Source organism: Falco peregrinus, unplaced genomic scaffold (assembly GCF_023634155.1).
Source record: "Falco peregrinus isolate bFalPer1 unplaced genomic scaffold, bFalPer1.pri scaffold_35, whole genome shotgun sequence".
Lineage (NCBI taxonomy): Eukaryota > Metazoa > Chordata > Aves > Falconiformes > Falconidae > Falco > Falco peregrinus.
Window position 1 is genome coordinate 744216 of NW_026599603.1, and position 283418 is coordinate 1027633.

The window sequence follows — 283418 nt, forward strand, 5'->3', positions numbered from 1 at the left end:
TGGGGCTCTGGGTTGTAATCCAAGCTTGGTAACTGTTTGCTTGGCCCGCTGGGGGAATTCTGTGCAACGTGTTGGAAATAATTATGAAAAGGTGTTGGTGTACTTTGGATTTAACACTAGCAATTATGATTTGTGGCCACGTAAACAGCTCTCGGCTGACAGACACGTAATTCAGTTCTTTAACGCTCAGGGAAAAGTCAGATGCAACATGCTCCTGCACAACAGCAGCTGGGCTTTGTGGCTCCTGTACAGCCTCACTTAGAAAGCAAAAGTTACTGGCTTTAGTGCTTTGCTTGCGGTCACTTTGTCACCTCTAAAACACCTTCCGGAGAGTTTCCCAGTGATTAGGGAATGCAGCACACAAAAATAATGAGAAAATCTGGAGCCATGCACGAGCTGAGCTTCATTCATGGAAGCAGTGACAGCTGATGACATTGCTGGAGTTCCTGCTCATTAAGGAGATATTGCTGCAATTAGGGGCCTGACCTGCTCCCATGACAACAGCAAGAACGTTGGCAGTGACTAATGGAGAAGCACTGGGCCTGCAATGTTTACGTACTAGACCTAAGTCACCTGGGAGGGAGGAGGAAAGCCAAGGCCCTTCCAGCCTCAGAACTGGATTGCTCTACATGGCCCTGCACCTGCACTGGGGGCTGTGCCTGCTTATACTGGGCAAGGCTCTGCTGGTGCTTGGCTGGCATCACTGCCTGCTGGGGGAAAGGCACAGAAAAATTCCCCCCACCCTTTTTTTTTTCCCCCCCCAGAAACATTGCCAGAACAGAAAAGCTGCTGGTTAAGGACCACACTTAGCACTACCTCCCATCCCGTCCCCTTCCTACTCCGTCCCCATGTCTGCATACCCCTGCCCTCAAATAGCTGGGATGGGAATAACACTCCCGAGGATGACTTCAGGGGATGCCCGAGAAAGAAGGTATCTTCCCATCTTCAAATTATCAGAAGAAGAGGATCCCACCGAGGTCAGGACTCATTCTCAGGACTGAGAAACAGAGCACAAGTCAGACACCGCACCTCCTGCCTCCCACCCCATGCTGTACCCACGGGACAACTTTGTTACTGTTGTCGCAGGAGCTTGGTATCCCTCACGTAGACCTGGTTCTCCAAGACCCAGAGGGATGTAAGCTCCATGCTTAAACTGAACTCTGAACTTCAGTCCACATCACTAAGCTGTTCCCTGCAGCCTACAGATAAGAGATGCTAAGGTAACGTCTCTGACACACTAATAGCCAAATGAAAACCACTGCCAAGAGATGAAGCTGGCAGGCTAAACTCTGGCCTTCTCTCCGTGAATTGTGAGCTGTTCTTTAAGATAATTCTTTTCCTGTTAGATCTACCCTGTTAGTGAATCACTACTGCTCCTGAAAAAACAGGAAAGATAAGGTTTGAAGGTTTATTAACAGCTCTTCTTCTGACATCCTTTTTAACTATGTCCCTTTGTATGTTTGCTTTGTTGTACAACATCTAAACTTTCACAGGTCCAGATCTCCCAGCGGTGCCTTGCAATCCCCAGCTTGTATAAACCCATCTAGCCGCACCAGCCTGAGGGAGACCTTCCCGCCAGAACCTGCTGTGATCTTGCCTGTTACTGCCCTGCAGAAAGGGAGCAACACCAGAATAGTAAGCAATTTCACAGGGATCTGTTCTGACATTTACATCTTGCTTGCTTTCACCAGGCATCAGCTCCTCATCCTGACAGCTGGGCAAAAGTTAAATCCCATGAGGATACCACCGGCAAAATACTCCTGACAAGTCAGAAACACAACTGACAAGTGAACAAAGCTGACAGTTCTGTGGCCCAGGCTCTCCTACTACCACTCTGCCTTCTCTCCTGCAACCATACATTTTAGTCAGTGCAGTGTGCGAGGAGGCTGCAACACACCTCAAGTCCCACGGTATGCCTCTCTTCTAAAACCGAAGAAATTTTTAGTCCACTGGTGTTTTAATTTTCGTTACAAAATCATTCGAATTTCTGAGAATTTATTTCATTACAAGTTGCCTCCAACCCCAAGACAGACAGTAAAATTACCAGTGATTGCATTGCCTCATCTGTCAGCTAAGGCCTATTGCAGGAAAAAAAGCAAAGGTCATTTAATCTTGGCATACATTATTTTTTAGTAATGGTATAAAAGCAATGTCAAGCACCGTAACCTTTCCAGTAAACACAGCCTGTTAGGTCAAAGCATCCAAGACTCCACCTCTGTACCGGAAACATCCTGCACAGAGTCAGCAGCATCTCACAAGCTCTCTCTTTCCCTCTTTCCCTGCACCTCGGCTCTGTTGTCCTGTCCTTGTACATCCTGTGGTAACTCTCCAATCCCACTCCTTGATGTCGTATATGGGTACGACAGGGGGCTCCTAGCACTGCACCTTGTAGGATCATTTCCTGAGCTTTCAGAGCCTGATGGGCCATTCCTTAATGTATCTTCTCAGACGGATCCTCTCTGACCCCATAGCACAGCGTAGCACAAGGTCTGTAACGTCAGGAAAAGGCAGTGCTGTGCTGAGATCTGCTTCCAGACACCATTTTCAACTGAAACTTAGTGGAATGACATTTATCTCCCTGAATGCCGTGGAGAAGAAACTCGTCATCCAGCCTTAACAATGAGAATGACAGGAAGAGACTTTCTATATTTATACTAGTACTATTTTTTATTACTAAGCTGTGCAGGGAAGAGATGGGTATGGACATGCACAGGGAGGGCAGGCACAAAGCCAAGCTGCGTAATGGGGAGTGCTTTGGTATTGGTTTTTTTTCCCCCCCTTTATGAAAAGGGGTCAAAATGGGGCCATGTTTTCTGGTAGGTACCACAGCAAGGGAGAGCTCTGAACAAGCAACAGTAGAACGATGCTGAATTGGCCCCGTGGATTCACTTGAGAGCTCTGCCTTGCAGTGAAACACACCACAGAAAAAGCCCTTAGATAAAGGAGTAAGAGGCAAGGAATGTCATCGTGAAGCGATTCCATGCAAGAGCAGAGCTCTCAGAACTGACTGAGAGGAAAGGTTAGCATTGGAGATGGGCTGGGAAATGCACTGAATGTGGCAGGTAGGTTATGCTTGATTCCATAGAGATGGGAATCCTGAGAAAGGAGGCAGAGAGAAGTGACAGGAGCAGCACACTGGACTAGGAAGCAGTGGCACCTGCAGCTGGCTTGCAAAGGGGCAAGAGCCTGAATTCGCTCAGGCCAGAAGGCAGAAGTTGCAGCAACTGAGACAGAAGTTTCAGTTGTGCAGAGGACACAGAGGTCAGCTGATGGTCTATAAACTTCGATCTCTCATTCCCATCTACTCCACTAAGCCTCCTGCCCCTCTCCCATGCATGCATGCTTATATGTAGCAACACACAAAGCTATTATGTGATATTAATATTGGCTTTAACACAACGCTACATCCTTACTCAGCAAAACTTAAGCACACGCTCAAGCTGCTTAAGTTCTCTGCTAAATAAGAAGAGACTAAAAAAGTCCTGAATTTAAGTCTGTAAAGGCTGGCACTCCTTTCCCCTACCACCTATGCCATCACTCTTAAATACTGCCTCTCGTATCCACACTTTAAGCTCTCCAGGAAAGGGAGCATAACTCTTTAATTTTTCCAAAGCACAGGTTTAAGTGTTTGTGATGATAATTAATCAGCAAGTTATTACGGGAGTCATTCCAAAGAATTTATGACATTAAACTAAAAACTACCCCTCTTGTTGATGATGATGCAGCCTTGGTTATAGCCTCGATCGCAGGGAAATCAATCCCCTGGCAGCAGGAGGAAAACGGTCTCTCCCATGAAAGCCTCTGTAAATAGAGTTGTTCAAAGACAACTGCCAGCTAATGATCTATTCACCTGTGGAGCAGTGTACTGCTCTGACTCTCCAGCCTACTCCCAGCCAGCTGGGAAGCCACTTCTTTTCTGCTGGGGTTGCTGGAGCCACTGAGCTCACCTGGGACCTTGGGGCAGGTACCTGAGCAACTTCTCACAGCACAAGCAGCAGGGAACCCACTGTTACACAGTGCAGTCTCCAGCACTGGCTGGAAGAACCGCTCCTGGCACACCATGGCCTCATCGCACAGGGAGAAAGAACGTGGGGGTTCTGCTCTCGGGCTGCAAGGGAATGTGCTGACCTGGTCAAGAGGGGGGGAACACTTGGATTCTGAGTGGGGGATACAAGCTTGGGGCACTACAGTCCAGATACTGGAGGGCTGGGCTGCCATTCACTGGGACACAGCAGAACTGCATGCAGCCGAGGGATGGAAAATGCAAACACGTGTATTCGGGGTGGAAGAATCCCTGGCAGTACAGGCTGGTGGGCACAAAAAGCCTTTCTACTCTCTGTAGCTTAGAGCTGCAGCACAGAACATACAGGGAGATGCTGGGATAAAGGGCTTTGCACAGCCTGGAGGACAGACCAAGGCTGGTATTACCTGTTCTTACTTTTCGTGTTGTGTACACAACTGATCGAACTTTGAAACTGGTCTTTTTTGAGCACCGTGTTTGCTCAGATGATCTCCAGAGGTCCCTTCTAAAGTTATTCCGCGTTTATCTTCTCAATCAGCCCAATTCCATTTCACATAGTCCCCAAATCTCTCATATTTCCTATACATTTGTGCATATATACAAGCAGATGGTAGACAGACAGGCATTGGAGGAACTCAACCTCTAAGAAAGTTCCCAATGAAGAATCCATTATGACATTTTGCTGAACACTTAAAGCAAAAAAAAAAAAAAAAAAGATCAGAAACACAGGAACTTCAGAGTAAATAAAAAGAAATCTGAATGAAAGTGGAGGCAACTTCATTAGAATAAAATGCTGATTATATTCAAAGATTTAAATTATCAGTTTGAAATTTCAAACTGGCTTTCAAAAGTTCATAACAAAATGACTGATGCCTTCATCCGACATGGGAAATCTTACTAGCTTTTGATCTCTGCACACACGCAATCCAGTTATTCAGAATTCTACTTTTTTTGTGTCGTATGAAATAAAGCTTTTGTAACGCTTCCCATCTCTTTGTTGCAAATCAGGACTGAAAAATTTAATTGCTGAAGTTCAGCATAAAATCCATATCAAGCAGGATTCAACACACGTTGTATCACTCAACAGAATAGTTGGCAAAGACATTGCCAAGAGATGCCAGACACGACTGGGTATCTGTTTTGGTGGTGACGACTAGATCTGGAAATCCCAGAGGGAAGCTGTGCAGGGATTTACAAGGTCCTGCCTACGTATTTCCACAGTGAAAAGCAGCAGCCTGCTTGAATAGCATCCCGGAAGCCTGCTTCCATAGCCTTGCCAGGCTTTGGTAGGAGACTCTTGGACCCTCATGTTTCCCAGGAGAAAGAAGAAAGATCCTTCTCTTGACACTTGTTTTCCTGGGGAAGAAACTGAAGCAACTCAGGTGCACTAAGGCAGATGGCAGGTCTTTGCTGCATTCTGGACCTCAGCTCCTGCACCAAGACCTCTGGGACCAAGCAACTTGGAGTTAACTATGTCAAAAATGCACTACCCTCTCCAGTTCAGCAAACTGGAAAACCAGTGACTGTCTTCTGAGACCAACAGGAACAGTACAGCCTGCCCACAATGCCACACACGTCAGGCACTTGACCAGGAGACTGCCCAAATACCACGTGCTTGTGGCCTCCCAAAGAATGCGTATATTTGGCCAACAGGGCTACATAACCATTTCAGAAGGTGCTGAGGATCAAGGAGGTTGCCGGTAGCTACTACAAAGTGCTAGAGCACTTTCCAGGAGATCTGAGAGAGACAAAGCTCTACAAGAGGCTCCCAACCCATGCACCAGGTATTTGCTGCACCTTTGGCCTGTGCCCCCGCTGTAAGGCTTTCCTCTTTGGAGCTGTAGTGCAGCTTTGAAGCCACTGCCAGCTCATCTCCACTTACAAGCTCATTCTGCTGAAGAATATTGGATCCCAGGGACCAGATCAAACCTACTGGAAAACCAGGTTCTGGACCCCACAGTGTTTTTGTCAGGGTCTCAATACCAATTGCTTTAATCTATGATCTCTGATTGCACTTGCTACTCTAGACAACGCTGCTGATAAATTCTTAAATGTCTCTTCCACCAGCTCAGAGCTTCCCCATTTCTTAACACTGCCCTTGGTCTGCAGGAACTGAGCTCCTAGAGCTGTCGTCTGCCACGCAGGATATTATACAGCCCAAGGGCAGTCAAGCTGCCTTGCTACATTTGCTCTTGCAATCTAACAGAATCAGTCTTGCACAACTCTGCACTGAAGACACTGTTGCGCTATAAAACTCCACTCTGCAGCTTGCAGAGTTTTATCAGAGGTTGCATCATGCTTAACACACTATAACCAACAGCAAAACCCACGTGCCCTGCCCATTTCCAGCCACGACAGCAGCATGGCAGCTCAGGTGCTCCGGTTCCTTTTTGTTGCTGTTTCTCAACTATATTATCACACAACAGTGTTTTGCACAAAAAAAGATGAGCTCCCTACCTCTGCGTGCTGATGCAGTAGTGGGCCTCCCGATTACCAACGTGTTTTCTGGAACCAGCAGTGTTTTCTGGGTGCTGTACTTCACGGGACAGGCTGAGAAGTTCAGCTGGTCAGGGAAGTCCAGGATAGCTCGGGCACCTATAGCTCGGATTGGCACAACAAACTTCTCCCTTTCTGTGATGCAGATGAGCACGTGGAAATAATCCTGCAGGGAAAGAAACAATCTCAGCACAACGCATTTAGCACCATCCCCATGGCAGAAGAAAAACTGCTGTTTTCTAGGACTGTTGCAGTAGCATTCAATAATGTCATAATAGTACATTTTACCTTCATGACCTTTCATTCCAGTAGCATGACTTGCACACAGTTGTTAACTTGCAAAGAAGAAACAACCCCACTGATTCACCTGCTTTTGCAGCAAGTTGGCAGCACCACAATTATCTGATGCTTTGATTCCGAGGCATCAAAACATAGTCGCTTCACTCAAGGGATCACAGCACTAATGGAACCTGCTTCAATCGCCACCGCAGACTATTGGAAGCACCACTGAGAACCCAGCTGTGCCACAACACTAACTCCAATGCCAGCAACGCGGTGACCTCGTTGAAGCTTGGCAGGGGATGCTCAGGTACGTTTTCAAAAGGACTTCAGCACATACGTGATCAACGGTCAGTTGCTGGGGAAATACTTCACAAGCTGGACACGGTAATTGCTGCGATGCCAGGCGAGTGTAAGGTACAGCTGTATTTCTCACCCCCTCCCACAGCCTTACAGGGCCAAGGCTGGGGACACGCACCCTTCAAAAGCCATCTGACCCATCTCCCCACACCAGAACCGGCTCAGCTCTGCACCCAAAGTGTCCCTCGAGATGTTTCACAGGTACTTCAAAGCGCTAACAACTCCACCCCTGCCCTCAGCAGCCTACGCCAGCTCTGCACTGCAATTCAAGAGAGTTCTTCCTCTGCCTCATCTCAGTTTCCCTTTACATCTCACCCCAGCCCCAGGGGACACAGAGACAGCTTTGGCTGATGCCTTAATCAAACCCCTCTGTAAAGTCTGTTCTAGAGGAGTAAGTGACGGGGTGCCTGGTTAGCACACCCACCCCAGGCAGGCGGCATTGGGAGCTGCACACGGGGGACACTCAGACACCCCACCAGAGCAAAGCCGGCTGTGCATTCCCAGCCACTGGCTCGTTCAGAAAAGAGCCAGACAATCCCCCCCCCCCCCCCATCCGGGCTGCTTGGCATTTAGCAGCAGGAAGGCAAATCAAATTACCAAAAGCATTTTACTGTAGGGATGAGCAGATCAGACTCCAGATGGATGGTGGGCACCGCTGCACTGCAAGTACCACCTTGCCCCTTCTGAAATCAGTGAGGAAACTGTTGCCCCAGGGCCAGGAGCCATTACCCCCAGCAGGCTCTTATCGATGAGCTAATCAAAGCTCTGCTTCTTATCAATCACTCACTGCCCTGATTTTTGCCCTGGTGCTTTTAACTCATTTGATATTTTTGTAATTGTTGAAGCAGCAAGGTTTTGAGCACTACAAAGCATCTAACAGGGTTGCACTGAATTGTAAATTTCACTAATTTCACTCATTTCACTAATGCAGTAACTCACTGTCCTGTCGTATTTCACATTAATCAATGAGCATTAATTCAGTCTCCACCGAGCACCAGTAATGAATTTCACAAACCTCACAGACTGAGCTGCCATTGCCTGACAATAGTGTATGGCTACATTGAAAAGAGCAAGAGGGCAAAACAGAATAAGCTGTGCTGGTTTTATATGCTTCTTACTTCCTTCTTCCTTTACAATAAACTATTAATAAGCCTGAAGGACACACAAATGGAAGTGTTTCTGTCTGTTGTTTATCTGCCAGTCAGTGCCACAATGGTTCCCAGTTCAGCAGAGACTGTCAGACCATAATGCAAGGACATACGGGAACATTGGCTGGCACGAGAACACCCATGCTGTACAACTGGAGCCACAAAACAGAAACGTGCAAATCAGAAGCAGCAAGAGTAACTAAGTGGAAACGCTGCCCAGCAGAAAAATTAGCATTTCATTCATAACACAAGTGCCAATAAACCAAAAGACACGTCAGCTATTTATATATTTTCTGACAGTCCAATCACATGGCACATTCCCAAATGACTGCCAGACAGTAGGAAACTGTTCATTTTTCAAGAAAGGGCTATGTGGCACACAGCATTTCAGCCACCAACAGCTCACATGGCCCTAGTACTTAAGGCTTGGCCACAACTGTACTCCTTTGATTCAGGAGTGACTTCACTCAAGTCAGACTTACCCCAGGGAAGAACAGATTCAAAGCAAGAGAATTATACAAACCAACTCCTCATCAGGAAGACCCGCATCCCAGTTCACTGGGTTACCCACAATCCCTGTGGATCCTGCAGCATCAGGGATGTAGAGGTTGTTCAAAGGCAGCACTCCTGAGCCTTCCACAATTAACACACAGATACTCTGCAGGCAAGCAACTGCAAGCCCAGCACAGGTGGCTTTACGGAACCATTTCCCAAAGCCTGCCTCTTGGCTAAGGGCTTTGCAAGGTGCTCTGCACCTCTTGACCACGCTGTGGATGCATTTCTAGCTCATCTACAGCACTCTGGCACTTCGCTGACTCACACTCCATCAAGTACGAGACAAAACGTCCTGTTTGTACAAAATTCTGGTTCTGCTGTATAACACCCATGTGCTCCTCACTGAGCAGCACGCATCCCTCCCCCAATGCCCTGCAAGGAGTGCAAAACACAGTTCGGCAGAAACTGCCGTGGTGTCGCTGAAGCTGTGCAGAGGACCTCGCTGGCACAGCTCCCTAATGCCACACACTCACCAGTTCAAGGGCAAGACAAGGGACAAAGTACTGGACATGAGTTCTCCTGGGGGTTTATCTCACCCTACTTCTATTTGCGGTGATGTTCATCTGTTGCTCTGCTGCTTCTCTCTAGTTGAAGAGCAATAATTTGCCCTTCATGGGAACCAATTTACTTCCACGCTCAAAATGAATGCTAATTCATACTAATAAATCGCATTTTAAAGGAAGCAGCGTCCTCTGCAAAGCCTACCTCAGTGAGATTAAGCTCTTATGTCACTTGGGCAGTATGGAGAACTGCCCTAGGCCAACATCATTTTTACCTTCCATACGAATGATGTAAAACCGTTTCTCAGTCCCATCCTTTCACAAACTCAGGGAGCCAGGGGCCGCAGGGCATTTCCTCTTTAGTTTGCTACAGCCACGCTGTTTGAGGATAGGACAGGGCATTAAACTAAATCTAAGCAGCGAACGCAAGATGAGAAAACAGCTGTGCCCAAAGGGATCCTGTGCATCTGGCCTGGCGCAGAAGCATCAGCTGGCTCAGAGCTATCCCCTAACCTCGCCTTGCCCACACAGCCACACAAAGAACCCTGCCAAGAGGCAGCAGAGTGCTGCTGGAAAGAGTCAGCCTGTCTGTATGCCCCTGCAATGCTTCCTCCCTTCCATGCCATGTGCTAAACCCTTCCACATTAACAAGCCTCCAGACAGCCCCTTCATATCACGGTACCGTGCCAGGCTTGCCTGAGCCACAACACTGATGTTCCAACCTCCAAGCAAAAGCATGGCACATGGGGCAGGGAATAGGTGCCAGCTGACACAGCAACCACAGCCACATGCACACAGCCACAGCCACACCAGCGTGACTGCCCAAAGGCTCCGGGGTAAGTGTCTGCCTGCAGATTCTACCTGCCCCTTCAATGCCTGGGTGTGCTCCAGATGTCTCTGTCATCTGCAGCACACCGACCCCCTGCTGATTAAAGACATCTAGATCTCAGTGCAGCTGTGCCAGGCTGGCTCCCCGCCACGAGCACATCTTCTCCCCTAGAATCACAGCTGGAGCACAGGCAGGCAAGTATTCTCAGGGGCAGCACAGCGGCAAGGCTGAAACACAGAGGCTATGAAAAAGCCTGCCGATAGCCTTCCTTAACCACCTTTCCAAAGCACTTTTAGCTCTGGAGGTACGTGCGCATAATACACAACATTCATCCCTTCTGCCTGTGCAAAACAGCTCATGGCCAGAGGCAACAGGGCAATGAAGGAAGGGCCAAGCAGGGAAGACACCAGCAGCACAAAGTTATAATATCTGAATCAAGTCATCCGTGTATTCAACAAGCCCAAAGAACCTGCCGGCTTCTGCCCATACACATCCAGGCAGTCATGCCCCTAGAAGGGAACTGTGTTATCTGAAGGCAAAACAGTAAGTGTTAATCCTAGGGGAAGGAAGAAATTCACTTTAACATGCTGGGTTTGAGCGGGGCACTCAAGCTGCGATGCTACAGTCATGGGGACAGACCAGCAAGAGGAGGAGACCACACATACTGTGGCCTCACTGGTAATAAAAGCAAGCCTGAAGAGCAAAAACAGGAACATGGGAAGACAAAAAGACAACCCCACAAACAGAGGATGGCTAGGAAAATTCACAGGGAGCTGTAAAGAAGCAAGGGAGAAGCACAATACGCTACAAGGAAAGGCTGATGCAGAGGATAAGAGCCGGCAACTTGCCAAAGTGTTGGAAATCCAGGCAACCCCCCAGGCTGTGGCTATCAACTATGGGCTCCAAAGGCATCTTCTGCCTCGAGATACATGACCGGCACTGACTGGCGCTGGAGTCTCAGTTTTAAAAGCCAACCTCTGCTCTCCGGAGGCTCCTGCTGCCTGTGACTGTAGCCAGGCAGCTGCCAGCGCAGGCAAGCCAGATCCCTGTGGATCCCTGCCCACCCCCAGCAGTCCCTGCAGGCACCCTGCTGCACGGTTCTGCCCTCTGGGACACCACCAGCACACAGACAGCACGCAGGCATTTCTCGACCCCTGAGCACCAAATCTCAAAGTCTAAAGCAGGTGATTTGGACTGACAGGCAGCTTCACTGACAAACAACAAACCCACAAGGAGGCTTGGAAAAAACGGAGGCTCATTCTGCACCACCCACCCGAGCCTGGTAAGCCGTGGCCAAGGCAGTCCTGAACTCTCCAAACGCCCTTGGAACCCAGCAATGTCCTGGGGCAGCGGGTTCCAGGAGCCAGTTTCACAGTGCACACAAGCAGTCTGGTCACCAAGTCCCTTAGGAGAGGAGCACATGTGGCTAAGACCTTCAGCAAAAGCCACCCAGAACACCTGAGGGTGCTGAGGAACAGCCTGAAGACAGAAAAGCAATTGTACAACACAGGTAAGAGCAGTAAGTATATAGCGAAGCACTTCTGTAGTTGCACGATTACAGAGCCTCTATTTGGAATACATTTTGCTGTCAGCTGGATTTTTAGGGGGCAAACAACTTCAGGCTGCCATGCAGTATAAGATTCAGAAGAATCTGGGAAACCAGCGCGAAAACTCTGAGACAGAGCACAACACCGCTCTTCTCTTCTCCAGGACATCGCCAAAAGCCAACCAATTTAGAGTAGAACACCCTGTCAGGATTATCATCTCTACCTTTCTGTATTTAAAACATACCAAGGATTTTCATTAGAGCTAATCTTACTTTTACACCCACGCTCTCCAATGGCTGAGGTCTTACCGGCTTCAAAACTAGTTCGGTTTGGAAAAATCCCACATTCACACATTGCCTCCCCCTTTACAGGGCACGTAAATCCCAAGGTGCAGCTGGACAAGTTTATTATTCCTTACTGGGAAGGGCAGAAATGTTATGCAGATGTTCTTTTCCACTTGAGAAAGCACAAACAGAGCAAATCAACTGTTTGCCTGTTGGCTGGTACTTGGCAAAGATAACCATTTTGAGGTGCTGCATGGATAATGGAACAGCTGAAGCCAAAAGACTCAGTGGGAACGAAGCAGAGAGTAGGAAGAGAGAAACTGAGGCACATTTTAATTGGGAAGAAGATACCTACAGCAAAGGGTGCCCAAACCCCAGTGTAGACCACACCAGTGGCATTCCCTGGGTGCAGGTACCCATGCCACATCTTATCCATGTTCCCAAGTTAAATGCCAGACCAGGAATGGTGCAGTACTCTCCAGGAATAACTGAGGGACCACACACGCATCCTTCCTTGCCAAAGGGTCTTCCTTTTTCACCCATATCCCTGTCAAAACCTGTTCTCTCAGGAGATACTTGGACTTCTCCCACTGTCCTTCCACCCGCAATATGCCTTGGCAGCTTTTTTTTTGTTGTCCACCTGCTTGTCCCCCCCAGCAGGTAAATCTGGAAATCTGGGTGGAATTCACCGGCTCTTGCACACACTTCCATCTTCCCATCCCACTCTCCCCTCACGCATACCTCTTACTCTTCGATACAGAAGAGTATCCTTAATTACACCTCTCTTCCTGACCTTTCTCTGCTGCCAGTGCACTTACTGCTACGTATCAAGAGAAACCCTTGCGTGTAGGAAAGTGCGCAGTGAGAGAACACTGAGCTCAGCTCCTTTCCTCCCTCTGCCTTTTCCCACCAGCTTGCTCTTGGCACATGCCTCATTTCAGCAAATGTTTCCCCAACTGAAATTCAAAAGGTCTCAATTTCCCTCTTTACAGTGGAACAAAACTGCTGACATTTTCCAACTTTTCCATTTGCAGCTTTCTTGGGAAATCTCAAAATGATCAGGTTTTTCAAGCAAAGGTGGAGACCTCCGAGGGCACTTGACTCTGAACGTGCTGTGGCTCTCCAAAGAGGAAGCAGAGCGTCATGTTGCCTCAGAAAAACCTGAGCAGAACCCAATTAAGCTTAGCAGGAGCCTGAAGCGGCACCTAAAGGCCTCCCACTGCTTCTGCTACATCAGTCTGTTTCCACTGCTGTTTCAAACCACCTTTCCTGAATGCTATTACCACTAATTATAACTTACTCCAGCATAAAGCGGAGAAGACTCAACCCCTGTGCTCTGACAGCCCATTCAGCTCTCTGTGCAGCTCACCCAGAGGCAGAGCTGCCCTGTGGAAACCAAGATTAACCATGGAGCCACCAGGACGCAGTGCACACTTGAGGGAAAGCACGAGGGCAGGGAAGAACTGTACAGCCCTCAACGTTCCCATCTGTGCAGGGCTGCCACGGGGAAAGGTGCTGACTAGAAAAGCTCCTTTCAGCTAGGTACTACCAACACACAGCCAAAACCAGGGCGAGAAACCTCAGCATGGCAACATTTCCACCATCTTGCAAAATAAAGGTGGTGAGACATTTTATTCTGGATGCGCTGTGCTGCAGCAGGTGACTGGCTGTGCTGTGCACCGCGCGGATGACACTGCTCTCCAGTTCCAGCACAGGGTTAAACTTCCACATCCCAGCACTTACCTTGTCCATGTTCCTCAGAATCAGTGGCACTTCATAGACCTCATCGGGGATGTAGCTCTGAAATACCACCTCTGATAGGAAAGGCTGAAACAAGCTCTGTTCCGGGGCAACTGCCGAGAACTGGAGATGTAAAAGAGAGCAGAGAGTTTCAGCCGTGGGGAGAAAGACTCATCAGTGAGAGAATACAACATTGGCCTCCAGTGAAGGACAGTCCCTTGGTGAGTACGCCTGCCCAGCTCATGCTAGGGGAACAGCAGCTCACCCACCTGTGCTCTGAGCAGATCAAAAGTTTCTGGACCACACTGAGCAGGCTCAAGTGAGCAGCTCTTTTGGTAGGTGTTTCTCCAGGTCTCCTTCTCCAAAAGGCAAGGCAGTGCTTACCTCCGGCAGAGCGCTGGGCTAACAGTCACACAGCTCCAGAGCACTCATTGCAAGAGCCGTAAGCGCTCATGGAGCAAGTGAAAGCCAAAATTTTACAGGAGACCCCATGGGAAACAGTTTGGGGATCATCTTTACTTTGAGACACAGAGACCGAGCCAAACACATCCTCAAATCTCTTTTTTGACACACAGCCCAGAAACCAGGAAGAAGAAAAGACAGGCCAAAAAAGGAACACCATCGTTAAGAAAGCGACAGATGAGGTGGTAAGTTCCAGGTACTTTCCCAGCATCACTGGGCAATTTGAGTAAGGCTGGACTTGGCATCTCCTTTTCCCATGAGCTTTCAACGGATGCTTCATTACAGTCCATTATTGCCACGTCAGTTAATACCACTACAGAAGTAGGTCTGAAAACATACAGAAACAGCAAATGCTTACAGCGCCGAGGCGTTACTTTGAGAAAACTCCTCCCTGCTCTGCCTCTCCCCTTCCAGCTGAACTCTTCGCACTCACAAGACACAGGCACGTCTCCTGCTTCTCCACAGGAGTCAGGGTTGTCCTGAAGCCAGCAGCCACAGCACACGGCCAATTCTGTGTGCGCTCGTCCGAGGCGTTCCCAACCTCACGTGCTGTCTAGGGCAATCCTTAACCAATTTGCTACAGGTCTCTTGCTGGCACTTTTCCACTCAACAGCCTACCTCAGTCATCTACCCATTTGGAACGTGTGTTATACTAAGCAGATCTGTAAGAAAAGCAGCTTTAAACACACATGTAAATAAACACTGATCCAGATAAAGCACACCCACTCCTTACTGCCCAGGGCCATTCCCCTATGTATCTGGCAGCCTGAAAAATCAATCTAACACCCTGTAAGGGTCCCACTCGTTGTTCCAACCCAAAGCGTTCATGCAATTGCTTTAGCTACACCTTGAGTAGTTACCGTAGGCCCTCAGCCCTCAAAGGCCAATGCTGCCACCATTGAGAGCACCCTATGACCCCAAGTGTTTGACAGAGACTACACCAAACCAAGGGCTGGCTATTTCAGCAGGAAGGTAGAAAATTGCAAGCTTGCATCCTTGTGTCCCGCCCCAGCCTCCCCCCAGTATCATGCTTTAGCCACAGTAGTTCATCTCTAGCAAAAGGCACCAACTTCAGCAGAGGTTGTTTATATGGGCTTAGCGCAGGCCAGGACTTCAACATCTCACTGAGGAAAAATGTTTTACCTTTCCCCCCAGCAGAACGAACTCCACCACCGGCAGCAGTTTGAAACAACAACAGGACTTAGTCACCAAGGTATTTAGATAAGCTGGAGGCAAGCCTGTCACAAGCACGCGCTCTCTTCAAATGTCACATCAAACAGTAAGAAAAAGGCTACCTTATGATGGGAGGCTTCTTTCATGTCTAGAATCTGGATAATCTGGGGTCGCCGCATGTCCCGAGTGCTGGCCAGGCTCTGCTTGGTGCTAAGAGACATCTCCTTCAGGAAGGCAGAGAAAGTCAGCTGAAATGCAAAACACCAGCAAGAGCTACAGAAGTGCCTTTATTCAGAAAGGCTTTTCTTCTTCAAGAGCCACCGATGAATAATTTGTGATCATAGCCACTAGGATAGTCCTGGAAGTCCCATAATTATCTGTTGAAATATTTAACATTAGTAAATTAATGATAGAGAGTGCAATACACATGCTCCAACCAAGTAGCTTTGTCCCATTAGCCTCTCCTTCGTGATTTGATGTGACATGTTGGGGGATTTTGCTCTTTGGGCATTTGTTTCCTCTCCAGTTTTGCTGGAGTGAGCCAGTGACCTTTGGAAAAGGTTGGGAGGAGTTACCAGAAATCCCCTAACTCCATCCTTGCACAATGCTCACAAGCACCACACATGTGGAGATGTCACTGCTGGGTGAATCAGGAAAGCAGAAAATCAGTGTTGTGCCAAGACCGAAGTGGAGAGGAATGGCTCCAAGTTTTAGTTATCTCTTTTGAATTAGCACTTGTTTTCTCTGTTTGGGCCTCCCGAGACCCCTCCACAGAAGTATGCAAAGGTATCTCCTCAACAGAGCTTCAGCACCAGGTCATCTTCAGCCAAGTGAGCTCTGGTCAGCAAAAGGGACATTTGAGGACGGGAAGGAGGAATTGCCCTGACTCCGTTGCTGTCTGCAGTGCTGGGTCTGTGCTCCACAGGGGATATGGGACAGAACAACTGTTTTGGAACCTGTTCCATCTGGGACCAGCCATACGTCTCGAAACCTTCAGGCAGAGTTTGAGCAGCCCACCACATGTGCAGCTGCCTGGAGGGCAGTTATGGTCAGAGCAGCGCTGGCAAGCATCCCAATGTGACAAAACGTTACTGCCCACACAAAGGGGGCGGAAACAAGCACACACTCATGCTTCAGCTATTCCGGTGCAATGCCCGGTACATCCATTTAAACTGGCTTCAGTGGCACATTCAGACACAACTCCGGACTTTCCCTGAAGCAGCACACAGTCCATCCCCTACTGCACCATGATCACCACCTCTGACAGAAGCATGGCAGCAGAGAGACGGGGAGGTGGTGTCCAGCTTCACAGTGCTGCCAGACAACAGGAGGGGCAGGTAGAGGAAGGATGCGGGGGCAGTTTCCGAAGGATGCGGGGGCAGTTTCCAGCCTTACCTGGCCGCAGCAGGTACTTACAGCTGCAGGCTTCTCTGTCCCTCTGACTAGCTTCGGATTACGAGGCACTACCACTTGCCTCGGGAATCCAGCAGCCATCCTGGAGGACCCCGTGAACCAGCAGGGCTTTCCAGTGGCCATGCCTCAGTTGACCTGCAAGGAACAGCAACGGGACATGGAAAATCCAGAATCCCCTTCATGGCAGACCCAAAGAAGACAGCTGTGTCTCCGGGCTGTGGCATCCTTCATAAATGGAGAGCAGGCGGCCTCCCCACCCTGTTTCATAATGAGACCATATTTAAGCAGAAGAGTGAAGATTGATAGAAGTAAAAGCCCAGAACAAACACTCCCTGGGCCAAAACAGCCTTTTGCTCTGGGCGCGGTCCCACAAGCCACAAACACACATCAAAGACTGCTGGCACTTCTCATCTTCTCCCCCTCTTCCATGTATTTTGGAACTATTTGCTGGAATTATTATCCAAATCTCTATTAATACCCAAACTGTCCTTTATTACTCTTTAAAAGATTTTTGGTGGGAACAAAGGATAAATGTCACTTCACTGCTTCATTTTGCAAAAACAGCTGACCCGATGTGACTTTGTGCCTGACCCTACTAAGCGCTCAGAGTATTATGAACAACCTTAAAACCAGGGATCGCTGCTGCCCCAAGCATCAAAATCAGACTTCTCTCCTACTTTGCAAACCTAATGCCCATCCTTTGTGCAAGGAGGTTGGTGATGTTTTCAACTAAGGGAGCACAGAGTTCAATACTCTGATTAACAACTATGGTTTCTCAAAGCTAATTTGGTTAGTTTACAAAAATTATCCAGCAAATATGACTCATTCCAGGCTTGAAATTACCATGCCCAAGAGCCTTTTTCCATGGAGAATGAGGGCCTTATTTTTCACTTACTAACACCCAAACTCAGGGCTCCCTACAGGCATTAAAAGCTGTAGCAGCAGAAATAAAAGCGTGAAACCATTACAGTCGCATGAGCAATTAGCTCAAATATAAATACAACATATGTGAAAGCTTGGCCACTACAGGCTATCCTAATGGCAGTTCCTCTCAAGCATCCTTACCCTGCAGGCAGCATGGGTTAAGAGGTCCATGGGCCATTCTTCTTCTATCACCAGCCTGCTGACAACCTCTCCATCTGTGTCTCAAAAAGTGGGTGTGCAAGAAAGGGAAAGAAAACACCCCCAGAAAGCGGGTCTCAAGCACCGACAAAAGTCATAGGTAAGTATGTGCAGCATTTACTAAGCACTACTCTGGACTAGAAATCATTTCCCCACCCTTTCTGGCTAACTGGACCAAGGAACAGATGGATGTCCCCACCTCTTTTTTTTTCTGGGACTTGAAAGACCAGTGGCCTCAAACCCAGCTCTACCCTAAAATTATTTTACATCCTGACATTAAGTAAAAAATCACAGATCCTACCCCCTCCTGCTTCCTCCTGTTCCACATAATTTTTTTTCATGTGGACTTGCTGTACACAGCTAGACACCATTCTATGCAAAGACCACCATTCCCTCCCCCTCAAGTTTGACCCACATCCTGCAAACAAGGCAATACTTTCAGCTCTTTACTCCTGAAACAGCTACAGCATTGTGCATGTTCACGGTACCAGGCCCTTCGTAGTTTCAGGGAACAACAGGGTTGCTATTTCCTTCTGTCCTTGCCAGAAACATGAGAGAACAGCACGGTCCTACGGAAACAAGGGCATGCTGCAGCTGGAGCTTCTATTGAAAGCTAGAAATCATTATTAGTTAAGAGAGAAATCTAATGGGGATGATACAACATTAATCTGGGTATCAGTGCTTTATTACTGGGTCTTGAGAATATCTGGATTATTGTTTCAATTTTCTAACTATAATTTCACTTCACTTGAAACTAATCCTGCTCATCATGCCCACACCAGTTATTTCCAGAGGGCTTCCAGTCTGCATGCCCCCATACCAGTCCAGCAGCTTCCCCTACCCTCTAGCCCCAGAGTTAGGCACTTCCACAGCCCCACTTCCCTGGACCCTGCAGGGATCAGCCTCCTGCATTAGGAGGAAAGCAGCAGAACTAAGAAAGCAGCCACATTCTCCTGCAGGGGCAGGACAAAAAAGCAACCACAACAAAGCCCACCTCCACCCACCACCCCTGGCTGCTGCACAGGGAACTCCATCTTCCCGACCTCAGAGAGCCCTTTACCTCCCCCCCAGAAATTAAGGACAGACTGCAACTGCCCCTCTGCTCCAGGCTCAGGGCACAGACAGCTCAGACAACTTGACAATGGGTTCAGAGCGTGAATGCCCCAAACCTGGGCAGGAGAACCAGCTGCGCCAGGACACAACAGGTACAATCACCTCAGAAAAACAATGAGGAAATATACCCAGGGCTGGGGTAAAATTCCTGACGTGTCTCAGGAAACCCAGATGTGCCAGAGCAGGGTGCCAAGCTCCTGCCTCCTCCCCTACGCTCCCTTTACTCCAGTACCTACTACTGTATACTTCTGTGCTTTTGTGCTTTGCCTGACATGGCTGCCAGGGCAGGGTAAGAAGCAGCGAGAGAATTCCTACCTGGCACCTTCTCCAGTGGAGCACTGCTGAACTTTGCCAAGGTGAGTTTTTTTGGCTCTGCACAATTTGAAATGTGAGGGGTCTGTTTTCTGACCACAGAAAGCAGGGAGCAGAAATTTTGTGCTGTACCTCACATGGGTGCCAGAGCGGGGTGAGAACAGCCATGACATTACAAGCTCAGGCTTGAAAGCCAGTGCTGTGGCTGGCCTGAAAGTCTGTCCCCCTATTTTTCATCCACTGGTAGCTAAAGGAGGACAAAAAAGGATTTCTTTCAAAGGAGAACTTCTCTTTTCCTCTGTCCTACTTCTCTACCAGTGATCTGGATTCTGAGTGCTGTGCCACTGTCCTAATGGCCTGGAGAGGGATACTTCTTGTAGGACAGGGAGGAGGTGACAGTGGAGATCATCAGGCTGGGGAAGCTGAAGGAAAACGCAAGCACACACTGAGGCATGACACCTTCACCGGGGCTAAAGGGTACCTCAGGAGACCAACATGGGACCCCCCAGGGGCACCTGGATTGCTGGCTGGAGGATGGGTAGGTCAAAGGACCCTGATGGGAGCCCTGCAGGCTCCATACATTGGACCAACGGGCACCTTCCCTTGTCACACAGAGCATCCTCTCGGATGCTCTGGACAGTTTCTGGTAGATCTCTGGAGAAGAGCTTCCCCCCAGCCCTCTCCCATGGGCTTGCTCACCCCCGGTGCCCTTCCCAAGCACAGCCCCAGCAGGTGGATGCAACCGGCGTTGCAGGGAAGAGCAAGCAGCAGGCACACAGTCAGCACTGCAGGAAAGCTGGGACCCCAGACACCCACCCAGCCTCCCCAATCCCAGCCTGGCCCACAAGAGTGCCTTTATATCCCTTTCCCAGAAGTGCTGAATTCCCCTTCCAGCATTAGCCACTGGACCCACGCTGCTTCTTGCTGCAGTGTACAACAGCCAGCAGAGAACTTGCTACATGTCTCTGATGTCCTGCATTTTTCCTGAAAAGGGCGGGTGTGTAACTCTCTGCATCGCTTCTATTTGAAGCAAGGCATTGCTTAGGGTCAACAGTGAAACGAGACACGGGCCATCAAAAGCTGGCTACGGGTCCCTTCTTTGCCATGGTCATGGCCTACCCCACAAACTCGCCCCTGGCCGTGTTGGCCACCGGCTGGGTGAAGGTCATGGCTAACAGGGCAGGGGCTCCTGGGTGGTGCTCATCCAGCCCTGATCGCCAAGGGTGAAGCCTTAACACCCAGGTGGGATAAAGCCTTCCCAAGCAAGGGTGGTGCTCCAGGGGCACCACAATTCCTGCCGAAGCTCACCACACCTTTCATTTCCCTGTGGCGCCTGGCAGGACCCGAGCGGCTCTTTACTGCTGCTAGTCCCCCCGTCTTTTGGTAAAAATGGAAGTTTTTCCTCCCGGTGGGCCTGCTCCAATTCCAGCGCCTTGGGGCCTGAGGCCTAGCACGGCCTGTGTGCCAGAGGCCTTCCAACGGCTAGGCCGGCCTCCACCAAGAGGAGTCTGCCTCTAGCCACAATGGTCATCTCTAGGAAAAACAGCTTCTTTTATTGAGCGGGACCCTGTCAAAAAGCCAGGTGAAAGCGCTGGCCGCAGGCGCAGGGAGGTGGCCCTTGCCCCCTGCCCTGTCCTGCTCGGGGCTCCCCCGGGCAAGGCAGGGCCGGCCATACTGGAGAGGGCCCCAGCCCCGCCCCCGCAGGCCCCGCCCACTTTCCGTTGGGCTCAGACCGTTGGTCACGGGGAGCCCACGGCCACCACAGGCAGCAGGGCAGAGCTGTGCTGGCACGCAGCGGCGCTGGCAGGAGGCAGCCTCTGGCCCAGCAGCGCTGCCACAGCACCAGCACCCCGCTTCCCAGCCTCCCCGTCGCCGGCTGGGCCCCCTCCTCGGTGCACGGCCAGGGCCCTCCTCTCCGGGGCAGGATGGGCCAGGCCAGCTGCTGCTGCAGCTCCAGGTGGGCTCCCCCAGGGCTCGGGGACACGCGGGCACAGCTGGGCCACGCAGCACTGACGTTGCTCATGCCCGCCGCTCTCTGCTCTGCAGGGAGGCTCTCAGCGACGCCGAGCCGGTGCTGAGCGCAGACGTGCGGCTGACCCGGGGCCGCAAGAGGAGCGAGAGGCGCCTGCTCCTCCTCCACAAGGAACTGGTGGTCGCCAAGTTGCGGTAAGACCCTCAGAGCCCAGATCCTTCCCCCCAGCCCCGGCCCAGGGACACCCTGGCACCAGCCCCAGGCCCCGGCCCCTCGGTGCTGGAGGCACCAACGTCCGTCCCAAGGGCAGGTGGGGGACAGGGCTCTGCGCGTGGGGACCCAGCCCAAGGAGCCCCCCTCCAGCTCAGGGCCGGCTTCTGCTCTCTGCAGACATGGCACCAGCCTGCGCCCACAGCTCCGCCTGGCCCTGGACCAGCTGTGGGTGCTCAGCAGCGGGAAGGAGGCTGCGGGGCAGGAGGGACAGGAGGAGGAGGAGCAAGGCACCGATGAGGACAGCACCTCTGTCATCCTCGCCTGGCCCACCGGCTCCTGCATTGCCACTTTTGGGTGAGTCGTGGTCGGGCAGGAGAGCTTCCCAGCCGTGCCCATGCCATCCCGTGAAGACTGGCCTCTGCCTTGCGTGCAGAGCCTGGGCAGGGAGCAGGCAGCTCGGTGGCAGGGAGGGAGGGATGGGGGATGCTTCCCCATCCTGCATCCCCTCGTCACCTTTTGGCCCCCAGAAGGGAAGGGCAAATACAGCTGCTCAGGCAGGACAGAGCGACCCAGGGCTTGGACAGCGCCTCTGTCCTGCCCCACGGGGCAGGGCTGTGCAGGCCCCCACCTTTGCCCAGGGCTGGGGGCAGCAGGGCCTGACGCTGTCTCTCCTCTCTTTCTGCAGCTCCCAGGCACTGAAGGAGCTCTGGGTGGCCACGCTGCTGGGGTAAGCCGGGGGGGGGTGCTCCAGGAGAAGCTGGGCCCACGGGGGAACACAGCCCCCAGCTGGGGAAGGTGCCCCTGGGGCTGCAGGCAGCTCTCGCGCACAGCTGCCTGACAAGAGACAAGAGACGGCTTGGGGCTCACCCAGCTCTCTCCCTCTCCCTTCCCGGTGCACAGGACACCAGAAGGACGCACGGGAGCCCGCGTCACCCGCCTAACATCCATCAAGCTCCTGGAGAAGGAGCTGAGCCGCCGCCACGCCGTGAGTGTCTCTCTGCTCTGGGCCCTGTCCCCAAGCACTGCTCCTGCAGCCGAGCAGCAGACCCGTGGCTGCTCACCTTCTTCCCCTCCTTCTCTCCCGCCCAGTGGAGGACAGTGCGCGCCAGGAGCCTGGAGAGGCTGATGGAGGCACAGGCAGAGGTGAGAATGGCTGCCTTGCACCCATCTCTGGCTGTGCTGGGATGTGCAGCCAGTGGGGTGACCATGTGCAGGAGGGCGGGGGTTCCCACAGTACCACTCCGCAGCAGAGGGGGTTGGGGAGACACCAGGAACGCTGGTACGTACTGGCTGGCTGGCGGAGCTGGGACGAAACCTGCCGCACGGGGCAGAGAGCCTGGGAGGCCAGAGGGTCCCAGCTCTGCCATGCTCAGGCTGCTGGTGCCGGGGGGCAGCTCGCCGCTGGCCCTTTCTGCTGCGGGGCTGCTCTCCAAGCGCAGCCCGATTCTTGGTTCTTGCAGGCTCATCCCAAGCAAGGGCCTGCGACGGCCCCATCTGCAAACGCAGGGGGACTTTGCCACGAGCCAGGTGAGTTTGGGAAAGAAAGGCAGCCTCCTGCAGTGGATTGAACTGTGCTCACTTGTCCCCTGAGTGTCGCCATGCAGGTTGGGCACCGCACGGGAGGACAGCACCTGGACTAGCAAGGACACCTGCTGGAGAGCGGCCGCTGCATGAGCTTCTGCAGGACACAGAGCCTCTGCGGCTGCCCACAGCTTGCAGGAGGGCAGGGCAAGGGCTGGGACAGGCTGTCCTGGTGGCACACCAGCTCTCGGCAGCCTCCAAGCCACAGCTGCTGGGCCAAAGCCACGGTTCCAGCTGCTGGCTCCCTGCCTGTCCTGCCGCACTACACAGCATCGCGCTGCGGGCAGGACAGAGCAGGGCAGGGCAGGCTCTGGGACCGCTGGCCTGGGGTTCTCCGTTGATGGCGTCTTACTCTGTTTTCCTTTGCAGCAGGAGGGAGCAGCAGCAGCAGCAGGAGGAGGATGGGGCTGCCCTGGCCCTTTGCTCTACGGCGCACCCCGGCCGCTGCCCAGGCACCAGGGCAGGCGGGCTCCGGCTGCAGCAGGGCGCTCTTTGGGCAGCCCCTGGCAGCCCTCTGTGGGGAGGACAACACGCTGCCCCGGCCCATCCAGGTAAGCCAGCCTGGACACGGGGTCCCCAGCCCCCCACTCAGTCCACAGGCAGCGTCCCCTGGCTCCAGGTACTGGGGAATTGGGCTCTCTGCCCATGGCTCACGCTTCTCTGCTCCCAGCCCCTTTGCAGGAGGACAGAGCCCAGCCTGGGGAAGAGCTCTGGCCATGGCCACCGCTGCTGCAGGGCAGCTCCTCAGCCAAGCCACTGTCCTGCATCTCTTGCAGGAGCTGCTGGCTGTCCTGCACCAGGAAGGACCGACGACGGAGGGGATATTCCGCAGAGCTGCCGGCGGCACAGAACTTCGGCAGCTACGCGAGGCCCTGGACCGCGGCACGGAAGTCGATGTGGGAAGCCAGCCTGCACTGCTGCTGGCCGTCATCTTGAAGGTGAGCGCTTCTGAGCTGCAGCTGGAGGAGCTCCTGGCTGGCCTGCAGCGTTCAAAGGCTCACCTGCAGCCCTTGGCATTGCAGGAATTCCTGCGAAGCATCCCCACCAAGCTCCTCGTCATCGACCTCTACGAGGACTGGATGGCAGCCATGGAGAGGGCCAGCAAGCAGGCCAAGGTGGAGGAGCTGAAAGCGTAAGTGTGGGCAGCCGCCGGCCTGTTGAGCAGGGACCGGGAGAGTTCTGGGACCTGCCTGCAAAGGCATGGGTTCCTCAGAAAGCTGTCTTTTCGGGCAGCTGCAAAGCTGTGCAACACGGCTGCTGGCTCCCACCCGCCTGGGGCCAGCTGCAGGGACGGCTGTGGGCACCCTCTGCTTCATCAGCCTTGTCTTCCTCTTCCCTCAGGGTGGCTGACAAGTTGCCTGTGGCCAATCTCCTCCTCCTGAAGCGGCTGATGGCCCTGCTGCAGCACATCGGCCACAACGCAGCCACCAGCAGAATGAGCTGCAGCAACCTGGCCATCTGCATCGGGCCCAACCTGCTGAGCCCACCCAACGAGGACCTGCTCCCGCTGCAGGCCATGCTGGCAGTGACCGAGAAGGTACGCCCTACCCAGCAGCCGGCTGCTGCCTTCCCGGCCCATCGGAGCTTGGCTGTTGAGAGGTCCCTGGCTGCCTCCTCCCTTGAGCCAGGGCTGGTGGGCTGGGTGCCTGGAAGAGCAACCCCCAGCCGCAGCCACCTGCGCAGACAAAGGGTCAGCAGTGGGAAAGGCTGCTTGACATGTCTGCAGGCACCTGGCTTGAGACCAAGGCTTTCATGTCTGCAGGTGAACGTGCTGGTGGAGTTCCTCATTGAAAACTGCGGGGACATCTTTGGGGGGGAGGTGGCCGGCCTCTCCCCTCCATCAGCCGAGGAGGTGCCAGCACCCATGGACAGGCGCACAGGTAGGAGGAGGGGCTGAGGCTTGTCACAGACACTGGGGCTTGGGATGCCAGAAACCTCAACGTTGAGGAGACAAGCGGTGTAGGGCTTGGCTGGGCTTTGCTTGAGATGTACTTGACTTCCAAGAAGTCACGCTGCTGCACGTGCTTTTGCTTTCCAGAGCTGCAGTGCGAAGAGCAAAGTGGCCCTGCAGGCACAGCAGACACCCAGCGTCCGGCAGAAGCCTTTCTGGATGCAGACGCCTCTCTGCTGGACATCGACAGAGGAGCTGGGGGAGACACAGGGGCAGGGCCCAAAGCGGCAGAGGTACGGCAGCTCCACAGACACTGGGACAACATGTCTCAAGTGGGACAGTAATTTCCCAGGAGGCCAAGCAGCCGCTGGGCCTCCTCCTGGCAGCCGCTCTCTTGTGCCTTTGGGGCTCCTCCTCTCCCCCCAGCGTGGTACGTGTTAAGGAAAACTGGAAAGGCTGTTTCTGGAATGCATTTCATGAAGTATGATCTGCTTCATCAAACAAAACATACCTACAAAACACCCACAAAAGGACAGAAGGGAGTAGCTGTCACCTTGAGAGGGCTTTTGCTCAGATCCTATTCCATCGCAGCTTCATCAAGTCTAGGCTGCAGTGGCTGGACTGTGCAAAATGTGCATGATGCAAACCAGCATCTCCTCTGTAGAGCTAAGATGGCAATTTGGCAGTCAGGCCCTCACTACCCCAGGCCCTTACTTGCCACCCGTTACCTCCCACGTTTCTGGTTTAGGCACCTCCAGATTTGCCTCCAGCCACCCCCGAGGGCACGGCAGAGTCCCCGGCATGCCTGCAACAACTGACCAGCCTGCCCCAGGAAACCAGGTAGGAAGAGCTCCCCTTGCCTGACCTGAGAGCTCACTGCAGGGGCTTGGGGCTTTCCCCCTCTCATCACGCTGTGGGGTGGAAAGTTTTTCAGGATCCCACCAGGAGAAGGAAAACTCGAGACAAAGAAAGAGAAAAGAAATCTGGGCAGAGGAGAGGGACAGCACAGCAAAAATAAAACGGAGAAGAGAGGAAATGACTTTGCGGGCCCAAACCTGAGAAAATTCAGGAAGGTGCAGCACGTCAGGAAGGCCAGGTGCGTACCAGGCGCTGCTGCCCATCTTTCCCGAGTCTGAACACGGCCCTAAGTCAGCCCAGCTGGCTGGCAAGGGCCGGCGAGGGCTGGTGCTGAGCAGGGTTTGGGATGAGCCCCACGGCAGCTCCCCAGGGGCTCCCCATCGAGCCCTGCTGCGTGGCACAGGGGCACTGTCAGCATCCCTGCGCACGCACAGCTCCCTAGGGAGGTCACCCCTGGGGAGAAGGCCCCTAGTGGAGGCCAGCAAGAGCTCTCCCTTCTGGGCCATGAGGAATTCCTCAGAAACAGTGTCCTCCAAAGAAGGGGGAACCAAATCCTGCCTCTTCCTGCCTCTGGGGGCTTAGCAGAGCTTTCTGACTCTGTCGTTGCAGGTGCTGACTGACTTTCACCGGCTGAACCGCTGTGACTCCTGGGCCCTCGCAGCTGGTGTTGACAATAAAAGAATCTTTTCCCTCTCCTGACCGTGTCTGCCATCGTGTCTTCCGGAGTGGGGAGCTCTTGTGCTGGGAAGGACCCTCGGGGAGGAGTTTGGGATCATCCCTTGCCCCAGCACCCTTTCCAGCGGGCATCGGGGCTGAGTTGAGGAGCTTTAGGAGGAAAAGCAAAGCACAGAGCCACACAGGAGGGTGGGGTTGGAAGGGACCCGTGGAGGTCCTCTGGGCCAAGCCCTCTGCTCCAGCACGCTCATCTAGAGCAGGTTGCAGAGAACTGTGTGCCCTTGGCCTTTGAAGATCTGCAAGGACAGAGAGCCCACAACCTCCTCGGACAACCTTTGCCAGCATGGGACCACTCTGGGGGGGAACATTTGCCATTTCAATCTCTTCTTTCACTGTACCACATTCCAGAACAGCCATGACATGACCAGCTCAGGCTTGAAACCAAGTGCTGTGGCCGGCCTTCAGGGCCAGCAGGGACTGGGGGCCAGAGGGGAAGTGTTTTAGGGACGGATCGTGGGGGCCGGAGGGAGGGTTTGAGGGACGGACGCCGAGGAAGGCCTCATCCCTGCAGAGATGGCTCAGGCCCAGGGCCTGTCTTAAGGTTCAGTCTTAGTGTTAGGGCTTAAGGTTATATCTTAGGGTTAAGTCTTAGGCTTCATTCTTAGGGTTAGGTTTTAAGGTTAAGTCTTCAGGTTAAGTCTTAAAATTTATCTTAGGGATAAGTCTTTGGGTTAAGTCTTAATATTTAAGTGTTAAGGTTAAGCCTTAGGGTTAAGTCTTTAGGTCAAGTCTTAAGGTTAAGTCTTAAAGTTAACTCTTAAGTTTAAGACTTATGGATTGAGTCTTGGGGATAACTATAAAGTTTAATGCTTAAGTTTAAGTCTTAGGGTTAACCCTTAAGAGTTAAGTCTTGGGGATAAGTCTTAGGGATAACTCTTTGGGTTAAGTCTTAAAATTTAAGTCTTAGGGTTATGACTTTAGGGTCAAGTTTTAAGGTTATGTCTTAGGCTTAATTCTCAGGGTTAAGTCTTAAGGTTGAGCCTTAAGTTTAAGTCATAAGGTTAAGCCTTAGGGTGAAGTCTTAGGGTTAAATCATGAGTGTAAATCTTAAGGTTAAGTTTTAAGGTTAAATCTTTAAGGTTAAGTCTTGGGGTTAAGTCTTAATGGTACATCTTAAAGTTAAGTCTTAGCGAATGCTTAATAGTCTTAGGGTTAAATCTCAGGGTTAAGTCTCAAGGTAAAGTGTCAACGTTAAGTATCAGACTTAGGGTTAGGTCATACCTAACAAAGGTTTAGGTAATGACTAGAAATTCAAAAACAGCCATGCTATTGCCCATGTTCCAGAAACACGTCTGTTCTGGCTGTTGCAAAGGCCCCAGCAATGTCCACAACTTACAGCCAATTAAATTCTTCTGTAAAAATTGTGTTAGGTTCCAATGAAGAATTAACGGGTCGTATGAAAAATGGTAAACAGCTTCTGAAGTGCTGCTTCTTTGTGTCTTGCAGATGAGTAATACTGCAGCATCACACTGAGGCCAATAAGGTGCTCCCCTTCCATCTTCCCAAGCTGGGAACTACTCTCTACAGGATAGTATCAAAGTATACGCACATTTTAAAGTTAGGATAAACACTCTGAATTATTAACAATTAATGTTTTGCTCATATTACAGCAGTTATCCAGCTAGAGAGCACAGTGTAAGGTTTAAAACCACTATTTCACAAGAAAGTACATCTAAACATACCTTAATAAGCTGGGCCAGAGAAAGAGATGCGGAAGAGTCGCCAATCTATTCAGAAAAATTAAACACACGTTCAAGTTCTGCATACAATCAGAACATAGCAAGAGTTCACCCCTACTGCTGTATGAAAGCCTGCGCTATAGCCTCTGAGCATCACTGAAAGAGCCACCTCCAAGCCAGTGGAATTTGTATTTGTTCAAAACAAAGTCCAAACCTTAAACAGCTTTACGTATGCCTACGTTGTTAATGGGAAGAAACTAAAGTAACCAACCCCTCTTGAGATCAATCTATCGCTCAGGATACCTCAGAGGGGGACCCTTGCCAAATGCTCACAACTGCTTAAAAGACGGAGGGTTAAGGAAGCTGTCCATTTTCAGCTCAAAAGGATCTAAAAAAAATATTTCCGTTTATTTGAGAAGGAAGTGTCACTACAGGAAACATTGCCAGTGCAGTTTATAAATTAATCAGTTAATAGCTCAACATTTTCTAAATGCACACAGGCATGGTTCATGAGCGCAGCATAGTTTTTGCGCTGTCTTTCATTTACTTTCATTAGACCCCAAGCTCATGAATTTCTAGGTTAAGTTATCCTAAGAGCTTACAAAGTGATCAGATCCCGTGACCTAGAGCTCGTGTAATGCCTCACACCATTCGAGTGAAGAAAAAGCAGTTATACTTACAGATGAAAACCAAACACCACCACAAAGTAATGCTTGTACTATGAGGGCTATTTTGAAATGCATTGTTGCACGTAGCATTCCACCCAAGGGCCAAATGGAGATCTAGGCCATCACTAGTCAAGTATCTCCTCGCGTTACTTATTCATGTCTTAGCAGCAGAACGACAGTGTTTTCTGAACTGAAAAAAATGCTGCCCCTTTTCCAAATGTAAATTCAAAGTGGTGGTGTACTGAAGGGTGGCACCAAGTTCAGTGGTGCAAACCTTGAACCTGCAAGCTCTAAAAATGAGCCTACATTATCTGTACAACACACAGTCATACAAGAAATATTCTAGCCTATTCAGTACGAAATGCAATGCGTTACTAGGCACAAATACCACTGCTCACATTAGCACCGTGCAAAAGTTGGCATTGCTCAGTTTTCACTATGCTGAATCAAATACATTGGATTTACAGCATACACTGTGTTTCACTGGAAAATATGTTTTTATATATATATTACAAATATTATATATAAAACATTTATATTTTATATATATAAAAGAATTAGTACAAGGCTACATTTCTTAGGCTTAGGTGCAGCATGTAGAAAAAAGTTTCAGCTTGTGTTTTTACATACCTCTTTTGATGTTCTACTCGCTGGCTCAGTTTGACTTCTAGAAGAAGAAAGAAAGATGATCAGAACTTAAAATAAAGCACTCGTAACCAACATAAAGCCGTGAAAACAGTTTATAAAACCTGAGCACCAAAACACTGTGTTCTGATAGTCTTATGAATATGGAAATTTATTTCTATACATAAAGTGTGCTCTCCTGGTACATTCAGTGCAACTGAAATAAAACCCCAAATCCCATTCCTTCTTTGTCCCCAATGACTCTAAGATACAGAATACAGCAGTGCAAGAAGAAGTCCTCACATATTTTCTTTCTTCTCTCTAAGTCTCAAAACGATGAAGACTGTGCTACACTTTTCTGTTCTTAAATAGTCAGCCATCCAAATATGAAGGCACCTTCAGGCAATCTGTATAGCCCCACTATCACAAACAGGTACCAGATAGAGCACTTTGGTTTCTACACTCCCCTGACAAAACAAGAACAGGTGTCTGTAGAAAAGTGCTTCTTTGTGGAGGCCCAAGCACTGTGTTCAGGTACCCACCATCCTCTAGCCTAAAGTGACTACCAATAGCAGTAGAAACATCACCTGAAAGCAGTTCCAAGGATTTTCTGTGGTCGAGGAGGCCTGTGTTAAAAAAATAAGGAAAAAAGCCTGGATTACCAGAATTTGCTTTAAGATCATCTTGAACATGCTACAATATTTTAGGAAACACTTATGGCACACAAGCCCTTGCCGAGATTCCAATACTCATTGGTCTGTACCTGCATGCTACTCATGAATCACACATGCAACCGTCCATCAGTTAACAAACAATTCATACATCATCCAAAGCGTCCCACGAGCAGAGGCAACCCAAAGGCTGCTGTGCAAGTCCTGCACAAATAGAAAGGCTCATACTTCCTGCCACTGCTACATCACCACCAGGCTCGCAAGTACAGCCACGTACCTCCTGAACACGAGGAAGTGCGAGGAAACGCTTTAGATTACCACACCATGGTTTCTCCATCCACTTGCCTTGAGGAAGATACTACAAGGTGACTAACGCATTTCTGAAGGCCTCTCCACCGTGACACCATGCGTTCATCATTCCCAAACACTAACGACTCTACCAGTTGTTTCCACAATGTTTCCAGCTGAAGGAAGAGAAAGCTAACCTGCCCGAACCATTTGCAACTTTAGGAGAGCAGCGGCATTCATCCCTGATCCCCACGGGCAGGTATTTCTTGGATCTTTGATGCTAGGGGCACCTAGCCTCTCATTTTAGGGCAGCATTCCAACACCAGGAGAGGGTGCCATCCAACCAGAAACCGAGGCGGTATTGACAAGACAGCACTAAGCATCCCCATCTAAATTAACCCCCCAAACCAGGCCATGTTTAGAAGCACAGTGCTGTGGCATCCAGAAAGCCTTGGCAGCGCCTGAAAGCACTGCAACACCTACTGCAGTAATATGCCCAAAGCTTACAGGAGAGCCACATAAATTCAGGGGGTTTTGCTTGCAGATGCTTCATGGGTACTAGGATGCTGCGGTACTGTTTGTTTGAGACACGCTGTAACTCGCCAGTACACTTTATGTATTGAGAACTAACATTAGAAAGACATGGCAAAACCACAAGTCAATAATATCTACTAATGGTGGAGGAGAGGTCTGTCTTGAAGAAGCCTTGAAAACATGACCATTCAAACCATGCTGATGCAGCTGATACAGAACTGGACTGGACGAATACATCGATGACAGCGATAATGCTGTAGTCAGGCTTACATTTGAGTATCTGCAATTGTAATCAGATTCTCTGTCCTCCATAAATCTGAGGAATACAGCAGTAATACCTGGAGCACAGAGAGCAGCTTAGGCTGAAAACAAACTTAGAAAGGTAACTACTAACATTTGGGAATGTGCTCAACTGCTTTCTGAGCTTCAGGTTTGGAAAAGATCAACTGTTCCTTCACCGTCCTGGCACAAAAGGCAATACGCTTTAGGATGTTGTTCTTTTTCTCTTGCCCGACATAGACATTGTCTTTAGGAATCTAATAGGAAGCACTTAAGAATGAAACTTCTTGTTTGCATGGTTTGCCAGCTGGCCACTCTCAGTCCTTCCTCTGGAGACAGCATGCAGCCCACACACACACACACCCCTTTGGGGTGTAAGAATACCCTGCCCCCCTCCCCCAGACAAAGGAAGCAGTCAAACACGGAGACTCGGACTGCTGGCAGATGGGAACAAATCACCGGTTCACACTGCAATGTGTCTCTCCGTTTACTCTAAAAGCACTAAAAGCAAAAGCATACAATAAGGAATCTCTCTGCATAGAGGAAACAGGATGGAGAACTTGACTCTCAGAAAAACCAAGCCCAAGAACAAACCCAATTCAAACGTCTGAACAGTTACCACTGTTGGAGCTTGAGTGCCACGTCCCAGCAGGCTGAAAAATCTAAGTCTGCTTTGGGACAGACACCTTCAAATCTGCCCTGTCACAACACAATTTAACAGCAGCTTTAACAAGAAAGATACAACCTGAATGCCTCCGTAAACTAACAGCCACAAAGAAGGTGAACGCACTGAAACCCCTCCCAAAGAACACAACGTGTTATGGCTACTTACCCAAGGTCTGTTTTGCCGGTAGCTTTAACTCCTCTGACGGGGACTCCCCTAACAGTTACCGATGAGTTCCCCGGAATCAGGGCATTATCATCTGTGTATTCTGGAAACAACATCAATACAGAGAAAGCATCAGTCAGTTTGTAAGAGTGATATTGACATGTCGTGACGTAGCACTTCAGGGAATCCCTTTACAGATACAAACCCAACATTTTACACACAGCGTCATGCTTTTATCATCTCACGGTACCTTTCCAGAAATCTTCAGGTCTGATAGTCAAACACAAGCAGCAAAATCTTTTCCATTTTTTTGGAATCGTTTCAATGCCAACAGCAAAATGGTCTCTAAAGTCACTAAAGCAGAGTCTGCTAAAGCATGAGGTTCTTTCCTGATCTCACTTACATTGCTTTTGCTCCTGTTAGCTTACAAAACCCTAGAACATGTCTCTATAACAGCGAGCACGGAAGAGGACACCCCCACCCTGCCTCCCACCTTTTCAAACACATCCCAACCATCCATTTTGCCTTCCCACCATCTTCAAAGAGAGTCCACCATCACTTTCTTTTTTTTTCCCCCAGTGATGTTTAAAATCCTGTTTACTTTTAGCTTCTATTAGCATTGCTGCTATTAAGAGATTTCCGTGATCACGCGGCCCCGAAAAATCTGAACAAGTTGGCCATCTTCACTCAAGGTTCACTGAAGGGTCTTTCCAAGATCACGTCACCATTTAGTCAGGACTCCTGCACCAAGTTATAAAACCCACGACCGTATCTCCACAGGGAAGATCTCCGAGAACCCCCTTTAGGCAGAACATCCTGGCCGAGTTCTTTCCTTCATCTTCTGAAGGTGACTTTAAGCACGTAGAGGCTGTTCAATAAAAACGGAAATTCACGGTTATGTGTAAAACCCCAAAATCTCGCATACATGTGTATGACACTGAAATGTATTCCTTAGCTTTGCTCTGACAACCACTGGGGGATTTTTGCATTTTCACAGGGAAGACACCCTTACAGAAGTTCCACTAAGTATCTGTGTCACAACCTGTACATCTGCCTCTACCTGCATGTCTATCTCTACCGCCGTATGACACGCGATCCCGTAACACCCCCAAGACCCCTAACACCGTGCTGTTAAGTCTCCTCACAGATACTCTCCTGAACATACTTTACCTATCTGCAGGTAAACAGCGTGCTTAGGTCCAACCACTTGAAAGGCTAGGGCCAAAGTTACAGTTACCGCAGCAGACATGTTATTCCGTTTAAGTTTTAATACATCAAACAGGAAGAGGGAAAAAACCTATGAGTACACATTGTAAAGAAAAGACTGTTGTGAGAATGTCACAGAACCACAGGAAAAAAAAAAGAAAAAAACCAAAACAAAACACCCGATAAAATTTGAATGTTTAAGGAATGGCAACGGTTTCCAAGTCTTTTTATTTCTGTCATATCCCAAAGTCTTTAATCACATGCAAGCTTTGCCAGATGGTAGATTACCAAACTGAAACAGCACGCTAAGTAATACGAAACCATTACCGTCTCTGAGAATCAAGCACCATTTCTGAGATTCAAAAGAACTTAGGGCTTCTCGAAGAACATTTCTAGGTATATTCACCATAAGTGATCTGCCATAAAACTTCAGTATTGCCCTGACACCGTTTAACACGCAGTACCAGGAAAAAAATGCACCGTTTGAAAGAAACGAAGAAATGATGCTCAATAACATCTGAATGAAAATGTCTTTGGTGTAGCAAAGAAGCTGTATTAGCAAGAAATGCCAAGTATACTTGAGACAGAACACCCGTCTACAAGATGGCTTTCCAGGGTCTGCATAGATTCTCACTCACAGATACACTCTTGATCCAAAACGTTGCTACTGAGCAGTTTCTGCAGCAGCCAAGCGCCACTTTGGCAATGCGGTGGAGTAAAAGTAGTTGAAGACAAATTTCAGTCACCAAACCCACTTTTTTCCCCTTCCAATTAGCCATCCACTCCTTTTCTATCACGTTCAGCCTTCTCTGCCGGGTTTCAAAGAAATCTGGCAGGTTTGTGATTACAAGGCATTGTCCCACATTTCCTTATCGTTTTACCTAGAAGGGTTCCCAGAAACCAAACCTCTTCCACGCGCGGTGCCGCACATCGACCCCGTACGCTGCTGTGCCTGGCTGCGCACACAGCCCTCACGCCAGCTGCCAGCGCACAACCACGGAAGAGCAGCTCTGAGGCCCCAGCACGAGTCACCGCTGCCGGCCGCGGCCCAATCGCCTCACTGGCCACCTGCGCCACCGCCAGCCGGCCGGTCCCCGCATCCCGCGCCCGCCGCCCCCACGCGCCTTCCATGGTCTAGGCGTTGGTGACCCGCAGGTCGCAGTGAGTCGCCTTCAGCCGCTCGCGGCCTGATCTGGCGCCTGAGGTCCTGTCACCGCCAGGCTTTCAATACCTGCTCTCCCCTCCTGTCACCCCCCAGGCTGTCCCCAACAGCTGTCCTCTCCTGTACCCCTCCCCCAGGCCTGTCCCCACCTACTGTCCCCTCCTGTCACCCTCCAGGCTGCCATTGCCTGCTGTCCCCTCCTGTCACCCCCGGGCTGTCACTACCTGGTGGCATAAGCTACATAAGATAACAAGACAATAAGAAAAAAAAAAAACAAACCGAAAACCTGCTTTGGTGAACACCAAAACACCCATGACTTTCTCAGGCTCTTCACTACCCCACATGTGAGTCAAGGGACAGGGTCTCCCACAGGCTCTTTTGCGGGCACTTCCTGAAGACACCCCCATCCCCCAACCCCCACCCCACCCTGCTTTTCTACAAGTGCACAAAGAGGTTAAGAAGAGTTTCATGTCTAAGTTAAAGGAGGCAGTTTCTGAAATTAGCTTAGGTGAAAAGAGCAAGGTGGTGTATTCATGGATTTTCTCCTCTGCAAAGCCATGAAGAAAACATGAACCGCACTCCCCAAAGGCAAAGGAGCAAACTGAGGGAGAGCAGCTCACTGGCGCCTTTCAGAGCTTCAACAGTCTGGAGAAACGGGAAAAAAACCCATGCAAAGATAAAGAGCAGCCAAGATGCACTTTTATAAAATGCACATTGGGGCCTGTTCCAGATCTCAGAATGACTTTCAGTATCGCTTTGCATGACTATTAGACCAAGGCCTAAAGTGGCGTGATAGCTTCTGCTTGCCGGGGCACGGTAAGATCACTCAAACGAGCGACAAGGTAACAAGTAAACACCAGAGGCAATAGCGGAGCTTACCGTTTCCCTCCACTGGTGACCAGCTGTACATAAACCAGCTTAACCAGCCTCCCTAAGGGTGGCTCTAAAGTCGCTGAAAAGGAAAAAAAAGAAGGTAAGTGCTTAGCCTGAAATGCAAAGGCACCATCTTGGCTCCCAGGCAGGTGGCACAGATGGCCCAACAGGGTCATGTCCCCACCTTCCAGGGAAGATAAAAAAAGCGCAGGACGTCTTAGTGGGGTGGGTTTGTTGCATCCTTTCCGTTTGCTGAAAGCCTGAGGAAGGATGTATTCCACGGTAGGACCGGTGGCACTTTAGACCTGAGGTTAAAAAAGTGCTGCACTTCAGTGACGCTCCCCAAGCTGCTTTCACCACCAAACAGAAAAAGATTTGCTTTCTCCAGTATGGTGGGAATGATACCATAAAGTCGGTCAGGGAGAAAAACCCTCTAAGCCTTGCTTGCAAGTTTCAGAAGGCCGGCATTCTTTATGGCAGTGCTGGGAGCACGGGGGAATGTTTCCTCTGAGCGTGCTCACCCAGTTCCTCGAGGGTACGCACTATGGACAGCAGAGCACTTGCACACTCATAGCGCATTACACATGCATTTTCAGTCAGGCACGGGATGGGTTACAAGTTGCTTGCTTTAATGCAAACGAGCACACACCCTCAGACAGCACTGCTGAGGTTTTTTACTAGCTCCCCGTGCTCCCCAAGCGGGGCCTTGCCCTCTCTCGGGGGGCTATCTGAGTCAGAGGTCACGATCTCCCCCCACAACAATTACCTTTGTCCGAATTCCAACCAACATTCTGCGGATCGCAGCACTCTTATCGGCTTGTCTCCTCCTGCGACCACAACGTCCTCACCCAGAGGCTCTTTCTGCATCACTGAAGAGAACGCCGATCTTTTCCCCATCCATTCTTTGTTCCCCATCCTTCCCAAGGCTGACTCCCTGCATGAGAGGTCCCTTAATTCGTCACTTCTAACAGCTTTAGAGAGTCAGCTTGGCCTAACCTTTGTGCGCAGGTGTGTTTAACGTAGAGCTACACAGCAAATCAGAGCGTGGTAACTGGGGAGCTCAGACATCTTGTCCCTTTGCCGAGCCAGCAGCCTTCCCTTAACAGAATCCCTGGACATAAACGTATACACAGTGGAATCTATACAGTGGCATCAAACGTCCCGCCAGACACCACAACCTCTGTCCCTGGCATGGCCCAACTGCCCAGCACCACCAGACCACTCCGGCCCAAACACCATAAGGCAATGGTTCCCACCTGACAACAGCAAGTCGAGGAACATTTTTTTTTTTTTCCTAAATAGAGAGAGTTTTACTTCGTATGCTGCCGACTACATCAAATTATGTTTTGCTGGCTGACTGGATAGACAGCAAAGCTGAACTCCACATCAAATATAATCAAATCTATCAAGTATATCACATAATGGAATATATCAAATGCAGTTTCTTATATTGCAATAAAAGAAAATAGCATGCAATATGATAAAAGGAACCAGTGGCAGTTACTGTGAGCGATATGATAAAAGAGCAACAGGAGCGAAGCATCCATTTGTTATCCCAAAGTGTTAACGTGACTAAGGAAAGGAGACATCACCAATTAACACCCCAACACCACCCAGGCCCACCCTTCGGCTGGGAGCCCCCTTGCAGCCAGTGCCAGGAGTCTCTCGGGAGCTGGGAAATTCCCCTGGAGAAGGTACCAGGAAGGAATTCTCTTGCTGCTTCCCACCGTGCATGGTAGCCATGTGAGGCACAGCACAAGAGTTCTGCTCCCTGCTTTCTCTGGTGAGAAAATTGACACAGCACTTTTGAACTCATGGCCTGGGAAACCATGAACCAAAAAACATGGCCTGGGGAAGTGCAGGGCTGCTCCCCTGGAGAGGGTTCCAGAAGGAATTTTATTGCTACTTCTCACCATGTCCTTGCAGCCACGTCAGGCACAGCAGAGAAGTTGTGCACCCTGCTCTCTGTGGGGAGAAACTGGACACCTTTACACTGGCAATAATGCACAGCCCAAAAAACTCACCTTGACAAAGTGCAGCCCTGCTCCCCTGGAGAAGGTGGCAGGAAGGAATTCTCTTGCTGCTTCTCACCCTGCCCTGGCAGCCATGTCAGGCACAGCACAAAAGTGCTGCTCCCTGCTTTCCGTGGTGAGCAAAAATTAATCCCTCAGCGGTGCAGTCGTTAAGATCCAAAAAAAGTCACTTTGGCAAAGTACAGCACTCCTCCCATAAAGAAGGTTCCAGGAAGGAATTCTCTTGCTGTTCTCACCCTGCCCTGGCAGCCATGTGAGGCACAGCACGAAAGTTCACCTCCCTACTTCCTGTGGTGAGAAATTTGACCCAAACATTTTGCACTCATGCAGAACCAGTGCTCACTTTGTGAAAGGGCAGCACTGCTCCCCTGGAGAAGGGGCCAGGAAGGAATCCTCTTGCTGTTTCTCACCCTGCCCTGGCACCCATGTGAGGAACAGCACAGCACAAAAGTTCTGCTCCCTGCTTTCTGTGGTGAGCAAAACTGACCCTTCAGAGCTGCAGACCTTAAGAGCCAAAAAAAAAATACATCTTGGGAAAGGGCAGCACTGTTCCCCTGGAGCAGGTGCCAGGAAGGAATTTTCTTGCTGTTTCTCACTCTGTCCTTGCAGCCATGTGAGGCACAGCACAAATGTTCTGCTCCCTAATAGCTGTGTTCTGAAAACGAACCCCTCACATTTGCAATCGTATAGAGCCAAAAAACCCCTCACCTTGACAAGTGCAGCACTGCTCCCCTGGAGAAGGTTCCAGGAAGAAACTCACTTGCTGTTTCTCACCGTGCCCTGGCCGCCATGTGAGGCACAGCAGAAAAGTGCTGCTCCCTGCTTTCTAAAGTTGGCAAAATTGACCGTTTATAGTTCTACTCATGTAGAGACAGGACTTTCTTATTCAAAAGCAAAACCCAAAAAGCCACGTAGCCGTGGGAAACCCTTTATCCTTCCGTGTGGCTGGTGACTTCCCATGGCCCTTCCGCAAGGCAGGAGAAACAACCATGAATTTGGAAGCCCACGTAAATTCAAGTACACTTAGTCCTCTGACAGTCACTACTTATGGGCCAGCAGTCCTCTCACCCCTCCACAGATCTGCCTCTTAGTCCTCTAGCAGTCATCCTCCATGGAGGGACCACAAGTCCTCCATACCTACCTACCAACTCACCAGAAATGAGTCAGACCACACCAGAAGTGACACTGCCTGACCTGCAGGAGATATACTAGGCCTGTAACGATGGTTTCAAGACAGAAAAAAAACACCACCATCCACCAGCACAGCAGAAAAACAACCAGAAGAAACTTGGTACACAAACCAGAGGCCCCCATGCAAACCCTACAAAGGCAAAATAGCTGCAAAAAGGCACTCTCCACAAAAAAAAAAATCACCACACAGAACACATGATAAAAATGCCATAACCCCAGGAACACAGGGCCAACAAACACAGGTTCTGTCCATAACAATAACACACTTTGACACTAACTCGCCTGACCTCTGGCATACCATAACCTTGTTGCCCCCAAACCACAGCACACTGTAGCCCTAAGGCAACACAAAATGGAACGCAAAGTCCCTGAAGATCTCCGCCAGGGCAAAAGCAAAGCACAGAGCCACACGGGAGGGTGGGGTTGGAAGGGACCCGTGGAGGTCCTCTGGGCCAAGCCCTCTGCTCCATCACGCTCACCTAGAGCAGGTCGCAGAGAAATGTGTGCCCTTGGCCTTTGAAGATCTCCAAGGACAGATCTCCTTGCACACCCTCCTTGGACAACCTCTGCCAGCATTTGACCGCTCTGGGGGGGAAAATTTGCCATTTCTATCTCTCATTTCACTGTACCACATTCCAGAACAGCCATGACATTACAAGCTCAGGCTTGAAAGCCAGTGCTGTGGCTGGCCTGAAATTCTGTCCCCGTATTTTTCATCCACTGGTAGCTAAAGGAGGACAAACAAGGATTTCTTTCAAAGGAGAACTTCTCTTTTCCTCTGTCCTACTTCTCTACCAGTGATCTGGATTCTGAGTGCTGTGCCACTGTCCTAATGGCCTGGAGAGGGATACTTCTTGTAGGACAGGGAGGAGGTGACAGTGGAGATCATCAGGCTGGGGAAGCTGAGGGAAAACGCAAGCAACTGGAGTTGCCTGGAGCAAGAGTGGCCAGCTTCAGAGCTAGGTCACCTCGTGTCCTCAGCTCCCATGCAGGAGCTGAACCACACACATGGACTGCAAAGCAGTGTGGCCCATAGAAAAAAATCTGCTTTTGGCTCGGGATCGCCCAGGGGCATTTAACTGCAATTCCGCCCTTGTCAGCAGGAAGGAAACATGCCCTGCAAGCACACACTGAGGCATGACACCTTCACCGGGGCTAAAGGGTACCTCAGGAGACCAACATGGGACCCCCCAGGGGCACCTGGATTGCTGGCTGGAGGATGGGTAGGTCAAAGGACCCTGATGGGAGCCCTGCAGGCTCCATACATTGGACCAACGGGCACCTTCCCTTGTCACACAGAGCATCCTCTCGGATGCTCTGGACAGTTTCTGGTAGATCTCTGGAGAAGAGCTTCCCCCCAGCCCTCTCCCATGGGCTTGCTCACCCCCGGTGCCCTTCCCAAGCACAGCCCCAGCAGGTGGATGCAACCGGCGTTGCAGGGAAGAGCAAGCAGCAGGCACACAGTCAGCACTGCAGGAAAGCTGGGACCCCAGACACCCACCCAGCCTCCCCAATCCCAGCCTGGCCCACAAGAGTGCCTTTATATCCCTTTCCCAGAAGTGCTGAATTCCCCTTCCAGCATTAGCCACTGGACCCACGCTGCTTCTTGCTGCAGTGTACAACAGCCAGCAGAGAACTTGCTACATGTCTCTGATGTCCTGCATTTTTCCTGAAAAGGGCGGGTGTGTAACTCTCTGCATCGCTTCTATTTGAAGCAAGGCATTGCTTAGGGTCAACAGTGAAACGAGACACGGGCCATCAAAAGCTGGCTACGGGTCCCTTCTTTGCCACGGTCATGGCCTACCCCACAAACTCGCCCCTGGCCGTGTAGGCCACCGGCTGGGTGAAGGTCATGGCTAACAGGGCAGGGGCTCCTGGGTGGTGCTCATCCAGCCCTGATCGCCAAGGGTGAAGCCTTAACACCCAGGTGGGATAACGCCTTCCCAAGCAAGGGTGGTGCTCCAGGGGCACCACAATTCCTGCCGAAGCTCACCACACCTTTCATTTCCCTGTGGCGCCTGGCAGGACCCGAGCGGCTCTTTACTGCTGCTAGTCCCCCCGTCTTTTGGTAAAAATGGAAGTTTTTCCTCCCGGTGGGCCTGCTCCAATTCCAGCGCCTTGGGGCCTGAGGCCTAGCACGGCCTGTGTGCCAGAGGCCTTCCAACGGCTAGGCCGGCCTCCACCAAGAGGAGTCTGCCTCTAGCCACAATGGTCATCTCTAGGAAAAACAGCTTCTTTTATTGAGCGGGACCCTGTCAAAAAGCCAGGTGAAAGCGCTGGCCGCAGGCGCAGGGAGGTGGCCCTTGCCCCCTGCCCTGTCCTGCTCGGGGCTCCCCCGGGCAAGGCAGGGCCGGCCATACTGGAGAGGGCCCCAGCCCCGCCCCCGCAGGCTCCGCCCACTTTCCGTTGGGCTCAGACCGTTGGTCACGGGGAGCCCACGGCCACCACAGGCAGCAGGGCAGAGCTGTGCTGGCACGCAGCGGCGCTGGCAGGAGGCAGCCTCTGGCCCAGCAGCGCTGCCACAGCACCAGCACCCCGCTTCCCAGCCTCCCCGTCGCCGGCTGGGCCCCCTCCTCGGTGCACGGCCAGGGCCCTCCTCTCCGGGGCAGGATGGGCCAGGCCAGCTGCTGCTGCAGCTCCAGGTGGGCTCCCCCAGGGCTCGGGGACACGCGGGCACAGCTGGGCCACGCAGCACTGACGTTGCTCATGCCCGCCGCTCTCTGCTCTGCAGGGAGGCTCTCAGCGACGCCGAGCCGGTGCTGAGCGCAGACGTGCGGCTGACCCGGGGCCGCAAGAGGAGCGAGAGGCGCCTGCTCCTCCTCCACAAGGAACTGGTGGTCGCCAAGTTGCGGTAAGACCCTCAGAGCCCAGATCCTTCCCCCCAGCCCCGGCCCAGGGACACCCTGGCACCAGCCCCAGGCCCCGGCCCCTCGGTGCTGGAGGCACCAACGTCTGTCCCAAGGGCAGGTGGGGGACAGGGCTCTGCGCGTGGGGACCCAGCCCAAGGAGCCCCCCTCCAGCTCAGGGCCGGCTTCTGCTCTCTGCAGACATGGCACCAGCCTGCGCCCACAGCTCCGCCTGGCCCTGGACCAGCTGTGGGTGCTCAGCAGCGGGAAGGAGGCTGCGGGGCAGGAGGGACAGGAGGAGGAGGAGCAAGGCACCGATGAGGACAGCACCTCTGTCATCCTCGCCTGGCCCACCGGCTCCTGCATTGCCACTTTTGGGTGAGTCGTGGTCGGGCAGGAGAGCTTCCCAGCCGTGCCCACGCCATCCCGTGAAGACTGGCCTCTGCCTTGCGTGCAGAGCCTGGGCAGGGAGCAGGCAGCTCGGTGGCAGGGAGGGAGGGATGGGGGATGCTTCCCCATCCTGCATCCCCTCGTCACCTTTTGGCCCCCAGAAGGGAAGGGCAAATACAGCTGCTCAGGCAGGACAGAGCGACCCAGGGCTTGGACAGCGCCTCTGTCCTGCCCCACGGGGCAGGGCTGTGCAGGCCCCCACCTTTGCCCAGGGCTGGGGGCAGCAGGGCCTGACGCTGTCTCTCCTCTCTTTCTGCAGCTCCCAGGCACTGAAGGAGCTCTGGGTGGCCACGCTGCTGGGGTAAGCCGGGGGGGGGTGCTCCAGGAGAAGCTGGGCCCACGGGGGAACACAGCCCCCAGCTGGGGAAGGTGCCCCTGGGGCTGCAGGCAGCTCTCGCGCACAGCTGCCTGACAAGAGACAAGAGACGGCTTGGGGCTCACCCAGCTCTCTCCCTCTCCCTTCCCGGTGCACAGGACACCAGAAGGACGCACGGGAGCCCGCGTCACCCGCCTAACATCCATCAAGCTCCTGGAGAAGGAGCTGAGCCGCCGCCACGCCGTGAGTGTCTCTCTGCTCTGGGCCCTGTCCCCAAGCACTGCTCCTGCAGCCGAGCAGCAGACCCATGGCTGCTCACCTTCTTCCCCTCCTTCTCTCCCGCCCAGTGGAGGACAGTGCGCGCCAGGAGCCTGGAGAGGCTGATGGAGGCACAGGCAGAGGTGAGAATGGCTGCCTTGCACCCATCTCTGGCTGTGCTGGGATGTGCAGCCAGTGGGGTGACCATGTGCAGGAGGGCGGGGGTTCCCACAGTACCACTCCGCAGCAGAGGGGGTTGGGGAGACACCAGGAACGCTGGTACGTACTGGCTGGCTGGCGGAGCTGGGACGAAACCTGCCGCACGGGGCAGAGAGCCTGGGAGGCCAGAGGGTCCCAGCTCTGCCATGCTCAGGCTGCTGGTGCCGGGGGGCAGCTCGCCGCTGGCCCTTTCTGCTGCGGGGCTGCTCTCCAAGCGCAGCCCGATTCTTGGTTCTTGCAGGCTCATCCCAAGCAAGGGCCTGCGACGGCCCCATCTGCAAACGCAGGGGGACTTTGCCACGAGCCAGGTGAGTTTGGGAAAGAAAGGCAGCCTCCTGCAGTGGATTGAACTGTGCTCACTTGTCCCCTGAGTGTCGCCATGCAGGTTGGGCACCGCACGGGAGGACAGCACCTGGACTAGCAAGGACACCTGCTGGAGAGCGGCCGCTGCATGAGCTTCTGCAGGACACAGAGCCTCTGCGGCTGCCCACAGCTTGCAGGAGGGCAGGGCAAGGGCTGGGACAGGCTGTCCTGGTGGCACACCAGCTCTCGGCAGCCTCCAAGCCACAGCTGCTGGGCCAAAGCCACGGTTCCAGCTGCTGGCTCCCTGCCTGTCCTGCCGCACTACACAGCATCGCGCTGCGGGCAGGACAGAGCAGGGCAGGGCAGGCTCTGGGACCGCTGGCCTGGGGTTCTCCGTTGATGGCGTCTTACTCTGTTTTCCTTTGCAGCAGGAGGGAGCAGCAGCAGCAGCAGGAGGAGGATGGGGCTGCCCTGGCCCTTTGCTCTACGGCGCACCCCGGCCGCTGCCCAGGCACCAGGGCAGGCGGGCTCCGGCTGCAGCAGGGCGCTCTTTGGGCAGCCCCTGGCAGCCCTCTGTGGGGAGGACAACACGCTGCCCCGGCCCATCCAGGTAAGCCAGCCTGGACACGGGGTCCCCAGCCCCCCACTCAGTCCACAGGCAGCGTCCCCTGGCTCCAGGTACTGGGGAATTGGGCTCTCTGCCCATGGCTCACGCTTCTCTGCTCCCAGCCCCTTTGCAGGAGGACAGAGCCCAGCCTGGGGAAGAGCGCTGGCCATGGCCACCGCTGCTGCAGGGCAGCTCCTCAGCCAAGCCACTGTCCTGCATCTCTTGCAGGAGCTGCTGGCTGTCCTGCACCAGGAAGGACCGACGACGGAGGGGATATTCCGCAGAGCTGCCGGCGGCACAGAACTTCGGCAGCTACGCGAGGCCCTGGACCGCGGCACGGAAGTCGATGTGGGAAGCCAGCCTGCACTGCTGCTGGCCGTCATCTTGAAGGTGAGCGCTTCTGAGCTGCAGCTGGAGGAGCTCCTGGCTGGCCTGCAGCGTTCAAAGGCTCACCTGCAGCCCTTGGCATTGCAGGAATTCCTGCGAAGCATCCCCACCAAGCTCCTCGTCATCGACCTCTACGAGGACTGGATGGCAGCCATGGAGAGGGCCAGCAAGCAGGCCAAGGTGGAGGAGCTGAAAGCGTAAGTGTGGGCAGCCGCCGGCCTGTTGAGCAGGGACCGGGAGAGTTCTGGGACCTGCCTGCAAAGGCATGGGTTCCTCAGAAAGCTGTCTTTTCGGGCAGCTGCAAAGCTGTGCAACACGGCTGCTGGCTCCCACCCACCTGGGGCCAGCTGCAGGGACGGCTGTGGGCACCCTCTGCTTCATCAGCCTTGTCTTCCTCTTCCCTCAGGGTGGCTGACAAGTTGCCTGTGGCCAATCTCCTCCTCCTGAAGCGGCTGATGGCCCTGCTGCAGCACATCGGCCACAACGCAGCCACCAGCAGAATGAGCTGCAGCAACCTGGCCATCTGCATCGGGCCCAACCTGCTGAGCCCACCCAACGAGGACCTGCTCCCGCTGCAGGCCATGCTGGCAGTGACCGAGAAGGTACGCCCTACCCAGCAGCCGGCTGCTGCCTTCCCGGCCCATTGGAGCTTGGCTGTTGAGAGGTCCCTGGCTGCCTCCTCCCTTGAGCCAGGGCTGGTGGGCTGGGTGCCTGGAAGAGCAACCCCCAGCCGCAGCCACCTGCGCAGACAAAGGGTCAGCAGTGGGAAAGGCTGCTTGACATGTCTGCAGGCACCTGGCTTGAGACCAAGGCTTTCATGTCTGCAGGTGAACGTGCTGGTGGAGTTCCTCATTGAAAACTGCGGGGACATCTTTGGGGGGGAGGTGGCCGGCCTCTCCCCTCCATCAGCCGAGGAGGTGCCAGCACCCATGGACAGGCGCACAGGTAGGAGGAGGGGCTGAGGCTTGTCACAGACACTGGGGCTCGGGATGCCAGAAACCTCAACGTTGAGGAGACAAGCGGTGTAGGGCTTGGCTGGGCTTTGCTTGAGATGTACTTGACTTCCAAGAAGTCGCGCTGCTGCACGTGCTTTTGCTTTCCAGAGCTGCAGTGCGAAGAGCAAAGTGGCCCTGCAGGCACAGCAGACACCCAGCGTCCGGCAGAAGCCTTTCTGGATGCAGACGCCTCTCTGCTGGACATCGACAGAGGAGCTGGGGGAGACACAGGGGCAGGGCCCAAAGCGGCAGAGGTACGGCAGCTCCACAGACACTGGGACAACATGTCTCAAGTGGGACAGTAATTTCCCAGGAGGCCAAGCAGCCGCTGGGCCTCCTCCTGGCAGCCGCTCTCTTGTGCCTTTGGGGCTCCTCCTCTCCCCCCAGCGTGGTACGTGTTAAGGAAAACTGGAAAGGCTGTTTCTGGAATGCATTTCATGAAGTATGATCTGCTTCATCAAACAAAACATACCTACAAAACACCCACAAAAGGACAGAAGGGAGTAGCTGTCACCTTGAGAGGGCTTTTGCTCAGATCCTATTCCATCGCAGCTTCATCAAGTCTAGGCTGCAGTGGCTGGACTGTGCAAAATGTGCATGATGCAAACCAGCATCTCCTCTGTAGAGCTAAGATGGCAATTTGGCAGTCAGGCCCTCACTACCCCAGGCCCTTACTTGCCACCCGTTACCTCCCACGTTTCTGGTTTAGGCACCTCCAGATTTGCCTCCAGCCACCCCCGAGGGCACGGCAGAGTCCCCGGCATGCCTGCAACAACTGACCAGCCTGCCCCAGGAAACCAGGTAGGAAGAGCTCCCCTTGCCTGACCTGAGAGCTCACTGCAGGGGCTTGGGGCTTTCCCCCTCTCATCACGCTGTGGGGTGGAAAGTTTTTCAGGATCCCACCAGGAGAAGGAAAACTCGAGACAAAGAAAGAGAAAAGAAATCTGGGCAGAGGAGAGGGACAGCACAGCAAAAATAAAACGGAGAAGAGAGGAAATGACTTTGCGGGCCCAAACCTGAGAAAATTCAGGAAGGTGCAGCACGTCAGGAAGGCCAGGTGCGTACCAGGCGCTGCTGCCCATCTTTCCCGAGTCTGAACACGGCCCTAAGTCAGCCCAGCTGGCTGGCAAGGGCCGGCGAGGGCTGGTGCTGAGCAGGGTTTGGGATGAGCCCCACGGCAGCTCCCCAGGGGCTCCCCATCGAGCCCTGCTGCGTGGCACAGGGGCACTGTCAGCATCCCTGCGCACGCACAGCTCCCTAGGGAGGTCACCCCTGGGGAGAAGGCCCCTAGTGGAGGCCAGCAAGAGCTCTCCCTTCTGGGCCATGAGGAATTCCTCAGAAACAGTGTCCTCCAAAGAAGGGGGAACCAAATCCTGCCTCTTCCTGCCTCTGGGGGCTTAGCAGAGCTTTCTGACTCTGTCGTTGCAGGTGCTGACTGACTTTCACCGGCTGAACCGCTGTGACTCCTGGGCCCTCGCAGCTGGTGTTGACAATAAAAGAATCTTTTCCCTCTCCTGACCGTGTCTGCCATCGTGTCTTCCGGAGTGGGGAGCTCTTGTGCTGGGAAGGACCCTCGGGGAGGAGTTTGGGATCATCCCTTGCCCCAGCACCCTTTCCAGCGGGCATCGGGGCTGAGTTGAGGAGCTTTAGGAGGAAAAGCAAAGCACAGAGCCACACAGGAGGGTGGGGTTGGAAGGGACCCGTGGAGGTCCTCTGGGCCAAGCCCTCTGCTCCAGCACGCTCATCTAGAGCAGGTTGCAGAGAACTGTGTGCCCTTGGCCTTTGAAGATCTGCAAGGACAGAGAGCCCACAACCTCCTCGGACAACCTTTGCCAGCATGGGACCACTCTGGGGGGGAACATTTGCCATTTCAATCTCTTCTTTCACTGTACCACATTCCAGAACAGCCATGACATGACCAGCTCAGGCTTGAAACCAAGTGCTGTGGCCGGCCTTCAGGGCCAGCAGGGACTGGGGGCCAGAGGGGAAGTGTTTTAGGGACGGATCGTGGGGGCCGGAGGGAGGGTTTGAGGGACGGACGCCGAGGAAGGCCTCATCCCTGCAGAGATGGCTCAGGCCCAGGGCCTGTCTTAAGGTTCAGTCTTAGTGTTAGGGCTTAAGGTTATATCTTAGGGTTAAGTCTTAGGCTTCATTCTTAGGGTTAGGTTTTAAGGTTAAGTCTTCAGGTTAAGTCTTAAAATTTATCTTAGGGATAAGTCTTTGGGTTAAGTCTTAATATTTAAGTGTTAAGGTTAAGCCTTAGGGTTAAGTCTTTAGGTCAAGTCTTAAGGTTAAGTCTTAAAGTTAACTCTTAAGTTTAAGACTTATGGATTGAGTCTTGGGGATAACTATAAAGTTTAATGCTTAAGTTTAAGTCTTAGGGTTAACCCTTAAGAGTTAAGTCTTGGGGATAAGTCTTAGGGATAACTCTTTGGGTTAAGTCTTAAAATTTAAGTCTTAGGGTTATGACTTTAGGGTCAAGTTTTAAGGTTATGTCTTAGGCTTAATTCTCAGGGTTAAGTCTTAAGGTTCAGCCTTAAGTTTAAGTCATAAGGTTAAGCCTTAGGGTGAAGTCTTAGGGTTAAATCATGAGTGTAAATCTTAAGGTTAAGTTTTAAGGTTAAATCTTTAAGGTTAAGTCTTGGGGTTAAGTCTTAATGGTACATCTTAAAGTTAAGTCTTAGCGAATGCTTAATAGTCTTAGGGTTAAATCTCAGGGTTAAGTCTCAAGGTAAAGTGTCAACGTTAAGTATCAGACTTAGGGTTAGGTCATACCTAACAAAGGTTTAGGTAATGACTAGAAATTCAAAAACAGCCATGCTATTGCCCATGTTCCAGAAACACGTCTGTTCTGGCTGTTGCAAAGGCCCCAGCAATGTCCACAACTTACAGCCAATTAAATTCTTCTGTAAAAATTGTGTTAGGTTCCAATGAAGAATTAACGGGTCGTATGAAAAATGGTAAACAGCTTCTGAAGTGCTGCTTCTTTGTGTCTTGCAGATGAGTAATACTGCAGCATCACACTGAGGCCAATAAGGTGCTCCCCTTCCATCTTCCCAAGCTGGGAACTACTCTCTACAGGATAGTATCAAAGTATACGCACATTTTAAAGTTAGGATAAACACTCTGAATTATTAACAATTAATGTTTTGCTCATATTACAGCAGTTATCCAGCTAGAGAGCACAGTGTAAGGTTTAAAACCACTATTTCACAAGAAAGTACATCTAAACATACCTTAATAAGCTGGGCCAGAGAAAGAGATGCGGAAGAGTCGCCAATCTATTCAGAAAAATTAAACACACGTTCAAGTTCTGCATACAATCAGAACATAGCAAGAGTTCACCCCTACTGCTGTATGAAAGCCTGCGCTATAGCCTCTGAGCATCACTGAAAGAGCCACCTCCAAGCCAGTGGAATTTGTATTTGTTCAAAACAAAGTCCAAACCTTAAACAGCTTTACGTATGCCTACGTTGTTAATGGGAAGAAACTAAAGTAACCAACCCCTCTTGAGATCAATCTATCGCTCAGGATACCTCAGAGGGGGACCCTTGCCAAATGCTCACAACTGCTTAAAAGACGGAGGGTTAAGGAAGCTGTCCATTTTCAGCTCAAAAGGATCTAAAAAAAATATTTCCGTTTATTTGAGAAGGAAGTGTCACTACAGGAAACATTGCCAGTGCAGTTTATAAATTAATCAGTTAATAGCTCAACATTTTCTAAATGCACACAGGCATGGTTCATGAGCGCAGCATAGTTTTTGCGCTGTCTTTCATTTACTTTCATTAGACCCCAAGCTCATGAATTTCTAGGTTAAGTTATCCTAAGAGCTTACAAAGTGATCAGATCCCGTGACCTAGAGCTCGTGTAATGCCTCACACCATTCGAGTGAAGAAAAAGCAGTTATACTTACAGATGAAAACCAAACACCACCACAAAGTAATGCTTGTACTATGAGGGCTATTTTGAAATGCATTGTTGCACGTAGCATTCCACCCAAGGGCCAAATGGAGATCTAGGCCATCACTAGTCAAGTATCTCCTCGCGTTACTTATTCATGTCTTAGCAGCAGAACGACAGTGTTTTCTGAACTGAAAAAAATGCTGCCCCTTTTCCAAATGTAAATTCAAAGTGGTGGTGTACTGAAGGGTGGCACCAAGTTCAGTGGTGCAAACCTTGAACCTGCAAGCTCTAAAAATGAGCCTACATTATCTGTACAACACACAGTCATACAAGAAATATTCTAGCCTATTCAGTACGAAATGCAATGCGTTACTAGGCACAAATACCACTGCTCACATTAGCACCGTGCAAAAGTTGGCATTGCTCAGTTTTCACTATGCTGAATCAAATACATTGGATTTACAGCATACACTGTGTTTCACTGGAAAATATGTTTTTATATATATATTACAAATATTATATATAAAACATTTATATTTTATATATATAAAAGAATTAGTACAAGGCTACATTTCTTAGGCTTAGGTGCAGCATGTAGAAAAAAGTTTCAGCTTGTGTTTTTACATACCTCTTTTGATGTTCTACTCGCTGGCTCAGTTTGACTTCTAGAAGAAGAAAGAAAGATGATCAGAACTTAAAATAAAGCACTCGTAACCAACATAAAGCCGTGAAAACAGTTTATAAAACCTGAGCACCAAAACACTGTGTTCTGATAGTCTTATGAATATGGAAATTTATTTCTATACATAAAGTGTGCTCTCCTGGTACATTCAGTGCAACTGAAATAAAACCCCAAATCCCATTCCTTCTTTGTCCCCAATGACTCTAAGATACAGAATACAGCAGTGCAAGAAGAAGTCCTCACATATTTTCTTTCTTCTCTCTAAGTCTCAAAACGATGAAGACTGTGCTACACTTTTCTGTTCTTAAATAGTCAGCCATCCAAATATGAAGGCACCTTCAGGCAATCTGTATAGCCCCACTATCACAAACAGGTACCAGATAGAGCACTTTGGTTTCTACACTCCCCTGACAAAACAAGAACAGTTGTCTGTAGAAAAGTGCTTCTTTGTGGAGGCCCAAGCACTGTGTTCAGGTACCCACCATCCTCTAGCCTAAAGTGACTACCAATAGCAGTAGAAACATCACCTGAAAGCAGTTCCAAGGATTTTCTGTGGTCGAGGAGGCCTGTGTTAAAAAAATAAGGAAAAAAGCCTGGATTACCAGAATTTGCTTTAAGATCATCTTGAACATGCTACAATATTTTAGGAAACACTTATGGCACACAAGCCCTTGCCGAGATTCCAATACTCATTGGTCTGTACCTGCATGCTACTCATGAATCACACATGCAACCGTCCATCAGTTAACAAACAATTCATACATCATCCAAAGCGTCCCACGAGCAGAGGCAACCCAAAGGCTGCTGTGCAAGTCCTGCACAAATAGAAAGGCTCATACTTCCTGCCACTGCTACATCACCACCAGGCTCGCAAGTACAGCCACGTACCTCCTGAACACGAGGAAGTGCGAGGAAACGCTTTAGATTACCACACCATGGTTTCTCCATCCACTTGCCTTGAGGAAGATACTACAAGGTGACTAACGCATTTCTGAAGGCCTCTCCACCGTGACACCATGCGTTCATCATTCCCAAACACTAACGACTCTACCAGTTGTTTCCACAATGTTTCCAGCTGAAGGAAGAGAAAGCTAACCTGCCCGAACCATTTGCAACTTTAGGAGAGCAGCGGCATTCATCCCTGATCCCCACGGGCAGGTATTTCTTGGATCTTTGATGCTAGGGGCACCTAGCCTCTCATTTTAGGGCAGCATTCCAACACCAGGAGAGGGTGCCATCCAACCAGAAACCGAGGCGGTATTGACAAGACAGCACTAAGCATCCCCATCTAAATTAACCCCCCAAACCAGGCCATGTTTAGAAGCACAGTGCTGTGGCATCCAGAAAGCCTTGGCAGCGCCTGAAAGCACTGCAACACCTACTGCAGTAATATGCCCAAAGCTTACAGGAGAGCCACATAAATTCAGGGGGTTTTGCTTGCAGATGCTTCATGGGTACTAGGATGCTGCGGTACTGTTTGTTTGAGACACGCTGTAACTCGCCAGTACACTTTATGTATTGAGAACTAACATTAGAAAGACATGGCAAAACCACAAGTCAATAATATCTACTAATGGTGGAGGAGAGGTCTGTCTTGAAGAAGCCTTGAAAACATGACCATTCAAACCATGCTGATGCAGCTGATACAGAACTGGACTGGACGAATACATCGATGACAGCGATAATGCTGTAGTCAGGCTTACATTTGAGTATCTGCAATTGTAATCAGATTCTCTGTCCTCCATAAATCTGAGGAATACAGCAGTAATACCTGGAGCACAGAGAGCAGCTTAGGCTGAAAACAAACTTAGAAAGGTAACTACTAACATTTGGGAATGTGCTCAACTGCTTTCTGAGCTTCAGGTTTGGAAAAGATCAACTGTTCCTTCACCGTCCTGGCACAAAAGGCAATACGCTTTAGGATGTTGTTCTTTTTCTCTTGCCCGACATAGACATTGTCTTTAGGAATCTAATAGGAAGCACTTAAGAATGAAACTTCTTGTTTGCATGGTTTGCCAGCTGGCCACTCTCAGTCCTTCCTCTGGAGACAGCATGCAGCCCACACACACACACACCCCTTTGGGGTGTAAGAATACCCTGCCCCCCTCCCCCAGACAAAGGAAGCAGTCAAACACGGAGACTCGGACTGCTGGCAGATGGGAACAAATCACCGGTTCACACTGCAATGTGTCTCTCCGTTTACTCTAAAAGCACTAAAAGCAAAAGCATACAATAAGGAATCTCTCTGCATAGAGGAAACAGGATGGAGAACTTGACTCTCAGAAAAACCAAGCCCAAGAACAAACCCAATTCAAACGTCTGAACAGTTACCACTGTTGGAGCTTGAGTGCCACGTCCCAGCAGGCTGAAAAATCTAAGTCTGCTTTGGGACAGACACCTTCAAATCTGCCCTGTCACAACACAATTTAACAGCAGCTTTAACAAGAAAGATACAACCTGAATGCCTCCGTAAACTAACCGCCACAAAGAAGGTGAACGCACTGAAACCCCTCCCAAAGAACACAACGTGTTATGGCTACTTACCCAAGGTCTGTTTTGCCGGTAGCTTTAACTCCTCTGACGGGGACTCCCCTAACAGTTACCGATGAGTTCCCCGGAATCAGGGCATTATCATCTGTGTATTCTGGAAACAACATCAATACAGAGAAAGCATCAGTCAGTTTGTAAGAGTGATATTGACATGTCGTGACGTAGCACTTCAGGGAATCCCTTTACAGATACAAACCCAACATTTTACACACAGCGTCATGCTTTTATCATCTCACGGTACCTTTCCAGAAATCTTCAGGTCTGATAGTCAAACACAAGCAGCAAAATCTTTTCCATTTTTTTGGAATCGTTTCAATGCCAACAGCAAAATGGTCTCTAAAGTCACTAAAGCAGAGTCTGCTAAAGCATGAGGTTCTTTCCTGATCTCACTTACATTGCTTTTGCTCCTGTTAGCTTACAAAACCCTAGAACATGTCTCTATAACAGCGAGCACGGAAGAGGACACCCCCACCCTGCCTCCCACCTTTTCAAACACATCCCAACCATCCATTTTGCCTTCCCACCATCTTCAAAGAGAGTCCACCATCTCTTTCTTTTTTTTTCCCCCAGTGATGTTTAAAATCCTGTTTACTTTTAGCTTCTATTAGCATTGCTGCTATTAAGAGATTTCCGTGATCACGCGGCCCCGAAAAATCTGAACAAGTTGGCCATCTTCACTCAAGGTTCACTGAAGGGTCTTTCCAAGATCACGTCACCATTTAGTCAGGACTCCTGCACCAAGTTATAAAACCCACGACCGTATCTCCACAGGGAAGATCTCCGAGAACCCCCTTTAGGCAGAACATCCTGGCCGAGTTCTTTCCTTCATCTTCTGAAGGTGACTTTAAGCACGTAGAGGCTGTTCAATAAAAACGGAAATTCACGGTTGTGTGTAAAACCCCAAAATCTCGCATACATGTGTATGACACTGAAATGTATTCCTTAGCTTTGCTCTGACAACCACTGGGGGATTTTTGCATTTTCACAGGGAAGACACCCTTACAGAAGTTCCACTAAGTATCTGTGTCACAACCTGTACATCTGCCTCTACCTGCATGTCTATCTCTACCGCCGTATGACACGCGATCCCGTAACACCCCCAAGACCCCTAACACCGTGCTGTTAAGTCTCCTCACAGATACTCTCCTGAACATACTTTACCTATCTGCAGGTAAACAGCGTGCTTAGGTCCAACCACTTGAAAGGCTAGGGCCAAAGTTACAGTTACCGCAGCAGACATGTTATTCTGTTTAAGTTTTAATACATCAAACAGGAAGAGGGAAAAAACCTATGAGTACACATTGTAAAGAAAAGACTGTTGTGAGAATGTCACAGAACCACAGGAAAAAAAAAAGAAAAAAAACCAAAACAAAACACCCGATAAAATTTGAATGTTTAAGGAATGGCAACGGTTTCCAAGTCTTTTTATTTCTGTCATATCCCAAAGTCTTTAATCACATGCAAGCTTTGCCAGATGGTAGATTACCAAACTGAAACAGCACGCTAAGTAATACGAAACCATTACCGTCTCTGAGAATCAAGCACCATTTCTGAGATTCAAAAGAACTTAGGGCTTCTCGAAGAACATTTCTAGGTATATTCACCATAAGTGATCTGCCATAAAACTTCAGTATTGCCCTGACACCGTTTAACACGCAGTACCAGGAAAAAAATGCACCGTTTGAAAGAAACGAAGAAATGATGCTCAATAACATCTGAATGAAAATGTCTTTGGTGTAGCAAAGAAGCTGTATTAGCAAGAAATGCCAAGTATACTTGAGACAGAACACCCGTCTACAAGATGGCTTTCCAGGGTCTGCATAGATTCTCACTCACAGATACACTCTTGATCCAAAACGTTGCTACTGAGCAGTTTCTGCAGCAGCCAAGCGCCACTTTTGCAATGCGGTGGAGTAAAAGTAGTTGAAGACAAATTTCAGTCACCAAACCCACTTTTTTCCCCTTCCAATTAGCCATCCACTCCTTTTCTATCACGTTCAGCCTTCTCTGCCGGGTTTCAAAGAAATCTGGCAGGTTTGTGATTACAAGGCATTGTCCCACATTTCCTTATCGTTTTACCTAGAAGGGTTCCCAGAAACCAAACCTCTTCCACGCGCGGTGCCGCACATCGACCCCGTACGCTGCTGTGCCTGGCTGCGCACACAGCCCTCACGCCAGCTGCCAGCGCACAACCACGGAAGAGCAGCTCTGAGGCCCCAGCACGAGTCACCGCTGCCGGCCGCGGCCCAATCGCCTCACTGGCCACCTGCGCCACCGCCAGCTGGCCGGTCCCCGCATCCCGCGCCCGCCGCCCCCACGCGCCTTCCATGGTCTAGGCGTTGGTGACCCGCAGGTCGCAGTGAGTCGCCTTCAGCCTCTCGCGGCCTGATCTGGCGCCTGAGGTCCTGTCACCGCCAGGCTTTCAATACCTGCTCTCCCCTCCTGTCACCCCCCAGGCTGTCCCCAACAGCTGTCCTCTCCTGTACCCCTCCCCCAGGCCTGTCCCCACCTACTGTCCCCTCCTGTCACCCTCCAGGCTGCCATTGCCTGCTGTCCCCTCCTGTCACCCCCGGGCTGTCACTACCTGGTGGCATAAGCTACATAAGATAACAAGACAATAAGAAAAAAAAAAAACAAACCGAAAACCTGCTTTGGTGAACACCAAAACACCCATGACTTTCTCAGGCTCTTCACTACCCCACATGTGAGTCAAGGGACAGGGTCTCCCACAGGCTCTTTTGCGGGCACTTCCTGAAGACACCCCCATCCCCCAACCCCCACCCCACCCTGCTTTTCTACAAGTGCACAAAGAGGTTAAGAAGAGTTTCATGTCTAAGTTAAAGGAGGCAGTTTCTGAAATTAGCTTAGGTGAAAAGAGCAAGGTGGTGTATTCATGGATTTTCTCCTCTGCAAAGCCATGAAGAAAACATGAACCGCACTCCCCAAAGGCAAAGGAGCAAACTGAGGGAGAGCAGCTCACTGGCGCCTTTCAGAGCTTCAACAGTCTGGAGAAACGGGAAAAAAACCCATGCAAAGATAAAGAGCAGCCAAGATGCACTTTTATAAAATGCACATTGGGGCCTGTTCCAGATCTCAGAATGACTTTCAGTATCGCTTTGCATGACTATTAGACCAAGGCCTAAAGTGGCGTGATAGCTTCTGCTTGCCGGGGCACGGTAAGATCACTCAAACGAGCGACAAGGTAACAAGTAAACACCAGAGGCAATAGCGGAGCTTACCGTTTCCCTCCACTGGTGACCAGCTGTACATAAACCAGCTTAACCAGCCTCCCTAAGGGTGGCTCTAAAGTCGCTGAAAAGGAAAAAAAAGAAGGTAAGTGCTTAGCCTGAAATGCAAAGGCACCATCTTGGCTCCCAGGCAGGTGGCACAGATGGCCCAACAGGGTCATGTCCCCACCTTCCAGGGAAGATAAAAAAAGCGCAGGACGTCTTAGTGGGGTGGGTTTGTTGCATCCTTTCCGTTTGCTGAAAGCCTGAGGAAGGATGTATTCCACGGTAGGACCGGTGGCACTTTAGACCTGAGGTTAAAAAAGTGCTGCACTTCAGTGACGCTCCCCAAGCTGCTTTCACCACCAAACAGAAAAAGATTTGCTTTCTCCAGTATGGTGGGAATGATACCATAAAGTCGGTCAGGGAGAAAAACCCTCTAAGCCTTGCTTGCAAGTTTCAGAAGGCCGGCATTCTTTATGGCAGTGCTGGGAGCACGGGGGAATGTTTCCTCTGAGCGTGCTCACCCAGTTCCTCGAGGGTACGCACTATGGACAGCAGAGCACTTGCACACTCATAGCGCATTACACATGCATTTTCAGTCAGGCACGGGATGGGTTACAAGTTGCTTGCTTTAATGCAAACGAGCACACACCCTCAGACAGCACTGCTGAGGTTTTTTACTAGCTCCCCGTGCTCCCCAAGCGGGGCCTTGCCCTCTCTCGGGGGGCTATCTGAGTCAGAGGTCACGATCTCCCCCCACAACAATTACCTTTGTCCGAATTCCAACCAACATTCTGCGGATCGCAGCACTCTTATCGGCTTGTCTCCTCCTGCGACCACAACGTCCTCACCCAGAGGCTCTTTCTGCATCACTGAAGAGAACGCCGATCTTTTCCCCATCCATTCTTTGTTCCCCATCCTTCCCAAGGCTGACTCCCTGCATGAGAGGTCCCTTAATTCGTCACTTCTAACAGCTTTAGAGAGTCAGCTTGGCCTAACCTTTGTGCGCAGGTGTGTTTAACGTAGAGCTACACAGCAAATCAGAGCGTGGTAACTGGGGAGCTCAGACATCTTGTCCCTTTGCCGAGCCAGCAGCCTTCCCTTAACAGAATCCCTGGACATAAACGTATACACAGTGGAATCTATACAGTGGCATCAAACGTCCCGCCAGACACCACAACCTCTGTCCCTGGCATGGCCCAACTGCCCAGCACCACCAGACCACTCCGGCCCAAACACCATAAGGCAATGGTTCCCACCTGACAACAGCAAGTCGAGGAACATTTTTTTTTTTTTCCTAAATAGAGAGAGTTTTACTTCGTATGCTGCCGACTACATCAAATTATGTTTTGCTGGCTGACTGGATAGACAGCAAAGCTGAACTCCACATCAAATATAATCAAATCTATCAAGTATATCACATAATGGAATATATCAAATGCAGTTTCTTATATTGCAATAAAAGAAAATAGCATGCAATATGATAAAAGGAACCAGTGGCAGTTACTGTGAGCGATATGATAAAAGAGCAACAGGAGCGAAGCATCCATTTGTTATCCCAAAGTGTTAACGTGACTAAGGAAAGGAGACATCACCAATTAACACCCCAACACCACCCAGGCCCACCCTTCGGCTGGGAGCCCCCTTGCAGCCAGTGCCAGGAGTCTCTCGGGAGCTGGGAAATTCCCCTGGAGAAGGTACCAGGAAGGAATTCTCTTGCTGCTTCCCACCGTGCATGGTAGCCATGTGAGGCACAGCACAAGAGTTCTGCTCCCTGCTTTCTCTGGTGAGAAAATTGACACAGCACTTTTGAACTCATGGCCTGGGAAACCATGAACCAAAAAACATGGCCTGGGGAAGTGCAGGGCTGCTCCCCTGGAGAGGGTTCCAGAAGGAATTTTATTGCTACTTCTCACCATGTCCTTGCAGCCACGTCAGGCACAGCAGAGAAGTTGTGCACCCTGCTCTCTGTGGGGAGAAACTGGACACCTTTACACTGGCAATAATGCACAGCCCAAAAAACTCACCTTGACAAAGTGCAGCCCTGCTCCCCTGGAGAAGGTGGCAGGAAGGAATTCTCTTGCTGCTTCTCACCCTGCCCTGGCAGCCATGTCAGGCACAGCACAAAAGTGCTGCTCCCTGCTTTCCGTGGTGAGCAAAAATTAATCCCTCAGCGGTGCAGTCGTTAAGATCCAAAAAAAGTCACTTTGGCAAAGTACAGCACTCCTCCCATAAAGAAGGTTCCAGGAAGGAATTCTCTTGCTGTTCTCACCCTGCCCTGGCAGCCATGTGAGGCACAGCACAAAAGTTCACCTCCCTACTTCCTGTGGTGAGAAATTTGACCCAAACATTTTGCACTCATGCAGAACCAGTGCTCACTTTGTGAAAGGGCAGCACTGCTCCCCTGGAGAAGGGGCCAGGAAGGAATCCTCTTGCTGTTTCTCACCCTGCCCTGGCACCCATGTGAGGAACAGCACAGCACAAAAGTTCTGCTCCCTGCTTTCTGTGGTGAGCAAAACTGACCCTTCAGAGCTGCAGACCTTAAGAGCCAAAAAAAAAATACATCTTGGGAAAGGGCAGCACTGTTCCCCTGGAGCAGGTGCCAGGAAGGAATTTTCTTGCTGTTTCTCACTCTGTCCTTGCAGCCATGTGAGGCACAGCACAAATTTTCTGCTCCCTAATAGCTGTGTTCTGAAAACGAACCCCTCACATTTGCAATCGTATAGAGCCAAAAAACCCCTCACCTTGACAAGTGCAGCACTGCTCCCCTGGAGAAGGTTCCAGGAAGAAACTCACTTGCTGTTTCTCACCGTGCCCTGGCCGCCATGTGAGGCACAGCAGAAAAGTGCTGCTCCCTGCTTTCTAAAGTTGGCAAAATTGACCGTTTATAGTTCTACTCATGTAGAGACAGGACTTTCTTATTCAAAAGCAAAACCCAAAAAGCCACGTAGCCGTGGGAAACCCTTTATCCTTCCGTGTGGCTGGTGACTTCCCATGGCCCTTCCGCAAGGCAGGAGAAACAACCATGAATTTGGAAGCCCACGTAAATTCAAGTACACTTAGTCCTCTGACAGTCACTACTTATGGGCCAGCAGTCCTCTCACCCCTCCACAGATCTGCCTCTTAGTCCTCTAGCAGTCATCCTCCATGGAGGGACCACAAGTCCTCCATACCTACCTACCAACTCACCAGAAATGAGTCAGACCACACCAGAAGTGACACTGCCTGACCTGCAGGAGATATACTAGGCCTGTAACGATGGTTTCAAGACAGAAAAAAAACACCACCATCCACCAGCACAGCAGAAAAACAACCAGAAGAAACTTGGTACACAAACCAGAGGCCCCCATGCAAACCCTACAAAGGCAAAATAGCTGAAAAAAGGCACTCTCCACAAAAAAAAAAAATCACCACACAGAACACATGATAAAAATGCCATAACCCCAGGAACACAGGGCCAACAAACACAGGTTCTGTCCATAACAATAACACACTTTGACACTAACTCGCCTGACCTCTGGCATACCATAACCTTGTTGCCCCCAAACCACAGCACACTGTAGCCCTAAGGCAACACAAAATGGAACGCAAAGTCCCTGAAGATCTCCGCCAGGGCCTTCAAATGGTCCCTGACCTCAGGCATCACAACCTTGAAGTGGAAGCCAGATGGATGCACCATAACATCACCGGCAGCCATCTTCACACCCTGAAACAGTGCCTGGGATAAACGCTGCTGGGGACAGAGGCTGAGGCACTTGGAGGCTTTGAGCCGGCCAGCCACCACAACAGGGTTTCAGCTCATCATTTCTGTGTCAGAGCCTCCAGGCAGGTGGCCCCATCCTTCCTGAGAGACCGCTCAGGGCACCTGTACCCAGCTCCAGGGGGCTGGACACACAGCCTCGGATCCATGGGGGGAGGGGTGCTTTAATCCTGGGAGCAGGATTTGTAACAGTGCCCCTGAGGAGGAAAGCCTCCTCAGGCCTGGAAGCCTGAGAGACATCCCTGCGCTGCTCCACTCTTCACTAAAAGCAGGGGCTGAGGAAGGCTGCTTTGGGGCCCGTCGAGGGAACCAGCTCCCCTGGGCTGCTCTGCGGCCACTGGCTGCCGTTGCTGTCACGCAGGTCTCAGTGCTGCTCTGCAGTCGGCCGTCACCTCCCTGCGCGACACTCTCCAGCGCAGCACACGTCTGCACTGGCTCTCCCTGGAGACAAAGATCACAAGCGAGGGATGGGCTTGGCTTTGCCCCCAGTCCCAGGCTGCCCCCAGAGAGACCTGCCACCCCCCGCCCCAGCTGTGCGATGTGGGCACCACGTGCAGCTGCAGACGTGGGTCAGGGCAGCTGTGGGCAGGGGGCAAGCCCCGTGGCGGTGCCCCCGGCGCTGGCAGCAGGCAGAGCTGGGGAGAGCGAGGGGCAGCCCAGGGCAGCCGGCAGCTGGCGGCGGGGCCCAGCAGGGTGCAGCACCCTCAGCAATGCCCGGCTCCTTGCGCCTCGGCCCCAGGGCTGCAGCGCAGGGCTGGCCCCGGCCGGGGCTGGGCTGGGAACAGCCAGGCAGGGCCCCTGGCAGCCCCGGCACGCACCTGCTCCCTGCATGTAGCAGCCTGATCCATTGAAAACAACCCCGTGGCATCCAGAGAAGAGCCCTGCGGGCCCTGCCCTGGGCCTGAGCCATCTCTGCAGGGGTGAGGCCTTCCTCGGCGTCCGTCCCTCAAACCCTCCCTCCGGCCCCCACGATCCGTCCCTAAAACACTTCCCCTCTGGCCCCCAGTCCCTGCTGGCCCTGAAGGCCGGCCACAGCACTTGGTTTCAAGCCTGAGCTGGTCATGTCATGGCTGTTCTGGAATGTGGTACAGTGAAAGAAGAGATTGAAATGGCAAATGTTCCCCCCCAGAGTGGTCCCATGCTGGCAAAGGTTGTCCGAGGAGGTTGTGGGCTCTCTGTCCTTGCAGATCTTCAAAGGCCAAGGGCACACAGTTCTCTGCAACCTGCTCTAGATGAGCGTGCTGGAGCAGAGGGCTTGGCCCAGAGGACCTCCACGGGTCCCTTCCAACCCCACCCTCCTGTGTGGCTCTGTGCTTTGCTTTTCCTCCTAAAGCTCCTCAACTCAGCCCCGATGCCCGCTGGAAAGGGTGCTGGGGCAAGGGATGATCCCAAACTCCTCCCCGAGGGTCCTTCCCAGCACAAGAGCTCCCCACTCCGGAAGACACGATGGCAGACACGGTCAGGAGAGGGAAAAGATTCTTTTATTGTCAACACCAGCTGCGAGGGCCCAGGAGTCACAGCGGTTCAGCCGGTGAAAGTCAGTCAGCACCTGCAACGACAGAGTCAGAAAGCTCTGCTAAGCCCCCAGAGGCAGGAAGAGGCAGGATTTGGTTCCCCCTTCTTTGGAGGACACTGTTTCTGAGGAATTCCTCATGGCCCAGAAGGGAGAGCTCTTGCTGGCCTCCACTAGGGGCCTTCTCCCCAGGGGTGACCTCCCTAGGGAGCTGTGCGTGCGCAGGGATGCTGACAGTGCCCCTGTGCCACGCAGCAGGGCTCGATGGGGAGCCCCTGGGGAGCTGCCGTGGGGCTCATCCCAAACCCTGCTCAGCACCAGCCCTCGCCGGCCCTTGCCAGCCAGCTGGGCTGACTTAGGGCCGTGTTCAGACTCGGGAAAGATGGGCAGCAGCGCCTGGTACGCACCTGGCCTTCCTGACGTGCTGCACCTTCCTGAATTTTCTCAGGTTTGGGCCCGCAAAGTCATTTCCTCTCTTCTCCGTTTTATTTTTGCTGTGCTGTCCCTCTCCTCTGCCCAGATTTCTTTTCTCTTTCTTTGTCTCGAGTTTTCCTTCTCCTGGTGGGATCCTGAAAAACTTTCCACCCCACAGCGTGATGAGAGGGGGAAAGCCCCAAGCCCCTGCAGTGAGCTCTCAGGTCAGGCAAGGGGAGCTCTTCCTACCTGGTTTCCTGGGGCAGGCTGGTCAGTTGTTGCAGGCATGCCGGGGACTCTGCCGTGCCCTCGGGGGTGGCTGGAGGCAAATCTGGAGGTGCCTAAACCAGAAACGTGGGAGGTAACGGGTGGCAAGTAAGGGCCTGGGGTAGTGAGGGCCTGACTGCCAAATTGCCATCTTAGCTCTACAGAGGAGATGCTGGTTTGCATCATGCACATTTTGCACAGTCCAGCCACTGCAGCCTAGACTTGATGAAGCTGCGATGGAATAGGATCTGAGCAAAAGCCCTCTCAAGGTGACAGCTACTCCCTTCTGTCCTTTTGTGGGTGTTTTGTAGGTATGTTTTGTTTGATGAAGCAGATCATACTTCATGAAATGCATTCCAGAAACAGCCTTTCCAGTTTTCCTTAACACGTACCACGCTGGGGGGAGAGGAGGAGCCCCAAAGGCACAAGAGAGCGGCTGCCAGGAGGAGGCCCAGCGGCTGCTTGGCCTCCTGGGAAATTACTGTCCCACTTGAGACATGTTGTCCCAGTGTCTGTGGAGCTGCCGTACCTCTGCCGCTTTGGGCCCTGCCCCTGTGTCTCCCCCAGCTCCTCTGTCGATGTCCAGCAGAGAGGCGTCTGCATCCAGAAAGGCTTCTGCCGGACGCTGGGTGTCTGCTGTGCCTGCAGGGCCACTTTGCTCTTCGCACTGCAGCTCTGGAAAGCAAAAGCACGTGCAGCAGCGCGACTTCTTGGAAGTCAAGTACATCTCAAGCAAAGCCCAGCCAAGCCCTACACCGCTTGTCTCCTCAACGTTGAGGTTTCTGGCATCCCGAGCCCCAGTGTCTGTGACAAGCCTCAGCCCCTCCTCCTACCTGTGCGCCTGTCCATGGGTGCTGGCACCTCCTCGGCTGATGGAGGGGAGAGGCCGGCCACCTCCCCCCCAAAGATGTCCCCGCAGTTTTCAATGAGGAACTCCACCAGCACGTTCACCTGCAGACATGAAAGCCTTGGTCTCAAGCCAGGTGCCTGCAGACATGTCAAGCAGCCTTTCCCACTGCTGACCCTTTGTCTGCGCAGGTGGCTGCGGCTGGGGGTTGCTCTTCCAGGCACCCAGCCCACCAGCCCTGGCTCAAGGGAGGAGGCAGCCAGGGACCTCTCAACAGCCAAGCTCCGATGGGCCGGGAAGGCAGCAGCCGGCTGCTGGGTAGGGCGTACCTTCTCGGTCACTGCCAGCATGGCCTGCAGCGGGAGCAGGTCCTCGTTGGGTGGGCTCAGCAGGTTGGGCCCGATGCAGATGGCCAGGTTGCTGCAGCTCATTCTGCTGGTGGCTGCGTTGTGGCCGATGTGCTGCAGCAGGGCCATCAGCCGCTTCAGGAGGAGGAGATTGGCCACAGGCAACTTGTCAGCCACCCTGAGGGAAGAGGAAGACAAGGCTGATGAAGCAGAGGGTGCCCACAGCCGTCCCTGCAGCTGGCCCCAGGCGGGTGGGAGCCAGCAGCCGTGTTGCACAGCTTTGCAGCTGCCCGAAAAGACAGCTTTCTGAGGAACCCATGCCTTTGCAGGCAGGTCCCAGAACTCTCCCGGTCCCTGCTCAACAGGCCGGCGGCTGCCCACACTTACGCTTTCAGCTCCTCCACCTTGGCCTGCTTGCTGGCCCTCTCCATGGCTGCCATCCAGTCCTCGTAGAGGTCGATGACGAGGAGCTTGGTGGGGATGCTTCGCAGGAATTCCTGCAATGCCAAGGGCTGCAGGTGAGCCTTTGAACGCTGCAGGCCAGCCAGGAGCTCCTCCAGCTGCAGCTCAGAAGCGCTCACCTTCAAGATGACGGCCAGCAGCAGTGCAGGCTGGCTTCCCACATCGACTTCCGTGCCGCGGTCCAGGGCCTCGCGTAGCTGCCGAAGTTCTGTGCCGCCGGCAGCTCTGCGGAATATCCCCTCCGTCGTCGGTCCTTCCTGGTGCAGGACAGCCAGCAGCTCCTGCAAGAGATGCAGGACAGTGGCTTGGCTGAGGAGCTGCCCTGCAGCAGCGGTGGCCATGGCCAGCGCTCTTCCCCAGGCTGGGCTCTGTCCTCCTGCAAAGGGGCTGGGAGCAGAGAAGCGTGAGCCATGGGCAGAGAGCCCAATTCCCCAGTACCTGGAGCCAGGGGACGCTGCCTGTGGACTGAGTGGGGGGCTGGGGACCCCGTGTCCAGGCTGGCTTACCTGGATGGGCCGGGGCAGCGTGTTGTCCTCCCCACAGAGGGCTGCCAGGGGCTGCCCAAAGAGCGCCCTGCTGCAGCCGGAGCCCGCCTGCCCTGGTGCCTGGGCAGCGGCTGGGGTGCGCCGTAGAGCAAAGGGCCAGGGCAGCCCCATCCTCCTCCTGCTGCTGCTGCTGCTCCCTCCTGCTGCAAAGGAAAACAGAGTAAGACGCCATCAACGGAGAACCCCAGGCCAGCGGTCCCAGAGCCTGCCCTGCCCTGCTCTGTCCTGCCCGCAGCGCGATGCTGTGTAGTGCGGCAGGACAGGCAGGGAGCCAGCAGCTGGAACCGTGGCTTTGGCCCAGCAGCTGTGGCTTGGAGGCTGCCGAGAGCTGGTGTGCCACCAGGACAGCCTGTCCCAGCCCTTGCCCTGCCCTCCTGCAAGCTGTGGGCAGCCGCAGAGGCTCTGTGTCCTGCAGAAGCTCATGCAGCGGCCGCTCTCCAGCAGGTGTCCTTGCTAGTCCAGGTGCTGTCCTCCCGTGCGGTGCCCAACCTGCATGGCGACACTCAGGGGACAAGTGAGCACAGTTCAATCCACTGCAGGAGGCTGCCTTTCTTTCCCAAACTCACCTGGCTCGTGGCAAAGTCCCCCTGCGTTTGCAGATGGGGCCGTCGCAGGCCCTTGCTTGGGATGAGCCTGCAAGAACCAAGAATCGGGCTGCGCTTGGAGAGCAGCCCCGCAGCAGAAAGGGCCAGCGGCGAGCTGCCCCCCGGCACCAGCAGCCTGAGCATGGCAGAGCTGGGACCCTCTGGCCTCCCAGGCTCTCTGCCCCGTGCGGCAGGTTTCGTCCCAGCTCCGCCAGCCAGCCAGTACGTACCAGCGTTCCTGGTGTCTCCCCAACCCCCTCTGCTGCGGAGTGGTACTGTGGGAACCCCCGCCCTCCTGCACATGGTCACCCCACTGGCTGCACATCCCAGCACAGCCAGAGATGGGTGCAAGGCAGCCATTCTCACCTCTGCCTGTGCCTCCATCAGCCTCTCCAGGCTCCTGGCGCGCACTGTCCTCCACTGGGCGGGAGAGAAGGAGGGGAAGAAGGTGAGCAGCCATGGGTCTGCTGCTCGGCTGCAGGAGCAGTGCTTGGGGACAGGGCCCAGAGCAGAGAGACACTCACGGCGTGGCGGCGGCTCAGCTCCTTCTCCAGGAGCTTGATGGATGTTAGGCGGGTGACGCGGGCTCCCGTGCGTCCTTCTGGTGTCCTGTGCACCGGGAAGGGAGAGGGAGAGAGCTGGGTGAGCCCCAAGCCGTCTCTTGTCTCTTGTCAGGCAGCTGTGCGCGAGAGCTGCCTGCAGCCCCAGGGGCACCTTCCCCAGCTGGGGGCTGTGTTCCCCCGTGGGCCCAGCTTCTCCTGGAGCACCCCCCCCCCGGCTTACCCCAGCAGCGTGGCCACCCAGAGCTCCTTCAGTGCCTGGGAGCTGCAGAAAGAGAGGAGAGACAGCGTCAGGCCCTGCTGCCCCCAGCCCTGGGCAAAGGTGGGGGCCTGCACAGCCCTGCCCCGTGGGGCAGGACAGAGGCGCTGTCCAAGCCCTGGGTCGCCCTGTCCTGCCTGAGCAGCTGTATTTGCCCTTCCCTTCTGGGGGCCAAAAGGTGACGAGGGGATGCAGGATGGGGAAGCATCCCCCATCCCTCCCTCCCTGCCACCGAGCTGCCTGCTCCCTGCCCAGGCTCTGCACGCAAGGCAGAGGCCAGTCTTCACGGGATGGCGTGGGCACGGCTGGGAAGCTCTCCTGCCCGACCACGACTCACCCAAAAGTGGCAATGCAGGAGCCGGTGGGCCAGGCAAGGATGACAGAGGTGCTGTCCTCATCGGTGCCTTGCTCCTCCTCCTCCTGTCCCTCCTGCCCCGCAGCCTCCTTCCCGCTGCTGAGCACCCACAGCTGGTCCAGGGCCAGGCGGAGCTGTGGGCGCAGGCTGGTGCCATGTCTGCAGAGAGCAGAAGCCGGCCCTGAGCTGGAGGGGGGCTCCTTGGGCTGGGTCCCCACGCGCAGAGCCCTGTCCCCCACCTGCCCTTGGGACGGACGTTGGTGCCTCCAGCACCGAGGGGCCGGGGCCTGGGGCTGGTGCCAGGGTGTCCCTGGGCCGGGGCTGGGGGGAAGGATCTGGGCTCTGAGGGTCTTACCGCAACTTGGCGACCACCAGTTCCTTGTGGAGGAGGAGCAGGCGCCTCTCGCTCCTCTTGCGGCCCCGGGTCAGCCGCACGTCTGCGCTCAGCACCGGCTCGGCGTCGCTGAGAGCCTCCCTGCAGAGCAGAGAGCGGCGGGCATGAGCAACGTCAGTGCTGCGTGGCCCAGCTGTGCCCGCGTGTCCCCGAGCCCTGGGGGAGCCCACCTGGAGCTGCAGCAGCAGCTGGCCTGGCCCATCCTGCCCCGGAGAGGAGGGCCCTGGCCGTGCACCGAGGAGGGGGCCCAGCCGGCGACGGGGAGGCTGGGAAGCGGGGTGCTGGTGCTGTGGCAGCGCTGCTGGGCCAGAGGCTGCCTCCTGCCAGCGCCGCTGCGTGCCAGCACAGCTCTGCCCTGCTGCCTGTGGTGGCCGTGGGCTCCCCGTGACCAACGGTCTGAGCCCAACGGAAAGTGGGCGGAGCCTGCGGGGGCGGGGCTGGGGCCCTCTCCAGTATGGCCGGCCCTGCCTTGCCCGGGGGAGCCCCGAGCAGGACAGGGCAGGGGGCAAGGGCCACCTCCCTGCGCCTGCGGCCAGCGCTTTCACCTGGCTTTTTGACAGGGTCCCGCTCAATAAAAGAAGCTGTTTTTCCTAGAGATGACCATTGTGGCTAGAGGCAGACTCCTCTTGGTGGAGGCCGGCCTAGCCGTTGGAAGGCCTCTGGCACACAGGCCGTGCTAGGCCTCAGGCCCCAAGGCGCTGGAATTGGAGCAGGCCCACCGGGAGGAAAAACTTCCATTTTTACCAAAAGACGGGGGGACTAGCAGCAGTAAAGAGCCGCTCGGGTCCTGCCAGGCGCCACAGGGAAATGAAAGGTGTGGTGAGCTTCGGCAGGAATTGTGGTGCCCCTGGAGCACCACCCTTGCTTGGGAAGGCGTTATCCCACCTGGGTGTTAAGGCTTCACCCTTGGCGATCAGGGCTGGATGAGCACCACCCAGGAGCCCCTGCCCTGTTAGCCATGACCTTCACCCAGCCGGTGGCCTACACGGCCAGGGGCGAGTTTGTGGGGTAGGCCATGACCGTGGCAAAGAAGGGACCCGTAGCCAGCTTTTGATGGCCCGTGTCTCGTTTCACTGTTGACCCTAAGCAATGCCTTGCTTCAAATAGAAGCGATGCAGAGAGTTACACACCCGCCCTTTTCAGGAAAAATGCAGGTCATCAGAGACATGTAGCAAGTTCTCTGCTGGCTGTTGTACACTGCAGCAAGAAGCAGCGTGGGTCCAGTGGCTAATGCTGGAAGGGGAATTCAGCACTTCTGGGAAAGGGATATAAAGGCACTCTTGTGGGCCAGGCTGGGATTGGGGAGGCTGGGTGGGTGTCTAGGGTCCCAGCTTTCCTGCAGTGCTGACTGTGTGCCTGCTGCTTGCTCTTCCCTGCAACGCCGGTTGCATCCACCTGCTGGGGCTGTGCTTGGGAAGGGCACCGGGGGTGAGCAAGCCCATGGGAGAGGGCTGGGGGGAAGCTCTTCTCCAGAGATCTACCAGAAACTGTCCAGAGCATCCGAGAGGATGCTCTGTGTGACAAGGGAAGGTGCCCGTTGGTCCAATGTATGGAGCCTGCAGGGCTCCCATCAGGGTCCTTTGACCTACCCATCCTCCAGCCAGCAATCCAGGTGCCCCTGGGGGGTCCCATGTTGGTCTCCTGAGGTACCCTTTAGCCCCGGTGAAGGTGTCATGCCTGAGTGTGTGCTTGCAGGGCATGTTTCCTTCCTGCTGACAAGGGCGGAATTGCAGTTAAATGCCCCTGGGCGATCCCGAGCCAAAAGCAGATTTTTTTCTATGGGCCACACTGCTTTGCAGTCCATGTGTGTGGTTCAGCTCCTGCATGGGAGCTGAGGACACGAGGTGACCTAGCTCTGAAGCTGGCCACTCTTGCTCCAGGCAACTCCAGTTGCTTGCGTTTTCCTTCAGCTTCCCCAGCCTGATGATCTCCACTGTCACCTCCTCCCTGTCCTACAAGAAGTATCCCTCTCCAGGCCATTAGGACAGTGGCACAGCACTCAGAATCCAGATCACTGGTAGAGAAGTAGGACAGAGGAAAAGAGAAGTTCTCCTTTGAAAGAAATCCTTGTTTGTCCTCCTTTAGCTACCAGTGGATGAAAAATACGGGGACAGAATTTCAGGCCAGCCACAGCACTGGCTTTCAAGCCTGAGCTTGTAATGTCATGGCTGTTCTGGAATGTGGTACAGTGAAATGAGAGATAGAAATGGCAAATTTTCCCCCCCAGAGCGGTCAAATGCTGGCAGAGGTTGTCCAAGGAGGGTGTGCAGCCTCTGTCCTTGGAGATCTTCAAAGGCCAAGGGCACACATTTCTCTGCGACCTGCTCTAGGTGAGCGTGATGGAGCAGAGGGCTTGGCCCAGAGGACCTCCACGGGTCCCTTCCAACCCCACCCTCCCGTGTGGCTCTGTGCTTTGCTTTTGCCCTGGCGGAGATCTTCAGGGACTTTGCGTTCCATTTTGTGTTGCCTTAGGGCTACAGTGTGCTGTGGTTTGGGGGCAACAAGGTTATGGTATGCCAGAGGTCAGGCGAGTTAGTGTCAAAGTGTGTTATTGTTATGGACAGAACCTGTGTTTGTTGGCCCTGTGTTCCTGGGGTTATGGCATTTTTATCATGTGTTCTGTGTGGTGATTTTTTTTTTTGTGGAGAGTGCCTTTTTGCAGCTATTTTGCCTTTGTAGGGTTTGCATGGGGGCCTCTGGTTTGTGTACCAAGTTTCTTCTGGTTGTTTTTCTGCTGTGCTGGTGGATGGTGGTGTTTTTTTTCTGTCTTGAAACCATCGTTACAGGCCTAGTATATCTCCTGCAGGTCAGGCAGTGTCACTTCTGGTGTGGTCTGACTCATTTCTGGTGAGTTGGTAGGTAGGTATGGAGGACTTGTGGTCCCTCCATGGAGGATGACTGCTAGAGGACTAAGAGGCAGATCTGTGGAGGGGTGAGAGGACTGCTGGCCCATAAGTAGTGACTGTCAGAGGACTAAGTGTACTTGAATTTACGTGGGCTTCCAAATTCATGGTTGTTTCTCCTGCCTTGCGGAAGGGCCATGGGAAGTCACCAGCCACACGGAAGGATAAAGGGTTTCCCACGGCTACGTGGCTTTTTGGGTTTTGCTTTTGAATAAGAAAGTCCTGTCTCTACATGAGTAGAACTATAAACGGTCAATTTTGCCAACTTTAGAAAGCAGGGAGCAGCACTTTTCTGCTGTGCCTCACATGGCGGCCAGGGCACGGTGAGAAACAGCAAGTGAGTTTCTTCCTGGAACCTTCTCCAGGGGAGCAGTGCTGCACTTGTCAAGGTGAGGGGTTTTTTTGGCTCTATACGATTGCAAATGTGAGGGGTTCGTTTTCAGAACACAGCTATTAGGGAGCAGAACATTTGTGCTGTGCCTCACATGGCTGCAAGGACAGAGTGAGAAACAGCAAGAAAATTCCTTCCTGGCACCTGCTCCAGGGGAACAGTGCTGCCCTTTCCCAAGATGTATTTTTTTTTTGGCTCTTAAGGTCTGCAGCTCTGAAGGGTCAGTTTTGCTCACCACAGAAAGCAGGGAGCAGAACTTTTGTGCTGTGCTGTTCCTCACATGGGTGCCAGGGCAGGGTGAGAAACAGCAAGAGGATTCCTTCCTGGCCCCTTCTCCAGGGGAGCAGTGCTGCCCTTTCACAAAGTGAGCACTGGTTCTGCATGAGTGCAAAATGTTTGGGTCAAATTTCTCACCACAGGAAGTAGGGAGGTGAACTTTCGTGCTGTGCCTCACATGGCTGCCAGGGCAGGGTGAGAACAGCAAGAGAATTCCTTCCTGGAACCTTCTTTATGGGAGGAGTGCTGTACTTTGCCAAAGTGACTTTTTTTGGATCTTAACGACTGCACCGCTGAGGGATTAATTTTTGCTCACCACGGAAAGCAGGGAGCAGCACTTTTGTGCTGTGCCTGACATGGCTGCCAGGGCAGGGTGAGAAGCAGCAAGAGAATTCCTTCCTGCCACCTTCTCCAGGGGAGCAGGGCTGCACTTTGTCAAGGTGAGTTTTTTGGGCTGTGCATTATTGCCAGTGTAAAGGTGTCCAGTTTCTCCCCACAGAGAGCAGGGTGCACAACTTCTCTGCTGTGCCTGACGTGGCTGCAAGGACATGGTGAGAAGTAGCAATAAAATTCCTTCTGGAACCCTCTCCAGGGGAGCAGCCCTGCACTTCCCCAGGCCATGTTTTTTGGTTCATGGTTTCCCAGGCCATGAGTTCAAAAGTGCTGTGTCAATTTTCTCACCAGAGAAAGCAGGGAGCAGAACTCTTGTGCTGTGCCTCACATGGCTACCATGCACGGTGGGAAGCAGCAAGAGAATTCCTTCCTGGTACCTTCTCCAGGGGAATTTCCCAGCTCCCGAGAGACTCCTGGCACTGGCTGCAAGGGGGCTCCCAGCCGAAGGGTGGGCCTGGGTGGTGTTGGGGTGTTAATTGGTGATGTCTCCTTTCCTTAGTCACGTTAACACTTTGGGATAACAAATGGATGCTTCGCTCCTGTTGCTCTTTTATCATATCGCTCACAGTAACTGCCACTGGTTCCTTTTATCATATTGCATGCTATTTTCTTTTATTGCAATATAAGAAACTGCATTTGATATATTCCATTATGTGATATACTTGATAGATTTGATTATATTTGATGTGGAGTTCAGCTTTGCTGTCTATCCAGTCAGCCAGCAAAACATAATTTGATGTAGTCGGCAGCATACGAAGTAAAACTCTCTCTATTTAGGAAAAAAAAAAAAATGTTCCTCGACTTGCTGTTGTCAGGTGGGAACCATTGCCTTATGGTGTTTGGGCCGGAGTGGTCTGGTGGTGCTGGGCAGTTGGGCCATGCCAGGGACAGAGGTTGTGGTGTCTGGCGGGACGTTTGATGCCACTGTATAGATTCCACTGTGTATACGTTTATGTCCAGGGATTCTGTTAAGGGAAGGCTGCTGGCTCGGCAAAGGGACAAGATGTCTGAGCTCCCCAGTTACCACGCTCTGATTTGCTGTGTAGCTCTACGTTAAACACACCTGCGCACAAAGGTTAGGCCAAGCTGACTCTCTAAAGCTGTTAGAAGTGACGAATTAAGGGACCTCTCATGCAGGGAGTCAGCCTTGGGAAGGATGGGGAACAAAGAATGGATGGGGAAAAGATCGGCGTTCTCTTCAGTGATGCAGAAAGAGCCTCTGGGTGAGGACGTTGTGGTCGCAGGAGGAGACAAGCCGATAAGAGTGCTGCGATCCGCAGAATGTTGGTTGGAATTCGGACAAAGGTAATTGTTGTGGGGGGAGATCGTGACCTCTGACTCAGATAGCCCCCCGAGAGAGGGCAAGGCCCCGCTTGGGGAGCACGGGGAGCTAGTAAAAAACCTCAGCAGTGCTGTCTGAGGGTGTGTGCTCGTTTGCATTAAAGCAAGCAACTTGTAACCCATCCCGTGCCTGACTGAAAATGCATGTGTAATGCGCTATGAGTGTGCAAGTGCTCTGCTGTCCATAGTGCGTACCCTCGAGGAACTGGGTGAGCACGCTCAGAGGAAACATTCCCCCGTGCTCCCAGCACTGCCATAAAGAATGCCGGCCTTCTGAAACTTGCAAGCAAGGCTTAGAGGGTTTTTCTCCCTGACCGACTTTATGGTATCATTCCCACCATACTGGAGAAAGCAAATCTTTTTCTGTTTGGTGGTGAAAGCAGCTTGGGGAGCGTCACTGAAGTGCAGCACTTTTTTAACCTCAGGTCTAAAGTGCCACCGGTCCTACCGTGGAATACATCCTTCCTCAGGCTTTCAGCAAACGGAAAGGATGCAACAAACCCACCCCACTAAGACGTCCTGCGCTTTTTTTATCTTCCCTGGAAGGTGGGGACATGACCCTGTTGGGCCATCTGTGCCACCTGCCTGGGAGCCAAGATGGTGCCTTTGCATTTCAGGCTAAGCACTTACCTTCTTTTTTTTCCTTTTCAGCGACTTTAGAGCCACCCTTAGGGAGGCTGGTTAAGCTGGTTTATGTACAGCTGGTCACCAGTGGAGGGAAACGGTAAGCTCCGCTATTGCCTCTGGTGTTTACTTGTTACCTTGTCGCTCGTTTGAGTGATCTTACCGTGCCCCGGCAAGCAGAAGCTATCACGCCACTTTAGGCCTTGGTCTAATAGTCATGCAAAGCGATACTGAAAGTCATTCTGAGATCTGGAACAGGCCCCAATGTGCATTTTATAAAAGTGCATCTTGGCTGCTCTTTATCTTTGCATGGGTTTTTTTCCCGTTTCTCCAGACTGTTGAAGCTCTGAAAGGCGCCAGTGAGCTGCTCTCCCTCAGTTTGCTCCTTTGCCTTTGGGGAGTGCGGTTCATGTTTTCTTCATGGCTTTGCAGAGGAGAAAATCCATGAATACACCACCTTGCTCTTTTCACCTAAGCTAATTTCAGAAACTGCCTCCTTTAACTTAGACATGAAACTCTTCTTAACCTCTTTGTGCACTTGTAGAAAAGCAGGGTGGGGTGGGGGTTGGGGGATGGGGGTGTCTTCAGGAAGTGCCCGCAAAAGAGCCTGTGGGAGACCCTGTCCCTTGACTCACATGTGGGGTAGTGAAGAGCCTGAGAAAGTCATGGGTGTTTTGGTGTTCACCAAAGCAGGTTTTCGGTTTGTTTTTTTTTTTTCTTATTGTCTTGTTATCTTATGTAGCTTATGCCACCAGGTAGTGACAGCCCGGGGGTGACAGGAGGGGACAGCAGGCAATGGCAGCCTGGAGGGTGACAGGAGGGGACAGTAGGTGGGGACAGGCCTGGGGGAGGGGTACAGGAGAGGACAGCTGTTGGGGACAGCCTGGGGGGTGACAGGAGGGGAGAGCAGGTATTGAAAGCCTGGCGGTGACAGGACCTCAGGCGCCAGATCAGGCCGCGAGCGGCTGAAGGCGACTCACTGCGACCTGCGGGTCACCAACGCCTAGACCATGGAAGGCGCGTGGGGGCGGCGGGCGCGGGATGCGGGGACCGGCCGGCTGGCGGTGGCGCAGGTGGCCAGTGAGGCGATTGGGCCGCGGCCGGCAGCGGTGACTCGTGCTGGGGCCTCAGAGCTGCTCTTCCGTGGTTGTGCGCTGGCAGCTGGCGTGAGGGCTGTGTGCGCAGCCAGGCACAGCAGCGTACGGGGTCGATGTGCGGCACCGCGCGTGGAAGAGGTTTGGTTTCTGGGAACCCTTCTAGGTAAAACGATAAGGAAATGTGGGACAATGCCTTGTAATCACAAACCTGCCAGATTTCTTTGAAACCCGGCAGAGAAGGCTGAACGTGATAGAAAAGGAGTGGATGGCTAATTGGAAGGGGAAAAAAGTGGGTTTGGTGACTGAAATTTGTCTTCAACTACTTTTACTCCACCGCATTGCCAAAGTGGCGCTTGGCTGCTGCAGAAACTGCTCAGTAGCAACGTTTTGGATCAAGAGTGTATCTGTGAGTGAGAATCTATGCAGACCCTGGAAAGCCATCTTGTAGACGGGTGTTCTGTCTCAAGTATACTTGGCATTTCTTGCTAATACAGCTTCTTTGCTACACCAAAGACATTTTCATTCAGATGTTATTGAGCATCATTTCTTCGTTTCTTTCAAACGGTGCATTTTTTTCCTGGTACTGCGTGTTAAACGGTGTCAGGGCAATACTGAAGTTTTATGGCAGATCACTTATGGTGAATATACCTAGAAATGTTCTTCGAGAAGCCCTAAGTTCTTTTGAATCTCAGAAATGGTGCTTGATTCTCAGAGACGGTAATGGTTTCGTATTACTTAGCGTGCTGTTTCAGTTTGGTAATCTACCATCTGGCAAAGCTTGCATGTGATTAAAGACTTTGGGATATGACAGAAATAAAAAGACTTGGAAACCGTTGCCATTCCTTAAACATTCAAATTTTATCGGGTGTTTTGTTTTGGTTTTTTTTCTTTTTTTTTTCCTGTGGTTCTGTGACATTCTCACAACAGTCTTTTCTTTACAATGTGTACTCATAGGTTTTTTCCCTCTTCCTGTTTGATGTATTAAAACTTAAACAGAATAACATGTCTGCTGCGGTAACTGTAACTTTGGCCCTAGCCTTTCAAGTGGTTGGACCTAAGCACGCTGTTTACCTGCAGATAGGTAAAGTATGTTCAGGAGAGTATCTGTGAGGAGACTTAACAGCACGGTGTTAGGGGTCTTGGGGGTGTTACGGGATCGCGTGTCATACGGCGGTAGAGATAGACATGCAGGTAGAGGCAGATGTACAGGTTGTGACACAGATACTTAGTGGAACTTCTGTAAGGGTGTCTTCCCTGTGAAAATGCAAAAATCCCCCAGTGGTTGTCAGAGCAAAGCTAAGGAATACATTTCAGTGTCATACACATGTATGCGAGATTTTGGGGTTTTACACACAACCGTGAATTTCCGTTTTTATTGAACAGCCTCTACGTGCTTAAAGTCACCTTCAGAAGATGAAGGAAAGAACTCGGCCAGGATGTTCTGCCTAAAGGGGGTTCTCGGAGATCTTCCCTGTGGAGATACGGTCGTGGGTTTTATAACTTGGTGCAGGAGTCCTGACTAAATGGTGACGTGATCTTGGAAAGACCCTTCAGTGAACCTTGAGTGAAGATGGCCAACTTGTTCAGATTTTTCGGGGCCGCGTGATCACGGAAATCTCTTAATAGCAGCAATGCTAATAGAAGCTAAAAGTAAACAGGATTTTAAACATCACTGGGGGAAAAAAAAAGAAAGAGATGGTGGACTCTCTTTGAAGATGGTGGGAAGGCAAAATGGATGGTTGGGATGTGTTTGAAAAGGTGGGAGGCAGGGTGGGGGTGTCCTCTTCCGTGCTCGCTGTTATAGAGACATGTTCTAGGGTTTTGTAAGCTAACAGGAGCAAAAGCAATGTAAGTGAGATCAGGAAAGAACCTCATGCTTTAGCAGACTCTGCTTTAGTGACTTTAGAGACCATTTTGCTGTTGGCATTGAAACGATTCCAAAAAAATGGAAAAGATTTTGCTGCTTGTGTTTGACTATCAGACCTGAAGATTTCTGGAAAGGTACCGTGAGATGATAAAAGCATGACGCTGTGTGTAAAATGTTGGGTTTGTATCTGTAAAGGGATTCCCTGAAGTGCTACGTCACGACATGTCAATATCACTCTTACAAACTGACTGATGCTTTCTCTGTATTGATGTTGTTTCCAGAATACACAGATGATAATGCCCTGATTCCGGGGAACTCATCGGTAACTGTTAGGGGAGTCCCCGTCAGAGGAGTTAAAGCTACCGGCAAAACAGACCTTGGGTAAGTAGCCATAACACGTTGTGTTCTTTGGGAGGGGTTTCAGTGCGTTCACCTTCTTTGTGGCTGTTAGTTTACGGAGGCATTCAGGTTGTATCTTTCTTGTTAAAGCTGCTGTTAAATTGTGTTGTGACAGGGCAGATTTGAAGGTGTCTGTCCCAAAGCAGACTTAGATTTTTCAGCCTGCTGGGACGTGGCACTCAAGCTCCAACAGTGGTAACTGTTCAGACGTTTGAATTGGGTTTGTTCTTGGGCTTGGTTTTTCTGAGAGTCAAGTTCTCCATCCTGTTTCCTCTATGCAGAGAGATTCCTTATTGTATGCTTTTGCTTTTAGTGCTTTTAGAGTAAACGGAGAGACACATTGCAGTGTGAACCGGTGATTTGTTCCCATCTGCCAGCAGTCCGAGTCTCCGTGTTTGACTGCTTCCTTTGTCTGGGGGAGGGGGGCAGGGTATTCTTACACCCCAAAGGGGGGTGTGTGTGTGTGGGCTGCATGCTGTCTCCAGAGGAAGGACTGAGAGTGGCCAGCTGGCAAACCATGCAAACAAGAAGTTTCATTCTTAAGTGCTTCCTATTAGATTCCTAAAGACAATGTCTATGTCGGGCAAGAGAAAAAGAACAACATCCTAAAGCGTATTGCCTTTTGTGCCAGGACGGTGAAGGAACAGTTGATCTTTTCCAAACCTGAAGCTCAGAAAGCAGTTGAGCACATTCCCAAATGTTAGTAGTTACCTTTCTAAGTTTGTTTTCAGCCTAAGCTGCTCTCTGTGCTCCAGGTATTACTGCTGTATTCCTCAGATTTATGGAGGACAGAGAATCTGATTACAATTGCAGATACTCAAATGTAAGCCTGACTACAGCATTATCGCTGTCATCGATGTATTCGTCCAGTCCAGTTCTGTATCAGCTGCATCAGCATGGTTTGAATGGTCATGTTTTCAAGGCTTCTTCAAGACAGACCTCTCCTCCACCATTAGTAGATATTATTGACTTGTGGTTTTGCCATGTCTTTCTAATGTTAGTTCTCAATACATAAAGTGTACTGGCGAGTTACAGCGTGTCTCAAACAAACAGTACCGCAGCATCCTAGTACCCATGAAGCATCTGCAAGCAAAACCCCCTGAATTTATGTGGCTCTCCTGTAAGCTTTGGGCATATTACTGCAGTAGGTGTTGCAGTGCTTTCAGGCGCTGCCAAGGCTTTCTGGATGCCACAGCACTGTGCTTCTAAACATGGCCTGGTTTGGGGGGTTAATTTAGATGGGGATGCTTAGTGCTGTCTTGTCAATACCGCCTCGGTTTCTGGTTGGATGGCACCCTCTCCTGGTGTTGGAATGCTGCCCTAAAATGAGAGGCTAGGTGCCCCTAGCATCAAAGATCCAAGAAATACCTGCCCGTGGGGATCAGGGATGAATGCCGCTGCTCTCCTAAAGTTGCAAATGGTTCGGGCAGGTTAGCTTTCTCTTCCTTCAGCTGGAAACATTGTGGAAACAACTGGTAGAGTCGTTAGTGTTTGGGAATGATGAACGCATGGTGTCACGGTGGAGAGGCCTTCAGAAATGCGTTAGTCACCTTGTAGTATCTTCCTCAAGGCAAGTGGATGGAGAAACCATGGTGTGGTAATCTAAAGCGTTTCCTCGCACTTCCTCGTGTTCAGGAGGTACGTGGCTGTACTTGCGAGCCTGGTGGTGATGTAGCAGTGGCAGGAAGTATGAGCCTTTCTATTTGTGCAGGACTTGCACAGCAGCCTTTGGGTTGCCTCTGCTCGTGGGACGCTTTGGATGATGTATGAATTGTTTGTTAACTGATGGACGGTTGCATGTGTGATTCATGAGTAGCATGCAGGTACAGACCAATGAGTATTGGAATCTCGGCAAGGGCTTGTGTGCCATAAGTGTTTCCTAAAATATTGTAGCATGTTCAAGATGATCTTAAAGCAAATTCTGGTAATCCAGGCTTTTTTCCTTATTTTTTTAACACAGGCCTCCTCGACCACAGAAAATCCTTGGAACTGCTTTCAGGTGATGTTTCTACTGCTATTGGTAGTCACTTTAGGCTAGAGGATGGTGGGTACCTGAACACAGTGCTTGGGCCTCCACAAAGAAGCACTTTTCTACAGACAACTGTTCTTGTTTTGTCAGGGGAGTGTAGAAACCAAAGTGCTCTATCTGGTACCTGTTTGTGATAGTGGGGCTATACAGATTGCCTGAAGGTGCCTTCATATTTGGATGGCTGACTATTTAAGAACAGAAAAGTGTAGCACAGTCTTCATCGTTTTGAGACTTAGAGAGAAGAAAGAAAATATGTGAGGACTTCTTCTTGCACTGCTGTATTCTGTATCTTAGAGTCATTGGGGACAAAGAAGGAATGGGATTTGGGGTTTTATTTCAGTTGCACTGAATGTACCAGGAGAGCACACTTTATGTATAGAAATAAATTTCCATATTCATAAGACTATCAGAACACAGTGTTTTGGTGCTCAGGTTTTATAAACTGTTTTCACGGCTTTATGTTGGTTACGAGTGCTTTATTTTAAGTTCTGATCATCTTTCTTTCTTCTTCTAGAAGTCAAACTGAGCCAGCGAGTAGAACATCAAAAGAGGTATGTAAAAACACAAGCTGAAACTTTTTTCTACATGCTGCACCTAAGCCTAAGAAATGTAGCCTTGTACTAATTCTTTTATATATATAAAATATAAATGTTTTATATATAATATTTGTAATATATATATAAAAACATATTTTCCAGTGAAACACAGTGTATGCTGTAAATCCAATGTATTTGATTCAGCATAGTGAAAACTGAGCAATGCCAACTTTTGCACGGTGCTAATGTGAGCAGTGGTATTTGTGCCTAGTAACGCATTGCATTTCGTACTGAATAGGCTAGAATATTTCTTGTATGACTGTGTGTTGTACAGATAATGTGGGCTCATTTTTAGAGCTTGCAGGTTCAAGGTTTGCACCACTGAACTTGGTGCCACCCTTCAGTACACCACCACTTTGAATTTACATTTGGAAAAGGGGCAGCATTTTTTTCAGTTCAGAAAACACTGTCGTTCTGCTGCTAAGACATGAATAAGTAACGCGAGGAGATGCTTGACTAGTGATGGCCTAGATCTCCATTTGGCCCTTGGGTGGAATGCTACGTGCAACAATGCATTTCAAAATAGCCCTCATAGTACAAGCATTACTTTGTGGTGGTGTTTGGTTTTCATCTGTAAGTATAACTGCTTTTTCTTCACTCGAATGGTGTGAGGCATTACACGAGCTCTAGGTCACGGGATCTGATCACTTTGTAAGCTCTTAGGATAACTTAACCTAGAAATTCATGAGCTTGGGGTCTAATGAAAGTAAATGAAAGACAGCGCAAAAACTATGCTGCGCTCATGAACCATGCCTGTGTGCATTTAGAAAATGTTGAGCTATTAACTGATTAATTTATAAACTGCACTGGCAATGTTTCCTGTAGTGACACTTCCTTCTCAAATAAACGGAAATATTTTTTTTAGATCCTTTTGAGCTGAAAATGGACAGCTTCCTTAACCCTCCGTCTTTTAAGCAGTTGTGAGCATTTGGCAAGGGTCCCCCTCTGAGGTATCCTGAGCGATAGATTGATCTCAAGAGGGGTTGGTTACTTTAGTTTCTTCCCATTAACAACGTAGGCATACGTAAAGCTGTTTAAGGTTTGGACTTTGTTTTGAACAAATACAAATTCCACTGGCTTGGAGGTGGCTCTTTCAGTGATGCTCAGAGGCTATAGCGCAGGCTTTCATACAGCAGTAGGGGTGAACTCTTGCTATGTTCTGATTGTATGCAGAACTTGAACGTGTGTTTAATTTTTCTGAATAGATTGGCGACTCTTCCGCATCTCTTTCTCTGGCCCAGCTTATTAAGGTATGTTTAGATGTACTTTCTTGTGAAATAGTGGTTTTAAACCTTACACTGTGCTCTCTAGCTGGATAACTGCTGTAATATGAGCAAAACATTAATTGTTAATAATTCAGAGTGTTTATCCTAACTTTAAAATGTGCGTATACTTTGATACTATCCTGTAGAGAGTAGTTCCCAGCTTGGGAAGATGGAAGGGGAGCACCTTATTGGCCTCAGTGTGATGCTGCAGTATTACTCATCTGCAAGACACAAAGAAGCAGCACTTCAGAAGCTGTTTACCATTTTTCATACGACCCGTTAATTCTTCATTGGAACCTAACACAATTTTTACAGAAGAATTTAATTGGCTGTAAGTTGTGGACATTGCTGGGGCCTTTGCAACAGCCAGAACAGAGGTGTTTCTGGAACATGGGCAATAGCATGGCTGTTTTTGAATTTCTAGTCATTACCTAAACCTTTGTTAGGTATGACCTAACCCTAAGTCTGATACTTAACATTGACACTTTACCTTGAGACTTAACCCTGAGATTTAACCCTAAGACTATTAAGCATTCGCTAAGACTTAACTTTAAGATGTACCATTAAGACTTAACCCCAAGACTTAACCTTAAAGATTTAACCTTAAAACTTAACCTTAAGATTTATACTCATGATTTAACCCTAAGACTTCACCCTAAGGCTTAACCTTATGACTTAAACTTAAGGCTGAACCTTAAGACTTAACCCTGAGAATTAAGCCTAAGACATAACCTTAAAACTTGACCCTAAAGTCATAACCCTAAGACTTAAATTTTAAGACTTAACCCAAAGAGTTATCCCTAAGACTTATCCCCAAGACTTAACTCTTAAGGGTTAACCCTAAGACTTAAACTTAAGCATTAAACTTTATAGTTATCCCCAAGACTCAATCCATAAGTCTTAAACTTAAGAGTTAACTTTAAGACTTAACCTTAAGACTTGACCTAAAGACTTAACCCTAAGGCTTAACCTTAACACTTAAATATTAAGACTTAACCCAAAGACTTATCCCTAAGATAAATTTTAAGACTTAACCTGAAGACTTAACCTTAAAACCTAACCCTAAGAATGAAGCCTAAGACTTAACCCTAAGATATAACCTTAAGCCCTAACACTAAGACTGAACCTTAAGACAGGCCCTGGGCCTGAGCCATCTCTGCAGGGATGAGGCCTTCCTCGGCGTCCGTCCCTCAAACCCTCCCTCCGGCCCCCACGATCCGTCCCTAAAACACTTCCCCTCTGGCCCCCAGTCCCTGCTGGCCCTGAAGGCCGGCCACAGCACTTGGTTTCAAGCCTGAGCTGGTCATGTCATGGCTGTTCTGGAATGTGGTACAGTGAAAGAAGAGATTGAAATGGCAAATGTTCCCCCCCAGAGTGGTCCCATGCTGGCAAAGGTTGTCCGAGGAGGTTGTGGGCTCTCTGTCCTTGCAGATCTTCAAAGGCCAAGGGCACACAGTTCTCTGCAACCTGCTCTAGATGAGCGTGCTGGAGCAGAGGGCTTGGCCCAGAGGACCTCCACGGGTCCCTTCCAACCCCACCCTCCTGTGTGGCTCTGTGCTTTGCTTTTCCTCCTAAAGCTCCTCAACTCAGCCCCGATGCCCGCTGGAAAGGGTGCTGGGGCAAGGGATGATCCCAAACTCCTCCCCGAGGGTCCTTCCCAGCACAAGAGCTCCCCACTCCGGAAGACACGATGGCAGACACGGTCAGGAGAGGGAAAAGATTCTTTTATTGTCAACACCAGCTGCGAGGGCCCAGGAGTCACAGCGGTTCAGCCGGTGAAAGTCAGTCAGCACCTGCAACGACAGAGTCAGAAAGCTCTGCTAAGCCCCCAGAGGCAGGAAGAGGCAGGATTTGGTTCCCCCTTCTTTGGAGGACACTGTTTCTGAGGAATTCCTCATGGCCCAGAAGGGAGAGCTCTTGCTGGCCTCCACTAGGGGCCTTCTCCCCAGGGGTGACCTCCCTAGGGAGCTGTGCGTGCGCAGGGATGCTGACAGTGCCCCTGTGCCACGCAGCAGGGCTCGATGGGGAGCCCCTGGGGAGCTGCCGTGGGGCTCATCCCAAACCCTGCTCAGCACCAGCCCTCGCCGGCCCTTGCCAGCCAGCTGGGCTGACTTAGGGCCGTGTTCAGACTCGGGAAAGATGGGCAGCAGCGCCTGGTACGCACCTGGCCTTCCTGACGTGCTGCACCTTCCTGAATTTTCTCAGGTTTGGGCCCGCAAAGTCATTTCCTCTCTTCTCCGTTTTATTTTTGCTGTGCTGTCCCTCTCCTCTGCCCAGATTTCTTTTCTCTTTCTTTGTCTCGAGTTTTCCTTCTCCTGGTGGGATCCTGAAAAACTTTCCACCCCACAGCGTGATGAGAGGGGGAAAGCCCCAAGCCCCTGCAGTGAGCTCTCAGGTCAGGCAAGGGGAGCTCTTCCTACCTGGTTTCCTGGGGCAGGCTGGTCAGTTGTTGCAGGCATGCCGGGGACTCTGCCGTGCCCTCGGGGGTGGCTGGAGGCAAATCTGGAGGTGCCTAAACCAGAAACGTGGGAGGTAACGGGTGGCAAGTAAGGGCCTGGGGTAGTGAGGGCCTGACTGCCAAATTGCCATCTTAGCTCTACAGAGGAGATGCTGGTTTGCATCATGCACATTTTGCACAGTCCAGCCACTGCAGCCTAGACTTGATGAAGCTGCGATGGAATAGGATCTGAGCAAAAGCCCTCTCAAGGTGACAGCTACTCCCTTCTGTCCTTTTGTGGGTGTTTTGTAGGTATGTTTTGTTTGATGAAGCAGATCATACTTCATGAAATGCATTCCAGAAACAGCCTTTCCAGTTTTCCTTAACACGTACCACGCTGGGGGGAGAGGAGGAGCCCCAAAGGCACAAGAGAGCGGCTGCCAGGAGGAGGCCCAGCGGCTGCTTGGCCTCCTGGGAAATTACTGTCCCACTTGAGACATGTTGTCCCAGTGTCTGTGGAGCTGCCGTACCTCTGCCGCTTTGGGCCCTGCCCCTGTGTCTCCCCCAGCTCCTCTGTCGATGTCCAGCAGAGAGGCGTCTGCATCCAGAAAGGCTTCTGCCGGACGCTGGGTGTCTGCTGTGCCTGCAGGGCCACTTTGCTCTTCGCACTGCAGCTCTGGAAAGCAAAAGCACGTGCAGCAGCGCGACTTCTTGGAAGTCAAGTACATCTCAAGCAAAGCCCAGCCAAGCCCTACACCGCTTGTCTCCTCAACGTTGAGGTTTCTGGCATCCCGAGCCCCAGTGTCTGTGACAAGCCTCAGCCCCTCCTCCTACCTGTGCGCCTGTCCATGGGTGCTGGCACCTCCTCGGCTGATGGAGGGGAGAGGCCGGCCACCTCCCCCCCAAAGATGTCCCCGCAGTTTTCAATGAGGAACTCCACCAGCACGTTCACCTGCAGACATGAAAGCCTTGGTCTCAAGCCAGGTGCCTGCAGACATGTCAAGCAGCCTTTCCCACTGCTGACCCTTTGTCTGCGCAGGTGGCTGCGGCTGGGGGTTGCTCTTCCAGGCACCCAGCCCACCAGCCCTGGCTCAAGGGAGGAGGCAGCCAGGGACCTCTCAACAGCCAAGCTCCGATGGGCCGGGAAGGCAGCAGCCGGCTGCTGGGTAGGGCGTACCTTCTCGGTCACTGCCAGCATGGCCTGCAGCGGGAGCAGGTCCTCGTTGGGTGGGCTCAGCAGGTTGGGCCCGATGCAGATGGCCAGGTTGCTGCAGCTCATTCTGCTGGTGGCTGCGTTGTGGCCGATGTGCTGCAGCAGGGCCATCAGCCGCTTCAGGAGGAGGAGATTGGCCACAGGCAACTTGTCAGCCACCCTGAGGGAAGAGGAAGACAAGGCTGATGAAGCAGAGGGTGCCCACAGCCGTCCCTGCAGCTGGCCCCAGGCGGGTGGGAGCCAGCAGCCGTGTTGCACAGCTTTGCAGCTGCCCGAAAAGACAGCTTTCTGAGGAACCCATGCCTTTGCAGGCAGGTCCCAGAACTCTCCCGGTCCCTGCTCAACAGGCCGGCGGCTGCCCACACTTACGCTTTCAGCTCCTCCACCTTGGCCTGCTTGCTGGCCCTCTCCATGGCTGCCATCCAGTCCTCGTAGAGGTCGATGACGAGGAGCTTGGTGGGGATGCTTCGCAGGAATTCCTGCAATGCCAAGGGCTGCAGGTGAGCCTTTGAACGCTGCAGGCCAGCCAGGAGCTCCTCCAGCTGCAGCTCAGAAGCGCTCACCTTCAAGATGACGGCCAGCAGCAGTGCAGGCTGGCTTCCCACATCGACTTCCGTGCCGCGGTCCAGGGCCTCGCGTAGCTGCCGAAGTTCTGTGCCGCCGGCAGCTCTGCGGAATATCCCCTCCGTCGTCGGTCCTTCCTGGTGCAGGACAGCCAGCAGCTCCTGCAAGAGATGCAGGACAGTGGCTTGGCTGAGGAGCTGCCCTGCAGCAGCGGTGGCCATGGCCAGCGCTCTTCCCCAGGCTGGGCTCTGTCCTCCTGCAAAGGGGCTGGGAGCAGAGAAGCGTGAGCCATGGGCAGAGAGCCCAATTCCCCAGTACCTGGAGCCAGGGGACGCTGCCTGTGGACTGAGTGGGGGGCTGGGGACCCCGTGTCCAGGCTGGCTTACCTGGATGGGCCGGGGCAGCGTGTTGTCCTCCCCACAGAGGGCTGCCAGGGGCTGCCCAAAGAGCGCCCTGCTGCAGCCGGAGCCCGCCTGCCCTGGTGCCTGGGCAGCGGCCGGGGTGCGCCGTAGAGCAAAGGGCCAGGGCAGCCCCATCCTCCTCCTGCTGCTGCTGCTGCTCCCTCCTGCTGCAAAGGAAAACAGAGTAAGACGCCATCAACGGAGAACCCCAGGCCAGCGGTCCCAGAGCCTGCCCTGCCCTGCTCTGTCCTGCCCGCAGCGCGATGCTGTGTAGTGCGGCAGGACAGGCAGGGAGCCAGCAGCTGGAACCGTGGCTTTGGCCCAGCAGCTGTGGCTTGGAGGCTGCCGAGAGCTGGTGTGCCACCAGGACAGCCTGTCCCAGCCCTTGCCCTGCCCTCCTGCAAGCTGTGGGCAGCCGCAGAGGCTCTGTGTCCTGCAGAAGCTCATGCAGCGGCCGCTCTCCAGCAGGTGTCCTTGCTAGTCCAGGTGCTGTCCTCCCGTGCGGTGCCCAACCTGCATGGCGACACTCAGGGGACAAGTGAGCACAGTTCAATCCACTGCAGGAGGCTGCCTTTCTTTCCCAAACTCACCTGGCTCGTGGCAAAGTCCCCCTGCGTTTGCAGATGGGGCCGTCGCAGGCCCTTGCTTGGGATGAGCCTGCAAGAACCAAGAATCGGGCTGCGCTTGGAGAGCAGCCCCGCAGCAGAAAGGGCCAGCGGCGAGCTGCCCCCCGGCACCAGCAGCCTGAGCATGGCAGAGCTGGGACCCTCTGGCCTCCCAGGCTCTCTGCCCCGTGCGGCAGGTTTCGTCCCAGCTCCGCCAGCCAGCCAGTACGTACCAGCGTTCCTGGTGTCTCCCCAACCCCCTCTGCTGCGGAGTGGTACTGTGGGAACCCCCGCCCTCCTGCACATGGTCACCCCACTGGCTGCACATCCCAGCACAGCCAGAGATGGGTGCAAGGCAGCCATTCTCACCTCTGCCTGTGCCTCCATCAGCCTCTCCAGGCTCCTGGCGCGCACTGTCCTCCACTGGGCGGGAGAGAAGGAGGGGAAGAAGGTGAGCAGCCATGGGTCTGCTGCTCGGCTGCAGGAGCAGTGCTTGGGGACAGGGCCCAGAGCAGAGAGACACTCACGGCGTGGCGGCGGCTCAGCTCCTTCTCCAGGAGCTTGATGGATGTTAGGCGGGTGACGCGGGCTCCCGTGCGTCCTTCTGGTGTCCTGTGCACCGGGAAGGGAGAGGGAGAGAGCTGGGTGAGCCCCAAGCCGTCTCTTGTCTCTTGTCAGGCAGCTGTGCGCGAGAGCTGCCTGCAGCCCCAGGGGCACCTTCCCCAGCTGGGGGCTGTGTTCCCCCGTGGGCCCAGCTTCTCCTGGAGCACCCCCCCCCGGCTTACCCCAGCAGCGTGGCCACCCAGAGCTCCTTCAGTGCCTGGGAGCTGCAGAAAGAGAGGAGAGACAGCGTCAGGCCCTGCTGCCCCCAGCCCTGGGCAAAGGTGGGGGCCTGCACAGCCCTGCCCCGTGGGGCAGGACAGAGGCGCTGTCCAAGCCCTGGGTCGCTCTGTCCTGCCTGAGCAGCTGTATTTGCCCTTCCCTTCTGGGGGCCAAAAGGTGACGAGGGGATGCAGGATGGGGAAGCATCCCCCATCCCTCCCTCCCTGCCACCGAGCTGCCTGCTCCCTGCCCAGGCTCTGCACGCAAGGCAGAGGCCAGTCTTCACGGGATGGCGTGGGCACGGCTGGGAAGCTCTCCTGCCCGACCACGACTCACCCAAAAGTGGCAATGCAGGAGCCGGTGGGCCAGGCGAGGATGACAGAGGTGCTGTCCTCATCGGTGCCTTGCTCCTCCTCCTCCTGTCCCTCCTGCCCCGCAGCCTCCTTCCCGCTGCTGAGCACCCACAGCTGGTCCAGGGCCAGGCGGAGCTGTGGGCGCAGGCTGGTGCCATGTCTGCAGAGAGCAGAAGCCGGCCCTGAGCTGGAGGGGGGCTCCTTGGGCTGGGTCCCCACGCGCAGAGCCCTGTCCCCCACCTGCCCTTGGGACGGACGTTGGTGCCTCCAGCACCGAGGGGCCGGGGCCTGGGGCTGGTGCCAGGGTGTCCCTGGGCCGGGGCTGGGGGGAAGGATCTGGGCTCTGAGGGTCTTACCGCAACTTGGCGACCACCAGTTCCTTGTGGAGGAGGAGCAGGCGCCTCTCGCTCCTCTTGCGGCCCCGGGTCAGCCGCACGTCTGCGCTCAGCACCGGCTCGGCGTCGCTGAGAGCCTCCCTGCAGAGCAGAGAGCGGCGGGCATGAGCAACGTCAGTGCTGCGTGGCCCAGCTGTGCCCGCGTGTCCCCGAGCCCTGGGGGAGCCCACCTGGAGCTGCAGCAGCAGCTGGCCTGGCCCATCCTGCCCCGGAGAGGAGGGCCCTGGCCGTGCACCGAGGAGGGGGCCCAGCCGGCGACGGGGAGGCTGGGAAGCGGGGTGCTGGTGCTGTGGCAGCGCTGCTGGGCCAGAGGCTGCCTCCTGCCAGCGCCGCTGCGTGCCAGCACAGCTCTGCCCTGCTGCCTGTGGTGGCCGTGGGCTCCCCGTGACCAACGGTCTGAGCCCAACGGAAAGTGGGCGGAGCCTGCGGGGGCGGGGCTGGGGCCCTCTCCAGTATGGCCGGCCCTGCCTTGCCCGGGGGAGCCCCGAGCAGGACAGGGCAGGGGGCAAGGGCCACCTCCCTGCGCCTGCGGCCAGCGCTTTCACCTGGCTTTTTGACAGGGTCCCGCTCAATAAAAGAAGCTGTTTTTCCTAGAGATGACCATTGTGGCTAGAGGCAGACTCCTCTTGGTGGAGGCCGGCCTAGCCGTTGGAAGGCCTCTGGCACACAGGCCGTGCTAGGCCTCAGGCCCCAAGGCGCTGGAATTGGAGCAGGCCCACCGGGAGGAAAAACTTCCATTTTTACCAAAAGACGGGGGGACTAGCAGCAGTAAAGAGCCGCTCGGGTCCTGCCAGGCGCCACAGGGAAATGAAAGGTGTGGTGAGCTTCGGCAGGAATTGTGGTGCCCCTGGAGCACCACCCTTGCTTGGGAAGGCGTTATCCCACCTGGGTGTTAAGGCTTCACCCTTGGCGATCAGGGCTGGATGAGCACCACCCAGGAGCCCCTGCCCTGTTAGCCATGACCTTCACCCAGCCGGTGGCCTACACGGCCAGGGGCGAGTTTGTGGGGTAGGCCATGACCGTGGCAAAGAAGGGACCCGTAGCCAGCTTTTGATGGCCCGTGTCTCGTTTCACTGTTGACCCTAAGCAATGCCTTGCTTCAAATAGAAGCGATGCAGAGAGTTACACACCCGCCCTTTTCAGGAAAAATGCAGGACATCAGAGACATGTAGCAAGTTCTCTGCTGGCTGTTGTACACTGCAGCAAGAAGCAGCGTGGGTCCAGTGGCTAATGCTGGAAGGGGAATTCAGCACTTCTGGGAAAGGGATATAAAGGCACTCTTGTGGGCCAGGCTGGGATTGGGGAGGCTGGGTGGGTGTCTGGGGTCCCAGCTTTCCTGCAGTGCTGACTGTGTGCCTGCTGCTTGCTCTTCCCTGCAACGCCGGTTGCATCCACCTGCTGGGGCTGTGCTTGGGAAGGGCACCGGGGGTGAGCAAGCCCATGGGAGAGGGCTGGGGGGAAGCTCTTCTCCAGAGATCTACCAGAAACTGTCCAGAGCATCCGAGAGGATGCTCTGTGTGACAAGGGAAGGTGCCCGTTGGTCCAATGTATGGAGCCTGCAGGGCTCCCATCAGGGTCCTTTGACCTACCCATCCTCCAGCCAGCAATCCAGGTGCCCCTGGGGGGTCCCATGTTGGTCTCCTGAGGTACCCTTTAGCCCCGGTGAAGGTGTCATGCCTCAGTGTGTGCTTGCAGGGCATGTTTCCTTCCTGCTGACAAGGGCGGAATTGCAGTTAAATGCCCCTGGGCGATCCCGAGCCAAAAGCAGATTTTTTTCTATGGGCCACACTGCTTTGCAGTCCATGTGTGTGGTTCAGCTCCTGCATGGGAGCTGAGGACACGAGGTGACCTAGCTCTGAAGCTGGCCACTCTTGCTCCAGGCAACTCCAGTTGCTTGCGTTTTCCTTCAGCTTCCCCAGCCTGATGATCTCCACTGTCACCTCCTCCCTGTCCTACAAGAAGTATCCCTCTCCAGGCCATTAGGACAGTGGCACAGCACTCAGAATCCAGATCACTGGTAGAGAAGTAGGACAGAGGAAAAGAGAAGTTCTCCTTTGAAAGAAATCCTTGTTTGTCCTCCTTTAGCTACCAGTGGATGAAAAATACGGGGACAGAATTTCAGGCCAGCCACAGCACTGGCTTTCAAGCCTGAGCTTGTAATGTCATGGCTGTTCTGGAATGTGGTACAGTGAAATGAGAGATAGAAATGGCAAATTTTCCCCCCCAGAGCGGTCAAATGCTGGCAGAGGTTGTCCAAGGAGGGTGTGCAGCCTCTGTCCTTGGAGATCTTCAAAGGCCAAGGGCACACATTTCTCTGCAACCTGCTCTAGGTGAGCGTGATGGAGCAGAGGGCTTGGCCCAGAGGACCTCCACGGGTCCCTTCCAACCCCACCCTCCCGTGTGGCTCTGTGCTTTGCTTTTGCCCTGGCGGAGATCTTCAGGGACTTTGCGTTCCATTTTGTGTTGCCTTAGGGCTACAGTGTGCTGTGGTTTGGGGGCAACAAGGTTATGGTATGCCAGAGGTCAGGCGAGTTAGTGTCAAAGTGTGTTATTGTTATGGACAGAACCTGTGTTTGTTGGCCCTGTGTTCCTGGGGTTATGGCATTTTTATCATGTGTTCTGTGTGGTGATTTTTTTTTTTTGTGGAGAGTGCCTTTTTGCAGCTATTTTGCCTTTGTAGGGTTTGCATGGGGGCCTCTGGTTTGTGTACCAAGTTTCTTCTGGTTGTTTTTCTGCTGTGCTGGTGGATGGTGGTGTTTTTTTTCTGTCTTGAAACCATCGTTACAGGCCTAGTATATCTCCTGCAGGTCAGGCAGTGTCACTTCTGGTGTGGTCTGACTCATTTCTGGTGAGTTGGTAGGTAGGTATGGAGGACTTGTGGTCCCTCCATGGAGGATGACTGCTAGAGGACTAAGAGGCAGATCTGTGGAGGGGTGAGAGGACTGCTGGCCCATAAGTAGTGACTGTCAGAGGACTAAGTGTACTTGAATTTACGTGGGCTTCCAAATTCATGGTTGTTTCTCCTGCCTTGCGGAAGGGCCATGGGAAGTCACCAGCCACACGGAAGGATAAAGGGTTTCCCACGGCTACGTGGCTTTTTGGGTTTTGCTTTTGAATAAGAAAGTCCTGTCTCTACATGAGTAGAACTATAAACGGTCAATTTTGCCAACTTTAGAAAGCAGGGAGCAGCACTTTTCTGCTGTGCCTCACATGGCGGCCAGGGCACGGTGAGAAACAGCAAGTGAGTTTCTTCCTGGAACCTTCTCCAGGGGAGCAGTGCTGCACTTGTCAAGGTGAGGGGTTTTTTGGCTCTATACGATTGCAAATGTGAGGGGTTCATTTTCAGAACACAGCTATTAGGGAGCAGAACATTTGTGCTGTGCCTCACATGGCTGCAAGGACAGAGTGAGAAACAGCAAGAAAATTCCTTCCTGGCACCTGCTCCAGGGGAACAGTGCTGCCCTTTCCCAAGATGTATTTTTTTTTTGGCTCTTAAGGTCTGCAGCTCTGAAGGGTCAGTTTTGCTCACCACAGAAAGCAGGGAGCAGAACTTTTGTGCTGTGCTGTTCCTCACATGCGTGCCAGGGCAGGGTGAGAAACAGCAAGAGGATTCCTTCCTGGCCCCTTCTCCAGGGGAGCAGTGCTGCCCTTTCACAAAGTGAGCACTGGTTCTGCATGAGTGCAAAATGTTTGGGTCAAATTTCTCACCACAGGAAGTAGGGAGGTGAACTTTCGTGCTGTGCCTCACATGGCTGCCAGGGCAGGGTGAGAACAGCAAGAGAATTCCTTCCTGGAACCTTCTTTATGGGAGGAGTGCTGTACTTTGCCAAAGTGACTTTTTTTGGATCTTAACGACTGCACCGCTGAGGGATTAATTTTTGCTCACCACGGAAAGCAGGGAGCAGCACTTTTGTGCTGTGCCTGACATGGCTGCCAGGGCAGGGTGAGAAGCAGCAAGAGAATTCCTTCCTGCCACCTTCTCCAGGGGAGCAGGGCTGCACTTTGTCAAGGTGAGTTTTTTGGGCTGTGCATTATTGCCAGTGTAAAGGTGTCCAGTTTCTCCCCACAGAGAGCAGGGTGCACAACTTCTCTGCTGTGCCTGACGTGGCTGCAAGGACATGGTGAGAAGTAGCAATAAAATTCCTTCTGGAACCCTCTCCAGGGGAGCAGCCCTGCACTTCCCCAGGCCATGTTTTTTGGTTCATGGTTTCCCAGGCCATGAGTTCAAAAGTGCTGTGTCAATTTTCTCACCAGAGAAAGCAGGGAGCAGAACTCTTGTGCTGTGCCTCACATGGCTACCATGCACGGTGGGAAGCAGCAAGAGAATTCCTTCCTGGTACCTTCTCCAGGGGAATTTCCCAGCTCCCGAGAGACTCCTGGCACTGGCTGCAAGGGGGCTCCCAGCCGAAGGGTGGGCCTGGGTGGTGTTGGGGTGTTAATTGGTGATGTCTCCTTTCCTTAGTCACGTTAACACTTTGGGATAACAAATGGATGCTTCGCTCCTGTTGCTCTTTTATCATATCGCTCACAGTAACTGCCACTGGTTCCTTTTATCATATTGCATGCTATTTTCTTTTATTGCAATATAAGAAACTGCATTTGATATATTCCATTATGTGATATACTTGATAGATTTGATTATATTTGATGTGGAGTTCAGCTTTGCTGTCTATCCAGTCAGCCAGCAAAACATAATTTGATGTAGTCGGCAGCATACGAAGTAAAACTCTCTCTATTTAGGAAAAAAAAAAAAATGTTCCTCGACTTGCTGTTGTCAGGTGGGAACCATTGCCTTATGGTGTTTGGGCCGGAGTGGTCTGGTGGTGCTGGGCAGTTGGGCCATGCCAGGGACAGAGGTTGTGGTGTCTGGCGGGACGTTTGATGCCACTGTATAGATTCCACTGTGTATACGTTTATGTCCAGGGATTCTGTTAAGGGAAGGCTGCTGGCTCGGCAAAGGGACAAGATGTCTGAGCTCCCCAGTTACCACGCTCTGATTTGCTGTGTAGCTCTACGTTAAACACACCTGCGCACAAAGGTTAGGCCAAGCTGACTCTCTAAAGCTGTTAGAAGTGACGAATTAAGGGACCTCTCATGCAGGGAGTCAGCCTTGGGAAGGATGGGGAACAAAGAATGGATGGGGAAAAGATCGGCGTTCTCTTCAGTGATGCAGAAAGAGCCTCTGGGTGAGGACGTTGTGGTCGCAGGAGGAGACAAGCCGATAAGAGTGCTGCGATCCGCAGAATGTTGGTTGGAATTCGGACAAAGGTAATTGTTGTGGGGGGAGATCGTGACCTCTGACTCAGATAGCCCCCCGAGAGAGGGCAAGGCCCCGCTTGGGGAGCACGGGGAGCTAGTAAAAAACCTCAGCAGTGCTGTCTGAGGGTGTGTGCTCGTTTGCATTAAAGCAAGCAACTTGTAACCCATCCCGTGCCTGACTGAAAATGCATGTGTAATGCGCTATGAGTGTGCAAGTGCTCTGCTGTCCATAGTGCGTACCCTCGAGGAACTGGGTGAGCACGCTCAGAGGAAACATTCCCCCGTGCTCCCAGCACTGCCATAAAGAATGCCGGCCTTCTGAAACTTGCAAGCAAGGCTTAGAGGGTTTTTCTCCCTGACCGACTTTATGGTATCATTCCCACCATACTGGAGAAAGCAAATCTTTTTCTGTTTGGTGGTGAAAGCAGCTTGGGGAGCGTCACTGAAGTGCAGCACTTTTTTAACCTCAGGTCTAAAGTGCCACCGGTCCTACCGTGGAATACATCCTTCCTCAGGCTTTCAGCAAACGGAAAGGATGCAACAAACCCACCCCACTAAGACGTCCTGCGCTTTTTTTATCTTCCCTGGAAGGTGGGGACATGACCCTGTTGGGCCATCTGTGCCACCTGCCTGGGAGCCAAGATGGTGCCTTTGCATTTCAGGCTAAGCACTTACCTTCTTTTTTTTCCTTTTCAGCGACTTTAGAGCCACCCTTAGGGAGGCTGGTTAAGCTGGTTTATGTACAGCTGGTCACCAGTGGAGGGAAACGGTAAGCTCCGCTATTGCCTCTGGTGTTTACTTGTTACCTTGTCGCTCGTTTGAGTGATCTTACCGTGCCCCGGCAAGCAGAAGCTATCACGCCACTTTAGGCCTTGGTCTAATAGTCATGCAAAGCGATACTGAAAGTCATTCTGAGATCTGGAACAGGCCCCAATGTGCATTTTATAAAAGTGCATCTTGGCTGCTCTTTATCTTTGCATGGGTTTTTTTCCCGTTTCTCCAGACTGTTGAAGCTCTGAAAGGCGCCAGTGAGCTGCTCTCCCTCAGTTTGCTCCTTTGCCTTTGGGGAGTGCGGTTCATGTTTTCTTCATGGCTTTGCAGAGGAGAAAATCCATGAATACACCACCTTGCTCTTTTCACCTAAGCTAATTTCAGAAACTGCCTCCTTTAACTTAGACATGAAACTCTTCTTAACCTCTTTGTGCACTTGTAGAAAAGCAGGGTGGGGTGGGGGTTGGGGGATGGGGGTGTCTTCAGGAAGTGCCCGCAAAAGAGCCTGTGGGAGACCCTGTCCCTTGACTCACATGTGGGGTAGTGAAGAGCCTGAGAAAGTCATGGGTGTTTTGGTGTTCACCAAAGCAGGTTTTCGGTTTGTTTTTTTTTTTTTCTTATTGTCTTGTTATCTTATGTAGCTTATGCCACCAGGTAGTGACAGCCCGGGGGTGACAGGAGGGGACAGCAGGCAATGGCAGCCTGGAGGGTGACAGGAGGGGACAGTAGGTGGGGACAGGCCTGGGGGAGGGGTACAGGAGAGGACAGCTGTTGGGGACAGCCTGGGGGGTGACAGGAGGGGAGAGCAGGTATTGAAAGCCTGGCGGTGACAGGACCTCAGGCGCCAGATCAGGCCGCGAGCGGCTGAAGGCGACTCACTGCGACCTGCGGGTCACCAACGCCTAGACCATGGAAGGCGCGTGGGGGCGGCGGGCGCGGGATGCGGGGACCGGCCGGCTGGCGGTGGCGCAGGTGGCCAGTGAGGCGATTGGGCCGCGGCCGGCAGCGGTGACTCGTGCTGGGGCCTCAGAGCTGCTCTTCCGTGGTTGTGCGCTGGCAGCTGGCGTGAGGGCTGTGTGCGCAGCCAGGCACAGCAGCGTACGGGGTCGATGTGCGGCACCGCGCGTGGAAGAGGTTTGGTTTCTGGGAACCCTTCTAGGTAAAACGATAAGGAAATGTGGGACAATGCCTTGTAATCACAAACCTGCCAGATTTCTTTGAAACCCGGCAGAGAAGGCTGAACGTGATAGAAAAGGAGTGGATGGCTAATTGGAAGGGGAAAAAAGTGGGTTTGGTGACTGAAATTTGTCTTCAACTACTTTTACTCCACCGCATTGCCAAAGTGGCGCTTGGCTGCTGCAGAAACTGCTCAGTAGCAACGTTTTGGATCAAGAGTGTATCTGTGAGTGAGAATCTATGCAGACCCTGGAAAGCCATCTTGTAGACGGGTGTTCTGTCTCAAGTATACTTGGCATTTCTTGCTAATACAGCTTCTTTGCTACACCAAAGACATTTTCATTCAGATGTTATTGAGCATCATTTCTTCGTTTCTTTCAAACGGTGCATTTTTTTCCTGGTACTGCGTGTTAAACGGTGTCAGGGCAATACTGAAGTTTTATGGCAGATCACTTATGGTGAATATACCTAGAAATGTTCTTCGAGAAGCCCTAAGTTCTTTTGAATCTCAGAAATGGTGCTTGATTCTCAGAGACGGTAATGGTTTCGTATTACTTAGCGTGCTGTTTCAGTTTGGTAATCTACCATCTGGCAAAGCTTGCATGTGATTAAAGACTTTGGGATATGACAGAAATAAAAAGACTTGGAAACCGTTGCCATTCCTTAAACATTCAAATTTTATCGGGTGTTTTGTTTTGGTTTTTTTCTTTTTTTTTTCCTGTGGTTCTGTGACATTCTCACAACAGTCTTTTCTTTACAATGTGTACTCATAGGTTTTTTCCCTCTTCCTGTTTGATGTATTAAAACTTAAACGGAATAACATGTCTGCTGCGGTAACTGTAACTTTGGCCCTAGCCTTTCAAGTGGTTGGACCTAAGCACGCTGTTTACCTGCAGATAGGTAAAGTATGTTCAGGAGAGTATCTGTGAGGAGACTTAACAGCACGGTGTTAGGGGTCTTGGGGGTGTTACGGGATCGCGTGTCATACGGCGGTAGAGATAGACATGCAGGTAGAGGCAGATGTACAGGTTGTGACACAGATACTTAGTGGAACTTCTGTAAGGGTGTCTTCCCTGTGAAAATGCAAAAATCCCCCAGTGGTTGTCAGAGCAAAGCTAAGGAATACATTTCAGTGTCATACACATGTATGCGAGATTTTGGGGTTTTACACATAACCGTGAATTTCCGTTTTTATTGAACAGCCTCTACGTGCTTAAAGTCACCTTCAGAAGATGAAGGAAAGAACTCGGCCAGGATGTTCTGCCTAAAGGGGGTTCTCGGAGATCTTCCCTGTGGAGATACGGTCGTGGGTTTTATAACTTGGTGCAGGAGTCCTGACTAAATGGTGACGTGATCTTGGAAAGACCCTTCAGTGAACCTTGAGTGAAGATGGCCAACTTGTTCAGATTTTTCGGGGCCGCGTGATCACGGAAATCTCTTAATAGCAGCAATGCTAATAGAAGCTAAAAGTAAACAGGATTTTAAACATCACTGGGGGAAAAAAAAAGAAAGTGATGGTGGACTCTCTTTGAAGATGGTGGGAAGGCAAAATGGATGGTTGGGATGTGTTTGAAAAGGTGGGAGGCAGGGTGGGGGTGTCCTCTTCCGTGCTCGCTGTTATAGAGACATGTTCTAGGGTTTTGTAAGCTAACAGGAGCAAAAGCAATGTAAGTGAGATCAGGAAAGAACCTCATGCTTTAGCAGACTCTGCTTTAGTGACTTTAGAGACCATTTTGCTGTTGGCATTGAAACGATTCCAAAAAAATGGAAAAGATTTTGCTGCTTGTGTTTGACTATCAGACCTGAAGATTTCTGGAAAGGTACCGTGAGATGATAAAAGCATGACGCTGTGTGTAAAATGTTGGGTTTGTATCTGTAAAGGGATTCCCTGAAGTGCTACGTCACGACATGTCAATATCACTCTTACAAACTGACTGATGCTTTCTCTGTATTGATGTTGTTTCCAGAATACACAGATGATAATGCCCTGATTCCGGGGAACTCATCGGTAACTGTTAGGGGAGTCCCCGTCAGAGGAGTTAAAGCTACCGGCAAAACAGACCTTGGGTAAGTAGCCATAACACGTTGTGTTCTTTGGGAGGGGTTTCAGTGCGTTCACCTTCTTTGTGGCTGTTAGTTTACGGAGGCATTCAGGTTGTATCTTTCTTGTTAAAGCTGCTGTTAAATTGTGTTGTGACAGGGCAGATTTGAAGGTGTCTGTCCCAAAGCAGACTTAGATTTTTCAGCCTGCTGGGACGTGGCACTCAAGCTCCAACAGTGGTAACTGTTCAGACGTTTGAATTGGGTTTGTTCTTGGGCTTGGTTTTTCTGAGAGTCAAGTTCTCCATCCTGTTTCCTCTATGCAGAGAGATTCCTTATTGTATGCTTTTGCTTTTAGTGCTTTTAGAGTAAACGGAGAGACACATTGCAGTGTGAACCGGTGATTTGTTCCCATCTGCCAGCAGTCCGAGTCTCCGTGTTTGACTGCTTCCTTTGTCTGGGGGAGGGGGGCAGGGTATTCTTACACCCCAAAGGGGTGTGTGTGTGTGTGGGCTGCATGCTGTCTCCAGAGGAAGGACTGAGAGTGGCCAGCTGGCAAACCATGCAAACAAGAAGTTTCATTCTTAAGTGCTTCCTATTAGATTCCTAAAGACAATGTCTATGTCGGGCAAGAGAAAAAGAACAACATCCTAAAGCGTATTGCCTTTTGTGCCAGGACGGTGAAGGAACAGTTGATCTTTTCCAAACCTGAAGCTCAGAAAGCAGTTGAGCACATTCCCAAATGTTAGTAGTTACCTTTCTAAGTTTGTTTTCAGCCTAAGCTGCTCTCTGTGCTCCAGGTATTACTGCTGTATTCCTCAGATTTATGGAGGACAGAGAATCTGATTACAATTGCAGATACTCAAATGTAAGCCTGACTACAGCATTATCGCTGTCATCGATGTATTCGTCCAGTCCAGTTCTGTATCAGCTGCATCAGCATGGTTTGAATGGTCATGTTTTCAAGGCTTCTTCAAGACAGACCTCTCCTCCACCATTAGTAGATATTATTGACTTGTGGTTTTGCCATGTCTTTCTAATGTTAGTTCTCAATACATAAAGTGTACTGGCGAGTTACAGCGTGTCTCAAACAAACAGTACCGCAGCATCCTAGTACCCATGAAGCATCTGCAAGCAAAACCCCCTGAATTTATGTGGCTCTCCTGTAAGCTTTGGGCATATTACTGCAGTAGGTGTTGCAGTGCTTTCAGGCGCTGCCAAGGCTTTCTGGATGCCACAGCACTGTGCTTCTAAACATGGCCTGGTTTGGGGGGTTAATTTAGATGGGGATGCTTAGTGCTGTCTTGTCAATACCGCCTCGGTTTCTGGTTGGATGGCACCCTCTCCTGGTGTTGGAATGCTGCCCTAAAATGAGAGGCTAGGTGCCCCTAGCATCAAAGATCCAAGAAATACCTGCCCGTGGGGATCAGGGATGAATGCCGCTGCTCTCCTAAAGTTGCAAATGGTTCGGGCAGGTTAGCTTTCTCTTCCTTCAGCTGGAAACATTGTGGAAACAACTGGTAGAGTCGTTAGTGTTTGGGAATGATGAACGCATGGTGTCACGGTGGAGAGGCCTTCAGAAATGCGTTAGTCACCTTGTAGTATCTTCCTCAAGGCAAGTGGATGGAGAAACCATGGTGTGGTAATCTAAAGCGTTTCCTCGCACTTCCTCGTGTTCAGGAGGTACGTGGCTGTACTTGCGAGCCTGGTGGTGATGTAGCAGTGGCAGGAAGTATGAGCCTTTCTATTTGTGCAGGACTTGCACAGCAGCCTTTGGGTTGCCTCTGCTCGTGGGACGCTTTGGATGATGTATGAATTGTTTGTTAACTGATGGACGGTTGCATGTGTGATTCATGAGTAGCATGCAGGTACAGACCAATGAGTATTGGAATCTCGGCAAGGGCTTGTGTGCCATAAGTGTTTCCTAAAATATTGTAGCATGTTCAAGATGATCTTAAAGCAAATTCTGGTAATCCAGGCTTTTTTCCTTATTTTTTTAACACAGGCCTCCTCGACCACAGAAAATCCTTGGAACTGCTTTCAGGTGATGTTTCTACTGCTATTGGTAGTCACTTTAGGCTAGAGGATGGTGGGTACCTGAACACAGTGCTTGGGCCTCCACAAAGAAGCACTTTTCTACAGACAACTGTTCTTGTTTTGTCAGGGGAGTGTAGAAACCAAAGTGCTCTATCTGGTACCTGTTTGTGATAGTGGGGCTATACAGATTGCCTGAAGGTGCCTTCATATTTGGATGGCTGACTATTTAAGAACAGAAAAGTGTAGCACAGTCTTCATCGTTTTGAGACTTAGAGAGAAGAAAGAAAATATGTGAGGACTTCTTCTTGCACTGCTGTATTCTGTATCTTAGAGTCATTGGGGACAAAGAAGGAATGGGATTTGGGGTTTTATTTCAGTTGCACTGAATGTACCAGGAGAGCACACTTTATGTATAGAAATAAATTTCCATATTCATAAGACTATCAGAACACAGTGTTTTGGTGCTCAGGTTTTATAAACTGTTTTCACGGCTTTATGTTGGTTACGAGTGCTTTATTTTAAGTTCTGATCATCTTTCTTTCTTCTTCTAGAAGTCAAACTGAGCCAGCGAGTAGAACATCAAAAGAGGTATGTAAAAACACAAGCTGAAACTTTTTTCTACATGCTGCACCTAAGCCTAAGAAATGTAGCCTTGTACTAATTCTTTTATATATATAAAATATAAATGTTTTATATATAATATTTGTAATATATATATAAAAACATATTTTCCAGTGAAACACAGTGTATGCTGTAAATCCAATGTATTTGATTCAGCATAGTGAAAACTGAGCAATGCCAACTTTTGCACGGTGCTAATGTGAGCAGTGGTATTTGTGCCTAGTAACGCATTGCATTTCGTACTGAATAGGCTAGAATATTTCTTGTATGACTGTGTGTTGTACAGATAATGTAGGCTCATTTTTAGAGCTTGCAGGTTCAAGGTTTGCACCACTGAACTTGGTGCCACCCTTCAGTACACCACCACTTTGAATTTACATTTGGAAAAGGGGCAGCATTTTTTTCAGTTCAGAAAACACTGTCGTTCTGCTGCTAAGACATGAATAAGTAACGCGAGGAGATACTTGACTAGTGATGGCCTAGATCTCCATTTGGCCCTTGGGTGGAATGCTACGTGCAACAATGCATTTCAAAATAGCCCTCATAGTACAAGCATTACTTTGTGGTGGTGTTTGGTTTTCATCTGTAAGTATAACTGCTTTTTCTTCACTCGAATGGTGTGAGGCATTACACGAGCTCTAGGTCACGGGATCTGATCACTTTGTAAGCTCTTAGGATAACTTAACCTAGAAATTCATGAGCTTGGGGTCTAATGAAAGTAAATGAAAGACAGCGCAAAAACTATGCTGCGCTCATGAACCATGCCTGTGTGCATTTAGAAAATGTTGAGCTATTAACTGATTAATTTATAAACTGCACTGGCAATGTTTCCTGTAGTGACACTTCCTTCTCAAATAAACGGAAATATTTTTTTTAGATCCTTTTGAGCTGAAAATGGACAGCTTCCTTAACCCTCCGTCTTTTAAGCAGTTGTGAGCATTTGGCAAGGGTCCCCCTCTGAGGTATCCTGAGCGATAGATTGATCTCAAGAGGGGTTGGTTACTTTAGTTTCTTCCCATTAACAACGTAGGCATACGTAAAGCTGTTTAAGGTTTGGACTTTGTTTTGAACAAATACAAATTCCACTGGCTTGGAGGTGGCTCTTTCAGTGATGCTCAGAGGCTATAGCGCAGGCTTTCATACAGCAGTAGGGGTGAACTCTTGCTATGTTCTGATTGTATGCAGAACTTGAACGTGTGTTTAATTTTTCTGAATAGATTGGCGACTCTTCCGCATCTCTTTCTCTGGCCCAGCTTATTAAGGTATGTTTAGATGTACTTTCTTGTGAAATAGTGGTTTTAAACCTTACACTGTGCTCTCTAGCTGGATAACTGCTGTAATATGAGCAAAACATTAATTGTTAATAATTCAGAGTGTTTATCCTAACTTTAAAATGTGCGTATACTTTGATACTATCCTGTAGAGAGTAGTTCCCAGCTTGGGAAGATGGAAGGGGAGCACCTTATTGGCCTCAGTGTGATGCTGCAGTATTACTCATCTGCAAGACACAAAGAAGCAGCACTTCAGAAGCTGTTTACCATTTTTCATACGACCCGTTAATTCTTCATTGGAACCTAACACAATTTTTACAGAAGAATTTAATTGGCTGTAAGTTGTGGACATTGCTGGGGCCTTTGCAACAGCCAGAACAGACGTGTTTCTGGAACATGGGCAATAGCATGGCTGTTTTTGAATTTCTAGTCATTACCTAAACCTTTGTTAGGTATGACCTAACCCTAAGTCTGATACTTAACGTTGACACTTTACCTTGAGACTTAACCCTGAGATTTAACCCTAAGACTATTAAGCATTCGCTAAGACTTAACTTTAAGATGTACCATTAAGACTTAACCCCAAGACTTAACCTTAAAGATTTAACCTTAAAACTTAACCTTAAGATTTACACTCATGATTTAACCCTAAGACTTCACCCTAAGGCTTAACCTTATGACTTAAACTTAAGGCTGAACCTTAAGACTTAACCCTGAGAATTAAGCCTAAGACATAACCTTAAAACTTGACCCTAAAGTCATAACCCTAAGACTTAAATTTTAAGACTTAACCCAAAGAGTTATCCCTAAGACTTATCCCCAAGACTTAACTCTTAAGGGTTAACCCTAAGACTTAAACTTAAGCATTAAACTTTATAGTTATCCCCAAGACTCAATCCATAAGTCTTAAACTTAAGAGTTAACTTTAAGACTTAACCTTAAGACTTGACCTAAAGACTTAACCCTAAGGCTTAACCTTAACACTTAAATATTAAGACTTAACCCAAAGACTTATCCCTAAGATAAATTTTAAGACTTAACCTGAAGACTTAACCTTAAAACCTAACCCTAAGAATGAAGCCTAAGACTTAACCCTAAGATATAACCTTAAGCCCTAACACTAAGACTGAACCTTAAGACAGGCCCTGGGCCTGAGCCATCTCTGCAGGGGTGAGGCCTTCCTCGGCGTCCGTCCCTCAAACCCTCCCTCCGGCCCCCACGATCCGTCCCTAAAACACTTCCCCTCTGGCCCCCAGTCCCTGCTGGCCCTGAAGGCCGGCCACAGCACTTGGTTTCAAGCCTGAGCTGGTCATGTCATGGCTGTTCTGGAATGTGGTACAGTGAAAGAAGAGATTGAAATGGCAAATGTTCCCCCCCAGAGTGGTCCCATGCTGGCAAAGGTTGTCCGAGGAGGTTGTGGGCTCTCTGTCCTTGCAGATCTTCAAAGGCCAAGGGCACACAGTTCTCTGCAACCTGCTCTAGATGAGCGTGCTGGAGCAGAGGGCTTGGCCCAGAGGACCTCCACGGGTCCCTTCCAACCCCACCCTCCTGTGTGGCTCTGTGCTTTGCTTTTCCTCCTAAAGCTCCTCAACTCAGCCCCGATGCCCGCTGGAAAGGGTGCTGGGGCAAGGGATGATCCCAAACTCCTCCCCGAGGGTCCTTCCCAGCACAAGAGCTCCCCACTCCGGAAGACACGATGGCAGACACGGTCAGGAGAGGGAAAAGATTCTTTTATTGTCAACACCAGCTGCGAGGGCCCAGGAGTCACAGCGGTTCAGCCGGTGAAAGTCAGTCAGCACCTGCAACGACAGAGTCAGAAAGCTCTGCTAAGCCCCCAGAGGCAGGAAGAGGCAGGATTTGGTTCCCCCTTCTTTGGAGGACACTGTTTCTGAGGAATTCCTCATGGCCCAGAAGGGAGAGCTCTTGCTGGCCTCCACTAGGGGCCTTCTCCCCAGGGGTGACCTCCCTAGGGAGCTGTGCGTGCGCAGGGATGCTGACAGTGCCCCTGTGCCACGCAGCAGGGCTCGATGGGGAGCCCCTGGGGAGCTGCCGTGGGGCTCATCCCAAACCCTGCTCAGCACCAGCCCTCGCCGGCCCTTGCCAGCCAGCTGGGCTGACTTAGGGCCGTGTTCAGACTCGGGAAAGATGGGCAGCAGCGCCTGGTACGCACCTGGCCTTCCTGACGTGCTGCACCTTCCTGAATTTTCTCAGGTTTGGGCCCGCAAAGTCATTTCCTCTCTTCTCCGTTTTATTTTTGCTGTGCTGTCCCTCTCCTCTGCCCAGATTTCTTTTCTCTTTCTTTGTCTCGAGTTTTCCTTCTCCTGGTGGGATCCTGAAAAACTTTCCACCCCACAGCGTGATGAGAGGGGGAAAGCCCCAAGCCCCTGCAGTGAGCTCTCAGGTCAGGCAAGGGGAGCTCTTCCTACCTGGTTTCCTGGGGCAGGCTGGTCAGTTGTTGCAGGCATGCCGGGGACTCTGCCGTGCCCTCGGGGGTGGCTGGAGGCAAATCTGGAGGTGCCTAAACCAGAAACGTGGGAGGTAACGGGTGGCAAGTAAGGGCCTGGGGTAGTGAGGGCCTGACTGCCAAATTGCCATCTTAGCTCTACAGAGGAGATGCTGGTTTGCATCATGCACATTTTGCACAGTCCAGCCACTGCAGCCTAGACTTGATGAAGCTGCGATGGAATAGGATCTGAGCAAAAGCCCTCTCAAGGTGACAGCTACTCCCTTCTGTCCTTTTGTGGGTGTTTTGTAGGTATGTTTTGTTTGATGAAGCAGATCATACTTCATGAAATGCATTCCAGAAACAGCCTTTCCAGTTTTCCTTAACACGTACCACGCTGGGGGGAGAGGAGGAGCCCCAAAGGCACAAGAGAGCGGCTGCCAGGAGGAGGCCCAGCGGCTGCTTGGCCTCCTGGGAAATTACTGTCCCACTTGAGACATGTTGTCCCAGTGTCTGTGGAGCTGCCGTACCTCTGCCGCTTTGGGCCCTGCCCCTGTGTCTCCCCCAGCTCCTCTGTCGATGTCCAGCAGAGAGGCGTCTGCATCCAGAAAGGCTTCTGCCAGACGCTGGGTGTCTGCTGTGCCTGCAGGGCCACTTTGCTCTTCGCACTGCAGCTCTGGAAAGCAAAAGCACGTGCAGCAGCGCGACTTCTTGGAAGTCAAGTACATCTCAAGCAAAGCCCAGCCAAGCCCTACACCGCTTGTCTCCTCAACGTTGAGGTTTCTGGCATCCCGAGCCCCAGTGTCTGTGACAAGCCTCAGCCCCTCCTCCTACCTGTGCGCCTGTCCATGGGTGCTGGCACCTCCTCGGCTGATGGAGGGGAGAGGCCGGCCACCTCCCCCCCAAAGATGTCCCCGCAGTTTTCAATGAGGAACTCCACCAGCACGTTCACCTGCAGACATGAAAGCCTTGGTCTCAAGCCAGGTGCCTGCAGACATGTCAAGCAGCCTTTCCCACTGCTGACCCTTTGTCTGCGCAGGTGGCTGCGGCTGGGGGTTGCTCTTCCAGGCACCCAGCCCACCAGCCCTGGCTCAAGGGAGGAGGCAGCCAGGGACCTCTCAACAGCCAAGCTCCGATGGGCCGGGAAGGCAGCAGCCGGCTGCTGGGTAGGGCGTACCTTCTCGGTCACTGCCAGCATGGCCTGCAGCGGGAGCAGGTCCTCGTTGGGTGGGCTCAGCAGGTTGGGCCCGATGCAGATGGCCAGGTTGCTGCAGCTCATTCTGCTGGTGGCTGCGTTGTGGCCGATGTGCTGCAGCAGGGCCATCAGCCGCTTCAGGAGGAGGAGATTGGCCACAGGCAACTTGTCAGCCACCCTGAGGGAAGAGGAAGACAAGGCTGATGAAGCAGAGGGTGCCCACAGCCGTCCCTGCAGCTGGCCCCAGGCGGGTGGGAGCCAGCAGCCGTGTTGCACAGCTTTGCAGCTGCCCGAAAAGACAGCTTTCTGAGGAACCCATGCCTTTGCAGGCAGGTCCCAGAACTCTCCCGGTCCCTGCTCAACAGGCCGGCGGCTGCCCACACTTACGCTTTCAGCTCCTCCACCTTGGCCTGCTTGCTGGCCCTCTCCATGGCTGCCATCCAGTCCTCGTAGAGGTCGATGACGAGGAGCTTGGTGGGGATGCTTCGCAGGAATTCCTGCAATGCCAAGGGCTGCAGGTGAGCCTTTGAACGCTGCAGGCCAGCCAGGAGCTCCTCCAGCTGCAGCTCAGAAGCGCTCACCTTCAAGATGACGGCCAGCAGCAGTGCAGGCTGGCTTCCCACATCGACTTCCGTGCCGCGGTCCAGGGCCTCGCGTAGCTGCCGAAGTTCTGTGCCGCCGGCAGCTCTGCGGAATATCCCCTCCGTCGTCGGTCCTTCCTGGTGCAGGACAGCCAGCAGCTCCTGCAAGAGATGCAGGACAGTGGCTTGGCTGAGGAGCTGCCCTGCAGCAGCGGTGGCCATGGCCAGCGCTCTTCCCCAGGCTGGGCTCTGTCCTCCTGCAAAGGGGCTGGGAGCAGAGAAGCGTGAGCCATGGGCAGAGAGCCCAATTCCCCAGTACCTGGAGCCAGGGGACGCTGCCTGTGGACTGAGTGGGGGGCTGGGGACCCCGTGTCCAGGCTGGCTTACCTGGATGGGCCGGGGCAGCGTGTTGTCCTCCCCACAGAGGGCTGCCAGGGGCTGCCCAAAGAGCGCCCTGCTGCAGCCGGAGCCCGCCTGCCCTGGTGCCTGGGCAGCGGCCGGGGTGCGCCGTAGAGCAAAGGGCCAGGGCAGCCCCATCCTCCTCCTGCTGCTGCTGCTGCTCCCTCCTGCTGCAAAGGAAAACAGAGTAAGACGCCATCAACGGAGAACCCCAGGCCAGCGGTCCCAGAGCCTGCCCTGCCCTGCTCTGTCCTGCCCGCAGCGCGATGCTGTGTAGTGCGGCAGGACAGGCAGGGAGCCAGCAGCTGGAACCGTGGCTTTGGCCCAGCAGCTGTGGCTTGGAGGCTGCCGAGAGCTGGTGTGCCACCAGGACAGCCTGTCCCAGCCCTTGCCCTGCCCTCCTGCAAGCTGTGGGCAGCCGCAGAGGCTCTGTGTCCTGCAGAAGCTCATGCAGCGGCCGCTCTCCAGCAGGTGTCCTTGCTAGTCCAGGTGCTGTCCTCCCGTGCGGTGCCCAACCTGCATGGCGACACTCAGGGGACAAGTGAGCACAGTTCAATCCACTGCAGGAGGCTGCCTTTCTTTCCCAAACTCACCTGGCTCGTGGCAAAGTCCCCCTGCGTTTGCAGATGGGGCCGTCGCAGGCCCTTGCTTGGGATGAGCCTGCAAGAACCAAGAATCGGGCTGCGCTTGGAGAGCAGCCCCGCAGCAGAAAGGGCCAGCGGCGAGCTGCCCCCCGGCACCAGCAGCCTGAGCATGGCAGAGCTGGGACCCTCTGGCCTCCCAGGCTCTCTGCCCCGTGCGGCAGGTTTCGTCCCAGCTCCGCCAGCCAGCCAGTACGTACCAGCGTTCCTGGTGTCTCCCCAACCCCCTCTGCTGCGGAGTGGTACTGTGGGAACCCCCGCCCTCCTGCACATGGTCACCCCACTGGCTGCACATCCCAGCACAGCCAGAGATGGGTGCAAGGCAGCCATTCTCACCTCTGCCTGTGCCTCCATCAGCCTCTCCAGGCTCCTGGCGCGCACTGTCCTCCACTGGGCGGGAGAGAAGGAGGGGAAGAAGGTGAGCAGCCATGGGTCTGCTGCTCGGCTGCAGGAGCAGTGCTTGGGGACAGGGCCCAGAGCAGAGAGACACTCACGGCGTGGCGGCGGCTCAGCTCCTTCTCCAGGAGCTTGATGGATGTTAGGCGGGTGACGCGGGCTCCCGTGCGTCCTTCTGGTGTCCTGTGCACCGGGAAGGGAGAGGGAGAGAGCTGGGTGAGCCCCAAGCCGTCTCTTGTCTCTTGTCAGGCAGCTGTGCGCGAGAGCTGCCTGCAGCCCCAGGGGCACCTTCCCCAGCTGGGGGCTGTGTTCCCCCGTGGGCCCAGCTTCTCCTGGAGCACCCCCCCCCGGCTTACCCCAGCAGCGTGGCCACCCAGAGCTCCTTCAGTGCCTGGGAGCTGCAGAAAGAGAGGAGAGACAGCGTCAGGCCCTGCTGCCCCCAGCCCTGGGCAAAGGTGGGGGCCTGCACAGCCCTGCCCCGTGGGGCAGGACAGAGGCGCTGTCCAAGCCCTGGGTCGCTCTGTCCTGCCTGAGCAGCTGTATTTGCCCTTCCCTTCTGGGGGCCAAAAGGTGACGAGGGGATGCAGGATGGGGAAGCATCCCCCATCCCTCCCTCCCTGCCACCGAGCTGCCTGCTCCCTGCCCAGGCTCTGCACGCAAGGCAGAGGCCAGTCTTCACGGGATGGCGTGGGCACGGCTGGGAAGCTCTCCTGCCCGACCACGACTCACCCAAAAGTGGCAATGCAGGAGCCGGTGGGCCAGGCGAGGATGACAGAGGTGCTGTCCTCATCGGTGCCTTGCTCCTCCTCCTCCTGTCCCTCCTGCCCCGCAGCCTCCTTCCCGCTGCTGAGCACCCACAGCTGGTCCAGGGCCAGGCGGAGCTGTGGGCGCAGGCTGGTGCCATGTCTGCAGAGAGCAGAAGCCGGCCCTGAGCTGGAGGGGGGCTCCTTGGGCTGGGTCCCCACGCGCAGAGCCCTGTCCCCCACCTGCCCTTGGGACGGACGTTGGTGCCTCCAGCACCGAGGGGCCGGGGCCTGGGGCTGGTGCCAGGGTGTCCCTGGGCCGGGGCTGGGGGGAAGGATCTGGGCTCTGAGGGTCTTACCGCAACTTGGCGACCACCAGTTCCTTGTGGAGGAGGAGCAGGCGCCTCTCGCTCCTCTTGCGGCCCCGGGTCAGCCGCACGTCTGCGCTCAGCACCGGCTCGGCGTCGCTGAGAGCCTCCCTGCAGAGCAGAGAGCGGCGGGCATGAGCAACGTCAGTGCTGCGTGGCCCAGCTGTGCCCGCGTGTCCCCGAGCCCTGGGGGAGCCCACCTGGAACTGCAGCAGCAGCTGGCCTGGCCCATCCTGCCCCGGAGAGGAGGGCCCTGGCCGTGCACCGAGGAGGGGGCCCAGCCGGCGACGGGGAGGCTGGGAAGCGGGGTGCTGGTGCTGTGGCAGCGCTGCTGGGCCAGAGGCTGCCTCCTGCCAGCGCCGCTGCGTGCCAGCACAGCTCTGCCCTGCTGCCTGTGGTGGCCGTGGGCTCCCCGTGACCAACGGTCTGAGCCCAACGGAAAGTGGGCGGGGCCTGCGGGGGCGGGGCTGGGGCCCTCTCCAGTATGGCCGGGCCTGCCTTGCCCAGGGGAGCCCCGAGCAGGACAGGGCAGGGGGCAAGGGCCACCTCCCTGCGCCTGCGGCCAGCGCTTTCACCTGGCTTTTTGACAGGGTCCCGCTCAATAAAAGAAGCTGTTTTTCCTAGAGATGACCATTGTGGCTAGAGGCAGACTCCTCTTGGTGGAGGCCGGCCTAGCCGTTGGAAGGCCTCTGGCACACAGGCCGTGCTAGGCCTCAGGCCCCAAGGCGCTGGAATTGGAGCAGGCCCACCGGGAGGAAAAACTTCCATTTTTACCAAAAGACGGGGGGACTAGCAGCAGTAAAGAGCCGCTCGGGTCCTGCCAGGCGCCACAGGGAAATGAAAGGTGTGGTGAGCTTCGGCAGGAATTGTGGTGCCCCTGGAGCACCACCCTTGCTTGGGAAGGCGTTATCCCACCTGGGTGTTAAGGCTTCACCCTTGGCGATCAGGGCTGGATGAGCACCACCCAGGAGCCCCTGCCCTGTTAGCCATGACCTTCACCCAGCCGGTGGCCAACACGGCCAGGGGCGAGTTTGTGGGGTAGGCCATGACCATGGCAAAGAAGGGACCCGTAGCCAGCTTTTGATGGCCCGTGTCTCGTTTCACTGTTGACCCTAAGCAATGCCTTGCTTCAAATAGAAGCGATGCAGAGAGTTACACACCCGCCCTTTTCAGGAAAAATGCAGGACATCAGAGACATGTAGCAAGTTCTCTGCTGGCTGTTGTACACTGCAGCAAGAAGCAGCGTGGGTCCAGTGGCTAATACTGGAAGGGGAATTCAGCACTTCTGGGAAAGGGATATAAAGGCACTCTTGTGGGCCAGGCTGGGATTGGGGAGGCTGGGTGGGTGTCTGGGGTCCCAGCTTTCCTGCAGTGCTGACTGTGTGCCTGCTGCTTGCTCTTCCCTGCAACGCCGGTTGCATCCACCTGCTGGGGCTGTGCTTGGGAAGGGCACCGGGGGTGAGCAAGCCCATGGGAGAGGGCTGGGGGGAAGCTCTTCTCCAGAGATCTACCAGAAACTGTCCAGAGCATCCGAGAGGATGCTCTGTGTGACAAGGGAAGGTGCCCGTTGGTCCAATGTATGGAGCCTGCAGGGCTCCCATCAGGGTCCTTTGACCTACCCATCCTCCAGCCAGCAATCCAGGTGCCCCTGGGGGGTCCCATGTTGGTCTCCTGAGGTACCCTTTAGCCCCGGTGAAGGTGTCATGCCTGAGTGTGTGCTTGCAGGGCATGTTTCCTTCCTGCTGACAAGGGCGGAATTGCAGTTAAATGCCCCTGGGCGATCCCGAGCCAAAAGCAGATTTTTTTCTATGGGCCACACTGCTTTGCAGTCCATGTGTGTGGTTCAGCTCCTGCATGGGAGCTGAGGACACGAGGTGACCTAGCTCTGAAGCTGGCCACTCTTGCTCCAGGCAACTCCAGTTGCTTGCGTTTTCCTTCAGCTTCCCCAGCCTGATGATCTCCACTGTCACCTCCTCCCTGTCCTACAAGAAGTATCCCTCTCCAGGCCATTAGGACAGTGGCACAGCACTCAGAATCCAGATCACTGGTAGAGAAGTAGGACAGAGGAAAAGAGAAGTTCTCCTTTGAAAGAAATCCTTGTTTGTCCTCCTTTAGCTACCAGTGGATGAAAAATACGGGGACAGAATTTCAGGCCAGCCACAGCACTGGCTTTCAAGCCTGAGCTTGTAATGTCATGGCTGTTCTGGAATGTGGTACAGTGAAATGAGAGATAGAAATGGCAAATTTTCCCCCCCAGAGCGGTCAAATGCTGGCAGAGGTTGTCCAAGGAGGGTGTGCAAGGAGATCTGTCCTTGGAGATCTTCAAAGGCCAAGGGCACACATTTCTCTGCGACCTGCTCTAGGTGAGCGTGATGGAGCAGAGGGCTTGGCCCAGAGGACCTCCACGGGTCCCTTCCAACCCCACCCTCCCGTGTGGCTCTGTGCTTTGCTTTTGCCCTGGCGGAGATCTTCAGGGACTTTGCGTTCCATTTTGTGTTGCCTTAGGGCTACAGTGTGCTGTGGTTTGGGGGCAACAAGGTTATGGTATGCCAGAGGTCAGGCGAGTTAGTGTCAAAGTGTGTTATTGTTATGGACAGAACCTGTGTTTGTTGGCCCTGTGTTCCTGGGGTTATGGCATTTTTATCATGTGTTCTGTGTGGTGATTTTTTTTTTTGTGGAGAGTGCCTTTTTGCAGCTATTTTGCCTTTGTAGGGTTTGCATGGGGGCCTCTGGTTTGTGTACCAAGTTTCTTCTGGTTGTTTTTCTGCTGTGCTGGTGGATGGTGGTGTTTTTTTTCTGTCTTGAAACCATCGTTACAGGCCTAGTATATCTCCTGCAGGTCAGGCAGTGTCACTTCTGGTGTGGTCTGACTCATTTCTGGTGAGTTGGTAGGTAGGTATGGAGGACTTGTGGTCCCTCCATGGAGGATGACTGCTAGAGGACTAAGAGGCAGATCTGTGGAGGGGTGAGAGGACTGCTGGCCCATAAGTAGTGACTGTCAGAGGACTAAGTGTACTTGAATTTACGTGGGCTTCCAAATTCATGGTTGTTTCTCCTGCCTTGCGGAAGGGCCATGGGAAGTCACCAGCCACACGGAAGGATAAAGGGTTTCCCACGGCTACGTGGCTTTTTGGGTTTTGCTTTTGAATAAGAAAGTCCTGTCTCTACATGAGTAGAACTATAAACGGTCAATTTTGCCAACTTTAGAAAGCAGGGAGCAGCACTTTTCTGCTGTGCCTCACATGGCGGCCAGGGCACGGTGAGAAACAGCAAGTGAGTTTCTTCCTGGAACCTTCTCCAGGGGAGCAGTGCTGCACTTGTCAAGGTGAGGGGTTTTTTGGCTCTATACGATTGCAAATGTGAGGGGTTCATTTTCAGAACACAGCTATTAGGGAGCAGAACATTTGTGCTGTGCCTCACATGGCTGCAAGGACAGAGTGAGAAACAGCAAGAAAATTCCTTCCTGGCACCTGCTCCAGGGGAACAGTGCTGCCCTTTCCCAAGATGTATTTTTTTTTTGGCTCTTAAGGTCTGCAGCTCTGAAGGGTCAGTTTTGCTCACCACAGAAAGCAGGGAGCAGAACTTTTGTGCTGTGCTGTTCCTCACATGGGTGCCAGGGCAGGGTGAGAAACAGCAAGAGGATTCCTTCCTGGCCCCTTCTCCAGGGGAGCAGTGCTGCCCTTTCACAAAGTGAGCACTGGTTCTGCATGAGTGCAAAATGTTTGGGTCAAATTTCTCACCACAGGAAGTAGGGAGGTGAACTTTCGTGCTGTGCCTCACATGGCTGCCAGGGCAGGGTGAGAACAGCAAGAGAATTCCTTCCTGGAACCTTCTTTATGGGAGGAGTGCTGTACTTTGCCAAAGTGACTTTTTTTGGATCTTAACGACTGCACCGCTGAGGGATTAATTTTTGCTCACCACGGAAAGCAGGGAGCAGCACTTTTGTGCTGTGCCTGACATGGCTGCCAGGGCAGGGTGAGAAGCAGCAAGAGAATTCCTTCCTGCCACCTTCTCCAGGGGAGCAGGGCTGCACTTTGTCAAGGTGAGTTTTTTGGGCTGTGCATTATTGCCAGTGTAAAGGTGTCCAGTTTCTCCCCACAGAGAGCAGGGTGCACAACTTCTCTGCTGTGCCTGACGTGGCTGCAAGGACATGGTGAGAAGTAGCAATAAAATTCCTTCCGGAACCCTCTCCAGGGGAGCAGCCCTGCACTTCCCCAGGCCATGTTTTTTGGTTCATGGTTTCCCAGGCCATGAGTTCAAAAGTGCTGTGTCAATTTTCTCACCAGAGAAAGCAGGGAGCAGAACTCTTGTGCTGTGCCTCACATGGCTACCATGCACGGTGGGAAGCAGCAAGAGAATTCCTTCCTGGTACCTTCTCCAGGGGAATTTCCCAGCTCCCGAGAGACTCCTGGCACTGGCTGCAAGGGGGCTCCCAGCCGAAGGGTGGGCCTGGGTGTTGTTGGGGTGTTAATTGGTGATGTCTCCTTTCCTTAGTCACGTTAACACTTTGGGATAACAAATGGATGCTTCGCTCCTGTTGCTCTTTTATCATATCGCTCACAGTAACTGCCACTGGTTCCTTTTATCATATTGCATGCTATTTTCTTTTATTGCAATATAAGAAACTGCATTTGATATATTCCATTATGTGATATACTTGATAGATTTGATTATATTTGATGTGGAGTTCAGCTTTGCTGTCTATCCAGTCAGCCAGCAAAACATAATTTGATGTAGTCGGCAGCATACGAAGTAAAACTCTCTCTATTTAGGAAAAAAAAAAAAATGTTCCTCGACTTGCTGTTGTCAGGTGGGAACCATTGCCTTATGGTGTTTGGGCCGGAGTGGTCTGGTGGTGCTGGGCAGTTGGGCCATGCCAGGGACAGAGGTTGTGGTGTCTGGCGGGACGTTTGATGCCACTGTATAGATTCCACTGTGTATACGTTTATGTCCAGGGATTCTGTTAAGGGAAGGCTGCTGGCTCGGCAAAGGGACAAGATGTCTGAGCTCCCCAGTTACCACGCTCTGATTTGCTGTGTAGCTCTACGTTAAACACACCTGCGCACAAAGGTTAGGCCAAGCTGACTCTCTAAAGCTGTTAGAAGTGACGAATTAAGGGACCTCTCATGCAGGGAGTCAGCCTTGGGAAGGATGGGGAACAAAGAATGGATGGGGAAAAGATCGGCGTTCTCTTCAGTGATGCAGAAAGAGCCTCTGGGTGAGGACGTTGTGGTCGCAGGAGGAGACAAGCCGATAAGAGTGCTGCGATCCGCAGAATGTTGGTTGGAATTCGGACAAAGGTAATTGTTGTGGGGGGAGATCGTGACCTCTGACTCAGATAGCCCCCCGAGAGAGGGCAAGGCCCCGCTTGGGGAGCACGGGGAGCTAGTAAAAAACCTCAGCAGTGCTGTCTGAGGGTGTGTGCTCGTTTGCATTAAAGCAAGCAACTTGTAACCCATCCCGTGCCTGACTGAAAATGCATGTGTAATGCGCTATGAGTGTGCAAGTGCTCTGCTGTCCATAGTGCGTACCCTCGAGGAACTGGGTGAGCACGCTCAGAGGAAACATTCCCCCGTGCTCCCAGCACTGCCATAAAGAATGCCGGCCTTCTGAAACTTGCAAGCAAGGCTTAGAGGGTTTTTCTCCCTGACCGACTTTATGGTATCATTCCCACCATACTGGAGAAAGCAAATCTTTTTCTGTTTGGTGGTGAAAGCAGCTTGGGGAGCGTCACTGAAGTGCAGCACTTTTTTAACCTCAGGTCTAAAGTGCCACCGGTCCTACCGTGGAATACATCCTTCCTCAGGCTTTCAGCAAACGGAAAGGATGCAACAAACCCACCCCACTAAGACGTCCTGCGCTTTTTTTATCTTCCCTGGAAGGTGGGGACATGACCCTGTTGGGCCATCTGTGCCACCTGCCTGGGAGCCAAGATGGTGCCTTTGCATTTCAGGCTAAGCACTTACCTTCTTTTTTTTCCTTTTCAGCGACTTTAGAGCCACCCTTAGGGAGGCTGGTTAAGCTGGTTTATGTACAGCTGGTCACCAGTGGAGGGAAACGGTAAGCTCCGCTATTGCCTCTGGTGTTTACTTGTTACCTTGTCGCTCGTTTGAGTGATCTTACCGTGCCCCGGCAAGCAGAAGCTATCACGCCACTTTAGGCCTTGGTCTAATAGTCATGCAAAGCGATACTGAAAGTCATTCTGAGATCTGGAACAGGCCCCAATGTGCATTTTATAAAAGTGCATCTTGGCTGCTCTTTATCTTTGCATGGGTTTTTTTCCCGTTTCTCCAGACTGTTGAAGCTCTGAAAGGCGCCAGTGAGCTGCTCTCCCTCAGTTTGCTCCTTTGCCTTTGGGGAGTGCGGTTCATGTTTTCTTCATGGCTTTGCAGAGGAGAAAATCCATGAATACACCACCTTGCTCTTTTCACCTAAGCTAATTTCAGAAACTGCCTCCTTTAACTTAGACATGAAACTCTTCTTAACCTCTTTGTGCACTTGTAGAAAAGCAGGGTGGGGTGGGGGTTGGGGGATGGGGGTGTCTTCAGGAAGTGCCCGCAAAAGAGCCTGTGGGAGACCCTGTCCCTTGACTCACATGTGGGGTAGTGAAGAGCCTGAGAAAGTCATGGGTGTTTTGGTGTTCACCAAAGCAGGTTTTCGGTTTGTTTTTTTTTTTTCTTATTGTCTTGTTATCTTATGTAGCTTATGCCACCAGGTAGTGACAGCCCGGGGGTGACAGGAGGGGACAGCAGGCAATGGCAGCCTGGAGGGTGACAGGAGGGGACAGTAGGTGGGGACAGGCCTGGGGGAGGGGTGCAGAAGAGGACAGCTGTTGGGGACAGCCTGGGGGGTGACAGGAGGGGAGAGCAGGTATTGAAAGCCTGGCGGTGACAGGACCTCAGGCGCCAGATCAGGCCGCGAGCGGCTGAAGGCGACTCACTGCGACCTGCGGGTCACCAACGCCTAGACCATGGAAGGCGCGTGGGGGCGGCGGGCGCGGGATGCGGGGACCGGCCGGCTGGCGGTGGCGCAGGTGGCCAGTGAGGCGATTGGGCCGCGGCCGGCAGCGGTGACTTGTGCTGGGGCCTCAGAGCTGCTCTTCCGTGGTTGTGCGCTGGCAGCTGGCGTGAGGGCTGTGTGCGCAGCCAGGCACAGCAGCGTACGGGGTCGATGTGCGGCACCGCGCGTGGAAGAGGTTTGGTTTCTGGGAACCCTTCTAGGTAAAACGATAAGGAAATGTGGGACAATGCCTTGTAATCACAAACCTGCCAGATTTCTTTGAAACCCGGCAGAGAAGGCTGAACGTGATAGAAAAGGAGTGGATGGCTAATTGGAAGGGGAAAAAAGTGGGTTTGGTGACTGAAATTTGTCTTCAACTACTTTTACTCCACCGCATTGCCAAAGTGGCGCTTGGCTGCTGCAGAAACTGCTCAGTAGCAACGTTTTGGATCAAGAGTGTATCTGTGAGTGAGAATCTATGCAGACCCTGGAAAGCCATCTTGTAGACGGGTGTTCTGTCTCAAGTATACTTGGCATTTCTTGCTAATACAGCTTCTTTGCTACACCAAAGACATTTTCATTCAGATGTTATTGAGCATCATTTCTTCGTTTCTTTCAAACGGTGCATTTTTTTCCTGGTACTGCGTGTTAAACGGTGTCAGGGCAATACTGAAGTTTTATGGCAGATCACTTATGGTGAATATACCTAGAAATGTTCTTCGAGAAGCCCTAAGTTCTTTTGAATCTCAGAAATGGTGCTTGATTCTCAGAGACGGTAATGGTTTCGTATTACTTAGCGTGCTGTTTCAGTTTGGTAATCTACCATCTGGCAAAGCTTGCATGTGATTAAAGACTTTGGGATATGACAGAAATAAAAAGACTTGGAAACCGTTGCCATTCCTTAAACATTCAAATTTTATCGGGTGTTTTGTTTTGGTTTTTTTCTTTTTTTTTTCCTGTGGTTCTGTGACATTCTCACAACAGTCTTTTCTTTACAATGTGTACTCATAGGTTTTTTCCCTCTTCCTGTTTGATGTATTAAAACTTAAACGGAATAACATGTCTGCTGCGGTAACTGTAACTTTGGCCCTAGCCTTTCAAGTGGTTGGACCTAAGCACGCTGTTTACCTGCAGATAGGTAAAGTATGTTCAGGAGAGTATCTGTGAGGAGACTTAACAGCACGGTGTTAGGGGTCTTGGGGGTGTTACGGGATCGCGTGTCATACGGCGGTAGAGATAGACATGCAGGTAGAGGCAGATGTACAGGTTGTGACACAGATACTTAGTGGAACTTCTGTAAGGGTGTCTTCCCTGTGAAAATGCAAAAATCCCCCAGTGGTTGTCAGAGCAAAGCTAAGGAATACATTTCAGTGTCATACACATGTATGCGAGATTTTGGGGTTTTACACACAACCGTGAATTTCCGTTTTTATTGAACAGCCTCTACGTGCTTAAAGTCACCTTCAGAAGATGAAGGAAAGAACTCGGCCAGGATGTTCTGCCTAAAGGGGGTTCTCGGAGATCTTCCCTGTGGAGATACGGTCGTGGGTTTTATAACTTGGTGCAGGAGTCCTGACTAAATGGTGACGTGATCTTGGAAAGACCCTTCAGTGAACCTTGAGTGAAGATGGCCAACTTGTTCAGATTTTTCGGGGCCGCGTGATCACGGAAATCTCTTAATAGCAGCAATGCTAATAGAAGCTAAAAGTAAACAGGATTTTAAACATCACTGGGGGAAAAAAAAAGAAAGAGATGGTGGACTCTCTTTGAAGATGGTGGGAAGGCAAAATGGATGGTTGGGATGTGTTTGAAAAGGTGGGAGGCAGGGTGGGGGTGTCCTCTTCCGTGCTCGCTGTTATAGAGACATGTTCTAGGGTTTTGTAAGCTAACAGGAGCAAAAGCAATGTAAGTGAGATCAGGAAAGAACCTCATGCTTTAGCAGACTCTGCTTTAGTGACTTTAGAGACCATTTTGCTGTTGGCATTGAAACGATTCCAAAAAAATGGAAAAGATTTTGCTGCTTGTGTTTGACTATCAGACCTGAAGATTTCTGGAAAGGTACCGTGAGATGATAAAAGCATGACGCTGTGTGTAAAATGTTGGGTTTGTATCTGTAAAGGGATTCCCTGAAGTGCTACGTCACGACATGTCAATATCACTCTTACAAACTGACTGATGCTTTCTCTGTATTGATGTTGTTTCCAGAATACACAGATGATAATGCCCTGATTCCGGGGAACTCATCGGTAACTGTTAGGGGAGTCCCCGTCAGAGGAGTTAAAGCTACCGGCAAAACAGACCTTGGGTAAGTAGCCATAACACGTTGTGTTCTTTGGGAGGGGTTTCAGTGCGTTCACCTTCTTTGTGGCTGTTAGTTTACGGAGGCATTCAGGTTGTATCTTTCTTGTTAAAGCTGCTGTTAAATTGTGTTGTGACAGGGCAGATTTGAAGGTATCTGTCCCAAAGCAGACTTAGATTTTTCAGCCTGCTGGGACGTGGCACTCAAGCTCCAACAGTGGTAACTGTTCAGACGTTTGAATTGGGTTTGTTCTTGGGCTTGGTTTTTCTGAGAGTCAAGTTCTCCATCCTGTTTCCTCTATGCAGAGAGATTCCTTATTGTATGCTTTTGCTTTTAGTGCTTTTAGAGTAAACGGAGAGACACATTGCAGTGTGAACCGGTGATTTGTTCCCATCTGCCAGCAGTCCGAGTCTCCGTGTTTGACTGCTTCCTTTGTCTGGGGGAGGGGGGCAGGGTATTCTTACACCCCAAAGGGGTGTGTGTGTGTGTGGGCTGCATGCTGTCTCCAGAGGAAGGACTGAGAGTGGCCAGCTGGCAAACCATGCAAACAAGAAGTTTCATTCTTAAGTGCTTCCTATTAGATTCCTAAAGACAATGTCTATGTCGGGCAAGAGAAAAAGAACAACATCCTAAAGCGTATTGCCTTTTGTGCCAGGACGGTGAAGGAACAGTTGATCTTTTCCAAACCTGAAGCTCAGAAAGCAGTTGAGCACATTCCCAAATGTTAGTAGTTACCTTTCTAAGTTTGTTTTCAGCCTAAGCTGCTCTCTGTGCTCCAGGTATTACTGCTGTATTCCTCAGATTTATGGAGGACAGAGAATCTGATTACAATTGCAGATACTCAAATGTAAGCCTGACTACAGCATTATCGCTGTCATCGATGTATTCGTCCAGTCCAGTTCTGTATCAGCTGCATCAGCATGGTTTGAATGGTCATGTTTTCAAGGCTTCTTCAAGACAGACCTCTCCTCCACCATTAGTAGATATTATTGACTTGTGGTTTTGCCATGTCTTTCTAATGTTAGTTCTCAATACATAAAGTGTACTGGCGAGTTACAGCGTGTCTCAAACAAACAGTACCGCAGCATCCTAGTACCCATGAAGCATCTGCAAGCAAAACCCCCTGAATTTATGTGGCTCTCCTGTAAGCTTTGGGCATATTACTGCAGTAGGTGTTGCAGTGCTTTCAGGCGCTGCCAAGGCTTTCTGGATGCCACAGCACTGTGCTTCTAAACATGGCCTGGTTTGGGGGGTTAATTTAGATGGGGATGCTTAGTGCTGTCTTGTCAATACCGCCTCGGTTTCTGGTTGGATGGCACCCTCTCCTGGTGTTGGAATGCTGCCCTAAAATGAGAGGCTAGGTGCCCCTAGCATCAAAGATCCAAGAAATACCTGCCCGTGGGGATCAGGGATGAATGCCGCTGCTCTCCTAAAGTTGCAAATGGTTCGGGCAGGTTAGCTTTCTCTTCCTTCAGCTGGAAACATTGTGGAAACAACTGGTAGAGTCGTTAGTGTTTGGGAATGATGAACGCATGGTGTCACGGTGGAGAGGCCTTCAGAAATGCGTTAGTCACCTTGTAGTATCTTCCTCAAGGCAAGTGGATGGAGAAACCATGGTGTGGTAATCTAAAGCGTTTCCTCGCACTTCCTCGTGTTCAGGAGGTACGTGGCTGTACTTGCGAGCCTGGTGGTGATGTAGCAGTGGCAGGAAGTATGAGCCTTTCTATTTGTGCAGGACTTGCACAGCAGCCTTTGGGTTGCCTCTGCTCGTGGGACGCTTTGGATGATGTATGAATTGTTTGTTAACTGATGGACGGTTGCATGTGTGATTCATGAGTAGCATGCAGGTACAGACCAATGAGTATTGGAATCTCGGCAAGGGCTTGTGTGCCATAAGTGTTTCCTAAAATATTGTAGCATGTTCAAGATGATCTTAAAGCAAATTCTGGTAATCCAGGCTTTTTTCCTTATTTTTTTAACACAGGCCTCCTCGACCACAGAAAATCCTTGGAACTGCTTTCAGGTGATGTTTCTACTGCTATTGGTAGTCACTTTAGGCTAGAGGATGGTGGGTACCTGAACACAGTGCTTGGGCCTCCACAAAGAAGCACTTTTCTACAGACAACTGTTCTTGTTTTGTCAGGGGAGTGTAGAAACCAAAGTGCTCTATCTGGTACCTGTTTGTGATAGTGGGGCTATACAGATTGCCTGAAGGTGCCTTCATATTTGGATGGCTGACTATTTAAGAACAGAAAAGTGTAGCACAGTCTTCATCGTTTTGAGACTTAGAGAGAAGAAAGAAAATATGTGAGGACTTCTTCTTGCACTGCTGTATTCTGTATCTTAGAGTCATTGGGGACAAAGAAGGAATGGGATTTGGGGTTTTATTTCAGTTGCACTGAATGTACCAGGAGAGCACACTTTATGTATAGAAATAAATTTCCATATTCATAAGACTATCAGAACACAGTGTTTTGGTGCTCAGGTTTTATAAACTGTTTTCACGGCTTTATGTTGGTTACGAGTGCTTTATTTTAAGTTCTGATCATCTTTCTTTCTTCTTCTAGAAGTCAAACTGAGCCAGCGAGTAGAACATCAAAAGAGGTATGTAAAAACACAAGCTGAAACTTTTTTCTACATGCTGCACCTAAGCCTAAGAAATGTAGCCTTGTACTAATTCTTTTATATATATAAAATATAAATGTTTTATATATAATATTTGTAATATATATATAAAAACATATTTTCCAGTGAAACACAGTGTATGCTGTAAATCCAATGTATTTGATTCAGCATAGTGAAAACTGAGCAATGCCAACTTTTGCACGGTGCTAATGTGAGCAGTGGTATTTGTGCCTAGTAACGCATTGCATTTCGTACTGAATAGGCTAGAATATTTCTTGTATGACTGTGTGTTGTACAGATAATGTGGGCTCATTTTTAGAGCTTGCAGGTTCAAGGTTTGCACCACTGAACTTGGTGCCACCCTTCAGTACACCACCACTTTGAATTTACATTTGGAAAAGGGGCAGCATTTTTTTCAGTTCAGAAAACACTGTCGTTCTGCTGCTAAGACATGAATAAGTAACGCGAGGAGATGCTTGACTAGTGATGGCCTAGATCTCCATTTGGCCCTTGGGTGGAATGCTACGTGCAACAATGCATTTCAAAATAGCCCTCATAGTACAAGCATTACTTTGTGGTGGTGTTTGGTTTTCATCTGTAAGTATAACTGCTTTTTCTTCACTCGAATGGTGTGAGGCATTACACGAGCTCTAGGTCACGGGATCTGATCACTTTGTAAGCTCTTAGGATAACTTAACCTAGAAATTCATGAGCTTGGGGTCTAATGAAAGTAAATGAAAGACAGCGCAAAAACTATGCTGCGCTCATGAACCATGCCTGTGTGCATTTAGAAAATGTTGAGCTATTAACTGATTAATTTATAAACTGCACTGGCAATGTTTCCTGTAGTGACACTTCCTTCTCAAATAAACGGAAATATTTTTTTTAGATCCTTTTGAGCTGAAAATGGACAGCTTCCTTAACCCTCCGTCTTTTAAGCAGTTGTGAGCATTTGGCAAGGGTCCCCCTCTGAGGTATCCTGAGCGATAGATTGATCTCAAGAGGGGTTGGTTACTTTAGTTTCTTCCCATTAACAACGTAGGCATACGTAAAGCTGTTTAAGGTTTGGACTTTGTTTTGAACAAATACAAATTCCACTGGCTTGGAGGTGGCTCTTTCAGTGATGCTCAGAGGCTATAGCGCAGGCTTTCATACAGCAGTAGGGGTGAACTCTTGCTATGTTCTGATTGTATGCAGAACTTGAACGTGTGTTTAATTTTTCTGAATAGATTGGCGACTCTTCCGCATCTCTTTCTCTGGCCCAGCTTATTAAGGTATGTTTAGATGTACTTTCTTGTGAAATAGTGGTTTTAAACCTTACACTGTGCTCTCTAGCTGGATAACTGCTGTAATATGAGCAAAACATTAATTGTTAATAATTCAGAGTGTTTATCCTAACTTTAAAATGTGCGTATACTTCGATACTATCCTGTAGAGAGTAGTTCCCAGCTTGGGAAGATGGAAGGGGAGCACCTTATTGGCCTCAGTGTGATGCTGCAGTATTACTCATCTGCAAGACACAAAGAAGCAGCACTTCAGAAGCTGTTTACCATTTTTCATACGACCCGTTAATTCTTCATTGGAACCTAACACAATTTTTACAGAAGAATTTAATTGGCTGTAAGTTGTGGACATTGCTGGGGCCTTTGCAACAGCCAGAACAGACGTGTTTCTGGAACATGGGCAATAGCATGGCTGTTTTTGAATTTCTAGTCATTACCTAAACCTTTGTTAGGTATGACCTAACCCTAAGTCTGATACTTAACGTTGACACTTTACCTTGAGACTTAACCCTGAGATTTAACCCTAAGACTATTAAGCATTCGCTAAGACTTAACTTTAAGATGTACCATTAAGACTTAACCCCAAGACTTAACCTTAAAGATTTAACCTTAAAACTTAACCTTAAGATTTACACTCATGATTTAACCCTAAGACTTCACCCTAAGGCTTAACCTTATGACTTAAACTTAAGGCTGAACCTTAAGACTTAACCCTGAGAATTAAGCCTAAGACATAACCTTAAAACTTGACCCTAAAGTCATAACCCTAAGACTTAAATTTTAAGACTTAACCCAAAGAGTTATCCCTAAGACTTATCCCCAAGACTTAACTCTTAAGGGTTAACCCTAAGACTTAAACTTAAGCATTAAACTTTATAGTTAACCCCAAGACTCAATCCATAAGTCTTAAACTTAAGAGTTAACTTTAAGACTTAACCTTAAGACTTGACCTAAAGACTTAACCTTAACACTTAAATATTAAGACTTAACCCAAAGACTTATCCCTAAGTTAAATTTTAAGACTTAACCTGAAGACTTAACCTTAAAACCTAACCCTAAGAATGAAGCCTAAGACTTAACCCTAAGATATAACCTTAAGCCCTAACACTAAGACTGAACCTTAAGACAGGCCCTGGGCCTGAGCCATCTCTGCAGGGATGAGGCCTTCCTCGGCGTCCGTCCCTCAAACCCTCCCTCCGGCCCCCACGATCCGTCCCTAAAACACTTCCCCTCTGGCCCCCAGTCCCTGCTGGCCCTGAAGGCCGGCCACAGCACTTGGTTTCAAGCCTGAGCTGGTCATGTCATGGCTGTTCTGGAATGTGGTACAGTGAAAGAAGAGATTGAAATGGCAAATGTTCCCCCCCAGAGTGGTCCCATGCTGGCAAAGGTTGTCCGAGGAGGTTGTGGGCTCTCTGTCCTTGCAGATCTTCAAAGGCCAAGGGCACACAGTTCTCTGCAACCTGCTCTAGATGAGCGTGCTGGAGCAGAGGGCTTGGCCCAGAGGACCTCCACGGGTCCCTTCCAACCCCACCCTCCTGTGTGGCTCTGTGCTTTGCTTTTCCTCCTAAAGCTCCTCAACTCAGCCCCGATGCCCGCTGGAAAGGGTGCTGGGGCAAGGGATGATCCCAAACTCCTCCCCGAGGGTCCTTCCCAGCACAAGAGCTCCCCACTCCGGAAGACACGATGGCAGACACGGTCAGGAGAGGGAAAAGATTCTTTTATTGTCAACACCAGCTGCGAGGGCCCAGGAGTCACAGCGGTTCAGCCGGTGAAAGTCAGTCAGCACCTGCAACGACAGAGTCAGAAAGCTCTGCTAAGCCCCCAGAGGCAGGAAGAGGCAGGATTTGGTTCCCCCTTCTTTGGAGGACACTGTTTCTGAGGAATTCCTCATGGCCCAGAAGGGAGAGCTCTTGCTGGCCTCCACTAGGGGCCTTCTCCCCAGGGGTGACCTCCCTAGGGAGCTGTGCGTGCGCAGGGATGCTGACAGTGCCCCTGTGCCACGCAGCAGGGCTCGATGGGGAGCCCCTGGGGAGCTGCCGTGGGGCTCATCCCAAACCCTGCTCAGCACCAGCCCTCGCCGGCCCTTGCCAGCCAGCTGGGCTGACTTAGGGCCGTGTTCAGACTCGGGAAAGATGGGCAGCAGCGCCTGGTACGCACCTGGCCTTCCTGACGTGCTGCACCTTCCTGAATTTTCTCAGGTTTGGGCCCGCAAAGTCATTTCCTCTCTTCTCCGTTTTATTTTTGCTGTGCTGTCCCTCTCCTCTGCCCAGATTTCTTTTCTCTTTCTTTGTCTCGAGTTTTCCTTCTCCTGGTGGGATCCTGAAAAACTTTCCACCCCACAGCGTGATGAGAGGGGGAAAGCCCCAAGCCCCTGCAGTGAGCTCTCAGGTCAGGCAAGGGGAGCTCTTCCTACCTGGTTTCCTGGGGCAGGCTGGTCAGTTGTTGCAGGCATGCCGGGGACTCTGCCGTGCCCTCGGGGGTGGCTGGAGGCAAATCTGGAGGTGCCTAAACCAGAAACGTGGGAGGTAACGGGTGGCAAGTAAGGGCCTGGGGTAGTGAGGGCCTGACTGCCAAATTGCCATCTTAGCTCTACAGAGGAGATGCTGGTTTGCATCATGCACATTTTGCACAGTCCAGCCACTGCAGCCTAGACTTGATGAAGCTGCGATGGAATAGGATCTGAGCAAAAGCCCTCTCAAGGTGACAGCTACTCCCTTCTGTCCTTTTGTGGGTGTTTTGTAGGTATGTTTTGTTTGATGAAGCAGATCATACTTCATGAAATGCATTCCAGAAACAGCCTTTCCAGTTTTCCTTAACACGTACCACGCTGGGGGGAGAGGAGGAGCCCCAAAGGCACAAGAGAGCGGCTGCCAGGAGGAGGCCCAGCGGCTGCTTGGCCTCCTGGGAAATTACTGTCCCACTTGAGACATGTTGTCCCAGTGTCTGTGGAGCTGCCGTACCTCTGCCGCTTTGGGCCCTGCCCCTGTGTCTCCCCCAGCTCCTCTGTCGATGTCCAGCAGAGAGGCGTCTGCATCCAGAAAGGCTTCTGCCGGACGCTGGGTGTCTGCTGTGCCTGCAGGGCCACTTTGCTCTTCGCACTGCAGCTCTGGAAAGCAAAAGCACGTGCAGCAGCGCGACTTCTTGGAAGTCAAGTACATCTCAAGCAAAGCCCAGCCAAGCCCTACACCGCTTGTCTCCTCAACGTTGAGGTTTCTGGCATCCCGAGCCCCAGTGTCTGTGACAAGCCTCAGCCCCTCCTCCTACCTGTGCGCCTGTCCATGGGTGCTGGCACCTCCTCGGCTGATGGAGGGGAGAGGCCGGCCACCTCCCCCCCAAAGATGTCCCCGCAGTTTTCAATGAGGAACTCCACCAGCACGTTCACCTGCAGACATGAAAGCCTTGGTCTCAAGCCAGGTGCCTGCAGACATGTCAAGCAGCCTTTCCCACTGCTGACCCTTTGTCTGCGCAGGTGGCTGCGGCTGGGGGTTGCTCTTCCAGGCACCCAGCCCACCAGCCCTGGCTCAAGGGAGGAGGCAGCCAGGGACCTCTCAACAGCCAAGCTCCCATGGGCCGGGAAGGCAGCAGCCGGCTGCTGGGTAGGGCGTACCTTCTCGGTCACTGCCAGCATGGCCTGCAGCGGGAGCAGGTCCTCGTTGGGTGGGCTCAGCAGGTTGGGCCCGATGCAGATGGCCAGGTTGCTGCAGCTCATTCTGCTGGTGGCTGCGTTGTGGCCGATGTGCTGCAGCAGGGCCATCAGCCGCTTCAGGAGGAGGAGATTGGCCACAGGCAACTTGTCAGCCACCCTGAGGGAAGAGGAAGACAAGGCTGATGAAGCAGAGGGTGCCCACAGCCGTCCCTGCAGCTGGCCCCAGGCGGGTGGGAGCCAGCAGCCGTGTTGCACAGCTTTGCAGCTGCCCGAAAAGACAGCTTTCTGAGGAACCCATGCCTTTGCAGGCAGGTCCCAGAACTCTCCCGGTCCCTGCTCAACAGGCCGGCGGCTGCCCACACTTACGCTTTCAGCTCCTCCACCTTGGCCTGCTTGCTGGCCCTCTCCATGGCTGCCATCCAGTCCTCGTAGAGGTCGATGACGAGGAGCTTGGTGGGGATGCTTCGCAGGAATTCCTGCAATGCCAAGGGCTGCAGGTGAGCCTTTGAACGCTGCAGGCCAGCCAGGAGCTCCTCCAGCTGCAGCTCAGAAGCGCTCACCTTCAAGATGACGGCCAGCAGCAGTGCAGGCTGGCTTCCCACATCGACTTCCGTGCCGCGGTCCAGGGCCTCGCGTAGCTGCCGAAGTTCTGTGCCGCCGGCAGCTCTGCGGAATATCCCCTCCGTCGTCGGTCCTTCCTGGTGCAGGACAGCCAGCAGCTCCTGCAAGAGATGCAGGACAGTGGCTTGGCTGAGGAGCTGCCCTGCAGCAGCGGTGGCCATGGCCAGCGCTCTTCCCCAGGCTGGGCTCTGTCCTCCTGCAAAGGGGCTGGGAGCAGAGAAGCGTGAGCCATGGGCAGAGAGCCCAATTCCCCAGTACCTGGAGCCAGGGGACGCTGCCTGTGGACTGAGTGGGGGGCTGGGGACCCCGTGTCCAGGCTGGCTTACCTGGATGGGCCGGGGCAGCGTGTTGTCCTCCCCACAGAGGGCTGCCAGGGGCTGCCCAAAGAGCGCCCTGCTGCAGCCGGAGCCCGCCTGCCCTGGTGCCTGGGCAGCGGCCGGGGTGCGCCGTAGAGCAAAGGGCCAGGGCAGCCCCATCCTCCTCCTGCTGCTGCTGCTGCTCCCTCCTGCTGCAAAGGAAAACAGAGTAAGACGCCATCAACGGAGAACCCCAGGCCAGCGGTCCCAGAGCCTGCCCTGCCCTGCTCTGTCCTGCCCGCAGCGCGATGCTGTGTAGTGCGGCAGGACAGGCAGGGAGCCAGCAGCTGGAACCGTGGCTTTGGCCCAGCAGCTGTGGCTTGGAGGCTGCCGAGAGCTGGTGTGCCACCAGGACAGCCTGTCCCAGCCCTTGCCCTGCCCTCCTGCAAGCTGTGGGCAGCCGCAGAGGCTCTGTGTCCTGCAGAAGCTCATGCAGCGGCCGCTCTCCAGCAGGTGTCCTTGCTAGTCCAGGTGCTGTCCTCCCGTGCGGTGCCCAACCTGCATGGCGACACTCAGGGGACAAGTGAGCACAGTTCAATCCACTGCAGGAGGCTGCCTTTCTTTCCCAAACTCACCTGGCTCGTGGCAAAGTCCCCCTGCGTTTGCAGATGGGGCCGTCGCAGGCCCTTGCTTGGGATGAGCCTGCAAGAACCAAGAATCGGGCTGCGCTTGGAGAGCAGCCCCGCAGCAGAAAGGGCCAGCGGCGAGCTGCCCCCCGGCACCAGCAGCCTGAGCATGGCAGAGCTGGGACCCTCTGGCCTCCCAGGCTCTCTGCCCCGTGCGGCAGGTTTCGTCCCAGCTCCGCCAGCCAGCCAGTACGTACCAGCGTTCCTGGTGTCTCCCCAACCCCCTCTGCTGCGGAGTGGTACTGTGGGAACCCCCGCCCTCCTGCACATGGTCACCCCACTGGCTGCACATCCCAGCACAGCCAGAGATGGGTGCAAGGCAGCCATTCTCACCTCTGCCTGTGCCTCCATCAGCCTCTCCAGGCTCCTGGCGCGCACTGTCCTCCACTGGGCGGGAGAGAAGGAGGGGAAGAAGGTGAGCAGCCATGGGTCTGCTGCTCGGCTGCAGGAGCAGTGCTTGGGGACAGGGCCCAGAGCAGAGAGACACTCACGGCGTGGCGGCGGCTCAGCTCCTTCTCCAGGAGCTTGATGGATGTTAGGCGGGTGACGCGGGCTCCCGTGCGTCCTTCTGGTGTCCTGTGCACCGGGAAGGGAGAGGGAGAGAGCTGGGTGAGCCCCAAGCCGTCTCTTGTCTCTTGTCAGGCAGCTGTGCGCGAGAGCTGCCTGCAGCCCCAGGGGCACCTTCCCCAGCTGGGGGCTGTGTTCCCCCGTGGGCCCAGCTTCTCCTGGAGCACCCCCCCCGGCTTACCCCAGCAGCGTGGCCACCCAGAGCTCCTTCAGTGCCTGGGAGCTGCAGAAAGAGAGGAGAGACAGCGTCAGGCCCTGCTGCCCCCAGCCCTGGGCAAAGGTGGGGGCCTGCACAGCCCTGCCCCGTGGGGCAGGACAGAGGCGCTGTCCAAGCCCTGGGTCGCTCTGTCCTGCCTGAGCAGCTGTATTTGCCCTTCCCTTCTGGGGGCCAAAAGGTGACGAGGGGATGCAGGATGGGGAAGCATCCCCCATCCCTCCCTCCCTGCCACCGAGCTGCCTGCTCCCTGCCCAGGCTCTGCACGCAAGGCAGAGGCCAGTCTTCACGGGATGGCGTGGGCACGGCTGGGAAGCTCTCCTGCCCGACCACGACTCACCCAAAAGTGGCAATGCAGGAGCCGGTGGGCCAGGCGAGGATGACAGAGGTGCTGTCCTCATCGGTGCCTTGCTCCTCCTCCTCCTGTCCCTCCTGCCCCGCAGCCTCCTTCCCGCTGCTGAGCACCCACAGCTGGTCCAGGGCCAGGCGGAGCTGTGGGCGCAGGCTGGTGCCATGTCTGCAGAGAGCAGAAGCCGGCCCTGAGCTGGAGGGGGGCTCCTTGGGCTGGGTCCCCACGCGCAGAGCCCTGTCCCCCACCTGCCCTTGGGACGGACGTTGGTGCCTCCAGCACCGAGGGGCCGGGGCCTGGGGCTGGTGCCAGGGTGTCCCTGGGCCGGGGCTGGGGGGAAGGATCTGGGCTCTGAGGGTCTTACTGCAACTTGGCGACCACCAGTTCCTTGTGGAGGAGGAGCAGGCGCCTCTCGCTCCTCTTGCGGCCCCGGGTCAGCCGCACGTCTGCGCTCAGCACCGGCTCGGCGTCGCTGAGAGCCTCCCTGCAGAGCAGAGAGCGGCGGGCATGAGCAACGTCAGTGCTGCGTGGCCCAGCTGTGCCCGCGTGTCCCCGAGCCCTGGGGGAGCCCACCTGGAGCTGCAGCAGCAGCTGGCCTGGCCCATCCTGCCCCGGAGAGGAGGGCCCTGGCCGTGCACCGAGGAGGGGGCCCAGCCGGCGACGGGGAGGCTGGGAAGCGGGGTGCTGGTGCTGTGGCAGCGCTGCTGGGCCAGAGGCTGCCTCCTGCCAGCGCCGCTGCGTGCCAGCACAGCTCTGCCCTGCTGCCTGTGGTGGCCGTGGGCTCCCCGTGACCAACGGTCTGAGCCCAACGGAAAGTGGGCGGAGCCTGCGGGGGCGGGGCTGGGGCCCTCTCCAGTATGGCCGGCCCTGCCTTGCCCGGGGGAGCCCCGAGCAGGACAGGGCAGGGGGCAAGGGCCACCTCCCTGTGCCTGCGGCCAGCGCTTTCACCTGGCTTTTTGACAGGGTCCCGCTCAATAAAAGAAGCTGTTTTTCCTAGAGATGACCATTGTGGCTAGAGGCAGACTCCTCTTGGTGGAGGCCGGCCTAGCCGTTGGAAGGCCTCTGGCACACAGGCCGTGCTAGGCCTCAGGCCCCAAGGCGCTGGAATTGGAGCAGGCCCACCGGGAGGAAAAACTTCCATTTTTACCAAAAGACGGGGGCACTAGCAGCAGTAAAGAGCCGCTCGGGTCCTGCCAGGCGCCACAGGGAAATGAAAGGTGTGGTGAGCTTCGGCAGGAATTGTGGTGCCCCTGGAGCACCACCCTTGCTTGGGAAGGCTTTATCCCACCTGGGTGTTAAGGCTTCACCCTTGGCGATCAGGGCTGGATGAGCACCACCCAGGAGCCCCTGCCCTGTTAGCCATGACCTTCACCCAGCCGGTGGCCTACACGCCCAGGGGCGAGTTTGTGGGGTAGGCCATGACCATGGCAAAGAAGGGACCCGTAGCCAGCTTTTGATGGCCCGTGTCTCGTTTCACTGTTGACCCTAAGCAATGCCTTGCTTCAAATAGAAGCGATGCAGAGAGTTACACACCCGCCCTTTTCAGGAAAAATGCAGGACATCAGAGACATGTAGCAAGTTCTCTGCTGGCTGTTGTACACTGCAGCAAGAAGCAGCGTGGGTCCAGTGGCTAATGCTGGAAGGGGAATTCAGCACTTCTGGGAAAGGGATATAAAGGCACTCTTGTGGGCCAGGCTGGGATTGGGGAGGCTGGGTGGGTGTCTGGGGTCCCAGCTTTCCTGCAGTGCTGACTGTGTGCCTGCTGCTTGCTCTTCCCTGCAACGCCGGTTGCATCCACCTGCTGGGGCTGTGCTTGGGAAGGGCACCGGGGGTGAGCAAGCCCATGGGAGAGGGCTGGGGGGAAGCTCTTCTCCAGAGATCTACCAGAAACTGTCCAGAGCATCCGAGAGGATGCTCTGTGTGACAAGGGAAGGTGCCCGTTGGTCCAATGTATGGAGCCTGCAGGGCTCCCGTCAGGGTCCTTTGACCTACCCATCCTCCAGCCAGCAATCCAGGTGCCCCTGGGGGGTCCCATGTTGGTCTCCTGAGGTACCCTTTAGCCCCGGTGAAGGTGTCATGCCTCAGTGTGTGCTTGCAGGGCATGTTTCCTTCCTGCTGACAAGGGCGGAATTGCAGTTAAATGCCCCTGGGCGATCCCGAGCCAAAAGCAGATTTTTTTCTATGGGCCACACTGCTTTGCAGTCCATGTGTGTGGTTCAGCTCCTGCATGGGAGCTGAGGACACGAGGTGACCTAGCTCTGAAGCTGGCCACTCTTGCTCCAGGCAACTCCAGTTGCTTGCGTTTTCCTTCAGCTTCCCCAGCCTGATGATCTCCACTGTCACCTCCTCCCTGTCCTACAAGAAGTATCCCTCTCCAGGCCATTAGGACAGTGGCACAGCACTCAGAATCCAGATCACTGGTAGAGAAGTAGGACAGAGGAAAAGAGAAGTTCTCCTTTGAAAGAAATCCTTGTTTGTCCTCCTTTAGCTACCAGTGGATGAAAAATACGGGGACAGAATTTCAGGCCAGCCACAGCACTGGCTTTCAAGCCTGAGCTTGTAATGTCATGGCTGTTCTGGAATGTGGTACAGTGAAATGAGAGATAGAAATGGCAAATTTTCCCCCCCAGAGCGGTCAAATGCTGGCAGAGGTTGTCCAAGGAGGGTGTGCAGCCTCTGTCCTTGGAGATCTTCAAAGGCCAAGGGCACACATTTCTCTGCGACCTGCTCTAGGTGAGCGTGATGGAGCAGAGGGCTTGGCCCAGAGGACCTCCACGGGTCCCTTCCAACCCCACCCTCCCGTGTGGCTCTGTGCTTTGCTTTTGCCCTGGCGGAGATCTTCAGGGACTTTGCGTTCCATTTTGTGTTGCCTTAGGGCTACAGTGTGCTGTGGTTTGGGGGCAACAAGGTTATGGTATGCCAGAGGTCAGGCGAGTTAGTGTCAAAGTGTGTTATTGTTATGGACAGAACCTGTGTTTGTTGGCCCTGTGTTCCTGGGGTTATGGCATTTTTATCATGTGTTCTGTGTGGTGATTTTTTTTTTTGTGGAGAGTGCCTTTTTGCAGCTATTTTGCCTTTGTAGGGTTTGCATGGGGGCCTCTGGTTTGTGTACCAAGTTTCTTCTGGTTGTTTTTCTGCTGTGCTGGTGGATGGTGGTGTTTTTTTTCTGTCTTGAAACCATCGTTACAGGCCTAGTATATCTCCTGCAGGTCAGGCAGTGTCACTTCTGGTGTGGTCTGACTCATTTCTGGTGAGTTGGTAGGTAGGTATGGAGGACTTGTGGTCCCTCCATGGAGGATGACTGCTAGAGGACTAAGAGGCAGATCTGTGGAGGGGTGAGAGGACTGCTGGCCCATAAGTAGTGACTGTCAGAGGACTAAGTGTACTTGAATTTACGTGGGCTTCCAAATTCATGGTTGTTTCTCCTGCCTTGCGGAAGGGCCATGGGAAGTCACCAGCCACACGGAAGGATAAAGGGTTTCCCACGGCTACGTGGCTTTTTGGGTTTTGCTTTTGAATAAGAAAGTCCTGTCTCTACATGAGTAGAACTATAAACGGTCAATTTTGCCAACTTTAGAAAGCAGGGAGCAGCACTTTTCTGCTGTGCCTCACATGGCGGCCAGGGCACGGTGAGAAACAGCAAGTGAGTTTCTTCCTGGAACCTTCTCCAGGGGAGCAGTGCTGCACTTGTCAAGGTGAGGGGTTTTTTGGCTCTATACGATTGCAAATGTGAGGGGTTCATTTTCAGAACACAGCTATTAGGGAGCAGAACATTTGTGCTGTGCCTCACATGGCTGCAAGGACAGAGTGAGAAACAGCAAGAAAATTCCTTCCTGGCACCTGCTCCAGGGGAACAGTGCTGCCCTTTCCCAAGATGTATTTTTTTTTTGGCTCTTAAGGTCTGCAGCTCTGAAGGGTCAGTTTTGCTCACCACAGAAAGCAGGGAGCAGAACTTTTGTGCTGTGCTGTTCCTCACATGGGTGCCAGGGCAGGGTGAGAAACAGCAAGAGGATTCCTTCCTGGCCCCTTCTCCAGGGGAGCAGTGCTGCCCTTTCACAAAGTGAGCACTGGTTCTGCATGAGTGCAAAATGTTTGGGTCAAATTTCTCACCACAGGAAGTAGGGAGGTGAACTTTCGTGCTGTGCCTCACATGGCTGCCAGGGCAGGGTGAGAACAGCAAGAGAATTCCTTCCTGGAACCTTCTTTATGGGAGGAGTGCTGTACTTTGCCAAAGTGACTTTTTTTGGATCTTAACGACTGCACCGCTGAGGGATTAATTTTTGCTCACCACGGAAAGCAGGGAGCAGCACTTTTGTGCTGTGCCTGACATGGCTGCCAGGGCAGGGTGAGAAGCAGCAAGAGAATTCCTTCCTGCCACCTTCTCCAGGGGAGCAGGGCTGCACTTTGTCAAGGTGAGTTTTTTGGGCTGTGCATTATTGCCAGTGTAAAGGTGTCCAGTTTCTCCCCACAGAGAGCAGGGTGCACAACTTCTCTGCTGTGCCTGACGTGGCTGCAAGGACATGGTGAGAAGTAGCAATAAAATTCCTTCTGGAACCCTCTCCAGGGGAGCAGCCCTGCACTTCCCCAGGCCATGTTTTTTGGTTCATGGTTTCCCAGGCCATGAGTTCAAAAGTGCTGTGTCAATTTTCTCACCAGAGAAAGCAGGGAGCAGAACTCTTGTGCTGTGCCTCACATGGCTACCATGCACGGTGGGAAGCAGCAAGAGAATTCCTTCCTGGTACCTTCTCCAGGGGAATTTCCCAGCTCCCGAGAGACTCCTGGCACTGGCTGCAAGGGGGCTCCCAGCCGAAGGGTGGGCCTGGGTGGTGTTGGGGTGTTAATTGGTGATGTCTCCTTTCCTTAGTCACGTTAACACTTTGGGATAACAAATGGATGCTTCGCTCCTGTTGCTCTTTTATCATATCGCTCACAGTAACTGCCACTGGTTCCTTTTATCATATTGCATGCTATTTTCTTTTATTGCAATATAAGAAACTGCATTTGATATATTCCATTATGTGATATACTTGATAGATTTGATTATATTTGATGTGGAGTTCAGCTTTGCTGTCTATCCAGTCAGCCAGCAAAACATAATTTGATGTAGTCGGCAGCATACGAAGTAAAACTCTCTCTATTTAGGAAAAAAAAAAAAATGTTCCTCGACTTGCTGTTGTCAGGTGGGAACCATTGCCTTATGGTGTTTGGGCCGGAGTGGTCTGGTGGTGCTGGGCAGTTGGGCCATGCCAGGGACAGAGGTTGTGGTGTCTGGCGGGACGTTTGATGCCACTGTATAGATTCCACTGTGTATACGTTTATGTCCAGGGATTCTGTTAAGGGAAGGCTGCTGGCTCGGCAAAGGGACAAGATGTCTGAGCTCCCCAGTTACCACGCTCTGATTTGCTGTGTAGCTCTACGTTAAACACACCTGCGCACAAAGGTTAGGCCAAGCTGACTCTCTAAAGCTGTTAGAAGTGACGAATTAAGGGACCTCTCATGCAGGGAGTCAGCCTTGGGAAGGATGGGGAACGAAGAATGGATGGGGAAAAGATCGGCGTTCTCTTCAGTGATGCAGAAAGAGCCTCTGGGTGAGGACGTTGTGGTCGCAGAGTGCTGCGATCCGCAGAATGTTGGTTGGAATTCGGACAAAGGTAATTGTTGTGGGGGGAGATCGTGACCTCTGACTCAGATAGCCCCCCGAGAGAGGGCAAGGCCCCGCTTGGGGAGCACGGGGAGCTAGTAAAAAACCTCAGCAGTGCTGTCTGAGGGTGTGTGCTCGTTTGCATTAAAGCAAGCAACTTGTAACCCATCCCGTGCCTGACTGAAAATGCATGTGTAATGCGCTATGAGTGTGCAAGTGCTCTGCTGTCCATAGTGCGTACCCTCGAGGAACTGGGTGAGCACGCTCAGAGGAAACATTCCCCCGTGCTCCCAGCACTGCCATAAAGAATGCCGGCCTTCTGAAACTTGCAAGCAAGGCTTAGAGGGTTTTTCTCCCTGACCGACTTTATGGTATCATTCCCACCATACTGGAGAAAGCAAATCTTTTTCTGTTTGGTGGTGAAAGCAGCTTGGGGAGCGTCACTGAAGTGCAGCACTTTTTTAACCTCAGGTCTAAAGTGCCACCGGTCCTACCGTGGAATACATCCTTCCTCAGGCTTTCAGCAAACGGAAAGGATGCAACAAACCCACCCCACTAAGACGTCCTGCGCTTTTTTTATCTTCCCTGGAAGGTGGGGACATGACCCTGTTGGGCCATCTGTGCCACCTGCCTGGGAGCCAAGATGGTGCCTTTGCATTTCAGGCTAAGCACTTACCTTCTTTTTTTTCCTTTTCAGCGACTTTAGAGCCACCCTTAGGGAGGCTGGTTAAGCTGGTTTATGTACAGCTGGTCACCAGTGGAGGGAAACGGTAAGCTCCGCTATTGCCTCTGGTGTTTACTTGTTACCTTGTCGCTCGTTTGAGTGATCTTACCGTGCCCCGGCAAGCAGAAGCTATCACGCCACTTTAGGCCTTGGTCTAATAGTCATGCAAAGCGATACTGAAAGTCATTCTGAGATCTGGAACAGGCCCCAATGTGCATTTTATAAAAGTGCATCTTGGCTGCTCTTTATCTTTGCATGGGTTTTTTTCCCGTTTCTCCAGACTGTTGAAGCTCTGAAAGGCGCCAGTGAGCTGCTCTCCCTCAGTTTGCTCCTTTGCCTTTGGGGAGTGCGGTTCATGTTTTCTTCATGGCTTTGCAGAGGAGAAAATCCATGAATACACCACCTTGCTTTTTTCACCTAAGCTAATTTCAGAAACTGCCTCCTTTAACTTAGACATGAAACTCTTCTTAACCTCTTTGTGCACTTGTAGAAAAGCAGGGTGGGGTGGGGGTTGGGGGATGGGGGTGTCTTCAGGAAGTGCCCGCAAAAGAGCCTGTGGGAGACCCTGTCCCTTGACTCACATGTGGGGTAGTGAAGAGCCTGAGAAAGTCATGGGTGTTTTGGTGTTCACCAAAGCAGGTTTTCGGTTTGTTTTTTTTTTTTCTTATTGTCTTGTTATCTTATGTAGCTTATGCCACCAGGTAGTGACAGCCCGGGGGTGACAGGAGGGGACAGCAGGCAATGGCAGCCTGGAGGGTGACAGGAGGGGACAGTAGGTGGGGACAGGCCTGGGGGAGGGGTGCAGAAGAGGACAGCTGTTGGGGACAGCCTGGGGGGTGACAGGAGGGGAGAGCAGGTATTGAAAGCCTGGCGGTGACAGGACCTCAGGCGCCAGATCAGGCCGCGAGAGGCTGAAGGCGACTCACTGCGACCTGCGGGTCACCAACGCCTAGACCATGGAAGGCGCGTGGGGGCGGCGGGCGCGGGATGCGGGGACCGGCCGGCTGGCGGTGGCGCAGGTGGCCAGTGAGGCGATTGGGCCGCGGCCGGCAGCGGTGACTCGTGCTGGGGCCTCAGAGCTGCTCTTCCGTGGTTGTGCGCTGGCAGCTGGCGTGAGGGCTGTGTGCGCAGCCAGGCACAGCAGCGTACGGGGTCGATGTGCGGCACCGCGCGTGGAAGAGGTTTGGTTTCTGGGAACCCTTCTAGGTAAAACGATAAGGAAATGTGGGACAATGCCTTGTAATCACAAACCTGCCAGATTTCTTTGAAACCCGGCAGAGAAGGCTGAACGTGATAGAAAAGGAGTGGATGGCTAATTGGAAGGGGAAAAAAGTGGGTTTGGTGACTGAAATTTGTCTTCAACTACTTTTACTCCACCGCATTGCCAAAGTGGCGCTTGGCTGCTGCAGAAACTGCTCAGTAGCAACGTTTTGGATCAAGAGTGTATCTGTGAGTGAGAATCTATGCAGACCCTGGAAAGCCATCTTGTAGACGGGTGTTCTGTCTCAAGTATACTTGGCATTTCTTGCTAATACAGCTTCTTTGCTACACCAAAGACATTTTCATTCAGATGTTATTGAGCATCATTTCTTCGTTTCTTTCAAACGGTGCATTTTTTTCCTGGTACTGCGTGTTAAACGGTGTCAGGGCAATACTGAAGTTTTATGGCAGATCACTTATGGTGAATATACCTAGAAATGTTCTTCGAGAAGCCCTAAGTTCTTTTGAATCTCAGAAATGGTGCTTGATTCTCAGAGACGGTAATGGTTTCGTATTACTTAGCGTGCTGTTTCAGTTTGGTAATCTACCATCTGGCAAAGCTTGCATGTGATTAAAGACTTTGGGATATGACAGAAATAAAAAGACTTGGAAACCGTTGCCATTCCTTAAACATTCAAATTTTATCGGGTGTTTTGTTTTGGTTTTTTTCTTTTTTTTTTCCTGTGGTTCTGTGACATTCTCACAACAGTCTTTTCTTTACAATGTGTACTCATAGGTTTTTTCCCTCTTCCTGTTTGATGTATTAAAACTTAAACAGAATAACATGTCTGCTGCGGTAACTGTAACTTTGGCCCTAGCCTTTCAAGTGGTTGGACCTAAGCACGCTGTTTACCTGCAGATAGGTAAAGTATGTTCAGGAGAGTATCTGTGAGGAGACTTAACAGCACGGTGTTAGGGGTCTTGGGGGTGTTACGGGATCGCGTGTCATACGGCGGTAGAGATAGACATGCAGGTAGAGGCAGATGTACAGGTTGTGACACAGATACTTAGTGGAACTTCTGTAAGGGTGTCTTCCCTGTGAAAATGCAAAAATCCCCCAGTGGTTGTCAGAGCAAAGCTAAGGAATACATTTCAGTGTCATACACATGTATGCGAGATTTTGGGGTTTTACACACAACCGTGAATTTCCGTTTTTATTGAACAGCCTCTACGTGCTTAAAGTCACCTTCAGAAGATGAAGGAAAGAACTCGGCCAGGATGTTCTGCCTAAAGGGGGTTCTCGGAGATCTTCCCTGTGGAGATACGGTCGTGGGTTTTATAACTTGGTGCAGGAGTCCTGACTAAATGGTGACGTGATCTTGGAAAGACCCTTCAGTGAACCTTGAGTGAAGATGGCCAACTTGTTCAGATTTTTCGGGGCCGCGTGATCACGGAAATCTCTTAATAGCAGCAATGCTAATAGAAGCTAAAAGTAAACAGGATTTTAAACATCACTGGGGGAAAAAAAAAGAAAGAGATGGTGGACTCTCTTTGAAGATGGTGGGAAGGCAAAATGGATGGTTGGGATGTGTTTGAAAAGGTGGGAGGCAGGGTGGGGGTGTCCTCTTCCGTGCTCGCTGTTATAGAGACATGTTCTAGGGTTTTGTAAGCTAACAGGAGCAAAAGCAATGTAAGTGAGATCAGGAAAGAACCTCATGCTTTAGCAGACTCTGCTTTAGTGACTTTAGAGACCATTTTGCTGTTGGCATTGAAACGATTCCAAAAAAATGGAAAAGATTTTGCTGCTTGTGTTTGACTATCAGACCTGAAGATTTCTGGAAAGGTACCGTGAGATGATAAAAGCATGACGCTGTGTGTAAAATGTTGGGTTTGTATCTGTAAAGGGATTCCCTGAAGTGCTACGTCACGACATGTCAATATCACTCTTACAAACTGACTGATGCTTTCTCTGTATTGATGTTGTTTCCAGAATACACAGATGATAATGCCCTGATTCCGGGGAACTCATCGGTAACTGTTAGGGGAGTCCCCGTCAGAGGAGTTAAAGCTACCGGCAAAACAGACCTTGGGTAAGTAGCCATAACACGTTGTGTTCTTTGGGAGGGGTTTCAGTGCGTTCACCTTCTTTGTGGCTGTTAGTTTACGGAGGCATTCAGGTTGTATCTTTCTTGTTAAAGCTGCTGTTAAATTGTGTTGTGACAGGGCAGATTTGAAGGTATCTGTCCCAAAGCAGACTTAGATTTTTCAGCCTGCTGGGACGTGGCACTCAAGCTCCAACAGTGGTAACTGTTCAGACGTTTGAATTGGGTTTGTTCTTGGGCTTGGTTTTTCTGAGAGTCAAGTTCTCCATCCTGTTTCCTCTATGCAGAGAGATTCCTTATTGTATGCTTTTGCTTTTAGTGCTTTTAGAGTAAACGGAGAGACACATTGCAGTGTGAACCGGTGATTTGTTCCCATCTGCCAGCAGTCCGAGTCTCCGTGTTTGACTGCTTCCTTTGTCTGGGGGAGGGGGGCAGGGTATTCTTACACCCCAAAGGGGGGTGTGTGTGTGTGGGCTGCATGCTGTCTCCAGAGGAAGGACTGAGAGTGGCCAGCTGGCAAACCATGCAAACAAGAAGTTTCATTCTTAAGTGCTTCCTATTAGATTCCTAAAGACAATGTCTATGTCGGGCAAGAGAAAAAGAACAACATCCTAAAGCGTATTGCCTTTTGTGCCAGGACGGTGAAGGAACAGTTGATCTTTTCCAAACCTGAAGCTCAGAAAGCAGTTGAGCACATTCCCAAATGTTAGTAGTTACCTTTCTAAGTTTGTTTTCAGCCTAAGCTGCTCTCTGTGCTCCAGGTATTACTGCTGTATTCCTCAGATTTATGGAGGACAGAGAATCTGATTACAATTGCAGATACTCAAATGTAAGCCTGACTACAGCATTATCGCTGTCATCGATGTATTCGTCCAGTCCAGTTCTGTATCAGCTGCATCAGCATGGTTTGAATGGTCATGTTTTCAAGGCTTCTTCAAGACAGACCTCTCCTCCACCATTAGTAGATATTATTGACTTGTGGTTTTGCCATGTCTTTCTAATGTTAGTTCTCAATACATAAAGTGTACTGGCGAGTTACAGCGTGTCTCAAACAAACAGTACCGCAGCATCCTAGTACCCATGAAGCATCTGCAAGCAAAACCCCCTGAATTTATGTGGCTCTCCTGTAAGCTTTGGGCATATTACTGCAGTAGGTGTTGCAGTGCTTTCAGGCGCTGCCAAGGCTTTCTGGATGCCACAGCACTGTGCTTCTAAACATGGCCTGGTTTGGGGGGTTAATTTAGATGGGGATGCTTAGTGCTGTCTTGTCAATACCGCCTCGGTTTCTGGTTGGATGGCACCCTCTCCTGGTGTTGGAATGCTGCCCTAAAATGAGAGGCTAGGTGCCCCTAGCATCAAAGATCCAAGAAATACCTGCCCGTGGGGATCAGGGATGAATGCCGCTGCTCTCCTAAAGTTGCAAATGGTTCGGGCAGGTTAGCTTTCTCTTCCTTCAGCTGGAAACATTGTGGAAACAACTGGTAGAGTCGTTAGTGTTTGGGAATGATGAACGCATGGTGTCACGGTGGAGAGGCCTTCAGAAATGCGTTAGTCACCTTGTAGTATCTTCCTCAAGGCAAGTGGATGGAGAAACCATGGTGTGGTAATCTAAAGCGTTTCCTCGCACTTCCTCGTGTTCAGGAGGTACGTGGCTGTACTTGCGAGCCTGGTGGTGATGTAGCAGTGGCAGGAAGTATGAGCCTTTCTATTTGTGCAGGACTTGCACAGCAGCCTTTGGGTTGCCTCTGCTCGTGGGACGCTTTGGATGATGTATGAATTGTTTGTTAACTGATGGACGGTTGCATGTGTGATTCATGAGTAGCATGCAGGTACAGACCAATGAGTATTGGAATCTCGGCAAGGGCTTGTGTGCCATAAGTGTTTCCTAAAATATTGTAGCATGTTCAAGATGATCTTAAAGCAAATTCTGGTAATCCAGGCTTTTTTCCTTATTTTTTTAACACAGGCCTCCTCGACCACAGAAAATCCTTGGAACTGCTTTCAGGTGATGTTTCTACTGCTATTGGTAGTCACTTTAGGCTAGAGGATGGTGGGTACCTGAACACAGTGCTTGGGCCTCCACAAAGAAGCACTTTTCTACAGACAACTGTTCTTGTTTTGTCAGGGGAGTGTAGAAACCAAAGTGCTCTATCTGGTACCTGTTTGTGATAGTGGGGCTATACAGATTGCCTGAAGGTGCCTTCATATTTGGATGGCTGACTATTTAAGAACAGAAAAGTGTAGCACAGTCTTCATCGTTTTGAGACTTAGAGAGAAGAAAGAAAATATGTGAGGACTTCTTCTTGCACTGCTGTATTCTGTATCTTAGAGTCATTGGGGACAAAGAAGGAATGGGATTTGGGGTTTTATTTCAGTTGCACTGAATGTACCAGGAGAGCACACTTTATGTATAGAAATAAATTTCCATATTCATAAGACTATCAGAACACAGTGTTTTGGTGCTCAGGTTTTATAAACTGTTTTCACGGCTTTATGTTGGTTACGAGTGCTTTATTTTAAGTTCTGATCATCTTTCTTTCTTCTTCTAGAAGTCAAACTGAGCCAGCGAGTAGAACATCAAAAGAGGTATGTAAAAACACAAGCTGAAACTTTTTTCTACATGCTGCACCTAAGCCTAAGAAATGTAGCCTTGTACTAATTCTTTTATATATATAAAATATAAATGTTTTATATATAATATTTGTAATATATATATAAAAACATATTTTCCAGTGAAACACAGTGTATGCTGTAAATCCAATGTATTTGATTCAGCATAGTGAAAACTGAGCAATGCCAACTTTTGCACGGTGCTAATGTGAGCAGTGGTATTTGTGCCTAGTAACGCATTGCATTTCGTACTGAATAGGCTAGAATATTTCTTGTATGACTGTGTGTTGTACAGATAATGTGGGCTCATTTTTAGAGCTTGCAGGTTCAAGGTTTGCACCACTGAACTTGGTGCCACCCTTCAGTACACCACCACTTTGAATTTACATTTGGAAAAGGGGCAGCATTTTTTTCAGTTCAGAAAACACTGTCGTTCTGCTGCTAAGACATGAATAAGTAACGCGAGGAGATACTTGACTAGTGATGGCCTAGATCTCCATTTGGCCCTTGGGTGGAATGCTACGTGCAACAATGCATTTCAAAATAGCCCTCATAGTACAAGCATTACTTTGTGGTGGTGTTTGGTTTTCATCTGTAAGTATAACTGCTTTTTCTTCACTCGAATGGTGTGAGGCATTACACGAGCTCTAGGTCACGGGATCTGATCACTTTGTAAGCTCTTAGGATAACTTAACCTAGAAATTCATGAGCTTGGGGTCTAATGAAAGTAAATGAAAGACAGCGCAAAAACTATGCTGCGCTCATGAACCATGCCTGTGTGCATTTAGAAAATGTTGAGCTATTAACTGATTAATTTATAAACTGCACTGGCAATGTTTCCTGTAGTGACACTTCCTTCTCAAATAAACGGAAATATTTTTTTTAGATCCTTTTGAGCTGAAAATGGACAGCTTCCTTAACCCTCCGTCTTTTAAGCAGTTGTGAGCATTTGGCAAGGGTCCCCCTCTGAGGTATCCTGAGCGATAGATTGATCTCAAGAGGGGTTGGTTACTTTAGTTTCTTCCCATTAACAACGTAGGCATACGTAAAGCTGTTTAAGGTTTGGACTTTGTTTTGAACAAATACAAATTCCACTGGCTTGGAGGTGGCTCTTTCAGTGATGCTCAGAGGCTATAGCGCAGGCTTTCATACAGCAGTAGGGGTGAACTCTTGCTATGTTCTGATTGTATGCAGAACTTGAACGTGTGTTTAATTTTTCTGAATAGATTGGCGACTCTTCCGCATCTCTTTCTCTGGCCCAGCTTATTAAGGTATGTTTAGATGTACTTTCTTGTGAAATAGTGGTTTTAAACCTTACACTGTGCTCTCTAGCTGGATAACTGCTGTAATATGAGCAAAACATTAATTGTTAATAATTCAGAGTGTTTATCCTAACTTTAAAATGTGCGTATACTTCGATACTATCCTGTAGAGAGTAGTTCCCAGCTTGGGAAGATGGAAGGGGAGCACCTTATTGGCCTCAGTGTGATGCTGCAGTATTACTCATCTGCAAGACACAAAGAAGCAGCACTTCAGAAGCTGTTTACCATTTTTCATACGACCCGTTAATTCTTCATTGGAACCTAACACAATTTTTACAGAAGAATTTAATTGGCTGTAAGTTGTGGACATTGCTGGGGCCTTTGCAACAGCCAGAACAGACGTGTTTCTGGAACATGGGCAATAGCATGGCTGTTTTTGAATTTCTAGTCATTACCTAAACCTTTGTTAGGTATGACCTAACCCTAAGTCTGATACTTAACGTTGACACTTTACCTTGAGACTTAACCCTGAGATTTAACCCTAAGACTATTAAGCATTCGCTAAGACTTAACTTTAAGATGTACCATTAAGACTTAACCCCAAGACTTAACCTTAAAGATTTAACCTTAAAACTTAACCTTAAGATTTACACTCATGATTTAACCCTAAGACTTCACCCTAAGGCTTAACCTTATGACTTAAACTTAAGGCTGAACCTTAAGACTTAACCCTGAGAATTAAGCCTAAGACATAACCTTAAAACTTGACCCTAAAGTCATAACCCTAAGACTTAAATTTTAAGACTTAACCCAAAGAGTTATCCCTAAGACTTATCCCCAAGACTTAACTCTTAAGGGTTAACCCTAAGACTTAAACTTAAGCATTAAACTTTATAGTTAACCCCAAGACTCAATCCATAAGTCTTAAACTTAAGAGTTAACTTTAAGACTTAACCTTAAGACTTGACCTAAAGACTTAACCTTAACACTTAAATATTAAGACTTAACCCAAAGACTTATCCCTAAGTTAAATTTTAAGACTTAACCTGAAGACTTAACCTTAAAACCTAACCCTAAGAATGAAGCCTAAGACTTAACCCTAAGATATAACCTTAAGCCCTAACACTAAGACTGAACCTTAAGACAGGCCCTGGGCCTGAGCCATCTCTGCAGGGATGAGGCCTTCCTCGGCGTCCGTCCCTCAAACCCTCCCTCCGGCCCCCACGATCCGTCCCTAAAACACTTCCCCTCTGGCCCCCAGTCCCTGCTGGCCCTGAAGGCCGGCCACAGCACTTGGTTTCAAGCCTGAGCTGGTCATGTCATGGCTGTTCTGGAATGTGGTACAGTGAAAGAAGAGATTGAAATGGCAAATGTTCCCCCCCAGAGTGGTCCCATGCTGGCAAAGGTTGTCCGAGGAGGTTGTGGGCTCTCTGTCCTTGCAGATCTTCAAAGGCCAAGGGCACACAGTTCTCTGCAACCTGCTCTAGATGAGCGTGCTGGAGCAGAGGGCTTGGCCCAGAGGACCTCCACGGGTCCCTTCCAACCCCACCCTCCTGTGTGGCTCTGTGCTTTGCTTTTCCTCCTAAAGCTCCTCAACTCAGCCCCGATGCCCGCTGGAAAGGGTGCTGGGGCAAGGGATGATCCCAAACTCCTCCCCGAGGGTCCTTCCCAGCACAAGAGCTCCCCACTCCGGAAGACACGATGGCAGACACGGTCAGGAGAGGGAAAAGATTCTTTTATTGTCAACACCAGCTGCGAGGGCCCAGGAGTCACAGCGGTTCAGCCGGTGAAAGTCAGTCAGCACCTGCAACGACAGAGTCAGAAAGCTCTGCTAAGCCCCCAGAGGCAGGAAGAGGCAGGATTTGGTTCCCCCTTCTTTGGAGGACACTGTTTCTGAGGAATTCCTCATGGCCCAGAAGGGAGAGCTCTTGCTGGCCTCCACTAGGGGCCTTCTCCCCAGGGGTGACCTCCCTAGGGAGCTGTGCGTGCGCAGGGATGCTGACAGTGCCCCTGTGCCACGCAGCAGGGCTCGATGGGGAGCCCCTGGGGAGCTGCCGTGGGGCTCATCCCAAACCCTGCTCAGCACCAGCCCTCGCCGGCCCTTGCCAGCCAGCTGGGCTGACTTAGGGCCGTGTTCAGACTCGGGAAAGATGGGCAGCAGCGCCTGGTACGCACCTGGCCTTCCTGACGTGCTGCACCTTCCTGAATTTTCTCAGGTTTGGGCCCGCAAAGTCATTTCCTCTCTTCTCCGTTTTATTTTTGCTGTGCTGTCCCTCTCCTCTGCCCAGATTTCTTTTCTCTTTCTTTGTCTCGAGTTTTCCTTCTCCTGGTGGGATCCTGAAAAACTTTCCACCCCACAGCGTGATGAGAGGGGGAAAGCCCCAAGCCCCTGCAGTGAGCTCTCAGGTCAGGCAAGGGGAGCTCTTCCTACCTGGTTTCCTGGGGCAGGCTGGTCAGTTGTTGCAGGCATGCCGGGGACTCTGCCGTGCCCTCGGGGGTGGCTGGAGGCAAATCTGGAGGTGCCTAAACCAGAAACGTGGGAGGTAACGGGTGGCAAGTAAGGGCCTGGGGTAGTGAGGGCCTGACTGCCAAATTGCCATCTTAGCTCTACAGAGGAGATGCTGGTTTGCATCATGCACATTTTGCACAGTCCAGCCACTGCAGCCTAGACTTGATGAAGCTGCGATGGAATAGGATCTGAGCAAAAGCCCTCTCAAGGTGACAGCTACTCCCTTCTGTCCTTTTGTGGGTGTTTTGTAGGTATGTTTTGTTTGATGAAGCAGATCATACTTCATGAAATGCATTCCAGAAACAGCCTTTCCAGTTTTCCTTAACACGTACCACGCTGGGGGGAGAGGAGGAGCCCCAAAGGCACAAGAGAGCGGCTGCCAGGAGGAGGCCCAGCGGCTGCTTGGCCTCCTGGGAAATTACTGTCCCACTTGAGACATGTTGTCCCAGTGTCTGTGGAGCTGCCGTACCTCTGCCGCTTTGGGCCCTGCCCCTGTGTCTCCCCCAGCTCCTCTGTCGATGTCCAGCAGAGAGGCGTCTGCATCCAGAAAGGCTTCTGCCGGACGCTGGGTGTCTGCTGTGCCTGCAGGGCCACTTTGCTCTTCGCACTGCAGCTCTGGAAAGCAAAAGCACGTGCAGCAGCGCGACTTCTTGGAAGTCAAGTACATCTCAAGCAAAGCCCAGCCAAGCCCTACACCGCTTGTCTCCTCAACGTTGAGGTTTCTGGCATCCCGAGCCCCAGTGTCTGTGACAAGCCTCAGCCCCTCCTCCTACCTGTGCGCCTGTCCATGGGTGCTGGCACCTCCTCGGCTGATGGAGGGGAGAGGCCGGCCACCTCCCCCCCAAAGATGTCCCCGCAGTTTTCAATGAGGAACTCCACCAGCACGTTCACCTGCAGACATGAAAGCCTTGGTCTCAAGCCAGGTGCCTGCAGACATGTCAAGCAGCCTTTCCCACTGCTGACCCTTTGTCTGCGCAGGTGGCTGCGGCTGGGGGTTGCTCTTCCAGGCACCCAGCCCACCAGCCCTGGCTCAAGGGAGGAGGCAGCCAGGGACCTCTCAACAGCCAAGCTCCGATGGGCCGGGAAGGCAGCAGCCGGCTGCTGGGTAGGGCGTACCTTCTCGGTCACTGCCAGCATGGCCTGCAGCGGGAGCAGGTCCTCGTTGGGTGGGCTCAGCAGGTTGGGCCCGATGCAGATGGCCAGGTTGCTGCAGCTCATTCTGCTGGTGGCTGCGTTGTGGCCGATGTGCTGCAGCAGGGCCATCAGCCGCTTCAGGAGGAGGAGATTGGCCACAGGCAACTTGTCAGCCACCCTGAGGGAAGAGGAAGACAAGGCTGATGAAGCAGAGGGTGCCCACAGCCGTCCCTGCAGCTGGCCCCAGGCGGGTGGGAGCCAGCAGCCGTGTTGCACAGCTTTGCAGCTGCCCGAAAAGACAGCTTTCTGAGGAACCCATGCCTTTGCAGGCAGGTCCCAGAACTCTCCCGGTCCCTGCTCAACAGGCCGGCGGCTGCCCACACTTACGCTTTCAGCTCCTCCACCTTGGCCTGCTTGCTGGCCCTCTCCATGGCTGCCATCCAGTCCTCGTAGAGGTCGATGACGAGGAGCTTGGTGGGGATGCTTCGCAGGAATTCCTGCAATGCCAAGGGCTGCAGGTGAGCCTTTGAACGCTGCAGGCCAGCCAGGAGCTCCTCCAGCTGCAGCTCAGAAGCGCTCACCTTCAAGATGACGGCCAGCAGCAGTGCAGGCTGGCTTCCCACATCGACTTCCGTGCCGCGGTCCAGGGCCTCGCGTAGCTGCCGAAGTTCTGTGCCGCCGGCAGCTCTGCGGAATATCCCCTCCGTCGTCGGTCCTTCCTGGTGCAGGACAGCCAGCAGCTCCTGCAAGAGATGCAGGACAGTGGCTTGGCTGAGGAGCTGCCCTGCAGCAGCGGTGGCCATGGCCAGCGCTCTTCCCCAGGCTGGGCTCTGTCCTCCTGCAAAGGGGCTGGGAGCAGAGAAGCGTGAGCCATGGGCAGAGAGCCCAATTCCCCAGTACCTGGAGCCAGGGGACGCTGCCTGTGGACTGAGTGGGGGGCTGGGGACCCCGTGTCCAGGCTGGCTTACCTGGATGGGCCGGGGCAGCGTGTTGTCCTCCCCACAGAGGGCTGCCAGGGGCTGCCCAAAGAGCGCCCTGCTGCAGCCGGAGCCCGCCTGCCCTGGTGCCTGGGCAGCGGCCGGGGTGCGCCGTAGAGCAAAGGGCCAGGGCAGCCCCATCCTCCTCCTGCTGCTGCTGCTGCTCCCTCCTGCTGCAAAGGAAAACAGAGTAAGACGCCATCAACGGAGAACCCCAGGCCAGCGGTCCCAGAGCCTGCCCTGCCCTGCTCTGTCCTGCCCGCAGCGCGATGCTGTGTAGTGCGGCAGGACAGGCAGGGAGCCAGCAGCTGGAACCGTGGCTTTGGCCCAGCAGCTGTGGCTTGGAGGCTGCCGAGAGCTGGTGTGCCACCAGGACAGCCTGTCCCAGCCCTTGCCCTGCCCTCCTGCAAGCTGTGGGCAGCCGCAGAGGCTCTGTGTCCTGCAGAAGCTCATGCAGCGGCCGCTCTCCAGCAGGTGTCCTTGCTAGTCCAGGTGCTGTCCTCCCGTGCGGTGCCCAACCTGCATGGCGACACTCAGGGGACAAGTGAGCACAGTTCAATCCACTGCAGGAGGCTGCCTTTCTTTCCCAAACTCACCTGGCTCGTGGCAAAGTCCCCCTGCGTTTGCAGATGGGGCCGTCGCAGGCCCTTGCTTGGGATGAGCCTGCAAGAACCAAGAATCGGGCTGCGCTTGGAGAGCAGCCCCGCAGCAGAAAGGGCCAGCGGCGAGCTGCCCCCCGGCACCAGCAGCCTGAGCATGGCAGAGCTGGGACCCTCTGGCCTCCCAGGCTCTCTGCCCCGTGCGGCAGGTTTCGTCCCAGCTCCGCCAGCCAGCCAGTACGTACCAGCGTTCCTGGTGTCTCCCCAACCCCCTCTGCTGCGGAGTGGTACTGTGGGAACCCCCGCCCTCCTGCACATGGTCACCCCACTGGCTGCACATCCCAGCACAGCCAGAGATGGGTGCAAGGCAGCCATTCTCACCTCTGCCTGTGCCTCCATCAGCCTCTCCAGGCTCCTGGCGCGCACTGTCCTCCACTGGGCGGGAGAGAAGGAGGGGAAGAAGGTGAGCAGCCATGGGTCTGCTGCTCGGCTGCAGGAGCAGTGCTTGGGGACAGGGCCCAGAGCAGAGAGACACTCACGGCGTGGCGGCGGCTCAGCTCCTTCTCCAGGAGCTTGATGGATGTTAGGCGGGTGACGCGGGCTCCCGTGCGTCCTTCTGGTGTCCTGTGCACCGGGAAGGGAGAGGGAGAGAGCTGGGTGAGCCCCAAGCCGTCTCTTGTCTCTTGTCAGGCAGCTGTGCGCGAGAGCTGCCTGCAGCCCCAGGGGCACCTTCCCCAGCTGGGGGCTGTGTTCCCCCGTGGGCCCAGCTTCTCCTGGAGCACCCCCCCCCGGCTTACCCCAGCAGCGTGGCCACCCAGAGCTCCTTCAGTGCCTGGGAGCTGCAGAAAGAGAGGAGAGACAGCGTCAGGCCCTGCTGCCCCCAGCCCTGGGCAAAGGTGGGGGCCTGCACAGCCCTGCCCCGTGGGGCAGGACAGAGGCGCTGTCCAAGCCCTGGGTCGCCCTGTCCTGCCTGAGCAGCTGTATTTGCCCTTCCCTTCTGGGGGCCAAAAGGTGACGAGGGGATGCAGGATGGGGAAGCATCCCCCATCCCTCCCTCCCTGCCACCGAGCTGCCTGCTCCCTGCCCAGGCTCTGCACGCAAGGCAGAGGCCAGTCTTCACGGGATGGCGTGGGCACGGCTGGGAAGCTCTCCTGCCCGACCACGACTCACCCAAAAGTGGCAATGCAGGAGCCGGTGGGCCAGGCGAGGATGACAGAGGTGCTGTCCTCATCGGTGCCTTGCTCCTCCTCCTCCTGTCCCTCCTGCCCCGCAGCCTCCTTCCCGCTGCTGAGCACCCACAGCTGGTCCAGGGCCAGGCGGAGCTGTGGGCGCAGGCTGGTGCCATGTCTGCAGAGAGCAGAAGCCGGCCCTGAGCTGGAGGGGGGCTCCTTGGGCTGGGTCCCCACGCGCAGAGCCCTGTCCCCCACCTGCCCTTGGGACGGACGTTGGTGCCTCCAGCACCGAGGGGCCGGGGCCTGGGGCTGGTGCCAGGGTGTCCCTGGGCCGGGGCTGGGGGGAAGGATCTGGGCTCTGAGGGTCTTACCGCAACTTGGCGACCACCAGTTCCTTGTGGAGGAGGAGCAGGCGCCTCTCGCTCCTCTTGCGGCCCCGGGTCAGCCGCACGTCTGCACTCAGCACCGGCTCGGCGTCGCTGAGAGCCTCCCTGCAGAGCAGAGAGCGGCGGGCATGAGCAACGTCAGTGCTGCGTGGCCCAGCTGTGCCCGCGTGTCCCCGAGCCCTGGGGGAGCCCACCTGGAGCTGCAGCAGCAGCTGGCCTGGCCCATCCTGCCCGGGAGAGGAGGGCCCTGGCCGTGCAGCGAGGAGGGGGCCCAGCCGGTGACGGGGAGGCTGGGAAGCGGGGTGCTGGTGCTGTGGCAGCGCTGCTGGGCCAGAGGCTGCCTCCTGCCAGCGCCGCTGCGTGCCAGCACAGCTCTGCCCTGCTGCCTGTGGTGGCCGTGGGCTCCCCGTGACCAACGATCTGAGCCCAACGGAAAGTGGGCGGGGCCTGCGGGGGCGGGGCTGGGGCCCTCTCCAGTATGGCCGGCCCTGCCTTGCCCGGGGGAGCCCCGAGCAGGACAGGGCAGGGGGCAAGGGCCACCTCCCTGCGCCTGCGGCCAGCGCTTTCACCTGGCTTTTTGACAGGGTCCCGCTCAATAAAAGAAGCTGTTTTTCCTAGAGATGACCATTGTGGCTAGAGGCAGACTCCTCTTGGTGGAGGCCGGCCTAGCCGTTGGAAGGCCTCTGGCACACAGGCCGTGCTAGGCCTCAGGCCCCAAGGCGCTGGAATTGGAGCAGGCCCACCGGGAGGAAAAACTTCCATTTTTACCAAAAGACGGGGGGACTAGCAGCAGTAAAGAGCCGCTCGGGTCCTGCCAGGCGCCACAGGGAAATGAAAGGTGTGGTGAGCTTCGGCAGGAATTGTGGTGCCCCTGGAGCACCACCCTTGCTTGGGAAGGCTTTATCCCACCTGGGTGTTAAGGCTTCACCCTTGGCGATCAGGGCTGGATGAGCACCACCCAGGAGCCCCTGCCCTGTTAGCCATGACCTTCACCCAGCCGGTGGCCAACACGGCCAGGGGCGAGTTTGTGGGGTAGGCCATGACCATGGCAAAGAAGGGACCCGTAGCCAGCTTTTGATGGCCCGTGTCTCGTTTCACTGTTGACCCTAAGCAATGCCTTGCTTCAAATAGAAGCGATGCAGAGAGTTACACACCCGCCCTTTTCAGGAAAAATGCAGGACATCAGAGACATGTAGCAAGTTCTCTGCTGGCTGTTGTACACTGCAGCAAGAAGCAGCGTGGGTCCAGTGGCTAATGCTGGAAGGGGAATTCAGCACTTCTGGGAAAGGGATATAAAGGCACTCTTGTGGGCCAGGCTGGGATTGGGGAGGCTGGGTGGGTGTCTGGGGTCCCAGCTTTCCTGCAGTGCTGACTGTGTGCCTGCTGCTTGCTCTTCCCTGCAACGCCGGTTGCATCCACCTGCTGGGGCTGTGCTTGGGAAGGGCACCGGGGGTGAGCAAGCCCATGGGAGAGGGCTGGGGGGAAGCTCTTCTCCAGAGATCTACCAGAAACTGTCCAGAGCATCCGAGAGGATGCTCTGTGTGACAAGGGAAGGTGCCCGTTGGTCCAATGTATGGAGCCTGCAGGGCTCCCGTCAGGGTCCTTTGACCTACCCATCCTCCAGCCAGCAATCCAGGTGCCCCTGGGGGGTCCCATGTTGGTCTCCTGAGGTACCCTTTAGCCCCGGTGAAGGTGTCATGCCTCAGTGTGTGCTTGCAGGGCATGTTTCCTTCCTGCTGACAAGGGCGGAATTGCAGTTAAATGCCCCTGGGCGATCCCGAGCCAAAAGCAGATTTTTTTCTATGGGCCACACTGCTTTGCAGTCCATGTGTGTGGTTCAGCTCCTGCATGGGAGCTGAGGACACGAGGTGACCTAGCTCTGAAGCTGGCCACTCTTGCTCCAGGCAACTCCAGTTGCTTGCGTTTTCCTTCAGCTTCCCCAGCCTGATGATCTCCACTGTCACCTCCTCCCTGTCCTACAAGAAGTATCCCTCTCCAGGCCATTAGGACAGTGGCACAGCACTCAGAATCCAGATCACTGGTAGAGAAGTAGGACAGAGGAAAAGAGAAGTTCTCCTTTGAAAGAAATCCTTGTTTGTCCTCCTTTAGCTACCAGTGGATGAAAAATACGGGGACAGAATTTCAGGCCAGCCACAGCACTGGCTTTCAAGCCTGAGCTTGTAATGTCATGGCTGTTCTGGAATGTGGTACAGTGAAATGAGAGATAGAAATGGCAAATTTTCCCCCCCAGAGCGGTCAAATGCTGGCAGAGGTTGTCCAAGGAGGGTGTGCAGCCTCTGTCCTTGGAGATCTTCAAAGGCCAAGGGCACACATTTCTCTGCGACCTGCTCTAGGTGAGCGTGATGGAGCAGAGGGCTTGGCCCAGAGGACCTCCACGGGTCCCTTCCAACCCCACCCTCCCGTGTGGCTCTGTGCTTTGCTTTTGCCCTGGCGGAGATCTTCAGGGACTTTGCGTTCCATTTTGTGTTGCCTTAGGGCTACAGTGTGCTGTGGTTTGGGGGCAACAAGGTTATGGTATGCCAGAGGTCAGGCGAGTTAGTGTCAAAGTGTGTTATTGTTATGGACAGAACCTGTGTTTGTTGGCCCTGTGTTCCTGGGGTTATGGCATTTTTATCATGTGTTCTGTGTGGTGATTTTTTTTTTGTGGAGAGTGCCTTTTTTCAGCTATTTTGCCTTTGTAGGGTTTGCATGGGGGCCTCTGGTTTGTGTACCAAGTTTCTTCTGGTTGTTTTTCTGCTGTGCTGGTGGATGGTGGTGTTTTTTTTCTGTCTTGAAACCATCGTTACAGGCCTAGTATATCTCCTGCAGGTCAGGCAGTGTCACTTCTGGTGTGGTCTGACTCATTTCTGGTGAGTTGGTAGGTAGGTATGGAGGACTTGTGGTCCCTCCATGGAGGATGACTGCTAGAGGACTAAGAGGCAGATCTGTGGAGGGGTGAGAGGACTGCTGGCCCATAAGTAGTGACTGTCAGAGGACTAAGTGTACTTGAATTTACGTGGGCTTCCAAATTCATGGTTGTTTCTCCTGCCTTGCGGAAGGGCCATGGGAAGTCACCAGCCACACGGAAGGATAAAGGGTTTCCCACGGCTACGTGGCTTTTTGGGTTTTGCTTTTGAATAAGAAAGTCCTGTCTCTACATGAGTAGAACTATAAACGGTCAATTTTGCCAACTTTAGAAAGCAGGGAGCAGCACTTTTCTGCTGTGCCTCACATGGCGGCCAGGGCACGGTGAGAAACAGCAAGTGAGTTTCTTCCTGGAACCTTCTCCAGGGGAGCAGTGCTGCACTTGTCAAGGTGAGGGGTTTTTTGGCTCTATACGATTGCAAATGTGAGGGGTTCATTTTCAGAACACAGCTATTAGGGAGCAGAACATTTGTGCTGTGCCTCACATGGCTGCAAGGACAGAGTGAGAAACAGCAAGAAAATTCCTTCCTGGCACCTGCTCCAGGGGAACAGTGCTGCCCTTTCCCAAGATGTATTTTTTTTTTGGCTCTTAAGGTCTGCAGCTCTGAAGGGTCAGTTTTGCTCACCACAGAAAGCAGGGAGCAGAACTTTTGTGCTGTGCTGTTCCTCACATGGGTGCCAGGGCAGGGTGAGAAACAGCAAGAGGATTCCTTCCTGGCCCCTTCTCCAGGGGAGCAGTGCTGCCCTTTCACAAAGTGAGCACTGGTTCTGCATGAGTGCAAAATGTTTGGGTCAAATTTCTCACCACAGGAAGTAGGGAGGTGAACTTTCGTGCTGTGCCTCACATGGCTGCCAGGGCAGGGTGAGAACAGCAAGAGAATTCCTTCCTGGAACCTTCTTTATGGGAGGAGTGCTGTACTTTGCCAAAGTGACTTTTTTTGGATCTTAACGACTGCACCGCTGAGGGATTAATTTTTGCTCACCACGGAAAGCAGGGAGCAGCACTTTTGTGCTGTGCCTGACATGGCTGCCAGGGCAGGGTGAGAAGCAGCAAGAGAATTCCTTCCTGCCACCTTCTCCAGGGGAGCAGGGCTGCACTTTGTCAAGGTGAGTTTTTTGGGCTGTGCATTATTGCCAGTGTAAAGGTGTCCAGTTTCTCCCCACAGAGAGCAGGGTGCACAACTTCTCTGCTGTGCCTGACGTGGCTGCAAGGACATGGTGAGAAGTAGCAATAAAATTCCTTCTGGAACCCTCTCCAGGGGAGCAGCCCTGCACTTCCCCAGGCCATGTTTTTTGGTTCATGGTTTCCCAGGCCATGAGTTCAAAAGTGCTGTGTCAATTTTCTCACCAGAGAAAGCAGGGAGCAGAACTCTTGTGCTGTGCCTCACATGGCTACCATGCACAGTGGGAAGCAGCAAGAGAATTCCTTCCTGGTACCTTCTCCAGGGGAATTTCCCAGCTCCCGAGAGACTCCTGGCACTGGCTGCAAGGGGGCTCCCAGCCGAAGGGTGGGCCTGGGTGTTGTTGGGGTGTTAATTGGTGATGTCTCCTTTCCTTAGTCACGTTAACACTTTGGGATAACAAATGGATGCTTCGCTCCTGTTGCTCTTTTATCATATCGCTCACAGTAACTGCCACTGGTTCCTTTTATCATATTGCATGCTATTTTCTTTTATTGCAATATAAGAAACTGCATTTGATATATTCCATTATGTGATATACTTGATAGATTTGATTATATTTGATGTGGAGTTCAGCTTTGCTGTCTATCCAGTCAGCCAGCAAAACATAATTTGATGTAGTCGGCAGCATACGAAGTAAAACTCTCTCTATTTAGGAAAAAAAAAAAAATGTTCCTCGACTTGCTGTTGTCAGGTGGGAACCATTGCCTTATGGTGTTTGGGCCAGAGTGGTCTGGTGGTGCTGGGCAGTTGGGCCATGCCAGGGACAGAGGTTGTGGTGTCTGGCGGGACGTTTGATGCCACTGTATAGATTCCACTGTGTATACGTTTATGTCCAGGGATTCTGTTAAGGGAAGGCTGCTGGCTCGGCAAAGGGACAAGATGTCTGAGCTCCCCAGTTACCACGCTCTGATTTGCTGTGTAGCTCTACGTTAAACACACCTGCGCACAAAGGTTAGGCCAAGCTGACTCTCTAAAGCTGTTAGAAGTGACGAATTAAGGGACCTCTCATGCAGGGAGTCAGCCTTGGGAAGGATGGGGAACAAAGAATGGATGGGGAAAAGATCGGCGTTCTCTTCAGTGATGCAGAAAGAGCCTCTGGGTGAGGACGTTGTGGTCGCAGAGTGCTGCGATCCGCAGAATGTTGGTTGGAATTCGGACAAAGGTAATTGTTGTGGGGGGAGATCGTGACCTCTGACTCAGATAGCCCCCCGAGAGAGGGCAAGGCCCCGCTTGGGGAGCACGGGGAGCTAGTAAAAAACCTCAGCAGTGCTGTCTGAGGGTGTGTGCTCGTTTGCATTAAAGCAAGCAACTTGTAACCCATCCCGTGCCTGACTGAAAATGCATGTGTAATGCGCTATGAGTGTGCAAGTGCTCTGCTGTCCATAGTGCGTACCCTCGAGGAACTGGGTGAGCACGCTCAGAGGAAACATTCCCCCGTGCTCCCAGCACTGCCATAAAGAATGCCGGCCTTCTGAAACTTGCAAGCAAGGCTTAGAGGGTTTTTCTCCCTGACCGACTTTATGGTATCATTCCCACCATACTGGAGAAAGCAAATCTTTTTCTGTTTGGTGGTGAAAGCAGCTTGGGGAGCGTCACTGAAGTGCAGCACTTTTTTAACCTCAGGTCTAAAGTGCCACCGGTCCTACCGTGGAATACATCCTTCCTCAGGCTTTCAGCAAACGGAAAGGATGCAACAAACCCACCCCACTAAGACGTCCTGCGCTTTTTTTATCTTCCCTGGAAGGTGGGGACATGACCCTGTTGGGCCATCTGTGCCACCTGCCTGGGAGCCAAGATGGTGCCTTTGCATTTCAGGCTAAGCACTTACCTTCTTTTTTTTCCTTTTCAGCGACTTTAGAGCCACCCTTAGGGAGGCTGGTTAAGCTGGTTTATGTACAGCTGGTCACCAGTGGAGGGAAACGGTAAGCTCCGCTATTGCCTCTGGTGTTTACTTGTTACCTTGTCGCTCGTTTGAGTGATCTTACCGTGCCCCGGCAAGCAGAAGCTATCACGCCACTTTAGGCCTTGGTCTAATAGTCATGCAAAGCGATACTGAAAGTCATTCTGAGATCTGGAACAGGCCCCAATGTGCATTTTATAAAAGTGCATCTTGGCTGCTCTTTATCTTTGCATGGGTTTTTTTCCCGTTTCTCCAGACTGTTGAAGCTCTGAAAGGCGCCAGTGAGCTGCTCTCCCTCAGTTTGCTCCTTTGCCTTTGGGGAGTGCGGTTCATGTTTTCTTCATGGCTTTGCAGAGGAGAAAATCCATGAATACACCACCTTGCTTTTTTCACCTAAGCTAATTTCAGAAACTGCCTCCTTTAACTTAGACATGAAACTCTTCTTAACCTCTTTGTGCACTTGTAGAAAAGCAGGGTGGGGTGGGGGTTGGGGGGTGGGGGTGTCTTCAGGAAGTGCCCGCAAAAGAGCCTGTGGGAGACCCTGTCCCTTGACTCACATGTGGGGTAGTGAAGAGCCTGAGAAAGTCATGGGTGTTTTGGTGTTCACCAAAGCAGGTTTTCGGTTTGTTTTTTTTTTTTCTTATTGTCTTGTTATCTTATGTAGCTTATGCCACCAGGTAGTGACAGCCCGGGGGTGACAGGAGGGGACAGCAGGCAATGGCAGCCTGGAGGGTGACAGGAGGGGACAGTAGGTGGGGACAGGCCTGGGGGAGGGGTACAGGAGAGGACAGCTGTTGGGGACAGCCTGGGGGGTGACAGGAGGGGAGAGCAGGTATTGAAAGCCTGGCGGTGACAGGACCTCAGGCGCCAGATCAGGCCGCGAGCGGCTGAAGGCGACTCACTGCGACCTGCGGGTCACCAACGCCTAGACCATGGAAGGCGCGTGGGGGCGGCGGGCGCGGGATGCGGGGACCGGCCGGCTGGCGGTGGCGCAGGTGGCCAGTGAGGCGATTGGGCCGCGGCCGGCAGCGGTGACTCGTGCTGGGGCCTCAGAGCTGCTCTTCCGTGGTTGTGCGCTGGCAGCTGGCGTGAGGGCTGTGTGCGCAGCCAGGCACAGCTGCGTACGGGGTCGATGTGCGGCACCGCGCGTGGAAGAGGTTTGGTTTCTGGGAACCCTTCTAGGTAAAACGATAAGGAAATGTGGGACAATGCCTTGTAATCACAAACCTGCCAGATTTCTTTGAAACCCGGCAGAGAAGGCTGAACGTGATAGAAAAGGAGTGGATGGCTAATTGGAAGGGGAAAAAAGTGGGTTTGGTGACTGAAATTTGTCTTCAACTACTTTTACTCCACCGCATTGCCAAAGTGGCGCTTGGCTGCTGCAGAAACTGCTCAGTAGCAACGTTTTGGATCAAGAGTGTATCTGTGAGTGAGAATCTATGCAGACCCTGGAAAGCCATCTTGTAGACGGGTGTTCTGTCTCAAGTATACTTGGCATTTCTTGCTAATACAGCTTCTTTGCTACACCAAAGACATTTTCATTCAGATGTTATTGAGCATCATTTCTTCGTTTCTTTCAAACGGTGCATTTTTTTCCTGGTACTGCGTGTTAAACGGTGTCAGGGCAATACTGAAGTTTTATGGCAGATCACTTATGGTGAATATACCTAGAAATGTTCTTCGAGAAGCCCTAAGTTCTTTTGAATCTCAGAAATGGTGCTTGATTCTCAGAGACGGTAATGGTTTCGTATTACTTAGCGTGCTGTTTCAGTTTGGTAATCTACCATCTGGCAAAGCTTGCATGTGATTAAAGACTTTGGGATATGACAGAAATAAAAAGACTTGGAAACCGTTGCCATTCCTTAAACATTCAAATTTTATCGGGTGTTTTGTTTTGTTTTTTTTCTTTTTTTTTTCCTGTGGTTCTGTGACATTCTCACAACAGTCTTTTCTTTACAATGTGTACTCATAGGTTTTTTCCCTCTTCCTGTTTGATGTATTAAAACTTAAACAGAATAACATGTCTGCTGCGGTAACTGTAACTTTGGCCCTAGCCTTTCAAGTGGTTGGACCTAAGCACGCTGTTTACCTGCAGATAGGTAAAGTATGTTCAGGAGAGTATCTGTGAGGAGACTTAACAGCACGGTGTTAGGGGTCTTGGGGGTGTTACGGGATCGCGTGTCATACGGCGGTAGAGATAGACATGCAGGTAGAGGCAGATGTACAGGTTGTGACACAGATACTTAGTGGAACTTCTGTAAGGGTGTCTTCCCTGTGAAAATGCAAAAATCCCCCAGTGGTTGTCAGAGCAAAGCTAAGGAATACATTTCAGTGTCATACACATGTATGCGAGATTTTGGGGTTTTACACATAACCGTGAATTTCCGTTTTTATTGAACAGCCTCTACGTGCTTAAAGTCACCTTCAGAAGATGAAGGAAAGAACTCGGCCAGGATGTTCTGCCTAAAGGGGGTTCTCGGAGATCTTCCCTGTGGAGATACGGTCGTGGGTTTTATAACTTGGTGCAGGAGTCCTGACTAAATGGTGACGTGATCTTGGAAAGACCCTTCAGTGAACCTTGAGTGAAGATGGCCAACTTGTTCAGATTTTTCGGGGCCGCGTGATCACGGAAATCTCTTAATAGCAGCAATGCTAATAGAAGCTTAAAGTAAACAGGATTTTAAACATCACTGGGGGAAAAAAAAAGAAAGTGATGGTGGACTCTCTTTGAAGATGGTGGGAAGGCAAAATGGATGGTTGGGATGTGTTTGAAAAGGTGGGAGGCAGGGTGGGGGTGTCCTCTTCCGTGCTCGCTGTTATAGAGACATGTTCTAGGGTTTTGTAAGCTAACAGGAGCAAAAGCAATGTAAGTGAGATCAGGAAAGAACCTCATGCTTTAGCAGACTCTGCTTTAGTGACTTTAGAGACCATTTTGCTGTTGGCATTGAAACGATTCCAAAAAAATGGAAAAGATTTTGCTGCTTGTGTTTGACTATCAGACCTGAAGATTTCTGGAAAGGTACCGTGAGATGATAAAAGCATGACGCTGTGTGTAAAATGTTGGGTTTGTATCTGTAAAGGGATTCCCTGAAGTGCTACGTCACGACATGTCAATATCACTCTTACAAACTGACTGATGCTTTCTCTGTATTGATGTTGTTTCCAGAATACACAGATGATAATGCCCTGATTCCGGGGAACTCATCGGTAACTGTTAGGGGAGTCCCCGTCAGAGGAGTTAAAGCTACCGGCAAAACAGACCTTGGGTAAGTAGCCATAACACGTTGTGTTCTTTGGGAGGGGTTTCAGTGCGTTCACCTTCTTTGTGGCTGTTAGTTTACGGAGGCATTCAGGTTGTATCTTTCTTGTTAAAGCTGCTGTTAAATTGTGTTGTGACAGGGCAGATTTGAAGGTATCTGTCCCAAAGCAGACTTAGATTTTTCAGCCTGCTGGGACGTGGCATTCAAGCTCCAACAGTGGTAACTGTTCAGACGTTTGAATTGGGTTTGTTCTTGGGCTTGGTTTTTCTGAGAGTCAAGTTCTCCATCCTGTTTCCTCTATGCAGAGAGATTCCTTATTGTATGCTTTTGCTTTTAGTGCTTTTAGAGTAAACGGAGAGACACATTGCAGTGTGAACCGGTGATTTGTTCCCATCTGCCAGCAGTCCGAGTCTCCGTGTTTGACTGCTTCCTTTGTCTGGGGGAGGGGGGCAGGGTATTCTTACACCCCAAAGGGGGGTGTGTGTGTGTGGGCTGCATGCTGTCTCCAGAGGAAGGACTGAGAGTGGCCAGCTGGCAAACCATGCAAACAAGAAGTTTCATTCTTAAGTGCTTCCTATTAGATTCCTAAAGACAATGTCTATGTCGGGCAAGAGAAAAAGAACAACATCCTAAAGCGTATTGCCTTTTGTGCCAGGACGGTGAAGGAACAGTTGATCTTTTCCAAACCTGAAGCTCAGAAAGCAGTTGAGCACATTCCCAAATGTTAGTAGTTACCTTTCTAAGTTTGTTTTCAGCCTAAGCTGCTCTCTGTGCTCCAGGTATTACTGCTGTATTCCTCAGATTTATGGAGGACAGAGAATCTGATTACAATTGCAGATACTCAAATGTAAGCCTGACTACAGCATTATCGCTGTCATCGATGTATTCGTCCAGTCCAGTTCTGTATCAGCTGCATCAGCATGGTTTGAATGGTCATGTTTTCAAGGCTTCTTCAAGACAGACCTCTCCTCCACCATTAGTAGATATTATTGACTTGTGGTTTTGCCATGTCTTTCTAATGTTAGTTCTCAATACATAAAGTGTACTGGCGAGTTACAGCGTGTCTCAAACAAACAGTACCGCAGCATCCTAGTACCCATGAAGCATCTGCAAGCAAAACCCCCTGAATTTATGTGGCTCTCCTGTAAGCTTTGGGCATATTACTGCAGTAGGTGTTGCAGTGCTTTCAGGCGCTGCCAAGGCTTTCTGGATGCCACAGCACTGTGCTTCTAAACATGGCCTGGTTTGGGGGGTTAATTTAGATGGGGATGCTTAGTGCTGTCTTGTCAATACCGCCTCGGTTTCTGGTTGGATGGCACCCTCTCCTGGTGTTGGAATGCTGCCCTAAAATGAGAGGCTAGGTGCCCCTAGCATCAAAGATCCAAGAAATACCTGCCCGTGGGGATCAGGGATGAATGCCGCTGCTCTCCTAAAGTTGCAAATGGTTCGGGCAGGTTAGCTTTCTCTTCCTTCAGCTGGAAACATTGTGGAAACAACTGGTAGAGTCGTTAGTGTTTGGGAATGATGAACGCATGGTGTCACGGTGGAGAGGCCTTCAGAAATGCGTTAGTCACCTTGTAGTATCTTCCTCAAGGCAAGTGGATGGAGAAACCATGGTGTGGTAATCTAAAGCGTTTCCTCGCACTTCCTCGTGTTCAGGAGGTACGTGGCTGTACTTGCGAGCCTGGTGGTGATGTAGCAGTGGCAGGAAGTATGAGCCTTTCTATTTGTGCAGGACTTGCACAGCAGCCTTTGGGTTGCCTCTGCTCGTGGGACGCTTTGGATGATGTATGAATTGTTTGTTAACTGATGGACGGTTGCATGTGTGATTCATGAGTAGCATGCAGGTACAGACCAATGAGTATTGGAATCTCGGCAAGGGCTTGTGTGCCATAAGTGTTTCCTAAAATATTGTAGCATGTTCAAGATGATCTTAAAGCAAATTCTGGTAATCCAGGCTTTTTTCCTTATTTTTTTAACACAGGCCTCCTCGACCACAGAAAATCCTTGGAACTGCTTTCAGGTGATGTTTCTACTGCTATTGGTAGTCACTTTAGGCTAGAGGATGGTGGGTACCTGAACACAGTGCTTGGGCCTCCACAAAGAAGCACTTTTCTACAGACAACTGTTCTTGTTTTGTCAGGGGAGTGTAGAAACCAAAGTGCTCTATCTGGTACCTGTTTGTGATAGTGGGGCTATACAGATTGCCTGAAGGTGCCTTCATATTTGGATGGCTGACTATTTAAGAACAGAAAAGTGTAGCACAGTCTTCATCGTTTTGAGACTTAGAGAGAAGAAAGAAAATATGTGAGGACTTCTTCTTGCACTGCTGTATTCTGTATCTTAGAGTCATTGGGGACAAAGAAGGAATGGGATTTGGGGTTTTATTTCAGTTGCACTGAATGTACCAGGAGAGCACACTTTATGTATAGAAATAAATTTCCATATTCATAAGACTATCAGAACACAGTGTTTTGGTGCTCAGGTTTTATAAACTGTTTTCACGGCTTTATGTTGGTTACGAGTGCTTTATTTTAAGTTCTGATCATCTTTCTTTCTTCTTCTAGAAGTCAAACTGAGCCAGCGAGTAGAACATCAAAAGAGGTATGTAAAAACACAAGCTGAAACTTTTTTCTACATGCTGCACCTAAGCCTAAGAAATGTAGCCTTGTACTAATTCTTTTATATATATAAAATATAAATGTTTTATATATAATATTTGTAATATATATATAAAAACATATTTTCCAGTGAAACACAGTGTATGCTGTAAATCCAATGTATTTGATTCAGCATAGTGAAAACTGAGCAATGCCAACTTTTGCACGGTGCTAATGTGAGCAGTGGTATTTGTGCCTAGTAACGCATTGCATTTCGTACTGAATAGGCTAGAATATTTCTTGTATGACTGTGTGTTGTACAGATAATGTAGGCTCATTTTTAGAGCTTGCAGGTTCAAGGTTTGCACCACTGAACTTGGTGCCACCCTTCAGTACACCACCACTTTGAATTTACATTTGGAAAAGGGGCAGCATTTTTTTCAGTTCAGAAAACACTGTCGTTCTGCTGCTAAGACATGAATAAGTAACGCGAGGAGATACTTGACTAGTGATGGCCTAGATCTCCATTTGGCCCTTGGGTGGAATGCTACGTGCAACAATGCATTTCAAAATAGCCCTCATAGTACAAGCATTACTTTGTGGTGGTGTTTGGTTTTCATCTGTAAGTATAACTGCTTTTTCTTCACTCGAATGGTGTGAGGCATTACACGAGCTCTAGGTCACGGGATCTGATCACTTTGTAAGCTCTTAGGATAACTTAACCTAGAAATTCATGAGCTTGGGGTCTAATGAAAGTAAATGAAAGACAGCGCAAAAACTATGCTGCGCTCATGAACCATGCCTGTGTGCATTTAGAAAATGTTGAGCTATTAACTGATTAATTTATAAACTGCACTGGCAATGTTTCCTGTAGTGACACTTCCTTCTCAAATAAACGGAAATATTTTTTTTAGATCCTTTTGAGCTGAAAATGGACAGCTTCCTTAACCCTCCGTCTTTTAAGCAGTTGTGAGCATTTGGCAAGGGTCCCCCTCTGAGGTATCCTGAGCGATAGATTGATCTCAAGAGGGGTTGGTTACTTTAGTTTCTTCCCATTAACAACGTAGGCATACGTAAAGCTGTTTAAGGTTTGGACTTTGTTTTGAACAAATACAAATTCCACTGGCTTGGAGGTGGCTCTTTCAGTGATGCTCAGAGGCTATAGCGCAGGCTTTCATACAGCAGTAGGGGTGAACTCTTGCTATGTTCTGATTGTATGCAGAACTTGAACGTGTGTTTAATTTTTCTGAATAGATTGGCGACTCTTCCGCATCTCTTTCTCTGGCCCAGCTTATTAAGGTATGTTTAGATGTACTTTCTTGTGAAATAGTGGTTTTAAACCTTACACTGTGCTCTCTAGCTGGATAACTGCTGTAATATGAGCAAAACATTAATTGTTAATAATTCAGAGTGTTTATCCTAACTTTAAAATGTGCGTATACTTTGATACTATCCTGTAGAGAGTAGTTCCCAGCTTGGGAAGATGGAAGGGGAGCACCTTATTGGCCTCAGTGTGATGCTGCAGTATTACTCATCTGCAAGACACAAAGAAGCAGCACTTCAGAAGCTGTTTACCATTTTTCATACGACCCGTTAATTCTTCATTGGAACCTAACACAATTTTTACAGAAGAATTTAATTGGCTGTAAGTTGTGGACATTGCTGGGGCCTTTGCAACAGCCAGAACAGACGTGTTTCTGGAACATGGGCAATAGCATGGCTGTTTTTGAATTTCTAGTCATTACCTAAACCTTTGTTAGGTATGACCTAACCCTAAGTCTGATACTTAACGTTGACACTTTACCTTGAGACTTAACCCTGAGATTTAACCCTAAGACTATTAAGCATTCGCTAAGACTTAACTTTAAGATGTACCATTAAGACTTAACCCCAAGACTTAACCTTAAAGATTTAACCTTAAAACTTAACCTTAAGATTTACACTCATGATTTAACCCTAAGACTTCACCCTAAGACTTAACCTTATGACTTAAACTTAAGGCTCAACCTTAAGACTTAACCCTGAGAATTAAGCCTAAGACATAACCTTAAAACTTGACCCTAAAGTCATAACCCTAAGACTTAAATTTTAAGACTTAACCCAAAGAGTTATCCCTAAGACTTATCCCCAAGACTTAACTCTTAAGGGTTAACCCTAAGACTTAAACTTAAGCATTAAACTTTATAGTTATCCCCAAGACTCAATCCATAAGTCTTAAACTTAAGAGTTAACTTTAAGACTTAACCTTAAGACTTGACCTAAAGACTTAACCTTAACACTTAAATATTAAGACTTAACCCAAAGACTTATCCCTAAGTTAAATTTTAAGACTTAACCTGAAGACTTAACCTTAAAACCTAACCCTAAGAATGAAGCCTAAGACTTAACCCTAAGATATAACCTTAAGCCCTAACACTAAGACTGAACCTTAAGACAGGCCCTGGGCCTGAGCCATCTCTGCAGGGATGAGGCCTTCCTCGGCGTCCGTCCCTCAAACCCTCCCTCCGGCCCCCACGATCCGTCCCTAAAACACTTCCCCTCTGGCCCCCAGTCCCTGCTGGCCCTGAAGGCCGGCCACAGCACTTGGTTTCAAGCCTGAGCTGGTCATGTCATGGCTGTTCTGGAATGTGGTACAGTGAAAGAAGAGATTGAAATGGCAAATGTTCCCCCCCAGAGTGGTCCCATGCTGGCAAAGGTTGTCCGAGGAGGTTGTGGGCTCTCTGTCCTTGCAGATCTTCAAAGGCCAAGGGCACACAGTTCTCTGCAACCTGCTCTAGATGAGCGTGCTGGAGCAGAGGGCTTGGCCCAGAGGACCTCCACGGGTCCCTTCCAACCCCACCCTCCTGTGTGGCTCTGTGCTTTGCTTTTCCTCCTAAAGCTCCTCAACTCAGCCCCGATGCCCGCTGGAAAGGGTGCTGGGGCAAGGGATGATCCCAAACTCCTCCCCGAGGGTCCTTCCCAGCACAAGAGCTCCCCACTCCGGAAGACACGATGGCAGACACGGTCAGGAGAGGGAAAAGATTCTTTTATTGTCAACACCAGCTGCGAGGGCCCAGGAGTCACAGCGGTTCAGCCGGTGAAAGTCAGTCAGCACCTGCAACGACAGAGTCAGAAAGCTCTGCTAAGCCCCCAGAGGCAGGAAGAGGCAGGATTTGGTTCCCCCTTCTTTGGAGGACACTGTTTCTGAGGAATTCCTCATGGCCCAGAAGGGAGAGCTCTTGCTGGCCTCCACTAGGGGCCTTCTCCCCAGGGGTGACCTCCCTAGGGAGCTGTGCGTGCGCAGGGATGCTGACAGTGCCCCTGTGCCACGCAGCAGGGCTCGATGGGGAGCCCCTGGGGAGCTGCCGTGGGGCTCATCCCAAACCCTGCTCAGCACCAGCCCTCGCCGGCCCTTGCCAGCCAGCTGGGCTGACTTAGGGCCGTGTTCAGACTCGGGAAAGATGGGCAGCAGCGCCTGGTACGCACCTGGCCTTCCTGACGTGCTGCACCTTCCTGAATTTTCTCAGGTTTGGGCCCGCAAAGTCATTTCCTCTCTTCTCCGTTTTATTTTTGCTGTGCTGTCCCTCTCCTCTGCCCAGATTTCTTTTCTCTTTCTTTGTCTCGAGTTTTCCTTCTCCTGGTGGGATCCTGAAAAACTTTCCACCCCACAGCGTGATGAGAGGGGGAAAGCCCCAAGCCCCTGCAGTGAGCTCTCAGGTCAGGCAAGGGGAGCTCTTCCTACCTGGTTTCCTGGGGCAGGCTGGTCAGTTGTTGCAGGCATGCCGGGGACTCTGCCGTGCCCTCGGGGGTGGCTGGAGGCAAATCTGGAGGTGCCTAAACCAGAAACGTGGGAGGTAACGGGTGGCAAGTAAGGGCCTGGGGTAGTGAGGGCCTGACTGCCAAATTGCCATCTTAGCTCTACAGAGGAGATGCTGGTTTGCATCATGCACATTTTGCACAGTCCAGCCACTGCAGCCTAGACTTGATGAAGCTGCGATGGAATAGGATCTGAGCAAAAGCCCTCTCAAGGTGACAGCTACTCCCTTCTGTCCTTTTGTGGGTGTTTTGTAGGTATGTTTTGTTTGATGAAGCAGATCATACTTCATGAAATGCATTCCAGAAACAGCCTTTCCAGTTTTCCTTAACACGTACCACGCTGGGGGGAGAGGAGGAGCCCCAAAGGCACAAGAGAGCGGCTGCCAGGAGGAGGCCCAGCGGCTGCTTGGCCTCCTGGGAAATTACTGTCCCACTTGAGACATGTTGTCCCAGTGTCTGTGGAGCTGCCGTACCTCTGCCGCTTTGGGCCCTGCCCCTGTGTCTCCCCCAGCTCCTCTGTCGATGTCCAGCAGAGAGGCGTCTGCATCCAGAAAGGCTTCTGCCGGACGCTGGGTGTCTGCTGTGCCTGCAGGGCCACTTTGCTCTTCGCACTGCAGCTCTGGAAAGCAAAAGCACGTGCAGCAGCGCGACTTCTTGGAAGTCAAGTACATCTCAAGCAAAGCCCAGCCAAGCCCTACACCGCTTGTCTCCTCAACGTTGAGGTTTCTGGCATCCCGAGCCCCAGTGTCTGTGACAAGCCTCAGCCCCTCCTCCTACCTGTGCGCCTGTCCATGGGTGCTGGCACCTCCTCGGCTGATGGAGGGGAGAGGCCGGCCACCTCCCCCCCAAAGATGTCCCCGCAGTTTTCAATGAGGAACTCCACCAGCACGTTCACCTGCAGACATGAAAGCCTTGGTCTCAAGCCAGGTGCCTGCAGACATGTCAAGCAGCCTTTCCCACTGCTGACCCTTTGTCTGCGCAGGTGGCTGCGGCTGGGGGTTGCTCTTCCAGGCACCCAGCCCACCAGCCCTGGCTCAAGGGAGGAGGCAGCCAGGGACCTCTCAACAGCCAAGCTCCGATGGGCCGGGAAGGCAGCAGCCGGCTGCTGGGTAGGGCGTACCTTCTCGGTCACTGCCAGCATGGCCTGCAGCGGGAGCAGGTCCTCGTTGGGTGGGCTCAGCAGGTTGGGCCCGATGCAGATGGCCAGGTTGCTGCAGCTCATTCTGCTGGTGGCTGCGTTGTGGCCGATGTGCTGCAGCAGGGCCATCAGCCGCTTCAGGAGGAGGAGATTGGCCACAGGCAACTTGTCAGCCACCCTGAGGGAAGAGGAAGACAAGGCTGATGAAGCAGAGGGTGCCCACAGCCGTCCCTGCAGCTGGCCCCAGGTGGGTGGGAGCCAGCAGCCGTGTTGCACAGCTTTGCAGCTGCCCGAAAAGACAGCTTTCTGAGGAACCCATGCCTTTGCAGGCAGGTCCCAGAACTCTCCCGGTCCCTGCTCAACAGGCCGGCGGCTGCCCACACTTACGCTTTCAGCTCCTCCACCTTGGCCTGCTTGCTGGCCCTCTCCATGGCTGCCATCCAGTCCTCGTAGAGGTCGATGACGAGGAGCTTGGTGGGGATGCTTCGCAGGAATTCCTGCAATGCCAAGGGCTGCAGGTGAGCCTTTGAACGCTGCAGGCCAGCCAGGAGCTCCTCCAGCTGCAGCTCAGAAGCGCTCACCTTCAAGATGACGGCCAGCAGCAGTGCAGGCTGGCTTCCCACATCGACTTCCGTGCCGCGGTCCAGGGCCTCGCGTAGCTGCCGAAGTTCTGTGCCGCCGGCAGCTCTGCGGAATATCCCCTCCGTCGTCGGTCCTTCCTGGTGCAGGACAGCCAGCAGCTCCTGCAAGAGATGCAGGACAGTGGCTTGGCTGAGGAGCTGCCCTGCAGCAGCGGTGGCCATGGCCAGCGCTCTTCCCCAGGCTGGGCTCTGTCCTCCTGCAAAGGGGCTGGGAGCAGAGAAGCGTGAGCCATGGGCAGAGAGCCCAATTCCCCAGTACCTGGAGCCAGGGGACGCTGCCTGTGGACTGAGTGGGGGGCTGGGGACCCCGTGTCCAGGCTGGCTTACCTGGATGGGCCGGGGCAGCGTGTTGTCCTCCCCACAGAGGGCTGCCAGGGGCTGCCCAAAGAGCGCCCTGCTGCAGCCGGAGCCCGCCTGCCCTGGTGCCTGGGCAGCGGCCGGGGTGCGCCGTAGAGCAAAGGGCCAGGGCAGCCCCATCCTCCTCCTGCTGCTGCTGCTGCTCCCTCCTGCTGCAAAGGAAAACAGAGTAAGACGCCATCAACGGAGAACCCCAGGCCAGCGGTCCCAGAGCCTGCCCTGCCCTGCTCTGTCCTGCCCGCAGCGCGATGCTGTGTAGTGCGGCAGGACAGGCAGGGAGCCAGCAGCTGGAACCGTGGCTTTGGCCCAGCAGCTGTGGCTTGGAGGCTGCCGAGAGCTGGTGTGCCACCAGGACAGCCTGTCCCAGCCCTTGCCCTGCCCTCCTGCAAGCTGTGGGCAGCCGCAGAGGCTCTGTGTCCTGCAGAAGCTCATGCAGCGGCCGCTCTCCAGCAGGTGTCCTTGCTAGTCCAGGTGCTGTCCTCCCGTGCGGTGCCCAACCTGCATGGCGACACTCAGGGGACAAGTGAGCACAGTTCAATCCACTGCAGGAGGCTGCCTTTCTTTCCCAAACTCACCTGGCTCGTGGCAAAGTCCCCCTGCGTTTGCAGATGGGGCCGTCGCAGGCCCTTGCTTGGGATGAGCCTGCAAGAACCAAGAATCGGGCTGCGCTTGGAGAGCAGCCCCGCAGCAGAAAGGGCCAGCGGCGAGCTGCCCCCCGGCACCAGCAGCCTGAGCATGGCAGAGCTGGGACCCTCTGGCCTCCCAGGCTCTCTGCCCCGTGCGGCAGGTTTCGTCCCAGCTCCGCCAGCCAGCCAGTACGTACCAGCGTTCCTGGTGTCTCCCCAACCCCCTCTGCTGCGGAGTGGTACTGTGGGAACCCCCGCCCTCCTGCACATGGTCACCCCACTGGCTGCACATCCCAGCACAGCCAGAGATGGGTGCAAGGCAGCCATTCTCACCTCTGCCTGTGCCTCCATCAGCCTCTCCAGGCTCCTGGCGCGCACTGTCCTCCACTGGGCGGGAGAGAAGGAGGGGAAGAAGGTGAGCAGCCATGGGTCTGCTGCTCGGCTGCAGGAGCAGTGCTTGGGGACAGGGCCCAGAGCAGAGAGACACTCACGGCGTGGCGGCGGCTCAGCTCCTTCTCCAGGAGCTTGATGGATGTTAGGCGGGTGACGCGGGCTCCCGTGCGTCCTTCTGGTGTCCTGTGCACCGGGAAGGGAGAGGGAGAGAGCTGGGTGAGCCCCAAGCCGTCTCTTGTCTCTTGTCAGGCAGCTGTGCGCGAGAGCTGCCTGCAGCCCCAGGGGCACCTTCCCCAGCTGGGGGCTGTGTTCCCCCGTGGGCCCAGCTTCTCCTGGAGCACCCCCCCCCGGCTTACCCCAGCAGCGTGGCCACCCAGAGCTCCTTCAGTGCCTGGGAGCTGCAGAAAGAGAGGAGAGACAGCGTCAGGCCCTGCTGCCCCCAGCCCTGGGCAAAGGTGGGGGCCTGCACAGCCCTGCCCCGTGGGGCAGGACAGAGGCGCTGTCCAAGCCCTGGGTCGCTCTGTCCTGCCTGAGCAGCTGTATTTGCCCTTCCCTTCTGGGGGCCAAAAGGTGACGAGGGGATGCAGGATGGGGAAGCATCCCCCATCCCTCCCTCCCTGCCACCGAGCTGCCTGCTCCCTGCCCAGGCTCTGCACGCAAGGCAGAGGCCAGTCTTCACGGGATGGCGTGGGCACGGCTGGGAAGCTCTCCTGCCCGACCACGACTCACCCAAAAGTGGCAATGCAGGAGCCGGTGGGCCAGGCGAGGATGACAGAGGTGCTGTCCTCATCGGTGCCTTGCTCCTCCTCCTCCTGTCCCTCCTGCCCCGCAGCCTCCTTCCCGCTGCTGAGCACCCACAGCTGGTCCAGGGCCAGGCGGAGCTGTGGGCGCAGGCTGGTGCCATGTCTGCAGAGAGCAGAAGCCGGCCCTGAGCTGGAGGGGGGCTCCTTGGGCTGGGTCCCCACGCGCAGAGCCCTGTCCCCCACCTGCCCTTGGGACGGACGTTGGTGCCTCCAGCACCGAGGGGCCGGGGCCTGGGGCTGGTGCCAGGGTGTCCCTGGGCCGGGGCTGGGGGGAAGGATCTGGGCTCTGAGGGTCTTACCGCAACTTGGCGACCACCAGTTCCTTGTGGAGGAGGAGCAGGCGCCTCTCGCTCCTCTTGCGGCCCCGGGTCAGCCACACGTCTGCGCTCAGCACCGGCTCGGCGTCGCTGAGAGCCTCCCTGCAGAGCAGAGAGCGGCGGGCATGAGCAACGTCAGTGCTGCGTGGCCCAGCTGTGCCCGCGTGTCCCCGAGCCCTGGGGGAGCCCACCTGGAGCTGCAGCAGCAGCTGGCCTGGCCCATCCTGCCCCGGAGAGGAGGGCCCTGGCCGTGCACCGAGGAGGGGGCCCAGCCGGCGACGGGGAGGCTGGGAAGCGGGGTGCTGGTGCTGTGGCAGCGCTGCTGGGCCAGAGGCTGCCTCCTGCCAGCGCCGCTGCGTGCCAGCACAGCTCTGCCCTGCTGCCTGTGGTGGCCGTGGGCTCCCCGTGACCAACGGTCTGAGCCCAACGGAAAGTGGGCGGAGCCTGCGGGGGCGGGGCTGGGGCCCTCTCCAGTATGGCCGGGCCTGCCTTGCCCGGGGGAGCCCCGAGCAGGACAGGGCAGGGGGCAAGGGCCACCTCCCTGCGCCTGCGGCCAGCGCTTTCACCTGGCTTTTTGACAGGGTCCCGCTCAATAAAAGAAGCTGTTTTTCCTAGAGATGACCATTGTGGCTAGAGGCAGACTCCTCTTGGTGGAGGCCGGCCTAGCCGTTGGAAGGCCTCTGGCACACAGGCCGTGCTAGGCCTCAGGCCCCAAGGCGCTGGAATTGGAGCAGGCCCACCGGGAGGAAAAACTTCCATTTTTACCAAAAGACGGGGGGACTAGCAGCAGTAAAGAGCCGCTCGGGTCCTGCCAGGCGCCACAGGGAAATGAAAGGTGTGGTGAGCTTCGGCAGGAATTGTGGTGCCCCTGGAGCACCACCCTTGCTTGGGAAGGCTTTATCCCACCTGGGTGTTAAGGCTTCACCCTTGGCGATCAGGGCTGGATGAGCACCACCCAGGAGCCCCTGCCCTGTTAGCCATGACCTTCACCCAGCCGGTGGCCAACACGGCCAGGGGCGAGTTTGTGGGGTAGGCCATGACCATGGCAAAGAAGGGACCCGTAGCCAGCTTTTGATGGCCCGTGTCTCGTTTCACTGTTGACCCTAAGCAATGCCTTGCTTCAAATAGAAGCGATGCAGAGAGTTACACACCCGCCCTTTTCAGGAAAAATGCAGGACATCAGAGACATGTAGCAAGTTCTCTGCTGGCTGTTGTACACTGCAGCAAGAAGCAGCGTGGGTCCAGTGGCTAATGCTGGAAGGGGAATTCAGCACTTCTGGGAAAGGGATATAAAGGCACTCTTGTGGGCCAGGCTGGGATTGGGGAGGCTGGGTGGGTGTCTAGGGTCCCAGCTTTCCTGCAGTGCTGACTGTGTGCCTGCTGCTTGCTCTTCCCTGCAACGCCGGTTGCATCCACCTGCTGGGGCTGTGCTTGGGAAGGGCACCGGGGGTGAGCAAGCCCATGGGAGAGGGCTGGGGGGAAGCTCTTCTCCAGAGATCTACCAGAAACTGTCCAGAGCATCCGAGAGGATGCTCTGTGTGACAAGGGAAGGTGCCCGTTGGTCCAATGTATGGAGCCTGCAGGGCTCCCATCAGGGTCCTTTGACCTACCCATCCTCCAGCCAGCAATCCAGGTGCCCCTGGGGGGTCCCATGTTGGTCTCCTGAGGTACCCTTTAGCCCCGGTGAAGGTGTCATGCCTGAGTGTGTGCTTGCAGGGCATGTTTCCTTCCTGCTGACAAGGGCGGAATTGCAGTTAAATGCCCCTGGGCGATCCCGAGCCAAAAGCAGATTTTTTTCTATGGGCCACACTGCTTTGCAGTCCATGTGTGTGGTTCAGCTCCTGCATGGGAGCTGAGGACACGAGGTGACCTAGCTCTGAAGCTGGCCACTCTTGCTCCAGGCAACTCCAGTTGCTTGCGTTTTCCTTCAGCTTCCCCAGCCTGATGATCTCCACTGTCACCTCCTCCCTGTCCTACAAGAAGTATCCCTCTCCAGGCCATTAGGACAGTGGCACAGCACTCAGAATCCAGATCACTGGTAGAGAAGTAGGACAGAGGAAAAGAGAAGTTCTCCTTTGAAAGAAATCCTTGTTTGTCCTCCTTTAGCTACCAGTGGATGAAAAATACGGGGACAGAATTTCAGGCCAGCCACAGCACTGGCTTTCAAGCCTGAGCTTGTAATGTCATGGCTGTTCTGGAATGTGGTACAGTGAAATGAGAGATAGAAATGGCAAATTTTCCCCCCCAGAGCGGTCAAATGCTGGCAGAGGTTGTCCAAGGAGGGTGTGCAGCCTCTGTCCTTGGAGATCTTCAAAGGCCAAGGGCACACATTTCTCTGCGACCTGCTCTAGGTGAGCGTGATGGAGCAGAGGGCTTGGCCCAGAGGACCTCCACGGGTCCCTTCCAACCCCACCCTCCCGTGTGGCTCTGTGCTTTGCTTTTGCCCTGGCGGAGATCTTCAGGGACTTTGCGTTCCATTTTGTGTTGCCTTAGGGCTACAGTGTGCTGTGGTTTGGGGGCAACAAGGTTATGGTATGCCAGAGGTCAGGCGAGTTAGTGTCAAAGTGTGTTATTGTTATGGACAGAACCTGTGTTTGTTGGCCCTGTGTTCCTGGGGTTATGGCATTTTTATCATGTGTTCTGTGTGGTGATTTTTTTTTTTGTGGAGAGTGCCTTTTTTCAGCTATTTTGCCTTTGTAGGGTTTGCATGGGGGCCTCTGGTTTGTGTACCAAGTTTCTTCTGGTTGTTTTTCTGCTGTGCTGGTGGATGGTGGTGTTTTTTTTCTGTCTTGAAACCATCGTTACAGGCCTAGTATATCTCCTGCAGGTCAGGCAGTGTCACTTCTGGTGTGGTCTGACTCATTTCTGGTGAGTTGGTAGGTAGGTATGGAGGACTTGTGGTCCCTCCATGGAGGATGACTGCTAGAGGACTAAGAGGCAGATCTGTGGAGGGGTGAGAGGACTGCTGGCCCATAAGTAGTGACTGTCAGAGGACTAAGTGTACTTGAATTTACGTGGGCTTCCAAATTCATGGTTGTTTCTCCTGCCTTGCGGAAGGGCCATGGGAAGTCACCAGCCACACGGAAGGATAAAGGGTTTCCCACGGCTACGTGGCTTTTTGGGTTTTGCTTTTGAATAAGAAAGTCCTGTCTCTACATGAGTAGAACTATAAACGGTCAATTTTGCCAACTTTAGAAAGCAGGGAGCAGCACTTTTCTGCTGTGCCTCACATGGCGGCCAGGGCACGGTGAGAAACAGCAAGTGAGTTTCTTCCTGGAACCTTCTCCAGGGGAGCAGTGCTGCACTTGTCAAGGTGAGGGGTTTTTTGGCTCTATACGATTGCAAATGTGAGGGGTTCGTTTTCAGAACACAGCTATTAGGGAGCAGAACATTTGTGCTGTGCCTCACATGGCTGCAAGGACAGAGTGAGAAACAGCAAGAAAATTCCTTCCTGGCACCTGCTCCAGGGGAACAGTGCTGCCCTTTCCCAAGATGTATTTTTTTTTTGGCTCTTAAGGTCTGCAGCTCTGAAGGGTCAGTTTTGCTCACCACAGAAAGCAGGGAGCAGAACTTTTGTGCTGTGCTGTTCCTCACATGGGTGCCAGGGCAGGGTGAGAAACAGCAAGAGGATTCCTTCCTGGCCCCTTCTCCAGGGGAGCAGTGCTGCCCTCTCACAAAGTGAGCACTGGTTCTGCATGAGTGCAAAATGTTTGGGTCAAATTTCTCACCACAGGAAGTAGGGAGGTGAACTTTCGTGCTGTGCCTCACATGGCTGCCAGGGCAGGGTGAGAACAGCAAGAGAATTCCTTCCTGGAACCTTCTTTATGGGAGGAGTGCTGTACTTTGCCAAAGTGACTTTTTTTGGATCTTAACGACTGCACCGCTGAGGGATTAATTTTTGCTCACCACGGAAAGCAGGGAGCAGCACTTTTGTGCTGTGCCTGACATGGCTGCCAGGGCAGGGTGAGAAGCAGCAAGAGAATTCCTTCCTGCCACCTTCTCCAGGGGAGCAGGGCTGCACTTTGTCAAGGTGAGTTTTTTGGGCTGTGCATTATTGCCAGTGTAAAGGTGTCCAGTTTCTCCCCACAGAGAGCAGGGTGCACAACTTCTCTGCTGTGCCTGACGTGGCTGCAAGGACATGGTGAGAAGTAGCAATAAAATTCCTTCTGGAACCCTCTCCAGGGGAGCAGCCCTGCACTTCCCCAGGCCATGTTTTTTGGTTCATGGTTTCCCAGGCCATGAGTTCAAAAGTGCTGTGTCAATTTTCTCACCAGAGAAAGCAGGGAGCAGAACTCTTGTGCTGTGCCTCACATGGCTACCATGCACGGTGGGAAGCAGCAAGAGAATTCCTTCCTGGTACCTTCTCCAGGGGAATTTCCCAGCTCCCGAGAGACTCCTGGCACTGGCTGCAAGGGGGCTCCCAGCCGAAGGGTGGGCCTGGGTGTTGTTGGGGTGTTAATTGGTGATGTCTCCTTTCCTTAGTCACGTTAACACTTTGGGATAACAAATGGATGCTTCGCTCCTGTTGCTCTTTTATCATATCGCTCACAGTAACTGCCACTGGTTCCTTTTATCATATTGCATGCTATTTTCTTTTATTGCAATATAAGAAACTGCATTTGATATATTCCATTATGTGATATACTTGATAGATTTGATTATATTTGATGTGGAGTTCAGCTTTGCTGTCTATCCAGTCAGCCAGCAAAACATAATTTGATGTAGTCGGCAGCATACGAAGTAAAACTCTCTCTATTTAGGAAAAAAAAAAAATGTTCCTCGACTTGCTGTTGTCAGGTGGGAACCATTGCCTTATGGTGTTTGGGCCAGAGTGGTCTGGTGGTGCTGGGCAGTTGGGCCATGCCAGGGACAGAGGTTGTGGTGTCTGGCGGGACGTTTGATGCCACTGTATAGATTCCACTGTGTATACGTTTATGTCCAGGGATTCTGTTAAGGGAAGGCTGCTGGCTCGGCAAAGGGACAAGATGTCTGAGCTCCCCAGTTACCACGCTCTGATTTGCTGTGTAGCTCTACGTTAAACACACCTGCGCACAAAGGTTAGGCCAAGCTGACTCTCTAAAGCTGTTAGAAGTGACGAATTAAGGGACCTCTCATGCAGGGAGTCAGCCTTGGGAAGGATGGGGAACAAAGAATGGATGGGGAAAAGATCGGCGTTCTCTTCAGTGATGCAGAAAGAGCCTCTGGGTGAGGACGTTGTGGTCGCAGGAGGAGACAAGCCGATAAGAGTGCTGCGATCCGCAGAATGTTGGTTGGAATTCGGACAAAGGTAATTGTTGTGGGGGGAGATCGTGACCTCTGACTCAGATAGCCCCCCGAGAGAGGGCAAGGCCCCGCTTGGGGAGCACGGGGAGCTAGTAAAAAACCTCAGCAGTGCTGTCTGAGGGTGTGTGCTCGTTTGCATTAAAGCAAGCAACTTGTAACCCATCCCGTGCCTGACTGAAAATGCATGTGTAATGCGCTATGAGTGTGCAAGTGCTCTGCTGTCCATAGTGCGTACCCTCGAGGAACTGGGTGAGCACGCTCAGAGGAAACATTCCCCCGTGCTCCCAGCACTGCCATAAAGAATGCCGGCCTTCTGAAACTTGCAAGCAAGTCTTAGAGGGCTTTTCTCCCTGACCGACTTTATGGTATCATTCCCACCATACTGGAGAAAGCAAATCTTTTTCTGTTTGGTGGTGAAAGCAGCTTGGGGAGCGTCACTGAAGTGCAGCACTTTTTTAACCTCAGGTCTAAAGTGCCACCGGTCCTACCGTGGAATACATCCTTCCTCAGGCTTTCAGCAAACGGAAAGGATGCAACAAACCCACCCCACTAAGACGTCCTGCGCTTTTTTTATCTTCCCTGGAAGGTGGGGACATGACCCTGTTGGGCCATCTGTGCCACCTGCCTGGGAGCCAAGATGGTGCCTTTGCATTTCAGGCTAAGCACTTACCTTCTTTTTTTTCCTTTTCAGCGACTTTAGAGCCACCCTTAGGGAGGCTGGTTAAGCTGGTTTATGTACAGCTGGTCACCAGTGGAGGGAAACGGTAAGCTCCGCTATTGCCTCTGGTGTTTACTTGTTACCTTGTCGCTCGTTTGAGTGATCTTACCGTGCCCCGGCAAGCAGAAGCTATCACGCCACTTTAGGCCTTGGTCTAATAGTCATGCAAAGCGATACTGAAAGTCATTCTGAGATCTGGAACAGGCCCCAATGTGCATTTTATAAAAGTGCATCTTGGCTGCTCTTTATCTTTGCATGGGTTTTTTTCCCGTTTCTCCAGACTGTTGAAGCTCTGAAAGGCGCCAGTGAGCTGCTCTCCCTCAGTTTGCTCCTTTGCCTTTGGGGAGTGCGGTTCATGTTTTCTTCATGGCTTTGCAGAGGAGAAAATCCATGAATACACCACCTTGCTTTTTTCACCTAAGCTAATTTCAGAAACTGCCTCCTTTAACTTAGACATGAAACTCTTCTTAACCTCTTTGTGCACTTGTAGAAAAGCAGGGTGGGGTGGGGGTTGGGGGATGGGGGTGTCTTCAGGAAGTGCCCGCAAAAGAGCCTGTGGGAGACCCTGTCCCTTGACTCACATGTGGGGTAGTGAAGAGCCTGAGAAAGTCATGGGTGTTTTGGTGTTCACCAAAGCAGGTTTTCGGTTTGTTTTTTTTTTTTTCTTATTGTCTTGTTATCTTATGTAGCTTATGCCACCAGGTAGTGACAGCCCGGGGGTGACAGGAGGGGACAGCAGGCAATGGCAGCCTGGAGGGTGACAGGAGGGGACAGTAGGTGGGGACAGGCCTGGGGGAGGGGTACAGGAGAGGACAGCTGTTGGGGACAGCCTGGGGGGTGACAGGAGGGGAGAGCAGGTATTGAAAGCCTGGCGGTGACAGGACCTCAGGCGCCAGATCAGGCCGCGAGCAGCTGAAGGCGACTCACTGCGACCTGCGGGTCACCAACGCCTAGACCATGGAAGGCGCGTGGGGGCGGCGGGCGCGGGATGCGGGGACCGGCCGGCTGGCGGTGGCGCAGGTGGCCAGTGAGGCGATTGGGCCGCGGCCGGCAGCGGTGACTCGTGCTGGGGCCTCAGAGCTGCTCTTCCGTGGTTGTGCGCTGGCAGCTGGCGTGAGGGCTGTGTGCGCAGCCAGGCACAGCAGCGTACGGGGTCGATGTGCGGCACCGCGCGTGGAAGAGGTTTGGTTTCTGGGAACCCTTCTAGGTAAAACGATAAGGAAATGTGGGACAATGCCTTGTAATCACAAACCTGCCAGATTTCTTTGAAACCCGGCAGAGAAGGCTGAACGTGATAGAAAAGGAGTGGATGGCCAATTGGAAGGGGAAAAAAGTGGGTTTGGTGACTGAAATTTGTCTTCAACTACTTTTACTCCACCGCATTGCAAAAGTGGCGCTTGGCTGCTGCAGAAACTGCTCAGTAGCAACGTTTTGGATCAAGAGTGTATCTGTGAGTGAGAATCTATGCAGACCCTGGAAAGCCATCTTGTAGACGGGTGTTCTGTCTCAAGTATACTTGGCATTTCTTGCTAATACAGCTTCTTTGCTACACCAAAGACATTTTCATTCAGATGTTATTGAGCATCATTTCTTCGTTTCTTTCAAACGGTGCATTTTTTTCCTGGTACTGCGTGTTAAACGGTGTCAGGGCAATACTGAAGTTTTATGGCAGATCACTTATGGTGAATATACCTAGAAATGTTCTTCGAGAAGCCCTAAGTTCTTTTGAATCTCAGAAATGGTGCTTGATTCTCAGAGACGGTAATGGTTTCGTATTACTTAGCGTGCTGTTTCAGTTTGGTAATCTACCATCTGGCAAAGCTTGCATGTGATTAAAGACTTTGGGATATGACAGAAATAAAAAGACTTGGAAACCGTTGCCATTCCTTAAACATTCAAATTTTATCGGGTGTTTTGTTTTGGTTTTTTTCTTTTTTTTTTCCTGTGGTTCTGTGACATTCTCACAACAGTCTTTTCTTTACAATGTGTACTCATAGGTTTTTTCCCTCTTCCTGTTTGATGTATTAAAACTTAAACAGAATAACATGTCTGCTGCGGTAACTGTAACTTTGGCCCTAGCCTTTCAAGTGGTTGGACCTAAGCACGCTGTTTACCTGCAGATAGGTAAAGTATGTTCAGGAGAGTATCTGTGAGGAGACTTAACAGCACGGTGTTAGGGGTCTTGGGGGTGTTACGGGATCGCGTGTCATACGGCGGTAGAGATAGACATGCAGGTAGAGGCAGATGTACAGGTTGTGACACAGATACTTAGTGGAACTTCTGTAAGGGTGTCTTCCCTGTGAAAATGCAAAAATCCCCCAGTGGTTGTCAGAGCAAAGCTAAGGAATACATTTCAGTGTCATACACATGTATGCGAGATTTTGGGGTTTTACACACAACCGTGAATTTCCGTTTTTATTGAACAGCCTCTACGTGCTTAAAGTCACCTTCAGAAGATGAAGGAAAGAACTCGGCCAGGATGTTCTGCCTAAAGGGGGTTCTCGGAGATCTTCCCTGTGGAGATACGGTCGTGGGTTTTATAACTTGGTGCAGGAGTCCTGACTAAATGGTGACGTGATCTTGGAAAGACCCTTCAGTGAACCTTGAGTGAAGATGGCCAACTTGTTCAGATTTTTCGGGGCCGCGTGATCACGGAAATCTCTTAATAGCAGCAATGCTAATAGAAGCTTAAAGTAAACAGGATTTTAAACATCACTGGGGGAAAAAAAAAGAAAGTGATGGTGGACTCTCTTTGAAGATGGTGGGAAGGCAAAATGGATGGTTGGGATGTGTTTGAAAAGGTGGGAGGCAGGGTGGGGGTGTCCTCTTCCGTGCTCGCTGTTATAGAGACATGTTCTAGGGTTTTGTAAGCTAACAGGAGCAAAAGCAATGTAAGTGAGATCAGGAAAGAACCTCATGCTTTAGCAGACTCTGCTTTAGTGACTTTAGAGACCATTTTGCTGTTGGCATTGAAACGATTCCAAAAAAATGGAAAAGATTTTGCTGCTTGTGTTTGACTATCAGACCTGAAGATTTCTGGAAAGGTACCGTGAGATGATAAAAGCATGACGCTGTGTGTAAAATGTTGGGTTTGTATCTGTAAAGGGATTCCCTGAAGTGCTACGTCACGACATGTCAATATCACTCTTACAAACTGACTGATGCTTTCTCTGTATTGATGTTGTTTCCAGAATACACAGATGATAATGCCCTGATTCCGGGGAACTCATCGGTAACTGTTAGGGGAGTCCCCGTCAGAGGAGTTAAAGCTACCGGCAAAACAGACCTTGGGTAAGTAGCCATAACACGTTGTGTTCTTTGGGAGGGGTTTCAGTGCGTTCACCTTCTTTGTGGCTGTTAGTTTACGGAGGCATTCAGGTTGTATCTTTCTTGTTAAAGCTGCTGTTAAATTGTGTTGTGACAGGGCAGATTTGAAGGTGTCTGTCCCAAAGCAGACTTAGATTTTTCAGCCTGCTGGGACGTGGCACTCAAGCTCCAACAGTGGTAACTGTTCAGACGTTTGAATTGGGTTTGTTCTTGGGCTTGGTTTTTCTGAGAGTCAAGTTCTCCATCCTGTTTCCTCTATGCAGAGAGATTCCTTATTGTATGCTTTTGCTTTTAGTGCTTTTAGAGTAAACGGAGAGACACATTGCAGTGTGAACCGGTGATTTGTTCCCATCTGCCAGCAGTCCGAGTCTCCGTGTTTGACTGCTTCCTTTGTCTGGGGGAGGGGGGCAGGGTATTCTTACACCCCAAAGGGGGGTGTGTGTGTGTGGGCTGCATGCTGTCTCCAGAGGAAGGACTGAGAGTGGCCAGCTGGCAAACCATGCAAACAAGAAGTTTCATTCTTAAGTGCTTCCTATTAGATTCCTAAAGACAATGTCTATGTCGGGCAAGAGAAAAAGAACAACATCCTAAAGCGTATTGCCTTTTGTGCCAGGACGGTGAAGGAACAGTTGATCTTTTCCAAACCTGAAGCTCAGAAAGCAGTTGAGCACATTCCCAAATGTTAGTAGTTACCTTTCTAAGTTTGTTTTCAGCCTAAGCTGCTCTCTGTGCTCCAGGTATTACTGCTGTATTCCTCAGATTTATGGAGGACAGAGAATCTGATTACAATTGCAGATACTCAAATGTAAGCCTGACTACAGCATTATCGCTGTCATCGATGTATTCGTCCAGTCCAGTTCTGTATCAGCTGCATCAGCATGGTTTGAATGGTCATGTTTTCAAGGCTTCTTCAAGACAGACCTCTCCTCCACCATTAGTAGATATTATTGACTTGTGGTTTTGCCATGTCTTTCTAATGTTAGTTCTCAATACATAAAGTGTACTGGCGAGTTACAGCGTGTCTCAAACAAACAGTACCGCAGCATCCTAGTACCCATGAAGCATCTGCAAGCAAAACCCCCTGAATTTATGTGGCTCTCCTGTAAGCTTTGGGCATATTACTGCAGTAGGTGTTGCAGTGCTTTCAGGCGCTGCCAAGGCTTTCTGGATGCCACAGCACTGTGCTTCTAAACATGGCCTGGTTTGGGGGGTTAATTTAGATGGGGATGCTTAGTGCTGTCTTGTCAATACCGCCTCGGTTTCTGGTTGGATGGCACCCTCTCCTGGTGTTGGAATGCTGCCCTAAAATGAGAGGCTAGGTGCCCCTAGCATCAAAGATCCAAGAAATACCTGCCCGTGGGGATCAGGGATGAATGCCGCTGCTCTCCTAAAGTTGCAAATGGTTCGGGCAGGTTAGCTTTCTCTTCCTTCAGCTGGAAACATTGTGGAAACAACTGGTAGAGTCGTTAGTGTTTGGGAATGATGAACGCATGGTGTCACGGTGGAGAGGCCTTCAGAAATGCGTTAGTCACCTTGTAGTATCTTCCTCAAGGCAAGTGGATGGAGAAACCATGGTGTGGTAATCTAAAGCGTTTCCTCGCACTTCCTCGTGTTCAGGAGGTACGTGGCTGTACTTGCGAGCCTGGTGGTGATGTAGCAGTGGCAGGAAGTATGAGCCTTTCTATTTGTGCAGGACTTGCACAGCAGCCTTTGGGTTGCCTCTGCTCGTGGGACGCTTTGGATGATGTATGAATTGTTTGTTAACTGATGGACGGTTGCATGTGTGATTCATGAGTAGCATGCAGGTACAGACCAATGAGTATTGGAATCTCGGCAAGGGCTTGTGTGCCATAAGTGTTTCCTAAAATATTGTAGCATGTTCAAGATGATCTTAAAGCAAATTCTGGTAATCCAGGCTTTTTTCCTTATTTTTTTAACACAGGCCTCCTCGACCACAGAAAATCCTTGGAACTGCTTTCAGGTGATGTTTCTACTGCTATTGGTAGTCACTTTAGGCTAGAGGATGGTGGGTACCTGAACACAGTGCTTGGGCCTCCACAAAGAAGCACTTTTCTACAGACAACTGTTCTTGTTTTGTCAGGGGAGTGTAGAAACCAAAGTGCTCTATCTGGTACCTGTTTGTGATAGTGGGGCTATACAGATTGCCTGAAGGTGCCTTCATATTTGGATGGCTGACTATTTAAGAACAGAAAAGTGTAGCACAGTCTTCATCGTTTTGAGACTTAGAGAGAAGAAAGAAAATATGTGAGGACTTCTTCTTGCACTGCTGTATTCTGTATCTTAGAGTCATTGGGGACAAAGAAGGAATGGGATTTGGGGTTTTATTTCAGTTGCACTGAATGTACCAGGAGAGCACACTTTATGTATAGAAATAAATTTCCATATTCATAAGACTATCAGAACACAGTGTTTTGGTGCTCAGGTTTTATAAACTGTTTTCACGGCTTTATGTTGGTTACGAGTGCTTTATTTTAAGTTCTGATCATCTTTCTTTCTTCTTCTAGAAGTCAAACTGAGCCAGCGAGTAGAACATCAAAAGAGGTATGTAAAAACACAAGCTGAAACTTTTTTCTACATGCTGCACCTAAGCCTAAGAAATGTAGCCTTGTACTAATTCTTTTATATATATAAAATATAAATGTTTTATATATAATATTTGTAATATATATATAAAAACATATTTTCCAGTGAAACACAGTGTATGCTGTAAATCCAATGTATTTGATTCAGCATAGTGAAAACTGAGCAATGCCAACTTTTGCACGGTGCTAATGTGAGCAGTGGTATTTGTGCCTAGTAACGCATTGCATTTCGTACTGAATAGGCTAGAATATTTCTTGTATGACTGTGTGTTGTACAGATAATGTGGGCTCATTTTTAGAGCTTGCAGGTTCAAGGTTTGCACCACTGAACTTGGTGCCACCCTTCAGTACACCACCACTTTGAATTTACATTTGGAAAAGGGGCAGCATTTTTTTCAGTTCAGAAAACACTGTCGTTCTGCTGCTAAGACATGAATAAGTAACGCGAGGAGATACTTGACTAGTGATGGCCTAGATCTCCATTTGGCCCTTGGGTGGAATGCTACGTGCAACAATGCATTTCAAAATAGCCCTCATAGTACAAGCATTACTTTGTGGTGGTGTTTGGTTTTCATCTGTAAGTATAACTGCTTTTTCTTCACTCGAATGGTGTGAGGCATTACACGAGCTCTAGGTCACGGGATCTGATCACTTTGTAAGCTCTTAGGATAACTTAACCTAGAAATTCATGAGCTTGGGGTCTAATGAAAGTAAATGAAAGACAGCGCAAAAACTATGCTGCGCTCATGAACCATGCCTGTGTGCATTTAGAAAATGTTGAGCTATTAACTGATTAATTTATAAACTGCACTGGCAATGTTTCCTGTAGTGACACTTCCTTCTCAAATAAACGGAAATATTTTTTTTAGATCCTTTTGAGCTGAAAATGGACAGCTTCCTTAACCCTCCGTCTTTTAAGCAGTTGTGAGCATTTGGCAAGGGTCCCCCTCTGAGGTATCCTGAGCGATAGATTGATCTCAAGAGGGGTTGGTTACTTTAGTTTCTTCCCATTAACAACGTAGGCATACGTAAAGCTGTTTAAGGTTTGGACTTTGTTTTGAACAAATACAAATTCCACTGGCTTGGAGGTGGCTCTTTCAGTGATGCTCAGAGGCTATAGCGCAGGCTTTCATACAGCAGTAGGGGTGAACTCTTGCTATGTTCTGATTGTATGCAGAACTTGAACGTGTGTTTAATTTTTCTGAATAGATTGGCGACTCTTCCGCATCTCTTTCTCTGGCCCAGCTTATTAAGGTATGTTTAGATGTACTTTCTTGTGAAATAGTGGTTTTAAACCTTACACTGTGCTCTCTAGCTGGATAACTGCTGTAATATGAGCAAAACATTAATTGTTAATAATTCAGAGTGTTTATCCTAACTTTAAAATGTGCGTATACTTTGATACTATCCTGTAGAGAGTAGTTCCCAGCTTGGGAAGATGGAAGGGGAGCACCTTATTGGCCTCAGTGTGATGCTGCAGTATTACTCATCTGCAAGACACAAAGAAGCAGCACTTCAGAAGCTGTTTACCATTTTTCATACGACCCGTTAATTCTTCATTGGAACCTAACACAATTTTTACAGAAGAATTTAATTGGCTGTAAGTTGTGGACATTGCTGGGGCCTTTGCAACAGCCAGAACAGACGTGTTTCTGGAACATGGGCAATAGCATGGCTGTTTTTGAATTTCTAGTCATTACCTAAACCTTTGTTAGGTATGACCTAACCCTAAGTCTGATACTTAACGTTGACACTTTACCTTGAGACTTAACCCTGAGATTTAACCCTAAGACTATTAAGCATTCGCTAAGACTTAACTTTAAGATGTACCATTAAGACTTAACCCCAAGACTTAACCTTAAAGATTTAACCTTAAAACTTAACCTTAAGATTTACACTCATGATTTAACCCTAAGACTTCACCCTAAGGCTTAACCTTATGACTTAAACTTAAGGCTCAACCTTAAGACTTAACCCTGAGAATTAAGCCTAAGACATAACCTTAAAACTTGACCCTAAAGTCATAACCCTAAGACTTAAATTTTAAGACTTAACCCAAAGAGTTATCCCTAAGACTTATCCCCAAGACTTAACTCTTAAGGGTTAACCCTAAGACTTAAACTTAAGCATTAAACTTTATAGTTATCCCCAAGACTCAATCCATAAGTCTTAAACTTAAGAGTTAACTTTAAGACTTAACCTTAAGACTTGACCTAAAGACTTAACCCTAAGGCTTAACCTTAACACTTAAATATTAAGACTTAACCCAAAGACTTATCCCTAAGATAAATTTTAAGACTTAACCTGAAGACTTAACCTTAAAACCTAACCCTAAGAATGAAGCCTAAGACTTAACCCTAAGATATAACCTTAAGCCCTAACACTAAGACTGAACCTTAAGACAGGCCCTGGGCCTGAGCCATCTCTGCAGGGATGAGGCCTTCCTCGGCGTCCGTCCCTCAAACCCTCCCTCCGGCCCCCACGATCCGTCCCTAAAACACTTCCCCTCTGGCCCCCAGTCCCTGCTGGCCCTGAAGGCCGGCCACAGCACTTGGTTTCAAGCCTGAGCTGGTCATGTCATGGCTGTTCTGGAATGTGGTACAGTGAAAGAAGAGATTGAAATGGCAAATGTTCCCCCCCAGAGTGGTCCCATGCTGGCAAAGGTTGTCCGAGGAGGTTGTGGGCTCTCTGTCCTTGCAGATCTTCAAAGGCCAAGGGCACACAGTTCTCTGCAACCTGCTCTAGATGAGCGTGCTGGAGCAGAGGGCTTGGCCCAGAGGACCTCCACGGGTCCCTTCCAACCCCACCCTCCTGTGTGGCTCTGTGCTTTGCTTTTCCTCCTAAAGCTCCTCAACTCAGCCCCGATGCCCGCTGGAAAGGGTGCTGGGGCAAGGGATGATCCCAAACTCCTCCCCGAGGGTCCTTCCCAGCACAAGAGCTCCCCACTCCGGAAGACACGATGGCAGACACGGTCAGGAGAGGGAAAAGATTCTTTTATTGTCAACACCAGCTGCGAGGGCCCAGGAGTCACAGCGGTTCAGCCGGTGAAAGTCAGTCAGCACCTGCAACGACAGAGTCAGAAAGCTCTGCTAAGCCCCCAGAGGCAGGAAGAGGCAGGATTTGGTTCCCCCTTCTTTGGAGGACACTGTTTCTGAGGAATTCCTCATGGCCCAGAAGGGAGAGCTCTTGCTGGCCTCCACTAGGGGCCTTCTCCCCAGGGGTGACCTCCCTAGGGAGCTGTGCGTGCGCAGGGATGCTGACAGTGCCCCTGTGCCACGCAGCAGGGCTCGATGGGGAGCCCCTGGGGAGCTGCCGTGGGGCTCATCCCAAACCCTGCTCAGCACCAGCCCTCGCCGGCCCTTGCCAGCCAGCTGGGCTGACTTAGGGCCGTGTTCAGACTCGGGAAAGATGGGCAGCAGCGCCTGGTACGCACCTGGCCTTCCTGACGTGCTGCACCTTCCTGAATTTTCTCAGGTTTGGGCCCGCAAAGTCATTTCCTCTCTTCTCCGTTTTATTTTTGCTGTGCTGTCCCTCTCCTCTGCCCAGATTTCTTTTCTCTTTCTTTGTCTCGAGTTTTCCTTCTCCTGGTGGGATCCTGAAAAACTTTCCACCCCACAGCGTGATGAGAGGGGGAAAGCCCCAAGCCCCTGCAGTGAGCTCTCAGGTCAGGCAAGGGGAGCTCTTCCTACCTGGTTTCCTGGGGCAGGCTGGTCAGTTGTTGCAGGCATGCCGGGGACTCTGCCGTGCCCTCGGGGGTGGCTGGAGGCAAATCTGGAGGTGCCTAAACCAGAAACGTGGGAGGTAACGGGTGGCAAGTAAGGGCCTGGGGTAGTGAGGGCCTGACTGCCAAATTGCCATCTTAGCTCTACAGAGGAGATGCTGGTTTGCATCATGCACATTTTGCACAGTCCAGCCACTGCAGCCTAGACTTGATGAAGCTGCGATGGAATAGGATCTGAGCAAAAGCCCTCTCAAGGTGACAGCTACTCCCTTCTGTCCTTTTGTGGGTGTTTTGTAGGTATGTTTTGTTTGATGAAGCAGATCATACTTCATGAAATGCATTCCAGAAACAGCCTTTCCAGTTTTCCTTAACACGTACCACGCTGGGGGGAGAGGAGGAGCCCCAAAGGCACAAGAGAGCGGCTGCCAGGAGGAGGCCCAGCGGCTGCTTGGCCTCCTGGGAAATTACTGTCCCACTTGAGACATGTTGTCCCAGTGTCTGTGGAGCTGCCGTACCTCTGCCGCTTTGGGCCCTGCCCCTGTGTCTCCCCCAGCTCCTCTGTCGATGTCCAGCAGAGAGGCGTCTGCATCCAGAAAGGCTTCTGCCGGACGCTGGGTGTCTGCTGTGCCTGCAGGGCCACTTTGCTCTTCGCACTGCAGCTCTGGAAAGCAAAAGCACGTGCAGCAGCGCGACTTCTTGGAAGTCAAGTACATCTCAAGCAAAGCCCAGCCAAGCCCTACACCGCTTGTCTCCTCAACGTTGAGGTTTCTGGCATCCCGAGCCCCAGTGTCTGTGACAAGCCTCAGCCCCTCCTCCTACCTGTGCGCCTGTCCATGGGTGCTGGCACCTCCTCGGCTGATGGAGGGGAGAGGCCGGCCACCTCCCCCCCAAAGATGTCCCCGCAGTTTTCAATGAGGAACTCCACCAGCACGTTCACCTGCAGACATGAAAGCCTTGGTCTCAAGCCAGGTGCCTGCAGACATGTCAAGCAGCCTTTCCCACTGCTGACCCTTTGTCTGCGCAGGTGGCTGCGGCTGGGGGTTGCTCTTCCAGGCACCCAGCCCACCAGCCCTGGCTCAAGGGAGGAGGCAGCCAGGGACCTCTCAACAGCCAAGCTCCGATGGGCCGGGAAGGCAGCAGCCGGCTGCTGGGTAGGGCGTACCTTCTCGGTCACTGCCAGCATGGCCTGCAGCGGGAGCAGGTCCTCGTTGGGTGGGCTCAGCAGGTTGGGCCCGATGCAGATGGCCAGGTTGCTGCAGCTCATTCTGCTGGTGGCTGCGTTGTGGCCGATGTGCTGCAGCAGGGCCATCAGCCGCTTCAGGAGGAGGAGATTGGCCACAGGCAACTTGTCAGCCACCCTGAGGGAAGAGGAAGACAAGGCTGATGAAGCAGAGGGTGCCCACAGCCGTCCCTGCAGCTGGCCCCAGGCGGGTGGGAGCCAGCAGCCGTGTTGCACAGCTTTGCAGCTGCCCGAAAAGACAGCTTTCTGAGGAACCCATGCCTTTGCAGGCAGGTCCCAGAACTCTCCCGGTCCCTGCTCAACAGGCCGGCGGCTGCCCACACTTACGCTTTCAGCTCCTCCACCTTGGCCTGCTTGCTGGCCCTCTCCATGGCTGCCATCCAGTCCTCGTAGAGGTCGATGACGAGGAGCTTGGTGGGGATGCTTCGCAGGAATTCCTGCAATGCCAAGGGCTGCAGGTGAGCCTTTGAACGCTGCAGGCCAGCCAGGAGCTCCTCCAGCTGCAGCTCAGAAGCGCTCACCTTCAAGATGACGGCCAGCAGCAGTGCAGGCTGGCTTCCCACATCGACTTCCGTGCCGCGGTCCAGGGCCTCGCGTAGCTGCCGAAGTTCTGTGCCGCCGGCAGCTCTGCGGAATATCCCCTCCGTCGTCGGTCCTTCCTGGTGCAGGACAGCCAGCAGCTCCTGCAAGAGATGCAGGACAGTGGCTTGGCTGAGGAGCTGCCCTGCAGCAGCAGTGGCCATGGCCAGCGCTCTTCCCCAGGCTGGGCTCTGTCCTCCTGCAAAGGGGCTGGGAGCAGAGAAGCGTGAGCCATGGGCAGAGAGCCCAATTCCCCAGTACCTGGAGCCAGGGGACGCTGCCTGTGGACTGAGTGGGGGGCTGGGGACCCCGTGTCCAGGCTGGCTTACCTGGATGGGCCGGGGCAGCGTGTTGTCCTCCCCACAGAGGGCTGCCAGGGGCTGCCCAAAGAGCGCCCTGCTGCAGCCGGAGCCCGCCTGCCCTGGTGCCTGGGCAGCGGCCGGGGTGCGCCGTAGAGCAAAGGGCCAGGGCAGCCCCATCCTCCTCCTGCTGCTGCTGCTGCTCCCTCCTGCTGCAAAGGAAAACAGAGTAAGACACCATCAACGGAGAACCCCAGGCCAGCGGTCCCAGAGCCTGCCCTGCCCTGCTCTGTCCTGCCCGCAGCGCGATGCTGTGTAGTGCGGCAGGACAGGCAGGGAGCCAGCAGCTGGAACCGTGGCTTTGGCCCAGCAGCTGTGGCTTGGAGGCTGCCGAGAGCTGGTGTGCCACCAGGACAGCCTGTCCCAGCCCTTGCCCTGCCCTCCTGCAAGCTGTGGGCAGCCGCAGAGGCTCTGTGTCCTGCAGAAGCTCATGCAGCGGCCGCTCTCCAGCAGGTGTCCTTGCTAGTCCAGGTGCTGTCCTCCCGTGCGGTGCCCAACCTGCATGGCGACACTCAGGGGACAAGTGAGCACAGTTCAATCCACTGCAGGAGGCTGCCTTTCTTTCCCAAACTCACCTGGCTCGTGGCAAAGTCCCCCTGCGTTTGCAGATGGGGCCGTCGCAGGCCCTTGCTTGGGATGAGCCTGCAAGAACCAAGAATCGGGCTGCGCTTGGAGAGCAGCCCCGCAGCAGAAAGGGCCAGCGGCGAGCTGCCCCCCGGCACCAGCAGCCTGAGCATGGCAGAGCTGGGACCCTCTGGCCTCCCAGGCTCTCTGCCCCGTGCGGCAGGTTTCGTCCCAGCTCCGCCAGCCAGCCAGTACGTACCAGCGTTCCTGGTGTCTCCCCAACCCCCTCTGCTGCGGAGTGGTACTGTGGGAACCCCCGCCCTCCTGCACATGGTCACCCCACTGGCTGCACATCCCAGCACAGCCAGAGATGGGTGCAAGGCAGCCATTCTCACCTCTGCCTGTGCCTCCATCAGCCTCTCCAGGCTCCTGGCGCGCACTGTCCTCCACTGGGCGGGAGAGAAGGAGGGGAAGAAGGTGAGCAGCCATGGGTCTGCTGCTCGGCTGCAGGAGCAGTGCTTGGGGACAGGGCCCAGAGCAGAGAGACACTCACGGCGTGGCGGCGGCTCAGCTCCTTCTCCAGGAGCTTGATGGATGTTAGGCGGGTGACGCGGGCTCCCGTGCGTCCTTCTGGTGTCCTGTGCACCGGGAAGGGAGAGGGAGAGAGCTGGGTGAGCCCCAAGCCGTCTCTTGTCGCTTGTCAGGCAGCTGTGCGCGAGAGCTGCCTGCAGCCCCAGGGGCACCTTCCCCAGCTGGGGGCTGTGTTCCCCCGTGGGCCCAGCTTCTCCTGGAGCACCCCCCCCCGGCTTACCCCAGCAGCGTGGCCACCCAGAGCTCCTTCAGTGCCTGGGAGCTGCAGAAAGAGAGGAGAGACAGCGTCAGGCCCTGCTGCCCCCAGCCCTGGGCAAAGGTGGGGGCCTGCACAGCCCTGCCCCGTGGGGCAGGACAGAGGCGCTGTCCAAGCCCTGGGTCGCTCTGTCCTGCCTGAGCAGCTGTATTTGCCCTTCCCTTCTGGGGGCCAAAAGGTGACGAGGGGATGCAGGATGGGGAAGCATCCCCCATCCCTCCCTCCCTGCCACCGAGCTGCCTGCTCCCTGCCCAGGCTCTGCACGCAAGGCAGAGGCCAGTCTTCACGGGATGGCGTGGGCACGGCTGGGAAGCTCTCCTGCCCGACCACGACTCACCCAAAAGTGGCAATGCAGGAGCCGGTGGGCCAGGCGAGGATGACAGTGGTGCTGTCCTCATCGGTGCCTTGCTCCTCCTCCTCCTGTCCCTCCTGCCCCGCAGCCTCCTTCCCGCTGCTGAGCACCCACAGCTGGTCCAGGGCCAGGCGGAGCTGTGGGCGCAGGCTGGTGCCATGTCTGCAGAGAGCAGAAGCCGGCCCTGAGCTGGAGGGGGGCTCCTTGGGCTGGGTCCCCACGCGCAGAGCCCTGTCCCCCACCTGCCCTTGGGACGGACGTTGGTGCCTCCAGCACCGAGGGGCCGGGGCCTGGGGCTGGTGCCAGGGTGTCCCTGGGCCGGGGCTGGGGGGAAGGATCTGGGCTCTGAGGGTCTTACCGCAACTTGGCGACCACCAGTTCCTTGTGGAGGAGGAGCAGGCGCCTCTCGCTCCTCTTGCGGCCCCGGGTCAGCCGCACGTCTGCGCTCAGCACCGGCTCGGCGTCGCTGAGAGCCTCCCTGCAGAGCAGAGAGCGGCGGGCATGAGCAACGTCAGTGCTGCGTGGCCCAGCTGTGCCCGCGTGTCCCCGAGCCCTGGGGGAGCCCACCTGGAGCTGCAGCAGCAGCTGGCCTGGCCCATCCTGCCCCGGAGAGGAGGGCCCTGGCCGTGCAGCGAGGAGGGGGCCCAGCCGGCGACGGGGAGGCTGGGAAGCGGGGTGCTGGTGCTGTGGCAGCGCTGCTGGGCCAGAGGCTGCCTCCTGCCAGCGCCGCTGCGTGCCAGCACAGCTCTGCCCTGCTGCCTGTGGTGGCCGTGGGCTCCCCGTGACCAACGGTCTGAGCCCAACGGAAAGTGGGCGGAGCCTGCGGGGGCGGGGCTGGGGCCCTCTCCAGTATGGCCGGCCCTGCCTTGCCCGGGGGAGCCCCGAGCAGGACAGGGCAGGGGGCAAGGGCCACCTCCCTGCGCCTGCGGCCAGCGCTTTCACCTGGCTTTTTGACAGGGTCCCGCTCAATAAAAGAAGCTGTTTTTCCTAGAGATGACCATTGTGGCTAGAGGCAGACTCCTCTTGGTGGAGGCCGGCCTAGCCGTTGGAAGGCCTCTGGCACACAGGCCGTGCTAGGCCTCAGGCCCCAAGGCGCTGGAATTGGAGCAGGCCCACCGGGAGGAAAAACTTCCATTTTTACCAAAAGACGGGGGGACTAGCAGCAGTAAAGAGCCGCTCGGGTCCTGCCAGGCGCCACAGGGAAATGAAAGGTGTGGTGAGCTTCGGCAGGAATTGTGGTGCCCCTGGAGCACCACCCTTGCTTGGGAAGGCTTTATCCCACCTGGGTGTTAAGGCTTCACCCTTGGCGATCAGGGCTGGATGAGCACCACCCAGGAGCCCCTGCCCTGTTAGCCATGACCTTCACCCAGCCGGTGGCCAACACGGCCAGGGGCGAGTTTGTGGGGTAGGCCATGACCATGGCAAAGAAGGGACCCGTAGCCAGCTTTTGATGGCCCGTGTCTCGTTTCACTGTTGACCCTAAGCAATGCCTTGCTTCAAATAGAAGCGATGCAGAGAGTTACACACCCGCCCTTTTCAGGAAAAATGCAGGACATCAGAGACATGTAGCAAGTTCTCTGCTGGCTGTTGTACACTGCAGCAAGAAGCAGCGTGGGTCCAGTGGCTAATGCTGGAAGGGGAATTCAGCACTTCTGGGAAAGGGATATAAAGGCACTCTTGTGGGCCAGGCTGGGATTGGGGAGGCTGGGTGGGTGTCTGGGGTCCCAGCTTTCCTGCAGTGCTGACTGTGTGCCTGCTGCTTGCTCTTCCCTGCAACGCCGGTTGCATCCACCTGCTGGGGCTGTGCTTGGGAAGGGCACCGGGGGTGAGCAAGCCCATGGGAGAGGGCTGGGGGGAAGCTCTTCTCCAGAGATCTACCAGAAACTGTCCAGAGCATCCGAGAGGATGCTCTGTGTGACAAGGGAAGGTGCCCGTTGGTCCAATGTATGGAGCCTGCAGGGCTCCCGTCAGGGTCCTTTGACCTACCCATCCTCCAGCCAGCAATCCAGGTGCCCCTGGGGGGTCCCATGTTGGTCTCCTGAGGTACCCTTTAGCCCCGGTGAAGGTGTCATGCCTCAGTGTGTGCTTGCAGGGCATGTTTCCTTCCTGCTGACAAGGGCGGAATTGCAGTTAAATGCCCCTGGGCGATCCCGAGCCAAAAGCAGATTTTTTTCTATGGGCCACACTGCTTTGCAGTCCATGTGTGTGGTTCAGCTCCTGCATGGGAGCTGAGGACACGAGGTGACCTAGCTCTGAAGCTGGCCACTCTTGCTCCAGGCAACTCCAGTTGCTTGCGTTTTCCTTCAGCTTCCCCAGCCTGATGATCTCCACTGTCACCTCCTCCCTGTCCTACAAGAAGTATCCCTCTCCAGGCCATTAGGACAGTGGCACAGCACTCAGAATCCAGATCACTGGTAGAGAAGTAGGACAGAGGAAAAGAGAAGTTCTCCTTTGAAAGAAATCCTTGTTTGTCCTCCTTTAGCTACCAGTGGATGAAAAATACGGGGACAGAATTTCAGGCCAGCCACAGCACTGGCTTTCAAGCCTGAGCTTGTAATGTCATGGCTGTTCTGGAATGTGGTACAGTGAAATGAGAGATAGAAATGGCAAATTTTCCCCCCCAGAGCGGTCAAATGCTGGCAGAGGTTGTCCAAGGAGGGTGTGCAGCCTCTGTCCTTGGAGATCTTCAAAGGCCAAGGGCACACATTTCTCTGCGACCTGCTCTAGGTGAGCGTGATGGAGCAGAGGGCTTGGCCCAGAGGACCTCCACGGGTCCCTTCCAACCCCACCCTCCCGTGTGGCTCTGTGCTTTGCTTTTGCCCTGGCGGAGATCTTCAGGGACTTTGCGTTCCATTTTGTGTTGCCTTAGGGCTACAGTGTGCTGTGGTTTGGGGGCAACAAGGTTATGGTATGCCAGAGGTCAGGCGAGTTAGTGTCAAAGTGTGTTATTGTTATGGACAGAACCTGTGTTTGTTGGCCCTGTGTTCCTGGGGTTATGGCATTTTTATCATGTGTTCTGTGTGGTGATTTTTTTTTTTGTGGAGAGTGCCTTTTTGCAGCTATTTTGCCTTTGTAGGGTTTGCATGGGGGCCTCTGGTTTGTGTACCAAGTTTCTTCTGGTTGTTTTTCTGCTGTGCTGGTGGATGGTGGTGTTTTTTTTCTGTCTTGAAACCATCGTTACAGGCCTAGTATATCTCCTGCAGGTCAGGCAGTGTCACTTCTGGTGTGGTCTGACTCATTTCTGGTGAGTTGGTAGGTAGGTATGGAGGACTTGTGGTCCCTCCATGGAGGATGACTGCTAGAGGACTAAGAGGCAGATCTGTGGAGGGGTGAGAGGACTGCTGGCCCATAAGTAGTGACTGTCAGAGGACTAAGTGTACTTGAATTTACGTGGGCTTCCAAATTCATGGTTGTTTCTCCTGCCTTGCGGAAGGGCCATGGGAAGTCACCAGCCACACGGAAGGATAAAGGGTTTCCCACGGCTACGTGGCTTTTTGGGTTTTGCTTTTGAATAAGAAAGTCCTGTCTCTACATGAGTAGAACTATAAACGGTCAATTTTGCCAACTTTAGAAAGCAGGGAGCAGCACTTTTCTGCTGTGCCTCACATGGCGGCCAGGGCACGGTGAGAAACAGCAAGTGAGTTTCTTCCTGGAACCTTCTCCAGGGGAGCAGTGCTGCACTTGTCAAGGTGAGGGGTTTTTTGGCTCTATACGATTGCAAATGTGAGGGGTTCATTTTCAGAACACAGCTATTAGGGAGCAGAACATTTGTGCTGTGCCTCACATGGCTGCAAGGACAGAGTGAGAAACAGCAAGAAAATTCCTTCCTGGCACCTGCTCCAGGGGAACAGTGCTGCCCTTTCCCAAGATGTATTTTTTTTTTGGCTCTTAAGGTCTGCAGCTCTGAAGGGTCAGTTTTGCTCACCACAGAAAGCAGGGAGCAGAACTTTTGTGCTGTGCTGTTCCTCACATGGGTGCCAGGGCAGGGTGAGAAACAGCAAGAGGATTCCTTCCTGGCCCCTTCTCCAGGGGAGCAGTGCTGCCCTTTCACAAAGTGAGCACTGGTTCTGCATGAGTGCAAAATGTTTGGGTCAAATTTCTCACCACAGGAAGTAGGGAGGTGAACTTTTGTGCTGTGCCTCACATGGCTGCCAGGGCAGGGTGAGAACAGCAAGAGAATTCCTTCCTGGAACCTTCTTTATGGGAGGAGTGCTGTACTTTGCCAAAGTGACTTTTTTTGGATCTTAACGACTGCACCGCTGAGGGATTAATTTTTGCTCACCACGGAAAGCAGGGAGCAGCACTTTTGTGCTGTGCCTGACATGGCTGCCAGGGCAGGGTGAGAAGCAGCAAGAGAATTCCTTCCTGCCACCTTCTCCAGGGGAGCAGGGCTGCACTTTGTCAAGGTGAGTTTTTTGGGCTGTGCATTATTGCCAGTGTAAAGGTGTCCAGTTTCTCCCCACAGAGAGCAGGGTGCACAACTTCTCTGCTGTGCCTGACGTGGCTGCAAGGACATGGTGAGAAGTAGCAATAAAATTCCTTCCGGAACCCTCTCCAGGGGAGCAGCCCTGCACTTCCCCAGGCCATGTTTTTTGGTTCATGGTTTCCCAGGCCATGAGTTCAAAAGTGCTGTGTCAATTTTCTCACCAGAGAAAGCAGGGAGCAGAACTCTTGTGCTGTGCCTCACATGGCTACCATGCACGGTGGGAAGCAGCAAGAGAATTCCTTCCTGGTACCTTCTCCAGGGGAATTTCCCAGCTCCCGAGAGACTCCTGGCACTGGCTGCAAGGGGGCTCCCAGCCGAAGGGTGGGCCTGGGTGTTGTTGGGGTGTTAATTGGTGATGTCTCCTTTCCTTAGTCACGTTAACACTTTGGGATAACAAATGGATGCTTCGCTCCTGTTGCTCTTTTATCATATCGCTCACAGTAACTGCCACTGGTTCCTTTTATCATATTGCATGCTATTTTCTTTTATTGCAATATAAGAAACTGCATTTGATATATTCCATTATGTGATATACTTGATAGATTTGATTATATTTGATGTGGAGGTCAGCTTTGCTGTGTATCCAGTCAGCCAGCAAAACATAATTTGATGTAGTCGGCAGCATACGAAGTAAAACTCTCTCTATTTAGGAAAAAAAAAAAAATGTTCCTCGACTTGCTGTTGTCAGGTGGGAACCATTGCCTTATGGTGTTTGGGCCAGAGTGGTCTGGTGGTGCTGGGCAGTTGGGCCATGCCAGGGACAGAGGTTGTGGTGTCTGGCGGGACGTTTGATGCCACTGTATAGATTCCACTGTGTATACGTTTATGTCCAGGGATTCTGTTAAGGGAAGGCTGCTGGCTCGGCAAAGGGACAAGATGTCTGAGCTCCCCAGTTACCACGCTCTGATTTGCTGTGTAGCTCTACGTTAAACACACCTGCGCACAAAGGTTAGGCCAAGCTGACTCTCTAAAGCTGTTAGAAGTGACGAATTAAGGGACCTCTCATGCAGGGAGTCAGCCTTGGGAAGGATGGGGAACGAAGAATGGATGGGGAAAAGATCGGCGTTCTCTTCAGTGATGCAGAAAGAGCCTCTGGGTGAGGACGTTGTGGTCGCAGAGTGCTGCGATCCGCAGAATGTTGGTTGGAATTCGGACAAAGGTAATTGTTGTGGGGGGAGATCGTGACCTCTGACTCAGATAGCCCCCCGAGAGAGGGCAAGGCCCCGCTTGGGGAGCACGGGGAGCTAGTAAAAAACCTCAGCAGTGCTGTCTGAGGGTGTGTGCTCGTTTGCATTAAAGCAAGCAACTTGTAACCCATCCCGTGCCTGACTGAAAATGCATGTGTAATGCGCTATGAGTGTGCAAGTGCTCTGCTGTCCATAGTGCGTACCCTCGAGGAACTGGGTGAGCACGCTCAGAGGAAACATTCCCCCGTGCTCCCAGCACTGCCATAAAGAATGCCGGCCTTCTGAAACTTGCAAGCAAGTCTTAGAGGGCTTTTCTCCCTGACCGACTTTATGGTATCATTCCCACCATACTGGAGAAAGCAAATCTTTTTCTGTTTGGTGGTGAAAGCAGCTTGGGGAGCGTCACTGAAGTGCAGCACTTTTTTAACCTCAGGTCTAAAGTGCCACCGGTCCTACCGTGGAATACATCCTTCCTCAGGCTTTCAGCAAACGGAAAGGATGCAACAAACCCACCCCACTAAGACGTCCTGCGCTTTTTTTATCTTCCCTGGAAGGTGGGGACATGACCCTGTTGGGCCATCTGTGCCACCTGCCTGGGAGCCAAGATGGTGCCTTTGCATTTCAGGCTAAGCACTTACCTTCTTTTTTTTCCTTTTCAGCGACTTTAGAGCCACCCTTAGGGAGGCTGGTTAAGCTGGTTTATGTACAGCTGGTCACCAGTGGAGGGAAACGGTAAGCTCCGCTATTGCCTCTGGTGTTTACTTGTTACCTTGTCGCTCGTTTGAGTGATCTTACCGTGCCCCGGCAAGCAGAAGCTATCACGCCACTTTAGGCCTTGGTCTAATAGTCATGCAAAGCGATACTGAAAGTCATTCTGAGATCTGGAACAGGCCCCAATGTGCATTTTATAAAAGTGCATCTTGGCTGCTCTTTATCTTTGCATGGGTTTTTTTCCCGTTTCTCCAGACTGTTGAAGCTCTGAAAGGCGCCAGTGAGCTGCTCTCCCTCAGTTTGCTCCTTTGCCTTTGGGGAGTGCGGTTCATGTTTTCTTCATGGCTTTGCAGAGGAGAAAATCCATGAATACACCACCTTGCTTTTTTCACCTAAGCTAATTTCAGAAACTGCCTCCTTTAACTTAGACATGAAACTCTTCTTAACCTCTTTGTGCACTTGTAGAAAAGCAGGGTGGGGTGGGGGTTGGGGGGTGGGGGTGTCTTCAGGAAGTGCCCGCAAAAGAGCCTGTGGGAGACCCTGTCCCTTGACTCACATGTGGGGTAGTGAAGAGCCTGAGAAAGTCATGGGTGTTTTGGTGTTCACCAAAGCAGGTTTTCGGTTTGGTTTTTTTTTTTCTTATTGTCTTGTTATCTTATGTAGCTTATGCCACCAGGTAGTGACAGCCCGGGGGTGACAGGAGGGGACAGCAGGCAATGGCAGCCTGGAGGGTGACAGGAGGGGACAGTAGGTGGGGACAGGCCTGGGGGAGGGGTGCAGAAGAGGACAGCTGTTGGGGACAGCCTGGGGGGTGACAGGAGGGGAGAGCAGGTATTGAAAGCCTGGCGGTGACAGGACCTCAGGCGCCAGATCAGGCCGCGAGCGGCTGAAGGCGACTCACTGCGACCTGCGGGTCACCAACGCCTAGACCATGGAAGGTGCGTGGGGGCGGCGGGCACGGGATGCGGGGACCGGCCGGCTGGCGGTGGCGCAGGTGGCCAGTGAGGCGATTGGGCCGTGGCCGGCAGCGGTGACTCGTGCTGGGGCCTCAGAGCTGCTCTTCCGTGGTTGTGCGCTGGCAGCTGGCGTGAGGGCTGTGTGCGCAGCCAGGCACAGCAGCGTACGGGGTCGATGTGCGGCACCGCGCGTGGAAGAGGTTTGGTTTCTGGGAACCCTTCTAGGTAAAACGATAAGGAAATGTGGGACAATGCCTTGTAATCACAAACCTGCCAGATTTCTTTGAAACCCGGCAGAGAAGGCTGAACGTGATAGAAAAGGAGTGGATGGCTAATTGGAAGGGGAAAAAAGTGGGTTTGGTGACTGAAATTTGTCTTCAACTACTTTTACTCCACCGCATTGCCAAAGTGGCGCTTGGCTGCTGCAGAAACTGCTCAGTAGCAACGTTTTGGATCAAGAGTGTATCTGTGAGTGAGAATCTATGCAGACCCTGGAAAGCCATCTTGTAGACGGGTGTTCTGTCTCAAGTATACTTGGCATTTCTTGCTAATACAGCTTCTTTGCTACACCAAAGACATTTTCATTCAGATGTTATTGAGCATCATTTCTTCGTTTCTTTCAAACGGTGCATTTTTTTCCTGGTACTGCGTGTTAAACGGTGTCAGGGCAATACTGAAGTTTTATGGCAGATCACTTATGGTGAATATACCTAGAAATGTTCTTCGAGAAGCCCTAAGTTCTTTTGAATCTCAGAAATGGTGCTTGATTCTCAGAGACGGTAATGGTTTCGTATTACTTAGCGTGCTGTTTCAGTTTGGTAATCTACCATCTGGCAAAGCTTGCATGTGATTAAAGACTTTGGGATATGACAGAAATAAAAAGACTTGGAAACCGTTGCCATTCCTTAAACATTCAAATTTTATCGGGTGTTTTGTTTTGGTTTTTTTCTTTTTTTTTTCCTGTGGTTCTGTGACATTCTCACAACAGTCTTTTCTTTACAATGTGTACTCATAGGTTTTTTCCCTCTTCCTGTTTGATGTATTAAAACTTAAACAGAATAACATGTCTGCTGCGGTAACTGTAACTTTGGCCCTAGCCTTTCAAGTGGTTGGACCTAAGCACGCTGTTTACCTGCAGATAGGTAAAGTATGTTCAGGAGAGTATCTGTGAGGAGACTTAACAGCACGGTGTTAGGGGTCTTGGGGGTGTTACGGGATCGCGTGTCATACGGCGGTAGAGATAGACATGCAGGTAGAGGCAGATGTACAGGTTGTGACACAGATACTTAGTGGAACTTCTGTAAGGGTGTCTTCCCTGTGAAAATGCAAAAATCCCCCAGTGGTTGTCAGAGCAAAGCTAAGGAATACATTTCAGTGTCATACACATGTATGCGAGATTTTGGGGTTTTACACACAACCGTGAATTTCCGTTTTTATTGAACAGCCTCTACGTGCTTAAAGTCACCTTCAGAAGATGAAGGAAAGAACTCGGCCAGGATGTTCTGCCTAAAGGGGGTTCTCGGAGATCTTCCCTGTGGAGATACGGTCGTGGGTTTTATAACTTGGTGCAGGAGTCCTGACTAAATGGTGACGTGATCTTGGAAAGACCCTTCAGTGAACCTTGAGTGAAGATGGCCAACTTGTTCAGATTTTTCGGGGCCGCGTGATCACGGAAATCTCTTAATAGCAGCAATGCTAATAGAAGCTTAAAGTAAACAGGATTTTAAACATCACTGGGGGAAAAAAAAAGAAAGAGATGGTGGACTCTCTTTGAAGATGGTGGGAAGGCAAAATGGATGGTTGGGATGTGTTTGAAAAGGTGGGAGGCAGGGTGGGGGTGTCCTCTTCCGTGCTCGCTGTTATAGAGACATGTTCTAGGGTTTTGTAAGCTAACAGGAGCAAAAGCAATGTAAGTGAGATCAGGAAAGAACCTCATGCTTTAGCAGACTCTGCTTTAGTGACTTTAGAGACCATTTTGCTGTTGGCATTGAAACGATTCCAAAAAAATGGAAAAGATTTTGCTGCTTGTGTTTGACTATCAGACCTGAAGATTTCTGGAAAGGTACCGTGAGATGATAAAAGCATGACGCTGCGTGTAAAATGTTGGGTTTGTATCTGTAAAGGGATTCCCTGAAGTGCTACGTCACGACATGTCAATATCACTCTTACAAACTGACTGATGCTTTCTCTGTATTGATGTTGTTTCCAGAATACACAGATGATAATGCCCTGATTCCGGGGAACTCATCGGTAACTGTTAGGGGAGTCCCCGTCAGAGGAGTTAAAGCTACCAGCAAAACAGACCTTGGGTAAGTAGCCATAACACGTTGTGTTCTTTGGGAGGGGTTTCAGTGCGTTCACCTTCTTTGTGGCGGTTAGTTTACGGAGGCATTCAGGTTGTATCTTTCTTGTTAAAGCTGCTGTTAAATTGTGTTGTGACAGGGCAGATTTGAAGGTATCTGTCCCAAAGCAGACTTAGATTTTTCAGCCTGCTGGGACGTGGCATTCAAGCTCCAACAGTGGTAACTGTTCAGACGTTTGAATTGGGTTTGTTCTTGGGCTTGGTTTTTCTGAGAGTCAAGTTCTCCATCCTGTTTCCTCTATGCAGAGAGATTCCTTATTGTATGCTTTTGCTTTTAGTGCTTTTAGAGTAAACGGAGAGACACATTGCAGTGTGAACCGGTGATTTGTTCCCATCTGCCAGCAGTCCGAGTCTCCGTGTTTGACTGCTTCCTTTGTCTGGGGGAGGGGGGCAGGGTATTCTTACACCCCAAAGGGGTGTGTGTGTGTGTGGGCTGCCTGCTGTCTCCAGAGGAAGGACTGAGAGTGGCCAGCTGGCAAACCATGCAAACAAGAAGTTTCATTCTTAAGTGCTTCCTATTAGATTCCTAAAGACAATGTCTATGTCGGGCAAGAGAAAAAGAACAACATCCTAAAGCGTATTGCCTTTTGTGCCAGGACGGTGAAGGAACAGTTGATCTTTTCCAAACCTGAAGCTCAGAAAGCAGTTGAGCACGTTCCCAAATGTTAGTAGTTACCTTTCTAAGTTTGTTTTCAGCCTAAGCTGCTCTCTGTGCTCCAGGTATTACTGCTGTATTCCTCAGATTTATGGAGGACAGAGAATCTGATTACAATTGCAGATACTCAAATGTAAGCCTGACTACAGCATTATCGCTGTCATCGATGTATTCGTCCAGTCCAGTTCTGTATCAGCTGCATCAGCATGGTTTGAATGGTCATGTTTTCAAGGCTTCTTCAAGACAGACCTCTCCTCCACCATTAGTAGATATTATTGACTTGTGGTTTTGCCATGTCTTTCTAATGTTAGTTCTCAATACATAAAGTGTACTGGCGAGTTACAGCGTGTCTCAAACAAACAGTACCGCAGCATCCTAGTACCCATGAAGCATCTGCAAGCAAAACCCCCTGAATTTATGTGGCTCTCCTGTAAGCTTTGGGCATATTACTGCAGTAGGTGTTGCAGTGCTTTCAGGCGCTGCCAAGGCTTTCTGGATGCCACAGCACTGTGCTTCTAAACATGGCCTGGTTTGGGGGGTTAATTTAGATGGGGATGCTTAGTGCTGTCTTGTCAATACCGCCTCGGTTTCTGGTTGGATGGCACCCTCTCCTGGTGTTGGAATGCTGCCCTAAAATGAGAGGCTAGGTGCCCCTAGCATCAAAGATCCAAGAAATACCTGCCCGTGGGGATCAGGGATGAATGCCGCTGCTCTCCTAAAGTTGCAAATGGTTCGGGCAGGTTAGCTTTCTCTTCCTTCAGCTGGAAACATTGTGGAAACAACTGGTAGAGTCGTTAGTGTTTGGGAATGATGAACGCATGGTGTCACGGTGGAGAGGCCTTCAGAAATGCGTTAGTCACCTTGTAGTATCTTCCTCAAGGCAAGTGGATGGAGAAACCATGGTGTGGTAATCTAAAGCGTTTCCTCGCACTTCCTCGTGTTCAGGAGGTACGTGGCTGTACTTGCGAGCCTGGTGGTGATGTAGCAGTGGCAGGAAGTATGAGCCTTTCTATTTGTGCAGGACTTGCACAGCAGCCTTTGGGTTGCCTCTGCTCGTGGGACGCTTTGGATGATGTATGAATTGTTTGTTAACTGATGGACGGTTGCATGTGTGATTCATGAGTAGCATGCAGGTACAGACCAATGAGTATTGGAATCTCGGCAAGGGCTTGTGTGCCATAAGTGTTTCCTAAAATATTGTAGCATGTTCAAGATGATCTTAAAGCAAATTCTGGTAATCCAGGCTTTTTTCCTTATTTTTTTAACACAGGCCTCCTCGACCACAGAAAATCCTTGGAACTGCTTTCAGGTGATGTTTCTACTGCTATTGGTAGTCACTTTAGGCTAGAGGATGGTGGGTACCTGAACACAGTGCTTGGGCCTCCACAAAGAAGCACTTTTCTACAGACAACTGTTCTTGTTTTGTCAGGGGAGTGTAGAAACCAAAGTGCTCTATCTGGTACCTGTTTGTGATAGTGGGGCTATACAGATTGCCTGAAGGTGCCTTCATATTTGGATGGCTGACTATTTAAGAACAGAAAAGTGTAGCACAGTCTTCATCGTTTTGAGACTTAGAGAGAAGAAAGAAAATATGTGAGGACTTCTTCTTGCACTGCTGTATTCTGTATCTTAGAGTCATTGGGGACAAAGAAGGAATGGGATTTGGGGTTTTATTTCAGTTGCACTGAATGTACCAGGAGAGCACACTTTATGTATAGAAATAAATTTCCATATTCATAAGACTATCAGAACACAGTGTTTTGGTGCTCAGGTTTTATAAACTGTTTTCACGGCTTTATGTTGGTTACGAGTGCTTTATTTTAAGTTCTGATCATCTTTCTTTCTTCTTCTAGAAGTCAAACTGAGCCAGCGAGTAGAACATCAAAAGAGGTATGTAAAAACACAAGCTGAAACTTTTTTCTACATGCTGCACCTAAGCCTAAGAAATGTAGCCTTGTACTAATTCTTTTATATATATAAAATATAAATGTTTTATATATAATATTTGTAATATATATATAAAAACATATTTTCCAGTGAAACACAGTGTATGCTGTAAATCCAATGTATTTGATTCAGCATAGTGAAAACTGAGCAATGCCAACTTTTGCACGGTGCTAATGTGAGCAGTGGTATTTGTGCCTAGTAACGCATTGCATTTCGTACTGAATAGGCTAGAATATTTCTTGTATGACTGTGTGTTGTACAGATAATGTGGGCTCATTTTTAGAGCTTGCAGGTTCAAGGTTTGCACCACTGAACTTGGTGCCACCCTTCAGTACACCACCACTTTGAATTTACATTTGGAAAAGGGGCAGCATTTTTTTCAGTTCAGAAAACACTGTCGTTCTGCTGCTAAGACATGAATAAGTAACGCGAGGAGATACTTGACTAGTGATGGCCTAGATCTCCATTTGGCCCTTGGGTGGAATGCTACGTGCAACAATGCATTTCAAAATAGCCCTCATAGTACAAGCATTACTTTGTGGTGGTGTTTGGTTTTCATCTGTAAGTATAACTGCTTTTTCTTCACTCGAATGGTGTGAGGCATTACACGAGCTCTAGGTCACGGGATCTGATCACTTTGTAAGCTCTTAGGATAACTTAACCTAGAAATTCATGAGCTTGGGGTCTAATGAAAGTAAATGAAAGACAGCGCAAAAACTATGCTGCGCTCATGAACCATGCCTGTGTGCATTTAGAAAATGTTGAGCTATTAACTGATTAATTTATAAACTGCACTGGCAATGTTTCCTGTAGTGACACTTCCTTCTCAAATAAACGGAAATATTTTTTTTAGATCCTTTTGAGCTGAAAATGGACAGCTTCCTTAACCCTCCGTCTTTTAAGCAGTTGTGAGCATTTGGCAAGGGTCCCCCTCTGAGGTATCCTGAGCGATAGATTGATCTCAAGAGGGGTTGGTTACTTTAGTTTCTTCCCATTAACAACGTAGGCATACGTAAAGCTGTTTAAGGTTTGGACTTTGTTTTGAACAAATACAAATTCCACTGGCTTGGAGGTGGCTCTTTCAGTGATGCTCAGAGGCTATAGCGCAGGCTTTCATACAGCAGTAGGGGTGAACTCTTGCTATGTTCTGATTGTATGCAGAACTTGAACGTGTGTTTAATTTTTCTGAATAGATTGGCGACTCTTCCGCATCTCTTTCTCTGGCCCAGCTTATTAAGGTATGTTTAGATGTACTTTCTTGTGAAATAGTGGTTTTAAACCTTACACTGTGCTCTCTAGCTGGATAACTGCTGTAATATGAGCAAAACATTAATTGTTAATAATTCAGAGTGTTTATCCTAACTTTAAAATGTGCGTATACTTCGATACTATCCTGTAGAGAGTAGTTCCCAGCTTGGGAAGATGGAAGGGGAGCACCTTATTGGCCTCAGTGTGATGCTGCAGTATTACTCATCTGCAAGACACAAAGAAGCAGCACTTCAGAAGCTGTTTACCATTTTTCATACGACCCGTTAATTCTTCATTGGAACCTAACACAATTTTTACAGAAGAATTTAATTGGCTGTAAGTTGTGGACATTGCTGGGGCCTTTGCAACAGCCAGAACAGACGTGTTTCTGGAACATGGGCAATAGCATGGCTGTTTTTGAATTTCTAGTCATTACCTAAACCTTTGTTAGGTATGACCTAACCCTAAGTCTGATACTTAACGTTGACACTTTACCTTGAGACTTAACCCTGAGATTTAACCCTAAGACTATTAAGCATTCGCTAAGACTTAACTTTAAGATGTACCATTAAGACTTAACCCCAAGACTTAACCTTAAAGATTTAACCTTAAAACTTAACCTTAAGATTTACACTCATGATTTAACCCTAAGACTTCACCCTAAGGCTTAACCTTATGACTTAAACTTAAGGCTGAACCTTAAGACTTAACCCTGAGAATTAAGCCTAAGACATAACCTTAAAACTTGACCCTAAAGTCATAACCCTAAGACTTAAATTTTAAGACTTAACCCAAAGAGTTATCCCTAAGACTTATCCCCAAGACTTAACTCTTAAGGGTTAACCCTAAGACTTAAACTTAAGCATTAAACTTTATAGTTATCCCCAAGACTCAATCCATAAGTCTTAAACTTAAGAGTTAACTTTAAGACTTAACCTTAAGACTTGACCTAAAGACTTAACCCTAAGGCTTAACCTTAACACTTAAATATTAAGACTTAACCCAAAGACTTATCCCTAAGATAAATTTTAAGACTTAACCTGAAGACTTAACCTTAAAACCTAACCCTAAGAATGAAGCCTAAGACTTAACCCTAAGATATAACCTTAAGCCCTAACACTAAGACTGAACCTTAAGACAGGCCCTGGGCCTGAGCCATCTCTGCAGGGATGAGGCCTTCCTCGGCGTCCGTCCCTCAAACCCTCCCTCCGGCCCCCACGATCCGTCCCTAAAACACTTCCCCTCTGGCCCCCAGTCCCTGCTGGCCCTGAAGGCCGGCCACAGCACTTGGTTTCAAGCCTGAGCTGGTCATGTCATGGCTGTTCTGGAATGTGGTACAGTGAAAGAAGAGATTGAAATGGCAAATGTTCCCCCCCAGAGTGGTCCCATGCTGGCAAAGGTTGTCCGAGGAGGTTGTGGGCTCTCTGTCCTTGCAGATCTTCAAAGGCCAAGGGCACACAGTTCTCTGCAACCTGCTCTAGATGAGCGTGCTGGAGCAGAGGGCTTGGCCCAGAGGACCTCCACGGGTCCCTTCCAACCCCACCCTCCTGTGTGGCTCTGTGCTTTGCTTTTCCTCCTAAAGCTCCTCAACTCAGCCCCGATGCCCGCTGGAAAGGGTGCTGGGGCAAGGGATGATCCCAAACTCCTCCCCGAGGGTCCTTCCCAGCACAAGAGCTCCCCACTCCGGAAGACACGATGGCAGACACGGTCAGGAGAGGGAAAAGATTCTTTTATTGTCAACACCAGCTGCGAGGGCCCAGGAGTCACAGCGGTTCAGCCGGTGAAAGTCAGTCAGCACCTGCAACGACAGAGTCAGAAAGCTCTGCTAAGCCCCCAGAGGCAGGAAGAGGCAGGATTTGGTTCCCCCTTCTTTGGAGGACACTGTTTCTGAGGAATTCCTCATGGCCCAGAAGGGAGAGCTCTTGCTGGCCTCCACTAGGGGCCTTCTCCCCAGGGGTGACCTCCCTAGGGAGCTGTGCGTGCGCAGGGATGCTGACAGTGCCCCTGTGCCACGCAGCAGGGCTCGATGGGGAGCCCCTGGGGAGCTGCCGTGGGGCTCATCCCAAACCCTGCTCAGCACCAGCCCTCGCCGGCCCTTGCCAGCCAGCTGGGCTGACTTAGGGCCGTGTTCAGACTCGGGAAAGATGGGCAGCAGCGCCTGGTACGCACCTGGCCTTCCTGACGTGCTGCACCTTCCTGAATTTTCTCAGGTTTGGGCCCGCAAAGTCATTTCCTCTCTTCTCCGTTTTATTTTTGCTGTGCTGTCCCTCTCCTCTGCCCAGATTTCTTTTCTCTTTCTTTGTCTCGAGTTTTCCTTCTCCTGGTGGGATCCTGAAAAACTTTCCACCCCACAGCGTGATGAGAGGGGGAAAGCCCCAAGCCCCTGCAGTGAGCTCTCAGGTCAGGCAAGGGGAGCTCTTCCTACCTGGTTTCCTGGGGCAGGCTGGTCAGTTGTTGCAGGCATGCCGGGGACTCTGCCGTGCCCTCGGGGGTGGCTGGAGGCAAATCTGGAGGTGCCTAAACCAGAAACGTGGGAGGTAACGGGTGGCAAGTAAGGGCCTGGGGTAGTGAGGGCCTGACTGCCAAATTGCCATCTTAGCTCTACAGAGGAGATGCTGGTTTGCATCATGCACATTTTGCACAGTCCAGCCACTGCAGCCTAGACTTGATGAAGCTGCGATGGAATAGGATCTGAGCAAAAGCCCTCTCAAGGTGACAGCTACTCCCTTCTGTCCTTTTGTGGGTGTTTTGTAGGTATGTTTTGTTTGATGAAGCAGATCATACTTCATGAAATGCATTCCAGAAACAGCCTTTCCAGTTTTCCTTAACACGTACCACGCTGGGGGGAGAGGAGGAGCCCCAAAGGCACAAGAGAGCGGCTGCCAGGAGGAGGCCCAGCGGCTGCTTGGCCTCCTGGGAAATTACTGTCCCACTTGAGACATGTTGTCCCAGTGTCTGTGGAGCTGCCGTACCTCTGCCGCTTTGGGCCCTGCCCCTGTGTCTCCCCCAGCTCCTCTGTCGATGTCCAGCAGAGAGGCGTCTGCATCCAGAAAGGCTTCTGCCGGACGCTGGGTGTCTGCTGTGCCTGCAGGGCCACTTTGCTCTTCGCACTGCAGCTCTGGAAAGCAAAAGCACGTGCAGCAGCGCGACTTCTTGGAAGTCAAGTACATCTCAAGCAAAGCCCAGCCAAGCCCTACACCGCTTGTCTCCTCAACGTTGAGGTTTCTGGCATCCCGAGCCCCAGTGTCTGTGACAAGCCTCAGCCCCTCCTCCTACCTGTGCGCCTGTCCATGGGTGCTGGCACCTCCTCGGCTGATGGAGGGGAGAGGCCGGCCACCTCCCCCCCAAAGATGTCCCCGCAGTTTTCAATGAGGAACTCCACCAGCACGTTCACCTGCAGACATGAAAGCCTTGGTCTCAAGCCAGGTGCCTGCAGACATGTCAAGCAGCCTTTCCCACTGCTGACCCTTTGTCTGCGCAGGTGGCTGCGGCTGGGGGTTGCTCTTCCAGGCACCCAGCCCACCAGCCCTGGCTCAAGGGAGGAGGCAGCCAGGGACCTCTCAACAGCCAAGCTCCGATGGGCCGGGAAGGCAGCAGCCGGCTGCTGGGTAGGGCGTACCTTCTCGGTCACTGCCAGCATGGCCTGCAGCGGGAGCAGGTCCTCGTTGGGTGGGCTCAGCAGGTTGGGCCCGATGCAGATGGCCAGGTTGCTGCAGCTCATTCTGCTGGTGGCTGCGTTGTGGCCGATGTGCTGCAGCAGGGCCATCAGCCGCTTCAGGAGGAGGAGATTGGCCACAGGCAACTTGTCAGCCACCCTGAGGGAAGAGGAAGACAAGGCTGATGAAGCAGAGGGTGCCCACAGCCGTCCCTGCAGCTGGCCCCAGGCGGGTGGGAGCCAGCAGCCGTGTTGCACAGCTTTGCAGCTGCCCGAAAAGACAGCTTTCTGAGGAACCCATGCCTTTGCAGGCAGGTCCCAGAACTCTCCCGGTCCCTGCTCAACAGGCCGGCGGCTGCCCACACTTACGCTTTCAGCTCCTCCACCTTGGCCTGCTTGCTGGCCCTCTCCATGGCTGCCATCCAGTCCTCGTAGAGGTCGATGACGAGGAGCTTGGTGGGGATGCTTCGCAGGAATTCCTGCAATGCCAAGGGCTGCAGGTGAGCCTTTGAACGCTGCAGGCCAGCCAGGAGCTCCTCCAGCTGCAGCTCAGAAGCGCTCACCTTCAAGATGACGGCCAGCAGCAGTGCAGGCTGGCTTCCCACATCGACTTCCGTGCCGCGGTCCAGGGCCTCGCGTAGCTGCCGAAGTTCTGTGCCGCCGGCAGCTCTGCGGAATATCCCCTCCGTCGTCGGTCCTTCCTGGTGCAGGACAGCCAGCAGCTCCTGCAAGAGATGCAGGACAGTGGCTTGGCTGAGGAGCTGCCCTGCAGCAGCGGTGGCCATGGCCAGAGCTCTTCCCCAGGCTGGGCTCTGTCCTCCTGCAAAGGGGCTGGGAGCAGAGAAGCGTGAGCCATGGGCAGAGAGCCCAATTCCCCAGTACCTGGAGCCAGGGGACGCTGCCTGTGGACTGAGTGGGGGGCTGGGGACCCCGTGTCCAGGCTGGCTTACCTGGATGGGCCGGGGCAGCGTGTTGTCCTCCCCACAGAGGGCTGCCAGGGGCTGCCCAAAGAGCGCCCTGCTGCAGCCGGAGCCCGCCTGCCCTGGTGCCTGGGCAGCGGCCGGGGTGCGCCGTAGAGCAAAGGGCCAGGGCAGCCCCATCCTCCTCCTGCTGCTGCTGCTGCTCCCTCCTGCTGCAAAGGAAAACAGAGTAAGACGCCATCAACGGAGAACCCCAGGCCAGCGGTCCCAGAGCCTGCCCTGCCCTGCTCTGTCCTGCCCGCAGCGCGATGCTGTGTAGTGCGGCAGGACAGGCAGGGAGCCAGCAGCTGGAACCGTGGCTTTGGCCCAGCAGCTGTGGCTTGGAGGCTGCCGAGAGCTGGTGTGCCACCAGGACAGCCTGTCCCAGCCCTTGCCCTGCCCTCCTGCAAGCTGTGGGCAGCCGCAGAGGCTCTGTGTCCTGCAGAAGCTCATGCAGCGGCCGCTCTCCAGCAGGTGTCCTTGCTAGTCCAGGTGCTGTCCTCCCGTGCGGTGCCCAACCTGCATGGCGACACTCAGGGGACAAGTGAGCACAGTTCAATCCACTGCAGGAGGCTGCCTTTCTTTCCCAAACTCACCTGGCTCGTGGCAAAGTCCCCCTGCGTTTGCAGATGGGGCCGTCGCAGGCCCTTGCTTGGGATGAGCCTGCAAGAACCAAGAATCGGGCTGCGCTTGGAGAGCAGCCCCGCAGCAGAAAGGGCCAGCGGCGAGCTGCCCCCCGGCACCAGCAGCCTGAGCATGGCAGAGCTGAGACCCTCTGGCCTCCCAGGCTCTCTGCCCCGTGCGGCAGGTTTCGTCCCAGCTCCGCCAGCCAGCCAGTACGTACCAGCGTTCCTGGTGTCTCCCCAACCCCCTCTGCTGCGGAGTGGTACTGTGGGAACCCCCGCCCTCCTGCACATGGTCACCCCACTGGCTGCACATCCCAGCACAGCCAGAGATGGGTGCAAGGCAGCCATTCTCACCTCTGCCTGTGCCTCCATCAGCCTCTCCAGGCTCCTGGCGCGCACTGTCCTCCACTGGGCGGGAGAGAAGGAGGGGAAGAAGGTGAGCAGCCACGGGTCTGCTGCTCGGCTGCAGGAGCAGTGCTTGGGGACAGGGCCCAGAGCAGAGAGACACTCACGGCGTGGCGGCGGCTCAGCTCCTTCTCCAGGAGCTTGATGGATGTTAGGCGGGTGACGCGGGCTCCCGTGCGTCCTTCTGGTGTCCTGTGCACCGGGAAGGGAGAGGGAGAGAGCTGGGTGAGCCCCAAGCCGTCTCTTGTCTCTTGTCAGGCAGCTGTGCGCGAGAGCTGCCTGCAGCCCCAGGGGCACCTTCCCCAGCTGGGGGCTGTGTTCCCCCGTGGGCCCAGCTTCTCCTGGAGCACCCCCCCCCCCGGCTTACCCCAGCAGCGTGGCCACCCAGAGCTCCTTCAGTGCCTGGGAGCTGCAGAAAGAGAGGAGAGACAGCGTCAGGCCCTGCTGCCCCCAGCCCTGGGCAAAGGTGGGGGCCTGCACAGCCCTGCCCCGTGGGGCAGGACAGAGGCGCTGTCCAAGCCCTGGGTCGCTCTGTCCTGCCTGAGCAGCTGTATTTGCCCTTCCCTTCTGGGGGCCAAAAGGTGACGAGGGGATGCAGGATGGGGAAGCATCCCCCATCCCTCCCTCCCTGCCACCGAGCTGCCTGCTCCCTGCCCAGGCTCTGCACGCAAGGCAGAGGCCAGTCTTCACGGGATGGCGTGGGCACGGCTGGGAAGCTCTCCTGCCCGACCACGACTCACCCAAAAGTGGCAATGCAGGAGCCGGTGGGCCAGGCGAGGATGACAGAGGTGCTGTCCTCATCGGTGCCTTGCTCCTCCTCCTCCTGTCCCTCCTGCCCCGCAGCCTCCTTCCCGCTGCTGAGCACCCACAGCTGGTCCAGGGCCAGGCGGAGCTGTGGGCGCAGGCTGGTGCCATGTCTGCAGAGAGCAGAAGCCGGCCCTGAGCTGGAGGGGGGCTCCTTGGGCTGGGTCCCCACGCGCAGAGCCCTGTCCCCCACCTGCCCTTGGGACGGACGTTGGTGCCTCCAGCACCGAGGGGCCGGGGCCTGGGGCTGGTGCCAGGGTGTCCCTGGGCCGGGGCTGGGGGGAAGGATCTGGGCTCTGAGGGTCTTACCGCAACTTGGCGACCACCAGTTCCTTGTGGAGGAGGAGCAGGCGCCTCTCGCTCCTCTTGCGGCCCCGGGTCAGCCGCACGTCTGCGCTCAGCACCGGCTCGGCGTCGCTGAGAGCCTCCCTGCAGAGCAGAGAGCGGCGGGCATGAGCAACGTCAGTGCTGCGTGGCCCAGCTGTGCCCGCGTGTCCCCGAGCCCTGGGGGAGCCCACCTGGAGCTGCAGCAGCAGCTGGCCTGGCCCATCCTGCCCGGGAGAGGAGGGCCCTGGCCGTGCACCGAGGAGGGGGCCCAGCTGGCGACGGGGAGGCTGGGAAGCGGGGTGCTGGTGCTGTGGCAGCGCTGCTGGGCCAGAGGCTGCCTCCTGCCAGCGCCGCTGCGTGCCAGCACAGCTCTGCCCTGCTGCCTGTGGTGGCCGTGGGCTCCCCGTGACCAACGGTCTGAGCCCAACGGAAAGTGGGCGGGGCCTGCGGGGGCGGGGCTGGGGCCCTCTCCAGTATGGCCGGGCCTGCCTTGCCCGGGGGAGCCCCGAGCAGGACAGGGCAGGGGGCAAGGGCCACCTCCCTGCGCCTGCGGCCAGCGCTTTCACCTGGCTTTTTGACAGGGTCCCGCTCAATAAAAGAAGCTGTTTTTCCTAGAGATGACCATTGTGGCTAGAGGCAGACTCCTCTTGGTGGAGGCCGGCCTAGCGGTCGGAAGGCCTCTGGCACACAGGCCGTGCTAGGCCTCAGGCCCCAAGGCGCTGGAATTGGAGCAGGCCCACCGGGAGGAAAAACTTCCATTTTTACCAAAAGACGGGGGGACTAGCAGCAGTAAAGAGCCGCTCGGGTCCTGCCAGGCGCCACAGGGAAATGAAAGGTGTGGTGAGCTTCGGCAGGAATTGTGGTGCCCCTGGAGCACCACCCTTGCTTGGGAAGGCTTTATCCCACCTGGGTGTTAAGGCTTCACCCTTGGCGATCAGGGCTGGATGAGCGCCACCCAGGAGCCCCTGCCCTGTTAGCCATGACCTTCACCCAGCCGGTGGCCAACACGGCCAGGGGCGAGTTTGTGGGGTAGGCCATGACCATGGCAAAGAAGGGACCCGTAGCCAGCTTTTGATGGCCCGTGTCTCGTTTCACTGTTGACCCTAAGCAATGCCTTGCTTCAAATAGAAGCGATGCAGAGAGTTACACACCCGCCCTTTTCAGGAAAAATGCAGGACATCAGAGACATGTAGCAAGTTCTCTGCTGGCTGTTGTACACTGCAGCAAGAAGCAGCGTGGGTCCAGTGGCTAATGCTGGAAGGGGAATTCAGCACTTCTGGGAAAGGGATATAAAGGCACTCTTGTGGGCCAGGCTGGGATTGGGGAGGCTGGGTGGGTGTCTGGGGTCCCAGCTTTCCTGCAGTGCTGACTGTGTGCCTGCTGCTTGCTCTTCCCTGCAGCGCCGGTTGCATCCACCTGCTGGGGCTGTGCTTGGGAAGGGCACCGGGGGTGAGCAAGCCCATGGGAGAGGGCTGGGGGGAAGCTCTTCTCCAGAGATCTACCAGAAACTGTCCAGAGCATCCGAGAGGATGCTCTGTGTGACAAGGGAAGGTGCCCGTTGGTCCAATGTATGGAGCCTGCAGGGCTCCCGTCAGGGTCCTTTGACCTACCCATCCTCCAGCCAGCAATCCAGGTGCCCCTGGGGGGTCCCATGTTGGTCTCCTGAGGTACCCTTTAGCCCCGGTGAAGGTGTCATGCCTGAGTGTGTGCTTGCAGGGCATGTTTCCTTCCTGCTGACAAGGGCGGAATTGCAGTTAAATGCCCCTGGGCGATCCCGAGCCAAAAGCAGATTTTTTTCTATGGGCCACACTGCTTTGCAGTCCATGTGTGTGGTTCAGCTCCTGCATGGGAGCTGAGGACACGAGGTGACCTAGCTCTGAAGCTGGCCACTCTTGCTCCAGGCAACTCCAGTTGCTTGCGTTTTCCTTCAGCTTCCCCAGCCTGATGATCTCCACTGTCACCTCCTCCCTGTCCTACAAGAAGTATCCCTCTCCAGGCCATTAGGACAGTGGCACAGCACTCAGAATCCAGATCACTGGTAGAGAAGTAGGACAGAGGAAAAGAGAAGTTCTCCTTTGAAAGAAATCCTTGTTTGTCCTCCTTTAGCTACCAGTGGATGAAAAATACGGGGACAGAATTTCAGGCCAGCCACAGCACTGGCTTTCAAGCCTGAGCTTGTAATGTCATGGCTGTTCTGGAATGTGGTACAGTGAAATGAGAGATAGAAATGGCAAATTTTCCCCCCCAGAGCGGTCAAATGCTGGCAGAGGTTGTCCAAGGAGGGTGTGCAGCCTCTGTCCTTGGAGATCTTCAAAGGCCAAGGGCACACATTTCTCTGCGACCTGCTCTAGGTGAGCGTGATGGAGCAGAGGGCTTGGCCCAGAGGACCTCCACGGGTCCCTTCCAACCCCACCCTCCCGTGTGGCTCTGTGCTTTGCTTTTGCCCTGGCGGAGATCTTCAGGGACTTTGCGTTCCATTTTGTGTTGCCTTAGGGCTACAGTGTGCTGTGGTTTGGGGGCAACAAGGTTATGGTATGCCAGAGGTCAGGCGAGTTAGTGTCAAAGTGTGTTATTGTTATGGACAGAACCTGTGTTTGTTGGCCCTGTGTTCCTGGGGTTATGGCATTTTTATCATGTGTTCTGTGTGGTGATTTTTTTTTTTGTGGAGAGTGCCTTTTTGCAGCTATTTTGCCTTTGTAGGGTTTGCATGGGGGCCTCTGGTTTGTGTACCAAGTTTCTTCTGGTTGTTTTTCTGCTGTGCTGGTGGATGGTGGTGTTTTTTTTCTGTCTTGAAACCATCGTTACAGGCCTAGTATATCTCCTGCAGGTCAGGCAGTGTCACTTCTGGTGTGGTCTGACTCATTTCTGGTGAGTTGGTAGGTAGGTATGGAGGACTTGTGGTCCCTCCATGGAGGATGACTGCTAGAGGACTAAGAGGCAGATCTGTGGAGGGGTGAGAGGACTGCTGGCCCATAAGTAGTGACTGTCAGAGGACTAAGTGTACTTGAATTTACGTGGGCTTCCAAATTCATGGTTGTTTCTCCTGCCTTGCGGAAGGGCCATGGGAAGTCACCAGCCACACGGAAGGATAAAGGGTTTCCCACGGCTACGTGGCTTTTTGGGTTTTGCTTTTGAATAAGAAAGTCCTGTCTCTACATGAGTAGAACTATAAACGGTCAATTTTGCCAACTTTAGAAAGCAGGGAGCAGCACTTTTCTGCTGTGCCTCACATGGCGGCCAGGGCACGGTGAGAAACAGCAAGTGAGTTTCTTCCTGGAACCTTCTCCAGGGGAGCAGTGCTGCACTTGTCAAGGTGAGGGGTTTTTTGGCTCTATACGATTGCAAATGTGAGGGGTTCGTTTTCAGAACACAGCTATTAGGGAGCAGAACATTTGTGCTGTGCCTCACATGGCTGCAAGGACAGAGTGAGAAACAGCAAGAAAATTCCTTCCTGGCACCTGCTCCAGGGGAACAGTGCTGCCCTTTCCCAAGATGTATTTTTTTTTTGGCTCTTAAGGTCTGCAGCTCTGAAGGGTCAGTTTTGCTCACCACAGAAAGCAGGGAGCAGAACTTTTGTGCTGTGCTGTTCCTCACATGGGTGCCAGGGCAGGGTGAGAAACAGCAAGAGGATTCCTTCCTGGCCCCTTCTCCAGGGGAGCAGTGCTGCCCTTTCACAAAGTGAGCACTGGTTCTGCATGAGTGCAAAATGTTTGGGTCAAATTTCTCACCACAGGAAGTAGGGAGGTGAACTTTCGTGCTGTGCCTCACATGGCTGCCAGGGCAGGGTGAGAACAGCAAGAGAATTCCTTCCTGGAACCTTCTTTATGGGAGGAGTGCTGTACTTTGCCAAAGTGACTTTTTTTGGATCTTAACGACTGCACCGCTGAGGGATTAATTTTTGCTCACCACGGAAAGCAGGGAGCAGCACTTTTGTGCTGTGCCTGACATGGCTGCCAGGGCAGGGTGAGAAGCAGCAAGAGAATTCCTTCCTGCCACCTTCTCCAGGGGAGCAGGGCTGCACTTTGTCAAGGTGAGTTTTTTGGGCTGTGCATTATTGCCAGTGTAAAGGTGTCCAGTTTCTCCCCACAGAGAGCAGGGTGCACAACTTCTCTGCTGTGCCTGACGTGGCTGCAAGGACATGGTGAGAAGTAGCAATAAAATTCCTTCTGGAACCCTCTCCAGGGGAGCAGCCCTGCACTTCCCCAGGCCATGTTTTTTGGTTCATGGTTTCCCAGGCCATGAGTTCAAAAGTGCTGTGTCAATTTTCTCACCAGAGAAAGCAGGGAGCAGAACTCTTGTGCTGTGCCTCACATGGCTACCATGCACAGTGGGAAGCAGCAAGAGAATTCCTTCCTGGTACCTTCTCCAGGGGAATTTCCCAGCTCCCGAGAGACTCCTGGCACTGGCTGCAAGGGGGCTCCCAGCCGAAGGGTGGGCCTGGGTGTTGTTGGGGTGTTAATTGGTGATGTCTCCTTTCCTTAGTCACGTTAACACTTTGGGATAACAAATGGATGCTTCGCTCCTGTTGCTCTTTTATCATATCGCTCACAGTAACTGCCACTGGTTCCTTTTATCATATTGCATGCTATTTTCTTTTATTGCAATATAAGAAACTGCATTTGATATATTCCATTATGTGATATACTTGATAGATTTGATTATATTTGATGTGGAGTTCAGCTTTGCTGTCTATCCAGTCAGCCAGCAAAACATAATTTGATGTAGTCGGCAGCATACGAAGTAAAACTCTCTCTATTTAGGAAAAAAAAAAAAATGTTCCTCGACTTGCTGTTGTCAGGTGGGAACCATTGCCTTATGGTGTTTGGGCCAGAGTGGTCTGGTGGTGCTGGGCAGTTGGGCCATGCCAGGGACAGAGGTTGTGGTGTCTGGCGGGACGTTTGATGCCACTGTATAGATTCCACTGTGTATACGTTTATGTCCAGGGATTCTGTTAAGGGAAGGCTGCTGGCTCGGCAAAGGGACAAGATGTCTGAGCTCCCCAGTTACCACGCTCTGATTTGCTGTGTAGCTCTACGTTAAACACACCTGCGCACAAAGGTTAGGCCAAGCTGACTCTCTAAAGCTGTTAGAAGTGACGAATTAAGGGACCTCTCATGCAGGGAGTCAGCCTTGGGAAGGATGGGGAACAAAGAATGGATGGGGAAAAGATCGGCGTTCTCTTCAGTGATGCAGAAAGAGCCTCTGGGTGAGGACGTTGTGGTCGCAGAGTGCTGCGATCCGCAGAATGTTGGTTGGAATTCGGACAAAGGTAATTGTTGTGGGGGGAGATCGTGACCTCTGACTCAGATAGCCCCCCGAGAGAGGGCAAGGCCCCGCTTGGGGAGCACGGGGAGCTAGTAAAAAACCTCAGCAGTGCTGTCTGAGGGTGTGTGCTCGTTTGCATTAAAGCAAGCAACTTGTAACCCATCCCGTGCCTGACTGAAAATGCATGTGTAATGCGCTATGAGTGTGCAAGTGCTCTGCTGTCCATAGTGCGTACCCTCGAGGAACTGGGTGAGCACGCTCAGAGGAAACATTCCCCCGTGCTCCCAGCACTGCCATAAAGAATGCCGGCCTTCTGAAACTTGCAAGCAAGGCTTAGAGGGTTTTTCTCCCTGACCGACTTTATGGTATCATTCCCACCATACTGGAGAAAGCAAATCTTTTTCTGTTTGGTGGTGAAAGCAGCTTGGGGAGCGTCACTGAAGTGCAGCACTTTTTTAACCTCAGGTCTAAAGTGCCACCGGTCCTACCGTGGAATACATCCTTCCTCAGGCTTTCAGCAAACGGAAAGGATGCAACAAACCCACCCCACTAAGACGTCCTGCGCTTTTTTTATCTTCCCTGGAAGGTGGGGACATGACCCTGTTGGGCCATCTGTGCCACCTGCCTGGGAGCCAAGATGGTGCCTTTGCATTTCAGGCTAAGCACTTACCTTCTTTTTTTTCCTTTTCAGCGACTTTAGAGCCACCCTTAGGGAGGCTGGTTAAGCTGGTTTATGTACAGCTGGTCACCAGTGGAGGGAAACGGTAAGCTCCGCTATTGCCTCTGGTGTTTACTTGTTACCTTGTCGCTCGTTTGAGTGATCTTACCGTGCCCCGGCAAGCAGAAGCTATCACGCCACTTTAGGCCTTGGTCTAATAGTCATGCAAAGCGATACTGAAAGTCATTCTGAGATCTGGAACAGGCCCCAATGTGCATTTTATAAAAGTGCATCTTGGCTGCTCTTTATCTTTGCATGGGTTTTTTTCCCGTTTCTCCAGACTGTTGAAGCTCTGAAAGGCGCCAGTGAGCTGCTCTCCCTCAGTTTGCTCCTTTGCCTTTGGGGAGTGCGGTTCATGTTTTCTTCATGGCTTTGCAGAGGAGAAAATCCATGAATACACCACCTTGCTTTTTTCACCTAAGCTAATTTCAGAAACTGCCTCCTTTAACTTAGACATGAAACTCTTCTTAACCTCTTTGTGCACTTGTAGAAAAGCAGGGTGGGGTGGGGGTTGGGGGATGGGGGTGTCTTCAGGAAGTGCCCGCAAAAGAGCCTGTGGGAGACCCTGTCCCTTGACTCACATGTGGGGTAGTGAAGAGCCTGAGAAAGTCATGGGTGTTTTGGTGTTCACCAAAGCAGGTTTTCGGTTTGTTTTTTTTTTTTCTTATTGTCTTGTTATCTTATGTAGCTTATGCCACCAGGTAGTGACAGCCCGGGGGTGACAGGAGGGGACAGCAGGCAATGGCAGCCTGGAGGGTGACAGGAGGGGACAGTAGGTGGGGACAGGCCTGGGGGAGGGGTACAGGAGAGGACAGCTGTTGGGGACAGCCTGGGGGGTGACAGGAGGGGAGAGCAGGTATTGAAAGCCTGGCGGTGACAGGACCTCAGGCGCCAGATCAGGCCGCGAGCGGCTGAAGGCGACTCACTGCGACCTGCGGGTCACCAACGCCTAGACCATGGAAGGCGCGTGGGGGCGGCGGGCGCGGGATGCGGGGACCGGCCGGCTGGCGGTGGCGCAGGTGGCCAGTGAGGCGATTGGGCCGCGGCCGGCAGCGGTGACTCGTGCTGGGGCCTCAGAGCTGCTCTTCCGTGGTTGTGCGCTGGCAGCTGGCGTGAGGGCTGTGTGCGCAGCCAGGCACAGCTGCGTACGGGGTCGATGTGCGGCACCGCGCGTGGAAGAGGTTTGGTTTCTGGGAACCCTTCTAGGTAAAACGATAAGGAAATGTGGGACAATGCCTTGTAATCACAAACCTGCCAGATTTCTTTGAAACCCGGCAGAGAAGGCTGAACGTGATAGAAAAGGAGTGGATGGCTAATTGGAAGGGGAAAAAAGTGGGTTTGGTGACTGAAATTTGTCTTCAACTACTTTTACTCCACCGCATTGCCAAAGTGGCGCTTGGCTGCTGCAGAAACTGCTCAGTAGCAACGTTTTGGATCAAGAGTGTATCTGTGAGTGAGAATCTATGCAGACCCTGGAAAGCCATCTTGTAGACGGGTGTTCTGTCTCAAGTATACTTGGCATTTCTTGCTAATACAGCTTCTTTGCTACACCAAAGACATTTTCATTCAGATGTTATTGAGCATCATTTCTTCGTTTCTTTCAAACGGTGCATTTTTTTCCTGGTACTGCGTGTTAAACGGTGTCAGGGCAATACTGAAGTTTTATGGCAGATCACTTATGGTGAATATACCTAGAAATGTTCTTCGAGAAGCCCTAAGTTCTTTTGAATCTCAGAAATGGTGCTTGATTCTCAGAGACGGTAATGGTTTCGTATTACTTAGCGTGCTGTTTCAGTTTGGTAATCTACCATCTGGCAAAGCTTGCATGTGATTAAAGACTTTGGGATATGACAGAAATAAAAAGACTTGGAAACCGTTGCCATTCCTTAAACATTCAAATTTTATCGGGTGTTTTGTTTTGGTTTTTTTCTTTTTTTTTTCCTGTGGTTCTGTGACATTCTCACAACAGTCTTTTCTTTACAATGTGTACTCATAGGTTTTTTCCCTCTTCCTGTTTGATGTATTAAAACTTAAACAGAATAACATGTCTGCTGCGGTAACTGTAACTTTGGCCCTAGCCTTTCAAGTGGTTGGACCTAAGCACGCTGTTTACCTGCAGATAGGTAAAGTATGTTCAGGAGAGTATCTGTGAGGAGACTTAACAGCACGGTGTTAGGGGTCTTGGGGGTGTTACGGGATCGCGTGTCATACGGCGGTAGAGATAGACATGCAGGTAGAGGCAGATGTACAGGTTGTGACACAGATACTTAGTGGAACTTCTGTAAGGGTGTCTTCCCTGTGAAAATGCAAAAATCCCCCAGTGGTTGTCAGAGCAAAGCTAAGGAATACATTTCAGTGTCATACACATGTATGCGAGATTTTGGGGTTTTACACATAACCGTGAATTTCCGTTTTTATTGAACAGCCTCTACGTGCTTAAAGTCACCTTCAGAAGATGAAGGAAAGAACTCGGCCAGGATGTTCTGCCTAAAGGGGGTTCTCGGAGATCTTCCCTGTGGAGATACGGTCGTGGGTTTTATAACTTGGTGCAGGAGTCCTGACTAAATGGTGACGTGATCTTGGAAAGACCCTTCAGTGAACCTTGAGTGAAGATGGCCAACTTGTTCAGATTTTTCGGGGCCGCGTGATCACGGAAATCTCTTAATAGCAGCAATGCTAATAGAAGCTTAAAGTAAACAGGATTTTAAACATCACTGGGGGAAAAAAAAAGAAAGTGATGGTGGACTCTCTTTGAAGATGGTGGGAAGGCAAAATGGATGGTTGGGATGTGTTTGAAAAGGTGGGAGGCAGGGTGGGGGTGTCCTCTTCCGTGCTCGCTGTTATAGAGACATGTTCTAGGGTTTTGTAAGCTAACAGGAGCAAAAGCAATGTAAGTGAGATCAGGAAAGAACCTCATGCTTTAGCAGACTCTGCTTTAGTGACTTTAGAGACCATTTTGCTGTTGGCATTGAAACGATTCCAAAAAAATGGAAAAGATTTTGCTGCTTGTGTTTGACTATCAGACCTGAAGATTTCTGGAAAGGTACCGTGAGATGATAAAAGCATGACGCTGTGTGTAAAATGTTGGGTTTGTATCTGTAAAGGGATTCCCTGAAGTGCTACGTCACGACATGTCAATATCACTCTTACAAACTGACTGATGCTTTCTCTGTATTGATGTTGTTTCCAGAATACACAGATGATAATGCCCTGATTCCGGGGAACTCATCGGTAACTGTTAGGGGAGTCCCCGTCAGAGGAGTTAAAGCTACCGGCAAAACAGACCTTGGGTAAGTAGCCATAACACGTTGTGTTCTTTGGGAGGGGTTTCAGTGCGTTCACCTTCTTTGTGGCTGTTAGTTTACGGAGGCATTCAGGTTGTATCTTTCTTGTTAAAGCTGCTGTTAAATTGTGTTGTGACAGGGCAGATTTGAAGGTATCTGTCCCAAAGCAGACTTAGATTTTTCAGCCTGCTGGGACGTGGCATTCAAGCTCCAACAGTGGTAACTGTTCAGACGTTTGAATTGGGTTTGTTCTTGGGCTTGGTTTTTCTGAGAGTCAAGTTCTCCATCCTGTTTCCTCTATGCAGAGAGATTCCTTATTGTATGCTTTTGCTTTTAGTGCTTTTAGAGTAAACGGAGAGACACATTGCAGTGTGAACCGGTGATTTGTTCCCATCTGCCAGCAGTCCGAGTCTCCGTGTTTGACTGCTTCCTTTGTCTGGGGGAGGGGGGCAGGGTATTCTTACACCCCAAAGGGGGGTGTGTGTGTGTGGGCTGCATGCTGTCTCCAGAGGAAGGACTGAGAGTGGCCAGCTGGCAAACCATGCAAACAAGAAGTTTCATTCTTAAGTGCTTCCTATTAGATTCCTAAAGACAATGTCTATGTCGGGCAAGAGAAAAAGAACAACATCCTAAAGCGTATTGCCTTTTGTGCCAGGACGGTGAAGGAACAGTTGATCTTTTCCAAACCTGAAGCTCAGAAAGCAGTTGAGCACATTCCCAAATGTTAGTAGTTACCTTTCTAAGTTTGTTTTCAGCCTAAGCTGCTCTCTGTGCTCCAGGTATTACTGCTGTATTCCTCAGATTTATGGAGGACAGAGAATCTGATTACAATTGCAGATACTCAAATGTAAGCCTGACTACAGCATTATCGCTGTCATCGATGTATTCGTCCAGTCCAGTTCTGTATCAGCTGCATCAGCATGGTTTGAATGGTCATGTTTTCAAGGCTTCTTCAAGACAGACCTCTCCTCCACCATTAGTAGATATTATTGACTTGTGGTTTTGCCATGTCTTTCTAATGTTAGTTCTCAATACATAAAGTGTACTGGCGAGTTACAGCGTGTCTCAAACAAACAGTACCGCAGCATCCTAGTACCCATGAAGCATCTGCAAGCAAAACCCCCTGAATTTATGTGGCTCTCCTGTAAGCTTTGGGCATATTACTGCAGTAGGTGTTGCAGTGCTTTCAGGCGCTGCCAAGGCTTTCTGGATGCCACAGCACTGTGCTTCTAAACATGGCCTGGTTTGGGGGGTTAATTTAGATGGGGATGCTTAGTGCTGTCTTGTCAATACCGCCTCGGTTTCTGGTTGGATGGCACCCTCTCCTGGTGTTGGAATGCTGCCCTAAAATGAGAGGCTAGGTGCCCCTAGCATCAAAGATCCAAGAAATACCTGCCCGTGGGGATCAGGGATGAATGCCGCTGCTCTCCTAAAGTTGCAAATGGTTCGGGCAGGTTAGCTTTCTCTTCCTTCAGCTGGAAACATTGTGGAAACAACTGGTAGAGTCGTTAGTGTTTGGGAATGATGAACGCATGGTGTCACGGTGGAGAGGCCTTCAGAAATGCGTTAGTCACCTTGTAGTATCTTCCTCAAGGCAAGTGGATGGAGAAACCATGGTGTGGTAATCTAAAGCGTTTCCTCGCACTTCCTCGTGTTCAGGAGGTACGTGGCTGTACTTGCGAGCCTGGTGGTGATGTAGCAGTGGCAGGAAGTATGAGCCTTTCTATTTGTGCAGGACTTGCACAGCAGCCTTTGGGTTGCCTCTGCTCGTGGGACGCTTTGGATGATGTATGAATTGTTTGTTAACTGATGGACGGTTGCATGTGTGATTCATGAGTAGCATGCAGGTACAGACCAATGAGTATTGGAATCTCGGCAAGGGCTTGTGTGCCATAAGTGTTTCCTAAAATATTGTAGCATGTTCAAGATGATCTTAAAGCAAATTCTGGTAATCCAGGCTTTTTTCCTTATTTTTTTAACACAGGCCTCCTCGACCACAGAAAATCCTTGGAACTGCTTTCAGGTGATGTTTCTACTGCTATTGGTAGTCACTTTAGGCTAGAGGATGGTGGGTACCTGAACACAGTGCTTGGGCCTCCACAAAGAAGCACTTTTCTACAGACAACTGTTCTTGTTTTGTCAGGGGAGTGTAGAAACCAAAGTGCTCTATCTGGTACCTGTTTGTGATAGTGGGGCTATACAGATTGCCTGAAGGTGCCTTCATATTTGGATGGCTGACTATTTAAGAACAGAAAAGTGTAGCACAGTCTTCATCGTTTTGAGACTTAGAGAGAAGAAAGAAAATATGTGAGGACTTCTTCTTGCACTGCTGTATTCTGTATCTTAGAGTCATTGGGGACAAAGAAGGAATGGGATTTGGGGTTTTATTTCAGTTGCACTGAATGTACCAGGAGAGCACACTTTATGTATAGAAATAAATTTCCATATTCATAAGACTATCAGAACACAGTGTTTTGGTGCTCAGGTTTTATAAACTGTTTTCACGGCTTTATGTTGGTTACGAGTGCTTTATTTTAAGTTCTGATCATCTTTCTTTCTTCTTCTAGAAGTCAAACTGAGCCAGCGAGTAGAACATCAAAAGAGGTATGTAAAAACACAAGCTGAAACTTTTTTCTACATGCTGCACCTAAGCCTAAGAAATGTAGCCTTGTACTAATTCTTTTATATATATAAAATATAAATGTTTTATATATAATATTTGTAATATATATATAAAAACATATTTTCCAGTGAAACACAGTGTATGCTGTAAATCCAATGTATTTGATTCAGCATAGTGAAAACTGAGCAATGCCAACTTTTGCACGGTGCTAATGTGAGCAGTGGTATTTGTGCCTAGTAACGCATTGCATTTCGTACTGAATAGGCTAGAATATTTCTTGTATGACTGTGTGTTGTACAGATAATGTAGGCTCATTTTTAGAGCTTGCAGGTTCAAGGTTTGCACCACTGAACTTGGTGCCACCCTTCAGTACACCACCACTTTGAATTTACATTTGGAAAAGGGGCAGCATTTTTTTCAGTTCAGAAAACACTGTCGTTCTGCTGCTAAGACATGAATAAGTAACGCGAGGAGATACTTGACTAGTGATGGCCTAGATCTCCATTTGGCCCTTGGGTGGAATGCTACGTGCAACAATGCATTTCAAAATAGCCCTCATAGTACAAGCATTACTTTGTGGTGGTGTTTGGTTTTCATCTGTAAGTATAACTGCTTTTTCTTCACTCGAATGGTGTGAGGCATTACACGAGCTCTAGGTCACGGGATCTGATCACTTTGTAAGCTCTTAGGATAACTTAACCTAGAAATTCATGAGCTTGGGGTCTAATGAAAGTAAATGAAAGACAGCGCAAAAACTATGCTGCGCTCATGAACCATGCCTGTGTGCATTTAGAAAATGTTGAGCTATTAACTGATTAATTTATAAACTGCACTGGCAATGTTTCCTGTAGTGACACTTCCTTCTCAAATAAACGGAAATATTTTTTTTAGATCCTTTTGAGCTGAAAATGGACAGCTTCCTTAACCCTCCGTCTTTTAAGCAGTTGTGAGCATTTGGCAAGGGTCCCCCTCTGAGGTATCCTGAGCGATAGATTGATCTCAAGAGGGGTTGGTTACTTTAGTTTCTTCCCATTAACAACGTAGGCATACGTAAAGCTGTTTAAGGTTTGGACTTTGTTTTGAACAAATACAAATTCCACTGGCTTGGAGGTGGCTCTTTCAGTGATGCTCAGAGGCTATAGCGCAGGCTTTCATACAGCAGTAGGGGTGAACTCTTGCTATGTTCTGATTGTATGCAGAACTTGAACGTGTGTTTAATTTTTCTGAATAGATTGGCGACTCTTCCGCATCTCTTTCTCTGGCCCAGCTTATTAAGGTATGTTTAGATGTACTTTCTTGTGAAATAGTGGTTTTAAACCTTACACTGTGCTCTCTAGCTGGATAACTGCTGTAATATGAGCAAAACATTAATTGTTAATAATTCAGAGTGTTTATCCTAACTTTAAAATGTGCGTATACTTTGATACTATCCTGTAGAGAGTAGTTCCCAGCTTGGGAAGATGGAAGGGGAGCACCTTATTGGCCTCAGTGTGATGCTGCAGTATTACTCATCTGCAAGACACAAAGAAGCAGCACTTCAGAAGCTGTTTACCATTTTTCATACGACCCGTTAATTCTTCATTGGAACCTAACACAATTTTTACAGAAGAATTTAATTGGCTGTAAGTTGTGGACATTGCTGGGGCCTTTGCAACAGCCAGAACAGACGTGTTTCTGGAACATGGGCAATAGCATGGCTGTTTTTGAATTTCTAGTCATTACCTAAACCTTTGTTAGGTATGACCTAACCCTAAGTCTGATACTTAACGTTGACACTTTACCTTGAGACTTAACCCTGAGATTTAACCCTAAGACTATTAAGCATTCGCTAAGACTTAACTTTAAGATGTACCATTAAGACTTAACCCCAAGACTTAACCTTAAAGATTTAACCTTAAAACTTAACCTTAAGATTTACACTCATGATTTAACCCTAAGACTTCACCCTAAGACTTAACCTTATGACTTAAACTTAAGGCTCAACCTTAAGACTTAACCCTGAGAATTAAGCCTAAGACATAACCTTAAAACTTGACCCTAAAGTCATAACCCTAAGACTTAAATTTTAAGACTTAACCCAAAGAGTTATCCCTAAGACTTATCCCCAAGACTTAACTCTTAAGGGTTAACCCTAAGACTTAAACTTAAGCATTAAACTTTATAGTTATCCCCAAGACTCAATCCATAAGTCTTAAACTTAAGAGTTAACTTTAAGACTTAACCTTAAGACTTGACCTAAAGACTTAACCTTAACACTTAAATATTAAGACTTAACCCAAAGACTTATCCCTAAGTTAAATTTTAAGACTTAACCTGAAGACTTAACCTTAAAACCTAACCCTAAGAATGAAGCCTAAGACTTAACCCTAAGATATAACCTTAAGCCCTAACACTAAGACTGAACCTTAAGACAGGCCCTGGGCCTGAGCCATCTCTGCAGGGATGAGGCCTTCCTCGGCGTCCGTCCCTCAAACCCTCCCTCCGGCCCCCACGATCCGTCCCTAAAACACTTCCCCTCTGGCCCCCAGTCCCTGCTGGCCCTGAAGGCCGGCCACAGCACTTGGTTTCAAGCCTGAGCTGGTCATGTCATGGCTGTTCTGGAATGTGGTACAGTGAAAGAAGAGATTGAAATGGCAAATGTTCCCCCCCAGAGTGGTCCCATGCTGGCAAAGGTTGTCCGAGGAGGTTGTGGGCTCTCTGTCCTTGCAGATCTTCAAAGGCCAAGGGCACACAGTTCTCTGCAACCTGCTCTAGATGAGCGTGCTGGAGCAGAGGGCTTGGCCCAGAGGACCTCCACGGGTCCCTTCCAACCCCACCCTCCTGTGTGGCTCTGTGCTTTGCTTTTCCTCCTAAAGCTCCTCAACTCAGCCCCGATGCCCGCTGGAAAGGGTGCTGGGGCAAGGGATGATCCCAAACTCCTCCCCGAGGGTCCTTCCCAGCACAAGAGCTCCCCACTCCGGAAGACACGATGGCAGACACGGTCAGGAGAGGGAAAAGATTCTTTTATTGTCAACACCAGCTGCGAGGGCCCAGGAGTCACAGCGGTTCAGCCGGTGAAAGTCAGTCAGCACCTGCAACGACAGAGTCAGAAAGCTCTGCTAAGCCCCCAGAGGCAGGAAGAGGCAGGATTTGGTTCCCCCTTCTTTGGAGGACACTGTTTCTGAGGAATTCCTCATGGCCCAGAAGGGAGAGCTCTTGCTGGCCTCCACTAGGGGCCTTCTCCCCAGGGGTGACCTCCCTAGGGAGCTGTGCGTGCGCAGGGATGCTGACAGTGCCCCTGTGCCACGCAGCAGGGCTCGATGGGGAGCCCCTGGGGAGCTGCCGTGGGGCTCATCCCAAACCCTGCTCAGCACCAGCCCTCGCCGGCCCTTGCCAGCCAGCTGGGCTGACTTAGGGCCGTGTTCAGACTCGGGAAAGATGGGCAGCAGCGCCTGGTACGCACCTGGCCTTCCTGACGTGCTGCACCTTCCTGAATTTTCTCAGGTTTGGGCCCGCAAAGTCATTTCCTCTCTTCTCCGTTTTATTTTTGCTGTGCTGTCCCTCTCCTCTGCCCAGATTTCTTTTCTCTTTCTTTGTCTCGAGTTTTCCTTCTCCTGGTGGGATCCTGAAAAACTTTCCACCCCACAGCGTGATGAGAGGGGGAAAGCCCCAAGCCCCTGCAGTGAGCTCTCAGGTCAGGCAAGGGGAGCTCTTCCTACCTGGTTTCCTGGGGCAGGCTGGTCAGTTGTTGCAGGCATGCCGGGGACTCTGCCGTGCCCTCGGGGGTGGCTGGAGGCAAATCTGGAGGTGCCTAAACCAGAAACGTGGGAGGTAACGGGTGGCAAGTAAGGGCCTGGGGTAGTGAGGGCCTGACTGCCAAATTGCCATCTTAGCTCTACAGAGGAGATGCTGGTTTGCATCATGCACATTTTGCACAGTCCAGCCACTGCAGCCTAGACTTGATGAAGCTGCGATGGAATAGGATCTGAGCAAAAGCCCTCTCAAGGTGACAGCTACTCCCTTCTGTCCTTTTGTGGGTGTTTTGTAGGTATGTTTTGTTTGATGAAGCAGATCATACTTCATGAAATGCATTCCAGAAACAGCCTTTCCAGTTTTCCTTAACACGTACCACGCTGGGGGGAGAGGAGGAGCCCCAAAGGCACAAGAGAGCGGCTGCCAGGAGGAGGCCCAGCGGCTGCTTGGCCTCCTGGGAAATTACTGTCCCACTTGAGACATGTTGTCCCAGTGTCTGTGGAGCTGCCGTACCTCTGCCGCTTTGGGCCCTGCCCCTGTGTCTCCCCCAGCTCCTCTGTCGATGTCCAGCAGAGAGGCGTCTGCATCCAGAAAGGCTTCTGCCGGACGCTGGGTGTCTGCTGTGCCTGCAGGGCCACTTTGCTCTTCGCACTGCAGCTCTGGAAAGCAAAAGCACGTGCAGCAGCGCGACTTCTTGGAAGTCAAGTACATCTCAAGCAAAGCCCAGCCAAGCCCTACACCGCTTGTCTCCTCAACGTTGAGGTTTCTGGCATCCCGAGCCCCAGTGTCTGTGACAAGCCTCAGCCCCTCCTCCTACCTGTGCGCCTGTCCATGGGTGCTGGCACCTCCTCGGCTGATGGAGGGGAGAGGCCGGCCACCTCCCCCCCAAAGATGTCCCCGCAGTTTTCAATGAGGAACTCCACCAGCACGTTCACCTGCAGACATGAAAGCCTTGGTCTCAAGCCAGGTGCCTGCAGACATGTCAAGCAGCCTTTCCCACTGCTGACCCTTTGTCTGCGCAGGTGGCTGCGGCTGGGGGTTGCTCTTCCAGGCACCCAGCCCACCAGCCCTGGCTCAAGGGAGGAGGCAGCCAGGGACCTCTCAACAGCCAAGCTCCGATGGGCCGGGAAGGCAGCAGCCGGCTGCTGGGTAGGGCGTACCTTCTCGGTCACTGCCAGCATGGCCTGCAGCGGGAGCAGGTCCTCGTTGGGTGGGCTCAGCAGGTTGGGCCCGATGCAGATGGCCAGGTTGCTGCAGCTCATTCTGCTGGTGGCTGCGTTGTGGCCGATGTGCTGCAGCAGGGCCATCAGCCGCTTCAGGAGGAGGAGATTGGCCACAGGCAACTTGTCAGCCACCCTGAGGGAAGAGGAAGACAAGGCTGATGAAGCAGAGGGTGCCCACAGCCGTCCCTGCAGCTGGCCCCAGGCGGGTGGGAGCCAGCAGCCGTGTTGCACAGCTTTGCAGCTGCCCGAAAAGACAGCTTTCTGAGGAACCCATGCCTTTGCAGGCAGGTCCCAGAACTCTCCCGGTCCCTGCTCAACAGGCCGGCGGCTGCCCACACTTACGCTTTCAGCTCCTCCACCTTGGCCTGCTTGCTGGCCCTCTCCATGGCTGCCATCCAGTCCTCGTAGAGGTCGATGACGAGGAGCTTGGTGGGGATGCTTCGCAGGAATTCCTGCAATGCCAAGGGCTGCAGGTGAGCCTTTGAACGCTGCAGGCCAGCCAGGAGCTCCTCCAGCTGCAGCTCAGAAGCGCTCACCTTCAAGATGACGGCCAGCAGCAGTGCAGGCTGGCTTCCCACATCGACTTCCGTGCCGCGGTCCAGGGCCTCGCGTAGCTGCCGAAGTTCTGTGCCGCCGGCAGCTCTGCGGAATATCCCCTCCGTCGTCGGTCCTTCCTGGTGCAGGACAGCCAGCAGCTCCTGCAAGAGATGCAGGACAGTGGCTTGGCTGAGGAGCTGCCCTGCAGCAGCGGTGGCCATGGCCAGCGCTCTTCCCCAGGCTGGGCTCTGTCCTCCTGCAAAGGGGCTGGGAGCAGAGAAGCGTGAGCCATGGGCAGAGAGCCCAATTCCCCAGTACCTGGAGCCAGGGGACGCTGCCTGTGGACTGAGTGGGGGGCTGGGGACCCCGTGTCCAGGCTGGCTTACCTGGATGGGCCGGGGCAGCGTGTTGTCCTCCCCACAGAGGGCTGCCAGGGGCTGCCCAAAGAGCGCCCTGCTGCAGCCGGAGCCCGCCTGCCCTGGTGCCTGGGCAGCGGCCGGGGTGCGCCGTAGAGCAAAGGGCCAGGGCAGCCCCATCCTCCTCCTGCTGCTGCTGCTGCTCCCTCCTGCTGCAAAGGAAAACAGAGTAAGACGCCATCAACGGAGAACCCCAGGCCAGCGGTCCCAGAGCCTGCCCTGCCCTGCTCTGTCCTGCCCGCAGCGCGATGCTGTGTAGTGCGGCAGGACAGGCAGGGAGCCAGCAGCTGGAACCGTGGCTTTGGCCCAGCAGCTGTGGCTTGGAGGCTGCCGAGAGCTGGTGTGCCACCAGGACAGCCTGTCCCAGCCCTTGCCCTGCCCTCCTGCAAGCTGTGGGCAGCCGCAGAGGCTCTGTGTCCTGCAGAAGCTCATGCAGCGGCCGCTCTCCAGCAGGTGTCCTTGCTAGTCCAGGTGCTGTCCTCCCGTGCGGTGCCCAACCTGCATGGCGACACTCAGGGGACAAGTGAGCACAGTTCAATCCACTGCAGGAGGCTGCCTTTCTTTCCCAAACTCACCTGGCTCGTGGCAAAGTCCCCCTGCGTTTGCAGATGGGGCCGTCGCAGGCCCTTGCTTGGGATGAGCCTGCAAGAACCAAGAATCGGGCTGCGCTTGGAGAGCAGCCCCGCAGCAGAAAGGGCCAGCGGCGAGCTGCCCCCCGGCACCAGCAGCCTGAGCATGGCAGAGCTGGGACCCTCTGGCCTCCCAGGCTCTCTGCCCCGTGCGGCAGGTTTCGTCCCAGCTCCGCCAGCCAGCCAGTACGTACCAGCGTTCCTGGTGTCTCCCCAACCCCCTCTGCTGCGGAGTGGTACTGTGGGAACCCCCGCCCTCCTGCACATGGTCACCCCACTGGCTGCACATCCCAGCACAGCCAGAGATGGGTGCAAGGCAGCCATTCTCACCTCTGCCTGTGCCTCCATCAGCCTCTCCAGGCTCCTGGCGCGCACTGTCCTCCACTGGGCGGGAGAGAAGGAGGGGAAGAAGGTGAGCAGCCATGGGTCTGCTGCTCGGCTGCAGGAGCAGTGCTTGGGGACAGGGCCCAGAGCAGAGAGACACTCACGGCGTGGCGGCGGCTCAGCTCCTTCTCCAGGAGCTTGATGGATGTTAGGCGGGTGACGCGGGCTCCCGTGCGTCCTTCTGGTGTCCTGTGCACCGGGAAGGGAGAGGGAGAGAGCTGGGTGAGCCCCAAGCCGTCTCTTGTCTCTTGTCAGGCAGCTGTGCGCGAGAGCTGCCTGCAGCCCCAGGGGCACCTTCCCCAGCTGGGGGCTGTGTTCCCCCGTGGGCCCAGCTTCTCCTGGAGCACCCCCCCCCCGGCTTACCCCAGCAGCGTGGCCACCCAGAGCTCCTTCAGTGCCTGGGAGCTGCAGAAAGAGAGGAGAGACAGCGTCAGGCCCTGCTGCCCCCAGCCCTGGGCAAAGGTGGGGGCCTGCACAGCCCTGCCCCGTGGGGCAGGACAGAGGCGCTGTCCAAGCCCTGGGTCGCTCTGTCCTGCCTGAGCAGCTGTATTTGCCCTTCCCTTCTGGGGGCCAAAAGGTGACGAGGGGATGCAGGATGGGGAAGCATCCCCCATCCCTCCCTCCCTGCCACCGAGCTGCCTGCTCCCTGCCCAGGCTCTGCACGCAAGGCAGAGGCCAGTCTTCACGGGATGGCGTGGGCACGGCTGGGAAGCTCTCCTGCCCGACCACGACTCACCCAAAAGTGGCAATGCAGGAGCCGGTGGGCCAGGCGAGGATGACAGAGGTGCTGTCCTCATCGGTGCCTTGCTCCTCCTCCTCCTGTCCCTCCTGCCCCGCAGCCTCCTTCCCGCTGCTGAGCACCCACAGCTGGTCCAGGGCCAGGCGGAGCTGTGGGCGCAGGCTGGTGCCATGTCTGCAGAGAGCAGAAGCCGGCCCTGAGCTGGAGGGGGGCTCCTTGGGCTGGGTCCCCACGCGCAGAGCCCTGTCCCCCACCTGCCCTTGGGACGGACGTTGGTGCCTCCAGCACCGAGGGGCCGGGGCCTGGGGCTGGTGCCAGGGTGTCCCTGGGCCGGGGCTGGGGGGAAGGATCTGGGCTCTGAGGGTCTTACCGCAACTTGGCGACCACCAGTTCCTTGTGGAGGAGGAGCAGGCGCCTCTCGCTCCTCTTGCGGCCCCGGGTCAGCCGCACGTCTGCGCTCAGCACCGGCTCGGCGTCGCTGAGAGCCTCCCTGCAGAGCAGAGAGCGGCGGGCATGAGCAACGTCAGTGCTGCGTGGCCCAGCTGTGCCCGCGTGTCCCCGAGCCCTGGGGGAGCCCACCTGGAGCTGCAGCAGCAGCTGGCCTGGCCCATCCTGCCCGGGAGAGGAGGGCCCTGGCCGTGCACCGAGGAGGGGGCCCAGCCGGCGACGGGGAGGCTGGGAAGCGGGGTGCTGGTGCTGTGGCAGCGCTGCTGGGCCAGAGGCTGCCTCCTGCCAGCGCCGCTGCGTGCCAGCACAGCTCTGCCCTGCTGCCTGTGGTGGCCGTGGGCTCCCCGTGACCAACGGTCTGAGCCCAACGGAAAGTGGGCGGAGCCTGCGGGGGCGGGGCTGGGGCCCTCTCCAGTATGGCCGGGCCTGCCTTGCCCGGGGGAGCCCCGAGCAGGACAGGGCAGGGGGCAAGGGCCACCTCCCTGCGCCTGCGGCCAGCGCTTTCACCTGGCTTTTTGACAGGGTCCCGCTCAATAAAAGAAGCTGTTTTTCCTAGAGATGACCATTGTGGCTAGAGGCAGACTCCTCTTGGTGGAGGCCGGCCTAGCCGTTGGAAGGCCTCTGGCACACAGGCCGTGCTAGGCCTCAGGCCCCAAGGCGCTGGAATTGGAGCAGGCCCACCGGGAGGAAAAACTTCCATTTTTACCAAAAGACGGGGGGACTAGCAGCAGTAAAGAGCCGCTCGGGTCCTGCCAGGCGCCACAGGGAAATGAAAGGTGTGGTGAGCTTCGGCAGGAATTGTGGTGCCCCTGGAGCACCACCCTTGCTTGGGAAGGCTTTATCCCACCTGGGTGTTAAGGCTTCACCCTTGGCGATCAGGGCTGGATGAGCACCACCCAGGAGCCCCTGCCCTGTTAGCCATGACCTTCACCCAGCCGGTGGCCAACACGGCCAGGGGCGAGTTTGTGGGGTAGGCCATGACCATGGCAAAGAAGGGACCCGTAGCCAGCTTTTGATGGCCCGTGTCTCGTTTCACTGTTGACCCTAAGCAATGCCTTGCTTCAAATAGAAGCGATGCAGAGAGTTACACACCCGCCCTTTTCAGGAAAAATGCAGGACATCAGAGACATGTAGCAAGTTCTCTGCTGGCTGTTGTACACTGCAGCAAGAAGCAGCGTGGGTCCAGTGGCTAATGCTGGAAGGGGAATTCAGCACTTCTGGGAAAGGGATATAAAGGCACTCTTGTGGGCCAGGCTGGGATTGGGGAGGCTGGGTGGGTGTCTGGGGTCCCAGCTTTCCTGCAGTGCTGACTGTGTGCCTGCTGCTTGCTCTTCCCTGCAACGCCGGTTGCATCCACCTGCTGGGGCTGTGCTTGGGAAGGGCACCGGGGGTGAGCAAGCCCATGGGAGAGGGCTGGGGGGAAGCTCTTCTCCAGAGATCTACCAGAAACTGTCCAGAGCATCCGAGAGGATGCTCTGTGTGACAAGGGAAGGTGCCCGTTGGTCCAATGTATGGAGCCTGCAGGGCTCCCATCAGGGTCCTTTGACCTACCCATCCTCCAGCCAGCAATCCAGGTGCCCCTGGGGGGTCCCATGTTGGTCTCCTGAGGTACCCTTTAGCCCCGGTGAAGGTGTCATGCCTGAGTGTGTGCTTGCAGGGCATGTTTCCTTCCTGCTGACAAGGGCGGAATTGCAGTTAAATGCCCCTGGGCGATCCCGAGCCAAAAGCAGATTTTTTTCTATGGGCCACACTGCTTTGCAGTCCATGTGTGTGGTTCAGCTCCTGCATGGGAGCTGAGGACACGAGGTGACCTAGCTCTGAAGCTGGCCACTCTTGCTCCAGGCAACTCCAGTTGCTTGCGTTTTCCTTCAGCTTCCCCAGCCTGATGATCTCCACTGTCACCTCCTCCCTGTCCTACAAGAAGTATCCCTCTCCAGGCCATTAGGACAGTGGCACAGCACTCAGAATCCAGATCACTGGTAGAGAAGTAGGACAGAGGAAAAGAGAAGTTCTCCTTTGAAAGAAATCCTTGTTTGTCCTCCTTTAGCTACCAGTGGATGAAAAATACGGGGACAGAATTTCAGGCCAGCCACAGCACTGGCTTTCAAGCCTGAGCTTGTAATGTCATGGCTGTTCTGGAATGTGGTACAGTGAAATGAGAGATAGAAATGGCAAATTTTCCCCCCCAGAGCGGTCAAATGCTGGCAGAGGTTGTCCAAGGAGGGTGTGCAGCCTCTGTCCTTGGAGATCTTCAAAGGCCAAGGGCACACATTTCTCTGCGACCTGCTCTAGGTGAGCGTGATGGAGCAGAGGGCTTGGCCCAGAGGACCTCCACGGGTCCCTTCCAACCCCACCCTCCCGTGTGGCTCTGTGCTTTGCTTTTGCCCTGGCGGAGATCTTCAGGGACTTTGCGTTCCATTTTGTGTTGCCTTAGGGCTACAGTGTGCTGTGGTTTGGGGGCAACAAGGTTATGGTATGCCAGAGGTCAGGCGAGTTAGTGTCAAAGTGTGTTATTGTTATGGACAGAACCTGTGTTTGTTGGCCCTGTGTTCCTGGGGTTATGGCATTTTTATCATGTGTTCTGTGTGGTGATTTTTTTTTTTGTGGAGAGTGCCTTTTTTCAGCTATTTTGCCTTTGTAGGGTTTGCATGGGGGCCTCTGGTTTGTGTACCAAGTTTCTTCTGGTTGTTTTTCTGCTGTGCTGGTGGATGGTGGTGTTTTTTTTCTGTCTTGAAACCATCGTTACAGGCCTAGTATATCTCCTGCAGGTCAGGCAGTGTCACTTCTGGTGTGGTCTGACTCATTTCTGGTGAGTTGGTAGGTAGGTATGGAGGACTTGTGGTCCCTCCATGGAGGATGACTGCTAGAGGACTAAGAGGCAGATCTGTGGAGGGGTGAGAGGACTGCTGGCCCATAAGTAGTGACTGTCAGAGGACTAAGTGTACTTGAATTTACGTGGGCTTCCAAATTCATGGTTGTTTCTCCTGCCTTGCGGAAGGGCCATGGGAAGTCACCAGCCACACGGAAGGATAAAGGGTTTCCCACGGCTACGTGGCTTTTTGGGTTTTGCTTTTGAATAAGAAAGTCCTGTCTCTACATGAGTAGAACTATAAACGGTCAATTTTGCCAACTTTAGAAAGCAGGGAGCAGCACTTTTCTGCTGTGCCTCACATGGCGGCCAGGGCACGGTGAGAAACAGCAAGTGAGTTTCTTCCTGGAACCTTCTCCAGGGGAGCAGTGCTGCACTTGTCAAGGTGAGGGGTTTTTTGGCTCTATACGATTGCAAATGTGAGGGGTTCGTTTTCAGAACACAGCTATTAGGGAGCAGAACATTTGTGCTGTGCCTCACATGGCTGCAAGGACAGAGTGAGAAACAGCAAGAAAATTCCTTCCTGGCACCTGCTCCAGGGGAACAGTGCTGCCCTTTCCCAAGATGTATTTTTTTTTTGGCTCTTAAGGTCTGCAGCTCTGAAGGGTCAGTTTTGCTCACCACAGAAAGCAGGGAGCAGAACTTTTGTGCTGTGCTGTTCCTCACATGGGTGCCAGGGCAGGGTGAGAAACAGCAAGAGGATTCCTTCCTGGCCCCTTCTCCAGGGGAGCAGTGCTGCCCTCTCACAAAGTGAGCACTGGTTCTGCATGAGTGCAAAATGTTTGGGTCAAATTTCTCACCACAGGAAGTAGGGAGGTGAACTTTCGTGCTGTGCCTCACATGGCTGCCAGGGCAGGGTGAGAACAGCAAGAGAATTCCTTCCTGGAACCTTCTTTATGGGAGGAGTGCTGTACTTTGCCAAAGTGACTTTTTTTGGATCTTAACGACTGCACCGCTGAGGGATTAATTTTTGCTCACCACGGAAAGCAGGGAGCAGCACTTTTGTGCTGTGCCTGACATGGCTGCCAGGGCAGGGTGAGAAGCAGCAAGAGAATTCCTTCCTGCCACCTTCTCCAGGGGAGCAGGGCTGCACTTTGTCAAGGTGAGTTTTTTGGGCTGTGCATTATTGCCAGTGTAAAGGTGTCCAGTTTCTCCCCACAGAGAGCAGGGTGCACAACTTCTCTGCTGTGCCTGACGTGGCTGCAAGGACATGGTGAGAAGTAGCAATAAAATTCCTTCTGGAACCCTCTCCAGGGGAGCAGCCCTGCACTTCCCCAGGCCATGTTTTTTGGTTCATGGTTTCCCAGGCCATGAGTTCAAAAGTGCTGTGTCAATTTTCTCACCAGAGAAAGCAGGGAGCAGAACTCTTGTGCTGTGCCTCACATGGCTACCATGCACGGTGGGAAGCAGCAAGAGAATTCCTTCCTGGTACCTTCTCCAGGGGAATTTCCCAGCTCCCGAGAGACTCCTGGCACTGGCTGCAAGGGGGCTCCCAGCCGAAGGGTGGGCCTGGGTGTTGTTGGGGTGTTAATTGGTGATGTCTCCTTTCCTTAGTCACGTTAACACTTTGGGATAACAAATGGATGCTTCGCTCCTGTTGCTCTTTTATCATATCGCTCACAGTAACTGCCACTGGTTCCTTTTATCATATTGCATGCTATTTTCTTTTATTGCAATATAAGAAACTGCATTTGATATATTCCATTATGTGATATACTTGATAGATTTGATTATATTTGATGTGGAGTTCAGCTTTGCTGTCTATCCAGTCAGCCAGCAAAACATAATTTGATGTAGTCGGCAGCATACGAAGTAAAACTCTCTCTATTTAGGAAAAAAAAAAAATGTTCCTCGACTTGCTGTTGTCAGGTGGGAACCATTGCCTTATGGTGTTTGGGCCGGAGTGGTCTGGTGGTGCTGGGCAGTTGGGCCATGCCAGGGACAGAGGTTGTGGTGTCTGGCGGGACGTTTGATGCCACTGTATAGATTCCACTGTGTATACGTTTATGTCCAGGGATTCTGTTAAGGGAAGGCTGCTGGCTCGGCAAAGGGACAAGATGTCTGAGCTCCCCAGTTACCACGCTCTGATTTGCTGTGTAGCTCTACGTTAAACACACCTGCGCACAAAGGTTAGGCCAAGCTGACTCTCTAAAGCTGTTAGAAGTGACGAATTAAGGGACCTCTCATGCAGGGAGTCAGCCTTGGGAAGGATGGGGAACAAAGAATGGATGGGGAAAAGATCGGCGTTCTCTTCAGTGATGCAGAAAGAGCCTCTGGGTGAGGACGTTGTGGTCGCAGGAGGAGACAAGCCGATAAGAGTGCTGCGATCCGCAGAATGTTGGTTGGAATTCGGACAAAGGTAATTGTTGTGGGGGGAGATCGTGACCTCTGACTCAGATAGCCCCCCGAGAGAGGGCAAGGCCCCGCTTGGGGAGCACGGGGAGCTAGTAAAAAACCTCAGCAGTGCTGTCTGAGGGTGTGTGCTCGTTTGCATTAAAGCAAGCAACTTGTAACCCATCCCGTGCCTGACTGAAAATGCATGTGTAATGCGCTATGAGTGTGCAAGTGCTCTGCTGTCCATAGTGCGTACCCTCGAGGAACTGGGTGAGCACGCTCAGAGGAAACATTCCCCCGTGCTCCCAGCACTGCCATAAAGAATTCCGGCCTTCTGAAACTTGCAAGCAAGTCTTAGAGGGCTTTTCTCCCTGACCGACTTTATGGTATCATTCCCACCATACTGGAGAAAGCAAATCTTTTTCTGTTTGGTGGTGAAAGCAGCTTGGGGAGCGTCACTGAAGTGCAGCACTTTTTTAACCTCAGGTCTAAAGTGCCACCGGTCCTACCGTGGAATACATCCTTCCTCAGGCTTTCAGCAAACGGAAAGGATGCAACAAACCCACCCCACTAAGACGTCCTGCGCTTTTTTTATCTTCCCTGGAAGGTGGGGACATGACCCTGTTGGGCCATCTGTGCCACCTGCCTGGGAGCCAAGATGGTGCCTTTGCATTTCAGGCTAAGCACTTACCTTCTTTTTTTTCCTTTTCAGCGACTTTAGAGCCACCCTTAGGGAGGCTGGTTAAGCTGGTTTATGTACAGCTGGTCACCAGTGGAGGGAAACGGTAAGCTCCGCTATTGCCTCTGGTGTTTACTTGTTACCTTGTCGCTCGTTTGAGTGATCTTACCGTGCCCCGGCAAGCAGAAGCTATCACGCCACTTTAGGCCTTGGTCTAATAGTCATGCAAAGCGATACTGAAAGTCATTCTGAGATCTGGAACAGGCCCCAATGTGCATTTTATAAAAGTGCATCTTGGCTGCTCTTTATCTTTGCATGGGTTTTTTTCCCGTTTCTCCAGACTGTTGAAGCTCTGAAAGGCGCCAGTGAGCTGCTCTCCCTCAGTTTGCTCCTTTGCCTTTGGGGAGTGCGGTTCATGTTTTCTTCATGGCTTTGCAGAGGAGAAAATCCATGAATACACCACCTTGCTTTTTTCACCTAAGCTAATTTCAGAAACTGCCTCCTTTAACTTAGACATGAAACTCTTCTTAACCTCTTTGTGCACTTGTAGAAAAGCAGGGTGGGGTGGGGGTTGGGGGATGGGGGTGTCTTCAGGAAGTGCCCGCAAAAGAGCCTGTGGGAGACCCTGTCCCTTGACTCACATGTGGGGTAGTGAAGAGCCTGAGAAAGTCATGGGTGTTTTGGTGTTCACCAAAGCAGGTTTTCGGTTTGTTTTTTTTTTTTCTTATTGTCTTGTTATCTTATGTAGCTTATGCCACCAGGTAGTGACAGCCCGGGGGTGACAGGAGGGGACAGCAGGCAATGGCAGCCTGGAGGGTGACAGGAGGGGACAGTAGGTGGGGACAGGCCTGGGGGAGGGGTACAGGAGAGGACAGCTGTTGGGGACAGCCTGGGGGGTGACAGGAGGGGAGAGCAGGTATTGAAAGCCTGGCGGTGACAGGACCTCAGGCGCCAGATCAGGCCGCGAGCAGCTGAAGGCGACTCACTGCGACCTGCGGGTCACCAACGCCTAGACCATGGAAGGCGCGTGGGGGCGGCGGGCGCGGGATGCGGGGACCGGCCGGCTGGCGGTGGCGCAGGTGGCCAGTGAGGCGATTGGGCCGCGGCCGGCAGCGGTGACTCGTGCTGGGGCCTCAGAGCTGCTCTTCCGTGGTTGTGCGCTGGCAGCTGGCGTGAGGGCTGTGTGCGCAGCCAGGCACAGCAGCGTACGGGGTCGATGTGCGGCACCGCGCGTGGAAGAGGTTTGGTTTCTGGGAACCCTTCTAGGTAAAACGATAAGGAAATGTGGGACAATGCCTTGTAATCACAAACCTGCCAGATTTCTTTGAAACCCGGCAGAGAAGGCTGAACGTGATAGAAAAGGAGTGGATGGCCAATTGGAAGGGGAAAAAAGTGGGTTTGGTGACTGAAATTTGTCTTCAACTACTTTTACTCCACCGCATTGCAAAAGTGGCGCTTGGCTGCTGCAGAAACTGCTCAGTAGCAACGTTTTGGATCAAGAGTGTATCTGTGAGTGAGAATCTATGCAGACCCTGGAAAGCCATCTTGTAGACGGGTGTTCTGTCTCAAGTATACTTGGCATTTCTTGCTAATACAGCTTCTTTGCTACACCAAAGACATTTTCATTCAGATGTTATTGAGCATCATTTCTTCGTTTCTTTCAAACGGTGCATTTTTTTCCTGGTACTGCGTGTTAAACGGTGTCAGGGCAATACTGAAGTTTTATGGCAGATCACTTATGGTGAATATACCTAGAAATGTTCTTCGAGAAGCCCTAAGTTCTTTTGAATCTCAGAAATGGTGCTTGATTCTCAGAGACGGTAATGGTTTCGTATTACTTAGCGTGCTGTTTCAGTTTGGTAATCTACCATCTGGCAAAGCTTGCATGTGATTAAAGACTTTGGGATATGACAGAAATAAAAAGACTTGGAAACCGTTGCCATTCCTTAAACATTCAAATTTTATCGGGTGTTTTGTTTTGGTTTTTTTCTTTTTTTTTTCCTGTGGTTCTGTGACATTCTCACAACAGTCTTTTCTTTACAATGTGTACTCATAGGTTTTTTCCCTCTTCCTGTTTGATGTATTAAAACTTAAACAGAATAACATGTCTGCTGCGGTAACTGTAACTTTGGCCCTAGCCTTTCAAGTGGTTGGACCTAAGCACGCTGTTTACCTGCAGATAGGTAAAGTATGTTCAGGAGAGTATCTGTGAGGAGACTTAACAGCACGGTGTTAGGGGTCTTGGGGGTGTTACGGGATCGCGTGTCATACGGCGGTAGAGATAGACATGCAGGTAGAGGCAGATGTACAGGTTGTGACACAGATACTTAGTGGAACTTCTGTAAGGGTGTCTTCCCTGTGAAAATGCAAAAATCCCCCAGTGGTTGTCAGAGCAAAGCTAAGGAATACATTTCAGTGTCATACACATGTATGCGAGATTTTGGGGTTTTACACACAACCGTGAATTTCCGTTTTTATTGAACAGCCTCTACGTGCTTAAAGTCACCTTCAGAAGATGAAGGAAAGAACTCGGCCAGGATGTTCTGCCTAAAGGGGGTTCTCGGAGATCTTCCCTGTGGAGATACGGTCGTGGGTTTTATAACTTGGTGCAGGAGTCCTGACTAAATGGTGACGTGATCTTGGAAAGACCCTTCAGTGAACCTTGAGTGAAGATGGCCAACTTGTTCAGATTTTTCGGGGCCGCGTGATCACGGAAATCTCTTAATAGCAGCAATGCTAATAGAAGCTTAAAGTAAACAGGATTTTAAACATCACTGGGGGAAAAAAAAAGAAAGTGATGGTGGACTCTCTTTGAAGATGGTGGGAAGGCAAAATGGATGGTTGGGATGTGTTTGAAAAGGTGGGAGGCAGGGTGGGGGTGTCCTCTTCCGTGCTCGCTGTTATAGAGACATGTTCTAGGGTTTTGTAAGCTAACAGGAGCAAAAGCAATGTAAGTGAGATCAGGAAAGAACCTCATGCTTTAGCAGACTCTGCTTTAGTGACTTTAGAGACCATTTTGCTGTTGGCATTGAAACGATTCCAAAAAAATGGAAAAGATTTTGCTGCTTGTGTTTGACTATCAGACCTGAAGATTTCTGGAAAGGTACCGTGAGATGATAAAAGCATGACGCTGTGTGTAAAATGTTGGGTTTGTATCTGTAAAGGGATTCCCTGAAGTGCTACGTCACGACATGTCAATATCACTCTTACAAACTGACTGATGCTTTCTCTGTATTGATGTTGTTTCCAGAATACACAGATGATAATGCCCTGATTCCGGGGAACTCATCGGTAACTGTTAGGGGAGTCCCCGTCAGAGGAGTTAAAGCTACCGGCAAAACAGACCTTGGGTAAGTAGCCATAACACGTTGTGTTCTTTGGGAGGGGTTTCAGTGCGTTCACCTTCTTTGTGGCTGTTAGTTTACGGAGGCATTCAGGTTGTATCTTTCTTGTTAAAGCTGCTGTTAAATTGTGTTGTGACAGGGCAGATTTGAAGGTGTCTGTCCCAAAGCAGACTTAGATTTTTCAGCCTGCTGGGACGTGGCACTCAAGCTCCAACAGTGGTAACTGTTCAGACGTTTGAATTGGGTTTGTTCTTGGGCTTGGTTTTTCTGAGAGTCAAGTTCTCCATCCTGTTTCCTCTATGCAGAGAGATTCCTTATTGTATGCTTTTGCTTTTAGTGCTTTTAGAGTAAACGGAGAGACACATTGCAGTGTGAACCGGTGATTTGTTCCCATCTGCCAGCAGTCCGAGTCTCCGTGTTTGACTGCTTCCTTTGTCTGGGGGAGGGGGGCAGGGTATTCTTACACCCCAAAGGGGTGTGTGTGTGTGTGGGCTGCATGCTGTCTCCAGAGGAAGGACTGAGAGTGGCCAGCTGGCAAACCATGCAAACAAGAAGTTTCATTCTTAAGTGCTTCCTATTAGATTCCTAAAGACAATGTCTATGTCGGGCAAGAGAAAAAGAACAACATCCTAAAGCGTATTGCCTTTTGTGCCAGGACGGTGAAGGAACAGTTGATCTTTTCCAAACCTGAAGCTCAGAAAGCAGTTGAGCACATTCCCAAATGTTAGTAGTTACCTTTCTAAGTTTGTTTTCAGCCTAAGCTGCTCTCTGTGCTCCAGGTATTACTGCTGTATTCCTCAGATTTATGGAGGACAGAGAATCTGATTACAATTGCAGATACTCAAATGTAAGCCTGACTACAGCATTATCGCTGTCATCGATGTATTCGTCCAGTCCAGTTCTGTATCAGCTGCATCAGCATGGTTTGAATGGTCATGTTTTCAAGGCTTCTTCAAGACAGACCTCTCCTCCACCATTAGTAGATATTATTGACTTGTGGTTTTGCCATGTCTTTCTAATGTTAGTTCTCAATACATAAAGTGTACTGGCGAGTTACAGCGTGTCTCAAACAAACAGTACCGCAGCATCCTAGTACCCATGAAGCATCTGCAAGCAAAACCCCCTGAATTTATGTGGCTCTCCTGTAAGCTTTGGGCATATTACTGCAGTAGGTGTTGCAGTGCTTTCAGGCGCTGCCAAGGCTTTCTGGATGCCACAGCACTGTGCTTCTAAACATGGCCTGGTTTGGGGGGTTAATTTAGATGGGGATGCTTAGTGCTGTCTTGTCAATACCGCCTCGGTTTCTGGTTGGATGGCACCCTCTCCTGGTGTTGGAATGCTGCCCTAAAATGAGAGGCTAGGTGCCCCTAGCATCAAAGATCCAAGAAATACCTGCCCGTGGGGATCAGGGATGAATGCCGCTGCTCTCCTAAAGTTGCAAATGGTTCGGGCAGGTTAGCTTTCTCTTCCTTCAGCTGGAAACATTGTGGAAACAACTGGTAGAGTCGTTAGTGTTTGGGAATGATGAACGCATGGTGTCACGGTGGAGAGGCCTTCAGAAATGCGTTAGTCACCTTGTAGTATCTTCCTCAAGGCAAGTGGATGGAGAAACCATGGTGTGGTAATCTAAAGCGTTTCCTCGCACTTCCTCGTGTTCAGGAGGTACGTGGCTGTACTTGCGAGCCTGGTGGTGATGTAGCAGTGGCAGGAAGTATGAGCCTTTCTATTTGTGCAGGACTTGCACAGCAGCCTTTGGGTTGCCTCTGCTCGTGGGACGCTTTGGATGATGTATGAATTGTTTGTTAACTGATGGACGGTTGCATGTGTGATTCATGAGTAGCATGCAGGTACAGACCAATGAGTATTGGAATCTCGGCAAGGGCTTGTGTGCCATAAGTGTTTCCTAAAATATTGTAGCATGTTCAAGATGATCTTAAAGCAAATTCTGGTAATCCAGGCTTTTTTCCTTATTTTTTTAACACAGGCCTCCTCGACCACAGAAAATCCTTGGAACTGCTTTCAGGTGATGTTTCTACTGCTATTGGTAGTCACTTTAGGCTAGAGGATGGTGGGTACCTGAACACAGTGCTTGGGCCTCCACAAAGAAGCACTTTTCTACAGACAACTGTTCTTGTTTTGTCAGGGGAGTGTAGAAACCAAAGTGCTCTATCTGGTACCTGTTTGTGATAGTGGGGCTATACAGATTGCCTGAAGGTGCCTTCATATTTGGATGGCTGACTATTTAAGAACAGAAAAGTGTAGCACAGTCTTCATCGTTTTGAGACTTAGAGAGAAGAAAGAAAATATGTGAGGACTTCTTCTTGCACTGCTGTATTCTGTATCTTAGAGTCATTGGGGACAAAGAAGGAATGGGATTTGGGGTTTTATTTCAGTTGCACTGAATGTACCAGGAGAGCACACTTTATGTATAGAAATAAATTTCCATATTCATAAGACTATCAGAACACAGTGTTTTGGTGCTCAGGTTTTATAAACTGTTTTCACGGCTTTATGTTGGTTACGAGTGCTTTATTTTAAGTTCTGATCATCTTTCTTTCTTCTTCTAGAAGTCAAACTGAGCCAGCGAGTAGAACATCAAAAGAGGTATGTAAAAACACAAGCTGAAACTTTTTTCTACATGCTGCACCTAAGCCTAAGAAATGTAGCCTTGTACTAATTCTTTTATATATATAAAATATAAATGTTTTATATATAATATTTGTAATATATATATAAAAACATATTTTCCAGTGAAACACAGTGTATGCTGTAAATCCAATGTATTTGATTCAGCATAGTGAAAACTGAGCAATGCCAACTTTTGCACGGTGCTAATGTGAGCAGTGGTATTTGTGCCTAGTAACGCATTGCATTTCGTACTGAATAGGCTAGAATATTTCTTGTATGACTGTGTGTTGTACAGATAATGTGGGCTCATTTTTAGAGCTTGCAGGTTCAAGGTTTGCACCACTGAACTTGGTGCCACCCTTCAGTACACCACCACTTTGAATTTACATTTGGAAAAGGGGCAGCATTTTTTTCAGTTCAGAAAACACTGTCGTTCTGCTGCTAAGACATGAATAAGTAACGCGAGGAGATACTTGACTAGTGATGGCCTAGATCTCCATTTGGCCCTTGGGTGGAATGCTACGTGCAACAATGCATTTCAAAATAGCCCTCATAGTACAAGCATTACTTTGTGGTGGTGTTTGGTTTTCATCTGTAAGTATAACTGCTTTTTCTTCACTCGAATGGTGTGAGGCATTACACGAGCTCTAGGTCACGGGATCTGATCACTTTGTAAGCTCTTAGGATAACTTAACCTAGAAATTCATGAGCTTGGGGTCTAATGAAAGTAAATGAAAGACAGCGCAAAAACTATGCTGCGCTCATGAACCATGCCTGTGTGCATTTAGAAAATGTTGAGCTATTAACTGATTAATTTATAAACTGCACTGGCAATGTTTCCTGTAGTGACACTTCCTTCTCAAATAAACGGAAATATTTTTTTTAGATCCTTTTGAGCTGAAAATGGACAGCTTCCTTAACCCTCCGTCTTTTAAGCAGTTGTGAGCATTTGGCAAGGGTCCCCCTCTGAGGTATCCTGAGCGATAGATTGATCTCAAGAGGGGTTGGTTACTTTAGTTTCTTCCCATTAACAACGTAGGCATACGTAAAGCTGTTTAAGGTTTGGACTTTGTTTTGAACAAATACAAATTCCACTGGCTTGGAGGTGGCTCTTTCAGTGATGCTCAGAGGCTATAGCGCAGGCTTTCATACAGCAGTAGGGGTGAACTCTTGCTATGTTCTGATTGTATGCAGAACTTGAACGTGTGTTTAATTTTTCTGAATAGATTGGCGACTCTTCCGCATCTCTTTCTCTGGCCCAGCTTATTAAGGTATGTTTAGATGTACTTTCTTGTGAAATAGTGGTTTTAAACCTTACACTGTGCTCTCTAGCTGGATAACTGCTGTAATATGAGCAAAACATTAATTGTTAATAATTCAGAGTGTTTATCCTAACTTTAAAATGTGCGTATACTTTGATACTATCCTGTAGAGAGTAGTTCCCAGCTTGGGAAGATGGAAGGGGAGCACCTTATTGGCCTCAGTGTGATGCTGCAGTATTACTCATCTGCAAGACACAAAGAAGCAGCACTTCAGAAGCTGTTTACCATTTTTCATACGACCCGTTAATTCTTCATTGGAACCTAACACAATTTTTACAGAAGAATTTAATTGGCTGTAAGTTGTGGACATTGCTGGGGCCTTTGCAACAGCCAGAACAGACGTGTTTCTGGAACATGGGCAATAGCATGGCTGTTTTTGAATTTCTAGTCATTACCTAAACCTTTGTTAGGTATGACCTAACCCTAAGTCTGATACTTAACGTTGACACTTTACCTTGAGACTTAACCCTGAGATTTAACCCTAAGACTATTAAGCATTCGCTAAGACTTAACTTTAAGATGTACCATTAAGACTTAACCCCAAGACTTAACCTTAAAGATTTAACCTTAAAACTTAACCTTAAGATTTACACTCATGATTTAACCCTAAGACTTCACCCTAAGGCTTAACCTTATGACTTAAACTTAAGGCTCAACCTTAAGACTTAACCCTGAGAATTAAGCCTAAGACATAACCTTAAAACTTGACCCTAAAGTCATAACCCTAAGACTTAAATTTTAAGACTTAACCCAAAGAGTTATCCCTAAGACTTATCCCCAAGACTTAACTCTTAAGGGTTAACCCTAAGACTTAAACTTAAGCATTAAACTTTATAGTTATCCCCAAGACTCAATCCATAAGTCTTAAACTTAAGAGTTAACTTTAAGACTTAACCTTAAGACTTGACCTAAAGACTTAACCCTAAGGCTTAACCTTAACACTTAAATATTAAGACTTAACCCAAAGACTTATCCCTAAGATAAATTTTAAGACTTAACCTGAAGACTTAACCTTAAAACCTAACCCTAAGAATGAAGCCTAAGACTTAACCCTAAGATATAACCTTAAGCCCTAACACTAAGACTGAACCTTAAGACAGGCCCTGGGCCTGAGCCATCTCTGCAGGGATGAGGCCTTCCTCGGCGTCCGTCCCTCAAACCCTCCCTCCGGCCCCCACGATCCGTCCCTAAAACACTTCCCCTCTGGCCCCCAGTCCCTGCTGGCCCTGAAGGCCGGCCACAGCACTTGGTTTCAAGCCTGAGCTGGTCATGTCATGGCTGTTCTGGAATGTGGTACAGTGAAAGAAGAGATTGAAATGGCAAATGTTCCCCCCCAGAGTGGTCCCATGCTGGCAAAGGTTGTCCGAGGAGGTTGTGGGCTCTCTGTCCTTGCAGATCTTCAAAGGCCAAGGGCACACAGTTCTCTGCAACCTGCTCTAGATGAGCGTGCTGGAGCAGAGGGCTTGGCCCAGAGGACCTCCACGGGTCCCTTCCAACCCCACCCTCCTGTGTGGCTCTGTGCTTTGCTTTTCCTCCTAAAGCTCCTCAACTCAGCCCCGATGCCCGCTGGAAAGGGTGCTGGGGCAAGGGATGATCCCAAACTCCTCCCCGAGGGTCCTTCCCAGCACAAGAGCTCCCCACTCCGGAAGACACGATGGCAGACACGGTCAGGAGAGGGAAAAGATTCTTTTATTGTCAACACCAGCTGCGAGGGCCCAGGAGTCACAGCGGTTCAGCCGGTGAAAGTCAGTCAGCACCTGCAACGACAGAGTCAGAAAGCTCTGCTAAGCCCCCAGAGGCAGGAAGAGGCAGGATTTGGTTCCCCCTTCTTTGGAGGACACTGTTTCTGAGGAATTCCTCATGGCCCAGAAGGGAGAGCTCTTGCTGGCCTCCACTAGGGGCCTTCTCCCCAGGGGTGACCTCCCTAGGGAGCTGTGCGTGCGCAGGGATGCTGACAGTGCCCCTGTGCCACGCAGCAGGGCTCGATGGGGAGCCCCTGGGGAGCTGCCGTGGGGCTCATCCCAAACCCTGCTCAGCACCAGCCCTCGCCGGCCCTTGCCAGCCAGCTGGGCTGACTTAGGGCCGTGTTCAGACTCGGGAAAGATGGGCAGCAGCGCCTGGTACGCACCTGGCCTTCCTGACGTGCTGCACCTTCCTGAATTTTCTCAGGTTTGGGCCCGCAAAGTCATTTCCTCTCTTCTCCGTTTTATTTTTGCTGTGCTGTCCCTCTCCTCTGCCCAGATTTCTTTTCTCTTTCTTTGTCTCGAGTTTTCCTTCTCCTGGTGGGATCCTGAAAAACTTTCCACCCCACAGCGTGATGAGAGGGGGAAAGCCCCAAGCCCCTGCAGTGAGCTCTCAGGTCAGGCAAGGGGAGCTCTTCCTACCTGGTTTCCTGGGGCAGGCTGGTCAGTTGTTGCAGGCATGCCGGGGACTCTGCCGTGCCCTCGGGGGTGGCTGGAGGCAAATCTGGAGGTGCCTAAACCAGAAACGTGGGAGGTAACGGGTGGCAAGTAAGGGCCTGGGGTAGTGAGGGCCTGACTGCCAAATTGCCATCTTAGCTCTACAGAGGAGATGCTGGTTTGCATCATGCACATTTTGCACAGTCCAGCCACTGCAGCCTAGACTTGATGAAGCTGCGATGGAATAGGATCTGAGCAAAAGCCCTCTCAAGGTGACAGCTACTCCCTTCTGTCCTTTTGTGGGTGTTTTGTAGGTATGTTTTGTTTGATGAAGCAGATCATACTTCATGAAATGCATTCCAGAAACAGCCTTTCCAGTTTTCCTTAACACGTACCACGCTGGGGGGAGAGGAGGAGCCCCAAAGGCACAAGAGAGCGGCTGCCAGGAGGAGGCCCAGCGGCTGCTTGGCCTCCTGGGAAATTACTGTCCCACTTGAGACATGTTGTCCCAGTGTCTGTGGAGCTGCCGTACCTCTGCCGCTTTGGGCCCTGCCCCTGTGTCTCCCCCAGCTCCGCTGTCGATGTCCAGCAGAGAGGCGTCTGCATCCAGAAAGGCTTCTGCCAGACGCTGGGTGTCTGCTGTGCCTGCAGGGCCACTTTGCTCTTCGCACTGCAGCTCTGGAAAGCAAAAGCACGTGCAGCAGCGCGACTTCTTGGAAGTCAAGTACATCTCAAGCAAAGCCCAGCCAAGCCCTACACCGCTTGTCTCCTCAACGTTGAGGTTTCTGGCATCCCGAGCCCCAGTGTCTGTGACAAGCCTCAGCCCCTCCTCCTACCTGTGCGCCTGTCCATGGGTGCTGGCACCTCCTCGGCTGATGGAGGGGAGAGGCCGGCCACCTCCCCCCCAAAGATGTCCCCGCAGTTTTCAATGAGGAACTCCACCAGCACGTTCACCTGCAGACATGAAAGCCTTGGTCTCAAGCCAGGTGCCTGCAGACATGTCAAGCAGCCTTTCCCACTGCTGACCCTTTGTCTGCGCAGGTGGCTGCGGCTGGGGGTTGCTCTTCCAGGCACCCAGCCCACCAGCCCTGGCTCAAGGGAGGAGGCAGCCAGGGACCTCTCAACAGCCAAGCTCCGATGGGCCGGGAAGGCAGCAGCCGGCTGCTGGGTAGGGCGTACCTTCTCGGTCACTGCCAGCATGGCCTGCAGCGGGAGCAGGTCCTCGTTGGGTGGGCTCAGCAGGTTGGGCCCGATGCAGATGGCCAGGTTGCTGCAGCTCATTCTGCTGGTGGCTGCGTTGTGGCCGATGTGCTGCAGCAGGGCCATCAGCCGCTTCAGGAGGAGGAGATTGGCCACAGGCAACTTGTCAGCCACCCTGAGGGAAGAGGAAGACAAGGCTGATGAAGCAGAGGGTGCCCACAGCCGTCCCTGCAGCTGGCCCCAGGCGGGTGGGAGCCAGCAGCCGTGTTGCACAGCTTTGCAGCTGCCCGAAAAGACAGCTTTCTGAGGAACCCATGCCTTTGCAGGCAGGTCCCAGAACTCTCCCGGTCCCTGCTCAACAGGCCGGCGGCTGCCCACACTTACGCTTTCAGCTCCTCCACCTTGGCCTGCTTGCTGGCCCTCTCCATGGCTGCCATCCAGTCCTCGTAGAGGTCGATGACGAGGAGCTTGGTGGGGATGCTTCGCAGGAATTCCTGCAATGCCAAGGGCTGCAGGTGAGCCTTTGAACGCTGCAGGCCAGCCAGGAGCTCCTCCAGCTGCAGCTCAGAAGCGCTCACCTTCAAGATGACGGCCAGCAGCAGTGCAGGCTGGCTTCCCACATCGACTTCCGTGCCGCGGTCCAGGGCCTCGCGTAGCTGCCGAAGTTCTGTGCCGCCGGCAGCTCTGCGGAATATCCCCTCCGTCGTCGGTCCTTCCTGGTGCAGGACAGCCAGCAGCTCCTGCAAGAGATGCAGGACAGTGGCTTGGCTGAGGAGCTGCCCTGCAGCAGCGGTGGCCATGGCCAGCGCTCTTCCCCAGGCTGGGCTCTGTCCTCCTGCAAAGGGGCTGGGAGCAGAGAAGCGTGAGCCATGGGCAGAGAGCCCAATTCCCCAGTACCTGGAGCCAGGGGACGCTGCCTGTGGACTGAGTGGGGGGCTGGGGACCCCGTGTCCAGGCTGGCTTACCTGGATGGGCCGGGGCAGCGTGTTGTCCTCCCCACAGAGGGCTGCCAGGGGCTGCCCAAAGAGCGCCCTGCTGCAGCCGGAGCCCGCCTGCCCTGGTGCCTGGGCAGCGGCCGGGGTGCGCCGTAGAGCAAAGGGCCAGGGCAGCCCCATCCTCCTCCTGCTGCTGCTGCTGCTCCCTCCTGCTGCAAAGGAAAACAGAGTAAGACGCCATCAACGGAGAACCCCAGGCCAGCGGTCCCAGAGCCTGCCCTGCCCTGCTCTGTCCTGCCCGCAGCGCGATGCTGTGTAGTGCGGCAGGACAGGCAGGGAGCCAGCAGCTGGAACCGTGGCTTTGGCCCAGCAGCTGTGGCTTGGAGGCTGCCGAGAGCTGGTGTGCCACCAGGACAGCCTGTCCCAGCCCTTGCCCTGCCCTCCTGCAAGCTGTGGGCAGCCGCAGAGGCTCTGTGTCCTGCAGAAGCTCATGCAGCGGCCGCTCTCCAGCAGGTGTCCTTGCTAGTCCAGGTGCTGTCCTCCCGTGCGGTGCCCAACCTGCATGGCGACACTCAGGGGACAAGTGAGCACAGTTCAATCCACTGCAGGAGGCTGCCTTTCTTTCCCAAACTCACCTGGCTCGTGGCAAAGTCCCCCTGCGTTTGCAGATGGGGCCGTCGCAGGCCCTTGCTTGGGATGAGCCTGCAAGAACCAAGAATCGGGCTGTGCTTGGAGAGCAGCCCCGCAGCAGAAAGGGCCAGCGGCGAGCTGCCCCCCGGCACCAGCAGCCTGAGCATGGCAGAGCTGGGACCCTCTGGCCTCCCAGGCTCTCTGCCCCGTGCGGCAGGTTTCGTCCCAGCTCCGCCAGCCAGCCAGTACGTACCAGCGTTCCTGGTGTCTCCCCAACCCCCTCTGCTGCGGAGTGGTACTGTGGGAACCCCCGCCCTCCTGCACATGGTCACCCCACTGGCTGCACATCCCAGCACAGCCAGAGATGGGTGCAAGGCAGCCATTCTCACCTCTGCCTGTGCCTCCATCAGCCTCTCCAGGCTCCTGGCGCGCACTGTCCTCCACTGGGCGGGAGAGAAGGAGGGGAAGAAGGTGAGCAGCCATGGGTCTGCTGCTCGGCTGCAGGAGCAGTGCTTGGGGACAGGGCCCAGAGCAGAGAGACACTCACGGCGTGGCGGCGGCTCAGCTCCTTCTCCAGGAGCTTGATGGATGTTAGGCGGGTGACGCGGGCTCCCGTGCGTCCTTCTGGTGTCCTGTGCACCGGGAAGGGAGAGGGAGAGAGCTGGGTGAGCCCCAAGCCGTCTCTTGTCGCTTGTCAGGCAGCTGTGCGCGAGAGCTGCCTGCAGCCCCAGGGGCACCTTCCCCAGCTGGGGGCTGTGTTCCCCCGTGGGCCCAGCTTCTCCTGGAGCACCCCCCCCCGGCTTACCCCAGCAGCGTGGCCACCCAGAGCTCCTTCAGTGCCTGGGAGCTGCAGAAAGAGAGGAGAGACAGCGTCAGGCCCTGCTGCCCCCAGCCCTGGGCAAAGGTGGGGGCCTGCACAGCCCTGCCCCGTGGGGCAGGACAGAGGCGCTGTCCAAGCCCTGGGTCGCTCTGTCCTGCCTGAGCAGCTGTATTTGCCCTTCCCTTCTGGGGGCCAAAAGGTGACGAGGGGATGCAGGATGGGGAAGCATCCCCCATCCCTCCCTCCCTGCCACCGAGCTGCCTGCTCCCTGCCCAGGCTCTGCACGCAAGGCAGAGGCCAGTCTTCACGGGATGGCGTGGGCACGGCTGGGAAGCTCTCCTGCCCGACCACGACTCACCCAAAAGTGGCAATGCAGGAGCCGGTGGGCCAGGCGAGGATGACAGTGGTGCTGTCCTCATCGGTGCCTTGCTCCTCCTCCTCCTGTCCCTCCTGCCCCGCAGCCTCCTTCCCGCTGCTGAGCACCCACAGCTGGTCCAGGGCCAGGCGGAGCTGTGGGCGCAGGCTGGTGCCATGTCTGCAGAGAGCAGAAGCCGGCCCTGAGCTGGAGGGGGGCTCCTTGGGCTGGGTCCCCACGCGCAGAGCCCTGTCCCCCACCTGCCCTTGGGACGGACGTTGGTGCCTCCAGCACCGAGGGGCCGGGGCCTGGGGCTGGTGCCAGGGTGTCCCTGGGCCGGGGCTGGGGGGAAGGATCTGGGCTCTGAGGGTCTTACCGCAACTTGGCGACCACCAGTTCCTTGTGGAGGAGGAGCAGGCGCCTCTCGCTCCTCTTGCGGCCCCGGGTCAGCCGCACGTCTGCGCTCAGCACCGGCTCGGCGTCGCTGAGAGCCTCCCTGCAGAGCAGAGAGCGGCGGGCATGAGCAACGTCAGTGCTGCGTGGCCCAGCTGTGCCCGCGTGTCCCCGAGCCCTGGGGGAGCCCACCTGGAGCTGCAGCAGCAGCTGGCCTGGCCCATCCTGCCCCGGAGAGGAGGGCCCTGGCCGTGCACCGAGGAGGGGGCCCAGCCGGCGACGGGGAGGCTGGGAAGCGGGGTGCTGGTGCTGTGGCAGCGCTGCTGGGCCAGAGGCTGCCTCCTGCCAGCGCCGCTGCGTGCCAGCACAGCTCTGCCCTGCTGCCTGTGGTGGCCGTGGGCTCCCCGTGACCAACGGTCTGAGCCCAACGGAAAGTGGGCGGAGCCTGCGGGGGCGGGGCTGGGGCCCTCTCCAGTATGGCCGGCCCTGCCTTGCCCGGGGGAGCCCCGAGCAGGACAGGGCAGGGGGCAAGGGCCACCTCCCTGCGCCTGCGGCCAGCGCTTTCACCTGGCTTTTTGACAGGGTCCCGCTCAATAAAAGAAGCTGTTTTTCCTAGAGATGACCATTGTGGCTAGAGGCAGACTCCTCTTGGTGGAGGCCGGCCTAGCCGTTGGAAGGCCTCTGGCACACAGGCCGTGCTAGGCCTCAGGCCCCAAGGCGCTGGAATTGGAGCAGGCCCACCGGGAGGAAAAACTTCCATTTTTACCAAAAGACGGGGGGACTAGCAGCAGTAAAGAGCCGCTCGGGTCCTGCCAGGCGCCACAGGGAAATGAAAGGTGTGGTGAGCTTCGGCAGGAATTGTGGTGCCCCTGGAGCACCACCCTTGCTTGGGAAGGCTTTATCCCACCTGGGTGTTAAGGCTTCACCCTTGGCGATCAGGGCTGGATGAGCACCACCCAGGAGCCCCTGCCCTGTTAGCCATGACCTTCACCCAGCCGGTGGCCAACACGGCCAGGGGCGAGTTTGTGGGGTAGGCCATGACCATGGCAAAGAAGGGACCCGTAGCCAGCTTTTGATGGCCCGTGTCTCGTTTCACTGTTGACCCTAAGCAATGCCTTGCTTCAAATAGAAGCGATGCAGAGAGTTACACACCCGCCCTTTTCAGGAAAAATGCAGGACATCAGAGACATGTAGCAAGTTCTCTGCTGGCTGTTGTACACTGCAGCAAGAAGCAGCGTGGGTCCAGTGGCTAATGCTGGAAGGGGAATTCAGCACTTCTGGGAAAGGGATATAAAGGCACTCTTGTGGGCCAGGCTGGGATTGGGGAGGCTGGGTGGGTGTCTGGGGTCCCAGCTTTCCTGCAGTGCTGACTGTGTGCCTGCTGCTTGCTCTTCCCTGCAACGCCGGTTGCATCCACCTGCTGGGGCTGTGCTTGGGAAGGGCACCGGGGGTGAGCAAGCCCATGGGAGAGGGCTGGGGGGAAGCTCTTCTCCAGAGATCTACCAGAAACTGTCCAGAGCATCCGAGAGGATGCTCTGTGTGACAAGGGAAGGTGCCCGTTGGTCCAATGTATGGAGCCTGCAGGGCTCCCGTCAGGGTCCTTTGACCTACCCATCCTCCAGCCAGCAATCCAGGTGCCCCTGGGGGGTCCCATGTTGGTCTCCTGAGGTACCCTTTAGCCCCGGTGAAGGTGTCATGCCTGAGTGTGTGCTTGCAGGGCATGTTTCCTTCCTGCTGACAAGGGCGGAATTGCAGTTAAATGCCCCTGGGCGATCCCGAGCCAAAAGCAGATTTTTTTCTATGGGCCACACTGCTTTGCAGTCCATGTGTGTGGTTCAGCTCCTGCATGGGAGCTGAGGACACGAGGTGACCTAGCTCTGAAGCTGGCCACTCTTGCTCCAGGCAACTCCAGTTGCTTGCGTTTTCCTTCAGCTTCCCCAGCCTGATGATCTCCACTGTCACCTCCTCCCTGTCCTACAAGAAGTATCCCTCTCCAGGCCATTAGGACAGTGGCACAGCACTCAGAATCCAGATCACTGGTAGAGAAGTAGGACAGAGGAAAAGAGAAGTTCTCCTTTGAAAGAAATCCTTGTTTGTCCTCCTTTAGCTACCAGTGGATGAAAAATACGGGGACAGAATTTCAGGCCAGCCACAGCACTGGCTTTCAAGCCTGAGCTTGTAATGTCATGGCTGTTCTGGAATGTGGTACAGTGAAATGAGAGATAGAAATGGCAAATTTTCCCCCCCAGAGCGGTCAAATGCTGGCAGAGGTTGTCCAAGGAGGGTGTGCAGCCTCTGTCCTTGGAGATCTTCAAAGGCCAAGGGCACACATTTCTCTGCGACCTGCTCTAGGTGAGCGTGATGGAGCAGAGGGCTTGGCCCAGAGGACCTCCACGGGTCCCTTCCAACCCCACCCTCCCGTGTGGCTCTGTGCTTTGCTTTTGCCCTGGCGGAGATCTTCAGGGACTTTGCGTTCCATTTTGTGTTGCCTTAGGGCTACAGTGTGCTGTGGTTTGGGGGCAACAAGGTTATGGTATGCCAGAGGTCAGGCGAGTTAGTGTCAAAGTGTGTTATTGTTATGGACAGAACCTGTGTTTGTTGGCCCTGTGTTCCTGGGGTTATGGCATTTTTATCATGTGTTCTGTGTGGTGATTTTTTTTTTTGTGGAGAGTGCCTTTTTGCAGCTATTTTGCCTTTGTAGGGTTTGCATGGGGGCCTCTGGTTTGTGTACCAAGTTTCTTCTGGTTGTTTTTCTGCTGTGCTGGTGGATGGTGGTGTTTTTTTTCTGTCTTGAAACCATCGTTACAGGCCTAGTATATCTCCTGCAGGTCAGGCAGTGTCACTTCTGGTGTGGTCTGACTCATTTCTGGTGAGTTGGTAGGTAGGTATGGAGGACTTGTGGTCCCTCCATGGAGGATGACTGCTAGAGGACTAAGAGGCAGATCTGTGGAGGGGTGAGAGGACTGCTGGCCCATAAGTAGTGACTGTCAGAGGACTAAGTGTACTTGAATTTACGTGGGCTTCCAAATTCATGGTTGTTTCTCCTGCCTTGCGGAAGGGCCATGGGAAGTCACCAGCCACACGGAAGGATAAAGGGTTTCCCACGGCTACGTGGCTTTTTGGGTTTTGCTTTTGAATAAGAAAGTCCTGTCTCTACATGAGTAGAACTATAAACGGTCAATTTTGCCAACTTTAGAAAGCAGGGAGCAGCACTTTTCTGCTGTGCCTCACATGGCGGCCAGGGCACGGTGAGAAACAGCAAGTGAGTTTCTTCCTGGAACCTTCTCCAGGGGAGCAGTGCTGCACTTGTCAAGGTGAGGGGTTTTTTGGCTCTATACGATTGCAAATGTGAGGGGTTCATTTTCAGAACACAGCTATTAGGGAGCAGAACATTTGTGCTGTGCCTCACATGGCTGCAAGGACAGAGTGAGAAACAGCAAGAAAATTCCTTCCTGGCACCTGCTCCAGGGGAACAGTGCTGCCCTTTCCCAAGATGTATTTTTTTTTTGGCTCTTAAGGTCTGCAGCTCTGAAGGGTCAGTTTTGCTCACCACAGAAAGCAGGGAGCAGAACTTTTGTGCTGTGCTGTTCCTCACATGGGTGCCAGGGCAGGGTGAGAAACAGCAAGAGGATTCCTTCCTGGCCCCTTCTCCAGGGGAGCAGTGCTGCCCTTTCACAAAGTGAGCACTGGTTCTGCATGAGTGCAAAATGTTTGGGTCAAATTTCTCACCACAGGAAGTAGGGAGGTGAACTTTTGTGCTGTGCCTCACATGGCTGCCAGGGCAGGGTGAGAACAGCAAGAGAATTCCTTCCTGGAACCTTCTTTATGGGAGGAGTGCTGTACTTTGCCAAAGTGACTTTTTTTGGATCTTAACGACTGCACCGCTGAGGGATTAATTTTTGCTCACCACGGAAAGCAGGGAGCAGCACTTTTGTGCTGTGCCTGACATGGCTGCCAGGGCAGGGTGAGAAGCAGCAAGAGAATTCCTTCCTGCCACCTTCTCCAGGGGAGCAGGGCTGCACTTTGTCAAGGTGAGTTTTTTGGGCTGTGCATTATTGCCAGTGTAAAGGTGTCCAGTTTCTCCCCACAGAGAGCAGGGTGCACAACTTCTCTGCTGTGCCTGACGTGGCTGCAAGGACATGGTGAGAAGTAGCAATAAAATTCCTTCTGGAACCCTCTCCAGGGGAGCAGCCCTGCACTTCCCCAGGCCATGTTTTTTGGTTCATGGTTTCCCAGGCCATGAGTTCAAAAGTGCTGTGTCAATTTTCTCACCAGAGAAAGCAGGGAGCAGAACTCTTGTGCTGTGCCTCACATGGCTACCATGCACGGTGGGAAGCAGCAAGAGAATTCCTTCCTGGTACCTTCTCCAGGGGAATTTCCCAGCTCCCGAGAGACTCCTGGCACTGGCTGCAAGGGGGCTCCCAGCCGAAGGGTGGGCCTGGGTGTTGTTGGGGTGTTAATTGGTGATGTCTCCTTTCCTTAGTCACGTTAACACTTTGGGATAACAAATGGATGCTTCGCTCCTGTTGCTCTTTTATCATATCGCTCACAGTAACTGCCACTGGTTCCTTTTATCATATTGCATGCTATTTTCTTTTATTGCAATATAAGAAACTGCATTTGATATATTCCATTATGTGATATACTTGATAGATTTGATTATATTTGATGTGGAGTTCAGCTTTGCTGTCTATCCAGTCAGCCAGCAAAACATAATTTGATGTAGTCGGCAGCATACGAAGTAAAACTCTCTCTATTTAGGAAAAAAAAAAAAATGTTCCTCGACTTGCTGTTGTCAGGTGGGAACCATTGCCTTATGGTGTTTGGGCCGGAGTGGTCTGGTGGTGCTGGGCAGTTGGGCCATGCCAGGGACAGAGGTTGTGGTGTCTGGCGGGACGTTTGATGCCACTGTATAGATTCCACTGTGTATACGTTTATGTCCAGGGATTCTGTTAAGGGAAGGCTGCTGGCTCGGCAAAGGGACAAGATGTCTGAGCTCCCCAGTTACCACGCTCTGATTTGCTGTGTAGCTCTACGTTAAACACACCTGCGCACAAAGGTTAGGCCAAGCTGACTCTCTAAAGCTGTTAGAAGTGACGAATTAAGGGACCTCTCATGCAGGGAGTCAGCCTTGGGAAGGATGGGGAACGAAGAATGGATGGGGAAAAGATCGGTGTTCTCTTCAGTGATGCAGAAAGAGCCTCTGGGTGAGGACGTTGTGGTCGCAGAGTGCTGCGATCCGCAGAATGTTGGTTGGAATTCGGACAAAGGTAATTGTTGTGGGGGGAGATCGTGACCTCTGACTCAGATAGCCCCCCGAGAGAGGGCAAGGCCCCGCTTGGGGAGCACGGGGAGCTAGTAAAAAACCTCAGCAGTGCTGTCTGAGGGTGTGTGCTCGTTTGCATTAAAGCAAGCAACTTGTAACCCTCCCGTGCCTGAGTGAAAATGCATGTGTAATGCGCTATGAGTGTGCAAGTGCTCTGCTGTCCATAGTGCGTACCCTCGAGGAACTGGGTGAGCACGCTCAGAGGAAACATTCCCCCGTGCTCCCAGCACTGCCATAAAGAATGCCGGCCTTCTGAAACTTGCAAGCAAGGCTTAGAGGGTTTTTCTCCCTGACCGACTTTATGGTATCATTCCCACCATACTGGAGAAAGCAAATCTTTTTCTGTTTGGTGGTGAAAGCAGCTTGGGGAGCGTCACTGAAGTGCAGCACTTTTTTAACCTCAGGTCTAAAGTGCCACCGGTCCTACCGTGGAATACACCCTTCCTCAGGCTTTCAGCAAACGGAAAGGATGCAACAAACCCACCCCACTAAGACGTCCTGCGCTTTTTTTATCTTCCCTGGAAGGTGGGGACATGACCCTGTTGGGCCATCTGTGCCACCTGCCTGGGAGCCAAGATGGTGCCTTTGCATTTCAGGCTAAGCACTTACCTTCTTTTTTTTCCTTTTCAGCGACTTTAGAGCCACCCTTAGGGAGGCTGGTTAAGCTGGTTTATGTACAGCTGGTCACCAGTGGAGGGAAACGGTAAGCTCCGCTATTGCCTCTGGTGTTTACTTGTTACCTTGTCGCTCGTTTGAGTGATCTTACCGTGCCCCGGCAAGCAGAAGCTATCACGCCACTTTAGGCCTTGGTCTAATAGTCATGCAAAGCGATACTGAAAGTCATTCTGAGATCTGGAACAGGCCCCAATGTGCATTTTATAAAAGTGCATCTTGGCTGCTCTTTATCTTTGCATGGGTTTTTTTCCCGTTTCTCCAGACTGTTGAAGCTCTGAAAGGCGCCAGTGAGCTGCTCTCCCTCAGTTTGCTCCTTTGCCTTTGGGGAGTGCGGTTCATGTTTTCTTCATGGCTTTGCAGAGGAGAAAATCCATGAATACACCACCTTGCTTTTTTCACCTAAGCTAATTTCAGAAACTGCCTCCTTTAACTTAGACATGAAACTCTTCTTAACCTCTTTGTGCACTTGTAGAAAAGCAGGGTGGGGTGGGGGTTGGGGGGTGGGGGTGTCTTCAGGAAGTGCCCGCAAAAGAGCCTGTGGGAGACCCTGTCCCTTGACTCACATGTGGGGTAGTGAAGAGCCTGAGAAAGTCATGGGTGTTTTGGTGTTCACCAAAGCAGGTTTTCGGTTTGTTTTTTTTTTTTCTTATTGTCTTGTTATCTTATGTAGCTTATGCCACCAGGTAGTGACAGCCCGGGGGTGACAGGAGGGGACAGCAGGCAATGGCAGCCTGGAGGGTGACAGGAGGGGACAGTAGGTGGGGACAGGCCTGGGGGAGGGGTACAGGAGAGGACAGCTGTTGGGGACAGCCTGGGGGGTGACAGGAGGGGAGAGCAGGTATTGAAAGCCTGGCGGTGACAGGACCTCAGGCGCCAGATCAGGCCGCGAGCGGCTGAAGGCGACTCACTGCGACCTGCGGGTCACCAACGCCTAGACCATGGAAGGCGCGTGGGGGCGGCGGGCGCGGGATGCGGGGACCGGCCGGCTGGCGGTGGCGCAGGTGGCCAGTGAGGCGATTGGGCCGCGGCCGGCAGCGGTGACTCGTGCTGGGGCCTCAGAGCTGCTCTTCCGTGGTTGTGCGCTGGCAGCTGGCGTGAGGGCTGTGTGCGCAGCCAGGCACAGCAGCGTACGGGGTCGATGTGCGGCACCGCGCGTGGAAGAGGTTTGGTTTCTGGGAACCCTTCTAGGTAAAACGATAAGGAAATGTGGGACAATGCCTTGTAATCACAAACCTGCCAGATTTCTTTGAAACCCGGCAGAGAAGGCTGAACGTGATAGAAAAGGAGTGGATGGCTAATTGGAAGGGGAAAAAAGTGGGTTTGGTGACTGAAATTTGTCTTCAACTACTTTTACTCCACCGCATTGCCAAAGTGGCGCTTGGCTGCTGCAGAAACTGCTCAGTAGCAACGTTTTGGATCAAGAGTGTATCTGTGAGTGAGAATCTATGCAGACCCTGGAAAGCCATCTTGTAGACGGGTGTTCTGTCTCAAGTATACTTGGCATTTCTTGCTAATACAGCTTCTTTGCTACACCAAAGACATTTTCATTCAGATGTTATTGAGCATCATTTCTTCGTTTCTTTCAAACGGTGCATTTTTTTCCTGGTACTGCGTGTTAAACGGTGTCAGGGCAATACTGAAGTTTTATGGCAGATCACTTATGGTGAATATACCTAGAAATGTTCTTCGAGAAGCCCTAAGTTCTTTTGAATCTCAGAAATGGTGCTTGATTCTCAGAGACGGTAATGGTTTCGTATTACTTAGCGTGCTGTTTCAGTTTGGTAATCTACCATCTGGCAAAGCTTGCATGTGATTAAAGACTTTGGGATATGACAGAAATAAAAAGACTTGGAAACCGTTGCCATTCCTTAAACATTCAAATTTTATCGGGTGTTTTGTTTTGGTTTTTTTCTTTTTTTTTTCCTGTGGTTCTGTGACATTCTCACAACAGTCTTTTCTTTACAATGTGTACTCATAGGTTTTTTCCCTCTTCCTGTTTGATGTATTAAAACTTAAACAGAATAACATGTCTGCTGCGGTAACTGTAACTTTGGCCCTAGCCTTTCAAGTGGTTGGACCTAAGCACGCTGTTTACCTGCAGATAGGTAAAGTATGTTCAGGAGAGTATCTGTGAGGAGACTTAACAGCACGGTGTTAGGGGTCTTGGGGGTGTTACGGGATCGCGTGTCATACGGCGGTAGAGATAGACATGCAGGTAGAGGCAGATGTACAGGTTGTGACACAGATACTTAGTGGAACTTCTGTAAGGGTGTCTTCCCTGTGAAAATGCAAAAATCCCCCAGTGGTTGTCAGAGCAAAGCTAAGGAATACATTTCAGTGTCATACACATGTATGCGAGATTTTGGGGTTTTACACACAACCGTGAATTTCCGTTTTTATTGAACAGCCTCTACGTGCTTAAAGTCACCTTCAGAAGATGAAGGAAAGAACTTGGCCAGGATGTTCTGCCTAAAGGGGGTTCTCGGAGATCTTCCCTGTGGAGATACGGTCGTGGGTTTTATAACTTGGTGCAGGAGTCCTGACTAAATGGTGACGTGATCTTGGAAAGACCCTTCAGTGAACCTTGAGTGAAGATGGCCAACTTGTTCAGATTTTTCGGGGCCGCGTGATCACGGAAATCTCTTAATAGCAGCAATGCTAATAGAAGCTTAAAGTAAACAGGATTTTAAACATCACTGGGGGAAAAAAAAAGAAAGTGATGGTGGACTCTCTTTGAAGATGGTGGGAAGGCAAAATGGATGGTTGGGATGTGTTTGAAAAGGTGGGAGGCAGCGTGGGGGTGTCCTCTTCCGTGCTCGCTGTTATAGAGACATGTTCTAGGGTTTTGTAAGCTAACAGGAGCAAAAGCAATGTAAGTGAGATCAGGAAAGAACCTCATGCTTTAGCAGACTCTGCTTTAGTGACTTTAGAGACCATTTTGCTGTTGGCATTGAAACGATTCCAAAAAAATGGAAAAGATTTTGCTGCTTGTGTTTGACTATCAGACCTGAAGATTTCTGGAAAGGTACCGTGAGATGATAAAAGCATGACGCTGTGTGTAAAATGTTGGGTTTGTATCTGTAAAGGGATTCCCTGAAGTGCTACGTCACGACATGTCAATATCACTCTTACAAACTGACTGATGCTTTCTCTGTATTGATGTTGTTTCCAGAATACACAGATGATAATGCCCTGATTCCGGGGAACTCATCGGTAACTGTTAGGGGAGTCCCCGTCAGAGGAGTTAAAGCTACCGGCAAAACAGACCTTGGGTAAGTAGCCATAACACGTTGTGTTCTTTGGGAGGGGTTTCAGTGCGTTCACCTTCTTTGTGGCGGTTAGTTTACGGAGGCATTCAGGTTGTATCTTTCTTGTTAAAGCTGCTGTTAAATTGTGTTGTGACAGGGCAGATTTGAAGGTATCTGTCCCAAAGCAGACTTAGATTTTTCAGCCTGCTGGGACGTGGCATTCAAGCTCCAACAGTGGTAACTGTTCAGACGTTTGAATTGGGTTTGTTCTTGGGCTTGGTTTTTCTGAGAGTCAAGTTCTCCATCCTGTTTCCTCTATGCAGAGAGATTCCTTATTGTATGCTTTTGCTTTTAGTGCTTTTAGAGTAAACGGAGAGACACATTGCAGTGTGAACCGGTGATTTGTTCCCATCTGCCAGCAGTCCGAGTCTCCGTGTTTGACTGCTTCCTTTGTCTGGGGGAGGGGGGCAGGGTATTCTTACACCCCAAAGGGGGGTGTGTGTGTGTGGGCTGCATGCTGTCTCCAGAGGAAGGACTGAGAGTGGCCAGCTGGCAAACCATGCAAACAAGAAGTTTCATTCTTAAGTGCTTCCTATTAGATTCCTAAAGACAATGTCTATGTCGGGCAAGAGAAAAAGAACAACATCCTAAAGCGTATTGCCTTTTGTGCCAGGACGGTGAAGGAACAGTTGATCTTTTCCAAACCTGAAGCTCAGAAAGCAGTTGAGCACGTTCCCAAATGTTAGTAGTTACCTTTCTAAGTTTGTTTTCAGCCTAAGCTGCTCTCTGTGCTCCAGGTATTACTGCTGTATTCCTCAGATTTATGGAGGACAGAGAATCTGATTACAATTGCAGATACTCAAATGTAAGCCTGACTACAGCATTATCGCTGTCATCGATGTATTCGTCCAGTCCAGTTCTGTATCAGCTGCATCAGCATGGTTTGAATGGTCATGTTTTCAAGGCTTCTTCAAGACAGACCTCTCCTCCACCATTAGTAGATATTATTGACTTGTGGTTTTGCCATGTCTTTCTAATGTTAGTTCTCAATACATAAAGTGTACTGGCGAGTTACAGCGTGTCTCAAACAAACAGTACCGCAGCATCCTAGTACCCATGAAGCATCTGCAAGCAAAACCCCCTGAATTTATGTGGCTCTCCTGTAAGCTTTGGGCATATTACTGCAGTAGGTGTTGCAGTGCTTTCAGGCGCTGCCAAGGCTTTCTGGATGCCACAGCACTGTGCTTCTAAACATGGCCTGGTTTGGGGGGTTAATTTAGATGGGGATGCTTAGTGCTGTCTTGTCAATACCGCCTCGGTTTCTGGTTGGATGGCACCCTCTCCTGGTGTTGGAATGCTGCCCTAAAATGAGAGGCTAGGTGCCCCTAGCATCAAAGATCCAAGAAATACCTGCCCGTGGGGATCAGGGATGAATGCCGCTGCTCTCCTAAAGTTGCAAATGGTTCGGGCAGGTTAGCTTTCTCTTCCTTCAGCTGGAAACATTGTGGAAACAACTGGTAGAGTCGTTAGTGTTTGGGAATGATGAACGCATGGTGTCACGGTGGAGAGGCCTTCAGAAATGCGTTAGTCACCTTGTAGTATCTTCCTCAAGGCAAGTGGATGGAGAAACCATGGTGTGGTAATCTAAAGCGTTTCCTCGCACTTCCTCGTGTTCAGGAGGTACGTGGCTGTACTTGCGAGCCTGGTGGTGATGTAGCAGTGGCAGGAAGTATGAGCCTTTCTATTTGTGCAGGACTTGCACAGCAGCCTTTGGGTTGCCTCTGCTCGTGGGACGCTTTGGATGATGTATGAATTGTTTGTTAACTGATGGACGGTTGCATGTGTGATTCATGAGTAGCATGCAGGTACAGACCAATGAGTATTGGAATCTCGGCAAGGGCTTGTGTGCCATAAGTGTTTCCTAAAATATTGTAGCATGTTCAAGATGATCTTAAAGCAAATTCTGGTAATCCAGGCTTTTTTCCTTATTTTTTTAACACAGGCCTCCTCGACCACAGAAAATCCTTGGAACTGCTTTCAGGTGATGTTTCTACTGCTATTGGTAGTCACTTTAGGCTAGAGGATGGTGGGTACCTGAACACAGTGCTTGGGCCTCCACAAAGAAGCACTTTTCTACAGACAACTGTTCTTGTTTTGTCAGGGGAGTGTAGAAACCAAAGTGCTCTATCTGGTACCTGTTTGTGATAGTGGGGCTATACAGATTGCCTGAAGGTGCCTTCATATTTGGATGGCTGACTATTTAAGAACAGAAAAGTGTAGCACAGTCTTCATCGTTTTGAGACTTAGAGAGAAGAAAGAAAATATGTGAGGACTTCTTCTTGCACTGCTGTATTCTGTATCTTAGAGTCATTGGGGACAAAGAAGGAATGGGATTTGGGGTTTTATTTCAGTTGCACTGAATGTACCAGGAGAGCACACTTTATGTATAGAAATAAATTTCCATATTCATAAGACTATCAGAACACAGTGTTTTGGTGCTCAGGTTTTATAAACTGTTTTCACGGCTTTATGTTGGTTACGAGTGCTTTATTTTAAGTTCTGATCATCTTTCTTTCTTCTTCTAGAAGTCAAACTGAGCCAGCGAGTAGAACATCAAAAGAGGTATGTAAAAACACAAGCTGAAACTTTTTTCTACATGCTGCACCTAAGCCTAAGAAATGTAGCCTTGTACTAATTCTTTTATATATATAAAATATAAATGTTTTATATATAATATTTGTAATATATATATAAAAACATATTTTCCAGTGAAACACAGTGTATGCTGTAAATCCAATGTATTTGATTCAGCATAGTGAAAACTGAGCAATGCCAACTTTTGCACGGTGCTAATGTGAGCAGTGGTATTTGTGCCTAGTAACGCATTGCATTTCGTACTGAATAGGCTAGAATATTTCTTGTATGACTGTGTGTTGTACAGATAATGTGGGCTCATTTTTAGAGCTTGCAGGTTCAAGGTTTGCACCACTGAACTTGGTGCCACCCTTCAGTACACCACCACTTTGAATTTACATTTGGAAAAGGGGCAGCATTTTTTTCAGTTCAGAAAACACTGTCGTTCTGCTGCTAAGACATGAATAAGTAACGCGAGGAGATACTTGACTAGTGATGGCCTAGATCTCCATTTGGCCCTTGGGTGGAATGCTACGTGCAACAATGCATTTCAAAATAGCCCTCATAGTACAAGCATTACTTTGTGGTGGTGTTTGGTTTTCATCTGTAAGTATAACTGCTTTTTCTTCACTCGAATGGTGTGAGGCATTACACGAGCTCTAGGTCACGGGATCTGATCACTTTGTAAGCTCTTAGGATAACTTAACCTAGAAATTCATGAGCTTGGGGTCTAATGAAAGTAAATGAAAGACAGCGCAAAAACTATGCTGCGCTCATGAACCATGCCTGTGTGCATTTAGAAAATGTTGAGCTATTAACTGATTAATTTATAAACTGCACTGGCAATGTTTCCTGTAGTGACACTTCCTTCTCAAATAAACGGAAATATTTTTTTTAGATCCTTTTGAGCTGAAAATGGACAGCTTCCTTAACCCTCCGTCTTTTAAGCAGTTGTGAGCATTTGGCAAGGGTCCCCCTCTGAGGTATCCTGAGCGATAGATTGATCTCAAGAGGGGTTGGTTACTTTAGTTTCTTCCCATTAACAACGTAGGCATACGTAAAGCTGTTTAAGGTTTGGACTTTGTTTTGAACAAATACAAATTCCACTGGCTTGGAGGTGGCTCTTTCAGTGATGCTCAGAGGCTATAGCGCAGGCTTTCATACAGCAGTAGGGGTGAACTCTTGCTATGTTCTGATTGTATGCAGAACTTGAACATGTGTTTAATTTTTCTGAATAGATTGGCGACTCTTCCGCATCTCTTTCTCTGGCCCAGCTTATTAAGGTATGTTTAGATGTACTTTCTTGTGAAATAGTGGTTTTAAACCTTACACTGTGCTCTCTAGCTGGATAACTGCTGTAATATGAGCAAAACATTAATTGTTAATAATTCAGAGTGTTTATCCTAACTTTAAAATGTGCGTATACTTTGATACTATCCTGTAGAGAGTAGTTCCCAGCTTGGGAAGATGGAAGGGGAGCACCTTATTGGCCTCAGTGTGATGCTGCAGTATTACTCATCTGCAAGACACAAAGAAGCAGCACTTCAGAAGCTGTTTACCATTTTTCATACGACCCGTTAATTCTTCATTGGAACCTAACACAATTTTTACAGAAGAATTTAATTGGCTGTAAGTTGTGGACATTGCTGGGGCCTTTGCAACAGCCAGAACAGACGTGTTTCTGGAACATGGGCAATAGCATGGCTGTTTTTGAATTTCTAGTCATTACCTAAACCTTTGTTAGGTATGACCTAACCCTAAGTCTGATACTTAACGTTGACACTTTACCTTGAGACTTAACCCTGAGATTTAACCCTAAGACTATTAAGCATTCGCTAAGACTTAACTTTAAGATGTACCATTAAGACTTAACCCCAAGACTTAACCTTAAAGATTTAACCTTAAAACTTAACCTTAAGATTTACACTCATGATTTAACCCTAAGACTTCACCCTAAGGCTTAACCTTATGACTTAAACTTAAGGCTGAACCTTAAGACTTAACCCTGAGAATTAAGCCTAAGACATAACCTTAAAACTTGACCCTAAAGTCATAACCCTAAGACTTAAATTTTAAGACTTAACCCAAAGAGTTATCCCTAAGACTTATCCCCAAGACTTAACTCTTAAGGGTTAACCCTAAGACTTAAACTTAAGCATTAAACTTTATAGTTATCCCCAAGACTCAATCCATAAGTCTTAAACTTAAGAGTTAACTTTAAGACTTAACCTTAAGACTTGACCTAAAGACTTAACCCTAAGGCTTAACCTTAACACTTAAATATTAAGACTTAACCCAAAGACTTATCCCTAAGATAAATTTTAAGACTTAACCTGAAGACTTAACCTTAAAACCTAACCCTAAGAATGAAGCCTAAGACTTAACCCTAAGATATAACCTTAAGCCCTAACACTAAGACTGAACCTTAAGACAGGCCCTGGGCCTGAGCCATCTCTGCAGGGATGAGGCCTTCCTCGGCGTCCGTCCCTCAAACCCTCCCTCCGGCCCCCACGATCCGTCCCTAAAACACTTCCCCTCTGGCCCCCAGTCCCTGCTGGCCCTGAAGGCCGGCCACAGCACTTGGTTTCAAGCCTGAGCTGGTCATGTCATGGCTGTTCTGGAATGTGGTACAGTGAAAGAAGAGATTGAAATGGCAAATGTTCCCCCCCAGAGTGGTCCCATGCTGGCAAAGGTTGTCCGAGGAGGTTGTGGGCTCTCTGTCCTTGCAGATCTTCAAAGGCCAAGGGCACACAGTTCTCTGCAACCTGCTCTAGATGAGCGTGCTGGAGCAGAGGGCTTGGCCCAGAGGACCTCCACGGGTCCCTTCCAACCCCACCCTCCTGTGTGGCTCTGTGCTTTGCTTTTCCTCCTAAAGCTCCTCAACTCAGCCCCGATGCCCGCTGGAAAGGGTGCTGGGGCAAGGGATGATCCCAAACTCCTCCCCAAGGGTCCTTCCCAGCACAAGAGCTCCCCACTCCGGAAGACACGATGGCAGACACGGTCAGGAGAGGGAAAAGATTCTTTTATTGTCAACACCAGCTGCGAGGGCCCAGGAGTCACAGCGGTTCAGCCGGTGAAAGTCAGTCAGCACCTGCAACGACAGAGTCAGAAAGCTCTGCTAAGCCCCCAGAGGCAGGAAGAGGCAGGATTTGGTTCCCCCTTCTTTGGAGGACACTGTTTCTGAGGAATTCCTCATGGCCCAGAAGGGAGAGCTCTTGCTGGCCTCCACTAGGGGCCTTCTCCCCAGGGGTGACCTCCCTAGGGAGCTGTGCGTGCGCAGGGATGCTGACAGTGCCCCTGTGCCACGCAGCAGGGCTCGATGGGGAGCCCCTGGGGAGCTGCCGTGGGGCTCATCCCAAACCCTGCTCAGCACCAGCCCTCGCCGGCCCTTGCCAGCCAGCTGGGCTGACTTAGGGCCGTGTTCAGACTCGGGAAAGATGGGCAGCAGCGCCTGGTACGCACCTGGCCTTCCTGACGTGCTGCACCTTCCTGAATTTTCTCAGGTTTGGGCCCGCAAAGTCATTTCCTCTCTTCTCCGTTTTATTTTTGCTGTGCTGTCCCTCTCCTCTGCCCAGATTTCTTTTCTCTTCCTTTGTCTCGAGTTTTCCTTCTCCTGGTGGGATCCTGAAAAACTTTCCACCCCACAGCGTGATGAGAGGGGGAAAGCCCCAAGCCCCTGCAGTGAGCTCTCAGGTCAGGCAAGGGGAGCTCTTCCTACCTGGTTTCCTGGGGCAGGCTGGTCAGTTGTTGCAGGCATGCCGGGGACTCTGCCGTGCCCTCAGGGGTGGCTGGAGGCAAATCTGGAGGTGCCTAAACCAGAAACGTGGGAGGTAACGGGTGGCAAGAAAGGGCCTGGGGTAGTGAGGGCCTGACTGCCAAATTGCCATCTTAGCTCTACAGAGGAGATGCTGGTTTGCATCATGCACATTTTGCACAGTCCAGCCACTGCAGCCTAGACTTGATGAAGCTGCGATGGAATAGGATCTGAGCAAAAGCCCTCTCAAGGTGACAGCTACTCCCTTCTGTCCTTTTGTGGGTGTTTTGTAGGTATGTTTTGTTTGATGAAGCAGATCATACTTCATGAAATGCATTCCAGAAACAGCCTTTCCAGTTTTCCTTAACACGTACCACGCTGGGGGGAGAGGAGGAGCCCCAAAGGCACAAGAGAGCGGCTGCCAGGAGGAGGCCCAGCGGCTGCTTGGCCTCCTGGGAAATTACTGTCCCACTTGAGACATGTTGTCCCAGTGTCTGTGGAGCTGCCGTACCTCTGCCGCTTTGGGCCCTGCCCCTGTGTCTCCCCCAGCTCCTCTGTCGATGTCCAGCAGAGAGGCGTCTGCATCCAGAAAGGCTTCTGCCGGACGCTGGGTGTCTGCTGTGCCTGCAGGGCCACTTTGCTCTTCGCACTGCAGCTCTGGAAAGCAAAAGCACGTGCAGCAGCGCGACTTCTTGGAAGTCAAGTACATCTCAAGCAAAGCCCAGCCAAGCCCTACACCGCTTGTCTCCTCAACGTTGAGGTTTCTGGCATCCCGAGCCCCAGTGTCTGTGACAAGCCTCAGCCCCTCCTCCTACCTGTGCGCCTGTCCATGGGTGCTGGCACCTCCTCGGCTGATGGAGGGGAGAGGCCGGCCACCTCCCCCCCAAAGATGTCCCCGCAGTTTTCAATGAGGAACTCCACCAGCACGTTCACCTGCAGACATGAAAGCCTTGGTCTCAAGCCAGGTGCCTGCAGACATGTCAAGCAGCCTTTCCCACTGCTGACCCTTTGTCTGCGCAGGTGGCTGCGGCTGGGGGTTGCTCTTCCAGGCACCCAGCCCACCAGCCCTGGCTCAAGGGAGGAGGCAGCCAGGGACCTCTCAACAGCCAAGCTCCGATGGGCCGGGAAGGCAGCAGCCGGCTGCTGGGTAGGGCGTACCTTCTCGGTCACTGCCAGCATGGCCTGCAGCGGGAGCAGGTCCTCGTTGGGTGGGCTCAGCAGGTTGGGCCCGATGCAGATGGCCAGGTTGCTGCAGCTCATTCTGCTGGTGGCTGCGTTGTGGCCGATGTGCTGCAGCAGGGCCATCAGCCGCTTCAGGAGGAGGAGATTGGCCACAGGCAACTTGTCAGCCACCCTGAGGGAAGAGGAAGACAAGGCTGATGAAGCAGAGGGTGCCCACAGCCGTCCCTGCAGCTGGCCCCAGGCGGGTGGGAGCCAGCAGCCGTGTTGCACAGCTTTGCAGCTGCCCGAAAAGACAGCTTTCTGAGGAACCCATGCCTTTGCAGGCAGGTCCCAGAACTCTCCCGGTCCCTGCTCAACAGGCCGGCGGCTGCCCACACTTACGCTTTCAGCTCCTCCACCTTGGCCTGCTTGCTGGCCCTCTCCATGGCTGCCATCCAGTCCTCGTAGAGGTCGATGACGAGGAGCTTGGTGGGGATGCTTCGCAGGAATTCCTGCAATGCCAAGGGCTGCAGGTGAGCCTTTGAACGCTGCAGGCCAGCCAGGAGCTCCTCCAGCTGCAGCTCAGAAGCGCTCACCTTCAAGATGACGGCCAGCAGCAGTGCAGGCTGGCTTCCCACATCGACTTCCGTGCCGCGGTCCAGGGCCTCGCGTAGCTGCCGAAGTTCTGTGCCGCCGGCAGCTCTGCGGAATATCCCCTCCGTCGTCGGTCCTTCCTGGTGCAGGACAGCCAGCAGCTCCTGCAAGAGATGCAGGACAGTGGCTTGGCTGAGGAGCTGCCCTGCAGCAGCGGTGGCCATGGCCAGAGCTCTTCCCCAGGCTGGGCTCTGTCCTCCTGCAAAGGGGCTGGGAGCAGAGAAGCGTGAGCCATGGGCAGAGAGCCCAATTCCCCAGTACCTGGAGCCAGGGGACGCTGCCTGTGGACTGAGTGGGGGGCTGGGGACCCCGTGTCCAGGCTGGCTTACCTGGATGGGCCGGGGCAGCGTGTTGTCCTCCCCACAGAGGGCTGCCAGGGGCTGCCCAAAGAGCGCCCTGCTGCAGCCGGAGCCCGCCTGCCCTGGTGCCTGGGCAGCGGCCGGGGTGCGCCGTAGAGCAAAGGGCCAGGGCAGCCCCATCCTCCTCCTGCTGCTGCTGCTGCTCCCTCCTGCTGCAAAGGAAAACAGAGTAAGACGCCATCAACGGAGAACCCCAGGCCAGCGGTCCCAGAGCCTGCCCTGCCCTGCTCTGTCCTGCCCGCAGCGCGATGCTGTGTAGTGCGGCAGGACAGGCAGGGAGCCAGCAGCTGGAACCGTGGCTTTGGCCCAGCAGCTGTGGCTTGGAGGCTGCCGAGAGCTGGTGTGCCACCAGGACAGCCTGTCCCAGCCCTTGCCCTGCCCTCCTGCAAGCTGTGGGCAGCCGCAGAGGCTCTGTGTCCTGCAGAAGCTCATGCAGCGGCCGCTCTCCAGCAGGTGTCCTTGCTAGTCCAGGTGCTGTCCTCCCGTGCGGTGCCCAACCTGCATGGCGACACTCAGGGGACAAGTGAGCACAGTTCAATCCACTGCAGGAGGCTGCCTTTCTTTCCCAAACTCACCTGGCTCGTGGCAAAGTCCCCCTGCGTTTGCAGATGGGGCCGTCGCAGGCCCTTGCTTGGGATGAGCCTGCAAGAACCAAGAATCGGGCTGCGCTTGGAGAGCAGCCCCGCAGCAGAAAGGGCCAGCGGCGAGCTGCCCCCCGGCACCAGCAGCCTGAGCATGGCAGAGCTGAGACCCTCTGGCCTCCCAGGCTCTCTGCCCCGTGCGGCAGGTTTCGTCCCAGCTCCGCCAGCCAGCCAGTACGTACCAGCGTTCCTGGTGTCTCCCCAACCCCCTCTGCTGCGGAGTGGTACTGTGGGAACCCCCGCCCTCCTGCACATGGTCACCCCACTGGCTGCACATCCCAGCACAGCCAGAGATGGGTGCAAGGCAGCCATTCTCACCTCTGCCTGTGCCTCCATCAGCCTCTCCAGGCTCCTGGCGCGCACTGTCCTCCACTGGGCGGGAGAGAAGGAGGGGAAGAAGGTGAGCAGCCATGGGTCTGCTGCTCGGCTGCAGGAGCAGTGCTTGGGGACAGGGCCCAGAGCAGAGAGACACTCACGGCGTGGCGGCGGCTCAGCTCCTTCTCCAGGAGCTTGATGGATGTTAGGCGGGTGACGCGGGCTCCCGTGCGTCCTTCTGGTGTCCTGTGCACCGGGAAGGGAGAGGGAGAGAGCTGGGTGAGCCCCAAGCCGTCTCTTGTCTCTTGTCAGGCAGCTGTGCGCGAGAGCTGCCTGCAGCCCCAGGGGCACCTTCCCCAGCTGGGGGCTGTGTTCCCCCGTGGGCCCAGCTTCTCCTGGAGCACCCCCCCCCCCGGCTTACCCCAGCAGCGTGGCCACCCAGAGCTCCTTCAGTGCCTGGGAGCTGCAGAAAGAGAGGAGAGACAGCGTCAGGCCCTGCTGCCCCCAGCCCTGGGCAAAGGTGGGGGCCTGCACAGCCCTGCCCCGTGGGGCAGGACAGAGGCGCTGTCCAAGCCCTGGGTCGCTCTGTCCTGCCTGAGCAGCTGTATTTGCCCTTCCCTTCTGGGGGCCAAAAGGTGACGAGGGGATGCAGGATGGGGAAGCATCCCCCATCCCTCCCTCCCTGCCACCGAGCTGCCTGCTCCCTGCCCAGGCTCTGCACGCAAGGCAGAGGCCAGTCTTCACGGGATGGCGTGGGCACGGCTGGGAAGCTCTCCTGCCCGACCACGACTCACCCAAAAGTGGCAATGCAGGAGCCGGTGGGCCAGGCGAGGATGACAGAGGTGCTGTCCTCATCGGTGCCTTGCTCCTCCTCCTCCTGTCCCTCCTGCCCCGCAGCCTCCTTCCCGCTGCTGAGCACCCACAGCTGGTCCAGGGCCAGGCGGAGCTGTGGGCGCAGGCTGGTGCCATGTCTGCAGAGAGCAGAAGCCGGCCCTGAGCTGGAGGGGGGCTCCTTGGGCTGGGTCCCCACGCGCAGAGCCCTGTCCCCCACCTGCCCTTGGGACGGACGTTGGTGCCTCCAGCACCGAGGGGCCGGGGCCTGGGGCTGGTGCCAGGGTGTCCCTGGGCCGGGGCTGGGGGGAAGGATCTGGGCTCTGAGGGTCTTACCGCAACTTGGCGACCACCAGTTCCTTGTGGAGGAGGAGCAGGCGCCTCTCGCTCCTCTTGCGGCCCCGGGTCAGCCGCACGTCTGCGCTCAGCACCGGCTCGGCGTCGCTGAGAGCCTCCCTGCAGAGCAGAGAGCGGCGGGCATGAGCAACGTCAGTGCTGCGTGGCCCAGCTGTGCCCGCGTGTCCCCGAGCCCTGGGGGAGCCCACCTGGAGCTGCAGCAGCAGCTGGCCTGGCCCATCCTGCCCGGGAGAGGAGGGCCCTGGCCGTGCACCGAGGAGGGGGCCCAGCTGGCGACGGGGAGGCTGGGAAGCGGGGTGCTGGTGCTGTGGCAGCGCTGCTGGGCCAGAGGCTGCCTCCTGCCAGCGCCGCTGCGTGCCAGCACAGCTCTGCCCTGCTGCCTGTGGTGGCCGTGGGCTCCCCGTGACCAACGGTCTGAGCCCAACGGAAAGTGGGCGGGGCCTGCGGGGGCGGGGCTGGGGCCCTCTCCAGTATGGCCGGGCCTGCCTTGCCCGGGGGAGCCCCGAGCAGGACAGGGCAGGGGGCAAGGGCCACCTCCCTGCGCCTGCGGCCAGCGCTTTCACCTGGCTTTTTGACAGGGTCCCGCTCAATAAAAGAAGCTGTTTTTCCTAGAGATGACCATTGTGGCTAGAGGCAGACTCCTCTTGGTGGAGGCCGGCCTAGCGGTCGGAAGGCCTCTGGCACACAGGCCGTGCTAGGCCTCAGGCCCCAAGGCGCTGGAATTGGAGCAGGCCCACCGGGAGGAAAAACTTCCATTTTTACCAAAAGACGGGGGGACTAGCAGCAGTAAAGAGCCGCTCGGGTCCTGCCAGGCGCCACAGGGAAATGAAAGGTGTGGTGAGCTTCGGCAGGAATTGTGGTGCCCCTGGAGCACCACCCTTGCTTGGGAAGGCTTTATCCCACCTGGGTGTTAAGGCTTCACCCTTGGCGATCAGGGCTGGATGAGCACCACCCAGGAGCCCCTGCCCTGTTAGCCATGACCTTCACCCAGCCGGTGGCCAACACGGCCAGGGGCGAGTTTGTGGGGTAGGCCATGACCATGGCAAAGAAGGGACCCGTAGCCAGCTTTTGATGGCCCGTGTCTCGTTTCACTGTTGACCCTAAGCAATGCCTTGCTTCAAATAGAAGCGATGCAGAGAGTTACACACCCGCCCTTTTCAGGAAAAATGCAGGACATCAGAGACATGTAGCAAGTTCTCTGCTGGCTGTTGTACACTGCAGCAAGAAGCAGCGTGGGTCCAGTGGCTAATGCTGGAAGGGGAATTCAGCACTTCTGGGAAAGGGATATAAAGGCACTCTTGTGGGCCAGGCTGGGATTGGGGAGGCTGGGTGGGTGTCTGGGGTCCCAGCTTTCCTGCAGTGCTGACTGTGTGCCTGCTGCTTGCTCTTCCCTGCAGCGCCGGTTGCATCCACCTGCTGGGGCTGTGCTTGGGAAGGGCACCGGGGGTGAGCAAGCCCATGGGAGAGGGCTGGGGGGAAGCTCTTCTCCAGAGATCTACCAGAAACTGTCCAGAGCATCCGAGAGGATGCTCTGTGTGACAAGGGAAGGTGCCCGTTGGTCCAATGTATGGAGCCTGCAGGGCTCCCGTCAGGGTCCTTTGACCTACCCATCCTCCAGCCAGCAATCCAGGTGCCCCTGGGGGGTCCCATGTTGGTCTCCTGAGGTACCCTTTAGCCCCGGTGAAGGTGTCATGCCTGAGTGTGTGCTTGCAGGGCATGTTTCCTTCCTGCTGACAAGGGCGGAATTGCAGTTAAATGCCCCTGGGCGATCCCGAGCCAAAAGCAGATTTTTTTCTATGGGCCACACTGCTTTGCAGTCCATGTGTGTGGTTCAGCTCCTGCATGGGAGCTGAGGACACGAGGTGACCTAGCTCTGAAGCTGGCCACTCTTGCTCCAGGCAACTCCAGTTGCTTGCGTTTTCCTTCAGCTTCCCCAGCCTGATGATCTCCACTGTCAGCTCCTCCCTGTCCTACAAGAAGTATCCCTCTCCAGGCCATTAGGACAGTGGCACAGCACTCAGAATCCAGATCACTGGTAGAGAAGTAGGACAGAGGAAAAGAGAAGTTCTCCTTTGAAAGAAATCCTTGTTTGTCCTCCTTTAGCTACCAGTGGATGAAAAATACGGGGACAGAATTTCAGGCCAGCCACAGCACTGGCTTTCAAGCCTGAGCTTGTAATGTCATGGCTGTTCTGGAATGTGGTACAGTGAAATGAGAGATAGAAATGGCAAATTTTCCCCCCCAGAGCGGTCAAATGCTGGCAGAGGTTGTCCAAGGAGGGTGTGCAGCCTCTGTCCTTGGAGATCTTCAAAGGCCAAGGGCACACATTTCTCTGCGACCTGCTCTAGGTGAGCGTGATGGAGCAGAGGGCTTGGCCCAGAGGACCTCCACGGGTCCCTTCCAACCCCACCCTCCCGTGTGGCTCTGTGCTTTGCTTTTGCCCTGGCGGAGATCTTCAGGGACTTTGCGTTCCATTTTGTGTTGCCTTAGGGCTACAGTGTGCTGTGGTTTGGGGGCAACAAGGTTATGGTATGCCAGAGGTCAGGCGAGTTAGTGTCAAAGTGTGTTATTGTTATGGACAGAACCTGTGTTTGTTGGCCCTGTGTTCCTGGGGTTATGGCATTTTTATCATGTGTTCTGTGTGGTGATTTTTTTTTTTGTGGAGAGTGCCTTTTTGCAGCTATTTTGCCTTTGTAGGGTTTGCATGGGGGCCTCTGGTTTGTGTACCAAGTTTCTTCTGGTTGTTTTTCTGCTGTGCTGGTGGACGGTGGTGTTTTTTTCTGTCTTGAAACCATCGTTACAGGCCTAGTATATCTCCTGCAGGTCAGGCAGTGTCACTTCTGGTGTGGTCTGACTCATTTCTGGTGAGTTGGTAGGTAGGTATGGAGGACTTGTGGTCCCTCCATGGAGGATGACTGCTAGAGGACTAAGAGGCAGATCTGTGGAGGGGTGAGAGGACTGCTGGCCCATAAGTAGTGACTGTCAGAGGACTAAGTGTACTTGAATTTACGTGGGCTTCCAAATTCATGGTTGTTTCTCCTGCCTTGCGGAAGAGCCATGGGAAGTCACCAGCCACACGGAAGGATAAAGGGTTTCCCACGGCTACGTGGCTTTTTGGGTTTTGCTTTTGAATAAGAAAGTCCTGTCTCTACATGAGTAGAACTATAAACGGTCAATTTTGCCAACTTTAGAAAGCAGGGAGCAGCACTTTTCTGCTGTGCCTCACATGGCGGCCAGGGCACGGTGAGAAACAGCAAGTGAGTTTCTTCCTGGAACCTTCTCCAGGGGAGCAGTGCTGCACTTGTCAAGGTGAGGGGTTTTTTGGCTCTATACGATTGCAAATGTGAGGGGTTCATTTTCAGAACACAGCTATTAGGGAGCAGAACATTTGTGCTGTGCCTCACATGGCTGCAAGGACAGAGTGAGAAACAGCAAGAAAATTCCTTCCTGGCACCTGCTCCAGGGGAACAGTGCTGCCCTTTCCCAAGATGTATTTTTTTTTGGCTCTTAGGGTCTGCAGCTCTGAAGGGTCAATTTTGCTCACCACAGAAAGCAGGGAGCAGAACTTTTGTGCTGTGCTGTTCCTCACATGGGTGCCAGGGCAGGGTGAGAAACAGCAAGAGGATTCCTTCCTGGCCCCTTCTCCAGGGGAGCAAGTGCTGCCCTTTCACAAAGTGAGCACTGGTTCTGCATGAGTGCAAAATGTTTGGGTCAAATTTCTCACCACAGGAAGTAGGGAGGTGAACTTTTGTGCTGTGCCTCACATGGCTGCCAGGGCAGGGTGAGAACAGCAAGAGAATTCCTTCCTGGAACCTTCTTTATGGGAGGAGTGCTGTACTTTGCCAAAGGGACTTTTTTTGGATCTTAACGACTGCACCGCTGAGGGATTAATTTTTGCTCACCACGGAAAGCAGGGAGCAGCACTTTTGTGCTGTGCCTGACATGGCTGCCAGGGCAGGGTGAGAAGCAGCAAGAGAATTCCTTCCTGCCACCTTCTCCAGGGGAGCAGTGCTGCAGTTTGCCAAGGTGAGGTTTTTGGGCTCTGCGCAATTTCAAAGGTGAGGGGTCCATTTTCTGACCACAGAAAGCAGGGAGCAGAACATTTGTGCTGTGCCTGACATGGCTGCCAGGGCAGGGTGAGAAGCAGCAAGAGAATTCCTTCCTGCCACCTTCTCCAGGGGAGCAGGGCTGCACTTTGTCAAGGTGAGTTTTTTGGGCTGTGCATTATTGCCAGTGTAAAGGTGTCCAGTTTCTCCCCACAGAGAACAGGGTGCACAACTTCTCTGCTGTGCCTGACGTGGCTGCAAGGACATGGTGAGAAGTAGCAATAAAATTCCTTCTGGAACCCTCTCCAGGGGAGCAGCCCTGCACTTCCCCAGGCCATGTTTTTTGGTTCATGGTTTCCCAGGCCATGAGTTCAAAAGTGCTGTGTCAATTTTCTCACCAGAGAAAGCAGGGAGCAGAACTCTTGTGCTGTGCCTCACATGGCTACCATGCACGGTGGGAAGCAGCAAGAGAATTCCTTCCTGGTACCTTCTCCAGGGGAATTTCCCAGCTCCCGAGAGACTCCTGGCACTGGCTGCAAGGGGGCTCCCAGCCGAAGGGTGGGCCTGGGTGTTGTTGGGGTGTTAATTGGTGATGTCTCCTTTCCTTAGTCACGTTAACACTTTGGGATAACAAATGGATGCTTCGCTCCTGTTGCTCTTTTATCATATCGCTCACAGTAACTGCCACTGGTTCCTTTTATCATATTGCATGCTATTTTCTTTTATTGCAATATAAGAAACTGCATTTGATATATTCCATTATGTGATATACTTGATAGATTTGATTATATTTGATGTGGAGGTCAGCTTTGCTGTCTATCCAGTCAGCCAGCAAAACATAATTTGATGTAGTCGGCAGCATACGAAGTAAAACTCTCTCTATTTAGGAAAAAAAAAAAAAATGTTCCTCGACTTGCTATTGTCAGGTGGGAACCATTGCCTTATGGTGTTTGGGCCAGAGTGGTCTGGTGGTGCTGGGCAGTTGGGCCATGCCAGGGACAGAGGTTGTGGTGTCTGGCGGGACGTTTGATGCCACTGTATAGATTCCACTGTGTATACGTTTATGTCCAGGGATTCTGTTAAGGGAAGGCTGCTGGCTCGGCAAAGGGACAAGATGTCTGAGCTCCCCAGTTACCACGCTCTGATTTGCTGTGTAGCTCTACGTTAAACACACCTGCGCACAAAGGTTAGGCCAAGCTGACTCTCTAAAGCTGTTAGAAGTGACGAATTAAGGGACCTCTCATGCAGGGAGTCAGCCTTGGGAAGGATGGGGAACAAAGAATGGATGGGGAAAAGATCGGCGTTCTCTTCAGTGATGCAGAAAGAGCCTCTGGGTGAGGACGTTGTGGTCGCAGGAGGAGACAAGCCGATAAGAGTGCTGCGATCCGCAGAATGTTGGTTGGAATTCGGACAAAGGTAATTGTTGTGGGGGGAGATCGTGACCTCTGACTCAGATAGCCCCCCGAGAGAGGGCAAGGCCCCGCTTGGGGAGCACGGGGAGCTAGTAAAAAACCTCAGCAGTGCTGTCTGAGGGTGTGTGCTCGTTTGCATTAAAGCAAGCAACTTGTAACCCATCCCGTGCCTGACTGAAAATGCATGTGTAATGCGCTATGAGTGTGCAAGTGCTCTGCTGTCCATAGTGCGTACCCTCGAGGAACTGGGTGAGCACGCTCAGAGGAAACATTCCCCCGTGCTCCCAGCACTGCCATAAAGAATGCCGGCCTTCTGAAACTTGCAAGCAAGTCTTAGAGGGCTTTTCTCCCTGACCGACTTTATGGTATCATTCCCACCATACTGGAGAAAGCAAATCTTTTTCTGTTTGGTGGTGAAAGCAGCTTGGGGAGCGTCACTGAAGTGCAGCACTTTTTTAACCTCAGGTCTAAAGTGCCACCGGTCCTACCGTGGAATACATCCTTCCTCAGGCTTTCAGCAAACGGAAAGGATGCAACAAACCCACCCCACTAAGACGTCCTGCGCTTTTTTTATCTTCCCTGGAAGGTGGGGACATGACCCTGTTGGGCCATCTGTGCCACCTGCCTGGGAGCCAAGATGGTGCCTTTGCATTTCAGGCTAAGCACTTACCTTCTTTTTTTTCCTTTTCAGCGACTTTAGAGCCACCCTTAGGGAGGCTGGTTAAGCTGGTTTATGTACAGCTGGTCACCAGTGGAGGGAAACGGTAAGCTCCGCTATTGCCTCTGGTGTTTACTTGTTACCTTGTCGCTCGTTTGAGTGATCTTACCGTGCCCCGGCAAGCAGAAGCTATCACGCCACTTTAGGCCTTGGTCTAATAGTCATGCAAAGCGATACTGAAAGTCATTCTGAGATCTGGAACAGGCCCCAATGTGCATTTTATAAAAGTGCATCTTGGCTGCTCTTTATCTTTGCATGGGTTTTTTTCCCGTTTCTCCAGACTGTTGAAGCTCTGAAAGGCGCCAGTGAGCTGCTCTCCCTCAGTTTGCTCCTTTGCCTTTGGGGAGTGCGGTTCATGTTTTCTTCATGGCTTTGCAGAGGAGAAAATCCATGAATACACCACCTTGCTTTTTTCACCTAAGCTAATTTCAGAAACTGCCTCCTTTAACTTAGACATGAAACTCTTCTTAACCTCTTTGTGCACTTGTAGAAAAGCAGGGTGGGGTGGGGGTTGGGGGATGGGGGTGTCTTCAGGAAGTGCCCGCAAAAGAGCCTGTGGGAGACCCTGTCCCTTGACTCACATGTGGGGTAGTGAAGAGCCTGAGAAAGTCATGGGTGTTTTGGTGTTCACCAAAGCAGGTTTTCGGTTTGTTTTTTTTTTTTTCTTATTGTCTTGTTATCTTATGTAGCTTATGCCACCAGGTAGTGACAGCCCGGGGGTGACAGGAGGGGACAGCAGGCAATGGCAGCCTGGAGGGTGACAGGAGGGGACAGTAGGTGGGGACAGGCCTGGGGGAGGGGTACAGGAGAGGACAGCTGTTGGGGACAGCCTGGGGGGTGACAGGAGGGGAGAGCAGGTATTGAAAGCCTGGCGGTGACAGGACCTCAGGCGCCAGATCAGGCCGCGAGCGGCTGAAGGCGACTCACTGCGACCTGCGGGTCACCAACGCCTAGACCATGGAAGGCGCGTGGGGGCGGCGGGCGCGGGATGCGGGGACCGGCCGGCTGGCGGTGGCGCAGGTGGCCAGTGAGGCGATTGGGCCGCGGCCGGCAGCGGTGACTCGTGCTGGGGCCTCAGAGCTGCTCTTCCGTGGTTGTGCGCTGGCAGCTGGCGTGAGGGCTGTGTGCGCAGCCAGGCACAGCTGCGTACGGGGTCGATGTGCGGCACCGCGCGTGGAAGAGGTTTGGTTTCTGGGAACCCTTCTAGGTAAAACGATAAGGAAATGTGGGACAATGCCTTGTAATCACAAACCTGCCAGATTTCTTTGAAACCCGGCAGAGAAGGCTGAACGTGATAGAAAAGGAGTGGATGGCTAATTGGAAGGGGAAAAAAGTGGGTTTGGTGACTGAAATTTGTCTTCAACTACTTTTACTCCACCGCATTGCCAAAGTGGCGCTTGGCTGCTGCAGAAACTGCTCAGTAGCAACGTTTTGGATCAAGAGTGTATCTGTGAGTGAGAATCTATGCAGACCCTGGAAAGCCATCTTGTAGACGGGTGTTCTGTCTCAAGTATACTTGGCATTTCTTGCTAATACAGCTTCTTTGCTACACCAAAGACATTTTCATTCAGATGTTATTGAGCATCATTTCTTCGTTTCTTTCAAACGGTGCATTTTTTTCCTGGTACTGCGTGTTAAACGGTGTCAGGGCAATACTGAAGTTTTATGGCAGATCACTTATGGTGAATATACCTAGAAATGTTCTTCGAGAAGCCCTAAGTTCTTTTGAATCTCAGAAATGGTGCTTGATTCTCAGAGACGGTAATGGTTTCGTATTACTTAGCGTGCTGTTTCAGTTTGGTAATCTACCATCTGGCAAAGCTTGCATGTGATTAAAGACTTTGGGATATGACAGAAATAAAAAGACTTGGAAACCGTTGCCATTCCTTAAACATTCAAATTTTATCGGGTGTTTTGTTTTGTTTTTTTTCTTTTTTTTTTCCTGTGGTTCTGTGACATTCTCACAACAGTCTTTTCTTTACAATGTGTACTCATAGGTTTTTTCCCTCTTCCTGTTTGATGTATTAAAACTTAAACAGAATAACATGTCTGCTGCGGTAACTGTAACTTTGGCCCTAGCCTTTCAAGTGGTTGGACCTAAGCACGCTGTTTACCTGCAGATAGGTAAAGTATGTTCAGGAGAGTATCTGTGAGGAGACTTAACAGCACGGTGTTAGGGGTCTTGGGGGTGTTACGGGATCGCGTGTCATACGGCGGTAGAGATAGACATGCAGGTAGAGGCAGATGTACAGGTTGTGACACAGATACTTAGTGGAACTTCTGTAAGGGTGTCTTCCCTGTGAAAATGCAAAAATCCCCCAGTGGTTGTCAGAGCAAAGCTAAGGAATACATTTCAGTGTCATACACATGTATGCGAGATTTTGGGGTTTTACACATAACCGTGAATTTCCGTTTTTATTGAACAGCCTCTACGTGCTTAAAGTCACCTTCAGAAGATGAAGGAAAGAACTCGGCCAGGATGTTCTGCCTAAAGGGGGTTCTCGGAGATCTTCCCTGTGGAGATACGGTCGTGGGTTTTATAACTTGGTGCAGGAGTCCTGACTAAATGGTGACGTGATCTTGGAAAGACCCTTCAGTGAACCTTGAGTGAAGATGGCCAACTTGTTCAGATTTTTCGGGGCCGCGTGATCACGGAAATCTCTTAATAGCAGCAATGCTAATAGAAGCTTAAAGTAAACAGGATTTTAAACATCACTGGGGGAAAAAAAAAGAAAGTGATGGTGGACTCTCTTTGAAGATGGTGGGAAGGCAAAATGGATGGTTGGGATGTGTTTGAAAAGGTGGGAGGCAGGGTGGGGGTGTCCTCTTCCGTGCTCGCTGTTATAGAGACATGTTCTAGGGTTTTGTAAGCTAACAGGAGCAAAAGCAATGTAAGTGAGATCAGGAAAGAACCTCATGCTTTAGCAGACTCTGCTTTAGTGACTTTAGAGTCACTAAACATACATAAACATACATAAAGTGTACTGGCGAGTTACAGCGTGTCTCAAACAAACAGTACCGCAGCATCCTAGTACCCATGAAGCATCTGCAAGCAAAACCCCCTGAATTTATGTGGCTCTCCTGTAAGCTTTGGGCATATTACTGCAGTAGGTGTTGCAGTGCTTTCAGGCGCTGCCAAGGCTTTCTGGATGCCACAGCACTGTGCTTCTAAACATGGCCTGGTTTGGGGGGTTAATTTAGATGGGGATGCTTAGTGCTGTCTTGTCAATACCGCCTCGGTTTCTGGTTGGATGGCACCCTCTCCTGGTGTTGGAATGCTGCCCTAAAATGAGAGGCTAGGTGCCCCTAGCATCAAAGATCCAAGAAATACCTGCCCGTGGGGATCAGGGATGAATGCCGCTGCTCTCCTAAAGTTGCAAATGGATCGGGCAGGTTAGCTTTCTCTTCCTTCAGCTGGAAACATTGTGGAAACAACTGGTAGAGTCGTTAGTGTTTGGGAATGATGAACGCATGGTGTCACGGTGGAGAGGCCTTCAGAAATGCGTTAGTCACCTTGTAGTATCTTCCTCAAGGCAAGTGGATGGAGAAACCATGGTGTGGTAATCTAAAGCGTTTCCTCGCACTTCCTCGTGTTCAGGAGGTACGTGGCTGTACTTGCGAGCCTGGTGGTGGTGTAGCAGTGGCAGGAAGTATGAGCCTTTCTATTTGTGCAGGACTTGCACAGCAGCCTTTGGGTTGCCTCTGCTCGTGGGACGCTTTGGATGATGTATGAATTGTTTGTTAACTGATGGACGGTTGCATGTGTGATTCATGAGTAGCATGCAGGTACAGACCAATGAGTATTGGAATCTCGGCAAGGGCTTGTGTGCCATGTTTCCTAAAATATTGTAGCATGTTCAAGATGATCTTAAAGCAAATTCTGGTAATCCAGGCTTTTTTCCTTATTTTTTTAACACAGGCCTCCTCGACCACAGAAAATCCTTGGAACTGCTTTCAGGTGATGTTTCTACTGCTATTGGTAGTCACTTTAGGCTAGAGGATGGTGGGTACCTGAACACAGTGCTTGGGCCTCCACAAAGAAGCACTTTTCTACAGACACCTGTTCTTGTTTTGTCAGGGGAGTGTAGAAACCAAAGTGCTCTATCTGGTACCTGTTTGTGATAGTGGGGCTATACAGATTGCCTGAAGGTGCCTTCATATTTGGATGGCTGACTATTTAAGAACAGAAAAGTGTAGCACAGTCTTCATCGTTTTGAGACTTAGAGAGAAGAAAGAAAATATGTGAGGACTTCTTCTTGCACTGCTGTATTCTGTATCTTAGAGTCATTGGGGACAAAGAAGGAATGGGATTTGGGGTTTTATTTCAGTTGCACTGAATGTACCAGGAGAGCACACTTTATGTATAGAAATAAATTTCCATATTCATAAGACTATCAGAACACAGTGTTTTGGTGCTCAGGTTTTATAAACTGTTTTCACGGCTTTATGTTGGTTACGAGTGCTTTATTTTAAGTTCTGATCATCTTTCTTTCTTCTTCTAGAAGTCAAACTGAGCCAGCGAGTAGAACATCAAAAGAGGTATGTAAAAACACAAGCTGAAACTTTTTTCTACATGCTGCACCTAAGCCTAAGAAATGTAGCCTTGTACTAATTCTTTTATATATATAAAATATAAATGTTTTATATATAATATTTGTAATATATATATAAAAACATATTTTCCAGTGAAACACAGTGTATGCTGTAAATCCAATGTATTTGATTCAGCATAGTGAAAACTGAGCAATGCCAACTTTTGCACGGTGCTAATGTGAGCAGTGGTATTTGTGCCTAGTAACGCATTGCATTTCGTACTGAATAGGCTAGAATATTTCTTGTATGACTGTGTGTTGTACAGATAATGTGGGCTCATTTTTAGAGCTTGCAGGTTCAAGGTTTGCACCACTGAACTTGGTGCCACCCTTCAGTACACCACCACTTTGAATTTACATTTGGAAAAGGGGCAGCATTTTTCTTCAGTTCAGAAAACACCGTCGTTCTGCTGCTAAGACATGAATAAGTAACGCGAGGAGATACTTGACTAGTGATGGCCTAGATCTCCATTTGGCCCTTGGGTGGAATGCTACGTGCAACAATGCATTTCAAAATAGCCCTCATAGTACAAACATTACTTTGTGGTGGTGTTTGGTTTTCATCTGTAAGTATAACTGCTTTTTCTTCACTCGAATGGTGTGAGGCATTACACGAGCTCTAGGTCACGGGATCTGATCACTTTGTAAGCTCTTAGGATAACTTAACCTAGAAATTCATGAACTTGGGGTCTAATGAAAGTAAATGAAAGACAGCGCAAAAACTATGCTGCGCTCATGAACCGTGCCTGTGTGCATTTAGAAAATGTTGAGCTATTAACTGATTAATTTATAAACTGCACTGGCAATGTTTCCTGTAGTGACACTTCCTTCTCAAATAAACGGAAATATTTTTTTTAGATCCTTTTGAGCTGAAAATGGACAGCTTCCTTAACCCTCCGTCTTTTAAGCAGTTGTGAGCATTTGGCAAGGGTCCCCCTCTGAGGTATCCTGAGCGACAGATTGATCTCAAGAGGGGTTGGTTACTTTAGTTTCTTCCCATTAACAACGTAGGCATACGTAAAGCTGTTTAAGGTTTGGACTTTGTTTTGAACAAATACAAGTTCCACTGGCTTGGAGGTGGCTCTTTCAGTGATGCTCAGAGGCTATAGCGCAGGCTTTCATACAGCAGTAGGGGTGAACTCTTGCTATGTTCTGATTGTATGCAGAACTTGAACATGTGTTTAATTTTTCTGAATAGATTGGCGACTCTTCCGCATCTCTTTCTCTGGCCCAGCTTATTAAGGTATGTTTAGATGTACTTTCTTGTGAAATAGTGGTTTTAAACCTTACACTGTGCTCTCTAGCTGGATAACTGCTGTAATATGAGCAAAACATTAATTGTTAATAATTCAGAGTGTTTATCCTAACTTTAAAATGTGCGTATACTTTGATACTATCCTGTAGAGAGTAGTTCCCAGCTTGGGAAGATGGAAGGGGAGCACCTTATTGGCCTCAGTGTGATGCTGCAGTATTACTCATCTGCAAGACACAAAGAAGCAGCACTTCAGAAGCTGTTTACCATTTTTCATACGACCCGTTAATTCTTCATTGGAACCTAACACAATTTTTACAGAAGAATTTAATTGGCTGTAAGTTATGGACATTGCTGGGGCCTTTGCAACAGCCAGAACAGACGTGTTTCTGGAACATGGGCAATAGCATGGCTGTTTTTGAATTTCTAGTCATTACCTAACCCTATGTTAGGTATGACCTAACCCTAAGTCTGATACTTAACATTGACACTTTACCTTGAGACTTAACCCTGAGATTTAACCCTAAGACTATTAAGCATTCGCTAAGACTTAACTTTAAGATGTACCATTAAGACTTAACCCCAAGACTTAACCTTAAAGATTTAACCTTAAAACTTAACCTTAAGATTTACACTCATGATTTAACCCTAAGACTTCACCCTAAGACTTAACCTTATGACTTAAACTTAAGGCTGAACCTTAAGACTTAACCCTGAGAATTAAGCCTAAGACATAACCTTAAAACTTGACCCTAAAGTCATAACCCTAAGACTTAAATTTTAAGACTTAACCCAAAGAGTTATCCCTAAGACTTATCCCCAAGACTTAACTCTTAAGGGTTAACCCTAAGACTTAAACTTAAGCATTAAACTTTATAGTTAACCCCAAGACTCAATCCATAAGTCTTAAACTTAAGAGTTAACTTTAAGACTTAACCTTAAGACTTGACCTAAAGACTTAACCCTAAGGCTTAACCTTAACACTTAAATATTAAGACTTAACCCAAAGACTTATCCCTAAGATAAATTTTAAGACTTAACCTGAAGACTTAACCTTAAAACCTAACCCTAAGAATGAAGCCTAAGACTTAACCCTAAGATATAACCTTAAGCCCTAACACTAAGACTGAACCTTAAGACAGGCCCTGGGCCTGAGCCATCTCTGCAGGGATGAGGCCTTCCTCGGCGTCCGTCCCTCAAACCCTCCCTCCGGCCCCCACGATCCGTCCCTAAAACACTTCCCCTCTGGCCCCCAGTCCCTGCTGGCCCTGAAGGCCGGCCACAGCACTTGGTTTCAAGCCTGAGCTGGTCATGTCATGGCTGTTCTGGAATGTGGTACAGTGAAAGAAGAGATTGAAATGGCAAATGTTCCCCCCCAGAGTGGTCCCATGCTGGCAAAGGTTGTCCGAGGAGGTTGTGGGCTCTCTGTCCTTGCAGATCTTCAAAGGCCAAGGGCACACAGTTCTCTGCAACCTGCTCTAGATGAGCGTGCTGGAGCAGAGGGCTTGGCCCAGAGGACCTCCACGGGTCCCTTCCAACCCCACCCTCCTGTGTGGCTCTGTGCTTTGCTTTTCCTCCTAAAGCTCCTCAACTCAGCCCCGATGCTCGCTGGAAAGGGTGCTGGGGCAAGGGATGATCCCAAACTCCTCCCCGAGGGTCCTTCCCAGCACAAGAGCTCCCCACTCCGGAAGACACGATGGCAGACACGGTCAGGAGAGGGAAAAGATTCTTTTATTGTCAACACCAGCTGCGAGGGCCCAGGAGTCACAGCGGTTCAGCCGGTGAAAGTCAGTCAGCACCTGCAACGACAGAGTCAGAAAGCTCTGCTAAGCCCCCAGAGGCAGGAAGAGGCAGGATTTGGTTCCCCCTTCTTTGGAGGACACTGTTTCTGAGGAATTCCTCATGGCCCAGAAGGGAGAGCTCTTGCTGGCCTCCACTAGGGGCCTTCTCCCCAGGGGTGACCTCCCTAGGGAGCTGTGCGTGCGCAGGGATGCTGACAGTGCCCCTGTGCCACGCAGCAGGGCTCGATGGGGAGCCCCTGGGGAGCTGCCGTGGGGCTCATCCCAAACCCTGCTCAGCACCAGCCCTCGCCGGCCCTTGCCAGCCAGCTGGGCTGACTTAGGGCCGTGTTCAGACTCGGGAAAGATGGGCAGCAGCGCCTGGTACGCACCTGGCCTTCCTGACGTGCTGCACCTTCCTGAATTTTCTCAGGTTTGGGCCCGCAAAGTCATTTCCTCTCTTCTCCGTTTTATTTTTGCTGTGCTGTCCCTCTCCTCTGCCCAGATTTCTTTTCTCTTCCTTTGTCTCGAGTTTTCCTTCTCCTGGTGGGATCCTGAAAAACTTTCCACCCCACAGCGTGATGAGAGGGGGAAAGCCCCAAGCCCCTGCAGTGAGCTCTCAGGTCAGGCAAGGGGAGCTCTTCCTACCTGGTTTCCTGGGGCAGGCTGGTCAGTTGTTGCAGGCATGCCGGGGACTCTGCCGTGCCCTCGGGGGTGGCTGGAGGCAAATCTGGAGGTGCCTAAACCAGAAACGTGGGAGGTAACGGGTGGCAAGTAAGGGCCTGGGGTAGTGAGGGCCTGACTGCCAAATTGCCATCTTAGCTCTACAGAGGAGATGCTGGTTTGCATCATGCACATTTTGCACAGTCCAGCCACTGCAGCCTAGACTTGATGAAGCTGCGATGGAATAGGATCTGAGCAAAAGCCCTCTCAAGGTGACAGCTACTCCCTTCTGTCCTTTTGTGGGTGTTTTGTAGGTATGTTTTGTTTGATGAAGCAGATCATACTTCATGAAATGCATTCCAGAAACAGCCTTTCCAGTTTTCCTTAACACGTACCACGCTGGGGGGAGAGGAGGAGCCCCAAAGGCACAAGAGAGCGGCTGCCAGGAGGAGGCCCAGCGGCTGCTTGGCCTCCTGGGAAATTACTGTCCCACTTGAGACATGTTGTCCCAGTGTCTGTGGAGCTGCCGTACCTCTGCCGCTTTGGGCCCTGCCCCTGTGTCTCCCCCAGCTCCGCTGTCGATGTCCAGCAGAGAGGCGTCTGCATCCAGAAAGGCTTCTGCCGGACGCTGGGTGTCTGCTGTGCCTGCAGGGCCACTTTGCTCTTCGCACTGCAGCTCTGGAAAGCAAAAGCACGTGCAGCAGCGCGACTTCTTGGAAGTCAAGAACATCTCAAGCAAAGCCCAGCCAAGCCCTACACCGCTTGTCTCCTCAACGTTGAGGTTTCTGGCATCCCGAGCCCCAGTGTCTGTGACAAGCCTCAGCCCCTCCTCCTACCTGTGCGCCTGTCCATGGGTGCTGGCACCTCCTCGGCTGATGGAGGGGAGAGGCCGGCCACCTCCCCCCCAAAGATGTCCCCGCAGTTTTCAATGAGGAACTCCACCAGCACGTTCACCTGCAGACATGAAAGCCTTGGTCTCAAGCCAGGTGCCTGCAGACATGTCAAGCAGCCTTTCCCACTGCTGACCCTTTGTCTGCGCAGGTGGCTGCGGCTGGGGGTTGCTCTTCCAGGCACCCAGCCCACCAGCCCTGGCTCAAGGGAGGAGGCAGCCAGGGACCTCTCAACAGCCAAGCTCCGATGGGCCGGGAAGGCAGCAGCCAGCTGCTGGGTAGGGCGTACCTTCTCGGTCACTGCCAGCATGGCCTGCAGCGGGAGCAGGTCCTCGTTGGGTGGGCTCAGCAGGTTGGGCCCGATGCAGATGGCCAGGTTGCTGCAGCTCATTCTGCTGGTGGCTGCGTTGTGGCCGATGTGCTGCAGCAGGGCCATCAGCCGCTTCAGGAGGAGGAGATTGGCCACAGGCAACTTGTCAGCCACCCTGAGGGAAGAGGAAGACAAGGCTGATGAAGCAGAGGGTGCCCACAGCCGTCCCTGCAGCTGGCCCCAGGCGGGTGGGAGCCAGCAGCCGTGTTGCACAGCTTTGCAGCTGCCCGAAAAGACAGCTTTCTGAGGAACCCATGCCTTTGCAGGCAGGTCCCAGAACTCTCCCGGTCCCTGCTCAACAGGCCGGCGGCTGCCCACACTTACGCTTTCAGCTCCTCCACCTTGGCCTGCTTGCTGGCCCTCTCCATGGCTGCCATCCAGTCCTCGTAGAGGTCGATGACGAGGAGCTTGGTGGGGATGCTTCGCAGGAATTCCTGCAATGCCAAGGGCTGCAGGTGAGCCTTTGAACGCTGCAGGCCAGCCAGGAGCTCCTCCAGCTGCAGCTCAGAAGCGCTCACCTTCAAGATGACGGCCAGCAGCAGTGCAGGCTGGCTTCCCACATCGACTTCCGTGCCGCGGTCCAGGGCCTCGCGTAGCTGCCGAAGTTCTGTGCCGCCGGCAGCTCTGCGGAATATCCCCTCCGTCGTCGGTCCTTCCTGGTGCAGGACAGCCAGCAGCTCCTGCAAGAGATGCAGGACAGTGGCTTGGCTGAGGAGCTGCCCTGCAGCAGCGGTGGCCATGGCCAGAGCTCTTCCCCAGGCTGGGCTCTGTCCTCCTGCAAAGGGGCTGGGAGCAGAGAAGCGTGAGCCATGGGCAGAGAGCCCAATTCCCCAGTACCTGGAGCCAGGGGACGCTGCCTGTGGACTGAGTGGGGGGCTGGGGACCCCGTGTCCAGGCTGGCTTACCTGGATGGGCCGGGGCAGCGTGTTGTCCTCCCCACAGAGGGCTGCCAGGGGCTGCCCAAAGAGCGCCCTGCTGCAGCCGGAGCCCGCCTGCCCTGGTGCCTGGGCAGCGGCCGGGGTGCGCCGTAGAGCAAAGGGCCAGGGCAGCCCCATCCTCCTCCTGCTGCTGCTGCTGCTCCCTCCTGCTGCAAAGGAAAACAGAGTAAGACGCCATCAACGGAGAACCCCAGGCCAGCGGTCCCAGAGCCTGCCCTGCCCTGCTCTGTCCTGCCCGCAGCGCGATGCTGTGTAGTGCGGCAGGACAGGCAGGGAGCCAGCAGCTGGAACCGTGGCTTTGGCCCAGCAGCTGTGGCTTGGAGGCTGCCGAGAGCTGGTGTGCCACCAGGACAGCCTGTCCCAGCCCTTGCCCTGCCCTCCTGCAAGCTGTGGGCAGCCGCAGAGGCTCTGTGTCCTGCAGAAGCTCATGCAGCGGCCGCTCTCCAGCAGGTGTCCTTGCTAGTCCAGGTGCTGTCCTCCCGTGCGGTGCCCAACCTGCATGGCGACACTCAGGGGACAAGTGAGCACAGTTCAATCCACTGCAGGAGGCTGCCTTTCTTTCCCAAACTCACCTGGCTCGTGGCAAAGTCCCCCTGCGTTTGCAGATGGGGCCGTCGCAGGCCCTTGCTTGGGATGAGCCTGCAAGAACCAAGAATCGGGCTGCGCTTGGAGAGCAGCCCCGCAGCAGAAAGGGCCAGCGGCGAGCTGCCCCCCGGCACCAGCAGCCTGAGCATGGCAGAGCTGGGACCCTCTGGCCTCCCAGGCTCTCTGCCCCGTGCGGCAGGTTTCGTCCCAGCTCCGCCAGCCAGCCAGTACGTACCAGCGTTCCTGGTGTCTCCCCAACCCCCTCTGCTGCGGAGTGGTACTGTGGGAACCCCCGCCCTCCTGCACATGGTCACCCCACTGGCTGCACATCCCAGCACAGCCAGAGATGGGTGCAAGGCAGCCATTCTCACCTCTGCCTGTGCCTCCATCAGCCTCTCCAGGCTCCTGGCGCGCACTGTCCTCCACTGGGCGGGAGAGAAGGAGGGGAAGAAGGTGAGCAGCCACGGGTCTGCTGCTCGGCTGCAGGAGCAGTGCTTGGGGACAGGGCCCAGAGCAGAGAGACACTCACGGCGTGGCGGCGGCTCAGCTCCTTCTCCAGGAGCTTGATGGATGTTAGGCGGGTGACGCGGGCTCCCGTGCGTCCTTCTGGTGTCCTGTGCACCGGGAAGGGAGAGGGAGAGAGCTGGGTGAGCCCCAAGCCGTCTCTTGTCTCTTGTCAGGCAGCTGTGCGCGAGAGCTGCCTGCAGCCCCAGGGGCACCTTCCCCAGCTGGGGGCTGTGTTCCCCCGTGGGCCCAGCTTCTCCTGGAGCACCCCCCCCCCCGGCTTACCCCAGCAGCGTGGCCACCCAGAGCTCCTTCAGTGCCTGGGAGCTGCAGAAAGAGAGGAGAGACAGCGTCAGGCCCTGCTGCCCCCAGCCCTGGGCAAAGGTGGGGGCCTGCACAGCCCTGCCCCGTGGGGCAGGACAGAGGCGCTGTCCAAGCCCTGG